The sequence below is a fragment of the Fundulus heteroclitus genome, chromosome 6 (assembly GCF_011125445.2).
Source record: "Fundulus heteroclitus isolate FHET01 chromosome 6, MU-UCD_Fhet_4.1, whole genome shotgun sequence".
NCBI lineage: Eukaryota > Metazoa > Chordata > Actinopteri > Cyprinodontiformes > Fundulidae > Fundulus > Fundulus heteroclitus.
Window position 1 is genome coordinate 4,454,741 of NC_046366.1, and position 284,763 is coordinate 4,739,503.

The 284,763-nt window shown below is 42.2% G+C and overlaps 17 protein-coding genes, 1 long non-coding RNA gene and 1 other non-coding gene across 30 annotated transcripts; 11 read left to right on the plus strand and 8 right to left on the minus strand.

The window, feature by feature from the left end:
• Nucleotides 1–5,145: 5,145 nt before the first annotated feature.
• Nucleotides 5,146–47,906, minus strand: hs2st1a (heparan sulfate 2-O-sulfotransferase 1a). The gene is made up of 7 exons (XM_012861053.3): nt 47,783–47,906; nt 15,811–16,061; nt 15,629–15,714; nt 14,060–14,198; nt 13,514–13,611; nt 8,611–8,768; nt 5,146–6,349 (listed from the first exon to the last, which is right to left on the minus strand). The coding sequence occupies exons 1-7, from the start codon at nt 47,904–47,906 to the stop codon at nt 6,126–6,128; spliced, it is 1,080 nt and encodes a 359-aa protein (XP_012716507.2). The 3' UTR covers nt 5,146–6,125.
• Nucleotides 47,907–48,602: 696 nt separating this feature from the next.
• Nucleotides 48,603–55,510, plus strand: selenof (selenoprotein F). Its single transcript, XM_012861063.3, has 5 exons — nt 48,603–48,739; nt 50,491–50,658; nt 54,241–54,304; nt 54,569–54,618; nt 54,779–55,510. Exons 1-5 carry the CDS (start codon nt 48,692–48,694, stop codon nt 54,908–54,910), a joined length of 462 nt encoding a protein of 153 aa, XP_012716517.1. The 5' UTR covers nt 48,603–48,691; the 3' UTR covers nt 54,911–55,510.
• A 7,023-nt stretch (nt 55,511–62,533) lies between these two features.
• Nucleotides 62,534–64,645, minus strand: LOC105925226 (transcription factor Sox-14). Its single transcript, XM_036137737.1, has one exon. The coding sequence runs from the start codon at nt 64,389–64,391 to the stop codon at nt 63,669–63,671; it is 723 nt and encodes a 240-aa protein (XP_035993630.1). The 5' UTR covers nt 64,392–64,645; the 3' UTR covers nt 62,534–63,668.
• Nucleotides 64,646–72,842: 8,197 nt separating this feature from the next.
• LOC118563329 lies at nt 72,843–74,092 on the minus strand. Its single transcript, XR_004931147.1, has 5 exons — nt 73,923–74,092; nt 73,658–73,723; nt 73,444–73,563; nt 73,228–73,347; nt 72,843–73,124 (listed from the first exon to the last, which is right to left on the minus strand). It is a non-coding gene; the product is annotated as an uncharacterized LOC118563329 (long non-coding RNA).
• Nucleotides 74,093–79,989: 5,897 nt separating this feature from the next.
• On the minus strand, nt 79,990–80,061 carry trnap-ugg. The gene has a single exon. It is a non-coding gene; the product is annotated as a tRNA-Pro (tRNA).
• A 661-nt stretch (nt 80,062–80,722) lies between these two features.
• sept2 (septin 2) lies at nt 80,723–91,583 on the plus strand. Of its 2 annotated transcripts, none has more exons than XM_036137898.1 (13): nt 80,723–80,933; nt 81,722–81,771; nt 83,960–84,074; nt 85,703–85,789; nt 85,903–86,026; nt 86,122–86,256; nt 86,368–86,485; nt 86,603–86,704; nt 86,811–86,956; nt 87,922–88,044; nt 88,987–89,047; nt 90,498–90,588; nt 90,672–91,583. In XM_036137898.1, the coding sequence occupies exons 2-12, from the start codon at nt 81,748–81,750 to the stop codon at nt 90,576–90,578; spliced, it is 1,116 nt and encodes a 371-aa protein (XP_035993791.1). In that variant the 5' UTR covers nt 80,723–80,933; nt 81,722–81,747; the 3' UTR covers nt 90,579–90,588; nt 90,672–91,583. The 2 variants fall into 2 exon arrangements, with proteins under 2 accessions (XP_035993791.1, XP_035993792.1); XM_036137899.1 differs by having other exon boundaries at nt 80,732–80,933; nt 87,922–88,005.
• A 2,036-nt stretch (nt 91,584–93,619) lies between these two features.
• stk25b (serine/threonine kinase 25b) lies at nt 93,620–104,375 on the minus strand. Its single transcript, XM_012860966.3, has 11 exons — nt 103,956–104,375; nt 103,161–103,391; nt 101,426–101,482; nt 101,224–101,332; nt 99,173–99,330; nt 98,114–98,299; nt 97,787–97,932; nt 97,457–97,556; nt 97,300–97,371; nt 94,025–94,161; nt 93,620–93,946 (listed from the first exon to the last, which is right to left on the minus strand). Exons 1-11 carry the CDS (start codon nt 103,983–103,985, stop codon nt 93,907–93,909), a joined length of 1,266 nt encoding a protein of 421 aa, XP_012716420.1. The 5' UTR covers nt 103,986–104,375; the 3' UTR covers nt 93,620–93,906.
• A 1,992-nt stretch (nt 104,376–106,367) lies between these two features.
• LOC105925237 (mitochondrial fission factor homolog A) lies at nt 106,368–114,891 on the plus strand. Its single transcript, XM_036137900.1, has 7 exons — nt 106,368–106,571; nt 108,086–108,311; nt 108,400–108,578; nt 110,612–110,703; nt 110,835–111,005; nt 113,371–113,446; nt 113,638–114,891. Exons 2-7 carry the CDS (start codon nt 108,098–108,100, stop codon nt 113,767–113,769), a joined length of 864 nt encoding a protein of 287 aa, XP_035993793.1. The 5' UTR covers nt 106,368–106,571; nt 108,086–108,097; the 3' UTR covers nt 113,770–114,891.
• Nucleotides 114,892–116,240: 1,349 nt separating this feature from the next.
• zgc:110269 (probable flap endonuclease 1 homolog) lies at nt 116,241–124,126 on the plus strand. The gene is made up of 11 exons (XM_012860970.3): nt 116,241–117,395; nt 118,414–118,480; nt 118,653–118,755; nt 118,977–119,031; nt 119,126–119,187; nt 119,267–119,403; nt 120,161–120,221; nt 120,354–120,485; nt 120,572–120,717; nt 122,363–122,507; nt 123,196–124,126. The coding sequence occupies exons 1-11, from the start codon at nt 117,314–117,316 to the stop codon at nt 123,250–123,252; spliced, it is 1,047 nt and encodes a 348-aa protein (XP_012716424.2). The 5' UTR covers nt 116,241–117,313; the 3' UTR covers nt 123,253–124,126.
• Nucleotides 124,127–124,924: 798 nt separating this feature from the next.
• On the plus strand, nt 124,925–138,714 carry agfg1b (ArfGAP with FG repeats 1b). Of its 4 annotated transcripts, XM_012861051.3 has the most exons (12): nt 124,926–125,281; nt 127,778–127,871; nt 128,087–128,202; nt 131,031–131,169; nt 131,274–131,430; nt 131,566–131,673; nt 131,978–132,122; nt 135,335–135,414; nt 135,507–135,599; nt 135,792–135,950; nt 136,384–136,478; nt 137,965–138,714. In XM_012861051.3, exons 1-12 carry the CDS (start codon nt 125,115–125,117, stop codon nt 138,022–138,024), a joined length of 1,413 nt encoding a protein of 470 aa, XP_012716505.2. In that variant the 5' UTR covers nt 124,926–125,114; the 3' UTR covers nt 138,025–138,714. The 4 variants fall into 4 exon arrangements, with proteins under 4 accessions (XP_021171303.2, XP_021171305.2, XP_012716505.2 ...); XM_021315628.2 differs by having other exon boundaries at nt 124,925–125,281; nt 131,274–131,673; XM_012861052.3 differs by lacking the exon at nt 131,566–131,673.
• A 1,372-nt stretch (nt 138,715–140,086) lies between these two features.
• fbxo36b (F-box protein 36b) lies at nt 140,087–145,104 on the plus strand. The gene is made up of 4 exons (XM_012861045.3): nt 140,087–140,218; nt 142,623–142,731; nt 143,387–143,559; nt 144,436–145,104. Exons 1-4 carry the CDS (start codon nt 140,102–140,104, stop codon nt 144,895–144,897), a joined length of 861 nt encoding a protein of 286 aa, XP_012716499.2. The 5' UTR covers nt 140,087–140,101; the 3' UTR covers nt 144,898–145,104.
• Nucleotides 145,105–153,146: 8,042 nt separating this feature from the next.
• grk7a (G protein-coupled receptor kinase 7a) lies at nt 153,147–159,546 on the plus strand. The gene is made up of 4 exons (XM_012861044.3): nt 153,147–153,902; nt 155,030–155,485; nt 157,277–157,557; nt 157,762–159,546. The coding sequence occupies exons 1-4, from the start codon at nt 153,306–153,308 to the stop codon at nt 158,099–158,101; spliced, it is 1,674 nt and encodes a 557-aa protein (XP_012716498.2). The 5' UTR covers nt 153,147–153,305; the 3' UTR covers nt 158,102–159,546.
• Nucleotides 159,547–165,129: 5,583 nt separating this feature from the next.
• On the minus strand, nt 165,130–173,230 carry atp1b3a (ATPase Na+/K+ transporting subunit beta 3a). Its single transcript, XM_012860976.3, has 7 exons — nt 172,853–173,230; nt 171,723–171,851; nt 171,313–171,411; nt 170,985–171,175; nt 170,041–170,091; nt 169,368–169,454; nt 165,130–166,683 (listed from the first exon to the last, which is right to left on the minus strand). The coding sequence occupies exons 1-7, from the start codon at nt 172,962–172,964 to the stop codon at nt 166,516–166,518; spliced, it is 837 nt and encodes a 278-aa protein (XP_012716430.2). The 5' UTR covers nt 172,965–173,230; the 3' UTR covers nt 165,130–166,515.
• Nucleotides 173,231–178,610: 5,380 nt separating this feature from the next.
• gk5 (glycerol kinase 5) lies at nt 178,611–200,705 on the minus strand. Of its 2 annotated transcripts, XM_012860972.3 has the most exons (17): nt 200,666–200,705; nt 200,050–200,353; nt 198,895–198,988; nt 198,450–198,525; nt 198,190–198,283; nt 196,498–196,629; nt 193,733–193,808; nt 193,377–193,438; nt 193,201–193,274; nt 189,686–189,746; nt 187,502–187,628; nt 187,315–187,419; nt 187,113–187,207; nt 185,378–185,481; nt 185,216–185,275; nt 182,759–182,892; nt 178,611–181,623 (listed from the first exon to the last, which is right to left on the minus strand). In XM_012860972.3, exons 2-17 carry the CDS (start codon nt 200,179–200,181, stop codon nt 181,454–181,456), a joined length of 1,596 nt encoding a protein of 531 aa, XP_012716426.2. In that variant the 5' UTR covers nt 200,182–200,353; nt 200,666–200,705; the 3' UTR covers nt 178,611–181,453. The 2 variants fall into 2 exon arrangements, with proteins under 2 accessions (XP_012716426.2, XP_035993794.1); XM_036137901.1 differs by lacking the exons at nt 178,611–181,623; nt 182,759–182,892; nt 185,216–185,275; nt 185,378–185,481 and adding an exon at nt 186,750–186,938.
• Nucleotides 200,689–213,288, plus strand: LOC105925239 (nucleolin). 2 transcript variants are annotated; one of them, XM_012860973.3, is made up of 13 exons: nt 200,689–200,828; nt 202,527–202,587; nt 202,672–202,734; nt 204,370–204,441; nt 204,532–204,655; nt 204,746–204,903; nt 208,239–208,365; nt 208,471–208,622; nt 208,704–208,833; nt 208,921–209,054; nt 209,162–209,288; nt 209,395–209,570; nt 213,044–213,288. In XM_012860973.3, exons 1-13 carry the CDS (start codon nt 200,814–200,816, stop codon nt 213,103–213,105), a joined length of 1,401 nt encoding a protein of 466 aa, XP_012716427.2. In that variant the 5' UTR covers nt 200,689–200,813; the 3' UTR covers nt 213,106–213,288. The 2 variants fall into 2 exon arrangements, with proteins under 2 accessions (XP_012716427.2, XP_012716429.2); XM_012860975.3 differs by having other exon boundaries at nt 200,690–200,828; nt 202,672–202,725.
• A 6,759-nt stretch (nt 213,289–220,047) lies between these two features.
• Nucleotides 220,048–249,582, plus strand: LOC105925264 (probable cation-transporting ATPase 13A3). 6 transcript variants are annotated; one of them, XM_021315622.2, is made up of 33 exons: nt 220,048–220,238; nt 221,203–221,239; nt 223,322–223,391; nt 225,731–225,904; nt 226,090–226,260; nt 226,411–226,481; nt 227,226–227,309; nt 227,419–227,488; nt 227,595–227,729; nt 227,934–228,006; nt 228,095–228,226; nt 229,140–229,307; nt 229,395–229,552; nt 232,260–232,448; nt 233,209–233,270; nt 233,428–233,578; nt 233,776–233,898; nt 234,759–234,909; nt 235,097–235,217; nt 235,638–235,762; nt 235,852–236,015; nt 237,720–237,818; nt 237,922–238,001; nt 238,084–238,126; nt 239,905–240,014; nt 240,134–240,230; nt 240,311–240,383; nt 240,480–240,657; nt 241,293–241,474; nt 241,610–241,698; nt 243,626–243,706; nt 243,959–244,054; nt 247,016–249,582. In XM_021315622.2, the coding sequence occupies exons 3-33, from the start codon at nt 223,338–223,340 to the stop codon at nt 247,196–247,198; spliced, it is 3,687 nt and encodes a 1,228-aa protein (XP_021171297.2). In that variant the 5' UTR covers nt 220,048–220,238; nt 221,203–221,239; nt 223,322–223,337; the 3' UTR covers nt 247,199–249,582. The 6 variants fall into 6 exon arrangements, 4 of the variants coding, with proteins under 4 accessions (XP_021171297.2, XP_012716467.2, XP_021171298.2 ...); XM_012861013.3 differs by lacking the exon at nt 221,203–221,239; XR_004931189.1 differs by lacking the exons at nt 221,203–221,239; nt 243,959–244,054 and having other exon boundaries at nt 241,293–241,488; nt 247,016–247,036.
• Nucleotides 249,583–260,100: 10,518 nt separating this feature from the next.
• LOC105925220 (transcription factor HES-1) lies at nt 260,101–263,002 on the plus strand. Its single transcript, XM_012860954.3, has 4 exons — nt 260,101–260,474; nt 260,571–260,666; nt 260,743–260,830; nt 262,036–263,002. Exons 1-4 carry the CDS (start codon nt 260,367–260,369, stop codon nt 262,473–262,475), a joined length of 732 nt encoding a protein of 243 aa, XP_012716408.1. The 5' UTR covers nt 260,101–260,366; the 3' UTR covers nt 262,476–263,002.
• A 12,221-nt stretch (nt 263,003–275,223) lies between these two features.
• Nucleotides 275,224–277,642, minus strand: zgc:153913 (LRR and PCC domain-containing protein). Its single transcript, XM_012861088.3, has 2 exons — nt 277,583–277,642; nt 275,224–277,428 (listed from the first exon to the last, which is right to left on the minus strand). The coding sequence occupies exon 2, from the start codon at nt 277,421–277,423 to the stop codon at nt 275,849–275,851; it is 1,575 nt and encodes a 524-aa protein (XP_012716542.2). The 5' UTR covers nt 277,424–277,428; nt 277,583–277,642; the 3' UTR covers nt 275,224–275,848.
• A 1,378-nt stretch (nt 277,643–279,020) lies between these two features.
• Nucleotides 279,021–282,907, plus strand: cldn1 (claudin 1). The gene is made up of 4 exons (XM_012860891.3): nt 279,021–279,368; nt 280,250–280,414; nt 281,930–282,014; nt 282,453–282,907. The coding sequence occupies exons 1-4, from the start codon at nt 279,146–279,148 to the stop codon at nt 282,610–282,612; spliced, it is 633 nt and encodes a 210-aa protein (XP_012716345.2). The 5' UTR covers nt 279,021–279,145; the 3' UTR covers nt 282,613–282,907.
• The last annotated feature ends 1,856 nt before the right edge of the window (nt 282,908–284,763 follow it).

Here is a 284,763-nt window from a genome sequence, read left to right on the forward strand (position 1 = left end):
TTATCCATCAATCCATATCTATACCCTCTTATCCACTTTATTGTTGGTAGTACCATCATCGATTTCATGCCGGATGATTTTAAAAGCCTCATCTAGAGGAGCCACTTTATAACTTCATACCATTGTCTAGTCCTGAATCATGTAGTAAAAATATGCCTGCAATTGAAGTTTTGTAGATGGTGGGAGGAGAAAGTGCACTGTTTTTGTTTATTTTGGTCAAAGGGTCAAAACCAGGAAGCTGTAACTAGAGAGCGATCTGAGATTATGGGGAGTCCAGTAGCTGATGATGCCTGTCCAGGGATTATCTGTGAGCAGGGACGAGCAGCTCTGACGGGCAACAGCGGCTCATGTAAACTTCTCCCGACACTGTGGCATGTCCTCTCACACAAACGTGTCAAATTTAGAGTCGGCCATGATGATCAGCTGCGTGATCTGTATGAGAGAAGATTCTGCTTGTACATTCTGGCAGACGTCGTCAGAAAATACGCGTGTTGAAGATTCAAATCCCCAAAACCTTTACAGCAGGATTCCTACAGAATTTCATCTTAAAATACTTTTCAGTCAGTTTTCTACATCAGGTTTTATAACATTGTCATTTGAGTACAAAACATTCAAACATTTGAATTCAGCTCAAACATTTGCAAGGGATAAAAAAAAAAGAAACAACACAGAATCTCTTGAATTAAAAAAAAACCCTTTTCTATATTGTTTTTTTTTTTGTCAGATCCAAATTAAAAACACATGACAGCCAGATTTTATTTTCTTCTCCCTCGTACAAAGCTGCAACGCAAGGAGAGGCGGAGAAAAGGCACACAAAACGGGATGGTCTACTACAGCAGGTCCATCGGAATGTCTTGCTCGCCTTTATAATGGCAGGTCTCCATCATATGACACAAGCAAGGTCCACATTTTATCCTCTTTGTGTGATTAGCTTATCATGAAAATCATCATTTTTATGCAACGCTAACCAGCTGAGCATGACAGTAAAATTAAAAAACCTGCTGGTAATCTAGATTAGATTGAATCGGCTAGTAAACTTGTTTGAGGATCGCAGGCAGAAGAAGACAACTTGAGTGTTACATAGCAAAGTGGGAACTTTGTTTCCAGTCCTCAGCAGAAGTTACATTTCCCTGCTGTAGTCTTGTACAAACCCTGGCAAAAAAATATAGAATATCAAATGAAATAAAACTATTTTTTGTTCTTCTTTGAAGCAAAAAAAAAACAGATGTGACACAAAGCCATTTTTTATTTAACAGCTTAACAAGGTGGCTTATAGAGATCCGAATATGCCACAAATAAATTAAAAGAAACCAATTAAATGATTGTTTTATAGTATTAATATTTAATTTAAAATTGGAATAACGTAAAAATGGTCCATTAAGTAATTACTAAATGCCTGTTTCATTTGGTTATTCTGATTAATAACAAATTTGCTGTTATTTTATTGTAGTATTTGTTTGATCTCTGTAGCACAGAAAATCCATCAGTAAATATAATGGGGGGAACCATGAAATCATACTATAATAGATAATAATAATAGATAATAGAAGTGGAGGTGCACCTTCCAGAACAGAATAGAATAATATATCCTATGTACAATGACTTAAATATGGAAATATTAAATAAGTTAGAGATATCTGAAAATGATTTCTATACATCTCTATCTTATGTATGGCATGTAGCCTATGAATAATTATTTATTGCTTGATTTTATTTGCAATATGTTGACATTTTAGGTACTCAGTACTGGCTTTTTAAAGCATACCTTAAATAAATTTAATGATGTTGTAATTACTGGCACAAAGTCCTCTTGTAGAGGAAAAAATAATTAAATCACTCTAAGGAGAGAAATTGTGGAATCAACCCTGATTTTGCATTTCTGAAACAAATAGCTGCACAAACACAATTCAGTAAATGAGTCTGCAGCTAATAGTGTCCCTGCAGACAGAGCCGGCCCAAGGCAAGTGACCTCAGCTGCTGCTTAGGACCCCCAAACCGTCAGGGTTCAAATATCAATGCCTGAATTTTAGAACAACTGGATTCTAAACTTTTCTGTGTTGTTTATTGAGAATGAGACTACCGTACTATTGAATCTGATGTGATTTTCGTTGAGAAATAAAAATATTTCAAGTTAACTTTGTAAAAATGTAAAGAACAATCTTGAATGTTTCCTAGTTGTATTATATACATGTTATACGGTATATACAATCTGATGCTACTAGTTTTATGTTTTTTTTTGTTTGTTTTTGGGCTCGGTTTGTTCGTATCTCAGCAAATAACCAATTATCCTTGATTGCTCTTAAGCTTAGTCAATTAAACCACACCTTCTCTCACAAATTCCACCAAATCTGATTCTGCTCATGTCCACATGACCTTGGGCCAGCCCTGCTTGCAGACCTTCAGGATCTGTTGCAGCTGGCTGATTGTTGGGAAACATGGCCCCCCAATAAACTCTACCGTGAAAAGGCCTATTAAACTCCTTCCAAGGATGCTAATAGTGAGCTACCCCTTAAAATGTGGTTCAGCTCAAAGCAACATGCCTTGAAAATAGAAAATGCACAACAAAAGAAATGGAAGACAAACAGGCAGAAACAGGAGTTCACACGCTCAATTGAATTGTAATGGAGCAAATATTTCCAGTGGGCTAAAGAGAAACAGCCACGGTCTGTGGCTCCAATAATTCAGTCAGTCAGAGGTTCAAAGGACGTGCAACAAAGAAGCAATTGGACTTTTTGAAATTCATGATTCATGAATAAAATAAATCAATAAATCTATATTCATTATTGATTTATATTATTAAAAACAAGCGATTCCATTGTTTTTCGCTCTACTTGATTTGAAAACAATTCCCATTAATTACAACAAGGATATTTTATATAATTTAGGAAGACTTTATAGATTTATTTTTTTTGCCGCTACAAAGAAAAACAACTGACCAAAACGTCTTAATAAGTGGTGATTCGATATTTTTATGCCAGGGGTTGTACTCACAATGGAATAAACTGTTGAAAAAGTGACATCAAGCTTTTATCAAGTTGTAGGTGAAGAAGAACAAAAAGCAAGCAGAATACCATCTTTTAGTGGTTTTACAATTCAGTTATATCACACAAACTAACGGCTCACTGAGGAGGGATGTTAGAGGAGAAATGTAAAAGTTCATGATCCAGCTACCTTGGAGATGCACACAGAAATTGGCTAGTGACCAGAATCAACCAAAATTCAGCTTGACGAGCCCAGACTGGTGACCAGCTGGACGAAGACTCAAAAATCTGATGGGCTGCACCAACAACACTCTTCAGTGTGGATGCAGAGGGAAGAAGACTCAACGTTAGCAGTTTTCAGTGTCAGTGGGTTGTTTAAAAATGGAGAACAAACAAAAGTGAGAGAGTAGCTGAATAAAAAGAAATAGTTTTCTGTGGAAGCCAGTCGGCTGGTCATTCAGGCTGCGACACCCCAGAGAGCCATATTACTCCTTCAGTAAGACAGCTTTTTTATACTCCCTGCAGCCTTTCATACACAACCTTTTCTGGACAAAAAAAAAGGTACCATCTGCTGCGGGATGTCCATTCGTACCCACCTTCAGTTTTTTTTTTTCCAAATCAGGAAAGGGCCAAAGCCAACTTTATCCAGGTAGACTGAACATGTAAAAGCTGTTTTAACCCTCTGAGCTTCCAATCTGTGACTGTTATAGAACATGTTGGATTTGCAAATATTTACAATAGGGATGGCCAATTATCATGTTTGTCAGAAAGAATGATTGACAGCAATCGTCGTTTATCACAATCATGATTGCAAACTGAAAAACCTGACAGTATGACTGGGTTTATCACTTTTTCCACTGCTGCTTCCAATAATCTATAATCTATAATCTAATCTTCCAATCATCTATAAAAATCTATATATTTGATCACATGATTGAATTCAGTTATTGTGTGCTATGGTGTAATTGCACTACATAATGTAACTGATGCATTATGAAGTTGACAATTTGCAGAGGTGGGTAGTAACTAGTTACATTTGCTCAGTTTCATGTACTTCAGTAATTACTGAACAAAATGTACTTTTAGTAGTAGTTTTACTGCACTGTACTTTTTACTTTTAATTGAGTAAAATTTCTGGCTACTCTACCTACTGCGAGTAACTTCATTAATAAAGAACAGACTTGTTTTAACCACAAATGCACCAGAGAGACAAAAACCTAGAGATTATGTTAAAGTGAGACTTCTCTTATTTGTACACAAGCTTTATTCTTTTAATGTTATTTTCTATCTGCTGAGCTCATTGAGCCATTTGGAGGTCAAATGAACATAGAGTAAACAGTAGATATAGTCATTGTAAGAACTTTGCACTGTTCTAACATACTGTATATACATTAACTGCTGTAAGTATTGCTTTCAAGTTTAATTTTGGAAAACAATTTAGAAAAGTTTTTTTTGTCTGAATTAGTTATTTTGCAATTGTGTTATTCTTTGTATTCTTTTTTTTCATTAAAATACCAGAATTTGCACATAACCTTGTCTGTCCGATTGCATAATTGCTAAATATTAATTCATCAGCTGTTATGATTAGTAACTCAGTACTTGAGTAGCCTTCTTACAGAATACTTTTTTACTCTTGAGTAATTTCTTGGCTGACTACTTTTTCCTTGTACTTGAGTACAATCTTTGGCTACTATACCCACCTCTGCCTATTTGATAAGGATTAAGTTTCATTTTAAGAGCAGTGTTTGTTTCTCTGGTAGTATAGAGGGACAACGACAGCTGGATAACCCAAAGCATTTTGAAAATATTGCCGCTTTTGGTGTTACCGTATTATACAACCACAAAATATTGCGATTAAATTATAAGTCCATATCACCCATCCCAAGTGGGCAGCTGTTTGAAAACCTAAAGATTACCACCTACAGCCTCTAGGGCCGGGGAATAAAACTCCAGTCCTCCAGGACCTAAATCCTGCTAATAAGCTATACACTTGACTCATGTTCGATGAAGCAGAGAAACATCTCAAACTCCTGGGACATCAGCCCCCGAGGACTGGTGTTTGACACCCATGTTACACACAGAGACAGCTTCTGACTCTAGGAGCTACGTGGTAAAAGCTAACAAGACACACTAAAGACAGTTCGGATTTCACCTCCTTTTGTCTTAATTGGCAAAACCCTGTTTTACAGCGACTGCTCTCTCACACACAGTGTGATGTCACCTCTGCTCTAAACATAAATAATCGATCACCTTTCCAGGCATCCTGCTATCAGCAAGCAGGGTTCAAAATAGTCTGTAAAGAAAGTCAGCCAAAATCGGTGTCAACGGGTCAAATCTTTAGAAAAATCAATGAACATAAATGGGCCACAAGCTGCTGATCGGTGCATCGCTACAAAATACATGAGCCACTGCTTGAAAAGGAAAAAAGGGGACTTAAAATGTTTAGAGAAGCAGCATCTAACCCACCAATAACATCAAGTGTAAAAGCACCCTTCATTTACAAGTCACACATCAAGTAAAATAGAAAACACACACACACACACTTTCCCCAGTAAAAAGTCTACAAGCAGATCCCCTCCCAAAAAACGGCAAATGTTTTTTTTTTTTTAGGTCCAAGCCGGTAGTCACCTTTTTACAGTTTCAGTCTCTTTATGTTAGTCGCGGAGGTGAGGCCTTTCACCGGGACAAATGTCAGTCCTCACATGTGAACAGTATTCATATTAAAGAGCTAAAATACAACCAAACACGATCAAACAGTACAGAGCCAGTGTTTTCTTTTGCTCCAGGTTAAAGAAGCAGCCAGGTTCACACCTGATCCACAGCGGGCCGGGTCGTCTGTGCACACATGCCGGCCGGGGCTCCTCGGCACAGGCGGCCTTTGTTGTGGAAGGAAAACAGAGTGGAGGATCTGCTAAGAACAACCTGCGGATGAAACACAAGCTGCCCGTCCAGCTGACTGAGCCGGTGATGGATAACAACTGTCGGCACAAGGATTACGTAGCGGCGCCGCATCGGGTCCTCCGTCACAAAACCTGCAAACCGACAGCAGCAAGTCCTCGCCTCTCACCGCCCGCCATCTTTCCACGTCTCTTCCCCAGAAAGTGTCTAATTCTGCCCCCACCTGTTCTGGTGAGAGAGCCCGTTTTAGTTTTTGGGATAGATCTTTTCATAGAAGAAGTTTTGAGCCAGCATGTAGAGTTCCCCGTCCTTTTCTCTGACAGCATGGGCCCTGACGAACTGGAACTGCTCCAGTGCGAACTCATAGAACTCGTTCTCCATCTTCCAGATGTCTGACTGCTGCAGCTTGGCCACGGATTCCTTGGTGGGTGGCTTTTTCTCACTGGTCCTCCTTAAGTGGGATTTCTTACCTTTTTAAAGAAAGAAGAAAACAAGAAGAAGCAAGATTTGAATTTTATTTTGGCCCCCATGAAATACAAAAGTATTCATCCCATTTGAATTCCTTCACAGTTTGACCTGAAGCAATCACATGCTTTATATATATTATTGGGGTTTTATCAAATTGTGTAGTGAAAGGAAACTTTTTTTTTTTAATCGAGTCATTTCAGAAATGCGTGGAGTGCATTTTTATTCAGCTAGCCTGAGTCGTACTTTCCACCTTTTGCTGCAATAGGAGCTTTGCGCCCAGAAGCTGAAAGTTTACAGAACAGCTCAAGTCCAGCTTAGCGGAAAGATCAATTTCAATAAAGCCACTGATTCTTGATTACGTATAGGTTTGGAACCTGTGTAGGCCATTTAGATTCACCAATGTGTTTTGGTCTGAAGCATCAAACTGTACAGGACTGTCTCAGAAAATTAGAATATTGTGATAAAGTTCTTTATTTTCTGTAATGCAATTAAAAAATATGAAATGTCATACATACTGGATTCATTACAAATCAACTGAAATATCGCAAGCCTTTTATTGTTTTAATATCGCTGATTATGGCGTACAGCTGAAGAAAACTCAAAAATCCTATCTAAAAATATTAGAATATTTCCCCAAACCAAGTAAAAAAAAAAATTATAACAGCAAAACAAAATCAAACATTTGAAAATGTCCATTAATGCACTCAGTACTTGGTTGGGAATCCTTTTGCACAGATTACTGCATCAATGCGGCGTGGCATGGAGGCAATCAGCCTGTGGCATTGCTGAGGTGTTATGGATGCCCAGGATGCTTCAATAGCGGCCTTTAGCTCATTTGCATTGTTGGCTCTGGTGTCTTTCAGCTTCTTCTTCACAATACCCCACAAATTCTCTATGGGGTTCAGGTCAGGGGAATTGGCAGGCCAATCAAGGACAGTAATGCCATGGTCAGTACACCAGTTACTGTGAGAATCTTATGTCGTCTCTTAACCACTACCATGCTTGTGATTTAGTTTACTGAACCAAGCTGAGTGTTTTTCAAGGCTCAGGAAACCCTGCAGTGTTTTGAGTTAATTAGACGATTCAAGGGATTAGTTGAATAGCCTACTAGTATACTTTTTCACGATATTCTAATTTTCTGAGACAGTCCTGTAGCTCTGCTGAATGTTTAAGGCCATTGTCCTGCTGGAAGGCTCACCTCCACTCTAGCAACTCTTTAGCAGCCTCTACAAGGTTTCCTTGAGAGATTGTCCCGTATTTACCTCCATCTATCCTGCCATTGACTGTGATCAGCTTCTCTGCCCCTGCTAAAGAAACGCATCGCATGGTTCACCCGAGGAATGGTGTGTCCAGATTGAGGACCAGTGTTAGTTTCAGCAGGTTCATAAGGTTTCCTTTTAGTCTGATGAGAGCTGCTTCATCCAGATGTTTGCTGTGTCCCCTTCACCAGTTGAGTCAACAGGGCATCTTGTCGCTTTCTTCAACAAAGACAAGCGTCGTGGACAACGCGACACATCCTTCCACCAGAGCTGTGGATCTCTGCAGCTCCTCCACAGTCACCACGGGCTTCTTGGCTGTTTCTCCGAGTAATGCTCAGTTTAGATGTATTGTTATGTCTTGGTAGGGTGGCAGTTGTCCCATACTTTTTCCATTTCCAGGATCAGACAGCATTATCCAACCTAGCGCTCCTTTAAACGTCTCCACAGCTTCCTCCCTGACCCGTCTGCTGGGTTCCTTGGTCTCCATGATGCTGTTTGTTCTCTAATGATCTCTTCCAAACCTCTGAGGCCTTCAAAGAACAGCTGGATTTATAACCCAGATTAAAGACTCTTTCTCTCCAGTAGTTGACTTTAGAAAGCAACTGACTGAACAGGATTTTATTGAGGGACATCAGAGTAAAGGGGGACTGAATACATCTTTTGCATTCTTAGCAAATGCTGTTTTTTGTGAGCTGGCCTCACTGGTTGAGTGCTGTTTGGCTGCACAGCTGTGGGGTAAAATATTTCAAGCTCTCATACCATAAGGCACGTAGAAATGCTCTCAGTTTCACTTTGAATCGCTGGCATGAGTGAGGAGTTTTTCCGGGTACCTTTAAAAATCTGCTTGGTGGAATTCTGGTTATTTGATTAAATATTTTAGTCTGTTTTCTTTTTTTTTTTAAGATTTTACTTAATTTCAATTTCAGAAAAGTGTTGTGATTGTTGTTTATTCCAGCAGACAATACTCAATACTGAATTTAGTGATAGAGCACAAGCGTTAGTACCTGTTTTATAGAGCTCGGTGGCTCCTCTGAAGAAACGTGGCAGCGCGGCCTCCAGCATCATCACAAAGTCCTCCAGCTCTTCCGTTACTCCCACCAGCATGTACTCGTTCACCAGGTTGTACTTGGCCTGCTCCAGAGCCCACTGGCTGCCCACGTTCCTGCACACAGATTGGGTTTTATTTGGGTTAATGGGGAGAACTTCAACTTAATGTGGTTTCTTTAATGGTTGCTGCTCAGTGCGAAGGATAGGGACAAAAGGATCTGGGAAGAAGAAGAACAGGGAGGGAATAATGTTGCTGAGGCTAGAAAAATGAACAGGAGTGAGATGGCAGCAACACAGGCATTTAGAGTGATGAAGTGAGGAGTGTGTTGAGAACCTAGAGGACAAAACAGAGACAAATAGACAACTAGTTAAATGCTAAAATGACATTATAGGCTGAGAAGTGCTGTAGATAAAACAGTTTCTGATGTTTCTTAGTTGATCTCAAAGCGGCTTTCCAGCATATTCTGTAGAGAAGGGTGTAAATAGAGAGCTGCCCTAAAAGAGTTCAGGAATACTGTACAGAGATCGGGTCAGAGCTGAAAGATCTGAAAGATCTTGGGGGGAGAGGGCAGATTACTTTAAGGACTTGATGCAATGCTAACGGACAGTGATTCAGAACTAATTATACAAATGGAGATAATAAAATAATGCAGAAACATAACAAACCTATCTTGTCCTTCAATACTTGGTAACCAAGCCTGTGGAACTAAATGCAGAGCAGAATTAACAATGGAAACGCATCTGAAATCATAAAAGGGTGGGAGATTAAGAGGCTGTCTAGTAGTAGCTGGGAAAATGCAAGATTTATAAGTTTTCATTACCTTATAATGAATTGGGCCCAATTGGAAAATAAACCCTAAACTGGAGTTTCTCCCTTTTTCTGGTAAGTTAACAGTGTTATGAGGAAAATGAGGACATCCAATGAAATATTCAGTTCTTCAATAAAATGTTCAAATATCGATGACTTTTTAATCTCTGGAAAGGAGAATGATTTAATAGCTACTTATACACATTAAACAATGATATCAACAAAAATGTGTTTTCTCAGGACACCGTAGCCGGTAAAAGCTAGCGTGGCTGAAATGACTCAGCGATAGGCTTCTTGTAGCCACCTCCGGGTTTCTGTAATCAGTCTGAGGGAAGCTCGGTCCACTCCTCACTTTCAGCTGGGAGATGTTTGAGGGGTTTCCTACACATACGGCCCGTTTAAACTCACCCATCAATGAGATCGAGATCTGGGGTCTCATTTATAAAACTTTGCGTACCTGGTACCCTCTCATGTTCTGCTCCCTACACGCCCAGATTCAACCATAAATGGTCAACGCAAAGCACCTCATGAATGGTAATGTGTGTTTATATTACTCAGCTGATCGTCTTTTCATCACGGTGACGTGGCCACCACGAAGAAAAAGCAAAGAAACTTTGGGAAAGTTTTACAGAGAGCCGTTTATTAAATTTGTAAATCAGATGTAAGAGCACGCGTGTTGCTCACATCAAAAGAAGACGTTTAAAATGAAACCTGACTGTTGTTTTAAATGTTGGAAGACAGCCGTGCTCTCTGAGGCTGTGCGTTCAGATCGGTATTCAGAGAAGGGAGTGAGACCAGGAGGAATGAGAGGTTTCCCCCACAATGATAAAGACCCCCCCCCCCCAAAAAAAAAAATAACACCCCTACACAAAAAAGCATTTTAAGAAGCTGACTGACGCTGCAGTGCATGGTGTGAGCGGGTAGCACATTGCATTCTGGGGGTTGGAGAGCAGCCCATCAGTGGCATCTTTGTCTGTCATCATCATTGGCCAGGAAATATTTGATCCCTGAAACCACGTCTCCTTCTAATTCTCCTACCTCCAAGGTCTTCCAACAGTACCAATGCATTCATTCACCACGCAGCTTTATGCACAACTGTGTTTGACCGTTTACAGCGATTAAATTAGTCGCTACACACCTTGTGGCAATAATCTGTTAATCTGTGCAACACACCACCCAGGTGATCATCGGGGAGAGGAATGTGATGGCTGAAAACCCTGATGAAATGTTCTGTGGACTTTTACTTAAGATTTAAGATGGCTTATGGGATTTTTTTTATTTTATTGAAATGTCATTTTATATAGTTATGTGTCACTTGGGCAAGCATGAATGAAACTGCGGTTTTGAATGCCTATAATGAACTCGATATATGATTAAAGTCTGATAAGGAGTGAAAATGGACATCCGACAGGAATCATGCTGCCACTTTACCATCTGCGTCGGCAATTTCCCCCGTCTCCAAAATGAGCATACGCCTGGTTCAGAGGTCACATTCTGCAATCAAGTTTTTTTTAATACATCCCAACTCTTGCATGGAAAGTGACGTACGCACGTTTCAGGCCCCATTTTGTTCTAAAGCAAGCTTTATAAATGAGACCCCTGGGCTTTGAGTTCACCGTGTGGGTAAAAGTACCAATGGACATATGGTATAAAATACTTGGGCATAGAAAAATTTAAAGAAGCGCCCGAATTCATTGGTGGGCCGCTTATGACACAGATTTTTCATCAGCAAATATGGATAAAAGATGCATACAGTGGTCACAGAAGGGTATAACAGGTTATTGGAAGATTAGACAAAAATCTATTACAACACTATCAGCAACTCCAGGAAATCTACAATTTGAAAAAGCAGGACTTTTTTTAAGATACCTCCAGTTAAGACACCATTAAGACAGAAATATAAAGACTTTAGAGGAGGAGGAAACGGGCCTAGCTAAAATTATGATTTTAGCTAGGCCATTTCCTTCATGTAAAGGAAACGCTCCAAAGAAGCTGGTATCTAGACTATATTCATGTTTTCAATAGATTATATATTAAAGTCAAGTGGGGAAAAGAAGCTAAAATAACAATAACTGATGACAATTTGGCTAATATAGGCAATGCTGTGATAAACACCTCAAGTTTGGGTCTGTAAAGAGAAGAATCTGGTCTGCTCTTTGATACCCTAATATCCAGAGTAAACAATGTAATAACCCAGAAAAGGCTGAAAAAGTCTTGGAGGAAGTGTGGGATATTTTTCACATTTTCATATTTTTCATATTTTCTGGGAATGTACTAAGATCACACCCTATCGGTCAGAGGTGAGAAAAGAAATCAACGGCATCATGGACTTAACATTGACCTGCGATTTCACTGAGTCCTAGTTATGTAATTTAGCTCAAGGACTGGAAAAATCGGGCAGATCTCTACTAATATGACTAGTGGCTGCAAAGAAAGCCATAGCTGGCATATTACTGAATGTGGACCCACCATCATTTCTGGACTGGATAGAAATAGTCAGGGATATTTTCAGAATGGAGAGATGGACTTTTTCATTAGGACTTGCTGTGAAGTATTGGAAGAATTGGAACACCTGCCTGAACCAGAGAACACTGAGTTTGGTCCAAATGTAGGTTCATTGTAGTTACCTTCTTTTATTTCAATGTCCCATGCTGGTTTATACTTCTTTTTTTCACCTTAGTGTGCCTCTGTTTGGCCTAGATGCTCTAAACCATGGGTCACCAACCTTTTTTGAAACTGAGAGCTACTTAATTGGTGTTGTGTCGTACGAAGGGCTACCAATACTGACCTTTGAACTAGAAGAGTCTGAGTTCACCTTAACTTTAGGTAAAACAAACACATTTTTCATGCTTTATATATATATATATATATATATATATATATATATATATATATATATATATATCAAAGCATGAAAAATGTGTTTATTTTACCTAAATAAACACAAGTAACATTAAGGTAGTCATTTTTTAATCTATATAAATGCAAGTGTGAATAACCAGGAAGACAAACTGAATAAAATAAAGTTTTAAATGCAGCTCACTGGTGGATTGTGTTTTTTTTTTTTTAGAATCAGCTCTTGGGCGCCACATGTGGTTCTCGGGGGCTACATGGTCTGTTGTGACCTCTGCTGTAGACATATGTTCGGAGTGGTCTGCATGTTCTATTGTATGTGTATTTCTAAAACTGCAAAAACATTCAAATAATGTGAAAAAAAAAAAAAATCTGGGCATTCACTCAGCCCAGGATTTTTTATTTCTTAAGTCTCAGTTATCTGTTTTTGAATTTACTTGTAGATTTGGGTCTTTGTGGTGATGCAGGACAAAGTTCTGACTCAGCTTTCATTTTTTTCAGATGGGCTCACGTCTTCTTCAAGCTGCCCTTGATACGCAGCAGAACTCCTGGTGGGTTCTATGATGGTGAGCTGGCCAGGTTCTGCTGCCTGAACCCAAAGTATCTCTGTACCTTCACACTTCCATCTACATATTTATAGCTGGTACAAGGTTCCTTTACTGCAAAGCCTTGCTCTGTCTTGTGTTCTGGTGATCAAGTAATCCAGTTTTAGACACCCCTGTTCAAGCATTATTTCAGAAGGCCAGGGGTCTCATTTATAAAGCTTGCGTACGCACAAAATGGGGCAGGAAACTTGTGTACATCACTTTCCACGCAAAAGTTGGGATCTATAAAAAAAATACTTTTACAGGAAAATGTGCAACTCTGACCCAGGCGTACTCTCATTTTGGAGAAAGGGGAAATACTGATGGTAAAGTGGTGTGTCGCAGCCAAACTGCATGATGATTCCTCTCAGACGCCTTAAAATACATCCACTGGTGATCGTTGCTAATCCTGACTGACCGAAGACAGGAAGGATTCAGTCTGATTTTATGTGAGATTTAATGTGAGAGAAAAAGGTTGCGTCATCTGAAGGGTTGTATGTAAATATTTAGTTTGAACTGCATGAGCCTGAGGGTGAGCTTAATTCATTTCCACTGGAGCATTAAGCACAAGGTTTGTTGTCAAAGAGGAAGAAGGACAGAAACCGGAATACTTACCAACATTCAGAATAGTGACCACAGAAAAAGGGGATCTGGAGCCAAAGTCTCTCAGGAGCGCAGTCCGATCCGCCGGCTGATACACACTCATCAAAGGTCTGAAACAAGGAGGAAACAGATCAGAGGGCCAAGCACTGCAGTTTGGGGGGGGGGGGGGGGGGGTTTATTCAGATCATCTGACACCAATAGGAGCCTTTAGTAATCAGACTAAGCAGAACTAAAAGGGGAATAGTTAGTGAAAACAGGTGTAAGAGACACACATGGTTTCAGAGAAATATCTGACATGTTTTTTTTTGTTTGAGTTCAGTAAGAGGGATTGCAATCAGGCTTAAATCGGAGGCAACCAGACTTTCTATCGGTTTTTCTGAAAACGTTTCGGCAGATGTTTTCAGGGAAACGTAAGTCCGGTTACCTCCAGTTTAAGCCTGTTTGCTGTTATGATGTCCCGGATAACTGAGGATTTGCACAGGCAGTAAGAGGGATCCTTTAACGGCCAACATGAAGGGAAGAGGGCAGCGTCAGGGGGAATGTGGGGCTTTTTTTAACCTTCTTATCTCCTTGCTTCCTGCGTCTCAGGCCTGGTCGGTAGTCGTCCCCAAAACGCAGAAAGTAATAATAAGACACCAGCCTCTCGATGGGGTCCCTGATCAGGTTTATGTAGACGGGCTTCCTCTTCACTCCAAACCTGAGGAGGATTATTTGAGTCAGAAAACTGGCCAAGGCTGGACACTAAACAGCTTTCTGGGGTAAATTATAAGACAGTTAAATATGGCAACAATTCAATCTTAACTCACTACGTTAAAACATTTCCTAACCATACCATAGCATACCATCTTTATCTATAAAGCGCTTAAAAACAACAGCTAAAAACAGCTGTAATAAAGTGCTGTACATTGCTACAAGCTAAAACACAACCATTAAAATAAGATAATGCATGAAAACGTTTAAAAGAAACAATAAAACCAATTTAAAATGAAAATTAAGTCTCGCTAGTGGTGGGTATTAAGGCGAGTTTTAAAAGTGGGAAGTGAAGGAGCCTCTCCTAGGTTATAATGCACAGGTACATGTCTGGAAGTTAGAATATCATCAAATATTTTATTCATTTTAGTGAGGTTAAGTCAACCAAGGCCATTGTGTTAAAGAAGCTGGCTGGTCATTGAGAGCTCAATCAAACCATACTCATGGAAAGTTGTGTAGAAGAAAAAAATATGTTTGGGAAAAATATGCACAAGCAATAGGGACAACCTGAGTTTCAAGACTTTTACAAAACTCATTCAAAAGTTCAGGCGAGGTTCTACTGCCGCCCCATTGCTACTGAGGCCACAGCTGAACCACAGGCAGTTAGTAGTAAAAAGGACTGGAGTGTTGCTCAGTGGTCCAAAGTCCTCTTTTCAGATATAAGTGACGTTTTAATTTCATTTGGAAATCAGTTCTTGGGGTCCAGTGAGGACTTTCCACTGTTAGTGATGATTTGGGTTGCCATCTCCTCAGCTGGAGTTGGTCCACTGGGTCCTATCAAATCCAAAGTCTGTGAATCCGTCTACCAGGACATTTTAGAGCAATTCAGGATTCTTTCTGCTAAGAAGCTTCACGGAGATCCAGAATTTAATTTTCCAGCAGCAATTGGAAAATGTCCACTTTGCCAAAAGTACCAATATGACCATGTCATAATCAGTGGGCGGAGTTGTGTGGACATAAACCCCACTGAGAACCATTAGGGCATTGACAGGCTTTGTCAAAGAAACATCTGCATGTAATGAATTTATCTAATATTATGGGATTCACCTTTTTAACTAAACTAGAGAAAATACATTTTTTGATGACATTCTAATTTAATTAGATCAACTCGCACACTTTCACACTTTAAAGTATGGAGCTTTGAATTGCCACAAGGGGGAGCTAAAGGACCAAAGGCCCAGCAGGTCGAATTTCCTGGAACATGCATTCCTGCTGCCATCATAAATAATAACAATAATCATCTTCATTGTCATTACAACATACATTCCAATGAAATTTACTCTCTGCATTTAACCCACCCCCGTGGGGAGCAGTGGGCTGCCACTGCCTGGCGCAATGCTCTAACCACTGAACATGAAGACAGAATGCTTTGTTTACTTGGTGAAATCCAGGAAGGAGACGTGGCCGTGGTAAAACGCCGGCTTCATTTCCCTCCATTCTGTCACGTTCTTTACAAACCGCACCTGAAAACCCAGAAATCCCCGATTAAAGCAGGGTCTGCCACACACAGCTCATCTCCGCAGACACACAGAGTCCAGAAGAGAGGCTGCTGTCCTGACCTGGTCCTGTATGGACATCACGGGGTTGTTTTTGGTGGTGTTGATGTGCAGCACGTGGTAGCGGTTCTTCCCACACAGGTCGTAGGCGATGTTGGTGAAGGAGGTGCTGGCGGTCTTGGGCACGCGGTTGTAGATGATCACCAGGTCGTCGTCGCTGTTGGACAGCGCGGCGGCCGGCCCGCGCTCCCTCAGGCCGTCCTGAGTGTGCCGCTGCTCGATCTCCCGCACCTCGTGTCTGGCGATGGCTCGCTCTGCGGGAACGACCAGATTAAGCTCAACTTAGATTCACATAAGATGTTTTTGAACGAAGGGAAAGTGAGTAAACATTTAGCTACTTTACAATCCTGCACACCAAGAGCTCGAACGCTCCCTATTCATACGGGAGAGGAGGAAGCAGCCGAGTCTTTTTGCTTCAGGACGACTAGCAAAGCTGATGTTCTGCCAGTTTGCGGCTTTGGAGAAATCAGGTGAGTGTTGGGCAAAGAGAAAAGCCATCTACGATCTTAGAGAAGCAACTGCTGCCCATCAATCTACACGGGATTATCAGGCAATAAGCAAAAATCTGCGACACTGATGGCCTCAGCGCCTTCATCGTTAAGGTTCATGACAATCCAATCGGACAGAAGGGACAATGCCCTTTGGATTGATGAAACCAAAGTTTGACTATAATTCCTGGAATCACGCTTATTAAAAAAACAAAACAACAAAATTCTGCATATCAGGACAAACACCTCATATCAGCTGTCAAGCCTGGGGGTGGAGGGGTGATTATGTGGACTTGTTCCGCATCGCAAAGGGCTCTAGGGTCAGACGTGAGGCCATCTAACGCTTGCGCTGAACTGGGTCACGCAGCAGAACAGCGATCCCAAACACAGCAGCAAATCTACAGCAGAGATGAAAGAAAAGAAGCAGGCCGTCACAACGCCCAGAACTTGGCCGAGCGGAACTGCTTTGCATGAGAAACGATCGCTGCCGACGGTGGTTCTGCAGGGGGAATGATTTGGCTAGGTGCTGGCACGCCGCTTTGATTCCCATTTAGCCTTAAAGTTCCCGAGGGGAACAGACTGCACTAGTTGACCAGAGCAGAGGCAAACAAGACAACACGAACAGTGATAAAAGTTACGGGACAGCAGCACACAGAATGCTTGAAACAACCCCCTCCACCCTGACCCAGGAGATATTTCTACTCCCGCTGGTGAGAGCTGTAATGACTGCAGGGATCAGGCCCTCCTGCCCCCTACAGTCCTTCACCCACGTCCTGGAAGCTGCAAGTGTTCAGTGAGTGGCTGTAACAGCCTTGTTCTCTACACCGTTGGTCACCTTTGTGAGTTTAGTCGGTTTTTAACAGAGAGCGTCTGCAACAAGCAGCTGGAACGGTGCAGCAGAGCAACATGAGCTCCTTCACGTTCACGGATGGCTGGCAGTCTTCGGTGGCTTCAGTGAAACAGAGAGTAGCAGTCTAACACGTTACCGTGTTTCTGTTCCTGTGAGTGGGAGCTGCTGACGTCAGTAGAGGAGGACTACGAGTACAAAGGGAAAGGAAGCATGGTTGTTATAATTCACTCTGGCGTCCTAATTAAAATTCAGTGCAAAAAATGATTTTGGTAGTTACATGTGTAGTTAATATACTCCCCCTGTGTCTAATTTAAGATCAATACAGTTGCTCTCTGAAGGCTTTAGAGGTTCAAATAGAGAACATCAGTGAACAACCAACATCATAAAGACCAAGGAACCCAGCAGACAGGTCAGGGAGGAGGTAGGGGAGAAGTTTAAAGCAGGGCTAGGTTCATCAGTACCCCAAGCTTTAAACGTCCAGCTTCAATCCATCATCTGAAAATGGAAAACGGTATGGTGTAACTCCAAATCTATCAGGACATGATAGCTTTGCAGCAAAGTATGAGAAGCAGTCAAGAGGCACTTGGTCACTCTGGAGGAGTAGCAGAGATCCGCAGCTCAGGTGGGAGAATCTATCGACACGTCAGCTACTAGTCATGTCTGCAGCCACGGTTGACAAAAATAAGACAAGTCCTGTTTAAAGTTTGTCACACAGCAAAGCTTAGGAAGAAGGTGCTCTGATCAGGTGAGAAAATGTACCTTTCTTAACTCAAGTACGTTTTGTGTGGCGTAAAACGGACAACGCACGTCACCCTGAACACACAGCTCAGACCTGAAAATAGCTGCCTTTTTTCAACAGGGACAGGAACGTTGGTCACAGTTCACTGGGAGATGGACGGATTTAAACGCAGAGCAGACCTGGAAGACAATCTGTTAGAAGCTGCAAAGGACTTCAGACCAGGGAGGTGGTTCACCTTCACCCTAAACACACAGCCTGCGCCACACTGGCATCAACGTTTTACATCACAGCATCATAGTGACCCAGTCCAAAGCCAAACCTAGACCGTGGCGAGACTTGACAATTTATTTTCCATTCATACTAATTGAACTTGAGCTATTTTGCAGAGAGTAGGCAAAAGATTTAGTCTGTAGATTTAGTAGAGCCATACTCTAAAAGACTGTAACTAGAGTGACAGGTGGTTCCAGCACATAATGGCTCAGGGGGACTGAATACAAACCCAAACCACACTTTTTAGATTCTTATTTGTACAATGCGCTGTCAACGACACAATGCAAAGCGCTGCGTGCTCATCCAGGAGGAGTCAATGCTGCAGGTAAGTGACTCGATGCAAACTACTGGGTTTCCCCACATAGGAAACTGAACTTGACTGCATTGTTTGGCAACTAGGATCAATTAGAACAGACGGACCTGACTAGGAATCTGTCTCTATAATGGAATTTACTTTTTTAAAAACGTGCCTTTAGACGACGTTTGCTGTGAATTAGTGCTTTATAAATAATATGAGTTGAAACTTTGTAAGTGATGTAGAGATGCAGCCATGAAGCAGACCGGTTTAAGGGCTAGAAGTTGGCTGTTAGACAAAAAGATTACAGTTCTTTGATTGCTAACTGGACGTTTGCAGGACGTCAATGCCCTTTAAATAAGGACGGAGACGTTTAGCTGGGGCAATTACTGCCTAAACACTGTGTGAGACACCAGAGGAGCCAGACTCCAGCGCCTCAGTGTGAATAGATGCAACAAAAAGAAGGCCTGGCCTTTGACGCCCTCCGGCTTCTCTTCACCAGAACTTGCCTCAGATTGACGGGTGTTGACAAAGGCCCCCGAATGCTCCACAGGAAGGATGTAGGGAGAATAGTCTGTGTGTGTGTGTGTGTGTGTGTGTGTGTGTGTGTGTGTGTGTGTGTGTGTGTGTGTGTGTGTGTGTGTGTGTGTGTGAAGAGGGGAGGGAGCAACACTGGAGCAACTAATACCCGTGGGAGCTCCAATCGGAGCGCCGTTTGAAGTTGGGCTTTGCACCAGGGACACAGTCGCAGCTTGGCCTCCTTCTTATACACAGGAGTTCGTTTGGGATTCAAACTTTTCCCAAATTCTGAGCAAGCCTCACATCACAAATGCACACCAAGCGCCTTCCTGTGCTACATGGTCCCGTGCAGGCAGCTGTTTATGAGGAGGGATCGGGTTACGGACGGCGCTGTGCCCCTTCTGCACTTGTGTCTAGCGCCGGATACAGTGGAGTGGAGACGGGCCAGCTGCTTGTGAGGGGGGGGGAGGGTCTGTCAGCATGCGCAACAACTGTAATGGAGACATGTGTTCACGTGATGACGGGAAGCTCGCCTCGGCCAACACCAGCAGCAGCAGCAACAGCTGCCCTGTGGGAACGTCGTCCCCTGAGATCAGACGACATCGCTGGAATGTGTCGATCAAGTACAGAGAAGGTACAGAGTGCATCGGTATTATCTGCCTTCAGAGCACTACAATGTGGCAGGTGCTTGAAGGAACACAGAGTCAACTTTCCACATCTACAGATCCTGTAAACACTTCCCACTGTTAGCCATGCGGAGAATTATCAACCACGGCTGGTTTATATCAAAGTGGATTATGTAAACCTGTGCAATCGGTGCAATTTACATGTCTCGAAAATGGAAATCTCGAATCTCTCCAATAAACACCAGTGCACCTGAGTGTTACAGGGTCAGATTTCAAAATATACTTCTGATCCACTTCATACTGAAACTGTAGGCGAAGACGCACCGAGAGACTGGCTGATGACGGGAATTAGCCGACTTTTAGCTCCAACGGTCCTGACCAGACACTCAGACACTGAGAAACTGGATCTTCTTCAGATCAACTAATGCTCCATATCTCCACATTCTCCACTGTGGATGTTGTTACTGAGGGAAGACGCCATGATTTTTAGTTTCAATATCACCAAAGAGTTGAGCATTGAAGCCAGAGGAAGGAGAAAGATGTGCGAAGCTTTTGGTTTTCTGTCTGGTAGTTTTCTGTCTGAACATGCCGGATCTGATCGTGTCGCCAGCTGTTTGGAAATCTCATAGTTATCCAAACAGGCATTAAATCTATTCCATAATTTCCTGATGCTCAAGCGCCTAAACATTTTGTCTTTGCTTTACTCACTGCAGGAAGGCCAGAAAAAATGTTAATGCAAAACATGATCACATGACCATACTTTAGTTTATAAAGGGAATTTGCTCAAATCAGCATCAGCATAAATTACAGTAAATAATTATAAAGAAAGTAGACAAAAACACATTGTTTATTCTATAGTCTCTATATAAACGGCTCTTTTTAAATTAAAGGCCCAAATAAAGACCCATGCTTCTATTGTATGGGCTGTGTATACATTAACAGGTAACTTATTCTATAAAAGCATGGCAAAAGTCTGATCACCTTTAGGTTTTAATGTGGATCCTGGAACAGAGAAACTGACTGGTTGAGCTGAGTTACTGGTGGAAGATAAGAAGATCAGCTAACAGTTACTTTTCTGTGGGATGTAATTGGTCTTCAGTCACTGACCGCGGCGTCATTCGACAACAATAACACAGGTAGACTCAGCCATGTAGGGGCTACCTGCGGGACTTTAAGAATGGCACTTTTGCACAATTTTAACAGTTGCTTTTACCAGTGTCCTTTCAAATGTGTGTGTGTTTTAAAGTGTGTCTTAAAGTGTTTATTGTATTTTGAGTGCAGGAATGCTGTCAAATAAAATGTTCTGTCACCATCGGAGACAGACAAAGTTTTCTACCCCATTATGTTCTAAGTTAGATGGCACCAAGGGGTTTCAAACCGCCCAATAAGTGAGTTTGATGGAGTTCCTTCCTTTTTCCCAGGAACACTTTCAGACACAGCTTATTTGCTGATCTTTTTCAGACGCTTTTTTTTTGTCCTCCATTTGCTCAGATTTCTCACATTTAGTGAAACTCTACACACTAGTTTCAAATCTGACAGCGTTAGTGGCTCTTGGGGACATTTAGTACAAATGTACCACTTTATGCCCATCAGATTGTGGTTTTTTTTTCTGTTTTTTTGTCATTTGTAAAGGCACTGAACACATTCTGGCTCTCTGCTACAGCATGTTCCAAAAACACTTTAATATCCCACCCCTTACTTTATGAAAGCGTCTGAGCCCAAACCTTCCTCTCTTCTGAAACAGTCAGCCCTATAAACTCAAACTATGTTGCCCATAAGATATATTTAAGGGTACCGTATGTTTTTTTACCCTACAAGGTTTTGTCGCCAAGGTTTTTATGGTTCATTTATTTTTTCAATTATTTTCAAAGCCAAAAAAAAAAGAACAAGCTTAAGTTATAAAACATAAAATAGTTACTGTCAGCCTTTACTACTATTATTCTAAACAGATGGGTCATTCTGACACAAAAAGGGTCTTTGTGGTCACATACCTCTAAAATGAAAAGGCATTTCCATATGTGGATGATAACATCGTGTATGTGCAGCACAAATACCCATTGTTGTGAATGGGACTAAAAAAATTTTTCTGTACAAAAAAAACAAAGACCTGTCTAGTCAGAATATGCTGTACGGATGTGTGTCTGCTCACTGGTTACCCAGAACAGGGTGGAGTGAGCCCTCTTACGTTCTCCAAAGATCCTTTTATGGAGGAAAACTGGGTAAGATGCATAAAGGTCAATAGGTAAACATGACAGATTTCCGCTTACTCTCCGTTAAAAAAACGATGTTTCCACAGGACCGTGAAGCAGGTGAAATCATCCAGGAAAGAAACAACCCAAGGCTGATGGAAACGGACATATCACAGGTAATGCCCCAACTATGATAGACAGCATCCAGACCATAGTTAATCCTTTTTTGTTCAGAACCAGCCAAATAAACAACAGAAACAGTGGCTTTAGCTGTTGTCTGGTACCTTAACATACTTTTTAACCACTTATGTCCAGCACTGCCTTGAACTGACTTTTCAGGGGTCAAATGACAAGTTGCTGTAGGAAAACCAACTACTAATGGAATGGTGTGACAGACAATGTAATCACAACAGGACATTATAGACAGCTCCTTCGCTGTAGCACAGTTAAACCCTTATGAGTCAAATATTGAGTGATTATATTTAGAGAAGGTGAGACTTGTAGCTGCTTCCATTCACTGCCACTTCCTTTAAGACAACAACAGCCTGAATTGCTGATATAAAGTATACTGGTGACACAGTTGTTGTTGAACACAGGAGTGTTGATGCTTTCGTGCAAGAAAGTAGCAATGCTAGTAAAAAAAAAAAAATGAACAGAAACTAAAAGGTCTAGATGAATTCTGTCAGAATCTCACCCCTGTGGCCAATTACAAGCAGTCCAGGCTCACTGTACTTTACTTTTTAAGTCTGTGGGTATTGTGCCGGTTTGTGAATTCTCCAAGATATAGCTCTTCAACAACATTTCTCCTGACTTCCTGCTCCATGAGCACAAATTCTTGAGTGATGTCTCAGTTTGCGCTCATGTTTTTGCATATTTCTGTGTCACACATGGATGAAGATAACTGTTCTGAGCAGCAGGCTCAACCACAACTGATCAGAAAAACAAATACTTCTGAACGGACTCGGAATGAGCAGTTCCTGGTCTTGGACTTTAACGGTTCTCTAGGTGAGTTTAATGGAACAGGCAAGAAATATCATGAAGGGACACACACTCACACACACACACACACACACACACACACACACACACACACACACACACACACACACACAGCTAAGGTCGCCAATGGTTTCTCACGGATTAAATACTGTGTTGATCTGAGTCAGCCCTCATTGAAAAACTCCAAAACATCCTGTGCTTCTCTCCCTAATCTCTGCTCATAATTAATTTTACAGCCACCACCGCCACTAGACAACAAAAGGTCAGAATATATGATTTTTGTTCTCATTAAAATCAAATATGACATTTTACATATGTAACAGCAACACTTTCCTGAGTCACTGCTACTCTACATAATACAGTCCTCAGTTTAAACAGTTTTTACTAGCCCCCCCCTCCCCTCCCAACCATGTGCATCAAACATCAAATTTTAAACAAAACCAAAATCAGCCTTCCTGAATCCTATTAGGTAACGTATTTCTGTAAGGAGAGTGAGAAAACATGAGGGGCTTCTGGGTCGCTGACTGAAGTCCACAGACCATGTGAAAGGGGCCCTGAAAACACTTGTTAAAGACACGGCATTTTTTGCCAAATTTCCAACAACCGACAGGCAAGTGAAGCAGGCACGGAGAGGTTCTTCTTTGGCTTTGTAGTGGGTGCCCCATTCATTGCCAGACTGAACACACTTGGCACAAACCCCCATATCAAAGGGCGCCACACACACACGGAGCAGAGCTTAGAGCTCCCCTCTGAGGTCATTTAATTAGGGAACAAAAGCGCGAATTACTATGGCCACACAGTAGGGCTCCTTTCATTCCCCATTTCCCTCAGCCTCCCTCCCCTCTAGCCGTCTCTGTGCATTAAAAGCTAATTATGAACCGTGCAGCCTACACGGGTCTTGAAAACTGTGACAACTACAAGCCTATTACTCCCGGTCCCCTTCCAAGTGAGAGGCGGGCGGAAGACAGGGAGGCTGATAGTTGAAACATATTTACTGAAGCAATTTCATGCGGATTAGACGCTAAAATTTCAAATCATCATTCACATTCGGAGCTAGATCTCCGAAATGGGACAGGCCGTCATGTATTATTGCTCCCACGTCAGATCTGATGGGATAATAAAAGCGAGGGGGAGAAGATGATCCTTTCTCCAAGCAGCTCATAAATCCATCATTGCTCCCATCCACCACTTCTCTTCTTCTCCCTTCTTCCCCCCTTAGAGGGTTAGCCTCATTGAACCGAGGCCTTGAGCTAGGTGGGTAATAGAGATTGGCTATCAGGAGGGGAGTGAGGTGTACGGCTTGTATGGTTCTGCCTGGATGCCACTGGATTGCAAAATCAATGGAGGATGGCAGGAAGGAGCTACAGCTTGCTCTTGTGGTAAAATAAATTAAAAAAGCTGCGTTTTAACCGTTCCTGCCAGCTTCTCCCCGCGCCCTCGGTAGCTCCTCAGATGATGCTTGCTGTTTTCGCTTTGCCAGGTTTCCACGGGGACAGTTGCGTCACCACTGCGGCGCTCACACACACTTGGATAAACTGCACGGAAACTGCAATTATCCTAATTCAGTCCTTGGATGCATTTAGCCAAGAGCAGATTAGCGGAGGAATTAAGGAAAGGTGAAGGTGAAGATCCAGGTCTGAATAAATGGAGTAGAACACGGACACATACTTGAGCGATGACAAGGAGTAGGAAACGTGTGTAAAAAGGAGTCTGTGTTTAAAACAGCGTTGGCAGCAAAATAGAGCTGAGTCCATCTGTACCAAGAAAGGTTTCATTAAAAATTCAAAGGGAGTGAGTTCCTCTTTAAACTGTTTAAGCCATATACCTATTGTATCCCCAGCGGTCGGGAGTGGCCTGGACAGGCGACTGATCGCCAGTCCATTACCGTGCAACACAAAGATGCACAGGATGCATGCACACACTCATATCTAAGGGCAATGTAGAGAGACAGTGGGAGGAAGTCGGATTACCCGGTGAGAACTCATAATTTCACGCAGAGCACATGTGAACTTTATCCAAAAATGAGCCCAGGCAATGATATGAACCCATGACATTCTTTCTGCAAGGCACCGGTCCTAACAACTGCACAACTGTACACCGTCGTTCAGTTATACCTTGCTGGCTTTGACAGACAACTGTGACATTAAATGAAATGACAGAACAATGTCATCAGCTGCTATGTTCTATGAACTATAGCTGGAGGGAACAGCTGAGGGAGAGGTCAAAGGAAAGAGAAAGAGGGAAACGAGGACTACGAGGCAAGGGGTTCAGTCCAGAACAGTGCTGAAGGTGTTCCCTTACAGGCGTTAAATGTGTGACATAGGCTTCATCACACTGCAGGTCTTGATGCTCAATTCTGATTTTTTACTGAAATCTGATTTTTTTTTTTTTATCCAAGTCTTTTTGTTGAGTATAAGTCAAAATATTACTAACAAACACCAACATAATCACAAGATGCAGTGTCCCTGCTTCCACAGACCCCGATCCCTCAAGAGAACCTGAAATAAACATATAATTGAGATCAACAAAACATTGAAATTACCACAACAAAAATCATAAAGTTACAATAAATAAATAGAACTTCTTCAAATCTATTAGATTCATATTGGATATGATGTAGGGTCAGTCACAGTGTTGTATAGTAATGAAGTAAAAATACTTCACTATTGTACTTAAGTATATTTTGGAAAACTTTATACTTTTCTTGAGTATAACATTTTTAGATAACTTTTACTTTTACTTCACTATATTTCTGAACTTAATTGCATACTTTTAATCCAGTACATTTTTAATGTTTGGTTTGGTTACTCGTTACAAAAAGAGAGAGAGAGACTCACTGATTGACATTGTGGTATAGGTAGAGCATCTAATAGCAGAGAGTCCTAATTTTCTTAACTAAATGATATCTGCAACCGCAGGTGTATCTTTTAACAGGTTTACCACTTCCTGTAGGTTAACTATCACTTTATCACTTAACCATGTTCTTAGTATACACCCCCTTTTCCTGCACTTGGTTGTGTACAATTTTAAAGTGCATAGCACTGACCTTGATTGAAGAAGGAAAACTGGAAGCTTACAAAAAGGTTGTATTTTCTGTCCAAACTTGGTCTAAATTTCTCCTGCACTTGGCTGTTTATATTATTTTAAGTGAATTTGACTTTCAAAGTTTACCAAAATCTAAAAAATGTCATTCAAACTGCATTTGCTATGTTTTACTTTTTATTTATACTTTTTATTACATTACTTGAGTTTTACAGTAATTTTCATACTTAAGTACAAGACATTTCAGATACTTTAAGACTTTTACTCAAGTAACATTTCAGTCATTGACTTGGACTTCTACCAAAGTCATATTTTGGAGAGGTAACTATACTTTTACTTGACTCCGAGATTTCAGTACTTTATACAACACTGGAGTCATCCTAGTGGGGTCAGCATTAGTTGTATCCAATTTCTCTATATGGCTCAATGAAGGTTTCCATATGGTGTAGGATTTTTGACAACCTATTGAGGAAGAACAGATCTTCTCTAGCATTGAAAGGTGAAGAAGGTCGTTGATCCACATCTTAAAGGTTGAGGGGATATTCCCTTTCCACTTGAGGAGCATTTGGCGCCTAGTGTTGCAAAGGCTATCATGTGATCTGCCTGTTGGTTTAAATAAGTGTCTTGTGGAGTTGTCCCAAATATAGAGGTAATAGCAGAAAGTTCTATAGGTATTTGTGGAAAATCTGAAAGAATTTTGAATATTAATTACCAGAAGTTGTTTCATTTTGAGCAAGAGGAAAACATGTGTAAAAGGGTGGCTGGCATTACACTGCAGCTTAAGTTGGATTTTTTTGAGGTGGCCGTTCATACTACTATTAAATGTGGCGGAGGAGACGTCACACAGCAGCACACTGTTTGCGGAAGTTATGGTGAATGCAACGGTTTCTAGAAGTGTTCAATAAAGTTTAAAAAAAAAAAGAAAAGCCGTGGGAGCCAACAATATTAAGACTACATCATAGCAAGATGAAATAAGATAATAAATAGCAGCACAGCTATTAACAACGGTCTTCTATGGAGCGCTGACTGCTAATACTGTGTGTGGATGTGAAGAGAGACTGGAGAGTGACGTGGAAGACGGATAAAATACGACATGACTGTTCAGACCGCGGACATTTAAAAGAAATACAATTTGTATCAGAAGTGGTACCACATATGGAAGTAGCACAAAACATATCTTTTGGGGGGTGAAAAGATCGTAATTGGGCCGTTCACACTGCCATGAAAAAGATCGGATTTGGGCCGCATTTCCCTGCAGTGTAGTCTTAGTACGCGTGTTTAAATCTCAAACCAGACACACTGTGCTCTCCTAAAATAGCCGTATTAATATTTCCTGGGTGAAAAGTTCTCTTTTGTACAGCGCTGTAGTGCTCAAAGACCTTTTTATTCATATCATTCAAATCTGGTTTTACAAGAAGGAGCCAAGAAGAGACTGATGGGAAAGTTGGGAATATGAATCAAAGGAGGGCATTGCTCTCATGGTCAGAAGCCTAATTTGCATCTGTAATACATCCAACATCATACTGGTGCTGCTGCCCAGGCTTTCTTTGCAAAGGATTCATCTAAATGCCACATATCATACAAAGCCTTTTCATTTTCTGCTTAATGTCCAACAAAAGTAGCACTTTGAAAACAAGAAGGTCCCTGTTGCCAGCAAATCATTCCTCTGATGTAGAGAAGACACAGAACACACCCTTGTTTGAGCTGAGAGACAACAGAACGCTGCTTTAAGTGGTTAACAGCTTTGGACTTTGGGTCTTGAGACAACAATTGCACCATTGAATGTCATTTGGGGGGTTAGCCAACGCGACCGGACACAAGACGAGGGACCGAAAAATGACCGAAACGACCTTTATTGGAGAAGATCTCGTTCAAAGTGTTGATGCACACAGAGGTTCTTTCTTGTCCTTATTGACTGATGTTCTGCTTGGTTCACATGGATGGCATGTAGCAACTTCCTAAGGCCAGAAATATGCCGAGTTCTTCCACCGTCACACAAACAGCTTCTGGACTTCCCAGTGGTCAAGTGTGGACATGGAGCCATTTCTGCTTCAGCTGGTGTACTGTAATCCACCTGGAGCTGCAGCGTTGTTACTACAGCCTAACAGGTGGTGATAATGTGCTGGTTTGTGCAACATCTAATAAAAAAGAGAACAAAAAGACCTTAGGGAGCTTTGTGATCACCTCATGATAGACCATCCAAATATAATTCATAACAAGAAATCTCCTCTCATGGTATTTGTTCAAAACAAGATAGTTGTTCTGCTGCCATTGTTGTTCTTAGTGGTTTAACTTTGACTTCTTAGGGGTCACCTTTTGAAAACGGGTGCTAATCACTAATATATGATGCTAGCTAGACACAGCTTCATTGTAACCTCTAAATCCTTTTGGTCTTTGTTTTAAATTAATTGAAACCTGTTTTAACTGTCATGGTGCGATGCGGCAGGAAGTCCTGTTTCGAAAGCTGGTAATTGTAGTTCTTTCGCTGTTCGGAGTTAGCCTAAACCAGTAGTGGCAGGTCGAAGCTAAACATGAACTGGAGATCAGCCACAAATCTCTGATCAGTGGAAATCACTGAAATTTACTTCACACGGGTTTTCTGCTTGAGCCGACTGTGAGGCACGAATCCAACCTAAACTCTGACATTAATCAAAGACCCTTCTTACTGAAAGGCACAGACCTTGTTCTGCAGCACTCCGGATTGACACGCTGTCGTCTACATCCCAGTCCAGCTGAGCTTCAGGGGGAATTTGCTGGACAAACGAGTCCAGTCCATGGAGACTTCACCTTGAAGGTGTCAAATTTCCATTGAATTCCTGGAAGCTACCCAGAACTATCCATTGGACGTCAAGCTGGGGAATGAGCAACCTATTCTAAATTGGAAACTTTCTATGGGAATGATGAAAACTGATGAGAATAAACTGGAAATGTGATGTTTCATTTAGTCCTCACAAATTCTCGTTGTTTTCCAAGGCAAGTTTCCAATATAGAAAATTCCTGGAATTTTGCAACCCTATTCGCCTACTAAAGCAGGGCGCCAGAGTCCAACTCTTAGAGGCGATCCCACTTTTATCAGCAAATGTTGACTAAAACATTATTGGACATGTGAGCTTCTGAACACACAGACAAAAATTACTGGTCCACTGAGTAAGCTCCAGCCTCATATGGCCTATTTCCACAGCTAAATGCAAGAAATGTTTATTCCAATGATTGCAGCATGGTACACATTAGATAGGAAAGATAATCATGGTTTAATCTGCCCTTTCTCTTCCAACACGTCTGCTCTCTGACTGCATGATTCTCTTTGACGGATAAGACACTAATGTCTGCTAAGGCAAAAAAAGTAGACTTGTTCAGCCCGATTGATTGGAAACAGCCGACAGACGATGAATATAGAAGAGCTGGCACGTCCGGCGCATCCCACCATTCCTCCGCTTTGGTAAGTAATGCTATGTTCTGACAAGTTGTACAGTGGATCTGCGGGAACAGCTCTGGTCTTGGCACACGTCCCCGATGACTAAGCAGTGGCTATTGGCCATGTTTGCTCTGGCAGAGAGGAAAAAGAAAATATGGGAACGACGTTTGAGGAAGAGCTGACAAATGTCTTCTGTAAAAAGAGAAGTCGTCCCAGCAGGAATGGCTGTCACTGTTAAACGCCTTTGGCAAAGCATGTGAAATACTACAGTCAGATCAACAGATGAATGAAGATGAAAGAACTTGAAACAGAAGAAGGCATACAGAGTAGGTTTGAACAGAAATAGCGCTCTCTGGTTTTCCTCCGAGGATTTATTTCCTAGTGCGACAACAAACACCAGCGGTTCGGATTGCAACCGTCCAACCGAGATCTTTATTTTTCCCCTCTTTATCCGTGTGCCCTGTAACAAATAATTAATAATGCATACACGGGAGTCCGGGGAAGCTCAACACTCTGTTAGACTGAGCAGATGACAGCTATTCATGGGTTTAATGTTGAGTGGGAGGGACAGGAGAAAATCTGCTTCACAAAGTGACAAGTGCGTTACACAGAGCAGTTCTGCAAAAAGAGCCAAACAGATTTATCATTTCATCACTGCAGCCTCATCTGAGTGGCTCTTCCATCTCATTACACCTCCAGGTGTCCACTGATGCTGTTGTACTACATATACCATCAGATCATTAACAGTCTAGAAATGTAACTTTGAACAATCTGGTTTTCTTTTATTCTCCTGTGTAGTCGTGGACAATAGTTCAATATCAATATATATTGCAATATGAATTTATTCAGTAAAAGGTGACATGACATTTCCAATATTTCAATATACATTACAGCCTATGATCGATTTGTCACTGACTGTAGTTCTGGGTTTTATGTCATTTTATGTGTTTTATATTTTAAAGCAAATATTTCTAAAATGTTATATTGGAGGAGTTTTATAAACAATTGTCATAAGGTTGTACAGGCATCTGTTCTGGGCATTCTTTGCAGTCTTTCTGAAGATTTTATTTTGTTTATATCGATATTGTAATTATATCGTATCGAGAGGAGTTAAGGAATATATCGTGATATATCGTCCAGCCCTACCACTGTGTGAAGTCAGTTGTGGATGAGAACAGAGCTCAAACTAGGAGTGGGACATTATCGTACTGTTTTATCGTTATCAAGAAATATTTCTCATCATGATTAGAATTTTAATTTACCTTGACAATACCAGTATTGTCTGGATTGTGATTTTTGCTATTACTGCCACTGTTACTTTCTTAAGAGCATCAATAAACCAATGAATACATTTAAAAATATAATTGCAGTTACTGTGTGCAATTTTGTGATAAAAACACACTTCTTTATGTAACTAGTGTCCTGATGAAACATATTTCGAATTTTGTTGCAATATATAATATGTTACATTATTAAATATGTTTTTTTAAGACAGTATTTATGTTTATTGGGCTATAACTAACATGCAGTCAAGTTACCTATCATCACTTTTATTGTTATCACAATAGTACCACAATATATTGTGATTAATATCGCACATCGACATGTGGAGGAAGTTAGGAACATTCCAGTTGCTAGATGACTCTACCCACTGAGCATCAGCCGCTCACAGAAGCTGGGTCCTAACGTGGAAACGATTAATCAGAGAAGCTGTAGAGACGGAAGACTCCTGCGACAGGGCAGTTCTGCAATCCACAAACTCTATGAAAAGAGTGTAAAAAAAGAAAGCTCTCGTTTAAAGCAAGCCTTAGGAAGTCAGAGCCTCAAACATTTAGATGAAGGTGCTCTGGTTAGATAAGACATTTCTTTATTGTCTTGTCTAGAGGCAAAACGCTGTGTGAGGTAGAAAACCAATGTTCTCTCCCCAATCTGACCGAGCTAAGAGGATTTCACTGACAAGAAGAGGCGAAAATTTCAATATCTTGGTAAAAGTTGATAAGATCCCTTCCCAAAAGATTTGCAACTGTGATTTCTGTGAGCGCCACCCACCGTGGGGTCGCTCAAGCACGTCACACTTTCCAAAGTTGCATTTGAATAAAAAAAAAAAAAAAAAAAAAAAAAAAAAAAAAAAAAAAAAAGGAAAACCATGGATAATTTTCCTTCCACTTCAGAACTACGCACTACTTTGCAGAAACGGGATTGCAAAGTGGCAAATAATAATCTAATGGGTACGAATAGTTTATCATCACTGCTATGCAAATCAAATCAGGTCCAATTTGATTGATCTTTCCAGGTGCTCAACTGCTTGATTGCCTTTTTTTCCCAGTTGCTGGCATAAAATTAACCATTTACTTTAATTTTCCAAATAAAAGTGGTCCAGAAAGAAAGTCCTGTTCAAGCAGTTTCTATTGGATTTTAGAAACCGTTTGTTCTCTTGTTTGGTAATTGTCCAGCTGCCGGTGTGTTTCAAACATTGGTCGGAGCATAAAACACTGAACCCCCTGGCTAAAAGCTGAACCAAAATAGGAAGAATCCGAATTCTGTGAGCTCTCAGTGGCTTGTGCAGATCAACATGAAAGACGCCTAATTTGTTTCACAAAGCGCAAACCAGCAGTAATGTAATCCATTGTGCAGGACCGGTGCAGAGGCTTGACTGGAAGAGTCCAGCCAAGAGTCTAAAAGGAGAACCTGATTAATCATTCTGGTGAGCAGCTTTACCAGCTGAGCAGAGGCAGAGCAAAAAGCACGGCGATGTTCAGACACAAATCCAGGGATCTGCACTCGGCGGGAGCCGGTCTCAGTGCGGGGAGCTGAATATTCACTAACCCAGATAAGTTGTTAATAAAGAGCTGCACAAAGACAAGCATGCGACGCAGCTGTTTGTCATGTTTTTATCTGTATTCTGTCTAATAAACCTGGCACTGAAAGCCAGGACGCTGTGGCCATGCTGCCCACATGATTCTGAGGAGAGGAGGAGAGATTGAGGTATGGGGAGGGAAATGAGAGGAGAAAATGAAAGGAAAAAGGAAGCTGATAAAAAAGGAAGCGGAGTCTTACAGTGCCACACAAAACGTGTTCATGCCTCTTGAGATTTTCGGCATTTCATCGCTACGCAGCCAGATCTGCATAGGCAGTCCCATTCTAGTGGTGGTGGATGAGAATGATTGATGCATTTCCTACAGAACATTGTGAAAGATGTAACATGCCACCACCATATAGTGCTTGCCAGTCTTCCATTAAGACCCAATTTGTGAAGCATATGACTCAAAGGCTACGCTCACACAGCAGGGAAGGGCAACCCAAATCTGATCTTTTTGCCCACATGCGACCTATATCTGTCTTTTTAATGCCAGTGTGAACGGCCCAGTTCCGATCTTTTCACCTCCCAAAAAAATCCAATTAGTGCCACTTCCATATGTGGTACTGATTTGGATACATGTGGGATATTTTTAAAAGTGTCCGCAGTCTGTCACGTCGCATTTCATCCCTCTATTACGTCACTCTCCAGTCTCTCACTTCACATCCACACACAGTGATAGCAGTTAGCGCTGCTTTCTTCTTACCTTAATTTGTCCTGCTATGATGTGTTCTTAATATTGTCGGCTCCCATTGCTCAACAACTTTCTAATAATAATAATAATGAGAGACGCTGGCCGGTGTTGCCCCATCATATTCTGTGACTCCAGGGGCTCTGATCGTTTATAATACAAAGTTTAATTAAAAGAAGAACATCGGTAGATGTACCTGCGGCTGCAGTTTAACTTGCTTATAATGATTAAAATGATAAAAGTAAAACTAAAGCTTATAGTTGGGCTTTCAAAACCCAGCCAACTTAGGTAAGACATGACTAATATTTAGAACCGTTCAAAGGGTTTTAAAGCGCTGTTCCAGCGTAGATTCATGTAGATTGCATATCCAGTCTGTTTATTAAAGAGGCTCTGTTTGTTCTGGTGGAGTCACATAATATGATGGGTCGCAGAAAATGGTGCAACACCTGTCCAAAAACATGACTGTTTTTGGCACCAGCAACCCCCGCGACCCCATGAGGGATTAAGCGGGTTTGAAAATGGATAGATGGACATCTAGAAACAATTACATTCACCATTGCTTCCGTAAGCAGCGTGCTGCTCTGTCACGTCTCCTGCTGTTATCTGCGCATACCTGTCACTTTGGAGTCTTGAACCGTTCAGACAGCACTATAATGGCAGTCGCATTTAATAGTATGAAATGCCACCACAAACAAAAATCCGATCTCCGCAAAAAAACCGGAATTGAGCATCAAGACCTGCAGTGTGATTGTAGCCATAGTTGTCGACAGATTCTCCCACCTGAGCTATGAATCTCTACAGCTCCTCCACAGTTACCATGTGCCTTTTGCACTGCAAAACTGATCTAAAAATAAGTAAAATGTTCTTAAAGTTAGTGTATTTATCCTTGATTTGAGCAGGTAATTAAGATTATCTGCCAATGGAATGAGTATTTTGACCCCTTAAAATAAGATACTGCACTTGAAATAAGATGGTTGAGATGAATTGTTCCTATTCTAAGTGCAAAATTCTTATTCCATTGGCAAATCATCTTATTTACCTGCTCAAATCAAGGACAAATACACAAATTTTAAGAACATTTTACTTATTTCTAGTTCCGTTTTTGCAGTGTGGCTGCAAACCTATCATGGCTTGATAGGTTTGTAGCTATGCCATACTCTTTCCATCTTCAGATGATGGACCGAACGCTGCTTTAAACCTCTCCTCAACTTCCTCCCTGAGGATGATGGACTCTGTTTACTGCTTAGGTGACTTCTGAAGACAACTTTTATAGGGGCAACAGAGTAAGTGGGGCTGAATACATGTAAACCACCTTCTGAGATAGACCTTTTAAAACATAAAAAAACCCAGACCATTGTCCTTTCATTGCACAATTATGAACCACCTTTTGTTGGTCCATCAAATGGAATCCTCATGAAAAGTACTGAAGTAACCAGACAAAATATAAAAGGGTTCGGTGTACGGATACTTGCAGGGGGCTGTATAAGGAGCCCACCCCTACAGACACTGAGTTTTGGACTGGCAGCTGGTAAACAAGGCAACGGTCCCGCAAAGCTTTTCACAGTTAATCTGGGAGGAAAGGAAGATAAGTGACATGAGGAAACCTTATTCTTCCTTGCTTATCCATTTGTGGTCTGATGCAATTGGTTGCAAAGGTCCTGCAGGATTGCTGTCCCCTTTTTCTCCCTTCTTTGCAGAACTTTATGATTTCCAGCAGCGAGGGATTTAAATATTTACATGCCCCAATCCAAATTAAATCCCCCCTTTCATTTCGGCTGCCTCCCCGTCCTTCGGCAGCCGCTTGCTTCCTCAGCAGGTAGAAAACAATGTCCCCTTAGCCCCTCGGCCGACGGGTCCGGTAAAACACAAGCGGCACGCAGGAATACGACATATGACACAGTGAAAGCGTATAAAAACGTTGTTTACAACAATTGATCGAGGAGGAGCCGACTGAGAGCGCGGTCATTATGAGTTACGGTTATGACGGAGCTTTATTGGCCACCTGATGATTGTGATGCCAGAGCAGGAGCTGTGAGGAGGGACGGGGACAAACAGCTGAAAAAGGCAAACCCCGCTCTTTCTGTAGAGAAGACGGAGTAAAGAAAAGGGTGGCTGCCATTATGTGACTTCAATCAGTGTGGCTGGTCACTTTATAAAAAAATGACAGTGGTTCCTTTTTTAAACGTATTAGTTCGGATTAGTCCCTCTTGCGGCAGAATTTCTATATAATAGTTGTCAGACTTGAAACAAGTTCTTCCTGGATGATGTGCCAAACACTCCTAAGCCTTTGCTACAAAAACAAACTAACATAATTTGGGAAAGAGAACCCATTTCTTTGGTCTTGCAGAGCAGGTAAAGGCCTTTAGAGTCCATCCGACTGGGCAAATATAGCAACGATATGCAGCAACGATATGCAGGAGGTGAGCGCATACCTCCTGCAAATTAGCATCCGACCAAATATTGAGCCCAGGCTGTCTTGGATTATAGATTAATTGCATTAAATTGTAACGTATTTGACCTCAGTTCAAATTTTATTTTCTCTTTGATTAATTTTGTTGAAAGTTAGTGCTAGATGCACAAAAACCCCTTTTTTATATTAGGAGGGGAAGATTTAGAGTAGATTTTTTTTACCAATTTTAGCAAGCCATAATTGACTGAATACTGCAAAAACTGGACAATACCAGCACCATGCTGTACGGAGGAGTTAAGGCTGTTTTACTTGGATACCTGTTTTTACCTTCTTCAGACATAACTAAGGAGTTCACTGGGTGCATGTGAGTTAGATAAATATAGAGGATGCAAACGTCTCCTACTGCAGTGTTGGAGTTGCAAAAACACTGTTGCCTATTTGAACAGAAGATGCCGTGTTGAGCTTTGTTTTCGGTGTGGAGCTCAGCGGGGAAAGCACAAAGTGTGGTAACAGAAATAAACACAACAGCAGAAATGAACGGAGAGTTTGCACCAACAGTATAGGCTGAAGTGACACCAAAATCATTTATGAATCTAACATTTACAGCTCCTGTTTACGTCATTTCCAACGATACATCAGAAAAATACTCATTTCTAGAAAACGCCATCTTGATGTTGCTTTTGTTGATTTTGCTTGTTTTCTTAGATAACAGCCATTAAAATATTTTTTCCAACAAGTAAAGGTTGAGAAATTTAAGTATTCATAATAAGAGTTTTGGCTGTACAGTTGCACAGTTAGTAGCTGCGCCATGGTAAGGTACCTTGATTTTGCAATAACATCACCTTTTAGGTTAGCTCATATCTAAAAAACAAATTACCAACTAGGGATGAAAGTTCAATGCTCTAAAAGGGGCCAAAGAAATTTAACATTTGTTGAATTAATGAGCAAGTAGGTTGAGCTGCCCTCAGTTGGAGCCACTCCATGAACTCAGCATTTTGAGGTGTATGTCTGCACTGAAACTTCATCAGCGCAGACAGAGCGTCTGCATAGCATCTCATGACATAAACTAATGTTATAATTGGGGCATTGCTAGTACACTTGAGATGGAGTTCAATACTTTGGTAGTAATAAAACATATGTATAGAATATATATGTCAGTTTTTAAATATTGACAAAGAATCACATATGATACTGTACCCAATATATTGGAAGGTGATGCAGGAGTGTCATTTACTTAAGGCAAAGTACATGTTAAGTAATTGAAATGCAAGTTGGATATGCAATAGTGGTATTATGGGTGTAAGGTCAACAGGTTCTGTTAAGATCCACCGTCAAAAAAGTCACGTTGAGAAATCTTTGCATGATTAGTCCAGATGACGCTATTTATCTAAACTACAACACATTTAGAGTGGAGCATACAAAGCACATAGAAAGGAGTATAAGGGAGGGCTTCTGTCACAACTATATTTTCCAGAGAAATTACAATGACCTTGAATCATTAACCACTGGCCAGCTGGCTGCAGCATCATTTAGTGTTCCCTTGTTAGGTATTTGCTGTCAAAGAAAAAGGCTCAAAGTTGTCCAGGTAACAGGGAGTTTGATGCTTTCTCCTTGGGTCTAGAAGTTGACACAGCCCTTACAGTTGGATTCAGACTTGTTCGGCTTTATCTCAAAGCATCATAGTTTTTTCGCCACTTTTAAAATATGGAGGGAAAAATAAGTATCTGTATGTGTGCGGAGGGGTGTCCTCTGTGATGAATGACTGGGAATTAGAGTGTGCAACGGGGGTGGAGGGTGTTACTGGAGTGCTTTGCTCGGCTGAAACAGCCTCCAATTACACCGAGGGTGTGAAACCGTCTATAGCACCCCGATTAGCCTGTCTGTCATCCTGTGACAGCGGCGAACAGCATAGCTGGCTCCGGTTTGCCGCTGTGCGTGCCACTTTGCAGGAACACATTTTCTGTCAGGCAAAGTGCACACCAGAGGCCATAAATCCACGGCCCCAATCAAAGGCTGCTTCTAACAATTCGGCAAAAGCCTCGCCTGACCATTAGCACTATGCCGTCCCACCTCCCGCAGCACATCCATCGCCGGCACCTACGCCCATCTCCTCAGTGAGCTCTCCTCCATTAGCTGCTCAAAATGGCATGTTTCATAGAGGTGCAGGCAGCCAACACCAGCAGCTGCTTGTGGTAGCAGATGCCCGTGCGCTTAGGGGGAACAAATGACTTGTGCGTCCTTTATAGCCCTCAGAAGAGCTAAAAACAGACATGAAGGGTTATAGTGAGAGTTCAAAGGGAACCTGAGCACTGTGTAAAAGAAAACAACAAGAAAGCATGAGAGAATGGGTGATAAGTGGGGTTTAGATGTATTTGAGGAACGGACTTGCTTTCTGCTTTTAGAAACGAGGGAAGGTTCAGCTAAGTACCAGAACTGCTTTTCTCTGTGCCACCTGGCACACAATCCACACATCTGCGGGCACAAGAAAAGAAAGCAATGCTGACAGTTTCATAGACATGTGCAGCTCTGTGTCTGATACGGTATCAGCAACAAGATGATGTTCGGCGGGGGGACTGAGCTGCAATCAGCGTCAGTGTTGTGTGCGCCTGAGGACCGACTGGTAATGCCTGACCAATGTCCTTTCAAGAGCAAATTCCTGACCAGATCTCCGGGTCCCTGAGCAGCAACGTGCGTGGGTGGGCTGCAAATGTCCCGCGTGACAATCAAAGTCAAATTCACGCCTGACCACAACGAAGCCGAGCCAGGAAATGAATGCTTAAAAGTCTTGCGCCGGCTCCGCAAAAAGGCCTTCGACGACGACGGCATGCAATCCCACGTTTCTTTCAGCATGCAACAGCATGTCTCCGCTCTCCCAAAGCTCATCACAGAGCCACTTGTGTTTGGAAGCAGATCCCGCCACGCAACAGATGGAAATTGAATTCCTTTAATCGGCCCGACCGACTGCCAGCGGACAGAAGCCGACGATGCTGGGAGGAAAAAAAAAAAAAAAAAAGCCTTTGAGATTCTGTCCAGCTGAGAGTAGCGCAGCCCTCACAAAGCTTGTAGGGCACACGGTTAGAGCAATCTATTTTCCCCCACTTACAGGTGCCATAAGGTGGCTGTTTTACAAGCCACATTTCTATCTACCGTGACATTCGACAACGCTGCCACCTTTGACCACATGCTTAAAGAGTTTACTGAGCTTTAAAATTAAGGACAGCACAAATGTACATGAAGAGGAGGCCTCTCCCAGAAGGAATACCCTGATAATAGAGTTCGGACTCTTTTACAGCAACTTGAAAGGACAGATTTTATACAACCCTGAGGCAGTCCGCTGGGTATTGAACTCAGTGGAGTAAAACAACATGACTGACATAACAGTGGTATCAGTTTATCAAACTATTTCAAAACTATGCCTGGGAAGTTTATTTTAGCTCTTTATGTGGCTCACTGTCCGGTTTGCACAAGAGATGCACAGAGAAAGAGGCTGGTGACTGGAATCAGACGATTCTATGCTCAAGTTGCCCTGATTCGCCCGTGAGAAACTAAAAATCCACACATTTTTCATCAAGTGATTAAAAAAAGTTATCCAAGAGCTAACAGCTTGTGCTGACACAACAGTATGCCACCACTCTTGGCGTGGATGTTGTTACTGAGTGAAGAAGTCTCAGTTAGCTGTTTTCAGTGTCCATCACTAAAATGTCTAAAACTGAAGCTAGAAGAAGAACTTTCCGCAGGCTTTGTTTTGCTATTGATGATAACACTTGTGTATTTAGTGAAGGGGATATTGGGTCAACAGAACATCCTTTTTCATTAATATATGTACTGTAAAGCATTATGGGTGATAGGCACTACTGGTTTTTCTCCAAAATCCCAAACTTACTTACATTTTCCAAAAAGGAAATTATTTTTAGGACTCTAAAGGAAGAAAAGAGATTTGAAAGTGTTATGAATATCACAATTGTTATGGGCACATTTTTCATTTAACAAATGTCGTTTCTTAAAAACTTTCCCCACTTTTCACAAGCCATTCTAACAATACTTCTTATCTCTAACTTTCATGGTCGGACAAACAACATGTGGAACTGTATCATATGATCTAAAACTTTAGATCGAATGAAAACCCATAGTCTATTATTTATTTCACTGTTTTCTTCCATTACTAATGTGTGTGTTTTTATTGCTTTTTATCCATGGATAATCTCACATCTTCACCAATTTACTTTTGTTTCCTTCACCTCTGTGTTTGGATACCGCCTGTGCTGGCATGCTATAGAATCGGGAAGTTATTTGACAGTAATACCATATTTGCAGCAAAAATTGGTAATAACAATAAAAAAAATAAGTAGCTTCATTTTAAGATGCATCTAGAAAAGGAAACTGTATTTTCTACAGCCAAAATGATCAAGTTAATCGTTATGCTAATCAGTGACATCTTGTTAAACTGCGGAGCTGTGAAACAATGACTGCTCTCTTGGAAACATGGTGTGACGCTTCCTCTGGACTTAATAGAAATACTGATCATAGCAGAAAGACTCCCCAAGGCTTTCCCACGGTTACAATAAATAGTTGAAAGGTAAGGTAAGTTTATTCATACAGCACTTTTCAGTAAGAAGACGATTCAAATTGCTGTACATGAACAGAAAAAAAACATTACAGACAGGAAAAACAAAGGAATAAGCTAAGTAAATCCTTGACTGGACTTCTTTCATCCATTAACAAACATACAGAAACACTTAGCTTATTTCTTATTGTTAATAGAAACAATTAAGTATATTCTTGGAGAATTTTGATCTAAAGTAATTTTGTCCAACCTTTCCAAAGCTACAAATAGGATAACTTTAAGATTGAACAATCTAGTGCACAATCGTAAAATAGAGCTTGTTCTCTCAAACTTTAAATTGAATATCATGTTGTATTTTGAAATGATCTAGAAAAAAACTTAATTACTTCCAGATTTGGCGGTGTGCATAGAAAACCCACCTAAACATCCCCCTCACGTTCAACAAAGTGCCTGCAACATGTTGATTTCCTGAAACACAATGACTCTTGAATGTCAGTCTTCAGATTGCAGTAATTAATTCATTCAATGAGAGCCGCCTTAGGTATGAGGAAGGTAACGGCGACCTTAGTTGGGCGAGTCGAGCCATGAAATCAAATGTGTGGCTCTGGAAAACAGAATCTTTATTTCATTCCCTTTGTCTAGCCGTCCCTCCGCAGAGAGCTCGTCTACGTTTCGACCAATCCAGTGAGCAGCCGTGGAAGAATACAGCCAGCGTATCGCATTAGGCCCACTGCAGGAGTTTGTAAGTTAGTAAGGCCAGATGCATCCCAGCTAACGTAGGGATGATGAATAGTCAGAGCGAATCAGAGTGAATCAGAGGTCGCATGCCCTGCAGCGGGGGTGTAATATGGGGAATACAACCGGTTTAGCAACATACTTTAGTTTAAGGGGCTGTTACCTTTTTACACATAGGCCCTGGTTACTTTGGATAACTGTTTACCCTTAATAAAGCAAATCAGCATTTAAAAACTGATTTTTGTATTTACTCAGCCTTTGATATTATCCGTTTTGTTTGCTGACCTTTTGAATTGTGACAAAAAAGTAAGAAAGAAGAGGGAGACGCTTCCACCGTAACCCAACGACGTGTCCTGTAGTTTCCTGCTTCATCATGCCGTGGACATGATTTGTGGCATCTTGATTTGGGTTTGGACACCACCTGTCCTTTTTAATGGCCCATGTGCTGCCTTTCAGCACCGCACAGATGGATCTCCAGCAGGCGTACCTGGTAATGGGAGCCGGCAGCGCGTCACAGCTATCTGGCCGCGCAGCAACGTCGCCGCTCCCATATACAGACGTCTGGCCGCTCCGGTCATCCATCACAGAGCTTTCTCGCCAAGTCAACAGATTCTTGTGCTGGTGGGCGGCGTGGGGAGGGCCTCTCCACTCCGTCTGCAGCAATAAGGCTGAGTGCGTGTAGCTTTTTTTACGGCAGAGGCGAAACATGTCGCGGGCCAATGGAGCTATCTTTCCACGCAGACGCTCCGATTGCTCAGACGGGAGAAAGTCAGGATGAATTGCTTGTTCAGCTGGGACAATGGCAGTTATTTACAATTTAGTTTTATAGTCAACCCAATAATAACACTGGTTTTCCCAGACCAAGGCTCAAAATGCCTCTTCCTAGCAAGGCTGGCAAGATTAAAGGTGAGATTACCTTTTCTACAAAGGGCCAGGTTGTTTTGGGCAGGCATTGCATTCCTTTAAAAAATAAAATCCTCCCAATAGATCCCTGGAGCAATTCAAAAATAATAGCCGTTTTGCTGGGAAAGAAAACAACATGTAAAGGCATCATCTAAATGTTGCCTTAGAGCTTTACCTGTATCAGAAGAACCGACTGGGAAAGACAACGGCATACAACGGCAAAAGTCTCCATCCCGCATGGACTACTCCACATTTCTCATGTCACAGCCCTAAACGGTAATGTGTTTCATTAGAATCTGATGTGACAGGCCGACAACGTTCTACATAATTGTTAAGAGCAATATACTACTTGGCTTTTAAAACATTTGAACTCATCCACCCCAGACTGCATAATTTGTAGAACCTTACTTTTCTGCCACCACAGCTGCAGCTTTGCACATATAGAACCTGACCTGAGGGGGTGAAACCGCCCATCAGACCCCGATCAGCCCGTCTGTAATCCTGCAAAGAGTGGGCATTTCTTCTTTGCTAAATACTTCAGGATCCCCACAGTATTATGCTGCCACTACCATGTTTTACTCCAGGGTGGTGTGTTTGTGCCTGACCTGCACTCTTAGTTTTTCACCACATGCAGCAATTTGCATGTAGGTAAAAAAACAAAAAACAAATGAAAACCATGATAAAGTTTTTTATCCACTTCACAAATTAAGCTTTACGTGACAAAATGTTTTTAAAAAAAAAAAAAACAACAGGTTAAAAGGATTTCAAATTCATCAGTGAGCATCAGCAACAACATTGATTGTGTGTCCTGAGCCAGCCGAGGTTCAGCGGCGCGCGTCTTTCCTTCCTCGGGCTGATCACATAGCTTTTTATATCTGTCCACACAGCGCTTGACTGACGCTCGCCTCCAGAAGCTGAGCTCAGCTGGCGTTCACATGAACTCACTCATAGACTCCCATCATATACCGTATAGCCCTGCACAGGCCCTCTGCACCCTCATTTCACTGCAAGATGGCACAAGAAAAAAACAACTTGTGTGGGTGAGCACGAAATATAAATAGACATCTCCGTTGCGCCAAAGCACGGCCCGCCGAGGGAAGCATAGGTGCTTCTGACTTCCAGAGGATTTCTCTGTGCTACAGGCGACCTTTACAGACACGACAGGCGGCGCTGACGGCTCCATCAGTCCTGTTAAGCAGCTGCTTTCAGACAGCGATCTCACAGAATCATTTATTATCCCCTCGCCGTCCAGTAGGCATCGCTTAGAAAGCAACAAAAAAGGGAACGTGTGCAGCTCGAGCAAACGTGGAAAGCATTGCCGAGTATTTCTCTTAGGAACATTTTTCTCCGTTACCTTGGCACTAGGTGCATTGGTGACTAAAGAGAGAGGACCGCTGCGGCCTGATGCAAAAGGACGGGCATGTCTCTGGCGTCTCCAGGACTTGTCGTTTGCGTCTGCATGCTCTTCCTCCAATCTGCATCGTAAATTGGGAGCAGGAATGAAGCAGACGGCGCAGGCTTAACACGATCAGCCGAGGTTGCCGTCGTCACCGTGCAAAGCTCTGCAAGCGGTTTAGAAATCGCGACAAGACGCATTTTTTAATCAAACAATTTGTGTCACATCACCAATGGGCCAGCACGGTGTTTGACTACCTTCCTCTGGATGGGAGCCGCTCCAGGATCAGAGAGCAGAAGCTCCGGCTGCAGATCAGACGCATTAAAGCCCAGTTTCATCCCATTCATCTGATCCACAAGCCCAATGAATTAATCATCACATGGAGCTCCATGCTTTGGTTTGATCACCACTTTAAGGTGAGGAAGCTTCACAGTGATGATGCAACACATCAGCACAAGCGATGCATTGCTCTAAGTGATCATTGTGTAGTGGGTGCAGTTAGAGACACTGAAATGTCCTGTTTTATGCCGGTTCTTGTTCAAAAAAAGATAACAAAACAACAACTATGAAGCATTTTAGTGAACAGCCGTTCTTTCTCGGGTCAACTGGCCATCGTTATCAGTCCATAGACTCAGGCATCGGTACATTTTCATCTATAAAGCTGTCCTTGCACTGTTCTCGCCTTATTCATCTTTATGTCACTCAGACAATCCCGGCACAGACTTCACTTTCAGGCCTTAATCTCCTTCAGCGCTGTGGTAATACGATCAGAACTCAGGAAAAAAAAGCATTTCCTTTCCCTGCCTCATCAACTTGGAACTCCCTAGAGCTGGATCTAGAGTCCTCTGGGACAATTTCAATTTATTTTAAGAAAAATTGAAAAATCTTCCCACACAACTTGCTCTTGTTTTCATATTTTATTTGCTTATTTATTTTTGGATCAAATGTGTAAATTATTTGCGTTGTCACGGCGTTTTCAACATTGCTGTTGTTGTTTTCTCTTTTGTTGGATCTTAATGAGATAACCTGTATAAGTAAAGGTTAAAAAGCATGCTGCTGCCACCCCTAAGCTTTACAGTGGGGATGGTGTGTTCACTGGGATGCAGAGCGTCACTTTTCTGCCACATGTAAAGCTATGCAAGAAGGGAAGAAGAAACTGTTGTTTGATTTACCACAAAAAAAACATTAATCAGAAATTCAGAGTATCTTCCTCCACACTTTCTTTCAGCAAAGACACAGCTGAGCCCAACGGCTTCCTGTAGCTGGGTCTGTGTTGCATTGTGGGAGGCAGTAGCGTAGACAAGCTAAGAAACGCCTGTGTCCCTGTCTTATATTATAACTTCCTATGTAACTTCCAAAACTCCTTCTCCAAATCATTCGGCATACTTATCAGATCATTTTGCGTGAAACAGTACCCACAAAACACCAAAGATAGGATGAACCTCCCAATGTTTCTGACTAGCTCGCTCTACAGCATCCGCTTCCTGTATTTACGTTCGGTACTCCCGCCCCAGACTCATCTGACCAGTAAAGAGACTGAACGTTCTCGTCTGGTTTGGTCCGTTTGGAGTTCTCTCTGTATGAAAAGAAACCGGACCGTCAGAAAAAGTTACTCTCATCAACTAAGTCGGACCAAAGTAAAGAAACTTTAGATGTGAAAACGCCCTAATGCTGTACTACCACACAACCTGACGGTACGGCTACCATACCTTGGCCTTCCTCTGCCACCTGCTGCTGGGTGGGAGACTTCTTCTCCCTCCGTGTTCGCAGAGTCAGAACGCCCCCCCCCCCCCCATCTCTCCACAGTCCTGAGTGGTGAGCTAGAGAACACTGGATCACTGGGTTGTGTGCCGAGTCCCTCACTAAATGTTCTGTACACGACTGTATCAGCAGCACCCTCCCAGAGAGCATCATTATTGTGTTTTCTGACAACACCAGTGGTGTTGTGCTGGCTAAGTAGCGTGCCGATAACAACTTGGTCCTCCGCCCCTCTAACCACAGAAGTCCACACTTATGGGGGAGTTTATAGAGAGGTTGTCCAGCTTCAGGGTCCTGGATGTGCACAGTGACGCCGCCCACCAATGGGCCTGAAACACCTCGGCGATTGTGGAGAATGCCAAACAGCATCTGCAGTTTCTGGGAACTGCTAAGAGCATTCTACCGCTGCTCCTGTAGGAGGACACTGACACGTTACGTCTCTGTGTGATTTACAGTCCAACCGCACCATAGCTTACAAAAAAAGCAACAGAAAGGGTCATCAATACATCACACCCTCCAAAAAAAAAAATCACTAGCCATCCTCTTCGCTCACTAAAGGACCACTACAGCACCCGCTATGTCAAGCGAGAATGCAGCATCATGTGAGACAGCGCACACCCAGCACAGCCAGAGGTTAACATGCTGCCCTCCGGCAGGGGATACAGGCCGCTGCGGTCTCAGACTAAGAGACTCAGAAATAGCTTTTACAATCAGGCAATGGCGCTCATTCATACCTGAGGGAGGAGCCCCAATGTCATTGCTTATTGCAACTATATAACTGTGTAATAACAATATTTTCATCTTATCCATTTTCCACTCTATTAAATGTGCAAAACTGCAAATTGAGCAAACATTGTTTAATTGCATTTGGGATTATGGAAGACAGTTCATATCCAAAGGGGTCAAGTGCTGTTGTAAATCTTAGAGTAGAGTAAGACGCTGAGGCTGCATGATAAAGGAGAAGGAATGCACCCCGGCTCTCCCTTATCACACCTGCGCTCCTCCTGCCACAACTTGTCTGAACGCTCATGACTTGGAATCCCCTCTGTGCCGGGCCTCTCTGGTCGAAGGAGGCCGGATGTGTTGTGCGTGAATCCCCCTCAGATACCCTGGCTGGCGGCTGCACCCTTCAGAATGACTGCTCAGATCCGCCGCCCCTCAAAAATCCCTTCAGTGGAGGCGCTGCAGAGATAATCCCGCAGCGTCCCAGATCTTCGCTGGGACCGAGCCCCTGTGGGAGCTGGCGGGGAGATTTTGGAGTGCAGCGCCGGCCACTTTTGTAATCAGAGGAGAATTTAGTAAAGGGGGCAGGGGAGGATTTGCAGTGTCCCCGCAAATGCAGGTGATTACTTAAATGAACGCTGAACAGCAATGGTCTCCTACAGAGGGACTCAAGAGCCAGCAACCTGAACGAGAACAGTCAAAGCAACCACAGTTAGTTTCTAAACATGTTTGTTTCGTTTCGCTCCACCATCGTCCGATAGTGCTATGAGCGTTAGTACATCATTCATAGAATATTAATGTCCACTTAATGGTGTTTTGTGTAGCTTTATATCAAGCTAATGACTGATCACTACAGCGCCCTCTAGCGTCCTGGAGAAATATTTGGATGAATAAAATCAAGGGTATTGATTTTTACTGAGAAAATCATTCTTTAAAATAATGTTTTGTTTAACTCAGGATTTGCATTGTGAATTGGCTGAAACACATACCAAATGTTCAAAACTACTTACGCTAATTTAACCTCATTCACGTACTTTAAGATGAACTTTGGTTCTTTAACTCAGATCTGCAGTGACCAAGATTCACTGAATTATTCTTGTTATGGTTTTCAACCATTTTATTTTGTCCTTTTGTTTCTTCTGTGTGCACGTAGCTCCTTAGCTTAGCTTCTTCTTATCTTAATTTTGCTTAGTAGTTTTAGTTAAGCTTCACTAGCCTAGTAGAGAGGATTTGTTGATTGAAATATATGTTTAATTCAGATAAACAGCATTTTAAAGTGATCTTCTCTTGATGATCATTTTATTTCTGTTAATAAACTCTTGACCTTGAAGAGAAGTTGTCACTCCTTTATTCCATATATATGCAGAGTTTGCTGTTAAAATAATGCCAGTGCTTGAATCATCCCTTTCAACTATGGTCCTGATATCAGCTGTTTGGGCTGATATTCACCAGACAACAGACAAAGAGTTATTTATTAACCATCAAATTACCCTAAAACATGCATAATGGCACAGCAACTGTGTTCGTTCCCCCGCAGAAGTTGAATCTCGGATCTGGGAATGCTTGATGTCACACATGCAGTAACATGTTGGTTGCAGATCGAAGAAAGAAAGAAACAGTTGGATTTGTAAATAGCTGTGCTCCCAACGACCCTCAGTGCTAAAAGCTTGATTTCATGCGCTGAAACACCGAGGGGGGAAATGTTCACAGATAGATGTTTTCCAGCACTAAGTGTGCCTCTGGTGAAGCACAGTCCATACCTGCAGCCTTAACTACATTCTACATGAGCAGCAGACATACTGGGGGCTAAACCTTGGGCTGCTCGGTAAGCTCCCACCTTCTCTGCTGACATCAATGCTCTTTCCTCATGACCTATTGGGAACTTGGAAAGTCCAGATCCTAATCCCAAACACAACTATTAATGTGATCTGCTAATCTTTTGCCTCATGTGACGTCACGGACCCCCAACAGAAAGCAAGGCAGAATTTGCTTGTTGTTTTTCCTCCTTAAAATGCTGTAACCTAATCAGTGAAAGCCTGCCGTGGAAATCCATACTTCATTACGCAGGGGTGTTTTCTACCTGCGGCGCACATGACCTTTCTTTACTGATGGTCTCTTTAAACCTTTCACGGTGATCAACAGACATCATCAGAGGACGTCAGATAGTAGTTTCCAGTACTGGTCAATCAACGATGAACCCCCCTGCGAGCTGCTGCGCCTCATGGAGCCGCTCCTCGCAGAGCAGCAGAGGCATTGCTCGGTGTGTCACCAACTCCCCACGCAAGTAAAAGCTTTTTGGTCTCAGAGTCACGCAAAGTTCAGCAGCTCCCGCATCAGTGAACAATGAAAGACTTCGTGCCATTTTCCCAGCAGCAGGATGAGGCACGCATGATGATCGAGGCGCTGCTGACCCACATGCGCAACAACGAGGACTCGCCCGCATCTCCGTCCCCTGGTCCCCTGGTCCCTGACGCCGTGCGGCGGCGGCGGCGTTCCGACAACTTACCGAGCTTTCCCCGGGACTCCTCCAGCTTCTGGATCTGGTTCTCAAGGAAGAACATGGCCACTGCGAAGGCGAGCAGCGCCAGCAGCTGCAACTTGGGCGGCATCATGACTCTGAGCAGCCCCATCAAATCATCCGGAGAGGAATTCGGTCACTCCATCCTCGGAAGAGAGAGGGACCCAAAACGAACCGCGGCTGCGGGGATTACTCAGCGGCGGAGGAGGACGGACATGGCCCTCTCTCCCTCGCCCGTCTCGGAGCGTGTGTGGATATCTCGTAACGTCCAGCTCCTCCGGTCACCTCAAATGGTAGACCCCCATTATTAATCGACTCGTCCGGATCCCGGTCACAAATGATCTGAGCAGAATGCGAACTTCTCCCGTCGGATCGGGGACCAGACTGGTACCAGCCGCAGTTAGCAGTGCCCCCTGTCCCAGTGAGTGTGGCTACCACCACGGCACCACACGGACACATTACTTCTGTTTGCCACCCAGACTATTGGACGTACCATCAGTCCACCAGCCAGTAGAGGCTTTCCATTCGTCCGCTATCACTGCCTATTCAATCCGGATTGGACGGTTTCATTTAATTTACCTCAACCAGACAGCAGGTGTCGCTCTCCTCTCACCAGTCCCGGAAATCACTGAATACAAGGGAGAGCTTTCTTAGGCGTCCTTAGTTAATGCCGAAACGCAAAAGATAAACAGACCAAAAAACAAAAACAAAAAAACTCTTATTGTGTACAAAAAATAAAATGGCCGAATCTTTGATGCTGATGTACTGACAATAAGCAGTAATATTAGAATATAAATGTATTTTTCAAGCCTGATATCGCGCAGGCCAACATAGCGCTCCCTGAGAGGAAAGATAAAGGACCCTTGTAGTAGATTCGCTAACAAAGCAGGCTGCAAAATGTCGGGAGAGGTGTACCTGCTGTGGCTGCTGTCGTTGCTGCAGACGGTGAGTTTATTAACGCCGGGAGGACCCGGCGATAGCCGCGGAGAGACGGGGAATACCCAGCGGGAGCCGCCGAGGCTTTTACAGCCCGGCCTTCAGCTCAGAAAGCCGCATCCTGTTGTTCCAGGAACCGCTCCATGACGTGGCTCTTCCCACGGACAGCGGCGAGCCAGCAGGAGATACTGGGCTTATTCATTTAACACAGAAAATCCGGATAGCGCTGTTACCAGAAACTAATAAATGAAACGTCGATTTATTGGTTTCGACGGTGAAAGGCAACGTGAAAAAATTGACTTCCGGTGTTGTAAATTCACTCACGTTGGTCCTGACTAAGCTGTGAATAAATTAGCTTTAAAGTTCTGGTTGCTGTTAAAGTTAGGGGGCAGGGGGGGGGGGGGGAGGCCTGCAGTAATGAATAGCAGGAAGGAAAGGAGGTGGTTTAGGGAGTGTTAAAGCGCTAAAGTTCACCTTTCTGAGGACTGAAACCAAGAGCGCCTCAGAAGCTGACGTGTCTGGACAAAGTCAACCAAACACGATAACACAAATCTAGAAGATGCTGTTTTCCCAAGCAGAGCTGTGCTTCTGTCTAACGAAGTCTCCTAACTCTGAATTTACGTCGTAGCTGTTTTTAATGCGATTTCCTAATTCTTCTATATGTGGGAGCTTTGAATCGGCCAAACCTCCACATAGAGATGATCTGCCTGAATGCAGGTCATTCTAATCCGTACAAAAATGTTCAAGGACACCGTGTCTTTGATTTACAATTCCATGTCATCCTAAAACTGAGTTCAGGGCATGAGATCCAGATGAAACCAGTCATTTATATCCTCTGTATAAAAGAGAGTTTCTTCCTCACTGCCTGGCATTAAATCAGGCAGAACCTGAGGAGCAGTGAGGGGGAAAAAGAGTTCTCTCTTTCAATGCGGACTTTGGAAATATCTTTCTTTACTGTATGTGCTGCAGCTCGCACTCCTGAATTAAAACAACTATGGATGTGTTATTTTTGAACATCCGTGACACGGAGGCGGGTGCATCTGTAGATTTTAAAGGCTCATTCAATAGGTACATCCTGTGCTTTGTTGCTGGAAGTTTTCATGTTTTAATCTGTGCCGTGGATAAAATACAAGCTCATTATTTAGATTTTAGGACTTTACATGTAAGAAGAGGAACTTTTTTCTTATGTAGGAAGTACTCCCGGATCAGCGCTTCTGTCGTCTCCAGTCGGTCGTGGCAGATGGGCCGTTCACACTGAGCCCAGTTCTGGTTCTGCTGGAGGTTTCTTCCTGTTAACGGGCAGTTTTCCTTCCCACTGTCGCTACATGCATGCTCTGTGTGAGGGATTGCTGCAAAGTCAGTGACAATGCAGGCGACTGTCACTGTGGCTACACGCTCATCCAGGTCAATGACTTGATGCTGCTGGGTTCCCTTAGATGGAAACCTATTGACCTGTTATATTTATTTTTGTACATTTGAGCTTAGCTTTAAATAGTTTTCAAAGCTGGGGAAGACAAAATCCTTTTTCATATCCTGGTGCTTGGAGCTCTAAACCCGAGTGGAACATCCTCCCTTGTATGTTCATTCAGACTTTGTGGGTGTCATGTATTCATGTTATTGCAGACTGCATTCTATGTATAACACATATTACAGTTGTATTACCTGCTATTATTCCAGTATTTGCTTCCTTATTTCATCTTCTCCTTTCCTGCTTCATCTAAACTGCGTCTCCCTCCTCCTCCTCTTGTGCCTCTCTGCAGCTGTCTGCGTACGGGGCCGAGCTGTCGTCCGAGGCCTGCAGGGAGCTGGGCTTCTCCAGCAACCTCCTGTGCAGCTCCTGCGACCTGCTCGGGGAGTTCAGCCTGACCAAGCTCCAGCCTGTCTGCCGGCAGTGCTGCCAGCAGGAGGCTCAGCTGGAAACGCGCAAGGTAAAGGCGGAGGGGGGGGGGTCTAAATAAAATCCTATTCTAGAGACCAGAGGGAACGCCTGTAAAAATAAATGTCGTTTACAATGTCGGAGGTGCCAACTCGGTACCGCCTTGCTATTTAAGGAATGCAGGCTTCCCAGTTTAAGGGTCCCTCTGTCAGGGTATATCATGTTTATTGACAGAGGGTCACATTCCTCAGCACCTTTCTGCGTCTAAAAGCAGGTGAGTTTGTGCCCCCTGTCAGCCTGCAGCTGTGCCCTGTGTGTTTCTGAGGCTCTACGGTGACGAAGTGGGGTGTTACTAAACGCTCCTGTGAGGGGTTCGGTTGTCTGCTTGTGCCCTGGGAACCTCTCTGTAGTGACAAGGCGCTGCTCCCCTGTGTGGTTACAGAAAAAATCAAAGCAACCCTCGCTGCGCTCTGATGGGTAAACAGAGTCGACTGACGGAGAGAAAACAGTTTTCTTTTTTTCCCTTTGATTCAAGTAAATCCCCTGGAGCGCGTGTGTAGTATCCTAGCAACAGCACCTTCTCTGAAGTGCAGTGAACACCTCATTACACCTCTTGATGATAACTCTATTCCAAAAAGGCGCTTGGAGCCAAGATTACCCCCCCCCCACACACACACACACACACACACACACACACACCCCAATCTGAGAAGAGCAATTGCCAGCCTCCTGCTGGACCCCATGGTACCTGCAGAGACGTCTGTGTCACTCGGCACATTTTCTTATCAGACAGCAACAATTATCTCCCCTAAGATTACCTTTTAGGTGTTCGATTTGAGATCAATGGCGAGTCATTAAGTCCTCAGAGAAAGTGCTTATTGCAGAGGCCTGTTGATAAGGAGTTACTGAGGATGGAGGGCTTTTCAGTTTCTTCTTTTTAAAGGGATCCAGCTCGCGTACATCTCTGCTCCTCAGTTCTTCTGAGTGTGAGCATAGCTCATCTGTCTCTCTTTCTGGCCTTTTTGAAGAGCAATACCTATATTTTAGTGCATGGAAGCCTGCTCCATGATACCTTTTTTAAGAAAACCGCAGAATGCATTTGGTTTTGTTCATATTTGCAGAACAGATCATTATTATAAATGGACATCTTGTTTTCCACCTATGGTATATTTTCTAACGATGCACCAATCGGGCTTCCTCTGGCTGGTACCAGTGACAAGTTGTCATCAGATTTATATTCTACTTAAAAGAAATGCATTGAAGTATGCTGTTTGTTCATGCATTTATAGACTGTAAACTGTCTTGGTTATGATGCGTTTAATGAACAGGGGCCTAAAATCAGATTTATCAGCTTTTAATCTGTACTGTCATCAATCAACAGGGTAATGTTGGCCTGGTAATATGGGATATTTGCCTGATTGATGCTTCTATATATTTAATGAAAATCAAAACAAGAAATGTAAAGATAAGTCGCATGTCAGTCACTGAGAGCTTTGGCCGTGGGACTAACCGGCATTAGCTGTAGAAAAGCTCCTCTAAGCAGATGTCTGGTTGCCACGGTAATCCTTTATTAAAACAACAAAACTGTTCAAGGTGTAGTTTGCTGTACATGTTTGATCGTTTCACAGAACCAGTGATTAACTTTAAGGGGAAGTTTAATTTCCATTTCCTTATTGAGTCATTGCCAGTGTGTGGTGGATTTAATTGTTTGATGTGTTTTTCTGGCTGGATTATATTTTGGTTATCATGTAGGTGTGGAACTCAGATTTATAAGGAAACATGTGAGAATCCTTTTTCATGCATTCATTGCATTTCTTTGAATCTTCACTTTACAGATGCAGCATGGATGAGATGGAGATTTGTAGACTTACACTTTAAAGACTTGAGGTCTTGGATTTGAGTGTTAGAAACCGTCTTTATTTAACGCAATCAAGGCGTAATGTCAGCCAGTAAGTGTATCTTAACTGAATAAAGGATTAATATTGTCCCTCCTGCTCCTCATGACCCTACATCTAACTTTTGACTAGCTTGAAGATAAACTGCTGGTAAAATACTGCCGTTACTTAGACTATAACTGGGACTTAAGAAGTTTAATCAGGAGCTCATTTCTGATCCTTGATACTAGTTGATGGATTCCAGAGACATATTCTTTTCCTCTAAAAGGGGAGCCATTAAATCTGTTTTTATTGTTTACTCGACCACAGCCCTCCCTTTATACTAATCCATTTTCTTTCCCTTTTCGTGTGTTTTTAAGCTGCTCGATTTGAGAGAGAAGGTTTTTAGTTTAGACTTGAACTAGTAGAGGGTGTTGGTGTGGCGGATGTCTGGAGGGAAAGGGTTCCAGCGTTTGGGAGCAGAGGGGGGAAAAGCTCTGCTCCCCATGGTGCTGAGGCGGGAAGGAGGAAGAGGAGGATCTAAGGGTGCGGGAAAGTCAGTAAAGTAAGTTTTCCGGACATGATATGAGGTCTCTGGTGAGGGAAAGGTTGTGCAGACGTATGTTGAAATGCCCCGCTAATATCACATTAGGTGAGAGAGAGGAGAGACGAGTGAGAAGCTGGTTAGTTTAAAAAGTCACTGTGTGGCTTGGGGGGCCGGCAGACTGCAGCGATAATGGTAGGTGTGAGTCGGGATAGTTTACAAGCTACACATTGGAAGGATGTGAAAGCCGGGACGGGAACAGACAACACCTTCCAGTTCTCACGGTGAATCATCACGAGACCGCCTCCACGCCGTCTCTCACGAGGCTTACAGATGTCAACACACCCCGGTGGAGTCGTTAAGTTGGGGAGAAGTCGTTGGCTTGTTGCCAAGTTAAACAGGGTAACTTAGTCGTGTGAAAAGTTACTTGACCCTTACAGATTTCTTCACTTTTTGCTTCTTTATCACACTTAAAGGGCTTCAGGGCAAAAACAGGATCCTGTTTCCAACGATGATTTAATTTCTCAAGGAAGCAAAGCCACTCAGACAAACCTGACCCTATTTCAAAAAGTAACTGCGTAAAGCTGTGCACCTTGGAGGTGGGAGAATTAGAAGGAAACGTGATTTCAGAGATCAAATATTTCCTGGTCAATAATGATGACTGGCCAAGATGCCACTTTAGACTCAGAGCGTTGCATTTTGCTGTAACCTATTGGGGAAAAATGGCTACACCTCCCTCCCAGGTGCTGAAAGGCCGCTCTCAAACCCTCAAACATGAGGCGGTACCTGGTACGCAAACGTTCAGGTACAGCTGTGATCTATAAAGGGAAATTGTGTGCTGGTGCGTACGCATGATTTTCTAAATCTTTTTTTTGGTCCTGGGGTACGTACACTTTTAGTTTGGATTCTACACAAAGTTTTATAAATGAGACTTCAGATCAGTTTGCCACCTTGAGCTTAAACACCTTTTGGTTATGCAGGAAATCTTAAGAGGACAAAGAAAATAGCATTTCCTCACACTAGACAGATTCCAAAACATTTCCAGTATGTATGTCCAGCAGAAAAAAAAAGGTTGCACACACCACTTTCCTTTAACTGGTGTTCTTACACCATGTCAGACTTGATACCGCCAGCAGAACCTGATTTCATCCTCAGTCTGTGCGCAGAAAGAAAGCCGACTCATGCATGGCTCTGTTTTCTCTCTCCTGCAATGCAGCTCTACGCTGGCGCTATCCTTGAGGTGTGTGGATGAAAACTGGGGAGGTTCCCTCAAGTCCAAGGTAAGTTCTGGATAGATGCAGTTGAAGCTTTGGTTGCACGTTAATGGCTTCCTGCTTGTAACGAGGCTGCGTTGGTGGAGATGCTGCAGCTTTCTGTAGGTAGTAAGTGCTGCTCCTCCATCTGTGCTGCATGGCTGTTGTTTCGTTGCTTCAGCTGCGCCCATTCTGGCCTTCAAAGTGTTTCCTTAGCTGTTGCCGCTGCATTCTCAGGATATCTGCCCGCCGATCCTCCTGACTCCTGTCTCTCTGCTTTCCCCCCCTCAGCTTTTGTCAGGAGCGAGAAGCCGAAGATGTTTAAAGGTCTTCAGATCAAGGTAGCCCTGAGGAATTATGTTCTGTTCTTTAGTCTGTTGGCCTTTTTCAACATAATTTCCTATTACAGTCATCAGTTACTGCTTCCAAATGTCTGCTCACATTTATAGCACTGTTTTCTATCTCTTCTCTCCCTCCTGTGCTCCCGTTTGCACGCTGCAGTACGTCAGAGGCTCTGATCCTATCCTAAAGCTCTTGGACGATAACGGGAACATCGCTGAGGAGCTCAGCATCACCAAGTGGAACACAGACAGCGTAGAAGAGTTTCTGAGTGAGAAGTTAGACCGGATATAGTCACACATGCACACATGTCCTTTTTTTAAATGCAGAACTTCAATGTTCCTTCAAATTACCGAGATACAGGGCTTTTATTTGGGCTAGTGAGCAAAAATTGAGCTTTTTGTTTCAACTGATTCGTCATTGTTTAGGCGTTTGTATACAACCTGGACTTGATAGCTGTTTGTTAAATCGTTGATCTTTATGACTGTTTTTGTATCTGAACATCATGACTTTGTCTGTGTGGATTTCACCAGATGACTTGGCTAAAACCCTAAAACCACAAATGAATCATGTTTTGCTAGCGTTTGGATAAACATCCTTGTTTTTGTCTGTCTGATATTCTTGTAAAATGATTATTTTTATGACGCTTAACATTGTGACCAGCAAGAGAGGCAGTAAGTTTGAGTGAATCCCTGTTCCTCAGCAAATGCACCCAGCTTTGCTGAAACGCACGTCAGTGAAGAGCTCACAGTAAACCAGTGTGGGATGTGAGCTCTGATGGAAGTTTGTGTGTTTCTGCCCGGCTGCTTTGAGGAGGAACTGGTTTTCTTTGCAGGGTTCGTTTATGAGCTGGTTGATGGGATAAATATGCAACAATAAACATAATATCTTCAGCTTCTTCTGGAAAGTGGTTTTTATTTTTTATTTTATTGTGATGACAACAAACACCATCCCAGATTTCTTGTTCAGGAAGCTGTCTTTCTGGTGATCTGCTGACATCTAGTGGTCCTTTTTATATTGCAGTCTTGTATCAGGTTGCGACTGCTAAATAATGCAGGCGTCCTAAACTCTTTAGATTAACATATTGCTACCCTTGCAAATTAAACATTAGAACTTTGCTGATTTTAGTAGATCTATTACTGACATATCTCTCGGTAGCTGTAAATAAAAAAAATAAAAGTCCATCTAGCCACCCACTACTAATTTTGCGTGCAAGCTGAATTCTTGCGGTGCTTCACAAACACAGGAGAATCCATATTGTACCACTCTGGCTTTAACCTTCTGTGTCCAAACGAAAAACAGTTCGGACCAATCACGTTGTAGTATTATGGTTTAAGGCGGGACGTACTGGTGTGATGAAAGCAAGCGCTGATGAGCTCACAGCCGAACCAACATAAACATGGCAGCACAGGAGGACACACATTGCTGCTGCTTTGTCAGAATCTACGATTTCATCTTTGGAAGAACAGCAAGAAGTGACTTGACTATAGCTTCTTGTGCTTTCTCAGGTCTGCTGCTCAATCAGCTCAGAGAGTTCTGCTGAATGTTCCTCCTTCCCCCAAACAGATTCAATAGAAACAGGTCCAGATTAATGATGTGCAGAACAGAGAGTGCTACACACCAATCTGCCTGGCCAGGTTGACCCACTATATCTTGAAGGTGTGACCCTTTGACGAGTTACCATGCTGAAAATAAATGACTTGTAAAAATGTAACATCTGACTGAGCAACTGTAAACACTAATAGTGGCTATAAATAGTATCTGATATCACAATACATTGAAACTGAATTGAAATGGATTTAATAAACTGAGTCATTATTTACAAGATCTATTGTGTTATTTTATCACAATAACTAATGCAAATCTGTCCGGCGTGCTGGATTCAATTCAGTTTATGTGGTGCCAATTCACAACACATCATCTCAAGGCACTTTACAAAGTACATGTTACTGAATCATACAGACAGATTGACTGAAATGTTTTCAATCCAAGGAAAGGAGCTGACCAGGCTTCTTTTTGTCCAGCTACTTTCTGAGCACTAGCCACAGTGGGGTTGAGAACTGGGGAGATTTCTGGCCACAGGTCAAAACATTTCAGTGTTATGAGCTTCACCTCTCCCTCTTTAATGAGAAGCATTGCATGAGGACGCTTTCCTGTTGACATCCAGTAGGACTTGAAACTTTTCTGGACAAATCATTTCCAAATGTCCCAAGCAATCAGGAGGATTCATCACAGAAATGAACTTTGCACCATTCTCTGGTGCCTCTTACAGAGTTTCAGTCTTTCTTTGATGTCATTTTTGGTCAGAAGCTTATTCCTTGCTTCCCTTTTTTATGACGTGTGTCAAAAGGTCTTGGAGGCACTGCCTGCTCCTAGTGCTAAGCACGTTCTGCACTGGTGGGCACACTATTCTTTACAAAATCTCTCGGGAAGAGATGGTCGTGCTGCTTGTTGGACGCTCTTGAAAGTCTTGCAGACTGTCGCACCCACTAAAACGTTCATTTTCAAGTTTTTTAGTAATCTTGAAAGGTTCTTTTTTTATGCAGCAGTTTCCTGCATGTGACACCGCACACCTTTTCCTTTGAAGTACACAAATAAAGAATGTGTTTAGAAGTTGGTTAAAAACCCTGTAAAGATGATAAAGCCCTACATTCTGCATATCTTCTGACATGTCAGGCCAGAAACTGACACACGTTTGACGGTAAGACGCATCAGAGAGAACGCTGACGTCATTGCTCTCAGCACACTGCATCACTCATTTCCTCGGGCTCACATAGCATGGAAAGCTCAGATTGAATAGAACATATTGTTAAACTACTGGTACTTTTTTTTTTTTTTTTTTTTTTTGACTGATTGTTCTCTGAAATAAATGCATTTCTTGCATGGAGACCCTAACAATACACAGAATGATTCAGGATTTCCTCTCCTTCATTAACTATTTTTATACCTTCAGCTTGAAACATCAATAATTTGACAATCCAGCAGCTTATCTCACAACGTTGTCAACCAAGATAAATGACCGCATTGTCATTTATTAATTCTTCTGTGCTTTTTATTGTTTATCCAAATTGGACTGTCCAATCACTCAGGTAAACCCAAAAGTATTCATACCCTGTTGACAGATTTAGATATAAACTAATCTTTTAACTTGAGTAACATGTGTCTTATGACTGGAAGGGATATAGGTGTTCATCAAAACGATACTACAGTGTTGAATGGGTTATTATAAATAACCCCTTTTATCCTAGAATGAAAACCACACAACACAAGTTTAGACTGTTCTATAAAAGAGGACAGAGGATAAACCCAAATGGAGAACTTTTACTCCCTGACAGTCTGGGATCATCTGCGCCGGGCCATCTCTGTCCTTTTGCCTTTATAGTCACACATCAAAAAAGGGGGTTGAAAACAAAGAAGGGAGCAAGTTTTATTGCGGATGGTGATCAGTCACCAGCTTCATGCACAGCTGGATAAGGCAAGGCATTCCTTATCTGGGAGGACCATTTGTTCTCCCTGTCTAAGGTTAAATACAACAGAACCTTCCTGAAAGCAAACTCTTAAAAGAAACCAAATGCCTGTAACTTGATAAAAATAAAATTATTACATTCACATTTTTCTAACAAATGTGCTGCAGATTTAAGCTAAAAAAGCACTCTTATGAATTCCATTTTATTCAAAAGAGTGTAAACATTATTCATCGCATTTGCAAATTGTGGGAGTGTGTGGGAAAATCCAAGGTTCCAACACCACCAGCCTGTGTTCTGGAGCAGTGGTCCTCAATTCCAGTTCTTGAAGTTCGGTGTCCTGCATCTTTACTGTTACTCTGCTTCAACACACCTGAGTCAAATAATCAGGTCATCAGCAGGACTGTGGAGAAAAGTTGACTACACACTGAGGAGGTCATTCAGCTATTTGATTCAGATGTGTTGGACCAGGGACATGTCTTAAAGCTGCAGGACACTGGCCCTTAAGGGTCAGAATTGAGGACCACTGTTTTAAAGCATCCTAATGACATGTTAATGAGGGGGCAGCTTTTCATCAGTTTAAGGTGAAAGGCAGCAGCTCTCTGCAGTTGGTGTCTGCGGTGGGAGACAAAGATCAGAGTGATGGCGAAGAGACTGTCTGACCTCTGAGACACGGAGCTCACCACAAAAGATGAAAGATGGGGACATGCAAAAAGCTGGTTTTCTGTTATGAGAGACTGCTGGAATGTTGTGACAGTGCCGACAAAGGCTTTCCATTAATTATTCAGAGGGGTTTGAATAAACCTTTATCTATAAACGTGTTTTTGGGCTTCTTCCTGTACACTTATGCTCACTTGTGTCTAGAACCGTTACCCATTATGGCCTGCGCCCTCAGGACATAATTTTGATACAGGTCCCAAAAGTCTGAACTGAAATGGGTGAAAAGGCTTTTTAATGTTCTGCCCCGCCACCTGGAATGACACACAGAAGGATTTAAAGTTATCATCTCATGTTAGTTTGGAGCAACTCAAATAATTTTTAAAGGACAGATACACCAGAACATTTGGCCCTAATGTTTAATTATGTGATGCTCTTGGTTACGTATGTGTTTTATGTATCTGAAAAGCTCAAGCCTGTAACTCGGCTTTCTTCTTGCCACCATTCTATAAGATCAGATTTGTGGAGTTCATGACTTGATACTGATATAGACCTTCACTTTCTCCCACCTGAGCTGTGGGTCTCCCTGCAGCCCCTCCAGAGTGACCATCAGCCTCTTGGCTTGCTTCTCTAATTAATACTCTCATTGACTGACTTGTCAGTTTGGTTAAAAGTGAAGCCGTTTGCAGTGGCACCCTTTAGTTTTCAGATGACAGACTGAACAGTGCTCTGTGAGCTTTTCAAGGAGCTTCATGTTTAAATTATTTCTGCAAGCTGTCAAAAGGTTTATTTATCTAACAAAATTCACCCTGGGTGCTGAAACAGTCGAGGTTTTATTTTCCCAATGAGGAGAATTTACGCAGCTGTGCCATTGAGACTGACATAACCCAGTTTAGAACATCATCTGAATTTGTATAATAATTAGGACACAATTTGCCCAAACTGATTTAGATGCAAAGACTCAGTCAGTGGATCTGCTCTGCAGAATGAGACCAGAGGGAGGCTCCTCCTGCATGAGCATCGGGATGATGTAAAATAACACAATCATTCGTTTTCCAATGGATCTTTTATAGCCATATTATATATCCAGCATGTGTCGGACATCTCACAATATCGTCTTTTTGAAAACATATTTAGAGACAGAGACGTTTCCTGTTTGGCTTAGATTGCATATTCCTACAGATATGTTCATGACACTCCAGGACCTTGTCTGCCATTTGCAATACATTTGTTCTAAGCATTTGTAACAAGGTCTGCGCACTGATCACATACTAAATGTGTTAATTGATTGTCTCCGGTTCAAAAAGCTTAATAGATATCACTTAATGCTTGGCTGCAGTTGACAATGCGTTGTAATAGAGCGTAGCAGGTGTGTGTTGTGTAATCAGAGAGGGAAAGCGTAGACAAAGCTGGATGCTAGTTAGCAGTGCAAAAGTGTAAAGTCTCACCCAGCGCCAAAAGGACGTTTTTAAAAGGAAGCGATCAAGAAAAACGAGGAACTATAACTCCAAACAGCTCTCAGTGCACCACCTGCTGTGTCAGCATTGTACTAACACTTTATAAAATGAATATTGCACAAATGCTGCACCTTTAGATCAGAGTAGATTTGAATGTGATCAAGCAAAGCAGTAATGAAATGAAATTGAGGTCAGAATGAACTACAAAGCACCCAAAGCTGTTGAGGTGGTGGTGCAGGGATTCCTGCTGAGCTGTGGGGAACATAAACCACCAGGACCAAGGGCTGAACATTTTCTTGGAGAAACTCATCTATGGAAACAACAGATCTGCCTTATTACAGATTGTTATTGCTTATAGAGATATACAGACAACGACATATCTGTCACATTCTCTGGGTGTAGTGACTACTTATCCATGAAAACCAAAAAAATCAAGACTTGAAGGTTAACAAACTAGAAATTTAACTCAAATAGTCACTTGATGAACCGTGGGTTTCTGGTTTACACAGTACAACAATTCCAAAAAACATCAAAATGCAGTTTTGTGTTGGTTTATTCTTACAGGCAAACAACATGATACAAACTTCAAATGATCCCTTGCTGCCTCTCCTGCTCTGGTTCCTGCATTGGCTTGACTGATTGCCTCACCTGCTCACTCATTGATTGACTGAACTGACTGACTTCTGGTTGCTGAAGGACTGGTAAAAAAAAAAACATATGACCACTCACGTTCATCCCGAGCTACCCAAAGTCAAATATATGTGACACATCCAAGACCCAAACAAAATCAGTTAACTAATTAAACAAATTACTAACAAATAATTGTATTAGAAACGACTAAATTTAAACATACATAAAAATAATAATACAACAAATAAGCAAATAAATAACAATTAACTAAATAATCTAAATTCTGAAACATAACAAAAATAGAGAAATAGCTCCTACACTGGGTATTTGGGTTTCCCTTGCATCTCTGCTTTCTCCATTTTCCTAATGTTTATATTCTCTAAGGTGTTGCCTTAATGATTCATTCTTTTGTGTTCAGGGACCTTTGGTTATTCTTGTGTTCGGTTCTTTGTACATTTAGATTTCTTTCTGTCAGATCTCTGTCAGATTTTCCCCCTCTGGTTTGATGCTTTTATTTGTGTCTCAGTTCAGCTCTATTCATGTTAATTAGTCTCCATCCACCAGCTTCTCTGCCGTCATTCTATCCCAGATGCTCCACATTTCCTCTGATTAGTTCTCCTGATTCTTATGCCATTTCTCAGCCCTGCCTCAGGACATAAGCTCACTGGTTCTGTTTGTTCTTTGCTGGATTCTTTAGTCACCATGCCTGTTACTGCCTGGTATTCTACCTGTTCCTGTACCCATTTCCTTTGTAGGTTTCGTTGTGTTTTCATTATTAAACCCAGTTTTTTGCCATAGTCACACTCTGCACCCAAATCTTTTTCTACACCAAACCATGACACATTTGTTGTTAAAGATGTGGAAAAAGCTTTAAACTAGATTTACTTTTTATTGCTGTTGCATAATCTTTCACAATAAACTAAACAAATGGAGGGGGAAAAAGTCCAACATTAACAATTGTTTTAAGCAAAATCCCAGGTCAAATTCCTAACAATCGATTTTAAAATACATGTATCTAAAGATTTTTTATTTATTTGTACTTTCTTAAGGGACCAAGGTTTCTATGAATTTCTATTTATTAACCCATGTCTTTCTGTTATTTTGGGGAAAAAACATGACGTGACATGGAGAACTGCCCTTCTTGTCAATGAACCCATTGTCATCTTTCTACCACACAGTAAGCAGGTTGGTAAGGAAAGTGAACTCTCTAACAACCGTTAGAAGCTAATGACATGCCAGAAAGTTCGGGAGTATTGCCTTGAATAAGCCTTTTCTGTCCTACCATCAAAAATGTACAAATCAAATCCTGTAGGAAACCTGTGGGCTGAGTGAAGAGAAGACTCCCTAGAGGACCCAGCACTCAGGAGGAGAGAGATTATGCAGCAGAAAATAGTCAAAGATCCTGTCTCTGTAGGCTATTGTAGGTCCTATTGGCAAATGGGGGTCAAAGTATTGACAGCAAGACTACCTCTAATTTTGCCACAGATGATTTTGTTCAAAACAAATAAAGTTAGAATGATATTAACTTTGTCAGAATGACATGATGCATCTACAGAAAAAGGTGGGCGTATTTTGAGGCTTTTTACTCTTTGTTAACAGGGAAACCATTGTATGTGGCCAACTCTGTAAGTGCATTATTGTAGTAGTGAGAATAAATCCCTGAGGTCCAAGTGTGAGGATTCAATGTCACGTTCCATCTGTGAAACCAACAAACCTCTTGTTTGTAACTTATTGACACTTTGTCAACAACTAAGAAGGAGTTAGGTCCCTACTTTCTTTTTTTTAACTGTTGTCAACCAATGCCCTCACCTTTATTTTTTGGTGTAGTAACAGATTTGTTTCTCTCATCTGACATCTATGAAACACTTCTGGACTGTCACTAAGTTGCAGATCTGATGTTGGTTAAAAGATTCAGATAAACGTACTCTCAGTTACAGCGGAAACAAAGCCTAAATTGTCTCATATCCCTGTGGTTATTAGCGATATTTAGTCTCTTTAAATAGCATCTGATGCAGAGACTTATAGATCCAAACAAATATCCAGTCAGGTTTATATTCCTCTTATAATAAAGCAAATGCCTGCAACAGTTGGATTTATACAGAGTATTAATTACATACAAGTGGACTCAATTTATTAATTAATTGACTAGGCCATTAGGTGAACTTTTATTCCGGGATTTCGAAATAAAGGGGGCTGTGCTCAAATGCATAACTTTCATGAGAATAAATAAATTAAAATAATGAAAATTGTGTATCATTCTCCTTCATTTTCACAGTTATGCACTACTTTGTGTCGGTCTATCACATAAAACCCCCCACAAAATACATACAGACGTTAGGTGACAAAATGTGGAAAAGTTTGAGATAAAATGAGCGCTGGTGACTGAGAGAAGACTACATTCCCTTTTATTGTTCCGCGCTCTATAATCCATAGCTTTACAGCTCCAAAGACAATGGGAACTAAATACTGAGTTTGTTTTATTTGTTCTTGAAAAAAGAAGTATACATACCTTGATACATCACAAACCACATTCAGGTTTAAGACAAGCAGAAATAGTAAAAATTTCCAAATTTACAACTAAAAAAATCATGTATTTGTTTTGAAGCAACAGATGAAAGCGATTACATTAGTTTGGTGCATTTTAAGTAATAAAAAAATATGTTGGCACTTGCAAAGTACACATCCTTATTTCCTTCCATGGATCGGTTTTTGTTCCTGCAGTTATGTGGACCTGTTACAACATTAGAGCCATAACCTTTTTTCTCGTCCATTCTCTTCTGTGCCTTGGCATAAAGTCTTGATTAATCCTTTGGCAAAAATATCGATATGTATATATTCAGTCTGTCACACGCTGGGCGAGTTTGATGGAGCGTATGAGTCTAACGCGCCCTTGCTCATCCCTCCTGGGAAGAGGATGTACGCCACCTGAGGGTGTAGAGGTGCCGCAGACCAGGCGCTGCAGCTGCAGGGGACCACGTACCCTGGGCTGGAGGGAGGCGGGTGCTGGACGGGACACGCCAGCCCCCCGAACCCTCCGCTCTGGTATCCGAAGGCGTGCGCGCCGTAGGGCAGCGCACCCGCGGCCAGAGCGTGCGGCATCTCCGCAATCCGCTGGACAGCTCCGGTGCTGAACTGCGCAACAGACTCACAGAGCGAGAAAGGAGAGGAGGATGAGGAGGAGGTAGGGGCGAGCAGAGTTCTGGCTTTGTCACCGGACACAACAAAAGAGTCGAGGGGAACCCCCTTCAAGTGCTCCGCTGCGTCCCCGAGCAAAGACGGCAGTGGGAACAGAAAACGCTCCCTCTTCAGGGGGATTCTGGGTTTGCGGCGGGGTCTGTATTTATAATCCGGATGCTCCTTCATGTGCTGAGCCCGCAGCCGCTTCGCCTCGTCGATGTACGGCCGCTTCTCAGATTCAGAGAGCATCTTCCACTCCGCGCCCAGTCTCTTACTGATTTCCGAGTTGTGCATCTTTGGGTTCTCCCGGGCCATCTTCCTCCTCTGCCCTCTGGACCAAACCATGAACGCATTCATGGGTCTCTTAATGTGATCTAAAGGTTTTTCCATGTCAGGGGCTGAACTTATAAAGTATAGGGAATTAAGTTACTGGTTCAAAAAGATCATGCTTCTCTTGTGCGTAAAAGTAAAAGCTGCTGAAAAAAACCCGTCGGGAGTGTTTTTTAGGGGAGAGGATTTGAGGAACAATAAGTCCAAACTGTCTGAAAGACTTGAACAGCGAAAGTGAAAGCCCGAATGAGGGAATAAATGGGAGCCATGCGGGACCAAGTGGAAGCTTGTAATGGTGACGCAGAGCATGTCATCCACTCATCTCCACACGCGCTGACAAGGTGGGCCAAGCCAGTGGGAATTATAAGGAACCCATAATCCGTTAAGAAAAAAACAGATGATGAAGCGTGACGACAGGGCTTGAACTTTCTCACTTCCAGTCCTTTACAGCCACAAACTTTATGGGATTTCACTGGGATTGAACGTGATTGCCAACATAAAGCAGTGCATGGTTGTGAAATCGAAGGAGCAACATACAATGTTAAACTATGTTTAAACAAATATAAACCTGAAAGGTGTGCCTTGCATTTTTGTTTAGCTCCCATAAATAACTGGGTGCTAAAATGATACCCATGAATCAAATTTAGATCAGTCTTCAGATGTACCTTAATTGGTAAATCCAGTAAATTAACCTAAGTATAAATCCATTTGCTGTGTCACCGTCTCAGAGGTTTGTTGGACAACATCAGGAAACAAACAGCATCATGAAGACAGAGGATCACAGCAGTTTTCCACTTTACAAATCTGGCCTTAATAGGAAGAGTGGATAGAAGAAAAACATAGTTAAAAGAAAGCAATTAGAAGTCTAAATGTCTGAGTACTTTATTTCGGACACATTAACAAAAAACAAAAAAAAAAACAAAAAAAGAACAGCAAGACAACAATGCAAACGCAACAAACCAAATAAGCATAGGTTGAATAAATCCTTAAGACATCCCATCTGCCCTTTATGTTTCAAGTCCTAGTCCAGAAACGAGAAGGTAGAAGTATACATTTATGAAAATCCACCACCTCTCCTTTTTCAGTTTTTGGCAGTAAGTTTCTTTTACCATATTTTTCAGATCAAGCAAAAATACAAATCAAATAAATATATACCAAAATGATAATCAATTAGTTATATTGCAAAGTAGGTAGGAACATTATAACAAAACAAATAACTAAATAACTGGGCAACAGAAAAATCCCATGTACCCTTATTAACAGCCAAACCCTGTACTCATTTTTAGATTGCTCAAAAAACATTCCTACATAGCTTATTTTAAACTGTTTTCTGCTTGCACTCTGCTTCTGCCCCACATTTAAATTATTCCACACCCGAACAGCACATATAGAAACATAAACGTTTTCTATATGTCTATATTTTTACATTTAAATTACCCCTGAAATTGTATCCTCCTTCTGCATCCCTGAACATTTTCTGTATATTGCCTGGTAATGTGTTGATCTGTTGGTTTGAATTAGGGCTGGGCGATAATCCAGTAACAATATACATCGATCGATAGATGTATGGTGGGATGGAAAGAAAATGGTGAATAAAAAGTTCAATAGAAGAACAGTTTTCTTTCCTTTAGCATTCTATCCTTTCACGTAGGTTAATACTACAGTCATTACATCCTCTCAATCAATCACAAACTCAGACCCAGGAACGCTCAGTTACAAAGTTCTGCCCCTTTAAAGAGTTCAGAGAGCACGTGTTCTTTTTTCAAAACTTGCAGTTTTGGTAAGAAGTTGGTTGAATAAAGGTTTTGTTTGATTTCAGTTTTTACATGTGTCTTATCTAAAAATAGGTCTTTAAGCCACAGCATTAAATGGCCAGTGCTGCACTTAAATTATATGTTTGTTGATAATTATCAATATTGATCAAAATGATTTATATTTTATCAATGTTGTCATAGTTTGAGTTCCTGCCTTAGTTTTAATTTCTGTTTTTAGGTTATTGTTTTCTATTTTAGCTTGTGTCCTGTTTCAGTCTTGGTTTGAGTTCCATCTTAGGTTGGGTCTTGTAATTTATTTTGTGTTTCAGATTGGTTCTTGAACTGTTTTAGTTTAACCTGTTTTCACATGGTAGTTATTCAGTCAGTTCAGTTCCACCTCCAGCCACTTCCCTATTCAGCTCCACTTAGTCTGGTAATTAGTTTGATTCCTTTCACCTGCTCACTCCCCTACTTATGCCTGCCTCTGTTCCTTGCACTCTGCCCGATCATTGTGTTTGTGTTTCCTGCCTGGGGTAAGTCTGATCCTGTTTTGCCTGTCTGCCTGTCTGCCTGTACCCAACCTGATTCTGTTAGTTTTTACCTGGATTATTTGACCTGTTCTGCTATTTTTGTTAATAGACCAGCCTGACTTCTGACCAGTTTATTTTAGGTTGTTGGCTGTGGACTGTTTAAGTTTTTGGACACTGCCTCTTTGCTTTTTGGCGTGGTGCCCTCTTTTGGTTTTTTGCTTTGTTAATAAATCACCTTTTTAATTACAACCTTTTGCTTGTCTGGCTGAATTCAGGGTCCTCTGTTTCTGATTCATGACAAATGTGCCTTTTTTTCTATATTGTCCAGCCCTAATTTGAACTGTGTGAAATTTACCAAGGTCCGAAAACTTCAGCAACCTTGACTGTAGAAAAGGTGAGTTTATGTGACACTGATATCCAACCTAATGAATAATGCCTATTGCTCACTTTTGTAGCATGATTATTGCAGCAGTGAAGTTATGTGTTGCCCCAAACCTCTACACAGTAAGTTAAGTATGATAAGATGAATGTAAAGTATGGAATATGGAGTGAGTTAGGATCCAGAACACGTTTTCCTTTATTGATGATTGAAATACTTCTTGACAGTTTGGATTGCAAATGTTTTATCTGCAGTTTCCAATTTAATTGATTGTCTATTATCAATAGATTACCAAGAAATTCAGTTTCCTTAATTATTTCAATTAGAATCCCCTCAATTTGAACCTTTACATCTAGATATCTATTATAGTTACCAAAAAGCAAGATTTTGTTTTTTACTGAAGTTTAAAGACACAACAAGTTATGTTCAGACAAACAAGACTCCAACACCACTCCCCGACACCGTAAACTCTACTCGTTTATTAAATAAACTGTAGTTTATTTAATAACTCCATGTGGACAATGGTGTCAAATGCTTTTTACAGATGGAGGAAACATAAAACAAGCATTCATATTAATAAATATCTCACTCTTATGATCAGCACAAAGCATTTATTGAAACTATTAGTGATATCCACCATATCATAACTACCAATGTCCTTATCAAGAAAGTGTTTTGAATAATATTTTAAAGAATATTATTCAAAATGCCCCATGTTCCTTTGATATTTGTATTTTATTGCCATACAGTATCTTTTTGGAATATTCCTTTCTGCTTGCTTTTAAAATATTTGTTTGTCCTGTTTATATTTATTTGGTCCGTGAGGCAGACACCCTGTCTACTTTTAAGACTAATCTTAAAACTTTCCTTTTTGACAAAGATTATAACTAGAGTGGCTCATGTTACTCTGAGCTACCTTTATAGTTTAGGCTACTGGAGGACATCAGGACCTAATTTTCTCACTCTATAGAGTTCTACTGTTCTTCAATTATGCATTATATGTTGTCATTTCTGCTTTAACTTTCTGTTCTCTCTCTTTTTCTTCATAGTAGGTACACCTGGTGTTCTGTTAACTGTGACATCATCCAGAGAAGACGGCTCACCTGCTATCACCATCTAATGTAGAACAGATTACTAGATCAATGCGTGCTTCTGTGCTTTTTGTCTCTCTTGTTGTGTCTCTGCTCTGTCTTCTCTAACCCCCAGTCGGTCGAGGCAGATGACCGTTCATACTGAGTCTGGTTCTGCTGGTGGTTTTCCTTCCTGTTAATGGGGAGTTTTTCTTCCCACTGTCGCTCCATGCTTGCTCAGTATGAGGGATTGCTGCAAAGCCATGTACAATGCAGACGACTCTCCCTGTGGCTCTACGCTTCTCCAGGAGTGAATGCTGCTTGTCGGGACTTTGATGCAATCAACTGGTTCCCTTATATAGGAAATTTTTGACCAATCTGTATAATATGATTGAACTTGACTTTGTAAAGTGCCTTGAGATGACATGTTTCATGATTTGGCGCTATATAAATAAAATTGAATTGAATTGAATTTATACTGTACCAAAAACCATGATGTCGACTTAGTAAACATGTGGAAGTAGGTGCTCTGTGGCCAAAACCGAATACTTTGGCCTACATGCGAATGTGTAACAGAAAAAAATAAGGCTGCACATCACACATTCCCATAGTGAAACATGGTTGGGGCAGTGCTGCTTTGGAGGAGGCTTTTCTTCAGCAGAGACAGAGAAGCTGGTCAGAGTTTATAGGAAGATGGAAGGAAGTGACGATGATACACTTGGCCTTGTTCTAGACGTAGCTATTGGCTGAACTTTTACTGCCACTAACTGTATGTGCTGTCTTTCATCTGACTTGAAAACTGGCTCAGAATTTATCTGCGTCGCTGTGTTTTTCTCTTAGACAACGTCGTTAAAGGTGCCAGTATCCTTTTACTTCTTTACGTATTTTCCAGAGAAAGTCCTCCTGGAGCAGTGCCCACACTGAGCCTGGTTCTGGTACTGCTGGAGGTTTCCGCCTGTTAAAGGGGAGTTTTCCTCTCCACTGTCACCACATGGATGATTGGCATGAGGGATTGCTGCAAGGTCAACGACACAATGCCAGCAACTCTCCACTGTGGCTATTTGTTCTTTCAGGAGGAGGAAAGCTGCAAGTCAGTGACTCAATGCAATCTGCTGGGTTTCCTTAGACAGAAAACTTTTAACCAATTTGAATAATAAACTGAACTCTACTGCATTGTTTGATCACTGTGATCAATTAGAATGTGTGTACTTGACTTGGAATATGTATATATCATTCGATTAAATACATTTTTTTTCTAAAGTGGCTTGCGACGCCTTGTAAATCGGCACATTAAAAATAAACTGAATTGATTTGAACTGAACCTTGAAAGAAAAGTGCAAAGTTGGATGAGACCGCCAAAACATGATTGCACACCAAACTTTTCCCAAAATGTTTTACTCATAAAAATCCAAAACCACACATACTGACTTTCTTCCACTTCACAATCATGTACGAATTTGTGTTTGAGTGTCTCACAAAGTTTCCGAGGAATTTTACTTGAAGTATGTGGTTCTAGTCTGACCAAATGGGAGAAAGATGAAGGCGTGTGAATACTTTTGTATGTGAAACAGCAGTAACAAGCACATTGCTTCAGGTGGGCATTTGTGACGGCAGCGACGTATTTTAAGAAGAATATAATTGAAAAATGTATTTAGAAAAAGGACTGTTTTTTTTTTTGAGTGAATTGAAGTGGAATCTACCAAACTGCCTCTAAAACACCTAAAACTATTATTCCCATGATGTGAGTGGGGTGTGTTTTATTATAGACAAACCTGCGGTGGTTAGCGGAGGATTAGGGGTTAGGGTTTTGTTGTTTCAGAGATATCAGCGCGCTGTTAACAAAGGGGGGTCTTTATTTCATTTACCTCCTATAATCAAAAGCAATGCTGGCCTCTTCAAGGGCAAAATAAACTGAAATAAAAGATCCAGTTGTGCACAATAGACTGGTGGTGGGGATGATAAGATTCTTTCAGAGTGCTTTTCTCCCTCAGCTGAGCGCCTGGGAGGATAAAATGATGGGCGGCGGGGCTGAGACAACAGATGTGCCTCCTTGCAGCGGTGCTGTTATCTGCTTGGCTGTAGGTTCAGGCCGGCCTCCACGCAGGAGGCTGGCACTGCCACACAGAGACAGTTATGACTTCCAGAGGCGCCGTGTTTTCAGGGAGCTTCCAGGAGAAGAAAAAGAGCTGTTTTAAGGACAGCAACGTGGGGAGAAATTATCTATTTCTTTTTACTCTCCACAAAGGCTTTAGTTGTTTTAAGTGTGAAAAAATGTCTTGTGTTATTTGTACTTTTAAGTGTTGAGAGGGACTTCTAAGAAAGGGCAGCGTTTCAATTCCAGAGAGATGAGAGGGGAAATGGATAATGGAAAAAAAAAACTGCCTGCAGCTCAAAATGGTGGTCATAATCCGGTTATCCCTTAGGCTTTAAAGATACTGGTCCGCTCCTTAAAAGACTATCTTTTCTTCTTGTGTCAAAACTGTCCTCTATGCACTCAGGTGGATTAAGGAGTCACACTGTAGAGCAAAATTGACAGGTACTGAAAGACGTCAGGCTGGAAATAGGAAATGAAGGTCCAGACAGTGAGACAGACTGGCCATGTCAGCCAGGGTGTGTCCTAGAAAAAAAGGGAATTAACAAATCAGTGTCATGTTAGGAAACGGGGACTTTTTATAATCATCACTTCACTGAGTAATAAACCACATTTTTTGCTTCATACAACCATCCCCAATCATTTCAGTTTCCAACTTTTATCCTGAAATGTTTTTAATATTCCCACCACCAGCCCTCTTTAAAATGTTTTCCTGATTCTCTATCCCAGCCTCCCACGGTCAATGCTGATCTGCATACTATTGCATTCTAGAAATACCCTCCTGATCATGTTCCTGCATAAGTGTGTGTATTTTTCTGAACATGTAAAATATGTGTTACATGAATTCTGCTCAGTGATGGGTGCAGAGGGCCTCTTCCTCGGACACACGGATCAATTCCTGTGCAACCTCTTGGACACTGAGAAGGTTGGTGGTTTTTATTCAGTGCTCTGTCTCCACTGAGTTTATCCAGCCACTAACCTCTCTCTTTCCTCCACAGTGGTTCCTGTGTGTATTCTCTCAGCAGTTACCAGACTGAGCTCACTTTGAATATTCCTAATCCTTATTATCTGCTGGTGTTGTCTGGTTGAGTTATCAGGTTCTTAGTCTGAGCATTACAGCAAACCGTTTCAGGACCTCCAGCAGCTTGGAGTCACTGAGTTGACCACTATATTACTTGTATACAAAAACTGAGACAAACTCCAAACAGAGTTAAAGCTGGGCCCAAATCGGATCAATCAAAAAGGGCGATCATCCCAACTGCATTGGTGGATCTGAAACGTACTGAGATGAGACCTTCAGACAGCAGTCTGAACGTAAATAAGATGGAACAATGTATGAAAGAAAAATGGGTCAAAATTCCTGTTGATGAAGTCAAATTTTTCACAGGCTACTTTTAAAAATTTGTCCTTTTTCTATTTTTATAGTGACAAAGTGGAATCCGTTGGGTGTTTTTTTGAACACTTGGTTGCTTTTAAATGATTTTAGAAGAATCTGGCACAGACTAGATTGTTATATATGTTAGTATTTTTTATTTGTTTTAATACTTTTAGATATTTTATGATTATAGGCAGACATATTACAGTAAAATGAGGAAAACAATTGAAAAAAAAACAACAACAAAGGTGTGGGAGGAGGAGACAAGGAACTAGCAATAGACAGATATGTGGCAAAATACTAATAGTTCTGCTCATTGGTCTCTACTAACTAACATCGGTTGGTATAACATTCAAACAGATCACCACCCAGGTTTGCTGCAGACGTTCTAAACACCGTGTGATGCCCTGACTTTCATTCATTCTCTGTGTGCATAAAGCAAATCCATTTTTTCACTTTTTATGGTAATCATACTCCTTTAACCTTGTCCATGAAGGTATCCGCTTTGATCCAAAGTAGTATTTAAAAAAAAAAAAAATTATCCAGTAAAGTGCACTGTGATAACATTTGTCAATTTCAACATTCTGATTCAAATCTGATTTGGGTTGCTTTTTAAAGTGAACCCTCCCTCAGTTTAATCTGCAGCTCTGCTAATGGGAACGGACTAAAGGATTTCTGTTAGATTTAGAAAAGTTTACATGGGCTTCCAGTCAAAATTGTGTTACTTCAGCTTCAAGTAAAAACTTTAAAGTCCAAAGACATTCCAGTTTAATACAAGTTTCTGACACTTCTGAGCAGTTCATTAGGATACATTTCAGGGTGAAAATCCCCAACATTTTCAGTGATCTGGGGAGGATTTCACTAAATCTACTCATGATACTTAGGAAAAGTAAAGCGGTTTTAATAGCTTTCCTACTGACACATTGATGGAGGAATACATTTTGGCTTTGTGTCAGATAGCTCCAATCCGAGGTTGAGGGTGGGGCTGCCGGTTGATATTAACACACTTCCTCCCAACATGTGAGGATAAACCTGGGGGCCACATTACTGCGGCGGCCCCTATAAGCCACCATGTAATGCAACCAAGTCAGCACTCAATGAGAGATGCATTTGCAAGCAGGCATTTGTCAGCAATTCAGTGCCACAGAGGCAGGAGATTTAAAACATCCTGCTGGAAATGAAGTGCTGCTTGGAAAGTGAAAGGTGCCGGCTTAGCAGGCAGCTACTTATTTTTAAAAGGACACCCTGGTTACGATGGGAGGAGGAAACAAACGTTCTTTTCAACAAAACACTGGTGGCGAGTCTCCAGAGGCGATTCTGGAGTCTGTGGGGGCCCCAAGCAAAAAATCCTAGGGGGCCCTACCGACCAGTGTTCATCACCATTATGCTAGGCTATAAATAATCTGACACCAACGAAAAATGTATTAAATAAAACCTTTTTTTTATTCCAAATGTTCTAAACATGAACAACCTTGTTACTTTGGAAAATATAAAAGAATAAAAGTAAAGAATAAATTAATAAATTAAAATGAATGTATAATAAAATAAAAAAAACAGTAATTCCTGTCCTGTTGGTGGTGGACGTTGCCAGAACTGATAACAAAAACAAAAACAGGGTATACTTTGTGATAAAGAATTTACAGGGCATGCTATATGTTATCAATTAAAGTAAAATGTATTGAATTATTAAACTCACAGTTATCAGTGTCATAACATGGAATGGGTGCTCGATATGCCTCTGGTGTCTCTTCCTGCTCATTATGACAACCAACAGGGTGAGTGGCCACTATCCCACTGTAGGTGGATGTTGCTGGAACTGATATGACAAAAAAACAACAGGGTATATTATCCTAAATAATCTTTTCAGAGCATGTCACATGTTATCGATTGAAGTAAAATATATTGAACTCACAGTCATCAGTATCATAACTTGGAATGGGTGCTTGATGTGCCTCTGGTGTCTCTTCCTGCTCTTCATGACAACCAACAGGTTGAGTGGCCACTATCCCACTGGATGTGGATGTTGCTGGAACTATAATATGACAAAGAAATTGTGCCATAAATAATCTTTACAATTAGCAATTAAACAGTTACAGTTAACAATTCAAGTGGAACACTGGACTTACGGTTTTCATCAGCATTTGGTAGGGGCACTTTATCCGTCTGTTTTGTTAGAAATTTAAGCAATGATCCTGAGGAGAGATATGAAAGATTTTGTTAAAAATTTTTAATTGTTCTCCTTGGGCATAGCTTTCGTTATTCATTGCTATCATAGCATTCACTTAACACTATAGCTGCTGTCTCCCCGTTAGAAGACAAAGTAGCATCATTTCAATGACAGCAGTCATTTACTATTAATGTTATGCTTAAATCATTATCTGCTCCACTTACCACTGTCTTTCTTTCTTTTTGCTTCTTCTTCTTTTTTCTTCTTCTTCTTCTCGCTCCCAGATGGATAGCTCCTCTTCATTTTCCTTCAGCTTAGTTACTTAATTGCTTTCAAATTTACTGGACGATAGGCCTAAAACGTCACCCGTTCGCTAGGCTACGTTCATTTTCATTAAGGGAAGTTATCCATAGACATAATATAAGAGTAGACGCGTCATTGGGCGGGTTCTGCCTATGCTGCGATGCGTCAGAGCGTCCGCCATCTTAAATGTGGCAAATCGGCAGTTACTCAGTCACTTAAACAGTATCAGAGGGACTTTAATCTCTGAATATACTTTGTATTCGTAGTATTTTTGTTTTCGTAATATTACAAGTTTATTTCCGTATCCCTTTAGCTTCATTCTCCTGAATTTATTCTCCTAAAGAATAAAAATATTTAAAATAATCTAACCTGGCCCTATTACTCCAGGAGTGAAATAATTCTGCAAACTGTGATTATTCTGGAAATGTTTCCCCTTAATTCTCATAATATGATGTTTTTATCATAACATTATCACTTTTGTGTTTGTTAGTTTATTTTTACTTTAGGACTTTTTTTCCCTCATATTATTAATTTTACCTCTTTAATACTCACCCAAAAAGTCTGTTCCTAAAGGTTCTCCTGTGACACGGGTTTATGAAATAATGAAGACCACAATGTTTAGATTTAACAAATTTATCCTTATATTCATAACACATAAACACACACACACATATATATATATATATATATATATATATATATATATATATATATATATATATATATATATATATATATACGTGTGTGTGTGTGTATTTATTGCAGCACAGGAATGAGGCATCTTCTCTGATCCACGTTCACAATAACAGAACTCGACTTTTTTCTGCCACATACAATATGGCGGTGACGTTGACGTGCGAACCTGCGCCCTATGACGCGTCTACGTATATGATGTCTATGAAGTTATCCACCTGGGCTGGGCTGGGCTGGATTTTGACTGGGCAAAGCCAATGTCAATCAACATTCCATCCAATCGGAATTTTCATATGCAGTTGTGCATCTCCTCAGTCACTATAGCGTTGCCACTTCATGCTCGCCTACCGGGTGTACAGTAGCTGGCTCTCGGGGGCCCCCCAGTGGCTCGGGGCTCCAAGCAGTTGCTTGGTTTGCCTGTTGACAAGGTGCGCCTCTGCGAGTCTCTTACAAACATGCATTGGAGTAATAATTTGTAGAGTACAAATAGAAAAGAATTCATACCTTACACACTATAGCCATACCTCACACACTATTTAACAATAGAGGTGCATTTTTTTTTGTTGCTATTCTCTTTGGTAGACCAATACAAGTATAAAATAGAAGAAAAATAACTGTAAATTGTGTTTTCTAATTGAAAACATAAAAAGCGTCCTGCACATTTGTATTCAGCTACAGAAGCCTTGCTGCAGATTCTCAGGTGCCTTCGGATCTGGACTTTTATTACACCTTTAGTTATCCATTTTATACGTGGATCTACTTTATCCAAGCCATTCCATCGTAGCTCTGGTTTTATGCCAACAAACAGCTCGGATGGATCCTATTCCATCCGAGCTGTTTTATTTTATAACTCAACCCTACTTTAAGCATCTCCAGAAGTTCCTGCCTGGCCTGTTTACTGTGTTCCATGGTCTTCATGATGCTGTTTGTTCATTAATGTTCCTTAAGAAGTCCTTGAGATGTTCACGAAGCTGGCAGCTTGCTAATTAGGTGACCTCTGAAGGACATTTTGCACTACATTTTATTTAGGATCCTCAGAGTATAAGAGGCTTTTTGTAAACATTGTTTAAAACTATGCATGTGTGTTGAAGTGTGCTGGTGTGCAAAGTGGTATTACCAGTAGTGTGTTTGTAACGTGTAACAGACCACGAGCTGGGCTGGTGGTTTATTGGTTCTCAGCAGGGGGCGATAGCCCTCACAGCTTTTTGAACAAAGCTGTTTTTGAGACCATTTATATTTGATTTCATTTTCCTGAATCGTTTACCTGATGGAAACAGTGCGTTGCCTGGGTGGGTGGGATTCGTGGAAATGCGCCTGGCCCTTTTCTGGGCTTGTGCAGCATAAACCATGCCTAGATCTTATAGACAGCGTCCCACAACCCCCTGTGCTGATTTTAGCACCCGTGCTAAGTCCTTTCTCTCCAGCAATGTTGTCTGGTTTAAAGACAGTGGCGCTGAGGAAGAGACAGAAAGCAGATCTGAGGTTCTCTTTGGGAGTGACGAGGATGATTGAAATCAGGAATGACATGACGGTAGTTGGTGTGAGAGAAGAAGATGCAGAAGAAAGGGTTGGACTGAGACCGATGACTCACTGTGGCAACCCCTGAAATGGAAGAGCTGAAAGATGAAGACAAAGAAGTTTAAAACTATGTGTCATTGTCCTTCCACGTCACAATTCTGCTTTAGTATGTTTTGGTCTGTCATGTAAAATCCCAATAAAATACATTCAAACTGATGAATTCAATGAGGGCTCGTATTAATTAAAGTTTATTCACAGGTTTTTATAATTTTTCTCAGGACATTGCCGGGGTTGTGGTATGATGCCATAACCTCCTACAATTAGCCTAGTAGATACATTAAATCACAAAATGTAGTGATAAATGACACTTGGGTTTTGGGTTAGGTGCAAGGTAAATCGCTGAAAGTCTGTCCTCCTTGACTGCCTTCTTTCTCAGGAGAATGAAATTAGAGCGGCCACGTAAAACACAGGAAATATCACCAATTTTCTCTGCTATGTAACAGGGTGGATAAAGGAAAGATAAACATATATAGAAACACACGTAACAGAATATGAGGCCACTCTACAACGGGTGAAGCGGTGCACCACTAAGAAGCTTATGGAAATAACAAAGTTTAGGTCCTGTGAAGATGATACTCTTCCACCGTAACAGAAGGAGAAAGGGAGCAGTAATTACAAAGACAATGGACTGTCCTGGACTCTTTTTCTAGCAGAGCCGTAGCTGCTCTGAGCCAGGCTGGAGGGGGGAGAGCAGAGATGCTGTCACAACAGCAAGCACAGATAAGCCCCTACAGAGTGGGGACAGAAAAGCATCAAGTGAGCTTATTTTTGAGTCGCCTGGTGCTCCTCCTGAGCAACGAGATAAACATTTTGTACAAAATAGCTCCAGGAAGGCATTTTGGGCTCATTTGACATTAACTTGAAAATCACTGAAACACTTTGCTGTTACCCAGGCGATGTGGACCCCATGAACATACTGCTACACATGCTTAGCTTTTATTTAAGTTTATCTTCTGTTCAAGTAGGCAGATTCACTAGAGCCGATTCTTTTTCTCATGGCATGACCTGTCATATGCACAGGGCTGTGTGCGGGTTGCCGTGTTTTTGGACTTGCAGCTGAGTGAGAACATTTTTTGCTCATTGTACTAGTAAAGTGAGGACTTTGATGTAAAGTGAGGACTGAAAAAAGGTCCTCAGACCTTTTTTCCTGGCTAGACGTTAGGTTTAAGACCAAGGTGTCAATTAGGGTTAGGCCATAGAAAGGCTTAAAGAGGAATGGAAGCCAAGGGTTAGGGGTGTGTGTGTGTGTGTGTGTGTGTGTGTGTGTGTGTGTGTGTGTGTGTGTGTGTGTGTGTGTGTGTGTGTGTATGTGTGTGTGTGTGAGATCTTCTTTTGATTGAAGTGTGTGACTTACAGATGTGTCCTCACAGCTGGAGCTCATCAGGCCAAATCAGAAGGAGCTTAAAGAGCAGCGGGTTCACAAAGGCAGATGCCAGATTGTTCTGCTCATCTGAGTGGAAAACAGTTTTTACAGTTTGTAATCTGTTCCTGGTTTCCGGTGCTCCATCTCCTCACTCTCAGAATTCATTGGAAAACTCACCTAAAGACCCGGTCTATGAATCTCCTGGCTGTTCCCCTGGCTGCTTCCCTAGTGGCTCATCTGGCAGCTCTCTGTCCTCTCTCCAGCGCTCCACCACATCACGCCTCTCCTGCTGGAACAAGAACTATCAACATCACCAAAAAGCAGCACCTGCTAATCCCAGCCTCTGTGGGCATGCTTACCTTTCCTCCTTGGAACACCACCATTCCTCCAAGACTACCTCTTCTTTCTTCTCCTGTGTACCGGGATAAACAATTGATTAATTTACTTACATGTATCAATGAACTGTTCTCTTTGGTGTCTGTAATTGGATCTCAAAACCAAAGCAACATGACATTACCATGGTTGCAACATCATACCCATAGCCAGGTCCCAGTGTTCTGGATGACATCCTGCACTGTTCTGGTACCAAAGAAGACTTCCTATAAGTCTACAATGAGCGCACATATATCAGGACCCCTCACAGTTTTCTCATGGCCATTGAGTTGTAGTTGACAATGCCATAACACACCTGCCTCAACAAACCCACTGTTATTACACAGCAGGCATGTTGGTGAGGATAATGTTCTTTCTCCAGCGCATTTAGCACAACTCTGCCTGATTTTTGTTGTTAAAACCTCCAGACGACACAAATGGAGGCTTCAAGGATCGCCTGGCTCAAAGACTATTTTTTTTGTTTACGTTTTTGTAAGCACAGTGTTAAAACACAAAAGATATAAAAAAAAAAGTGACAGTGCTGGAAGAAGTAAAAACCCAAATGAGCTTTTAAAGGGTATTCCACCGGTGGTGATGAACAAAAGAATACACTATTGTACGATAGAAGAAACAGAGCATACAGATCAGTAAAATTTAATTTTAAACAAATATAATAAAACTGAATTGTAGGAAGAACAGTTACATGAGGAAATAAAGAGAAACTGAGAAGTAGGTGCGTATCTTACCTGACAAACGGACCACAGTTCAGGTCAGCAGCACAGGTATTGTACCGTCACTGTTCCTTTTCACTCTGTTCACCTCAGACTTCCAGTACAACACAGAGTCCTGTCATCTATGGTCGTCAGGTGAACCAGAGATGGACAACAAGCTGAGTACCGCTTTGTGGCATGGTGGGGGAATAATATTATATTGAATGTGAACAAAACAAAGGAAATTATTTAAGATAAGCAGGAATAGGCCACACCTTATTTCCATCATGGGGGAAGAAGTGGAGGTGGTGGAGGAGTGTAAATACCAGTGTTCGCCTGATCAACACACTGAACTGGTGCAGCTCTATGCAAGAAGATACAAGATGGACGAGAAACTGCCCAGTGAATCTTTGGAACTCCTCTTCCTGTCACTGGGGATATCCAGAAGAAGCACTGTCTGCGTCGAGCTCGCAGCATACTGAAGGACTCCTCCCATCCGGCACGTCCGCCACTCCTTTTCCTCCTGTCATCAGATCATCAGACTGGGGAACAACATTTTTCCCAGAGCTGTGACCTTACTGAACTCTGCCCCCCACTCACTGACAATTAAGCATTGTCTATATTTTGCTGACTCACCTAAATGATCTCATCTATAGGCTACATTGGTTTCCATCTGTAAATACTGTCCATGTGCTGTAAAAACAACTTGCACCATACCTCTGATATACGACACTGTTTATGCTCCATTCCATTTCTGGTTAGATGCTAAACTGTATTTTGTTGCTCTGTACCTGTACATGTGTAATAACTATAAAGTTGAATCTATTCTAAGGGACAAAGCAGCCTGTACTCCTTGAGGAAGCATCTTGTGGGAAGATGCTGCAAATCTTCAATAAGTTTAATGTGGAGAGGGCCCTGTCTTCATCTGTTGGGTTAGCAGCCTCCGTGTCAATGATTTAAAAAGGTCAAAAGAACTAAATTGAATTCAATTAAAAGAAGAATTTATTTAAGAAACTATTTAATAAATGCCTCTTTACGATTTAAAAATACATTATAATTATTAATTCATCCACCGAACAGACAACAAAGTGTAGTTCTATCAGTGGCCACAAGAGGTCAGGATTACTAAATAGTACAAATCTTGCCATTTTTCATTTCACCGGGCAGATCACTGCAAATAATCGTCTTTTCAGTCCAACGACTTTCAGTTAGTGTGGTTGTCCAATGCCATACTTTGAAATTTAAGACAAATTCGGCAAAAACAAAACTTAAGGGCTCGTCCGGGATTTGAACCCGGGACCTCTCGCACCCAAAGCGAGAATCATACCCCTAGACCAACGAGCCACTTAAACAGGAAACAGGAAGTAGAGTATATATAGCAACAACTGGTCGGTGAAACGTGAAACGGTGACAGGAGCGGTCTGCATATATTTGTTTCTCCATATGCATTGAAAATAGTTTAAAATGTCAGAAAAATCTCAGTTTTAATGTCGTAAATATGTGCATTTCATTATGGAAAATCGTGGCCACATATTATATATTATTAATATATAATATACTATCATTATGTTTTGTATCTAGAATGTAAAATGGTAGGCTAATGTTTTTTAATATATGCATCAAAACCATGAAGTCCCACCAGTTTTGGTTCAGCTGCATAAATGCTGTTTCTTATCAGTTCAGCTCAACTTCAAATGTTTATCCTTTTGGACGAAAGGGGGTATACTTAAAATTGCAATCTTTTCACACAGACGTCGTTTTCTTTTTCAAAATGTTAAATGCCAAACGCAAATTCCATTCTTTTACGAGCCGTGTAGGTATCGAGTAAATAAAATAATAACAACAATAATAAAAAATGCCAGTTGTGTAGTGCCGTCTTTTGCACAATCACACGCATTTCCCTCCTGTTTAACGCAACAGCAGACATTTGTTTTTCATCATAATGTCCTTCCAGCGGATCCTTTTCCCGGCGCCGCACCGGGCGCTGAGATCCGAGCTAACGGTTCTCCGGTGGAGCTGCTGCCTCCTCTCCTCTCCTCTCCTCTCCTCCTCTCCTGGTGCATTGTGGTCTCTGCGCTAAAGGAAGCTGCTGCTGCACCGGAATCTGAAGAATTTGAGGCGTCCGCCAAGTCTGCTCTCCGTCGGCTGCTCGTCTCTTCGCTCCCTGCTTCTCCATCTAGTTGTTCAGCCCAGCCTTCCTGCCGACGCGCTGCACGGTAACGCCGCTCCGCTCTTCATCTTTTATTTACCAGCGGGCGTCCCGGGGGGCACGGCGGCGATAATCTGGGCTCGCCTGCCCGGTAAACCCACGGCGCTAGCGTTAGCTGTTCGCGTTAACATCCTGCACCAGAGAAGCTAGGCGGCTACCTAACGTCGGTCAACCGAGACGTTTAACCAAGAGCTGGTTTGGGTTGTTAGTTTGAGAAACACGGCGTGTCTGTTCTGCTCACTTTGGTGAATTTAGATAAATAGCTGGGGGCTAATCACTCGGCTAATTTCAGCGCTTCATTAGCTAGCTAGGAGTGCTCGTTCTAGACTAAATTAGCCAAACTGAAACTAGCTCAAAACCCTAAAAACACACACACACTTATGTAAAATAAATGTATTTTCCCTGTTCAGGGTAGAGGGACTGATAGCACTGATCGGATGTAAAGCATGAAACCTAATCAAGCAAATTAGAGGGATGGCTGGATTGATTTAAGAGGCAGATCTGAGTCTCAGGCTTCAAGCCGTGGTGGGGGAGCTGTGTGAAGGGAAGCAGCTTTTTGTGGTGAGATGCAGCTCTCTCTGTCTGTCTCACACACACACACACACACACACACACACACACACACACACACACACGCCATTCTGAGCGCAAAGTAGACTTCCTGTCTCTAGTCTCAACTGAATAACTAGTTGCAGGGCAGGAAATCAGACACGGGTGAAATGTGAAAGATGCATTTTAAGCACCAGCAGTGTTTCTGTCACCCTGCTCTTTTAAACGGCCTTTTGTTGTTTTCAGGTTGACCGAGGAGGAAGGAAAAAAAAATGTCTCAGGCGGACAAAATGAAGGTGAGCTGTTGAAATGTTGAAGGCATTCAGTCCCATGACCTCATAAGGTGCAGGCTTTATCAGATTCATACTTCTCTGCTTCACTGGTGGATGACCCAAGTAGAACGTGATGCAGCACTTCCTTCTGAAGGTTTTTAGATTTTCAGATCAATAAACTGTGCATCATGTCCCTTCTAATCTGAGTCCGAACTTCACGCTGGGGGGTGTAAGTCTCCTGATCTGATTTAATGTAATTTCTTAGACTGAAGGGGGGGGGGGGGGGGGGGGGGTAATGTACGGCCCTGGAGCCTCCCCAAATCTTCAGTTTAAGAATGGTAATTATTTTCCACGTTCAGTGCCTACTGATACTCTTTAAAAAGATATTCAGGGCGAGGCACACATTCTGTTCTTGTTGCTGAGAAGACTTAACAGTTTTCCAAAAAAATGGGAACCACAAATTTAGGACGTCGTAGGCCTGTCTTCTAATGAGGCACATTTGCAAGACCCTGTTGTGTTTTGAATCAAAAGGATTTCCAGATAGTGTCCTACTTTACTGATTTCATTTAAATGTCGCCTGATTAGTCTACTGTTAAGCAGGTAAAAATAACAGTTCATACTAAAGTAAGCATTTTTAAGATAGAAAGACATCCTGTTCAGACAGAATTGGACCAAAAATCAGATTGGACTTTGTTTTTTGCAGTGAAACATTCCACTTCCTGTTACTAGCCAAAGTGTCAGGCGTACAACCTGCGTAAGAAATCAGTCTACCGTCAATTTTCCTTTGTTTCTCTAGAAAGGTTATGCACTTTGATTCTGTCTCTACCTGCTGATATACAGCTTAGTGAATTCATTCATTGCTTTGTCTCTGATGTTTGAAATGGTTTTATCCTGGACTGATGGAGGTGTGGAATGTCTTAGAGCAGAGATGTTCCAGTTAGCCCTCCTCCTGTAACTATGTTGTTTATTCATGAGCAAATGTCTCCTCTCTCACAATGGATCAAACGCAAGGAATCCACGTAGAATTACAGCTGATACTGAGAAAAAATATATGTATTATTACAGGTTTATGCTTTAGATTATAGAGCTTACTGTAAAAAATAGACTTAAGAACGGCTTCTTTTCTAAAGTTTCTAAGTCAGTCATCCAGCTGTAATCAGACACTCACATCCCATATCATCGACACACACACGCACACACAAACAGACACACACACTCACCAATCTTGTGAGGGAAACAAGTGACTTGATCCATGAAAACAAGCCCTAAAGAAGCTAAACAAGTAGACCAAAACACTGTAGTACAGAGGGGGCTTCTAGCCAGCTCTCATGCACGAATTTAGCTGCTATTTATACACACCAGGGCGGCAATGCATCGCAACCGCCGAGTTACGACAACTGCAGTTGCAACTTTAGAGAAAAACGAGCCCAAAGTCGCTTATCATGGCGGACTATGCAACGCTGAAGGTTGCATAGACACATAGACACCCCTGCAGACAATGTAACAGACCACCAGCTCATTTCATAGACTGTTTCAACACAAGTGTGAGGTGAGTTTACAATCACAATGATGAAGGATGTCATGGATCGTGTGATGATGTTTTCACTCTGCTGAGAAAAAGCCAAATAAACGTAGCCTACCTGCACAGACACTGCAGTCGCTGGTATCGGGTCTGGACATTCAGTGTTGGCTCCTTACCACCCAGGAAATGTAGAGAGCAGAGCGTCTTTGATCAGCATTTCCATACTAAAGTCCTCTTGGTTACAAGCTCGTATTCAACCCGACACATCTCAGTACTCTTACAGAGTTTAGGAAAATTAATAAAATGAATAAGTCCATATGGTCACGATCATCAGATCACGAGTCGCTCTGACAAACACGCAGCAGTGTTTTGTTGTTGCCATAATGTCTGTTCAGATTCAGGACTGATCTGTTATTGACTCGTACAAGTAAACTATTCCAGGTTTGCCGCTCCATAGTGTGTCTGAAACCAACATGGCTGCAGGGCATGAGCACTGAGCTGCTCTAAATGTAGCAACCTGACATCATTTGAGAAAAGCTCTATTGGCTGTATGCTGGTGCATGAGCTACCGCAGCCTGTCCCAGGCCTGGTTACGTTCTGCTTTAGATCTAACTTCCATAACCCCAACAAGAATGTAGAAAGCCTCTAGCCTTAAATCTGTCCTGATTTCCTCCTCTCTCCCCCCCACAGCAGGGGCAGTTCACCAACCCAGAGACCCCGGGGTACGTTGGATTTGCCAACCTTCCAAACCAGGTTCATCGCAAGTCCGTCAAGAAAGGTTTTGAGTTCACTCTCATGGTTGTAGGTGAGGACATCATTGCTTCTCATGGTGTGAATCTGCTTTTAAGCTGGAGAAATGATATTGATAGTAAGTTTTGAGCTGGTTAGTGATAGCTAACTTTTTTTTAATGGACTTTATTTTGTCAGTTTTGTTCATATCTTTAAACACCATGTGTAGCTCCTGATGTGTGTGACTGTGTGAACCTCTGATGGGTGGGAGCACGGCTGTAAAATAAACCAGAGAGGAATGTAGCCTGTGTGCCTCCAGGGACTGATTCACACAGAGGACAGGCAGCCCTCCTGGTCCTTTCACTGCAACAATACTCACCCAGAGCTTATTTAGAGCAGGAATCTGGATCATGAGCTCAGCTTATTTTTCCTTCCTGAGAAACAGCAGCGACGACGATACAGTGAAAACAAAAATGACGAATCTGCCCTTGACAGACGACGTTGCATTTTTGTGTGCAGAGTTTCACTGCTGAGATGCAGTTAAGGCCGCAGCGTTCACGGCGCTTTTCCAGAGGTCTCAGACGTTTGGTTTCCATCTCTTTGTAAAGACTTTGGGAAATGTTCCATCCCAGCCTCGGTGGGAACCGCAGGCCGGGCATTTCTGCGTAAAATACACAAGCTGGGTCAGTAGCTTGACCCTTGTTTCATACTGTTTATTTAAGCCATTTGGGTCACTTTGCTTACGCCGAATATGTTCACATGAAGGTAGAAATAGGCCGTATATTAATGATGACGCCTCCAAAACTGGAAACGCAGACGTGGACACGCTGGTTAGGAGCTCTGGTAAAGAGTAAACTGAAACTGGGCCGTCAGTGTGTGACCTTTAACAGTAGAACCAAACCGTGGTCTGATCGACACAGGAGTCAGACGTTTAACGAATGTACGGTCACCAGAGCAGCCGTAGGTTCCTGCGTGTTAGGAGCAAGTCAGGTAAGTACACTGAAACGTGGTTTCACACTGCAAAAATGGAGTTAGAAATAAGCAAAACTTTCTTAAAATGAACATATTTGTCCTTGATTCGAGCTGGTAAATAAGATTATCTGCCAATGGAATAAGATTGTTGCAAATAAAATATGAACAATTAATCGCCGTCTTATTTCAAGTGCAGTACATCTAATTATCTTATTTCAGGGGTCATCATACTCATTCCATTGGCTGATTATCGTATTCACCGGTTCAAATCATTGCCAAATACACTCAATCCAAGAAAATGTCACTTGTTTTTAGTTCCCTTTTTCCAGTGCACTTCAGGGTTGTTTCTAAATGTGGAACCTTGAAGCAGTTTCAGGTTTCAACCGTTGGGTTCTGCCTTTTAAATGGCAAATAAATAAAGGTTTTGGGAAGTCCACGTTGCTTGATAAACTCCCTTTTGTGCTTCTGAACAAGACTTTTGAAATTCTTAAGAATCTTTTTTTTAAGAAGGAAAAAAAAAAGAATTTAGCAGCTGTAACATTTTTAGAAAAGATTAGCAATTAAAAAAAAAAAAACGTCCTGCCAATGGATGTTTCCATATGATAGGAGGCCTTATGCGCTGGGTTGACAGAGGATTCCTATTTATTTACAGCCTTTTAAGAATCCTGTTTTTTTTCCTGCAGATAATGTAGTGTAGCATGAATCTAAAGCATGTCATCTTTCTGTGTAAAGGTGAGTCTGGCCTTGGAAAATCCACCTTGATCAACAGCCTCTTCCTTACTGATCTTTACCCTGAGAGAGTCATCCCCGGAGCAGCAGGTAGAACACACACACACACACACACACACACACACACACACACACGTGTCATTCCTGACTAAAACCTGCAGTCAAAGCTAAGCGTTTTTGTCTCTGATGCATTTCTCTGATAGAAAAGATCGAGAGGACGGTTCAGATCGAAGCGTCAACGGTAGAAATCGAGGAGCGAGGAGTGAAGCTCCGCCTCACGGTTGTAGATACTCCAGGATACGGAGACGCCATCAATAGCCAAGACTGGTGGGGAATCATTTTAGGGTGCAGTCTATGTAGCCGTGCTGTGTTCAGACTTTCTTGGTCATGATCCTGAAGATGCTTTCTTCTTTTTGGTCTAGTTTCAGCACCATTATCGCCTACATCGATGACCAGTTTGAGCGCTACCTCCACGACGAAAGTGGCCTTAACCGGAGACACATTGTTGACAACAGGGTTCACTGCTGCTTCTACTTCATCTCCCCTCTTGGCCATGGGTGTGTGCCCCCCACAGACAAATAAAACACATGCTAACGCCGCTCACGTTAGAGGAAACTCCTCATCTTTCACCAACCTTTCCTGAATTCCCTGTTTCCTGTCCAAACCAGCCTGAAGCCTCTGGATGTGCAGTTCATGAAGGCCATCCACAACAAGGTGAACGTGGTTCCCGTCATCGCCAAGGCCGACACGCTCACCCTCAGAGAGAGGGAGAGGCTGAAGCGCAGGGTAAGCGGTGAAAAGGCTTCCCCATTGTTCCAGTTCCCGACTCGCCTTCACAGCACGTTTCTATTTAAAGTGGCTTTATAACTTGATTTTACCTTTTTCCTCTGTGTTTTTGTTTAGATTCTCGATGAGATCGATGAGCAGGGCATCAAGATTTATCACCTTCCTGATGCCGAGTCAGATGAAGATGAAGACTTCAAGGAGCAGACCAGAATCCTCAAGGTGTCCTTTGTCTAATCTCTGCAAAGACATCAGTGTCAGTTTCTTATTACCTTTCAGTTCACAAGCTGCTCCATTTGTAATACAAAGTGCTGCTTGTGTTATTCAGGCCAGCATCCCATTTGCAGTGGTGGGGTCCAACCAGCAGATTGAGGCCAAAGGGAAGAAGGTCAGGGGCCGCCTGTACCCGTGGGGCGTGGTGGAAGTGGAGAACCCAGAACACAATGACTTCCTGAAGCTGCGAACCATGCTGATGTAAGAGAACAAGGGGCTGAAGACTTAGACCGGTTAAAACAGCCTCTACAGGGACGACCATTACAGCAGATGAATTCAACAACTTTGGTGCTTCCAAAAACAAATAGATCAGGAACCTTTAACAATTAGGAGTCTTTAGGAGACTTGGTGCATTTTTACATATACTCTGGTGCAGCTTAGCATGTTTCTAGACATGTAAACCAACTATGTTTACCAACCAGCAGCTGGTGGTTTATTTGATTCTCAGCAGGGGGTGATAGCCTTCACAGCTTTGGAGGAAAAGCTGTTTTTAAGTCTTATTCGTTTTTGATTTAATGTTTCTGAATCCATATATATCAGCTTTAGTGCGTCAGCACTAAGGCTGATGTATATCGTCATTGCAGCATCAGTCTTTGCTATATTCACATAGTAAACGCTGTTGGGACGCAACAATTGCTGGCTAATATGTTCAGAGAGTTGTGAACTTGCATTTTTAATGCTGATGTAATATTTAACCACGGCAGCAGATGTTCCCACCAGATAGAAACGCCATCGCCCAAAACGCAGGAGGACACAAAGTGATGGACGCGCACATGAGAACGAGAGGAAAGAAGAAAATAGGCAGATGTGGTACCTGATATCATCGCAACCAATACCAATATTACCACCATGGCATGACTGTGTATGGTGCAGCTGTAATAGGTACCCTGTGGGGTGGTTCAGGTTGCCTTGCAGTGTCGGTAGTGTAGAGAACCTGAAAAGTGGAAAACGATGTTCCTCCTGTTGCGCATTTGACTCCGTTGAGTTAATTGCACGGCGCACCGTCTCTGGGTCAGGCTGCAAACGTCTGGCTACGGCGGTTCTAAGGGAACAAAGAGACCCAGGGCTGGAGAAGCCTCTGCCTCAGAGTGAAAAGCGTGAAGCCTGAATCTGTTTAAATATCTGTGAAACCGATGACGTTGTCACTCTTTTCACTCCCCCCACAGAACCCACATGCAAGATCTACAGGAAGTAACCCAGGACCTGCACTATGAGAACTTCCGCTCAGATCGCCTCAAACGGGGTGGCAGGTTGTCATCACACGGTTACGTTCTGCCTCTGTCTCCTGCGTACGTACCTGTCTGCTTGCTTGCTCTGTCACCACCTTCCCTCCCTGAAACAGCAGACCTCTGCGTACATGTACGGGCCTTAGAAGCCACGCGCAGGGACGGTAGATGGGTAGAAATATACCAGGCACATACACGCATAATGCACAACTGAAAAAAGAAGCCAAACAAACATTGTGAGCTGTGGTACGTCTGATACGATATTCTGCATGGTGACTCCATCCATTTCACTTTGGTAGCAGTATGTAGACCTCTGGGTTGTCGATTTCTCCACAATTAGCCCTGTTGTGGATTCCACGGCATGTGTAGTTAGTGTGGTGAGAGGTTAGAAACAGGACTAGTGTGTCATGTAACATAGTTTGGAAATATCCTGATTTAACCCCTAAAGTAGATCAAATCAGGTTGCTTAGGTCGGTGTTCTGAAGTCAGCCACAGGGAGAGGTTTTGCCGTCTTCCGACTGCGCTGCCATCTGTCCAATGATGGCCATGGCGTCTCCGTTTGTGGCCAGTAGAGGTAATGTTTTTTTACTGTTAGGGGAGGCAAGCTGTTCCCCTGACTTTTGCACTAACTCCTGCCTCTTCTGAATCTTCCTGCTTTTGACTCTTAGATATTTGTAGTACTAGAGGCTAACTTTTCCATCCAGAACCATTTCTCTGTAACCCCCCCCCCAAAAAAAAAAAACTAACCCACTAACCATTTTCCATCTTTCTCAATGTGGCTTTTGTCATGTTTCCCTAACGCTGCTTAAAACTGTGTAACATGTGTTGCCTTACAGGCAAACATAGATTTTCTGAGCTGGTATAAATAAATCATTGCACAAAGCAACCGGTACCGTATTAACCTCCCTGACCGCTTCTAGCTTATATCTGTTGGATGTTCATTGCAGGTTGGTATTGCAGAAAGCAGTAACATCAAAAATGACCAAAACTGTCTGACTCATGCAGGAAGGCGCCGGAGCCAGAGGAAATGGACAAGGACATGATCCTGCAAGAGAAGGAGGCCGAGGTCAGACTGCAGACATGATAATATATTATGGGCCTCTTGTATTTTTCATGAATCATCCACATTTTTATACTTGCCATACTTCTGGTGAATACACTGCTCGTTTCTTTCCAACATTCAAAATAACACGTGGAAATGTCACGCCTGCTGGGGATATTGGGAGCTTGTTGGGATGGGAACCGAATTCGGTTCTTCTAGAGGTACCGACTGAATCCCTTCGGTACTATCAAGTACCCATTTAGGTAAAATCAAACGGTGCCATGTTTCAGTGCCTAAAGGCATCATTAGCTATGTTTACATGCACAAAATTTCATGATCGGATTAAAATGTATTTGGATTAAATAAGCAGATTGTACCATTATATGGGCACACAGTCAATGAATCCGATCATAATGTGTTTTTATATCCACCTGTCTTTATTCAGAATATAACAGCTCTGACATGCACAGTTATTAAAGTCCCCTAACAAAACACAGAAGAAGTACTTCCGTCTTCGCTAAACTCTAAAAATAGTCAACAAAGCAGTATTATAGGATTTCATTTGTCTTCCCAGTGCCCAGGCTAGACTTGCATGTGCTAATTACGGTTGAAACGTTACTGAGTAAGCAACAATTATGAGCTCTTATTTTTTCGAACGGAAAGGTTTTATCGGGAGCTCAGACGGTTTTGCTCCCCGACGTATTACCGCCACTCACCAACGCGGAAATGCGTCACGTTTACGTCGTACCGGTAAACGTCACGCCTGCCAACATTTCCAAACCCAACACATTCCTTTCTAGACAGACATTGAAAGCTCAGAGGGATGCACTCAGCCTTCTTGTGATTGGCTTAAAGCCTCGCTCTCTTGCGACTTGAGGGAAGCACCAATTTCTTTGAACATGTGGGGTAAAACAAAGCTTCCCTTTGAGTGGTTCCTTACATCTCCGCGCTTCCTCTGATCTCATTTTTCGACAATCCACTAGTGCTGAAAATGGTTAAGTTGGTCTCACTCAGTAACATACTAACAGACAGTGCTGTCAGCACAACTTGGAAGCGCTGAGAATGACCCTTTCATTGATCACATCTGGATCTCTGTTTCTGACGGGTCATGACTTAACAAGAGGAAAATCAAACGGTTCTGGTCCCCATTCCTCTTTGCACCTCCACCAGTAGCCTGGTTTGTTCCCTGTAAACAGGTCTGGTGGAAAACGAGTATCTGTGGTACTGATGAGGGTGAAACACTGGTCGTTTTCCAGGATGAATCAACATTGATCCTTTAAGCTGGAACGCCTGTTACTCTCACGCTTTCTACCAAGTTTGCTTTTTTGTCCTAAAACTAATAGCTCATGTTTTTGCGAGACATTTTGTTGTACATTACGGAGGTGTGAGGGATCTTTGATACATTGGATATGCATGTCATCTGCTGCGCCCTGTAAGTGCACAGTCATTCATGTGGATCTTCTGTGTCGTACAGCTGAGGAGAATGCAAGAGATGATCGCCAAGATGCAGGCCCAGATGCAGAATCAAGGAGAGGGAGACGGTCAACATTTGTAAAAAACCTTTGGTAAGCATCAAAGTGGCGCTGACTTACGCAGCAGGAAGGTCCAGTTTTAACAGTGATGTGTACTTTCTCTTCTTTCCCTGCAGGTGGTTAAATGACCGACGAGCAACGGACCCCCTAATGTTTGCCACTTTTGATCTTTTAGCTCCACATAGGACTTGAAGTCATTTTTTTATACAATTAGTTGGGTATATTCAATGTTATGTTTATACATTCACATTTAAATATTCATTTTCTTCTTTTATGTATCTTTTTTTTTAATGTAGTGAAATGAAGTGAAGTCATCCATGTACCGAGATGGTGGCGCAGAAGTTACTGGGATGTTCTGTTACATTTATTTAATTTTTATTACTTCTGTTCAGAAAGCCAAAGTGTTGCTGCATCTGTTCAGTGGTTTGTGAAGAATAATTGGGAGATCCAACTAATGTGACAACTATATAAAATGGCTAAACCCCCATTAGTTTTTAACCCGTTGTTACCCAGATGTGACTGCCATTAACCGGGACCTTTCCTGCTCTCTGATGTCTCCCACTTTAAAAGCTTGCAGCCTCAGGCAGACCCTGTGCTGTTGTACCCAGTAGTGCTGTTCTCAGATCAGCGTAGCCATATAAAACTGCCTTTCACTGTGCTTAAGCTCTGAGCTGAGCTCCGACAGTCTTCCTGTGCACCCGACTACCACGCCGTGCGTTTGCTCCAAGCAGCCTCTCCGGGTTCAAGCGAAGGCCAATCAGCAGTAGCGGCGAGCGAGTTCTAGGTTTGGTTGATGCAGCGATTTTTGGGATGGTACGAGCACGTCCCGTCTGCTGAGAACTTAGCAGTACTGTGGTCACAGAGGATGACCCAATGAGATCTGTGTAGCCGACGTTCCCCAAACCAGCCAAAATGGGAGTTCCTGACATTCCTCTTTGTGCTGTTTCTACCCAACGTTTTAAGTACCAAATATTGTTCTTAATGCATATATTATATACCAAATGTTTATTAAACCTTTAACAATCTAATATGTGATTGGAATCTTTTTTTCCCACCATTTTACAATCTGTGGATTAAAGCAAACACGGGTAAAGCTACAGGGTGTGTGTCCCGTCAGGTGTGTGTAGGCTCATCTCTCCATCACGCCTTTCTTTAAGAACATGTCTGTGCTGGACAGCAGCAGGAAATATCATCTACTGCCCCCTGCAGCCAACACCATCTCCCTTCCAAAACATTCCTTTGAAAAAAGGAAATCCAAATCCTACTAAATTCCCCGTTTACATGCAGCAGAAGGCCTCAGATGCTTCTTCTAGACCAGTCATGGTCGAGCCAAGTGCCGCCACCTAAAAGGCCTTTTTAACGGGGTTCTCCTCCCACTGGACGCATCCTGATCAAATGCCCAAACCGTCTCCACCTGAATGAGAAGCTTTTCATCCCATCTCCCAGGCTGAGTTCAGTCTGTAAGATTATTGAGCTGCTTGGGTTTTGCTTCTTCAGTTAGGATCCATATCTCAGGACATAGGGTGAGGGGAGGAATGTAGATGGACCGGTTATGTTGAGAGCTTCGCTTCTATGGCTGAACTCTCCACAACAGGCCGCAGCAGCGCTGACATTACTGTAGACAAGGCCCCAGTCAGATGTCCTGCTCTGTCCTATAATCACGCTGTTTGAAGCTGGAAAAATTTAACGGGAAGGTCCCCCAATGTCAGAATTGGAAGCGAGATGGTCTGTTTCTCACCAACCACGACCCCAACATTGAGTATGGCTCCAGTAAAACACAAAAAAACATGTTTGCACTTCTTGGGTCTGGTGTCATTGGCACTTGACAGCTAAGTGGTACACAGCACAAGTCACTTCAGTTTATCCTGGGAGTCTTTAGAATCGACACAAAACTCCCAGAAATCCAGCTGCCGCCTAGGCAAAGCACAGTAGTTTCTACAGCATCAGTACATGTGACACTGATGATCTGACTGGATGAAGAAAGACGAGTTCTGACTGGGCTCAGGTGCAGAGAGCTACACTCTAAGGATGGTAGACGACAGAGACCAGCACAAAGTCACATGGAAGCCTGAATGTTACTTAGGATACATACACACACATCTGTCCAGCGCCCCTCACATCGGAACATTATATTTAGGCCTGCACCAAGAAATGGGAACAGTGCTGACAAATCAAAGGTCAAACACATTTTTTTCAGAGAATGGATGTGATACTTATGTAATTTGTTTGCTGTGTTGACACTTTTTCTACAATTCTGATCTGGGTGTCGCCCGAGCTCCATGTTGACAAGCTGCCACTGCTGGATTGTCAGCAGCATGGTTTAGGCCAGGGGTGTCCAAACGTTTCGGTCGTCAAAAGCACTCGAGGGCCTAAAAATGTATTAAAAAAATGTTTTATCTGCTCTAAAAACTATAATTTTTAAATAAATTGATTTTATGTGAGAAAGGGATGTGTATATCAATATAGATCTGAAGGGTAATTTGCCTTATTAAAGGAAGTTTTGGGCTCAATAAAAAAAAAATATATTTTTAGTCTAGCAATAAAACAAGATTTGGGCCTATTTCATTTAGAAACACTTGCTTTATTTATTCAAATATTTTAAATGAATTTCAAGCTGATTTTGGATTTAAGTAAAAATCAGCACATCCCATTTACTATACACAAGTTTCCATCACCAGCAGCCACCTGTGGTGGTGGGCCAAACCTTTTTGAAACGCTGTTGGGTTGGTGGAGGGGACCATGCCCGGTTTAGGCACTCCTCGCCCACCGGACTGATGGAGGCGGGACATAAGCCTTGCGGGAGCGTTCAAGTGGCTAGATTCTGGCTACCTTTGATAGAGCAAGAGATGATTGGGTTTAGGTGCAGATATTTCAGACTGCAGGTTAGATACTACTAAAAGACAGTCATCTGTAATTACTAATCAGTTTATTAAAGTGTAATGTAGTGCATTAAACAGTTTTCTTTTTTTAAGACTAATATGCCACGTTTCATTGGATTAATTGGTACATCTGGGTGTGGTGACTGAAGGCGGCATCATAGCGCAAATTTAACATTAAAGACAAGTGACCATTTTCAATAGACTTTATTATAGCAGATTTCTTCTCACTCCTACAGGTATACACAACACTCTAAATGGCATGGCTTTTTTTTTAGTGTTAAATACTCTCCGTTCTTAAAGGAAAACTGTAAAAATATTTAATTGTAACTAATTACAAGATCTCTTGGGTTTAGACAGGGAAGGGCGGCAGTGGTGCGACAGGTGTCTGTCTGTCTGTGGTCCTTATCAGAGCAGCTGGGTGTGGGGAGACGGACAACAATGAGGCCGGGTCACATTACATCCAGGAGGGCTTTCACCGTGAAGACGGAGTCGTGTTACCGTTCAAAGTAAACCTGAAAGAAGCACATGCGTCAGTCGGCAGGTCACAGTTAGGATTGGTCTGTGCTCTGCAGCGGCGGGCGCGGCGTCACCTGCACACTCTCTCCATCATGTGTGTGACGAGACGGTCAGAGATGCCTGGGAAGGACTCCTCTGCCAGGCTGAAGGCGTTTTCCAGTTCCTCGATGGCGCCCACTCCACCGCCACTGGCCCGTCGCTTGTCCTTTAACTGGTGGTGAAGGGCGAACAAACATCAGAACCTCTTACCTCTGACGCTCCCAACCGTATGCAGTTTAACCACAAATAAATTAACAGAACTTTACAGCCTCTTCAATGCAAAGTATGGAAGAAATGACTGGATTGATTTAGCAAATAACAGCCATCTAAAAAGTGTAAATTCTGCCAATGTTTCTTTGGACTGGATCAGTGATGAGATGAGGTTCAACTCTGAGTTTTTAGTGTCCCAAAGATCAATGTTTACCAGAGCAGGTTAAGTTTTAAAAGCAAACCATCCTGATAAATATGTTCTAGAAAATGAGCGATAAATGGTTAGATCTCACAGCGGTACTGGATTCTGACCCTTAGAACTGCATTTATTGTTCGTGCCAAAAGTCAATATGGAGTTGGAAACATTGCTCAGAGATCTTGGACGGTGCCGAAGTCAAAAAGTCAAAAAGTTGCTGCAGAGTTGTTGGCTGAACTTTCATAATATGAATTTCCTTTTCCACCACATCCCAAAGAGTCTGATGGGACTGAGATCTGGTGACTGGAGTCAGCCAGAAAGCAGCGAGCTCATCGTCATGTTCAAGAAACCAGTTGGAGATGTTCTGAGCTTTTTTTTCTAGATATGCTGGAGGGGCCGCTGAGGTACTCGGGTCGGCTGTGGAACTGGAATGATGTTCAGGTACTAAGAAGTCTGAAGTGAGGCTCGCACCATTACACCAGCAGCAGCAGTCTGACTACGGTCACAGCTGAAATTATTGAGCGGAGATTTATCAGCGCTGTTATTGTCGCTTCTTTTCTGTTCTTAGCTGACCCCCATCCCAGCCGGGGTGGTCTTCTGCTGCTGTAGCCCAGCTGGTTCACCAGTCAACGTGTGTTCAGAGATGCTATTATACGTAGCTGTTATTTAGACACTTCATCATCTCAAACCGGCCTGCCCATTCTCTTCTGACAAGACATTTCCATTGCCACCGCTGTTCCTCCCTGGACATTTCCTGTTTTATGGACCATTCTCTGCAAACTCACGGTGCTGGGTAAAAACAGCAGTTTTTATAACCCTCAGATGAGCCTGTCTGGCACCTTCCTTTCCTTTCCTGCTTTTCTGCTGTGTGATTGGTTGATCCGCTGCCTGTGTTGATAAGCAGCTGATGAGTGCATGCATCTATCAATCCATCGTGATAGTTGCTTAACTAAATCTAAACTATTTTTGTTCTTTAGCTGATTTAGGGAACTAATTCTCATGCTTCTAAAACTGACCAATTTAAAAAAATAGTTGCCTGTTCTCCTCACGCTTTAATGACTATACTTGTGAATGCGTGTCCAGTGTGAGCACTGTAAAAACACGTGGCTGATCACCACGGCTGTGAATCGACGCTGAAGAGGCCGTCTGACTCAAAGCTACACATCCAGCAGTAAATTAAGGGGCAGTTTCACCATCTTTCAGCTCTTTAGGCTGTGTCCTTTGGGAGTTTTTAGCTCCATATTTTAACATACTGTTGTACAAAAAGGCCAAATCAGATAACTGGGTGTGTGTCCTTGCAGCCAGTGCAGCGCACCGTGTCAGGGATCACCTGTACACCCAGGGGAATAAAGATCCTGTCTTCACTATTAGTTTCACACAGCCTCCGCCCCACCAGCTGAAGGAGCAACTAAAGTGACGGTGATGACAAGAACAGCCGTCAGCAGAATGTCTGAAGGATGGAGAACCAGCATAGTAGAGCAGCACAGTGCATGCTGGGTAATTCTGTTTAATCACATCCAAACTGTTACGACACTTAGACTGGATTACTATAGTAATGAAAGAGATTTGTTTTCAGGAATCTTCTTTTCTTTGTGAAAACGCATCAAAAGGACCTTTTTTTTTCTTAATTTTTCTGCATTAGAGTATTTGTAGACTGAGTAAAGCAACACACTGAGGTATTTCCTTCCTTACAGATGCCGTCTGGTTGACTTTATATTTCAGATCAAACTAATTTTAACAGACAAAGACAACCTGAGTAAATAAAACATGCAGTTTTTGAAGAATGAAAAAAAATATACAAAGCCGTCCAGACCAACCTGGTTATAGATGAAAAAATAACCTTCTCTTGTTAAATCATTAATAACCAGTGATTCACCATATTTTATGGTTCGATTTTAGTTGGAAAATCCGTGCCTGACTACTTCCTGACCTGCAGAATCAAGAAATCCCTTAAAGAGGACCACCTGACAACAGGAAGTAGGTGAAAAGACCTTAAAGAACAACTCATTTAAGGAAAATGATGAGGAAAAAGAAGTCACTGACATCCATCAGTCTGGACAGGGGTACAAAGCCCTTTTTGCAAATGCAAGAAACCACAGTGAGAACCACAATCAGCAACTGGGAAGAACATGGAAGATTTGGGAACGTTGCCAGGAGTAGCCAGCCAGCCAAAATTAACTCAAGAGCTCATTGATGAATCATCCAGGAGGTCAAAAAAAGAAACCAGAACAACATTCAAAGCTCTGCACACCTCACTAGTCTCAGTTAAGGTCATAGTTACAGATAATAAAACATTCAGAAAGAGAGACGGGCCAAGAATGGGAGCGCTCCAAGGCCAAAACCACTGCTGACAAAATAAAGAACACAAAGCACCGCCTGACCTTCACTAAAAAACATCTTTCTGGTCCAAGACTTTTGAGACTAAAGAGACAAGACGGGAACTTTTTGGAAGGTGTGTCATGTTACATCCAGGGTAAAACTACCAGCATTTGAGAGAAAGAACTTAATGCAGAGAGTCAAAGGTAGTGGGGGTGGTGTGATGGTCTGGGCTGCTTCAGGCGCCGGCAGACTCGCTGCAACTGATGGAAACATGAATTCTGCAGAAAACCCTGAAGGCAGATGACCTTAAGTTCAGGACAAGGATCCAAGCAAACCGCCAAGTCCACATCTGGATGGTAAAAAAACTAAAAGGCTTTGCTGTAGTCTAGTCAAAGCCAGGACTTAAATCTGACTGAGATGCGGTGGTGAGACCATAAACGAGCCGTTATTTAACGTGGATAATTTAAACTAATTCTGCAGTTAGGAAGCATGAGCTGCTGCTTGGGTTATTTCCCCTCATCTTTTGTCCAATACCTAAAAATCAGTCAAACTAAAACCATTAATTATTTAACGACTTTGATTTACCTCTCTGAAGATGGGCGTTACCAAAGCAGACAAGCATTGTGACTTGGGCTGGCGTTTCATCGAATCTCCGGACTGGGAAGAGGAGAAGAGGCGTGAGTAAAGAGCCGGCGGCCTGGCGGCGCTGCCATTCGCTCTGTGCTGCAGCGGCACGCCTCACCTCTGAGTCCGGCTGCGGGTAGCTCTGCTGTAGCTGGTTTATCGATTTCACTGTGGGGAAGTTCCACATGGGAGTTTGATCGACATCACCGTCGGCATCCCTGTAGGACGGAGAGGAAAAAAAAAAAAGTTTGACTAGAAGGGGGAAAGGAACGAGGGAGAAGTGTCCAAATCAACAGACTCATTTGGAAATCCTGAAGACTTTAAATTCACTCCCAATCGAAACAAAGAAGAGATTATTGTCTATTCCAAGCTGACAGGTCAGTGTGCACATATAAACCCTCCTACTTTTATAAGTGGTGGTGAACAGGTGGGTTCTGGTGAAACTAACATATCTGAGTCGTCAGAGCTGGACTCCTCGCCGTGTCCCTCAGACTTCCAGCGGCGGTAGCGGTCTATCAGCTCTGTCAGGTAGGCGGTCTTCTTGGTGTGACGGGTTATGAACTTGTGCTTCAGGAGCTCTTTAGCGGTCGGCCTCTGTGCAGAGCAGGAACACAGACGGGAGCAACATCAATTTATTTATTCTCACACGTTTGATTTGCACCTTTCTGGTCTCTAGGTTCAAAATCTCTAAGCAAACGGATTACGTTTGGATTACGTTGGAATATTAATTGTATCTTCATCGGCAGGCAGAAATGGACGCAGTCCTTGTACTCACAAAACGCGGGTCTTTATTTAGGCAGGCCTCCACGAACTCTTTAAAGGGTTTACTGTAGGGGCCTTCCAGTGTGGGGGGAGGGTTTTTGGGGATGAGAAACAGGACCCTCATAGGGTGTAGTTCAGAGTTAGGTGGCTCTCCTTTAGCCAGCTCGATGGCGGTTATTCCCAGGGACCAGATGTCGGCCTGAAAGCAAGAAACAAAACGCTTTCACGCAACATGCCGTGATTTTCTCAGACACGCTGCAACTATTAACAAGATTTAAAAGCCCACGTCTTCAATGTTTTTCCACACATCAGCAACAAAGCTTGACCTGTTTTATTGAAGTTTTATGTAATCCACACAGAGTAAAAGGAGAACGAAGCTAAGTTTTTAAATTTCCAGCATTTAGTTGGAGTTCAGAAACCTCCAACTAAGATCTGACCCACGCTTAGAAGTTAAATTCATAAATTAACACCTTGGATAAGGAGTGAATTGTACAGAGAAGTGGCCAATGGTAACTTGGGAGGAGCTGCAGAGAGGACATGTAAAGTGTAAAAATGTGTTGTCAGGACAATTATCAGTCATGCATTTCCCAAATCTGGCTTCTAGTGAAGAGTGGCAAGAAAAAAGCCCCTGTTTAAAGCAGTGGTTCCCACGCCTGCTCCTAAAGTACCCCTGTCCTGCATCTTTTACACGTGTCTCTGTTCCCTCTCACCTGATTGACTGAAAGGCCTTCAAGGCCCCTGATGGCCTGCAGAGGTCACGCAATCATTTCAGACACCTAAAACATGGAGGCCAGGGGTACTTGAGGAAGTGCTGGTTTAAAGCAAACCATGAGAGATTTCTTCTCGCCATATAAACAGCAAACGTGGGGAACCAGAAGTTCTGGTAAGATGTGACTAAGATGGTACTTCCTGGCATAAATGCAACTCGCTGTGTGGTAAAAACAAAAACCCTGCATGGCAGACCGGGGCAGAGGGGAAAGTCCTTGAACTAACAGAGTTTGATCACGATGGAGCGGTGCAGACCGAAGCATTTTCCTGTGACAATGTACTCGCTCTCTTTACACTCCCTCACCTTGAAGTCATAGGCTGACTGCTTGATGACCTCAGGCGCCATCCAGAAAGGCGTGCCAACAAATGTGTTCCTCTTGATTTGGGTGTCTGTCAGCTGTCCAGCAACTCCGAAATCTGCAAGCTTCACGTCACCCTGCTCTGACAAGAGCACATTGGCAGCTGAGAGAGAGAGAGAGAGAGAGAGAGAGAGAGAGAGAGAGAGAGAGAGAGAGAGAGAGAGAGAGAGAGAGAGAGAGAGAGAGAGAGAGAGAGAGAGAGAGAGAGAGAGAGAGAGAGAGACAGACACATGGCAGTGAGCTGGCTTTGCCTTGGCTATCTGTCACAACCGCATTAAATGTATCATCGTGTATCAAAGCGAGTCACCGTCAAGCACATGGGCTGCATTTATGAGAAGAGTCACAAAGGCTGATTAGGTTTGACAACAATTCAGCCAATTACCGTATTTTTCGGACCATAAGGCGCACCATATTATAAAGGCGCACTAAATATTCTACCCAAGTGTGTAATATGACTCCGCCCCTTCACATACACAGCTCTCTATTCATCTGTGTCGGGAGGACAGAGTAGTTGGACTACACTCCACTGTTGCCAACATAGGTCCAAAATAAACGTAACTTTTATATTGAATTAACTTACTAGGTTTATTGTTGCTAACGCGTACTCCGGGCACGGGCTGCCTAAAGGCTCCCACCGCACATCTGTCAGTGAGAACACAGAGGGACTGTGATGCCGCGCGTCTTTGCGACCGCCTGATTGGAGCAGCTCAGTGTATCAAGCTCGGTGTCACATATAAAATAGTTTGATGTAAAGAGTTCTTGCTTCCGAGAAGTTTATAGCGTGACACATACCTGCAGGCGCAGAGTCCGCCTTGAGTACAGGCAGACCCTCACGAAGTGAAATACACCAGAGTATGTGGGGGCCTTTACATTAATGCACTTCTAGTTTAGATAATACAGTCAGGCAGTCTTGTAGACAGCTCAGGGGTCCAATGAGGTAGTGACACAGTGTACTGTAATGCTCCAAATATCCATTGAGCGGACTTACCAAAGTTGTAATTACAATGGTTTCCTACACAACAGCTTTTGACGCATTATACCACATAAAATTGGTCAGTAAGCACAACTTTTATCAATTTTTTTTTAAAAATTAAAGCATTTTAAGTGCGCCTTACAGTCAAACAAATACAGTAAGAAAGTTGGATAGATTTCAGATTCAGCACTGCCTGCCCATGACAGGCTCAAAGGCTCGCCACTTTGTTTTTTTTTGGATCAGTCTTGGACAGCCCAAGGAAGAGAAATCCCACAAAAGCTAGATTTGTGCCTGTATGGCCCGAATGAAAAGGAATCAAAGTTCTGCCCTTGAGAAAGATGGTAGAAATCCTCACATCTGGTCACATTTCTCCTACTTTCAACACACCAAATTTTAAAGCAGACTTTTTAGCTCTAACTGACTAAAAGGTGCTGATGAAACAGAATAACCCAGGTCTCCCTTCAAATGTTTGCACAGGAGCACAAAGCTGTAGCACTGATCTCCAGGGGCGCAACCTGCAGAAGAGTGGAATGGAGAGGAGTCAAGTGCTCCCTAAAACCAGCTGCTAAGACACTGCTGAGAAGGGAGCCGGCACCCTCTACACCAAAAAGCGCCTCAAACACACTCTAGAGACGAGTCAGGAAATAGTCTCAACTTGTGAAAAAAAAAAAGCAGTACTGCTTTTTTTTTTCTGCAAAATATAAGAAACAGACAAAACTGTTGTAACATCTTTTCTGTTTTGCCACCGTGGGATCATTACGTCACTACAAACAGAAACATCTTCTACGAGTACGCCGCCCACACAGAAACGCTATGTTTTAAAAAACGGCTGTGCATTAAGAAATAAAACCAAATGTGGATTTATTTAGCACCTGCAGAATGCAGTGATGTCACACCTTCACACACGACGTGGGAAAAAAAAGAAGAAGCGTGCAGCCAGACAGCCTGTTTTGGTGTTAAGGCCCAGCGAGTGTCATGCTGTAGTCACACATCACCGCTTGAAGCTTCAGCGCCCACCGTTACCTTTGATGTCTCGGTGAATCTTCCTCTCCGAGTGCAGATACTCCAGCCCTTTCAGAATTTCCCGCAGGATGGTGGCGATGTAGGTTTCCTCCAGAGGTCCCGGGCGGAGCTGGGTTGGCAGAGACGGAAGGGTTTGGACTCTCAGCCATTCTGGTCGTACAGCTTTGGGCTGTGTGTAAGGTAAAAAAAAAAAAAACCTTACCAGATCCAGAGCAGAGCCGCCGCCTAAGTACTCCATGATAATCCACAGTTTGGTCCCCTGGGGATAGAAATATATTTGCTGAAATTAACGGAGGACTGTGAGCAATGCGTCACCAGGGCCTGGGATGTAGCACACGTTTTAGAGAATAAAACTTCACATATCATTAATATTTGTTCACATGCCGCCAGGCTACAACTATTGGGGTTTTAAGTGTCATTTCAGCTTTTAACTTTTTGCTCTCTCTCTTTTATCTTCATAGAAGGTACACCTGGTCTGGCGTTCTGTTAACTGTGACATCATCCAGAGAAGACAGATCACCCGCTACTACCATCTAATGTAGAACAGATTACTAGATCAATGTGTGCTTCTGTGCTTTTTTGTTTCTCTTGTTGTGTCTCTGTTCTGTCTTCTGTAACCCCAGTCGGTCGAGGCAGATGACCGTTCACACTGAGCCCGGTTCTGCCGGAGGTTTTTCTTCCCGTTAATGGGGAGTTTTTCTTCCCACTGTCGCTTCATGCTTGCTCAGTATGAGGGATTGCTGCAAAGCCATGTACAATGCAGACGACTCTCCCTGTAGCTCTACGGTTTTTCAGGAGTGAATGCTGCTTGTCGGGACTTTGAAGCAATCAACTGGTTTCCTTATATAGGACATTTTATGACCAATCTGTATAATATGATTGAACTTGATTTTGTAAAGTGCCTCGAGATGACATGTTTCATGATTTGGCGCTATATAAATAAAATTGAATTGAATTGAAGTGGCAGTCCATCACTAAATGGTGCTCAGCTGGTGAAGAAGGAGGTAAACAATCCACGCTTTAACATTTTTAACAGGTTTAAAGCTGCAAAGAGTGCCTTTGTAGAACCACCACACCGATGGGGCTAAAATAATTACCCGCTCTTAGCAAAGTTCAGACAGACGGGATGGAGCTCATCTGTGAAAATCAGTTATCGAGCAGCCACGGATTCTCCACTGGATTTAGGTCAGGCATCTGACTGAGCCATTCTCACACACCCAAACGTTTTGCTGCATGTGTGGGGTTGTTGTCCTGCGGGCGCGCCTCTGCTCCCAGTGTCAGGCCTTTTGGAGCCTCTAACAGGTTCTCCTTCCTCAAACCTGGAAAGGGGCGCTGCATGTGCGTTTTTCAAGGCCCTATGTGGTGTTAGGTCTCTGGCTTACCCTGCATTTTGCATGTACGAAAAAAAAAACAAAAAAACAAAAAAAAAACCTCGGTCAAAGCTTCTAGCACGTGTATGGTCTACTTGTGGCTTTTGTTCAAAAATAGCTTCTTTTCTTTTAAGCCCAGACTTTCCCACCTGAGCTGTGGTTCTTTGCAGCTCCTTCAGAGTTAAGGCGGGCGTGTTCATTTGTCTTTATGAAGCCGTTTGTTCTCTAATGTACTCCCACAGCCCTCTGAGATCTTCACAGAACAATTATCCTGACATGAGATAACACACAGCTGAGCTCCATCACTACCTTAGTACATTCTGAAGGCAGATGTTTGTAGCTGACTTTATTTAGGGGTATCAGAGTGAAGGGGGCATTAAACAAATGAACACCTCGCTTTATTTGTGAAAGTATTCAGAAATGGCGATTTTGTGCTACATTTTGTCGGTCTGTCACATGAAACATCAATAAATTACAGTGACCTTTACGGTCGAAAAAATGGGGAAAAAGTTCAAGAGGCAGCAATGACATTGCAAAGCCTTTTGAAGTTGATTTTATTTAGCTCACCTTCAGGTATGATCCATAATACTTGGTGACAAACGGACTGTCACACTGGCTGAGGACCGTGATCTCCTGCTGAATATCTTCTATCTCATCCTCCGCCTCCTCCAGGTCGATGATTTTAATCGCCACCACCTCCTTTGTGCGGTTGTTGATGCCCTTGTACACCTCTCCGAAAGAACCCTTCCCTATTCGCTCCTGCTTGGTGAAGTACTCCTCGGGGTCCAGCTTGGTGTTCTGGTTGAGGGACAGTCAGGTCTCAGCATCTTGCACATCACAATAGCACTGGCTTCTATTGCACTGTACATGTGTGAGTTTGTCTCTAACTGACATAAAAAAAGCACAGGAAGCAGTACTCCATCTTTAACGTGTACTCCATCTGTTAGTGCTGCACAGACAAATATAGCAGTTTGTCAACTCCCTGTCTTATCTGTGTACAGAAATACCCACCTAACAGTCATAGTTTATATAATATAATAGACTTAATCCTGCCAGCAGAGGTTGTCTCAACCCATACACACATATCGGCTGCTAATGCAAAACCATGGAGAATTTCAATTATAAAACTGATTACATTTAGATTGTCACCAACAACGCTTGTAGCTATACATATATATATATATATATATATATATATATATATATATATATACATACATATATATATATATATAGATGAATGTTGTGACGCTTGTCCCGATGGCTTGGACCCCCACCCACCTTTATTCCTGAAAAGCTGGACAGCCACACAAATCCGTTAAAAAACGACGAAGAAGAAGAAAGAAGGCAAGGGTTCTGTACCTGGTTCTGCAGGTCTCCGAGGTGTGCCATCCCTTCTGCCGGCTGGACAGAGCGACCGTCACGGCTCCGTCTTTCCAAACGTATCAGCCCTCACAGCTCGTTCCCTTCCCGTCGCTGCTCTCTAGGAAGCTAGCTGCGAGGCTAGCCGAGCAGACAGACACCCGAACTGCTGCCTTTAACGGGGCTGTCACCCCGCGGACCGTTTTCGGCCTTCCAAGTCCAACGGAGGACCGAGCGGGCCGACGAGACAGCGAGCTACTGGCCGACAGGCTCCATGGTAGGTTCTCGGTGAGGACGGGGGAGGAAAAAAAATCCCTTTCCGTGAATTAATATTTAATTCATTTCAAGGAGCGCTTAGCCTGTTGTTCATTTAACGCTTGAGGACGACAAAATAATGGCCCAGACCTACTACGCCTGCGCGTTGTGTAGGAAGCCGTTGGAATTCTGGGAGTTGTATTTCTACGCGTGTAACAGAAAATTCACCATACCTCTCGTCATATGCGAGCCCCAATGGGTTGCCTAGTGATTTTTGAGCCTGACGTGGAGCTATTAAAGGGATAGTTTGGATTTTTTTTAAGTTGTAAAGTTGTCCTTGATGGCTTAGTTTCCTGTAGTTAACAGATTTTCCATTTGCAATGAGTCTATGAAATAATAGTCATAGGGTGTAGGCTACGGAAATGCTAACTGCTGGTAGGATAGCGCCTCCCAAATATTAGTCATATTCAATAATACAGTAATGCAATATTATTGAAACGTTCATTTATTTCAGTAACTCAGTTCACCAAGGAAAACACAATATAGAGATGAACACAGACTGACTATGTTTTAAAGCCTTTGCTTCTGTTGATTATGATTTCCCCCCACATCCAGTTAATTTAAACATTGCATTTAAGATTAGAATATTTCATCAGAGAAATAAAAAAAAAAAAAATTCATGCAGAAATGGGGGCTTGATGAAAAGTATATTACATTTAATCTGACAATCAAACCTCTTAGAAATGCATATCCAAATGTATTGAATATGACTGTATATTACTCTGTAATGCTTTCTCCTTTTTTAAAATACATTTTCAGTTCTCCAGTACTTCAGATTTCAAACCTGTAAAGACTGACATGTGTTTTACTAAATACCAGTGTTTTTGAACAATCTGTTGGGGAGCTCAACAATGGCTTAATAAATGTATGATTTACAAAAGTAGACTTAAATCCAGCTCCAGGAGAAGATCAAATGTGATATACAACGTGATAAGTCAACTCGGTGCAACATAAAAGGATAGTCTGCTGGAATGATATATTTGAGTTTGGGAAGAAGGAAAATGGCCACAGATCTGGAAGAAGGGGTGACCGTGCGAGTACATACGCAAGTTAGACAGTGTACAAGAGAATTATAGCCGTTTTGCATTAACATTTAATGTGCGCAATATAATGGAGACAATCACAAATGGCAGGTTAACATTAAGTAGAAGCGAAATGATAAATATCTGGGTCGCAGAGTGATTTCAGAAAAAGAAGGAACACAATGGATCCATATTTGTGTCTAGAACAGGAAACTAGGAAAGTTCAGCTAAACAAAGAAAGTGTGGTGGCTGTATTCTTTGATGTAAAGAGGGTGTATGACGTGATGTGGAAGGAAGAACTACTGATCATACTCTCCAAGTTGGGTGTCGATGGTTAGACATAAAGGTGGCTACATTTTTTGATAGGAAAACTAATACAAATTGGAATTGAGAAAAGCTATTTGAGACAGCATGTTGTTCAAAGTGGAGCACCTTAAGGAAGCAAAATAAGCCATTTTGCTTTTCTCTATAATGACAGATTATGTGTTTAACGATGACAGTGCAGGGAAAGGGTTGGGTTGCTTCCTCTTTGTAGATCAGACAATTTGGTGAAGGAGTTGAAATATTGATTAAATTATATATATTAGGTTAAATTATATAGTCAACAACTGGAAAGAGTTAAACACTTTACAAGGATGACTAAACAGAAAATAACGGAAAGGGGGCAAAACAATGGTAGGAAGGGAGAAAAGGAAGATGGACTTATAGAGTTTAAAGGAAAGTTGGAGAAAAAGGAAACAATGATTTCTATACTAGGATTTGGACATACTGGATTAGACGATGCACTACTCAGGTTAGGAAAACATGTTTTAAGTATAGGTGTGACTACTGAGACCTGTGGCGGTGTCCCAGAAGGATGAGGAAGAACGAAGACACGTGACTGAAAAGCAAAATATTTACAGAAGAACTCCAGAAAAGACTGTCACGGTATTCATTGCGATATCTAATAACGACGGACTTAATTAGAAGAATATCGCTTGTTTAAACAAACGTGAACATAATTACTATTCTGACCCACACTCCTTACCAGATGGTGGCGGTAATGCACCAACCAGCTGTTTAATAAACCGAAGAAGAAGAAGAAGCAGCAACACCCACTAAACTCTGCGTCTGGAGCGGGGCAGTCTCTCGCTGATCGTCTCCAGTTGATGCTGCTTATTTATCAGAGCACTGATCTGACATGACATTTTAAACCCCGGACATAAACAAACAAACACCGAAACTGCAAGTAGCCACACACCCTTCACCGCTCTGCCTTTCGTCAGAAACAGACAGACAGGTAGGCGCCCGTCACAACGCGGTTTGCTAATCATGTACTCCTGCAGGTCACTGTTTACGGCTTGCTAACACCAGACAGCCGACATTGAGTAATTAGCGTGATATTAGCTTCAAAACATGGCGTCTCTCATCCTGTGACATTGACACCAGCAGTCTGCAGCAGATAGGCTCGTGTGGCTGTTATGTAATTGAACGCAGTGCTGCGAGAAAGGCCGTGTAAAGAAATGACCTGCAGCAGAGTGGCTACACACACCGCACCGCTGCCATGTCCGGACGCGTCTCTCCTGCCTGTTAGCCCTGATGATGGAAGTAGGAGGAACAGGTGGAGCATTCATACACTGGAAATCCTATTTGGAGGATCGCAGCTTGATATGAGTCGTATGATTTGACCATATTTACCATTATATTACAAATGTTATAGGTTAAATCTGGGACTGTTTTGTCTGCGAGGGTTCAAGTAAACGTCACCGAAAGAGTTAAGATTTAATAATATAATCGTTTATAGTATTTAACGCCAAGAGATGAATTGTTCAGGCCACCATGATGGATGCAAGGCATCCTGGATGTAAACAGAATCTGCCTCCTCCTGTGCTCTAGGGAGCTGGGTCCATCCAAACAGGGAATGGGGGTATCCCCAGAGATCAGAGCATGTGCAATTTAAAACCAAACCTCTTTCTCTCCTCACCCGCTCCATTATTTTGCTACCAGGAGTTATGTGGCTGTAGAGGAAAATCTTTAGGTCCTTCCTGACGTGTTTTAAATTTAGTCCAGCTACAGATCTAAGGACTATATTTGAATATTACATAAAGAGTTCTCTGTAAAGTAGTCGGATGCTTTGCCACACAGAAAAAAACCCAACAGAGATTTTAAAAAATTGAGATGCACTGAAGTCAGATTTATGGTGATTTCCATTCTCCGGTTTTTGTAAAGCTATGACCTGCCTGTACGGGTCTTGCCCAATTTTGATCTCTCATTAAGAATTGTAATAGAAGACAATATAAGAAAAGAACAGAAAATATTTTTTTTCCCAGTCATCCTATTGAAGGGGGTCATTAATTATTTATATTAGGAGCAGCAGGGATGTGTGAGAAAGCGGTCACCATGCTGCTGAGTTGCTGCAGAAAGCCTCTCTTGCAGCCTCAGGCATGCTGTAAGAAATAGTTTAGCTTCCTAATCTGAATTAATTTTAAACTCACTACTGATCCAGAAAACGGCTAACTTCTCTACCGAGTCTTCTTCACTCAGTGACAGCCTCCAAAATGAGGTGTTTTTGTCACCCCAACCTGGCTGTGCTTCAGTGTGGCGTGATCAAAAAAGATCCAAGCTTTGATTTTTCTATGGACCAGTGGACTGTCAGGCTGAAAATTATACTGTTCTGGTCACCGACCCATTTTTCAGTGCATCTTAAAGTAAAATGATCTGATAGCTACTGTTGCATCTGGAATTCTGTAAGGCAGAAGTTCAAAATGTCCAATTGGACTAAAAATAAACGTGTTACCTGTGGTTTTTCATTTGACAGCAGGTTGGATGAGTGGGCCAAGTTTTAGCCCGCCTGCAGAGGTGGCAGAGATAAACCGCATCCATTATGAGCTGGAGTACACAGAGGGCATCAGCCAGCGCATGCGAATACCGGAGACCCTCAAGGTGGCCCTGGAGAGTGGGGCGGGGTCCGTTCAGCTTCAGCCATCTCTGCCATTTCATACAACCCTGATGCAGGTTCCTGAAAGAATCGTTGTTGCAGGTGAGATGTTAGATCTGCATCATTGTTAAACATGTCAAATGAAACATAAAGCCAGAAATAGTCAAAGTAATTTCTGTTTTGCTTGCAGGTGATGACGGAGAGTCCCGATTTGTTCAACCAAGAGACTTGGATCTAATTCAGTCAGTTCCATCTGTGGACCTGCTGGGCATGAAGGCCCCCCCACGTGTCCTCACCCTTACAGAACAGCCTCTGGACTCTCTTGAAACAGAGCAAACTGCCAACTCACAGAGTAATCCCACCCAAGCTGTAAGTACAACCCTAGATTTTATTTGTGTTGTGGGTGGAATTAAACTCATAACTATGGTATTTCTATAGGTGCTCTCCTACAATACCTCTGTTATTGGAAGTTTTAGATCTTGTGTTGAATTCCCAGTAAGTTCCTCTGGAGACCAGGCCCAGTACAGCCAAATGTGTAAGCTCAATGGCAGCTGTGATCTTTAGGTTGCTGTCAGATTAGTGAATAATAAATGGAACAAAAACCTGTATGATTTTTTTTCACTGGTGGCAGGCCATTTTAAAATGACTTTTGACAGGCCTGGCACAGAAAATCTTCTGTGGCGTTTTGCCACTGAGGAGTGGTCCCCGACCCCGGATCTCAGGGCCCTTGTCCTGCATATTTTAGGTGTTTCCATTTGCTACACATCTGCAGGGAAACGTGGCCCAATTCCTATCTTTTCACCCCCCACCCCAAAAAATACTATCTGAGCCACTTCCATTTGTGGAACTGATTCAGATATGCATCAGATTTATTTTCAAAGCGTCCACTGTCGGAAAAGTCATGTCGCATTTTATCCGTCTTTCACGTCACTCTCCAGTCTCTCACTTCACATCCTCACAGTAGCAGCAGTCAGCGCTCCATAGAAGACCGTTGTTAATAGCTGTGCTGCTTTCTTTTTTTTTTTACCTTACTTCATCTTGCTATGATGTGGTCTAAATATTGTCGACTCCCATTGCTCAACAGCTTCCTAGGAGAGATGCTGGCCAGTATATACGTATTTTGTTTTGTTTTTTAACAAAACTTTATTGAACAGTGCTAGAAACCAATACATTCACCATTACTTCCCTAAACAGCGCGCTGCTGTGTGATGTCTCCTGTTATCTGCACATGCGGGTCGCTTTGATGTCTGATGGCGTCTCATTTATTAGTAGTACGAACGGGCACCTAAAAAAAAAAAAAAAAAAATCAGATTTCAACACAAAAACGGAATTGAGCACTAAGACCTGCAATGGCCTAAAATAAAGGGCTGATTAGTCTTCCGTAGCTCTTGATGGCATGCTGAGAAGATAATGCAGTCATATGAGTGAGCTGTGCTGACGCAGGGCAGTGGGCCTTGAGAAGCAGGCTTAGAGGCCACTGCTGTACAACAAAACTGGCAGAATCCAACATAAAGCTAAAAAAAAAGCATTTCAGTAGACGTAGGAAACTTGGGAGGCATTATTGTTCTTTTGAGTAAATTTAAAATATAACTTTACATATAACATTATATTTTTACTATCATAAAAGTTTTGGTTAGGGGTTTATACTGAACCTCATCATCGGCAGGAAAGTTGCAAATTTTGACCTTTTTAGTGATTTATTTTATTCTTTTTTATAGGTGGTGGTGGTGAATTCTTATAAAATGCACAGCTTCACTATTTTTAAAACCAAGAATTTGACCTTATAGACTGAATTTATTATAGATTTTCACACATGGTCAAAATTTAAGCGTGGTCAATACATTATCAGGGTTAAGGTTTAGGCTATTCCAGAAGACTATACTTGGCTCTATCAATTACAAAACTAGTTTTGATTATTGTCCGGCCGGAACACCAGGTTATGTCAGCATTGCAACCATCTGACCCCAGCGGTCACCAACAGGTTAAAGGAAATTTCACCTGAGGGTGAACATTGAAATAACGTTCAAAAACAACCCAGAAATGACCCGCTGTGTCGCGTGTGGCGTGTTGGAAGATGCCAGAAAACCATGATTTCTCTGTTTCTCAAAATCAGTAGTTAGTAGTTGGAAGGTGACTTATTTGTTAGGTGTTTCCTTGGCATATGCAGATGGTTTGTTTTCCCAGTGTGGATTCAGATAGATGGTCCTTATTTTATTCACTGGAGTAATAAACATGATTAAATTTTCTTTGTCAAACAGGATATTTTTACTCAAGTACAATCATTAAAATTGACTAGAGCGGCTAAGTTTCTGCCCCAAGTGGCAAAGTGGAGAACATTTATCCAGTAAATGTTAGCTGAAATATGATCCTGACATTGCTTAAAATCTTTCCGTCTATTACAGGCCAGTTATAACACCCGATCTCGGAGGGAACGCAGTGCAAGTGAGAACATATCTGGTCGTCACAGTAGTCACATCAGCAGGGGGGATACAAGGTAAGGACAACTATCTGAAGATGCCTAACGCTCTGCTGACCAACACTTCCTACTTTATCCATGTTTAATGAAGTGCTTTTTTCATCACCCTTTTTTAATCTGCTGTTTCTTCCTACCTCCCCCATCGGCAGTGTAATCCCCTCCCCTTCCGCCCCCCCAGTCCGCTTGTGTCCCCCCCTCTGTTCTCCAGAAGACGCAAACATCAACCTGTTTACAGCTGCGGGCTTTCTGTCTTACGTTCAGTCAACGACACGCCGCGCATACCAGCAGGTCCTCGAACTCTTGGACGACAGCCACCGGAGGCGAGTTGTTTTGTTTTTATATTTGCTCATTAATCACAGTATTCTTTATGTTTCTCCAGATAGGCATGTAGCTCTGAGTTGTTGATTGGAATAGACCAGAAATAAATCAGTTCAAGGCGTCCAGTGCCAGGCACGTTTATTGGCACCCAGGTAAAGATTTGTATAAAAGCTTAAAATAGACGTCTTTTATTACAGCAGCAAATGTAGTAAAAAAAAAATCCAACCTCCAGCTTTAGTACATTTGTTCAGTGGGAGAAAAAAAGATCATTGATTGGTTTTCACCAAATTAGTTGTTGCAAATTGTTGGTAACCCTGGTAATCCCTTCAACTAAAGCATTTTACTCTTCTGATCACGCTGTCAAACAATTACAGAGTTAAATAATCAGAAATCAATAATCATCTTTATGGTGATTGCAACATCCATTCTAATGAAGTTGGTTCTCTCCATTTAACCCGTCCCATTGGGGAGCAGTGGCCTGCCACTGTGTGGTACCCGGGGTTAAGGGTCTTGCTCAGGGACCCAGAGCGGCAGTCTGTGGGAGGTTCTAAATGAAACAATTAGAAGCTATCGTTAATGCTGTGGAAAAATATTTGCCCCCTTACACAATTCTTTAGTTCTTGCTTTTTATTTTTTATTTTTATTTTGGTCAAACATTAACGTCTGGGCCTCCCTACTGTAGCTGCTACCCCCCGCAACCCCGGATAAGCGAAAGATGATGGATGGATGGGTCAAACATTAATGTTTCAGTCCATCAAAGTTTTTATACTAGACAAAGATTACCTGATCAAATACAAAATGCGCTTTTCAAGTTAAGATTCATTTCATTGGGAAAAGGTATCAAACCATCTGTGTGGAAAAAGTAATTACAACTTAAACCCAAGTAAAACACATAGACCCCAGAACATCTTGATACCCCCCAAGAGTTATGGGGACATATATTCTGGACCAATAGCACTAAAGTGAACTACTTGGTTGTGGCCAAAGCTGCCATCAAGTGTTAGCAATAACTCAGAGCTTTTTCACATCGCTGTGGAGGCATTGGGGCCCACTCTACTTTGCCAAACTTGAACTGCCTGTTTAAGGTCAGGCCTTGGCATCTCAGACAGGCCTCTCCCTTGGATTAACACCCCCCACCAGATATAACGTTATAGAGTCCAAAAAGTTTCACTTGTCGTTAGTCCAGAATATTTGCCCAGTTTCTTTCTTATTGTTGACCGGTGACCTCTGACCTTAACTGAGCCAGGCAAGGCTTGCAGGGCTTTAGATGCTGTTCTAGGATCTTTGGTAACCTCTTAGAGGAGTCATTAATGTGCTCTTAGTCACTTTAACTGTTGTTCTTATTTTCTGCTTTTGTAGCTAGTGGTTTCACTGTGGTTTACCAGAATCCAAAAGCCTTAGAAATGACTTTATTCCCATTCCAGACTGATGGTCAGTTCCTTTGTTTCTCATCTGTTGAATTTCTTTAGACCGCAGCATGATATGTTGTATGTTTATACAAGTTTAGGTTATTTCTTAATTCTACAGTCATCAAGGGAATCAACAGCTAGTGTGGATATTAATAGTGAACTTATATTTACAAAAATTATGGTTGATCTCGGTTAATTCAGTATGACATGCAACAGAAAAGATTTAGACAAAGTTTGCATTTTAAAGTATGAATTACCATATCCAACATGACAGAAACGAGTAGACTTAATCACTTATTATTTATGTATTTACAAAATAAAGAAGAGTGCTTTGGAACTTTGGAGAAAAACTAATGAATAATATTACAGGCAACAAATACCGCAGCCCTTTTCTTTTCTACGGTTACAAACTTAAACAAACTCAAACAAATGAAGTAGCTAAACGCCATGGGGGCTTTATCTGGAACAGAGTGCTCTTGAGCACCTGATGTCCACTGTAAAATATGGTGGAGGATCTGTGATGCTGTGGGCCTGATTCTGTTCCAAAGGCCCTGGGAACCTTGTTAGGGTTAATGTTGTCATGAACTTTGGTATTACAGGAGATTTGAAATAAAAAGCTTGAGGTCTCTGCTAAGAAAATGAAACCAAGTCTTCATTGTGTGGTTCAACCAGACAATAATCCAAAATTTGTGGAAAAATCAACATAAAAATGGTTAATGAGACACAAAATGAACCTTCTTCCATGTCTAGTCAGACATAAACGTTTTAATAAACTCGTTGTTGTCTAGTGTTAATGAAAGCAGTTGGATTACTGGCCTAAAACAAGATGGCATCTGAATATTAGCTTAGTTGGAAGTTTGTTTTCACGATGGATGTGTTTCGGACGTACAGTTTTTCAATTTAGCCAAGCATGTCTGTTATGTCATTAATTTAACCAAAGATGTGTTGATTTCTACAGAACCCATTTGGACATGGCTCTGGATATAAACCCTGATGAATCTGGCTTAGTTGATGCGTCATCGTTGCGACGTCAGGTACTACGCCCTGCTCTAAAATAATGTCTTTGCTACTGTTGGTTTTCATTTGAAAGGATTAAATCTAAGACAGTGACTGGTTTTGTTAGTGTTTGATTAAAGTGGTGGGGTCACCATTACGGCCCAGCACAGGTGGTGTGTGACTTTTGAAGCTGGAAGTAAAGTTTAACGTGTGTTTTGTGGTCATGCAGATTGTGAAGCTCAACAGGCGCCTGCAGCTGCTGGAGGAAGAAAACAAAGAGCGCTCCAAACGGGAGGTCATCCTGTATTCTGCTACGGTGGCTTTCTGGCTCATTAACACATGGATCTGGTTACGTCGCTAAACTGGGATCTAGCCTGAGTCCCTAAAACACTGGAAACCAAAGTAAATCCTTGCTCAGTCTGCATGGGTCTCTTCTGACATTCCACAATAATTGAAGAAAACTTCTGAGTTGTTCTGGGATTATGGTTTTGAGTTTAACTCTGACAAGGAGCACCATGGTGTGTAGTCTACAGTGCACCCAGAAAGAGTTCACAGCACTTAACATCTGATATTACAGCCATAGAGGGAAATCATTGGGAGGGACTGGGGGGGTCAGGAAGCCCCTCCCCTCCCCAATCTATCTAGATGTGAGAGGCAGGTTGTACCCCGAACAGCCAGTTTTGAGATCATACAATTAAAAAAAACTAAGGAATCACATGTATATAAGTATTCACAGCCTTTGCTTAATACTTTGTTGACGCACCTTTGGCAGAAACTCGAGCCTCATGTCTTGAGGCTAGAGTTGAATATGATGCCACCAGCTTGGCACACTTGTCTTTGAGCCATTTCTCTTCAGCAGGAACATCAGAGCACAGCCTTTTTCAGGTCTCTCTCAAATGGTTCAGTTGGATTCATGCCAGGGCTCTGGCTGTACCATACCAATGACATTTACAGAGTTGTCCTAAAGAGTCACATCTTTTATACACAAGGACGTTCTCCCCTGATGGCTCTGTGTAGATAGCTGGCCAGCCTTTGAAGGGTCCAGGTGGTTCCAGATTATTTTTGCCTTTAAGGAGAAAGTGGTCCACTGTGCTCACTGGGACCTTCAGAGCAGCAGAAATGTTTCCCAGATTTTCCTTCCCTAGATTTGTGTCTTGAGACAATCCTGTCTCTGAGGTCTACATACATTTCCTTATGTCTTCATGATTGGTTTGTTTTCTGAAATGAGCCGTCAACTGTGGCACCTCATATAGACAAGTGTGTCTATATATATCATGTCAAATCAAACGGTTGTCAGTACATTTGATTTGTTAGCTTTTAAATTTTATAGATTTCCAACATTCTCGGGGGGGGAAAAAAAACTTTTTTCATATCATTATTATGGAGTGTTGTGTGTTGAGTTTTGAGGAAAAAAGAGAATTGAATCCATTTAGGAATAAGGCTGTAACAACAAAATTTGAAAAATAAAGTGTTGTGAATACTTTCCGGATGCACTGTACATATTCAGCGTTACTCACTTTAATGCTAGCTATTATGCACTAAATGAAGCCCAATTATACGGTGATTAGTTTTTTTTGTTGTTTTTTTTTGTCTTGGTCAAATTTAAAGTCAGTCCCTTGACAGAGTTAAAATTACTTGACAATGGTTTATTAATGAGAACAGTGACAGCTGCATCTAATACTAAACATTGAACAGCAGCAGTTTAAAACTGTTACAATATTTAACTTGTTATTTAAAAATAAGGTAAACTGTAAAACAAATAAGAATTTAGTTCAATTGACTGTAACAATCACTGCAAGCATTTATCAAACTACAAATCCCATTACAGAATGTGAAGGAACTGAACAATTTCTATATCAATGCCGTTTTTCAATAAGGCTCTGTTTTTTCTTCTTCAAAACTATGATTTATACTCTAATTAATTAGATTTTTTTGCATTTCTGAGAACAGCATATTAAACAGTAGCACTTTTGACCTTGAATAAAGTAGCCTTTTATCTATCAGAATCAGAATCAAGTTTAATCGCCATGTAGGTTTGTACTTACAAGGAATTTGACTTGGTGTTGATGGTGCAGACAAAATATAAGAATACAGTAAAATAGGAAGTAAAAGGATATATACACGGAAGCTGTATACACTCAGTAAACTGTGCCTCAATGTAACGCAGAAGCTTGTAAGTCCTGAACGGAGGAGAGAGACAGTGTCCAGTTTCACAGGCGGCTCTTGGCCTTGTTGATAAAGCCGGTAGCAGATGGGAAAAAACTGTTCTTGTGGCGTGAGGTTGTGGTCCTGATGGACCGCAGCTTTCTGCCAGTGGGAAGTGACTGAAATAGTCTGTGACTGGGGTGTGAGGGATCAGCCACAATCTTCCCTGCACGCCTCAGAGTCCTGGAGGCGTACAGGTCCTGGAGAGATGGAAGATTGCAGCCAATCACCTTCTCTGCAGACCGGATGACACGCTGCAGTCTGCTCTGGTCCTTAGCGGTGGCACCAGCGTACCAGATGGTGATGGAGGAGGTGAGGATGGACTCAATGATGGAGGAGTAGAAGAGGACCATCATTGTCCTTGGCAGGTTGAATTTATTCAGCTGCCTTCTTTAGGAAGTCCATCCTCTTCTGGGCTTTTTTGGTGAGGGAGTTGATGTTCAGCTCCCACTTTAGGTCCTGGGAGATGATAGTTCCCAGGAAGCGGAAAGACTCCACAGTGTCAATGGTGGAGTCACAGAGGGTGATGGGGGTAGATGGGGCTGAGTTCTTCCTGAAGTCCACAACCATCTCCACTGTTTTTAGAGTGTTGAGCTCCAGGTTGTTCTCCCTGCACCAGGTCACCAGATGGTCAGCCTCCCACCTGTAGGCGGACTCGTCACCATCAGAGATGAGTCCCATGAGAGTGGTGTCGTCCGCGAACTTCATGTTCATCTATGTAGGAGAATTTGAAGACTTGAAAAGAAAAAAAAAAAAGATACTAAGAAAATAAATAAATAAAACCCCAGCTGTTCCTGAAAGGCCTTTGTTAAAATGAGCATCATGTGTTTAAAAATGAAAAGACTCCAGACTAACAAGGATTTCCTTAAGGGACTAATGTTTAGGAACACTGTTTCAGGTCTGTATCTCTGACCTTAATGAAGGTCCGTTGCTTTGGGCATCAGTAACCATTCGTAAAGTGTCAAAATATGAATAATTCTAACGATGCCATAGCAATTACCCTGCATGTCACGTGTTTAAAAGATTCTCATGTTTTATATGAACTGGGTATTTCAAAGGCTATTTGTTACAATATTTCAGATACTATTCATACAGCTGTAGCTTGTTTTTTTCTTTTGTTTTTTTCCCACAGCAAAATCAGATTAGAGCTGTTTACTTCCTTGTTTTTTTTTTATTTATAAATCCTAGAGCCATTGTGTTTATGCTCAGGTGTAGTAGTCGGCAGCAGTTGAAACAAAATACTAATATTTTTTAATAGTATATATTTATCTATTGTGGATCAAGTTGCAGTGATCATTGTTCTGTGAACGTTACATAAATATTATGTATCATATGATACTTATTTAAAGCTGGGATGAATCAGGTTAATATATGTTTCTAATTTATTCATTTGTGAAATGTTTGTAAATATTGTTGCTATAATAAATGCTGGATGTCCATTTCCTCAAAGCCCTCCTGTCTGCTCAGTACTGACCCCTGCTGTCCGCTTCGGTGACGTGCCGGACCAGGAAGACGATGGCATGATTGTTGCTGAATTTAGCAAAACAGAAGGAAAAAATCGCTTTAGTTCAGCTCTGGGTTTCCAGAAAGAAAAACTAAGAGATTTACCGTAAGACATTTTGAAAACCAAAAGCTATTTATTAAATTTTCTCCTCGGTTTTAACCGGAAGTAGAAAAACAGAAGCCTGTCAGTGAGGAAGATGGGGATCACTAAACTGGCCGATCTAATTCGCTCAGATGCTCCAGATGCTGTTTCTCACAAGGATATCAGTGACTACTCAGGTAACACAGACCTGATCCCAGCCCAGCTCTATGCGGCTTATTTCTGTCTCTAACAAAGCTTGCTAGCTGCTAACGTTAGCATACATCCTACAAGGCTTCTAGGTTAAGTCATTTAAATTCACAAAGTTAACTCATCTAACTTTGATACTAAGCAGTCACCTAAGTTCAAGACCCTCTATTTGAAGAGGCTAAATATTGGTACAATCTGTCGGTTCTAATAATTAAGACCTGCTAAAACTCATGTGGTCTCTTTGGAATAGATAAAAACAGCCAGAGTTAAACAATAAGACGTGACAAAAACAAAGATCATTAAGTAATGTGCAAAAAAAATAAATAAAAAATAAATAAAAGACAAAAAAACTAGGCTCACTGACAGATCTAGAAGATTAAAGAGTGTAAATAACACTGCATGGAGAACAATCATTGCATCCTACCTGCTGAGCATGGTGGTGGAGGGCTGACACTTGGGGCATGCCTTGCAGCCATAGGGGTCATCACGACTATGCATTTCTCCATCTCATCTACCAAAGTATGTCAGAATCATCTGTGAGGCGATATGTCCAACAGCTGAAGCTTGGCTCAAGCTGGGTTTTCGGTCGGATGACTGCAAGCAGCAGGGATTCTTCAACAACGAAGAGAAATGGATGTTTCAGTCCAGACCCATACCAGATTCAGATGTCATGATGACGCGAGAGACTGAAAAGGTGGTATAGCAGATGGTTACCTGAAGTTAATATTGCTGGAAGGAGGTTCTATTATATCTGGGGTAAACTTGCACAGTTTATGCATGTTGGCTGATTTAAAATTCTTGTCAGATAAAAGCAGTTTTTATATTCAGCGATTCAACATTGGATTTTTGCTTTGAAACAGAGAGAAAAAAAACAACTTTTTGGTCTGCCTTTAAGTAAATCTGTTCAGTTTGACTGGGAAGCCATGTCAGTGACAGGAAACCCAGAAAAACTGAAGAGTGCTTGCCGTGGTGCGTGCTCATTGGGCTGCTGCTGTATTCCCCCTGCAGGGAAAGTCATTGCCTTGGATGCCCCCGTGATGCTGAACCAGTTTCTCGCAGCATCATCGTCGTTGAGGTGAGAGATGCCGATTCGGGCTGATTGTGCGAATGTGATTGTTGTTGTGTTACACTGCTGCTGTGTCAAATAGAAACACCTGCACAGGGATCAAACGTCAAATAAGTAGGCTTTAAACAAAACAGGAGCAGCCTCTCCCCCTTGTTGATGATGTGTGGTTTCTTCTCTGTAGCCCCCTGACGGGTCTCTTTTTCCGCACCCTGACCTTCCTGGAACACGACATAAAGCCAGTCTTTGTATTCGATGGGACACCTCCCGTGGAAAAGACACCTGTGGTAAGAAACATTTACAGCTTCGTGTTTTTGAGGGGCCTTTTCTTGAGTTGGACAACGTGTGGGTCAAAGAAACCAGATATTTCCTATTTTGCTCAAATCAGCAGTTCAACTGTTCTGCTCGCCTGTGACTGTAGATTTCAGCGTGAAACAGCAGAGTGATTGTTGACTGAATCCAGATTAAAAAAAATCCCTCTCTCTGATTGAGACTTGCTTTTCTGCAGCTGGAGAGGCGAGCTAAGGCAGCTGGTTATAGCCCCCCCAAAAGAACAGGAATGGGTACATATAAACAGTCTAAAAGAAGGTTTCATTGTCATTTTTTCCCAAATGATGATTTGATTGAGTTTTTTTTGTGCGTGTGCTATTTATGCAGCATCAGCCCAGACTAAGGATTCTGTAGAGCTACTGAAACACATGGGGGTGCCTGTCATCCAGGTACAACTTGCATCAGTTTCCACCCTCATACCTCCTCATCCTGTAAGTCTCACTTCTTACACAAGCTTTTACCTCTCAGGCTCCAGGGGACGCTGAGGCACTGTGTGCCCGGCTGGTCAGAGACGGGGTTGTGGATGCAGTGGCCTCCGAAGACATGGACACGCTGCCCTTTGGAGCGAATGTTCTTATTCGTCAGCTGAATGCTAAGAAGGACAGGTATGGACCGGCTAGGGGACCGGTGAGGACTTACTGTCCTCGTTTAGCTGATTAATTGCCTTGTAGAAGTGTTAAGACCCTTTGAGCTTTTTCACATTTTGTAATTTTTTTTTACAACCACCTACTTCCACAAGGTCGAAACAAAAAAGGTTTTGCAGAATATTTTACAAAAAAACAAAAGTATGGAGTGCATTTGTACTCAGAACGTTGTTTAACCTCTGCTCAGAGCAGTTACTGCTGCACGCCTTTTAGGAGTATCTCTCTACCTGTTTTGCAAGTTTAGCTCCATCAGTTTTCCCATCAACTCTTGACCATCAATGTACCAAAAATAAAGGTATGAAATATTTAACTCTGTGTAATGAAACTATAATATATATGATTTTCGCTTTTTCAACTGAGCGACCAAAAATATAGAATTTTTTTGCGAAATTCAAATTCTTTTTTAAGATGTACCAGTAGTCTAAGTCTGGATCCATCTGTACTCATAAAAGTTCATCTTGAAAATTGTCTTGAAATCATTGAAATGATCTTCACAATTCCACCACCCGGGATCGTTTTGACAAGCATCCATCAGTATCTGTAGTTTTACCACTGAAGCCTGTCATCTGCTGTGTAAATAGTGTTTTCAGTTCCAATGAAATCCTGCTAAGTGTTGATTTAACGCTTACAACAGAGCTCAGTCTCTTGCTTTATTTGAGTAATGGCTGGTAAAGATGGCAAGCCTGATCTGCTTCTGATTTTCTGCTTATGTTCTCAGTGAAGTCATCGAGTACTCATTACCCAAGCTGTTAGAGAAGCTGCAAATTAGTCATGAGGAGGTAGGTGGGAATCGTTCTTCAAACCCTCTTCAAACGAAAGGACGCGTTCTGATGTTGCATCTATTAGACTAAACTTCCTTTAAACAAAATGACCTGAGTTTTGTCCTGTCCTGTTTTGTGACTATCCTGTAGCTTGTTGACCTCTGTATTTTGCTGGGCTGTGACTACTGCGATAAGATCCCTGGTTTGGGCCCTAAGAGAGCGCTGATACTGATCCAGAAGCATCACACTATTGAGAATGTGCTTTTGAACATCAATAGGCAGGTAATACATGACACCTCTCATGTTGTGGTCGACATCTTGTTATTAAAAAATCATTTAAAAAATCAATTATATTAACTTACTTCCAGACCCATCCTGTACCACATTTCTGGAAATACAAAGAGGCAAGGAAGATTTTCTTGAACTCGACAGAAAGTACGGTTCCTGAACTAGTGTGGACCGAGCCAGACGAAGAAGCTGTGGTGGACTTCCTCTGTCACACCAAGTATTTCAGGTACATATTCTAAAATTCTTCTTAAAGCTCAAGTGTGTAAGACTAACTTCCTTTCTCGTGGTGTGCTTAATTATTTAAAAGCTACCAAAAAAGTGCCCTCCTGTGCCTCGCTGTTAAGCACATGACTACTACGGATGTCACAGAGTGTCATAAATGTGACAATGTCAACATCTTGGATGAGTTCAAGTGCGCCTCTGCCAGAAGGGCAGAGTAGTTGCTGGACCACACTGCCCTGCTTCTAACGTAACGCCACAATAAACTTCACTGTTATATTGAATTAACATACCTGTCCAGCAGAAAGCCACCAACCTCTGCATCTGATTTGAAGCCCCGCTGCCTCATGAATTGTCTCCACCTGGTAAAACATACGACGATGTAGACTCTCGTTTTCTCCCGGTTATTACTTTGTTTTAATTTTCTTTGTTACTTTCTCTTCCCTCTCGCTGGGCAAAGGGTATGGATGGTCCTCTGTTGCAACAAAAACGGCAAATAGGTCCAGGTTTAGGGTCCCTTAAAGCCATAGTTGGTAATCCTGTTCAGAAACACATTTCTTCTACTGGGTGAGATGGTCCTTCTAGTAATAAAAAATTATGTGTTCAGAAAAAGGAGGTTAAAAAATTAGATCTCTATGAAAGCTACAGGCCTGTAAAAACTCATCACTGCCATTTGCACCAAAGGGCAGGGATTGGTCAGAGTTTTGGTCCTGCTCTCACCTCTCTGTCCCTCGAGTTCTGGGGGTATCACCTCATCTCTTGGTTGTCAAACATGCCAATCATTCTGATGCGCTCACATAACACCGGTGTGTGTGCTCGTTTCATGTTAGTTTGCACTTTCTGTGTCTATGTTTCCAGTTGGCGTCGATTAGCTTCTGTGTTAGCCGTTTATTGTAGCTCCGCTGCTCTCACCGTAGACTTTGAACATGGCTGAGAGGCACAAGAAGCAAACCGCATTCATGTTTATGACAAGAAGGACTCAGTAGAAAGAAATAAGACCACAGTGGATTTGAGACATTTTTTTCACACAATCTCTCTGAGGAGCGGAAGAGCTGGTAAATTGGTCTTGTGTGTGCGCAGTTATTCAAAAAAGGACTTGGGGAAACTTCCAGAAAAATCGCAGACTCTACTTTTAAGGCCACTGGCAACACTACACTGTCGCAAAATTAAAAACAAACTCCCTCTGTGTTTCGGAATCTGAGTGCAGACCAGTTTGGACCAGCAGATTGAGAAATCATGGAGTTACTAGTAAAGACGAGGCCACATTCACCCCACTAGATTGAATCCTACATCAGAGAACCAAAAATATGTCTGATAAAGTAAGTGTCATATCTGTCTTGTTGTTACGGCAGCCTAAGCTCAGACTGCTGTGACCTAGAATAGGTCATGTGACTAGAGCGCCACTCTAGGTCACATGACCTATTCAGCGACAGCTCCGATCCTTTCAAGTTACACAGGCGAGTTTTTGAGATGTTTTTTAAATCAAATTTATTGTCATTAAACTGCACCTTCACAGTGTATATTTGAGCAAAGTTTGTTGCAAGGCTCTAAGTAAAAAAGGGAAGACATAAGATAAATATAAATATTTGTAATTTTTCAGGAATGACTTTTACCCAGACCTATTTATCTCTGTATCTATTTGTTTGTTTTAGGGAGGAGAGGATCCGTCGCCGCATGAAGACGTTTCATGAAAAGCGAGAAAACAGGCGAGAGGAGAGGAAAATGGAGAAGGCAGAGGGACATACCAGGCAGACTCGCATGGAGAACTTTTTCAGAGTTACGAGAAAGAGGGGGCAGGTGAGCAGAGCAAAGGCGGGAAACAGTGGCGGTTCTAGACCAAATTTACCAGGGGGGGGTGAGGGGGGGGCCAAGGTGGGGCCAGTGTTTTTTCATAGGGGCACATAACAAAAGAATGACACAATGAAACAAGGCAGTATTTAATCATTCAATAATATTAGGTGAGCCACTTGAGGCTCTGGAACTGCAGGTTTCATCTGACCTAGCAGATGAAAACTGTGATCACAAAAAGGGAGTCTGTGTTTATATCTTGATCCTAATTTCTGGAGTAATTTACTCCAACATGCTGGGTTTCAGGCTCTGGACCAAACCCTGACTCATGAGGACCCATTCTTGTCTCCTCAGTGCTTGGAGATGAACCGTTTTGTTTTCTGTCTCCACCTGCGTTTAAAGAACGGACCACAGGTTCTCGGTGGGGTTCAGATGTGGGCGAGTTTCTGACCACAGTTCCGAAATATTAAAATTATGATTTTTTTTTAAACTGGTAGTTATCATTGTTGCCTTGTGACACGGCGCTCCATCCTGTTGAAAGAGCAGATGATCACAACATTGCCCCTGGATTGTGTCAAAAGGTTTTGTGCCATTGCCTCAACATTTGACCATTATTGTGAATGTGTCTTTGTTATGTTTTCTCAATGATGGCCGTTTTGATTTATCTAATCACTCGTTCTCTTTTGATTCCCCACAGCCAGCGGAAGCCCTGTCCTCATTAGGCGACAACGAGAAGAAAGCAAGATCAAAATAAGTCAACCTTTATCGTTGTTTTTCTCTGGGACGGTTGGCTTTTAGATGGCAGATTCCCAAATGTGTGATTCAATCTTAAAATGGTCTGAGGTAAATGATCTGAACAAAAATCATCAGGCCACTTTTTTTTTTTAATAACGGATGTTATCTCTATTCTGCCCAATGTTTACAAAAGTGAAATTCAGGCTGCTGCTGGTTGATGATCATTGTGTAGGTTAAAAAAATGACTGCTTTGACAGAGAGCCTAATATTAATATAATTAATAGAAACCCAACTCAGAATCATGGAAATATATTGACCGTATCCCTTCATGGCTTCCGTGGAACACTATTGCCTCTGCCCGTGGAATATTGTGCCTTTTTGTATGAACTGCGGTGTTCAGAACAATCCTATTCAGTTTAATGTCTCGCTACACGAAGCGGTTTCCTGCAGAGCTAGAGAGACGAGCAGATCAGGAGGTGGACGGTCATGAAAGAGAACAGAAGGATCACTGTCATGGAGGCCAAAACTAGGGACAGGCGATGTCTCTTCTCTGGATATTCAATCAGCACCTGCTGTGCAACAGGAGCCAAGACAGACACTAAAGGCTTGAATTTTAAAACGTGCACTTTGTTGCTTTCATTTCAGAAAACCAAAATGAGATTACTAAATCCACATGGTGGAAAAGATATTTTGAAGAAAATAAAGTTTAGGTCCTGTTTTAGCTATTATCTTTTTAGTTTTTTTTTTTTTTTTTTTTTTTTTTTACATGTGGTTATTTTACTTTAAAAAAAAAATCTGTTGTATTTGGTTGTGTGATGTTTACTGTGAGTCTGTAAGAATGGACTTCTCAATTTGTCTGGATGTCTGCCAAATATAACAAACCTGACAAGAAATCTGACTAATGGTATTTCTTGGAATCATTTCCTACAGACTAGGAAACTACAGACTAGACTATCCTAAATATTTATACAAGTTTTTTATTATATACAATTTTAATAAACACTGAATAACAACATTTAAGTATATTAATGTGTCAATAATGAATCAGTTTAATACACAAATGTCAAGCTCAAACATTTATACTGTGAAATCAATTGTTACTTTTTTTTGTGTTTGTTTAATATTTTTACGTTTCCCGTATACAGGTTATCGTGGCATAATTAAAACTTATAGCCCCAAGCAGTGAGTTAAGCTGAAACATTAAATAAGTTGATTAGCTACAACAGAGGACTATGAAATAACTAACATAAATATGGACATAATTCCATATGGTTTTACAGATAGAAAGTGCAGTGACGTATTTTCAGATATTTTTAAATAAAGCCCTTTTGATGTGTGTTTGGAAACTGTTCTGTTTACATTTTCAACCATCTAGTTGTTGATTTGTGCTGAAGTTTAAAGGGTGGTTCTCCTTAATTACAAAAAAATAAAAAAAACTCATTAGGCAACAAACCAGCACGACTAGCAGCAAAACCTCCCACAGCATGACACTGACACCCTCAAGCTTACCAGTTGGTACAATGTTGTTAGGTTTAAAAGCCTAATTTATAGATATACACTCCATCTCATTTAAATGATTCCATACATTAATAAAATATTTCCGCCTTATTGGTTACATCTTCTCGCCATTGTGAAAACCCAAGGCGCCATTCCAGACCGACAGATGGCGCTGTCTCAGGGGGAGGGGGCTGGCTTTGTCGACGTTTCAGAGGCAGAAGAAGAAGTTTGTCAGTCGCCCAATCTGCCCGCCGGACCTCAGCAAGGTGTCTCCCCGTTCCTGGCCGTCAGACGCGGCGAGTCCGCCCCGAACAGACGAACCTCCGGCCGCCGGGCCATTTGGCCGAACCTCCCCTCGGTGACACCGGCCGCCGTTCCCCCGCCATGGCGACGAGCGCCAAGCGAAAGCAGGAGGAGACTCACCTAAAGATGCTCCGCGAAATGACGAGCCTGGCCGCCAATAGGAAATGCTTCGACTGCGACCAGCGCGGCCCGACCTATGTCAACATGACCGTGGGCTCCTTCGTCTGCACCACCTGCTCCGGCATCCTGTGAGTGTCCCTCTCCGCCTCCGCCGGCTGTTCGCCGTGCAGCTCCGGGGGCTGCGGCGCCGTTAGCTGCTTAGCTAGTGGGGAGGACGGGGCAGGCAACGCCGACGCTCCCTCCGGTTCGGCCGGAGGGAGGCCGCCGGGCTGGGCTCCTGGTCCGGCAGGAGGCGGGCGGGGGGGTTTGCCCTGGCGTGTGGCTGTGAGACGCGTCGCTCTGCGGTCGAGGTTAGCGCGTCAGACCGCGGCTGTAACCCCCTGGAAACGGTGAGCTGTGGGGCTGAGATTTCACAGCTGCACCGACCTCCCGGAAGAAGCATTGTGGGTGAAGGCAGAGCTCAGGTGAAGCTTAGAGAGGAGCTGACAAGGGGCGACCAGCCTTCAGAGGACAGGATGGAAGCGCCCGGTCATCAGAAAGGCGCCTCGTTCTCAACGTGAAGCCTCCCTCCGCGTACCTGTCTCTCTGTGGCTTCACTCGGGCGTTGGTTGGTGTTACAAGCCACCGTCCAGGCAGAGTTGAGACAGCCTTCCCTTCTTTACTGTGAGGCTGTAAAGTGACTGTAGCGGCACACGCAGCGTGTGGAGATGCTGCATTGGGCTAGGCTGGCCGCCTGCCGTCTACTCACTGTTCATCATGCGACTTTAGGGTTAAAATGTCTCCATCCCAGCAATGCAACCCTTTACCACTTTGATCTGTGGCCTTTCACCTGGACTCAGACCACATTAGCACACATGGACACACAGGGTGTGAGTTGTACAGTCATAATCAGAGAGTTAGAAATCCAACAGCACATATATATATATATATATATATATATATATATATATATATATATATATATATATATATATATATATATACACACACACACAGAGTCTGGGTGAAAAGGTTCTCCTGCGGTGACAGGGAGAGAGGCAGGGTACAGCCTGGGTAGCTATTGGTCCACCATAGGGCAACACGGAGACACACAGGACAAATAACCATGCGCACACACACTCAGCAGTATTTAGAGAGAGACCGGTTAATCTAACACAGTGGTCCTCAGTTCTGGCCCCCCAGGGCCGGTGCCCTGCTGCTTTTATGGTGCGTTCCTTTTGCCTCGCAGGTGGGAAGTAATGAGTCAAATTACATCATCTCGACGTTTTTTTGTTTTCCAGTTTCCCCTCTTGTTGGACGGTAGGAATAAACATGGACGCTGGTACTGTTGTTAAAACTATAATAATAACGCTGTTCTAGGCGGTATTTTGTGCAGATAAACAGCTGAAACATCCCGCCTGATGACCACTGAAAGGTAGCACCTGTACGACTGACTAGATGTTACATAAATAATAGAAAGCTGCTACAAATAGTCAAAACATGAGGTTTTACTCAACGCTGTTGCGAGTAGCAGCCATCATGAATGTTGGGTACCACCCTGCTGCACCGACTTTCCCACTCGTAAAACTGACATTAGGGGCCGATCCAGTTAAATTTCCAACTACTGAGGACAAAAGGAGCACACTGTGTTTCTCTGCACACCTGAGCCCAATATTCAGGTCATTAGCAGCACTCTGGGGAACTTGACTGCTTGCTGAAGCGATAATTCAGCCATTTGACTCTGATGTGTCGGACCAGGGACCCTCCTAAAAGCTGCGGACCTCGAGGACTGGGGTTGAGGACCCCTAGTTAGGAACTCTCTAAGCCAGGGGTCACCAAGCTTTTTGAAACTTAGAGCTACTTCAGTGGTGTTGTCATATGAAGGGCTAGCACTGACCTTTGCACTTAAAGAGTAAAGAGTTCCCCTTTATGTAAAATAAACGCATTGTTATAGATATTGTCATTTTTAAATCTATATAAATGCAAGTGTGATTAAACAAGGAGAGTGACGGACTAAAATAAAGTGTGTTGGTGGATTGTGGTTTTTTCAGAACAGCCTCGTGGCTCCACATGTGGCCGCTGAGGGCCCCACGTTGGTGACCTCTGCTCTAAAAGCCCAAAAGCCTCATCATGAGTTAGTTTTACAGTTTGTGAGGATATCAGCTGTGTGGCTCTCCTAGTTGGGAGATTTGTTGCACGTTTCCTCATCACTCATTTAGATTTATCTATTTTTATGTAATAAAGTGGGTCCATTATTTGCCATGATTAAAAATTCCAGATGAGGGTCCTGTGTTTCCAAACATACTGACGTCTGCACAACTGACAGGATTCTTGGCCTATCTGGTCTCTTCTCCGCGTGAGGACGAATAAAGGCATCGTTTGGGTTTGGGAGTAGCGCTGACCGGGATCGTTGCCGTTCAGCAGCACATTAGCTCTGGTTAATTTAGTCGCAGCGTGTCGGAGTGGTGCGTTTATTTTTAGAGCTGCCTCCACGGGGCTCCGGGCGTTGGGATTTAAACCCAACATGGCGGGTCTGGCCCTGAGAGCAGACGGGTGTGAGCCGGCGCGGGTCGTGTCGGGCTGTGTCAGCAGCCCTGAGTTGCTCCTGTTGTTCTTTAGCTAACGTAAATCTGCTCCACCCGCAGGCGAGGACTGAACCCCCCACACAGAGTCAAGTCCATCTCTATGACCACATTCACACAGCAGGAAATAGACTTCCTACAGAAACACGGCAATGAGGTACCCTACATGACTCCTGTTGTCTTCCTAGTCGTCACTGTGGCTTGTTTTAGATGTGGAAACTTATTCCTCTCTCCCTTCTTTTTTTCCCCCTCCAACTCCTTTCCTTCCCATCCCTCCCCCTCCATCCACCTTCGTCCTGCCTTCTACCCCCCACCTCCATCCCTTCCCTACCCGTCTCTCATTTCTCATTCCTGTGCCCCCACCCCCCGTAGGTCTGTAAACACATCTGGCTGGGCCTTTACGACGACAGGACATCGGTTGTTCCAGATTTCCGAGAACCACAGAAAGTAAAAGAGTTCCTGCAGGAGAAATACGAGAAGAAAAGATGGTAACTCCTCCCATTTTTGTGCCGTTCCAAACACTGCTTTCATGTATGTCACAGAGCGACGCAGAGCAGCGCGTAGTTGTGAAAATGAGAGACAACTGAACATTTTTTACAAGTTAGAATCTGAAAAGTGATGTGTGCAAAAGTATTCACCCCCCTTTGCTCTGATGCCCCCAAATACCACCTAGCCATTTACCTTTAGATGTCTCTATAACCCCATTTCCACTACCCTTGTTAAACCGATCCAGGCTGAGCTCGGACCGAGCTTGGATCAGTTAACCAAGCCGAGCTTGGTTCTGACGACTGTTTACACATCACGCTAGCACGCTTCCTTGGTTTCCTTGCCTCCTAGTGACGATCTGCGGTACTACTGCTCTCTGGGTTTGAAGGCGTAAATCAAGCAAATCAAAATGGCGGCGCCCGTAACATTCAGGAAGTTATGCTTGATTATTATTGTGATTTATCGTTGTTTGCGGAAAGTCAGGCAAAGAAGGCAACTTTTGGTGAATTTACTTAACAGAGTCGGCTTTTTGGGAAGTGGATGAGACAAACAAATGTCTAATAAGGATTTACAGACACAGGAAACAACGACAGACGTTGAGGTTCATCACACTGCTAAGCAGAATCATCACTGAAAATTGTGAGTCACGGTAGAGAAGCTAGTATTATTATGAATGTCTGAAATGTCAGCTGGCTGTAAGGAGATGACGCGGTCTGCTCATGCGCTCCTTGTTATCAGAGAACCGGGCTACTGAAAAACCGAGCCAAACCCACCTATTGAACTGGTCTAGATTTAGTGCGGTCCGGTTGTGTCTGGCTCGGTTCAGTTCAGTTTGCGTTCCATTTACACTCGATAGTTATCTCGGTTAGCGAGCTCGGACTGGTCTCGGCACGGTTAAAAAGGGTAGTGGAAACGGGGCTTAAGGTTGTAAACGGAGGCCTAGCACTGAAAACTAGCACTGCTCATCACTTCAAACACATCATTGCCACGGCAACGCACAGTGGTGGCAGCATGGTGCCGTCAGGAGGCTTTTCCTTAGCCACGGTGGGGAAACAGGTCAGAGGTGATAAAAAGATGGCTGGTGCCTAAATCCAGGACAACCCTGGCTGTAAAACACTTGAAACTGAGACAGAGGTCCACCGTCCAGCAGGACGGCAGCCCTTCGGTGGAACGCTTTACACTCAAATACATTCAAGTGTCAGTGATGGCCAAGTCAAAGTCCAGACCTGAGTTCAACGAGGAATTCGTGTGAAGCCTTTGTGGTTCAGGCGCTCTCCATCCTGTCCAGTTGGCTTGACTTCAGCTATTTAGCGAAGCAGAATGGGCAAAAACTTCATGCAAATCTGTTAGCGACGCCCTGAGAGACGTGCAGCTGTAATGGCAGTGAAGGAAGTGTTGATTCAGGGGGTTAAAATACACACCATGCTTAAAATTGTTTTAGGGGGGAAATGGTTGAATACCATGTTATTTTAATCCCACTAATCATGCTCTGGGTCATGTAGGGCTATCACATAGACACCACAGCTAAAAAGAACCTTAGAACAAAGTCAGAGGTCCCAGGATGCTTTGTTAGAGTCAGCTGGGATGTGGAGAAACTGTCGATGCCTGATTGGTACCTGCCTTTGCCAAAAGCTTTAACCATATGTTTCAGGCTGACAGCTCACCGTCTCTACATCATCCACGTGTCGGCTTTTTATTCCTGCGGCACAGTTTGTGGAATGAAAGAACACCTTTAGAATGAGAGAAGGCAGAAAAATATTCTGAAAGATAAAAAAAAGCTGAAAACCTCTCTGTAAATGCTTTTAAAGGTGCATAGCCACCTTATTTGACTTTTTAATTAATTAATGTATTTATATGTCTGTAGCTCACTCTGGTTGCATCCAAAGTTTTTATGAAAGATTATCACGTCCTGCTGCCGTATTAGTTATTTTGACGTTCTATGCTTTGTTTTTGCTCAATTTGGTAGTAAATAAAGCCCTTTGTGTTTATTTATAACAGCGGAGGTATGACAATCCACATGTGTGCAGGGGATAAACAAGAAAGTGGCTAACGGCCATTAGCACCTCCCAGTGAAACAAAGAAGAAAGGTCTAAGATCCAGTGTACAAAAAAAAAAAAATTATGATTCCAAGAGGGAAAAGAGAGGAATAGTGCTGGGAATACAGTATGAATGATGGTGTTTACTGAAGCAGAAGCTAAAGCTGCCGAGGCTCAGACTGTAGAGTTGATTGACGTGAATAACGTCCTTATTAATACTGTGATAATAGTGATAGCAATGCTCTTCAGTCTTAAGTACAAACAACATTATAAATAGATAGATTTACTGATTGGTTCTTACCTTGATGTTGTGTCCCTGTTTGCGATTATGAACGGGAAATTAATTTCCCGGTGATGTTCTGACACGAGGCTCTTAAAGTTGCTGTAGATCGGTGTATTTAATTAACAACGGTTGGTCTTGGATCACGGCGAGCTGGTGCTTTAGTGCGAGGCATTGAAGAGAGGTCAGGCGTTATTTAGTAGTGATTTATTAGTCACTGACTGGCTTTCTGATAGTTCTGTGGTAGCACCGGTACATTGTGCCACGTCTGCTTTATATCTGCTCATGATGCCCGTTGCTGGGTCCTAGTTAGGCTCAAAAAGGACTTTCTAAACACTATCAGGATGGACGCTTGGTGTATATAACCTTATTTATGTTTGGCCTTTTTCTTTTTAAGCATATAATGTGGCTATAGACATTTTTAATGGGGTAATGCAATAAAAGTAAAGGGAATAAAAACCCCTGTGAGGACTAAGAGTGTCTTCTCTGCTGCTGGTGTTCCCTGACTGCCCAGGTACGTTCCTCCAGACCAGGCCCGGGCTGTAGCAAGTGTTCAGGCCTCTGTGTCGGGCTCCTCTGCGAGCAGCACCGGCAGCACGCCAGAAGTCCAGCCTCTGAAAACCCTGCAACTCAACAAAACGCCACTGCGCCAGGTAGGGGTCCGCTCTGAGCGCCGTCTGCCTGGGAAATGTCACTTTGATCTGGGTTATCGTGGTCAGGAGACGTTTGGCATGTATCTCCGTGTCCCGTGTTTCAGTCCCCGGGGCTTAGTCGCTCCCAGGCTCACAGCGCCGCTCAGGAGAAGAAGTTCGACTTGCTCTCGGACCTGGGCGGGGATATTTTTGCCGCTCCTCCCACTCAAACCGCCCCCTCCACCAACTTTGCCAATTTTGCACATTTTCCAAGCCAGTCAGGTGAGTCTCTGTTTGGCTGCGGTCGAGTCAAACGCACGCCTTTGCTTTTTTTCCATTACCCCGTGCGACTTGCTGCCGCTGTTTTTATTTCCACATTCCTTCTCCATGTTATGGTTTCTCCCCATATGGCTGCAGCACCTCAGGGTAACTCAAACACCAACTTTGCCAACTTTGAAGCATTTGGAAACACTACAATTTCATCCCATCTGAGCACATCACCTCCCTCAAAGTCCTTTTCATCAGGTACCACCTTCCCCATCATCTTTATGCTGTCATCCTCTCCACAAACTCATTCCTCTTTAATTTATTTGCTCCAGCTTTGGTTTTAGTTTACGGTCTTCCATCTCTGCCCAGTGAAAGGTCTCCTCTGTGTCTAACAAAGCTACCACTTTAGAGCTTTAGCTGAATGCTAAGTATCAGTTTCTGGCAGTGAGGAAGGAGAACAAGCCTCAGAGCGATCTTTTTTGTGCATTTTTATAGTAACGCTTTATAAGGTATCACGCATACATTTGTGATACTTTGTGACAGTTATAATATTTGTTGAAAGGGGGGGGCGTGCCAATTCCCTCGGCGTCCAGTGCTGTCCCTGCTCAGTCCCAGACAGCAAAGTGCACCGAGGACCGCTACGCTGCCCTGGCCGAGTTAGACAACGAGCTGAGCTCCTCCGTCACCACCGGCAGCAACGTACCGGGGTGAGACGCTGGCACACACACACACACACACACACACACACACACACACAGGCCCATTCCAGCTGTTGGGTCCTACACACGGCGCCCTGCACAGACTGGAAAACGTACGACACAAACTGTACTTCAAGGCCTTTCAGAGGTCTTTACACTTCTCAAACTTCTCCACATTTTGTCACGTTACAGCCACAAACACGAATGTGTTTTGTTGGGATTTTATGTGACAGACCAATTCAGAGCAGTGTATAATTTGAGAGTTGGGAGAATTCTTGCTTACAAAAAAACTGAAAAATTGTTACATGGATTTAAATTCAGCCTCCTCAATGCTACTTTCACCCTGTAGGTCTAAAGGCTGACTTACAATAGTTTCTGAAACAATTTTTTTTTTTTTTTTTTGTTTTTGTTTTTTTCGGGGTCGTTTAGATTATTTTGAACTTGTTTGCTATATCTGATTCTAGTGAGAACTGCTTCCAGCTCCAAACGGACCTGCCTGCACAAAAGAGCAATAACAATGACGTCAAGCCCAGCATACTTTGTTCCAGGAAACATAGAAGAAATAGGAGTTATGGTTTTGAGCAGAAGTTGATAATCCAGGTTCAAAAAGTAAAAAGCCTGTACAGAGATTAGTTCCAACCATTTCCAGCTCCACAGCACGGACGGGGACTAATGTTTAAACCAGCGGTCTGAAGGTCCAGTCCTCCAGGGCCGGTGTCCTGCAGCATTTAGATGTTTCTGCTTCAACACCCCTGACTCCAGTATGATCTCTGCAAAGCTAGACTGCATGTGAGCGAGTTCAGGCATTTCATAGGGCAAGGGACACGTCTAAAAGCTGGAGAACATCGGCCCTGGGGGATTTAAGCTTGAGACCACTGGTTAACTTCACCTTAAGTGAACAGGAGGAAGGAAAACTAGTCGGGGTTTTTACTTTCTGAAGCCGGATTTACCCACCTCTGGTTTTAAGCATCTGACGGATGCCATTTATTGTTTAAGCGGGTGCTGAGAGGAAAACGTGGGGGAAAAAAAGAGTAGCACTCTGTATTCTGCCACTTTATGGACCTTTGGCTGCCAGTTTAGGACTGAGGTCAGGAATGGAGGGGTATGGATGTCAATAACCTCACAGAGACTGGTTGAATTCACAACTTTAGGAAGTTGAGGGCAACTTTTAATCATATGTGTCAGCGCCTTTACTCACGACTCGCATTGCAGCACGGGTAGGTTACCACCTGCTGGGTAACCTCTTTGGCATTGCAAAGTCCTCTGTGTGCAGGATTGTGCACGGATTTTGCACGGCGGGGCGCTACGTCCCCCATTCCAAACGGTTCCTATATGAGCCGTCCAGTTTGGCTTCAATAGAGCTTTTGTTCTGTGAATTAATGAGGTCTTACATCCCACTGTCTCTCCACTGAGCAGGGGCTGTTGCAGCTTCCTGTTGCTAATGCTAGCTGCTTGCACTTCCCTCTGGCGCATAGTTGTGACAAATGTCAATGGAAAGTGACATCAAATCTGCCTTGGTCGCTCCCACTGGAGTCACATTCCTAAAGATCAGATAAGAGTCGGATTCAGGACCACATGTGGCTCAAATCCGACTTAAAAAAACTCCAACACGGGCCAGATCTGAGCATTCCCACTGGTTCTAAAAGTTCTGACCTGGTCACTAGACAGTACAGCAATCAAACCTTTCTTATACATTTTTGTATGTTTTAACTTTGATTTTTGACAATTTATTACTGAAGAGCTCCAAGTCTTTGAGGTTGGGAAGACTACTTACCATCACCCTCATCTTTTGCTCACTTCACAGGTTTTCTATCAGATTCAAGCTGGGACTCTGGCTGGGACTTTCCATAATGATAATTTTACTTCATGTGTGCTGATAGATGTTGATTAAATTAAAAGTAAATGTGCCAGGGTTCTGAATCATCTAGGGTTTAGATGTACATTTGGGGTTGAAAGGCAGGACAACCTGTGCACAGAGGATAGAATGGGAGTAATATGCTCTTTCCTCTGTGTTCCAGTTAGCTGTGCTGCATTGTTTTGCACCAACTGAAGGCACCATCAGGATGACTTGCTGACGCTAAAATGCATAACAATTACAGTAATCCAGCCGAGCCGTAACAAAGGCATGGATTATTGTTTTAAATACATCTTTTGACAAGCTATGCTTTATATCTTAGCCAGTTGCCTCAGGTGAAAAATGCTGCGTTTCACTACTACACTGGTCTGCCCATCCAGTGTAAAACCAGGGTTGTGACCACAGGCTCTCTGTAATCTGCCAGACAACCCACGTGTCATCTGCAAAACAATAAAAAGCAATCTTATACTTTGTGAAAATGGAGCCAAGGGGCAAGAGACGCAGGGAAAATGGCAGCGGTCCAAGAATGGAACCCTGCGGGATCCCACACCTCGCCAGAACAGAGGATATCCAATCATTTAGTCAGACACAAAAAGTTCTCTCTGCCAGGTACGATCTGAACCACTCAGGATATCAGAATGTTATGGTCCACTGTGTCCAAGGCCTGAGAGATCTAAGAGAATCAGGATTTCATGGTTTCCTGAATCTGTCACCAGGAAGGCGGCATTAAAAACCCTCAACAATGCAGATTGTGTGCTTTGTATTTAAAGCCAGACTGAAAAACTTCAAGCAGCTCATATTTCTCCTGAAAGGCTTTAAACTAGTTGTAGATGGTTTCCCTCAGAACCTTAGAGAGGAAGGGGACGTTTTGAAATGGGCCTAATGTTTAATGGCAAAGTGGGATCACAGCTACAATGTTTGATCAGTGGTTGCACTGATTAAACATTTTAGGAACCAGACCTGAGGCCAGGCTGCTGTTAATAACATCCAGAACAGATGGGCCAAGAACATGACCTCTATAAACAGTCGAGGAGAAACGGCATCAGCAGGGGGACCTGTGGGCTTCAGATGATCAACAACCCCGTGTAGAAAAGACCAGGTCGCTGGCTTTTGGCTGCCCTTTCCCACAAGGCCAGATTTGTTAAGTGCACTACTAAAGGTTGTCCTGTTAAAAGATGTTTCCACCTGAGCTGTAGATCTCTGCAGCTCCTCTAGAGATTCTAAGGGCTTCTTGGACACTTCTCTGATTAATGCTTACGGTCCAGTGCTTTAACTCCTGTTCTGACAGCTCATTATTACTCATCATTGACTGCAGTTGTTAAACAGACATGCACAAGCTTTATAGTGTCTCTTTTTTGTCCCACAGGGCCATATTTGGACCCGTGCTTGGTTCTTCACCAGCTCAGAACCAGCCTGTGATGGCCAGTATGCCGCCTGGCTTTGGAGGTAACCCATCAATGTTTCACTGTTGATTACAGAGTTGAAGTAAATGTATATTTGCCCTCCCAGACTGATCTTTCTGACTGTTTTTGTTTTAGCGGTGCCATCGACAAATCCTTTTGTAGCTGCTGCAATAGCCACCGACATGGCCTCCAACCCCTTCCAGACCAACGGCCGAGGTCCAGCTGCAGGTGAGAACATTTCCTATGTAAAGGCCTTTATTATTCCATGTTTCTGATTAGATGCTAGTGTAATTCTGATGTAACTATGTTACATTGACAAGTAGATTAGTGATATGCTACGTATCTAAAGTATTTGTCTCTGTGTGTGCTGTGGGTATGTGTGTTCTGTTGCTGTGCACACATGATGTATGTGTTTCGTAGCCTCATTCGGTACTGGCTCTATGAGCATGCCCGCCGGCTTTGGGAATGCGTCTTCCTACTGCCTTCCGACCAGTTTCAGCGGAAACTTCCAGCAGCAATTCCCCGGCCAGGCTCCCATTCCTTACTCTCAGCCTGGGGCCTATCACCCTCAGTCTAATGGTTAGTGCCCCGTCCCCTCTGTCCTCTTACATTCTTGTACCTGTGCAGTACCTGCCTTCAGTTTGGACCTGGCAATACTTTTTTTGCTGCCATTGTATCTGTCTATTTAATCTGTGCATTTAAAATTTGGCTCGACTGACGATGGGTTTTCCTGGCAGCTGCTGCACAGTTATTAAAGGTTGCATTTGGGTGCAAAGCTTTAGGGTTATTGTTCTTGTCCAGAAAACACAATCACAAAAACTGACACTGTGAACAAGGCTCTGTTTACACCTAAATGCAATGTAATATGCTGGGGATTTACTCCTATTTATTTCTCCTCTCTCCATCCCTATTCTTTCAGAGTTTTGAGAAGTTAACCATCATCATTAAAATGTTGTAAAATTCATGTTTTCTGTGAAGTGAAGCCAAATTCCTTCCCCTCTATCCCCCTTAGGGCCTGCCTTCCCAGTCTACGGTCAGAACAAGCCCTCGATTACGCCCTTTGGGCAGCCCATGGCTGTTCCTGGCATGTCCAATAACCCATTTATGGTGAGCATGCACTGTTTTATGTTTTCCCTATATTTCTAACAGTTTTAACGGGGACATATGCTAAATCCACATTTTCAGCCCTTAAGTACATTTGGTTGTGTACTTCATCAGGATCAGTCTTTATGTTCTTTTGAATACTTTTTGGATCATATTTTTCAAGCTGTTCACTTTTCTCTGTTCTTTATTACGTCTTTTGAACAAGTACAGCACAGTATTTGCTGTAGAGCTGCTAAACAAGTTCACAGACTTCTGTCTTATCAATACCACAAATCTGTCATTTTATTTCTTGGAGGAATGCAGAAGCTACAAATGGATAAGTAAACAAATGTTTGTTCATTACACTGTTCCCCAGCATACTCTCAAAGTGGTCGAATGCTATGCGTAAGCTCCTAGCTTGGCCAGCCAAACTGACTTACGCTGTATAAACTCCTGTGAACAATTTGTTTTTGCCGCTTTTGTCTAAATAAAAACATAGAGGATACATGGTGTGCTCACATGTACTTTCCTAATCCTCAGAGGCACCAAGCAACAAAAATCTCTGTATGTATCTTGACTGTTATGGTAGCAGAAAAGAGCTACTGCGTTATGGGTAATTCTGCTGCTGAGAGTGACTCATGGTAAAGTCCCGCCTCCCGCGCTGCGATTGGTCCGGTCTGTTTTTTTGTACTTCAGCCTGGCTGACTAGTTCCAGGGTACGTATTCACAAAGATTCTCAGAGCTCTTATCTTAGCCTAAAAATTGCTACCCAAGAATCTTATCTTAAGTGATTCAGCTAGCTGCTGAGAGGGACTCTGAGTAAGGAAATTATAGAATGTTTTATGTCAGTGAGGTGTGGTTGAACCCGAGCTAGTTGTGATGCTGTCTTTCAAGAGCTGTGATTGGTTCATAGTACAGGAAGAGGAAAAATTGCACTCCTAGTGATCAAAGGAGAGAAACTAACTAAACTTAAACTGGATTAAGAAATGTGTCATGATTATGAAATTTAGCTGTGCCGTGTCGCACCAACGCACACGGCCAAAGGATTTGGCCTGGATCACTGTTTCTTGAACCGACTAATCCAGCCTATAGAGGTAACTGCGGCAAATACAGGAAAACTCATTTTAGACATGGTGAAATTGTATGGGCATGTATGGTAAAGAAAATTAATAATATTTAACTTAGAAACGTGCACTATACACTTCTAAAGAGACCACACCAAAACGAGTTGCTGTCAGATGCACCTCAGAACAAGGGTATAAAGGCGGAACGTGGGGGTAAATTAACGAGGAATTCAGACCACACCGTAGCAGGTCCACTTCATATAGACCACAACTGAATAATTTCAGTGTGAAAAGGAAGAACTGAAAATCTTGATATGTGCCCTTTAAGACTTCAGTTAGCCTATCTTTTCATATCAGCCCAGGTATCCCAGGGACATTTCTCCTGCTGTAGAGCTTTTCTTCCTCTTGGTGTGTGGATTCTAATCTTGGACATTTCTTTATTTCAGGCAGGAGCACCAGCTGGGCCATTCCCCTCTGGAGGTTCATCCACCAATCCTTTCCTGTAGCACAGCTCCTGGTCTTGGCCACCAGAGGGCAGCATGCAGCACATACTCAAGCGCACCTGTTCCACGTGATTAGTGGCAGTACATTTCTTCAAAAAAAAGGCTTATGATATATTCTCCATGAAAGAAGTTTACAAAACTATGAAGGAGTTCAAAGGAATCCATATTGAGGACTAAGGGACTGTTACGGGGGAAATGTACTGTCTGGACTATATTCCAATATTGTATGCTTTTTATTTTATTTTTTGTTAAAACTGTAAGCTTTGTGCATATCACTATTTGTAATCACAAACTACATGAAATGTATAATAAGTACTGAACTAACAAGGATGCGTATCCACAAACCTTGTGTTATAAAAAAAAAAAAATCACTTCAGACTAATAGATAGGTAAAAGTTTACATTTTAACAGGGTCCCATCCAAATCTACAATTAGTAGATTAATGTGCTGATGATGATGATATATACATATATATTTTTTTCAATTTAAAAAAGGGATCTTTTTCTTTTTTTATTATTTAAGAACTCTATTGGCACTAAGTTTTCTACATTACATCACTTTTCCGTTACTGCGATTCCTGAAATCTAAAATTAGGCTTAAGTTTAAAACCTCAGACATAAAAAACGAAAGAAATGTGACATGCAGAGCAGGTTGATGTAACTTTGTATTGCTCTGGGACTAAAGGCCAACATTAAAAAAAAAAAATGTCGATTAGGCATGGGCTGGTGTGAGCTTCACGGTTCGACCTTTGGCAAAAACACCATGGTTTTGTCTGTATTCACACAAAAACCTACATGATCTGATTTCTTTCATTTTTAGACTAAAACTTAAGTCACACTGCTGCTACACATTAGTGATTAGAGAAATAAGAAGGGTATTGATAATATTTACTATCCTACAAAGACTAAAGCAAAAATATATAGTAAATACCCATTAAATGTGGTTAAGTGCTTATTGTGATAAAAGATGATGTGCTAAGGTTGTGCCTGCAGTAGGCTTCTTAACAGAGATGAGGCTCTTAGTTTGCCAACTGTAGGTTTAAACCAGCGGTACACTATGGAGAGTGATGGGTGGTGCTTCTTTAAGTTGCCACGCAAATATTTCCAAACAGCCGCGTTAGTCTTCCTGAGCAGCAACCAGTGGGGGAGGGGCAGTGCATGTTATAGGCTCTATGCAGCAGGAGAAAAGTCTAACCATTCCTTCCCTGGCTTCTCATTAAAAGGTCTTGAAACTAGGAACAGGCCCATGCCAGCTGGCGATGCACAAACAACTGGCTTTCATTCTAAGTGCATTCTAAGTTAGATTTTGAGGCAAGCAGTAGTGTTTCACCCACAGGGTAAAGAAACAGGCATGTCTCATAGAGCACAAATGGAGGAGAACCAAGTACAGGTTAGGTGTTAGGAGGGTTTCTTTGTTTTATGTTACCTAAACCGACGAGTCCTTGTTAAAGTTGGTGAGTATACTCTTGTAACTTTGTGCTGATTGTCAGGGGAGCATAATTCAGTTATTCACTATATTCTATGAATAAAAACAACAGAAAGAGACTGTTAAGCCTTAGGCTTGTGATCCAGCGTGGGCTACCTCGAAACACATGAAGTCAATATCCCACAGTTTTTTGGGGGTGGTATTATCCTTTAAAGGCGGCACATCTTCACCATTTGAACACTAAACACCTATGAGAGACCCGCGTTGAGTTCATGATGATATCTCTGAATCTTTTGAGTCTTTGCCTTGTTTTTAAAGCATCAGATCAGACGAGCAAAATGTGGGAAGAAGACTTGTTTTAAAATTAGACAAAGGTAAAGAGCAAGTCTTCAGGGACTTACATCACTGGATCAGCCCCTGACTATGGACAAATAGGGTTTCAGTTATGTTAAAAATGTTTCTTGTTTTTACAAGAGTAGGTAGTCAATGTGTGTGTATATATATAAATATATGTATAAATAAATTAAAAGATTTTTTTAACTACACTGTTTAGTTTGGAAGTCTTCTTTAAACTAGTAGTTTTATCCATAGACTCTTATATTATGTCTATGGTTTTGTCAGTTACGTTCTCTGAGCCAGCTCAGGAAGCGTTGTCATGGCAGCAGTAAACACCAACATGGCGTCGCTTCTGAAGGATCCGTTGTTTGAGATTTCTGGTCGGGGTCCTGCGCCAAATAAAGACTTTTACTACTTTGCTGTCACCAAGTCACAAGTAAGTACCTACAGCGCTCTGAGCGGAGGAACTAAACGAGCGATATTTGCTGGTTTCTGCTTTCAAATTCCGACGGTTTAATGGCTAGCTCAAACTAAGCGTTAGCTTAACGAACTTTTACCAGGTAACGTTAGTTTTTAATCAGAAACAACAAAGCGCAAGGTGCGTTTTAATGCAATGGAAGTCATTTACAAGTACATTTCTTATAGTATTTTGACTGGGGGAAAATGCAAATCCTATTAAAGTTGAATACAGGGTGAAACAGGTTCAACAAGTTCTGTTAATGATGAATAACAGCTAAATGAAAGCAAGTACATGTCAGTTTGTCAGAAAATCTCAATGATTACATCAGACCATTTAAAGGGATTTTACACACAGAAGCGTGAACATATACTGAAAGGTATGCAGCCCATGGACTGTACATGTTGGACTTGGTCTGGCCTCCTGCAGGAATTACTGCATCAGTGCGGAGTGGCATGGATCAGCCTGTGGTTCTGAGGTGCTCATGAAGCCCAGGTTGCTTTGATAGCTCCTTTTAGGTTAACCCCATTGGCTCTAACGTTTCTCATCTTCTAGACAATATGGTATAGTTTCTCTGGGGCTAGGGTCCGATCCAGTTTGCTGTAAAGCTCAGACTTTGGGTATGATTAGCATCAGAATCAGCTTTATTTGCCGGGGATGTGTACACATACAAGGAATTTGACTCTGGCTTGTAAAATGCCCACTATGTGCTTACTTATAAAATAGCACAATAATGCAGTAATACAAATCAGTCTGCAGTATAGAAAACACAAATAAAGTCTGCAAATTGAGACAATAGTTCAATGAGCAGAGTGAGAAAGATACAGGACTAAATATTTATTATGTACGTGTTAGGTGGAAGTCACGGTCAGGTTCACATACACATACAAACATGGACATGTCTATGTGATGAGTGCGGAGAATGCTGGCATAGATAAGTATTATATGGGGTGTTATGTACGTGAGGTAGGTGGATTTGGTATACAGTACATCAAATACGACAATGTGAACAGCAGTGAACTAGAGAATAATGAATAAATAACTGATAAGTGGTAGCCAGTAAACCGTTGGCTGAACAGAGGCAGAGTCACTGGGTTACTGCACAGGAGTTTTTCCTGACACTGAGTCAGCTGTTCACTAGAGTGATGGATTGTGGGAAGAAACTGTTCCTGAATCTGCTGGTTTTGGCGTACAGTGCTCTGTAGCCTCTACCAGAGGGGAGAAGTTGGAACATGCTGGAACCAAGGTGAGTTGGAGCTGCAGTGATGTTTGTTGCCTGTTTCCTGATTTAGGGAACGCACGGGTCCTGAATGCATGGCGGGTTGGCGCCTATGATCTTATCTGCAGTCCTGGCTGTCCGTTGCAGCCTGGCTGTGTCCGTTTTGGTGGCAGATCCAAACCAGACAGTGATGGATGATTAAGCAGAGTGGCTCTTCAAATCATTATTGGCTGGAAATTTCAAACTGGACCTCAAGCAACTTTGATTCTGTTCCTCTCCACCTTTTCATTAGATACTGGGAACTTGAACCAAATTAAATGCAAAATGTACCCTTATTCTAAGAAGCGGGCCTTGGCCCACAGAGAAACTGTCCAGTCATTTTTCTCCTTACGCAGCTAAAACACATTTGACTTTAAAATAGCCATTATTTTAAAATAGCCATTAAAATAATAATGTGATTGCCTCACGTCTTGACTGCAGCTCCAAAACCCCAAAGTTCTGATCTTTGATCCTCTGTATGACTTTTGCATTGGGACACGGCGTTCCCTTCTGCTGGAAAATGCACAGGTCATCAGCAAACAGTTCTTGTATTATTAGAAGTTGTTGGTCTCTGAGAGTGATTTTAATCCCGCTTTTTCCTCCTGACCATCTCTTTGAAAGAATCCTCGGACCGCTCTGTGAACATATTAACAGATGCCTGTCTGCTGCCAATGTTAAGCAAGCTCTGGTCCGGTGGCAGCATGATTCTAGAGCAGGGGTCACCAAACATTTTCAAACTAAGAGTAACTTCATTGGTGCTGTGTCATACGAAGGGCTACCAGCGCTAACCTTTGAAGTAGAAGCGTCAGAGTTCAACTTAACTTTATGTAAAACAAATATTTTTCATGATTTGTTATAGATGTCATTTTTAAATCTATATAAATGCAAGTATGATTAAACAAGAAGAGTTAATTTAAAATGGGACATTTGCTAAGGACATTTATGCCAGTTCATCACCTTTTGACCAAGACTGTAACCAAACAGTTGGGCTTTTTTATTTCTATATTTTATTCCTAGGTGATGAGTGTTGTGTAGATGATGAAAAAGCATTTTACTCGTATCTAATCAAAAGAAGTATCCTGTTCCCCCCCCTCATATGAACTCTTTTACACTGGTTACTTCCAGGTGATATGGAGATGGTGGAAGATCTCGGCCAGAACTGTGGACCGATACACCAAGCCTGGGGAGGAGAAGGAGTCTCACAGTGTCTTCTTGGATGACTTTGAGCTTCAGAGTAAGACTACGGTTACAGGGAGAGGGGAGAGGAGGACTCACCTGGTCAGGTGGTGGAGGATTTTATTATGGCGGGAAAATGCTGATAGGGTTAACAAGGAATCACAGGAAGGAGCGTGTTTCCTCCGCAAAATAAATCAATGTGGAGACTTCAAAAGCTGATGACCCTTTACTACCATTGTGATCAGAACTGTTATTACATTTGCTCTTATTTGGCATGGCAACCTTTTATTAACAGACAAAAACAGGATTGAGCAAATAATAAAAGTAGCCGGCAAAACGACCGGTACCAGATTAGCTGCCATAAGACAAACTTATCTGAAGGCTAAAGACGCTCTCCTCTCCGCTCATCACCCATCGCACGGCCAATTGGAGCTCCTACCATCTGGTAAGAGACGCAGAGCCAAAAGCCAGGGCCGACAGATGGAAACCCGCCTTTTTTACTCCGGCCTTTATTCAGCTAAATCCAAAATGTGATTAGTAATAACTGCTGAGTTTTATTTTCTGTCAGGCTTGCCGTCGTAGAAAGAGCGTGTCCGGGTTCGTCTTCTCTGCTATCGCCTGGCTACAAGGCACATATCCCCACAGGGACAATAGTAAACTTATACTGATAAAAACTTCATCTGATTGATAACAGCACGGCCTCCTTTTTTCAGGGGAAGTCGGGATGGTTTTTGGAGCAAAGATCTTGCAGTTCACCAAGGCTTTGTGCCAAGGACAGTACAATTATCTTGAGCGCCTACCCGACTCCATCCTGCTGCAGATAATAAACTGTCTGGAGCTCGAGGACGTGGGCCAGCTTGGACGAACCTCGCGCAGGTTTAGGCAGGTGAGTTGGAGAGACACAAGCAATTTGCATAGAGTGGGAAAAAAATAGTTTTGTCAGTTTAGCCAATGCACATTTTGGATTTTAATATATATCATTAAAAATGACGCATTTCTTGTAGATTGCTTTCATGAAATTCAGACTGAACCTTTGAGGTTAATACGTACAGTGCTGTAAAGAATGCTTCCTTGCTCTAGACTTCTTCAGTTTTTGCTTTTATCAAACTTAAACATTTAAGACAATCAAACACTTTTTAATATCAAAGATAACCCGAGTAGATAGAAAAAAGCTATCCTTACCAGCCTGACCCTGTGAGAAAACACAAGGCTGTTCGCTGCTTCTTGATCTTAAGTTGACGGAACCATAATTTCTCCGGCAGTCCTGAAGGAGAGTGTCCAATTCAATAAAAATGGATGATGTTGCAGGATAATGAGCCAAAGCACTGCAGCAAGTCCAATCTGAAGGCTTTGGAGTGGCCTAGTCAAAGTCTGGACATAAATTTGATTGAGATGCTGTGGCACAACCTTAAACTTCTATGCTCCACAACCCTCCATCATAACTAGAAGAGAACAATTCTGCAAGAAATGTCTCCACAAGGACATAAAAGACTAATTTCCAGTTATCTCAACCACTTGGTGCTAGTTGCTGCCGCCGAGGGTGACTGAAACAGTTTTTAGCTTTACGGACCAATTCCTTTCAACGTTGGGCCCAATTGGTTTCAATACGTTTTCCCTTGTGATTTATTTCTATTTTTATTTAACCTTTAATTATACAAGCCAGGCTATCTTCGCCTGACATTAATATTTTATGTGATGATCTGAAACGTTTAAGTGTGACCAAAAATATATATTTTACCTCATGGGTGTTTTTTCTCTTCAGTTGTGTGGGTCACAGGAGTTCTGGGAGCAGGCCACGCGCCAGCGTTGCTGCACCATCTCCGCTGAAGTGGCGTCTCTGGCGCTCGAAGTGGGCTGGCGCAGGATTTTCTTCACCAACAAGCTGCAGCTGCAGAAGCTGCTCGGCCGCAGGAGACCGAAGGCCGAGCAGGGAGGCCGGCCCGACTGTGACGAAGACGCCAAGGCAGAGGGATCTGCCAGTGAAGGCTCGGGCTCTGAGGAGGAAATCCCCGCTGGTACCGTTTGCCTTCAAGGTGCTGGAGCTGATCCAGACTTCAACGCCAACCCTTGCCGTGATGTTGGCCCTGATCCAGAGGCTGATTATGATCCCTTCAAGCTCATTGCTGACCGCCTCAGAGAGGACATTCGGTTCTCTGAGGTGGAGACGTTGGCTCAAAACAGGAAGCTGGGCAGGGGGGTAGGAGACAGCACAGAGCCAATCTAATTGATTTAAGCCTAGCTTAAAAAATGCCAAAAGGTTCAGTTTAAGACTTATAGTTGTATTGTTAACATTTATGCTCAAATATTTGGTGAGTTGCTTATTCTAAACGTGTTTTTATTGACTTGTCTACATTTGATAGTACTTTAGATGCACAGTATTGTCCCATAAGAGACAGTTTTCTTATTGTACATTATAATTCACAAATGATAACAGAGCGTTGGTCGTTGTTTGTGCCGCTATGATAACAGTGAACGCGGATCCACGTGCTCCACGGTACCAGGTTCACAAATGACGGTGATGGAAATACGAGTTTAATACTGCAAAAAGGGAACCAAAATAAGTAAACCTTTCTTGAAATGAGTGCAGTTGTCCTTGATATGAGCAGGTAAATAAGATTATCTGCCAATGGTGTATTTATACCCTTAAAATAAGATAATTAGATAAACTGCACTTCAAATAAGATGACAGAGATGAGTTCTTATTTTAAATGCAAAAATCATATTCCATTGGCAGATCGTCTTTACCTGCTCAAATCAAGGGCAAATACACTCATTTCAAGAAATGAGTGTATTTGCAGTGAAAACAAATCATTACAGTGCTCCTCACTGATGCTTCCAGTTCAGTGTACTAGTGGCCAAATGAATTAGACACAAAAGATGATTAGTGCAAATGAAAAACACATGAATTTTATACTTATTTTCCAAAGTTAAGGGACGTTCTTTTAAGATCAGATCCAAACCTGATGGGAACTGAAGGACATGATCGTGAAACCATCATTGGCCATCCCCGACATCCTGAACTATCTTCTGAAACCATCTCTATGTTCTGCAGCACTTTACACGCACCTCATGTTCGACGGGTTCTCTGCTCTACGCTTTTTTAACAGGAAATGATCATCGCAGCGTTCAGTAAAGGTGTCAACGTTTTTAGCCTTGTCTGTACTCAATAATAGCACAAGCTCCATCCTGATGGGAACGTGAGACGGACGCTGTAGGAGTGTTTATAGGATTAATAGTGTAGTGGACTCAAAAAGAGTCCCCTAGGGGGCACGAGCAGCCACAGCTAATGGGCTGCTCTATTCTTAGCATCCCTCTGCTGGCCTGCCTGCGAGGATAGCTTTATTTGGAAGAAATACAAAGTGTGTGTAAACATGTAGGGGAGAGTATTTATGTTCTTAATGAGATCTCAGTTTTCTTCTACACTGAAAAGGTCACTTTCACTATACTGACAGAAAAGCAGTGAACTACCAAGACACAATAGGGAAATCTTGACATCTGCTCCTTTACTGCTTAATTAGAATATGTACTTCCTGCAGATTATCAGTCCGCCCTGGGTGTTTTCTTGGACAGGAGAGGCTTGTTTGCTCCCCTTCTTGTCATTAGGCTGTTGTCCAAAAGTCTGCAAGCACTTTGTGTGCAGTAACACTTGCGACCACCTGCTGCCAGTATCGTGCAAGCTCTGCAACTGGCAACATGATTCTGCAGCAGACTGCTTAGTAGCAGGTTTTCCTGGCGCTTAATGGACACTCGTGAAATTCCTAACGCCTTTTTTATACTGTGACTAAACATCTCAGCTCATAGTTGTTGGGGATCCAGGTGGAATGCTCTGAAAATCACTTTCCTCTCTTCTGAGGCCATTTTCATGCAAACCAATAAACAAAAATAGAGTGAAAAGGAGTTTTGAGTCATATAAAAAAACAACTGCTAAGCAAAGAAAACCTCTCTGAAATGAGTCTCTTATCACTCCACATGTTAATTGGAAATTGGTTTGACTTGTCAACAGAAAACCCGAAGCAGTAAAGCCACATTTGTGTCAGTGCCAGGTATGTTTTTAGTTGTGACTTTGACTGAGAAACTGAATCAGAATGGTGGGTGAATGGTGAGTGAAAGTGAACCAGGGTTGGTTTGTGGCAGGACACAATGAGCTTTGAAATCAGCTGCAGCCAGCGTTGCTGCTGATCTGCTCTGTGTCTCGTGAAAGGGAAATTCTCCCTCTTATTTAGAATGTCTCTGCTTTCCTTTTATTCTACACCTTATCATTATTTGGAGAAGAGAAATGCCAAGTTGCTCCTGTTAAATGCAGAGTTACAGAGGCTAATCCTGCATCTTTCAAAAATCTGCAATGAAATTGCCTTCTAAACTATTCGTAGCCGTTTTCACTGTTTTTTTTTTATATTACATTCACACACTTTAATGTATTTACCTGATATTTTGATTAGAAGCTGACATAAAGTAGTCCAGAATTGTGATGTAGAGGACAATTAAATATAGTTAAAACCTTTCTACAAATAAAATATGAAACCTGTGGCTGAGCGTTGACTGTTCTGGGGACTGCCCCAGAGCCTCCAAGAGATGATTCTATGAAGATATAGATTTCATAAAATGGGGGAAATAATGGACAACTCTGAGCATCTTCTTCACAAGACTAACACAAAAGCAGAGTGCTTTCATTCTGCTGATCTGCTGTAACCCAGGCCGCTTGCAGAAGACTATTCCTGCCTAGATCCATCACTTATGTGCCATATTTTACTCAATAAAAAATGTTTTAAGAAACTTAGAGTTGCAGTTTTCAATTTACCTTTGGAACTAATAAGGTGTTTTGTTTGCGTGTGTTGCACTGTCATGTTTCAGTTGCCCAGTTATTTATGCCCAATTTATTTGACCACATGGAAAAACAATGTGGGAGGTGGAGCTCCACCAATAACCTCCCATAGAATAGAAACTATTTTTATTCAGTAATTCAGGTGTACCAGCAGCAAATGTAAGAATGCAAAAAAAGTAAGAAAAAGAGACTGTACAGTCAGGGCAAACTTGACGCTAGAAAAACAATCTGTTAATTTAATAGAAATTGCATGATCAGATTCAAAGAAGTATGTAACTGAGTTAGACCGTTTGAAAATGTACAATATGTGCATGTATGTTGTGCATCAAAACAACAGACTACAGACAAGAAATGCAACAACTGCAAATAACAGTAGGGATGTAAACACTTCTTGAGTTTGTTGGGAGCAGCGATAGTTATCTAGTCAGCCAGCTGCCTGGGAGGAAGGATCTGTGATGCCTCTTTGTGCACCTTGGATGTAACATTCTGTGACTGAAGGAGCTCTCCAGCTATGCAACACCGTAAGAGGCACCAAGTCATCCACCTTGTTGGAGGTCCCCGCATTTCTTCCTTCTCAGCTCCCGGGGAACATCTACAGTTGTTAGGCTAGCTGTTAGCTACTGAGCGCTAACAGCCGATCCCTGGCATTAAAAATTAAAGTGTGGCTGGCCTCTCATGTGAAAACTATGGAAGCCCATTTCCGCCACTCTGATGAAAAAAAAAAGTTGTATCATAATTATGCGATAGCTGAGCCATAATTATGAGATATTATCTCATAAGCTACAGTCAACGTGCAAAATGTTTTTTGGTGACCTGCAGACTCAGAGATCATCTGATGAAGAGAGAGGGAGACAAAACGAACAAACTAGCCGTCTCTGCCAGGACAGAGTAGTTGCTGGACCATACTGCCCTGTTTCTAACATAACAGCAAAATAAACTTCACTGTTATATTGAATTAACGTACCTGGCCAGCTGAAATCCTGCAACCTCCACATCCGTTTTAAAGCACCACCCTTTCATGAATTGTCTCCGCCTGGTAAAAGCTACTCCCATGTAGACTCTCGTTTTTCTCCCAGTTATTATTTCTTTTTATTTTCTTTGTTGCTTTCTCTTCCCTCTCGCTGGGAAAAGTGTATTTGCTGTTTTCAACAGAAAACAGCAAATGGAATGATCTACAGTCGTCTTTGCTTGTTTTATACTCCTCCAACACCGACAGCACATCTTCATATACAGTTAAAACACATGAGGCCAACAAGTTTGTCCCCTTTTGGCGACTGTAATCAAAAATGCTGATGCAATATGATGTCTTCCATCGGCTATATCGCCACCTATAAACTACTCATTCTGAACTATTAGAACGCTTTCATTTTTGATGTTTTTGTTATTAGACTTTGGCAGAGTATGCATTTAGAAAGCAACATTTGACTTTTGCTAATAAAAAGCCAAATTAGTTATACACTGTCCCTTTAAGATGGTAGGAGTCTGTCTTGGTCTTATTGGTCCTGGCCTCTGTTAGCTTTCAGCCTATTTCATACTCCGTGATGTAAATGCTGTCATCTGTCTCTGTTCACGAGGGCCAACTCGGTCTCAATGAAGCAATGAAGTATGATATTGGCTGCTTATAATCTTTCAACAGAATCTAACTTTGAAAAAAATCCTAAACTGTCTCTTTAAGGCTTCTCCTCGCGCCACCGGGGATGTGAGCTGCCTCCCTGTGTAGGTCTGCCTGCTGGGGCTTAAGAGGATTGAGCGAAACAGTGTGAAGACTACATAACGGACCTTGTGTGGCACTAGCTGAGAATGGTTCCCTTATTTTAATCTTTGCTACCCCACACCCTCACCCCACCCCCCCTCCACTACCAAGCCAGGCTAATTATGCCAAGGTTACAGAGCAGGCTGCTCAGATCAAACCAGCAAACCAGAAGGGTTTAAGCAAAACCAAGAAGACTTGAGGAAAGCAATCTTAACCATCAGAACCTATCTGCTACACTTCTTCGTTTTCAACAGTGCTTCTATGCTCATTTTCACCTTTGTGTCACTTTGTCCCACATTTCCTTTTAGACGTAGCGTGTAGCGGCATAAATACGTTTTGACCCAGTGCACTGAAAAGATGGACACAGAGGAGCAGAAGTCCTCCGAGAGGTAAAAGTGAAACTTATAGAGGGATCCGAGAGCTTTCAGCTTATCTCTCCCTTCCCTCTCTGACCTGGAAACAGATGAAACTCATGGCCTCTTTTCATCCACTCAGGAGGCTTAAGGGCTTCACTGACACTATGATCCACTTACAAGTCCACACTGCCATGGCTGACTCAGTGACTTCAGCACGCTTAACTGTTGGCCTTCTTAGACTGAAATATGTTTTAATTTTTTTTTAACCACTGAGAAATTACACAGAAACAAATAGGAAAATGGTTATGTTTTTTTTTTTATTATTATTTTATTGTGTCCAATAACGTTGTTACCTGTCTATCCTAAGGGTAACAGATCGCTCCGACTGCTTTCAGAAACTGACTGCTCTGTGAGGAGTCTTCCTGGGCCATTTGGGGTGGGAGGGTGGGAGGGGGTCAAAAGTTCTGAGATTGGAGGTTGTGGACAGCAAGCAAAGCCTTTGATCTTCTGCAGGCCACTGAGACAGCTTGAGACTCTTTGAGAAAGGATTAGCTAATATTATCCCGGGTTTATCAAGCTGAATTGGCCCACACATCATTATAGATGTAGTGTGAGAGTTGCCTGCAGGAGGACTAAAAAAGAAAACATACCCTGATCATCCGAGGTTTGCAAATAAAAAGGAAGAGTTCAGAAATGTTGAAGTGAGGGTATATCAAAATGTCATAAGCAGTCAGTATGTTTTAAATTTATTCTCAAAATCATCAGAACAATTTATGCTAACGGTATATACTGTGACATTTTGTTCATGTGACCCATATTTGCCCAAGCTTTAACTTTGTGCCTGATGTCTTGACATATCTTGGCCATATTGTTACATTATGTTATTTCCTCTTGACACCATCTATTTTGTAAAATTAAATTATATTAAATTGTTGAATTCAATTAATTAAATTAGACCAGAGGACATATCAGGAAATTAAGGCATCTTTCCCTGAGTGTATTTAAAACTATAATCTGGCAGTTGTTTTGTATAGCTTCTGGCATAATGGCATCTTCCTTGCTGAGTGGCTTTTCTGTCCATGTGGGCACAGGTATTTTTATTTCTCTAGCTTCATCTAAGACCTCACAAGATGTGCTACTTTTGTTCTGGGGTTGTTTCACACTAAAACACGATTCTCTCTGGGACGCTGATTCCTGAAGAGTAAGATGGCTGAACATTGCCACAAACTTTATATTTGCACATAACTGTTAAAACAGAAGAATGTGGCACCTTCACGAATCTGTAAATTATACCGAAGGATGTCCAAGACTTGTTGGGTTCCACATTTCTCTTCCTGCCATCTTAGATTATTTCTTTTAATTTTCTTGCATGGTGTCAGTAAGCGTTAGTATTGTTTTGAGTTGTTGCTCTTATTAAATATATCCACAGTTGGCCCACAGTTTACCTAAAAGTTAAACTTATAAAGCCATGGCATCACCATCTGGGATTTAGTATTTAGGGATATCGTAATTACAACAGGAATGGTTTAGTTAGAAATAATGTCAGACAGGGAGAAAGAAATAATTGTGTCTTAATATATGATGTCTTTCGGGGGTCAGCAGCCATTTTGCCTCACTTCTAGTGAATACATTTATCTACAGCAGGGGTCTTCAACTCCAGTCCTCCAGTAGTCCTGCAACTTTTATTTGTCAGTCTGCTCCTACACACCAGAGTTAAATATTCAGGTCATTAGCAGCACTCTGGAGAACTTGACTGCTTACAGAGGAGGTAATGCAGCCATTTGCTTCAGGTGTGTTGGACCAGGGACACATCTAAACGTTGCAGGAAACCAAACCCCGAGAACTGGAGTTAAAGACCCCTGATCTAGAGCCTTAAAACTATGTGTAAAATTGGGCGTGCATGTGGTGCAGCGGGTAGCGTGACCCATATACAGCGGCCTTGGTCCTCGACGCAGTCGACCCGGGTTCAAATCCGACCTGTGGTCCTTTGCCGAATGTCTCTCCCCCTCTTCTACCCCCCCTTCCTGTCAGCCTACTTTCGAAAAAAGTGAGCCACTAGAGCCGGAAAAAAAATAATAAAATAAATAAAAAATATTTGTAAAATTAACAGGCTTAATATATGAATATCAAATAAAATATTTGTGTTTTGCTGTTATATTAAGGGACCAGAGTTAGATTTCTATTTTCTGGGTTAAAAACAACTGAAATTCAACTTTTACTATAAATAGATCCAACAGACATCTACAAAGCTCCTGCCTCAAGCTGTTAAAAGGCTAAACTGCAGTTGAGACATTGCTTCTACAAATAAAACATATTTTATTTATCTATTTTGTGCTTATGTTCACTTAACAATTGGACTGAAACAAATGTGTGTGTGTTTTTTTTTTTTTTTTGAATAACCTCAAAATCGTAATCAATTAATCTGATAAAAACAATAAAAAGAATTTTCTCTTGGAGTAACTGCTTCTTCCTTGCTGAGTGGTCTTCATTTTATTGAAGGGTAAATTCCATGTTTGGTGCAAATTTGAAGAAAAGCATGTAGTTTGCAGCCTAAGGAAAAACGATTAAACAAAAAAAGTATTTCTTTTTCCATTTCTCGTATTCTGTTGCAGAGTTTCTATGCAGATATTGAACCAAACTACAGAAAAAAAATGCAAAAGTCTTCTTTTATTAAAATTCACATATAAAAGTCTCAGTTCTACATAATCTTTGTCCAAAAGGATTAAGAGCTAATTTTAAGGGCTCAAAAGCCACTTGCTGCTCTGGAGCCACAGGTTGCAGACTCCTGGTTTAGTTAAACACTCGATTTCAACTGCTTTCAGTCACATCTCTTATCATCTGTTTGTTTCCTAACCAAAATGTTCATGCTGACTTTTATCTGAACTCGGTATTCATTGTGACAATAAAGATGCAGTAGTATTAGAAATATTCTGCTGATATTTTTTCATGTTCCAAACAGGTTGGTGACCAGGGGCTGGCCATTGATGAATAACAATATATATTGCCAAATGAGAGGGTGAGGGGAGATAAAGAAGCAGACAGATTAGGAATAAGCTCACCGAGGTGCCTGCTCTGCTGAGACAGGGAGGAGGAGAAAATGAAAATACCTGAGATCCTTTCCCATTCCATGTGTGCACAACAAAATGGTAGCCTGTGATAACCTGAGGAGCAAATGCTCACTTTAATATTCTATTTCGCTGTTCTAATGTTTCAAGTAAACACACAGGCAATTGTTGCTGGTTTACTAAAATTTATCCTAACACATTTTTAAAAATGTTTCTGGCTGTTTCTTTCTTTTGACTTCTGATCTTGCTCTGTACGTCACTATTAAATGCATCGTCAACAGAACCCAACGGACCACTGTTAGACGTAGAGAAATTAGGGACAAATATAGAGGTTTTCAAAGCCTCTTACGACAGAGCCCGCTTACGATTCCCTTTCCGTGCACAGGCTCCTTGAATAGACCACACAAAGATCCTTAAGCCAAAATCCCTCCTTGGTATTTAATTCTAAATGAGTAATTACTGGGTGTGTCAGTGTGTCTTAGGTTTGCAGGTGTGCTGGGTGCAGGAGCTCATTTGCACGCTGGCTTGGGAGGGAACTACACTCTCACATATACGCACAAACTCCAAGTGGGCATCCTTGGGAAGCCACTGAGGAACCCAGTCACGTAGGGGGACAGAACACACACAACCGGCAAGATGTGTGACATGGGGGGTTTGGATAACCTGGTGGCCAACACGGCCTACCTGAAAGCCCAAGGAGGGGATGACAAGGAGATGAAAAAGCGTCGCCGCAGCTTGTCCCTGCCCAAGCCGGAGCAGTGTACTGCCCTCAGAGAGGCCATCGAGAAGGACTTTACATCTCTGTGTGAAAGGCAGCCTATAGGGAAAAGACTTTTCCGTGACTTTCTGTCTAGTACCCCCGAGTTCCAGCTTGCTGCAGAGTTTCTGGATGAGTTGTATGACTGGGACCTTGCTGAAGGTGCAACGAAAGAGAAGTCTCGCCAACAAATTATGACTAAGTACTGCAAGCCTGACTCCAAATCCTTCCTGGCCTTTCTTACCGGGGAACCTCTGGAAAAATGCAAGTCTGTTACAGATGCCAACTTTGAAGAGGTGATGAAAACCAAGGTCCAGGATGGCGTAAGAGAATTTCTAAAAGGCAAGCCTTTTACAGATTACCAGACCAGCCCATTCTTTGACAAATTCCTTCAATGGAAGGAATATGAAAAGCAGCCCATCAGTGAAAAATACTTCTATGAATTCAGGACTCTGGGAAAAGGGGGCTTTGGAGAGGTAAGCATGAAAGCTTGGTGTGTTGTTATCTTTTAATCCCTGGTCATTTTATGTGGTCTCCTCACACATGCATTGAGTTATATAATCCTGCTGGCATTATTGCATTTCTTAGTTTTAAGTAAGAGATGTAACTGCAGTCAATAGGAACTAGTTGTTGAGAGCTAAGTATGTGCCACAAAGGCACACTTCATAGTGTTAGTGCAAGATGACTAGACAGAATAAAGAAATTTAAACAAAAAAACAGCAATTCCCAAAAACAAATGTTTCAGACATATTGGTTTGAAAGGACAAACATTCATGCAAGTATCTGAAAAGGAATAGATATGACAAACAAAAGCTTTGCCATCATTGATAAGAGGTGGACAAGGTCATCAAATGAACACTACTATCATTTAATGGCTTAGCATTACATGCACATTCAGTGGTCCTAGAGCTGAGCCTTGAGGAACTCCTTTGAAGTTAAGGATTAGCGTGACTGAACTTTATAGCTGCTGTCTCGAATAGCCTATATAAGTATGTAGTCCTTTGTTTCAACAAAACAACACTTGAGGATGTCGCTAGGATTTAGTCTACACATGTTGACTAAATGTTTATGATGATGTTTCTGACGTCAGCAGAAACTAGGGTTGATTTGACTTTTTAATCCAAAAGACATATGAGAACCAAGTCTCTGGTGTGATACTAAGTAATGCTATAGAGCGACTAGTAAGAGCCAAGTTGGGTTGACTGTTAGATCTAGTATTTTACTTGATTTCTAGCCAAGCAAATAGACAATATGGCATTATATAAATATATCATATACATGGGGATACTAATACCAGGATTTAATATTCAAAATCAGCGTTATTGGTTAGGTTTTTGAGCACAAATAGTGTACTGAACATTGGTTTCACATCCTCACAGCATACGGACATTAAGTGTAAATATATAAAGTCCTCTATAATAAATGTTACAGTCTTCATTAGTATTAAACAGTAGTAAACAGTTTAAATCTCACTGAGGAAGAAATAGATTTTAAGTCATTTGATCAGCATAGCTCAAAGGAACTTTAGCTAAGTCTGTTAGCTTCATGCTAGAAGATGATATTCTTTAGCCCTCACCTTTTAAAAAACTTTTTTTTCCTGTAGGTATGTGCTGTTCAGGTCAAAAACACTGGCCAGATGTACGCCTGCAAGAAGTTGTGTAAAAAGCGTCTGAAAAAGAAGGGTGGTGAAAAAATGGCCCTACTGGAGAAGCAGATCTTGGAGAAGGTCAACAGCCTGTTTCTGGTTAACTTGGCCTATGCATATGACTCCAAGACTCACCTTTGCCTTGTCATGACCCTGATGAATGGAGGAGACCTCAAGTACCACATTTACAACATAGGCTATGACGGCAAGGGTGTGGACAAGGGCATAGAGATGAAGCGCATCGTTCACTACACCGCGCAGATCACCACCGGCATCCTGCACCTCCACGCCATGGATATTATATACCGTGACATGAAGCCTGAAAATGTTCTGCTGGATAGTCAAGGCCAGTGTCGACTTTCAGATTTGGGTCTGGCTATAGAGATCACTCCGGGAAAAACTGTCACACAGATGGTGAGTAGATGGACATTGATTTTGGGTGACTCCAAGGACTGAAAACGCATCTGAAATACTGTACAACAAAGAAATTGTGCAAATTATGTCTTGTTTCTGTTCAGTGTTTGTCTTAGTTTATTGACCAAAGAAAGAAAAATACGTTCAAATTACCCAGGATCAGTGGTTTAGCTCATTTCAGGATCTAGACATACTGTCACCCTTTGGTAAAGTTTTAGTGTAAATCCGGACGAGGATTACTGGTTTGTTTAAAGATCTTTGCAATTACAGCCATTGAATCCATTATATAACTCATTTGATCCTTTAGCAGTCAGGATGTAGCTTGGTTGTAAGCGCTAGCTATGTTAGCACCCTGCTAGCGCTTCCTTGAGCCCTTTGATGGCAGCGAGTTCATTAGTTCTGTCAGTCTGAGAGAATCTATTCAGCTTTGTTGAAGCTGCCCAAATGAACATCCACCTGACAAACGTAGAAAATAAAGAACCAGACCACACCTTTTAAGATTAAGATGACACCAACATTTGACCTTTTTTTGTATTTTCACTAAAAATGCATTTCACTGTTAAACCTTTGAATACTCTAATAGTGTAGTGGTGAGCAGCATATTTCACCTCATCTGTCAGGGAAAAAAGCCGACCAATATTGCCATTTCTCCAGGACTTACTTGCAGGAGCAAAGAGTAAGCTCTCGGCTCTATGAAAGTCCAATAAGCTCATTATCCAGAACTGCGATGCTCCTCAGTCAGCCAAAGTGACTGGGCTCACCTCCTACAGGCAAGCCTGACTTTGGTCCCATAATCCTCTTACTGGGCATTACACAAGTCTGTCCCTGATTAGATCGAGAGACCGAGGGAAAACTTGCATTGCATATGTCCAGCCGTGATAGTTTGCAAACAGTTTCATCTTGGTTGAAAAAATGTCCAGAAATCGCTTCTGTTTTTCTCATTTTTTAAATGTGTGGACCAGGTGATCATGTGTGACAAGGGGCTGGTACAAAACGACACTGTGTGCAAGTCACAGATGTGCATCTGTGGCAACTCGGGCTTAGTATAGGACATACCTAGAGGTGCAACTGGTGTCCAGTAAACCCAACCATCAAGTCAAAAGACTTGAATAGCAGAAACTTTAACGTCCCCTATCAATATATATGTTTACATATGACCCAAGAGGCAGGGTGCGTTCTCTCCACAGGAGGGATACTGCCAATGATTACGGGACAGTTGCCTAACTGCAACTTTACGCTGAGGGTGGAGCAAAGAATAGAAAGGAACTATTTGAGCTCGTACTAATAGTCTTTAAGGTGTTAGGATATGTAAGTGCCTTGACTGACTTGTGGTGGCAAACAGAAATAGCTCAACGCAAGGTCGCCTCACATGTTCTTTAGCTGGTAAAACAGGCTCTGGGTTATGATGTCTGAAAGTATTTCTGCTTGGGGGCTAAAACATCCAGAAATGGCCAGGCCTTATATAAGAGACAGGGCAACTCAGTGTGCAGACACACACAACTCTTGACAGCTAGTAGGCTTAGCATTAGGATTAGGCTCCTGGTTTTAAGGCTGCCAGCAGGGTCACACAAGGAAAAGGAAAGAAAAAGAAGGGGAAGCGGTGGAGAAGGAGATTGAGATATAGTATTTCATTGGAGGACTACAGGTTTACAGTTAAATATGTAATTTTGGAAAGGGACAATAAACAAATTGATTGTAAAATCTAACAACATTCCCCCAATGTATAAAATACATCATACTTTAATTTACATGAACATTCTTAATTTAATGCCATTCATGTCTGCTGTCCAGGCTGGTACAGGAGCCTACATGGCCCCTGAGATCCTGAGCAAAACACCGTATCGGACATCGGTGGACTGGTGGGCCCTGGGCTGCAGTATCTATGAGATGGTGGCGGGCTACACGCCTTTTAAAGGCCCCGAGAGCAAAAAGGAGAAGGTGGAGAAGGAGGAGGTGCAACGGCGCATTCTCAACGAGGAGCCAAAGTGGGAGCACAAGTGCTTCGATGCTCCCACCAAGGACATCATCCAGCAGTTCCTCAAAAAGAAAATAGACGAGCGTCTGGGCATGAGGTAAGAGCAGATCTGGTTTACGCGGCTGTAAAATCTTATTTCAAACTGAGAACTTAGTTATCAGCGATGGAAAGCAAGTACCTCTGCTACCCTAACAATAACCTCTTTGAACAAGCCTTGTACAGAGTGTTAGGGATCAGTGATTGGTCTTTTTGCAATTCTAGATCAATTTGAATTCAGCCATATATTCTCCCCCTTTAACAGGAACAACATGGAGGATCCGAGGAAGCACGAGTGGTTTAAGTCGATCAACTTTCCGCGCCTGGAGGCAGGCCTCGTGGACCCTCCCTGGGTCCCCAAACCCAACGTGGTCTACGCCAAAGACACTGGTGACATCGCAGAGTTCTCTGAGATCAAGGGCATTGAGTTTGACGCCAAGGATGATAAATTCTTCAAAGAGTTCAGCACGGGTGCAGTGCCCATTCCCTGGCAGCAGGAGATGATTGACACTGGACTGTACGACGAGCTCAGTGATCCCAACCGGAAAGAGGGCGGAGGAGGTTTTGACGACGACAAGAAGTCCGGCACGTGTGCGCTCCTCTGAGCAGGCCCATGTTAGGGTGCTAACACCTATTAATGCTCAACAATTTGCTTTCTCGAGCACAATAGGATCGGTTTAAACAGTGGACCGTGAGAGGTGAGGACAGGCATGTTTGCTTTGAAAGAGGTACCATCTCTCATGGTTTAGAGGTGGGTTGCTCCAGAGGCAGAGTGCAGTAAAGCATGGACAATGATGTGATGATTTATTTTACGCATCGCCTCCTGTCCACAGCTTCTTTTAAAGACAATCATATTTAACTGTGTAGGCTTGCAACCACATTGATCAAGAATGACTGCTAGATGTAAGTTTTTTTTTGAAATCCACAAAAGTGTTGGAGGATCGCACTGTGTGCCGGAATCACTGTACATCTTTGAAATAATAGCAGGAAAATTGAAATGGTGTTTGCAAGGCGTGGCAAGTGTTATTACATGTACAACTGTTGATAAACAGTAGGAATAGGATTTAAAAATACAGTCCTGCTGGATTGTGGAATATCGAATCACTTCCGTGGTGTTTTTTTTTATTACATTATAAGGCCGGGCTGTTTCTACAATGCGTTCTTTTCACCGCGTTCTATAGAGAAATTTGTGGCATTTCTTCTGCTGTTACAATCTTAGACCATGTAGTCACAGCAAATCACAGCATTTACATCTGCCTGGCATCCTAGTTTTATATAAACTATAAAACTCAATTGTATGTGTTGTACATAAATATTTACGTAAGTATCTATGCACTAAAAAAGAAACGTTTGTAAATCAAGTTTAGAATGATTTTAGTAAATAGTACCAATGCCCTCCCCACCACCACCCCCTGAGCCCCCCCCTGTTTTTTTTTTTTCATTCCTAGCCTTCATTGTCATTGTACAAGAGCACAATGAAAATCAATGCACTCCCTGTAGCTCATGAAACACACAATCTTTTTTATTCATTGATTTTGGTGCTGAGAGGTCCGACCTAGAGGCGAGTGGAGAATTATGCCCTGGGATGCTGGGGGAGAGAAGAGTGCACAAATAGCAGCTCTTTGCTGCGTATGATGGAGGATAATTTAGAGGAGTTGGGCAATAAATTCCTGTACCAGGAATTCCCTGTCCATGGCTCTGAAGCTCTGTGATCATTCGGGCCTATTTTGTTGGTCTATTGAGTGTAAAAAAAAACAAAAAACATCAAACTAGCCACATACTGGTAAAGATTGTGCATTGTATGTTGAGCTGAGTCTAGAGACTTGGATTAGTTCAGTTCTTGTTTGTGGTCTCAGGGTCTTTATTTGTTGTAAGTGAGCAGATCTTGGGCAGAGTTGAGTTTTTACCAATGATGTGAGTATAATACAATTGTGTAATCACGTTCCTGTAAATATGAGTGAAAGAAACGGTAGAAATGCCCAGTGTAAATCTGAAAAATCCTTTGCTCTTGAATGAATTTGAGGAAATTAAATATGTCTTTTGAAATCTGTGTTTTTGGTTTTCATGTGTGTTTGTCGCTTGTTGCCAGTATCACAGAACACTCCAGATTGGGGCAACGCACGTCCTTGTCACTGTATTTACCACCGAGGCGGTGCTGATGAGGACTCAGGAGTAAATCCTAAAAATATCCATCGCATTAATCCCCCTAAAGATGCTGACTACTGCCAGGTCTCGATTTCCACAAATTGGCAGTATAACTTTTAGCTGATTAGGTGAGAGACCTTTTGCCATCTTAGTTTAAATCAGTTTCAATTTAGCTCAAGGTTCTGAGCAACTAAATGCTGCTGATATGGGCAGAGTGAACATACACAAACAGCAAGGATACATTTTTTAAGGGATGGTATGGTTTTACAACAAGCAATATCAAGGATTGCTAAAAACAAAGATTTGCTGTGCACAGTTTAAATTTACTGTGGATTGATTGTTATTTTATGTGATGGATGGACAAAATTGGACAAAATTGTCTAAAAGTTGATTAGGTGAATTAATAAAAATATATATATATTAAAAAAAATGATAAACTAAAAATTGGCATGTGCACATGCATCCACCCCTTTACTTTGAAGCCTCTTAAAAGTTCTGGTGCAACCAATTACCTTCAAAACTTCCAGAGGCTGCAGCAACACCAATCAAAAGGCATCACACCATGAAGATCAAGGAGCTCTCCAAACAAGTCAGGGACAAAGTTGTTGAGAAGTACAAGTCAGGGTGGGGTGAGAAAAATATCCAAATCTCTGATGTTCCATCTTTTATTGCAAGGCAGTGTACATTTTTAAGTTTATACACATGTCACAAGTATTTGGTTAAATCTTACTTAGCAAACTGCATCTGGTTTTTGTGATCTTCAACTCGATCCTGGCATAATCCATCATGGATTTTTCAGCATATGGGCCAGGTTCCTAGCACAGACCCGACTTTTACCCCAGACTACATAGTTTCAATTAGGTTGATGTTGGCAGTATTTCACAAGCTGAAGAAGTGACTTGATGTGTTTGGGATCACTGTCCTGTTAGAACGTTCAAATTTCAACCATCTAGCTGCTGATTTGAAGTCAAAGAACTTAGAAGTAGTCGTCCTTCTTCATTATTTGATGCAGCTTGTGTTACCCGCAGCAGTGAAACAGATTACTCACCATGGTGTTGGCAGATAGTACAGAGCTCCTAAACCTGGAAGCCTCACATTGACTCATCCAAAAAGTCTTGTCATTGCAGTCAACTACCTAAGCCTCTGTCTCCTCTGACCATAACACATTTCTCAAGAAGGCATCTGGTTTGTCCATGTGGACACAGCAGAATTTAAGCAAGCTTGAAAGTATTTGGGAAAAGACAGTTGATGCTCAGTTTGCACCTTCTCAGTTCATGATGATGTGGAAACTCAGCGGACAGTGACACTGGTGCTCCAGCATCTACGGGTTTAGGATAGGCTAGAACCTTTCTGGTTCCTGAGGTCTTGCTAGAACGCAGCTGGGTGCTCCATCCTGACACCGGGTAACACCAGGTAAAGCCCAGGACATGTTGAAAGAATAAATGGTTCATAACCCCAAAGAAATATAAGTTATCCTTTAAAGATGAAAACGAACACAGAACATAGCATTTCTGAGCAAAACGTTTCCGGAACGTTGATCTATTTTAATTGCCTGACTTGAATCTTGAAATGCCAGGTACATCTTTGGTCCCCAACTTTAGCTGTTTACCGCCGTCAGACTGAAGGACAGTATGGGCTTAAGAGACATTAAGGTGGATTCTTGCTCCAGATAAAGCCCAGGAGATTATCTCACATTTAACAGGAGCTGCTGCTGCTGCTGCTGAGAGTGAAGGACAGAACTGCTGCCACCTGACGGCTCCAGAGGAACGGGGCAGACGGAGGTGCTGGGAAATTAGAGCAGACAGGTGGGACCAGACTTCTGTTACATCTGACCCTGATGTGTTCTGGTCTCAACACCAATTTCAGTTCCTGGTGGGGTTCAAATAAAGGCCCAACATCATCACTCTGACAGACAGAGTCACTTTTAGTTAAACTGGAAGCTCTAACAAGCAGGTGGTTACTTCAAAGTGTTGGTACATTGTCGCCCATGTGCTATTTTGGAGTTGTAGAAGTTTATTGAGTGAAAAGCATTCATTATGTGCATGCATATCATCAAAATAAATAAATAAATAAAGTTCCAGTTCCATTAATTTCAAATGAATTTTTTTTAATTTCTATATGAACTGCAATATTTGTATTAAAACCATCTTAGTGCTGACCTCTTAGGGTTGAAAGGTTGCTACTGCAGTTGAATTTTCCCATTTTTTCAAACAGTAAAAGCTTTTATCACCATAGCCCTGCGTTTGGGGGTGAAAAATCCTCCACCTTAAAAGGCAGCTCTGTGGCAAAACCACCAGATGTCGCCCTGGTCTCTCCAGGTCACTTTTCTCGTCTCGACCGCTGCAGCACCAAACACTGCTTAAAGTGTATCTCACCCCCATCCCCAGACAAATTCCCAGCCCCTGGAGGGCTGTGATAAACAGGAAAAAGGGGAGGGGTATGGGGCTTGTGCTCAGGATGGGGGGAAAGCAGCAACAGCTTGATTTGCCATATTGAATCATGGAGAGTGAGCAGAGTGACGCTGGTAGTTACACCACGGTTCTGTCTTTTCAGATCGAGGCTTTTTCACCCCCCTCGTCACCAGAGGTTGAGGACCTCTGTATGGAGTCCAGCTGGCCAGAGTCTTATCAGTCTGAACCCCTGGCTTGAGGCGCTGACTCAGCAATGCCTGAAGCTATGTTGCCATGGCAGTGGAGGACTGGATGGGACCACTTCTATATTATCATATTTATTTCCCGCTTTGTAATCCAGGGCGGGATCACCGACGTATGAACGCAGTGTGGTTGATCTGCGGCGAAATTACTCGGCCACTCCGGTTCACATTACACATAATGAAGGCAAAAATGGACAAACACACGGCACCTCCTTTTTTTTTTTTTTGCGTTCAGGAGGGTCAAAGATAATGAGGTAGTAAGGTGCTTATTGTACAATGATGATTTGAGGCTTCATTTACAGCAATGTGCATTGAGATATTCAGAGATGATAGTGTGCAGTAGGCAGTAACATTTAGGTGATTGTAACGTATGGCGGGCTGGTAACAGTGGGGTTATTTTGAAGAGTTGGACTGCAGTCTCCCATCAGGGGGCGATTGCCCTCACAGCTCTGGGAAAGAAGCCTCAAAGCCAAAACGAATAAACTTAGAAACAGCTTTTTCACAGCGGCATCGCTGCTGCCTCGAGACAGTAACTGCAGAACAATTGGTGCTTTCACAAAAATTCACCAAAAACACAAAAAAGTGGTTTGATTTCTTGCTAGTTGCTTTTTTGAAGCAACATAAAGTTACTAGAGGGTTTGAGAAGTGCAACAGCACTCGCTGCGGAGGCACAAGACCCAGCTGTATTTTGTTTTTGTTTTTTTAAGACGGAGATGCTTTTATGCCCCATAGCAGCAGAGCTGCTCATGTCACTTTCTCCAAATCACGTCACAAAATCCTTTAAACCAATTGCAATACAGATTCGAAATTCAATGCAAGACCACCGTCTAACCCCAGGAGGACGCCACACTGACGATTAAAAAAGCAGGATTTCAGCAAATATGCATTCATTTGTCAAAATAATGACCAGAGTACGTAAAAGCACTATCAGACAACCATGCAGTTCTTTGGCAAAAAAGATTTTTTTGACCTTTCTGACCCTTTCTGACCCATTGATTTTGGGGTGAGTTATCCTATAAGCCTGGAAATGTTCTTTGGGTGATAGAAGGCAGACTTTGTAATTGTCTTTAGGTGTCTTTGAATGTTTAGCTCTGAGTTCATCCCTACACCCAGAAGGGAAATAAAAAAAAATAAAAAAACAGGAAATAAAGCATGTTATGGGCTGCAATAGATGTAAGACTGAGGTGGTGGTTTATCGTCTAGTGGGACAACAATGCTATACATCCAATCAACACTACAATGTAATGACTTAGACTGAAGTATATCTGTATGTCGGAATGAATCTGAACATTGGACAGATGTTTCTGTCTTGAAATGCGCAAACCTGGTAGGAACCGACCAAAAAGGGCCGGTGCTGTAAGTGCTGCAAGGGATGGTTCTACAAAGTTTTCACTTAATGGGGCTGAATCCAGATGCAGTACACACTTTTCAGTTTTCTATTTATAAAACACATTCCACACAACCATGTGTCATTTTCTTTCTGCTATACATAACATACATTCAAGCTTGTGCTTGTATCACATGAAAACAACTTTTGTATGTCATGTTCAGGGTTGTATCTTATGAGACGCTGTAGTTCATCTCCAACATTGATATAATTATGACTGCAGGTGTGGAGCTGCAAATTCTGCAGTATGGTACTTTCTGGAAAGGGCCTGATTAGCTACTTTGCCAGCATGCTAACGATACTAAATCCACCATTTACCAACAACATTTATAGAAATAGCTTGATAAATCAGCCTCTCCAGGAAGTAAACTTCTAATTATTAAAGCAGGAATGGATTTTTGTACCATTTTTTTAAATTATAATTTTGGTTCTTATTGAAAATAAGGAAATGTAAGGGGTGGTAATATAAGGACAACGTGCATTCTTTGAAGCCCCTTCAGTTTCTTCTCTCACTGCTCGGTCTCTCTGGCTGTTCCAGAGTTCTGCTTCTGGCGCCCCCATGTGGCTGCAAAAATGTACTGCAGTGAAGATGAGAGCTTGCTCGAGTTGCTGCAGGGGCAGATCCATCGGCTTAGAGGGCAGCAGACATTGAAAAAGAAATCAACTTTTAATTTTTTTTCCAAATTAAAAACACTCATGGGAGCGAAAAATTGAAGAATAAAATTGAAACAAGGATAACGTTAGTTTTCTCATCCCTTTATGCCATGTTGTTTAAGGTGGACGCTGTTGTGAAGTATGTTATGGGTCAGGTCACAGCAACACAGTACATCTCCAAAGGAAACTCCGTCGAAACAGGCTTGGTTTAACATATGAGGACTTTATTTCAGTCAGGCCCATACCGAAATCACAGATCCACATGTCGATCTGGGAAAAAGTCTTGCTCAATATAGAATTCTCAAGAACCTTAGTCACTATTTATAGATAAATACAACACACACGCACTGGAATAAGGCTTTCTAGTACGCCTCTTCACTGTTTTTTTCCTTTTTTTCCCAGAAGAGAACTCTGACTTGTGAAGTTCGTACCCAACCTCTTTCCCAGGATTACTTCAAAGAAGACGGAACGAGATATCTCTCCCAGCGCCTCCGGTTGGTTTTTGCACAAACACCATCTGTCTCTTAACTGTCCTGAACTTAGAATCAACTGTTAAATACACAAAACATTGTGTATGTAAACTTTAGACATCATAATAATTTCTTCATAAGACAATTATCCTTAATCAATTCCAAAATATCCCTTCAAGACACAACATTTTGGGGTATTAGTGGGTGCAGTGACATAAAAGTTACAACAAAACGTCTGCCTGAAAACGGTGTAGACTTTTGAAAGCAAAAAAAGTATTTTCATCAAGCTGAATCAATAGACAGAAAACCACAGGAAACTATGACTTTTTTCTTCAAAATCACTTTTATTCCACAATTTATTTCATCAGGTCTTAAGGCACCCTGAAGAGATGTTACAGGTTGTTCCTTTAAATACGGGTTCCTTTTAAGACTGTGTAAACATAGCTTTGAATAAGATAATCTTCTGTAAATCTTTGCTTAAATTATATTTCTTTACAGTGCACAGACATTATGTTTTGTGACCAAAATACAGTGTGAATTAGGTAAATATGGTAAATATTGTTTGTGTGTGTGTGTATATATATTTATATATATGTACATTAAAGAGTAATAGATCAGCAGACAATCAGATAAACAGGCTGAAGAAGAGAGTAAACTAACAAACAATCTTTGAGACCCAGATAGATATACAGATCACGTAAAGATATACAGTACATAGTTGCAGTTATTTTTCGTTATGCTTCTCTCCGCCTAAAACAGCACACCCTCAATGGACCTTCTCAGCCACCATCCATACGCCACTGCCGCCCCGAGCAGGGCAGCTCGTCCAGTCCTGGAGGAACTCGCCCACTTATCGGCTGCGGCAGTGGAGACGTGGACAAACAGGTAGACAGGCAGTCAGACAGATGGACAAACACACATGCAGACGGACAAACAGCCAGACAGACACACGGCACAAGACTGGAATGCGGCTCTGCACGCCGCAATACAAAGATCTATCTATAGTTCCCTAAATATGCTTAAGATCACTATGTATTTCTAGTTAAAAGGGAGTTTGGAACTGGCATTTCATATACAAGGATACATTAGCTATACTTGATTATCAAGGAATGTCTTGATGAAGTCTTTGAGATGACGGGTACGTTGGAAGTGTTCTACTTTTTCAGCTCTACTATACAGCAAGATCCAAATCCTCGCAACACAAGCAAGTGGCAGGGTTCCTATTACAGATTCAGAGGTGGAAACCACACACTCATCCTGACAGGAGGAAGGTTACAAAGGAAAGGTAGTCTTTTAAAAAAGAAACCAAAACGTATCAGCAATAACACAACAGCTCCAAACAGCTTGGTTCCCATGGCTATAGGTTATTAAATCACATCAGCACTAAAAAAAAAAAAAAGGGTCTAAACTAAGTAAAGGATGAATGGTGCAACAGGGGCTGGTCCAGAAATTCTTGTTCTGGGGATCTTTGAAGAGATCAGCGAGAAATCCCGACGGAAAGAAGGGTCAGAAAGGTCATCAAAGCACCTCTGTTGGAACCCAAACTTTTATCTGCCTCAGACATAGATACCACATCCAGAAAAAAAAAAGATCTTTGTGACATCTTTGACACCTCCTTCCTTTTTTTTTTTCTTTTTTTTTTCAAAAACACAAATCCGTCTGCAAATTGGGGCCGCCCTCATGTGCTTTCCCGAGCCGCCTTTGCCTTTTTTACTCCACGACCTTGATCCGGAAGGTGACGCGGCCCAGGAACTTGTCCCTTTCGTCGTTGTTGCGAAGGTTGGAGCCCTCCACCTTGCACTCCACAGCCAGCTCCTTGTTATAGTCCTCCTTGGTGAGCAGCAGCTTCACAGCCACCAGGGGCTGCACATAATTCTCCTGCATGGAGCATGAGACATTTTCTCATCAGCACAGCTGGATGTTTTACCTCCATGACACTAGTGCGTGTCTGCCGTGCGTTGCAGTGGTGTGAGGAGGTAGGCTGCCTCATGTAAATAACACTCAAGCATCATCTTCTCACACAGCAGATACCGTGTCGCAAACAATTTGATCTCTGAGCCAGGCTGCCGCATATGGGCGACCAATAGACACGTCTGACCATACAGTTGAAACCAGATATTTACATCCTTTATAATCAGAAACAACCTCTTTTCTTCACTACCTGGACAAAATAATTCCTTATTTAGGTCAGTTAGGATTACCAAGATTCTTTTTAATTTCCTGAATGACTGAACAATGAGATAGAAGATCTTTTTTTTTATTATTATTTATTAAAAGTCAGATGTTTACATACACTAAGATTACTATGTCTGTCAACAATGTATGACAGTCTTGATGATGATGTCTTGGCTTTATAAACCTCTGGTTATTTCACAACATCTGGGTGAAACAGAGGGGAAACGGGTGGACGCAGTTGAACAACTCGAGCATGCTGCTTCCTTGTGTGACATCATGGAAAAATCTAGAGAAATCATCCAAGATGTCAGCCTTTAAAGCTATAGTTGGTAATCCTGTTCAGAAACACTTCAGAAACTACTGGGTGAAATGGTCCTTCAATCCTGAAAGTAGTCAATCCATTATGAAAAAGGAGGTTAAAAAATTAGACCTCTATGAAAGCTGCAGGCCTGTAAGAACTCTAACCAATCACTCCCACTCTCACCGTACAGCAGGGATTTGTTCCTGCCCTCACCCCCCTCTGTTCTTCATGTTCCGGGGTTATCACCTTATCTATTGGTTGTCCCGCATGCTGCACACTTCTAGTGTTTATGTACCCAGTTAGCTTAGCGGTTAGCTTCGGTGTTAGCCATTCATTGTAGCCCCGCTGCTCTCACTGTAGACTTTGAACATGGCTGAGAGTCGCAAGAAGCAAACCGCATTCACGTTTATGACAAGAAGAGAAAGGGCTCAGTAGAAAGAAATAAGACCAGAGTGGATTTGGGAGGCCCTGCGACAGACTGGAGACCTGTCCAGGGTGTACCCTGCCTCTCGCCCATTGACAGCTGGAGATAGGCACCAGTACCCCTCGCGACCCCAACAGGGATAAGAGTGATGGAAAATGGATGGATGGATTTGGGAGATTTTTTCACGCGATTCCCCTGAGAGGAAGAGCAGGTAAGACGGTCTTGCGCAGTTATTAAAAAAGGGACTTGGGGAAACTTCCTGAATAATCGCAGAGCCTAGCTTCAAGTTGTGAACTCCCACAGGTCTGGTTCATCCTTGGGTGTCTGAAGAGGCCACGCTCATCTGATCAAACAATGATACGCACCGTTATAAACACCTTTGGCAATGTCCAGCCTTCAAAACATTGAGGAAGGAGATGGTTTCTGTGTCCCAGAGATGAACATGTTTCAGTGAGAGACGTGAGTATCCCCACAGCAGAACCAAACGCTTGTTAGGAAGCCATTCATAACAGCTGAAAGGCTACTTAGTGAGGAAGAGGCAAATTCACTCATGAATAAACATATACATTTCTAAAGACATGTCCAGTAGTCTGATAAAACTAAAACTCAAGCGCTTGGTCATAATGACCATCTTTACTTTCGTAGCAAAAAATGGGGAAGCTTGCAAGCCTGAGAACACTATCTATGAAGTACGTATCCTGTTGTGTAAGTGCTTTGCTGAAGGAGGGACTGGTGTACTTCACAATTATCCTAAACAATATCTCCTAATTATGTGGAAACATGGAAGCAACATCTCAAGACATCATCCAGGAAGTTAAAGCGTAGCCACAAATGAGTCCTTCAAACAGATAATGACCCTAATCACAAGGCCAAACCTGCTGCAAAAGAGACAACATAGTGTTTGGAGCGGCCTACAGACATGTCTCAGTTTTACCAGTTCTGTAGCAGGAACGGGCCAAAATTCTAACAAACAACTGTGAGAAGCTTGTGGATGGATATCTGAAACACTAGAACCAAATCATACAGCTTCAAAGAAACAGCTTCCAAATGCTAATTAAATGTATGTAAACGTCTGAATTTGGAGCAAGCTTTTAATGTCAAAAGTGTTTTTCTCCCAATTATTGCGGTAAATGCCACAATAATGGGAAAGACAACTTCTGGAATCAGAAGTTGAAATAATTTTGGTAATCCAGAAGAAAGAAAAGTTTTGTCAGATGTTGAGGAGTAAAATGTAAACTTCTGGTTTCAAATCTTAAGTGCCACTGCTATGGCACTTAAGAAAACGTTGCACTTAAAACGTCCCTTAACCTCAGGTAAGGCTAGGCTAACGCTTTGTCTGCACTGATGAAGATTTACTCGCCTCAGCGTTTAGACACTGGAAGTGGCTCCAACTGATTTCAGCTCAACCTACTTTTTTTATTCATTCAGCTGATAAATAACCATCCACTAATATGCTGGGTAAAGAATCTATAGGTGGTTTCATCGGGTGATCGTCAACCACTGGAAACGTAAGAATAAAACGAGACAGTAACGTACCTCATTCTGATGGCATTTTAAATCCTCCCTCCTAATACATACACTCACTAGAAAAATCTGAGACAAGATTGATGCTTCCTATAAAACACATTTCATTTTTTTCACCTGACACATACTGATACTTACATGGGCTTTCTTGCCATAATAGGGGAAATACATCTTGTCAAAGCGTCCCTCTTTGGGGAAATAGTGCATCTGGACCGGGTTGTCTTTCTATAAGGCAAAATACATGTATGCATAAATTTCACATTGAATGACGGCAGTCTATTTTTAAATTAAAAGCAAATGGGGAAATGTTTTTAAGACAACATGACACGGGACATGAGAAAGCAGAAGCAATGTCCCTCTGAGGTTGGCAAAGAGATTTAAATGAACAAGCTAATCGGATGTGCTGTGCTGAAACTGAAAAAGTGACATTTTAGGGGTAAAAAATAAAAATGGCACTGATTGGGCTAAAAATAAACTCTAAAATGTCACTAAGATGGGTTTTAGAGGCGCCCACATAATGACCTGTTACATAACAGAAATGCGTTCTTACTCCTACTGGCCTCATCCTGATAATTCACATATTCGTCTTACCCTAAAGACGTCGGTGACGGCATGCAAAAAAAGACATGAGACACAAAAACGAAAAAGAACACAAACAAAAAAAGAGGATAAATATGAAAGTAAGATCAACAAAGGACATGTTAAATCCACAGTGGTTATAATTTTTTTTTTCTTAATGGAGGAACTAAGGAGACACAAATACACATAGAAGACAGTAGCACAAATGTGATGATGGGTATTTTCGTTTTACTTTGACGGTGCAGTTAACGTAGGGATCCCCGTGTGGCATCAGGCCAATGATCTGTGAAGGGAGAGAAACAGGCGGAGGGTCACTGTCAGGATGCTGTGCGGATCCTTTGGGAGCCGCATGAAGGTGTTCAGTGGCTCACAGAAGTATTCATACCCGTCATAACCTTAAACACATTAGTCATGCTACGGGAACAAACTGCAATGTCTTTTATTGGAATTAAATGTGATAGACCAGTAAAAGTAGCAGATAATTATAAAGTGAAAAGTGAAAAAAAAAATACTTTGTAAAATGGCCTTTCCCTTCGATTTTAGCTGCAAAGTCTTTTGGGATATGCTGAAACCACCTTTGCAACTCTGGAAACTGACTTTTCTTTTCTTTTTTTTGTCAGATAGCCCAAGCTCAATCAGATTGGATGGAGAGCATCTGTGACAAGCGTTTTAGGATCATCTCACAGATTCTCAGTTAGATTTAGATCTGGACTTTGACTGGGCCATTGTCTGACATCAGCATGCCTTGATCTAAGCCTCATGGCTCTGGCTGCCAGTTCATGGCTGATGCCCTGCTGGAAGATGAACCTCCGCTCCGGGTCTCTGGCAGCCTCTAACAGGTTTCCTATGAGCACAGGTCTGTATTTAGCTCTATTCGTCTTACCTTCAATTCGGACCAGCTTCTCTGTCCCTGTTAGAGAAAAGTAGTCCCACAGCATGATGCTGCCACCACCATACTTCATGATGGCAGCTTATGTTCAGCATGATGTGTTTTTCATCACACACAGCAGTTTACATTTACAAAATGTTATTTTTTGATGTGCAGATGGTCCATCACAGAAACGTCCAAAGACATTGCAATCTAAAATTGTAAAACATTTTAAAGGCTATGGATACTTTTGCAAGGAACCGTAAAATATTTTTAGGCAGATTTTTGCCAGGAAAGGCATTCGTTACCCTGTTCATTTTGAGCAGCACACACGGTTTTCCTTCATGATACCCGAAGTTGGTGTCAGAAATGCCGGAGCAGAAACTCAGGAGCGACCTCCTGAAGGGGCACGCTTTCTTCAACATTCCCTCTGCGTCGTCCTGCACGGTGTAGTCTCCTGGGACGCACTTGTGGTTTACCTGCTGCGTCTCATTATATTCTGACAGAGACATAATGTGGACAGAGGTCTGCTCAGATTTCTGGCAGAAGTCCATAAAAAAAAAAAAAAAAGAAACGGGAGAGGCAGACTTGTTTAACTACACATCCGTTTGATTCCTTGACTTGGAGGGCACTCACTTTGAAGGAAGGTTTCCAAGTTTTTGACATAATCCGCATACTTCAGTGGATCGGATTTGTTAAATGAGATGTCCAAAGAGTTTGGGCGGATGACCAGTCCTGCGACAAAGATATCAAGCGAAATAAACATGAGGTGAGTGAAAAGAACCCGATACCAGACACCCAAACACAGCTATTAGAGCTCGCCTCAGAAAGAAAGCATCCACCGAGCAATCCCTACTGTAGGCATCTCTCAGGAAGAGACCAAACAGATCAATACAAAAAGCAGCTGTAATGTAGCGCATTATTGTGACAGCTCCTAAGCTGGAGCAATATGAATAATAAATGCCTGAAAGAGAACCACGGTGATAGTAGATGATCCATGCCCTTTCTTTGGTTAGGGTGGTGTTGCGCCGCAGAAGGACACTGACCTGGATTGGGAATGCGGTCCCTGTACCTCGGCACGTAGTCGTCTAGAGTGAGCAGCATCACCCACATGGTCAGGGCGAACATGCCGGCCAGGAAACAGTAGAAGACCAGGTAGAAGAGCAGGATGAGGGCTGCAGCGGGGTTACGGGGACAGGCGGAGCGGGGAGAACAGAGGTGTTAGAACAGAAGGAGGTAGAGCATGATCTGGGGGCTGTGCCAAGGCTTACTGCAGTTTAACTGAGAGACCATTTTGATTCCAGGAGGCAGGGCTACCCACTGCTAACCAACTCAGGTGGGTTTGCCTCAACAGGACCCCCTCATCCTCACAACTTCTCAGTCAGGATTCAGCGTTTCTTGCTGCTGTAAACGTGTCGGAGCGTCAGCTGAAGGGAGGAAACGTCAGACTGAAAATGGTTCACCAGCATCCAGTCTGCTACTCAGAGATGCCCTCTAAGCAGACCAAGAATAAGGAGGGGGGGGTGAACTCCCCCCTCATCTTTTGCCTCATTCCTCTTCAGCAGTATCCCACAATGCACCTGTCCAGTGCAAGAAAGACAGAGACAGGGAATCCCATTTGACCTTGACAGGCATGCTAATGTGGGCGGCCATGCAACTGCAATGGAGCATCCCACCGCATAGCAGCACGGGGGCCCAGTGAGCCTGACAAGCCCCGCTCCAGCCTATAGGAGCTGGCTGTGGCGAGGAGGGGTGGGAGGGTGGCGTGTTACCACCTCAGCCTGGGGAGAAGCATTACATAAAAATCTATGTCCTGATCAGCTGTGGATGGAGCTGAGGAATACAGCAGCACCCTGATCACTTAGGGGCAGCACAGGCAGTTTGGTGGAAGGGGGGGGGGGGGGGGGGGGGTGCTCTGCAGATACACATAATTTTATAAATATTAAACTCAGCTGATCTTACAGCAAGAGGAGAATGGGGCACACCTTTTGGTGGCGACACTAATCCTCATTCACACCTTCATGTAGGCCCTGGATGGCTCCCCGGCTAATTCAGTCTCAACCATCCATGCAAAGAAATGCAAAGCAGGCTTCATAGAATCTGGGAGGAGGAGGACACCAGGCGGCGGTGCGATGGTAAACCCGCTGATGAAGTGCTGTGTGGTGGGCATCCTTACCCCAGCTGCTGGCCGTGCGACCCAGCAGCTCCCCGGTCCTCGGGTTGTAGATGGAGTCCTTCCAGCTGGACGCCTTCTCCTTGCTGGCCTCTTTATCCTCGGTACTCGCCATGGTTATGAAGAGGGAGCTGCGGAGGGAGGTGGGGGAAGTTTATTTGGTCCCGAAAATGTGCTGGTTCTCCTCCCTTTAAAAAAGAAAAAGAAAAAAAGAAAGGAAAAAAAAAAAAAGAAAAATGCAGAAAAGCGCAGCGGGGCAATGCGATGAGGCGGCGGTGCGTGGAGCGGCCGGGATCAATGGCTGGGAAGAAGTGGGCGGCGGAGAGGGAGAGCAGAGGGAGAGAGATGCTCCGGTGGAAGTAGGGGGAGGAAAAAGGGGAAGGTGAGGAGAGAGAGAGAGAGAGAGAGAGAGAGAGAGGGAGAGAGAGAGAGAGAGAGAGAGAGAGAGAGAGAGAGAGAGCTGTGACGTCCGCACTGAGCCCTGTGGCGGCAGCTGATGCAGTGCGACCAGAGAGGTGCGCATTGGTTAATCAGAGGGAGACGCGCCGCTACGCGCACTGATTCTAAGTAGAGCGCTCAGCTTCATTATTAACGCCAATTATACTTCACTGCCGCCTTCAGCAGATCATCTGCATTCATCGAGTCATATTCCGCCAATGTCATTTCAGAGCATAGTGGCTTCTTTTTTCTTTTTTTTTTTAAGTTGTAGCCTGGATGAATCTATCCTGCATCCAAGTCGGAAGTGGTGAGTCACTTAAACCAGGCTACACCCTAAGAAATCAGGACACAGAACCGAGACCAGAAAAAAAGGTTCTCTGAAATCACCTGTATCGCAGAGGACTGATGAAGTGGAGACATTACCCGCGCTGTAATGAGTGCGTCTTGGTGATGAATCTCATGCTGATATAAGTTAAGGGAGGATTTAAGCTCTCCTTGTTAGGAAAATACATTTTAGGATCAAGCAGGGGTTCTGGAGCTTGGGTTGCGCCCAGGGGGTAAGGGTGGATGATGGGTGGATGATGGGTGGGGGGGCCCTGGCTGTTTTTAGGGGTGCCCCGCCCAACCTTTTAGGGAAATGAGTTACTACAAATGTTGCTGCGTGCTACCATGAATGTGCAGTTTTAAGCAAGACGATAACATGGGAGTAGGCCTGTTTATTCCCTGAAGCCTATTGGTGGGCTGTTTTATTTTTATTTTTTTGCAGCTTAAGTTGGGAAATATTAGACTAAATACAGGAAAATGCAACACCTCCTAAAAAGAAGGACCATATATTCATCTGAGGCTTAGCAACTAATCCAAATTAATCCGAGGCTTTTATTGAATACTTACATATTTTGCAGAGCTTCCATATTTATTTTAAATAGATTTTAAAGTAGATTTTAGTTCAAAGAGCCGTGGATCTCTGCGGCTTCTACTCCTTGAAGTATAATCCTATTTAGAATTTATGCTTGGTAAAAAATTGTTTGGTGGATCACATATTTGAATTCTGTTTGGGATGTCCGCTGTTGACAACAATAAAGAAATCGTAAACTTAAAATGTATAGTTGGAATAGTTTAGAGATGCACCGATCAGGCTTTCTAGCGGTTGATACCGATTTCTTCTTTCTCTGACTGGCAGACTTCATTTCTGTGCTTACACTGCTCAAAAAAATAGGGAACACTAAAATAACCCATAGATCTGAATGAATGAAATATTCTTAATAAACACTTGATGTGCACCTCCATGATCTGGACACTGACAGACAGCAAACCTTCTTGCCACAGCTCTCATTGATGTGCCATCCTGGATGAGCTGCACTACCTGAGCCACTTGTGTGGGTTGGAGACTCCGTCTCATGCTACCACTAGAGTGAAAGCACCGCCAGCATTCAGTAGGAACCAAAACACCATCCAGAAAGCAGAGGAATTGAGAAGTGGTCTGTGGTCTCCACCTGCAGAACCTCTCCTTTATTGGGGGGTCTTGCTAACTGCCTCTAGTTTCCATCTGCACTACAGCAGGTGAAACTGATGGTCAGTCAGTTTTGCTTCTTAAGTGGACAGTTTGATTTCACACAAGTGGGACTGACTTAGTTACGTTGTGTTAAGTGTTCCCTATATTGTTTGAGTAGTGAATATCTATCTATCTATCTATCTATATATATATATATATATATATATATATATATATATATATATATATATATATATATATATATATATATATATATATATATATGTATTGTATAAACAAGTAATCATAGTTGTTTTATTTTGGCTTCCAGTTCCAGCATCAGGAATTCTGTTTAATTGGGCCATGTCCTTTAAGACATGTTTACAGGATGGACTTTTTTATTTGTTGTCAGATGCAAAGCTTGGACTCATTCTGTCGCAGACTGAAGCAGAAAAAACTCATCCGTGCTTTTGCTACTTTTGGCTGGATTGGTGCAATTGGGGATCTCCCAGTAATTGTGTAAATAACCTTTAGCTGATCCGAATGAACCAAATTGCAGTAGACCTTCAAAATAAGAGATCAGATGTTATAATCTCTTTCTTTTTTATTGTTCAGTGCTGAACTAAGGATAGAATTTCAAATTGGGTTTCTCAGGTATAAAGCTATTAATGACCAATCACTGTGTTTTTTCTTAAACAGACTGATGTATCCCGTTTCCAACAGCACTCTTCACTGTCCAAGTGGAGGTTTCTTTGTTGTTCCTATACTTTCTGAAAGTAGAAAGGGAGGCAGAACTCTTAGTCGCCAGAAGATTCCTGAGTGGAACCAGCTCCCAGAGGAACACACACTGTCCACTTTTAACAGTGTGATGCCTTTCCTGAACATCTTTTCCACACATTTCCCATTTAGAGTTAATGTTTGCCGGCACCTTGCTCTCTGTTGCCTCAGTCTCTGATGAAAACTGGATTTAGGGGGTTTACTGTACTTTAAGTTGGAGGCTATGCTGAATGTTTAAGTGATGAACAGAGATGACTAATTCCCTTCATCTGTCTGAGCTGAACTTTAAACCAGCTTCTGACATTTGAATATGCCCCCCTCAGTAGTGGACATAGTTTAAAAAAATTATGTGCCAGTAGTTGAGTAATTTATGTTTAAAATTACATAAAGCTTTATGTTTTTACCCAACGTTTAAAATCAGTCTTAAGCTGGCCTCAAACTTCCTACTAATTTCCTAATGTGCAGGCATTTTGAAAAAAGTGTCTGAGCGTGTGGTAAGAAAGGCCATTCCTTTGAAACATTGAACCCCGTCACTTCTTTGAAGTGTGTCACTTTTGGTATGCTTCTGTCCTGAATAGTGCATTTGTACTGGGATCATGGGTGTGAAACTCTTTGTTTCAGTGTACAGAGTATGCCTGAACAGGAAAGGAAAGGTCCCAATCTCACAGCAGCAAACTCTGCTCCTGTAGCAGCACACAGATGTTCTAAGAGCAACAGTCGTGCTAATCAGCATATTTGCAGCCCTGGAGGATTTTATTTTTGGCAAAGATCATAGACATTGGGGTGCTTGCTATTTGTCGTCGCTGTTGCAAGTCGGTACGGGAGAAAGTATGTGAGCGCATTCAGAGAGCGTGATTGTAAACAGATGTGTCAGAGTTAATAGAGAGTACACTTAGGAGCAGGGCAAACACATTCCATCTCGTGCTCATAAACTGGCTTTTTCTTTGCCAGAGATGAGTGAACACAGGCCCCCCCCAGCCCCCCCACACAAACCATTGAAAAATCCCAGTGTGTAAGAGAGAGCCGGAGAAAAAGAACGCAGTAGAGACAGTTATATAATAACGAGGGTCCCGCTTGCACGGGGGAGGGGGCCTGGAGTAGCGGTCACACTGCACTCACTTCCTGCTGTCAGTCTGAATTTGTTGCAAGGCGAGGTCCAACGGAACCCATGCAATGTAGCACCGACACACACATCACACGTAAGAGTGAGCACAGCCTGCTCCGACTCGTGGACCACTCCTTTCTGGATCACACACACACACACACACACACACACACACACACACACACACACACACACACGCTCTCCAGCCCATTTTCTCCCAACAAAGACGTCCCACTGCTGACGGAAAGCAGAACTGCTAATGTCTGAAGAGTGGACAGAGAGTACCAGCAGAGGAAGAGTTCTGCCCGGTGACGGGTTGTGCAGAAGAACCAGAATGGATGGAGCTATGTGATGCAGACAACACTCAACTATGCCCTCCTACTGACTGAACAAACCCACAATCCTCCCATTGTTAGAGCACCCCTCTTCCCCCCCCTATTTGTGCACTCAATTAGCAGCCCCCCCTCCACCATACCAGCAGGAACACACACCCCGCTTGTTCTCAGTCACTCCATCCTCAAGCTGCCATAGCAACAGCCGTGGCGAGGTTGGTCACGTCAGAGGGACTCCAGACACATCTGACAGTCCGTGTTTCTGACGATCCCCCGGAGGGCGACGCCGTGCGCAGCATCTGCTCCCTCGTGTTGTCAGTGACACCTGTGCAGCTGGAGGCAGGAGACACATCACCACAGCCGATGGTTGAGAGTCCAGGATTTATTATTAGTCCTTTCATGACATACAAAGTCCTGTTTGGAAAAATTACAGGAGAAAAAAAATGTCTGTGTTACTCCCACACCTGTGGGACAACGTGTGCCTTTCAAAAACCTGAACGAGGTTAGAATTTCTGACACGTGTGTCATGTTTTATTTTTGTGACAGTAGTTGCCTTCATATGACAGGAAATGGGGTAGGAACCCGGGACGGCCATGTCAAGGACTGAGACCTCTGAACCCCCGCACCGCCACCGGGCCCCATCTGTTTGTAATCTGAGCATAAATGCAGCTGAGGTGTGTTAGAGGACATTAGAGAAGAACCAGCTTCAGGAAGAACAAGGAACGCAGCAGATGGCTGATAATAAAGCTGAGTTTCAATTAGGATCAGAGCTGATTTCAGTCTATTACCTCCACATGAAAAGCCAGCGGCACCGCTGCAGACCTACCGAGACATGGCTGCCCGACTAAAGTGACAGGCCAGGAAAGGAGGGCGTTATTCAGGGAAGTGGAAAAGAGGCCCGTGGTAACTCTGGAGGAGCTGCAGAGTTCCTGCAGCTGCAGAGTTGTACTGCAAAAGTACAACCGTAGCAGTGCTCTCCAAAAATCTGGAAGACGGTAGCCTGGACCAACAATTTTTGACCTCGATGCAAAATTATGTGTGGAACTTAATATTACACATCGCCCTGGACATATCCTCTTCATCTCGGAGCTGCAGGGAAGACAAAGCAACTTAAAAAATGCAGGCAGAGCTACAGTGCGAATGCTTAGCTTAAACGATATTCAGGAGTCAGACTGAATCAGAGGCCAGACGCAAATCAAAATTAGAATCTGTTGCATAACTCAGAGAGAATAGTCAGTCGCCAGATGCTGAGATACAAATGCACACCACACTTTTCAGATTTTGCTTGTAAAAGGTCTTGAAAACAGTGCATATTTCCTTCCACTGGTTTGTGTTAGGCTATTACATAAAATGCTAGTAAAATTCATTGGAATCTGAGGTCGTACCGTAAAAAATGTCCAAGCGGTGTGAACACTTTTTGCAAGGCGTTGAAGTTTATCCTTATGTCGGATGTTTTACAACGACTCACTTTAAGTGCAACTCCCCCCCCCACCCCCCCCCCAGCAGGTAACAGGTGAAGAAAGAGGTTCACAGTTGTCAGTTCTGTGCTTAATACATGAAAACTGTCATCAGAGATTACACACATCATATGACATCAACATGACAATTACTCATAGAAATATTGGAATGTTTCTCTCTTGTCCAGTTTATATCCTGATCCCCTCATTTCATAATACAATTACAAAACATCATTAAAATTCAACATGTGCATTTCAGTGAGGTTCCTGTAACAATGCAATCAGCCATTACAAATGCATTTAAATACTGATTACAGTAGTGCTTACATGTTCTGAGGAACAGTCACTTTGACACAATTATTTCATTCTTATCAACAAACATAGAAGGGATTTAAAATGAAGTTGCTTCAAATTTCCCAAATTAATTAAGTATTTTTTTTCCCCAGGTCCACGTCTTCTTGGAATGACTATTTAAAGACTATTTCTTTGTATCCAAACTTAACTCAAATGAAGATTACGCTCGAATCTAAATGGATTTTGGCTTGGAGCCTAAGATTAACATTTGGCATTCAGTAGTTGCTATGGAGCGCTCATGAATTAAAAGCTGATAAGTCAGTCATTAGCACCATAGCATGTTTAATATTTCATAAATGAGACAAAGAGACATCAAATTAGAACGAATGAGGTTCACTTCTAAGTAAACGGCACTGATGTGAGGCAGAAAGTCTTCATGTCGATGGTCCTTTATGGCTGTGGACACTTTAGGCCCAGTTCAGACTTGGCATTAACATGCGCCTGGCCTCTGCAGATACATGTGGAGAGCTCTAAGCATGGTTGATCCCACCCAAACCCGCCTTAAAATGATCAGATCTCAGTTAGCTGCTTTCTATCAAATTAAAGATGAAATTACAGTTGAATCACTATTTAACCCTTTACAGATTTCTTCTGTTTGTTTTTTGGTCCCACTTCAGGCTTTCAGACCAAATCATTATTAATTTCAGACAAAGATAACCCGAGAAAATACAAAAGCCAACTTTCCATGAATTCTGCTCTCCACCAGAAAATCCCTAAGAAAGACCGAATGCACAGCTGTCAGTCTGTGACCTCAAGCTCAAGCACACTTGGTTATGATGGTCCACATTTGATGCACTAGCTGTTACACACCAGCAAATCCATCCCTGGATCGAAAAAAGTCAAGGAGCGGCCTCGTCAAAGACTGCATTATATTCTGTTAGGATGCTGCGATGCCACGTGAAAGACTCACGGACAAAGGCTTGATGAAATACATGTTGACGTGCAATTTCTGTTTCAGATAGGCTCAGCTTAGCCTGGATCGCTTTGATTCTCATTACACTACTACTACGCTGTAGTGCAAAAATAAAAAATGTATAAAATAAAACAGAGCAGCAGCAGGTCGGTAAATGTTTCTATGAAATCACTAATAAATGCACCTGAACTATAACCTGATCATGAACACATTTGTCCAAGTCACATTTGAATGGACCTTTTAAGTTTAAAAAGCATTTACATGATCTCATTTACATGCATGTCACCAAAACAACAATACACACACGTGTGTGTGTTTGTGTGTGTTGATAACTTAATAATCATTCAAGTTTGCCCAAAATGATTCTCCTGTGTTTACCTGTGTCTAAGGCTATTTTTCCACATCATCCCCCCATTTTATACCCAAGTAATTAAATGATTGCGTGCCACATTGTTTTTTCTCAGAATGTTTACAATGCTATAAATAATAGAAATGATGAGAAAAATGTTAAATCTCAGATATGAGGCATAGCTGATCAATTTAAGTCTCTGCTTAAAACATATTTCTTTTTAACTGGATTTAAGTCTAGCTAAGAAGGACCTCTGAGTGTTGGTTATGCTACTATTTTTGATTATTTTGCTGATTTTAGCTGCACATCTTTTACTATGTAAAGGACTTTGGTCAACTGATGTTGGTTTTTAAATGGGCTAAATAAACAGATTTGACATTAAATAGATAAACTTACTTGTGTATTATGTGTATTTTGAAGACTTAGTCCAGCCTATTTCCATGCATTTTGGTTCTTGTGTGTTTGGGCCTGTTGGCTATTACTACTTATGACAGATTATAATCGTTGATGAACCAAAATAGCTCTGAGTGACCTGCAGCTGGTAGTTTGTATTTATTCAAGCCATATAATCACATTTCCTTGCATTAGACTTCTGAGTAGATTATAGAAAGTGACTTTAAATCTGCAAGGCAGACAACATTTCAGTCTGAAAAAAGATGCCAAGAGACAAAAAGACCAGCCCCTGTGTGCTCCCACTCACATTTAAAGCTTTTAAAGCTAACCAAGCTAACTGCTAATATTAGATGCTAAAGATTATTTAACATTTTAGCTTTAAATCATTTTGTCTTTGTTTCAAATAACTAAATCCCTATTTAACAGGATCTCTCAAAGAGTGTGGCGTCATCTCTGCTAATAATGCACAATATTTGACTGCTAATGATGAAAAGATAAGTGCTATTCTTGTATCCTCTTTCATTTTAGTTCTCAAGGAGAAATTGGAACTTGATAAGGTTGCTTTTGGCAATTTAAAGCTCAAGACAAAAAAATTGGGGGTCAGTAGCTAGCCATAAATCTCTGATCGGTGCGTCTCTGCAGAGTCCCTTATCCGCTCTGTTGGTGCAGTCATGCCTGAACTCGGCTCTGTCCAAGCATGAGCTGATCTCCCAGGGCGGCTGTTGCTGCTCGGTCTGAACAGGGCCTCAGATCAGTCCTGACTTAGCTGTAAAGCTCAAACCATTGCTGTCATGTTCAAGTAACAATTGGTCCATTTTACACTGCCCACCGAGTCTGCATCACCAGATGCTTTAAGTAATGCTTCTTTAAATACGGACCACGACTCATCTGAAGGCACAGCTGATGGTTAATTCTGTGTTTCGCACGCACTCAGCAGCTCAGTTGTCGCTTCTGTTCGCTCTGGCCCAGAACCTTGCTGCGCGTGCGTCCGCTGTCAGGGCTTGTACCAGTTCATGGAGCGCCTCAGGGCTCTCTCCCAGCTCTGGAGGACGGGGATGTATTCCTGACTTGGACTGGCAGAACCCCCCCTGGCAACATCTTTAGGGAGGAACACCTTATCAGCGCTCTGCAGCTTTTTCAGCTCTTCACGGGTCGACCAGAAGCCTACGGGGACAGCAAAGCTCAGTCAGCAGCAGATCTTAAAATTAGGCGTCGACTAATCTGTTATAATCTCATTGCATAATGTCGTAAATAAGATGCAAGAAACAGCTTTTTATGACAAAACAAAAACACAGCAGCACGCATTTCTGCTTTTTTGGCCCTAGTCAGCATAATAAAAATAGGACTTTTGATCAAAGGCTTTCAAATGAAACGTGTCACGAGTTGCAATATATTTAGAGCAGGAATGGAGCGGAAGAAAAGAGTGTTGTTAAAGCGTCTGAGCGTGGCTGAAAGAAAAAGCTGCTTTTTATGTCCTGCTGAAATTATTTTATTGATCTAGAAGAGTTTTTCTAATACACATTCCCCAGCCTGTGTGTTTAATGCAGTAAGATAAAAAAAAAACCATACCTGCCATTTTACAGCCAGCGGATACAGTAATATGTAACAGCTTAGCACAGGTATGATATGCATTTGTTTTCCATACCTTTTGCACTGAAACTCCTAAATAATATTCAATTAATCGTTTAACCCTAAAATGTGACCACCTCTGTGTTTAACTGGATCTCAGTATAAATCCAGCTGATCTGTTTTCGACCTCAGAGGTCTGTTAGAGAACCTTAGAGAAAATACAGCATCATCAAGACCAGGAAACTCAGGAGACAGGCCAGGGAGGAAGTTGTGAGGAAGCTTAAAGCCGGGTGGGTTAGGTTCTAAAACCAATTCCCAAACACCAAACGTCTCACAGAGCTCTCCTCAACCGGCGTATGGCCTACCGCCTAAACTGACATGCCAGACCAGGAGAGCATTAATCAGAGAAGCAGCCAAGAATCTCTGAAAACAACTCTAAGTGGATGCATGGTAGAAGAGGCATGATGCTGCGGGGATGCTTATCTTCAGCAGGGAAAGGGAAGCTGTTCAGAGTTGATGGGAAGAGTGATGGAGCTAAACACAGCCCAGTCCAGGAAGGTAACCTCTCAGTAAGTGTTGAGACTAAGGTGGAGCATCACCGCCCTAAACATAAAGACTAGGCTGCTGTGGAACCGTAACAAAACTAATGGCTGTAACCTCAGAAAAGCTAAAGTGCTATGAATACTTTTTCAAGGCGCTGTATGTTCTACACCAGCGTGTGTCTGCGTACCCACTCCAAGTCCGGCTACAAAAGCGGCCCCCAGAGAGGACATCTCCCGGTGTTGGGGTCTGACTACCTTTCTGCCGAACAGGTCTGCGGTCAGCTGCAGGACGAAGTCGTTGGAGGAAACGCCGCCATCCACCCTGTGATGGAGAGGGGCAGAGTGCTCAGTTATTACTCAGATCCTTTTACTGTAACTGTATCAGAGGAGCATCCGTCCACGTAATGTATTCTCCATACTCCTATCTGAACTGCATTAGTTGAAGCAGGTTTCAGTGAAGTCCCGGCTCTTACACCCAGTTTGCTGGCTACCATCCAGGTTCACCATGTCAGACTGCATGAGCAGCCCTCACCCAGTCACGTGGGGATGGCTTCATGACTGGTGAGGCACTCTGGAGTCAGAGGTTCAGAAATATGAACCCAAGACGCCAACATTTTTTTACCTTAATTTAAACATTTAGTTGTTTTAAACACTTTTAATTCTCATTTAATCAAGCATTATTTGGCCGAATCAACCCCACTTTTTCAGCCAAATTGGTTCGGCTGAAAAAGTGGGGTTGATCATTGGAACATTTGCACTGTATGGATTAGATGCATTAGAGCTAATCCAGATCTAATAGTAATACATATGACGTCTGCGTGGCACACATTCTCCATGCAGATGTCAAGGTGAGGAGGCTGCTCCCGTCTTTGGGATTGTGCCTAAATGTTAGGGGGCCGTCTACCAGAGGAGGAGGAGGAGGAGGAGGTGGAGGAGGAAGAGGAGGAGGAGGAGGGACAAGAGGAGAGAACTACTGGTGACTCCCCATGTTTTGCTGCTGGAGTTTGTGGAGTGATCAGCAAGGAGCTCAGCGCTGAAACCTGTAATCGTTTCAGTTGTCATATTTACAATAACATGGTTAAACTAAACTGTGAAGTTGTGTCTTCCTTAGAGGGTGTTTTATGGTGGCAACCTGCTTGGAGGAGTTAAACGAACTAGTTAGAGAGCGACCACATTCGAGTGCAATAGGGCATTCCTCACATGACGTCAAATTACTAAATTCAGACGCATGCGTCGTGGCCATATAAGCAGATAGGTAACGCTTAAACAGTTTACTTGTTTGAGTCAAATAGTGAACAGATCGGTCCTGAATATCACCTCAACAGACATATTATGGCAACCGCCAAACATGGCTGCTGTGTTGGTATCTGCAGGAGTGACTCGCGATATGGTGATTATAATCATATGAAGGGAGTTTTTTCCCCCCCACAGATTTTCCAAAACCCCAGAGGATTGCAGATAAATCTCAGTGTTTTATATGAGCTTGTAACCAGGAGGACATTACTGTAGGATTCTGGACATCTAAATGTGGTTTCTACATTTCCTCGGTCTCAAGGAGCCAACACTTGAACGTTCAGACCTGAAACCAGCGACTGCAGCATCTGGGCACGTAGACTACGTTTATTTGGCTTTTTCTTAGTGGCTTTAAAACTTCATACAATCCATGAGGGGAGTTTATGTGAGCTTCAGTGTTGCATTTAGTCCGCTTCTTAGCAGCAACTTTGGCCTTGTTTTTCTCTATAGTCACTTGTAACGTTTGTGAATTGGTGGTTGAGGTTTCTTGTTTTTTTTTTTCTCCTGAACGTGAGGTCAGCTTTTTTTGGACTTTGTTTTTTTTCAGACAAAACGCCCTTTTCTGCTTATCGCACCGTGCAGCAAGAGGGCTCAAGCCCCCTTCCCCCGCGACAACTGTTTTATAAGCAGTAAAAGTCCCGGTGTGTAGAAATACCAGCTAAATACCACTCCTGTTGAACAGCGGGGTACGTTTCTCCCACGTGTTTGAACCAGACTTTTTCAAACACGCAGGGGGTTTGGTCGGGGTGTGCGCGTACATATTTCAGCCGGGTTATGCTGTCAGTAGCAGCAGCGCGAGTGGGTCTCTTTATAACTGCTTATAGTCACTTATTTAATAGCCCAAATAAGCGACTTCACATTCAAAAACAAGCCCATAGAACCACAACCTGCTACTCATAAAATTTACACGCGACTTTAGAAAAAAACAGCCAAAAGTTGCTTATAATACGCAGACTTGGCAACACTGGCAACTGTTCCTATGGCGCTCAACACCGCCCCCTATTAGTGCGGCACGGTACTTTTTTTGCCTCACGCAAGGAATTTTAATTGCATATTTCTGATTGACTACAGAGACCAAATATATCACACACATTTATTATACATTCTACACAGACTGGAATGTCAGTAGTACATGTGTAAGCTAACATGTATATTGTAGATATATAGAGAGGCACCATCAGAGCGGAGGCACAGCTCCTCACCTTGCCTTTCTCCCATGTATTTGAACATAAGTTACTGAAAATAAATCTATAAAGCGGGCAAACTGATTTTCTCTCATCAGTGCTAGTATTTTACTTGTCATGATGATGGGTGAGGCACTGCCTCCCCTGACCGCACGTCGCTGCCCTCACCTGATCTTTGTGATGGGGATGTGGGTCTCTCTAAGCATCGTCTCATACAGCTGCTTGTTTCTGGAGAGATCGTTAAAAAGAGAGGCAAGCAATACCAGTAAGCATCAACGAGCCGGAGACAAGCATCCGGGAAATGGAAACGCTGCGTTTAAAATGAATCACCTGAAGGCGACAGACTCCAGGATGGCTCGGACCAGATGGCTTTTGGTCGTAGAAGGCTTGAGGCCCATGAGGGAAGCACACGCTCTGGGGTCATTCAGGGGAGCCTTTAATAAGGAACACACAAACACGGGTCAACCCTCTTACTGTTTTAAACAGTCGTTTTGGTTTACACATTTTCCAGGAAATGAATTGTATTATTGGGAAGGGGTGACTTATTGTATCTTGAAGCTTCTGCCCACTCCTTTTCAGTCTATGGAAATTGTATACTAGTAAATATTGCTGTTATGTTCAAAAAAATAAAAAAAGTCGATCCTCCAATAAAACTCAGCTGTCTGCATGAATCGGCACAGTTCCGATTAATTGTGTATATCTTTCTGCAGGGTGAAGCAAAAGTACAACACACAACTTCAATGTTTTAAAACATAAAACTGGAAGCACAGGTGTAAATCTACTATGTTTTTTTTTAATACAGCGTAAGCAACGTTGCATACAGTGACATCCATCCATGAATTCAACCTAATCTTAATAAATGTTTGTGAAGGATGTGGGACAGGGCCAAGGCCTTTTAACTTCTCATCAGTGATTGACTGCTGCTGGCAGCTTCGCTTTGGTCCGTTACCAAAAGGATTTGCTTGACAGCACTCCCTGCCACAAATACTCAGAACAATGGGGAAGTCTAAGGAGGGAAATCTTTGATTTAATTTGGGGAAGCTGTGCCTTAACAACTTCACATTCCAACAAAATCGCTTCAAACAACTAGATGCAAGTACAGGTTAGTAATCTGCATCACCAATGGTTGGAAGAAGAAGCAAGCCGTCAACCTGAGATGAAAGCAAATTAGTTGGGATGCTCAGGAACAACCCAGGAGCCACCGAGTACCAAGGGAACCTGCCGTTAACCGGAAAGAGCTGCAACACAAGGGTCATCCTCAGGTTCTGGGAAAGCGTCGACCAGAAAAGAAGACCCTGCTCCAGAACTGACACCTTGAAGCACTACAGAGACTCTCCGCTGCCTGCATGTACAAACCATATGTCCTCTGCAGAAAAGGATTAACAGTCACCCTTAGGAGGCTACAGTGACAAAAATAAATCTGGTTTGAGAAATCCACCACCACCACCACACCAGGTCAAGCATGGTGGTGGCAGCATTATGCTGTGGGCTGTATCCCTGCCAGCGGTACATACACCTAAATCGTTCAAGGTGGATGCAATAATGAAGGCAAACCGTCACCATATAACTTTATTTCAAATCAACAGGCGGGTCGCTCAAACCTAGACACGATTGGCTCTTCCAACAGAAAACGATCCCAACACACATCCAAAGTGGTTTTTGGAAAAGATAATAGCAAACGTCTGGAAAGGCACAGAGTTCTTTTTTTTTATAACAACTGAAGTTAACGGCTGTATCTTCATGCCACCCTGCAAACCCGATAAGAGCAAATGTCTTTCCAGTAAAACACAGACAGGACACCCTTTAACTTGGTACATTTGTCTGGACAACTAGAGAGGAGGGAACACATTTCATGATTTTGAACTAAAATATCAACATCCAACAGAAAACACTTACAACTGCCGGTTCCCCACGGAGGGCAGAGGGGAAAAAAAAGGGAAAAGCATTGTTACAGAGAGGTAAAGTGAATTTAAATGAGAACCACTGTCATAGAGATGGAGGTAGGTGTGTGCACAAAAAGCAAAAACCTGTTATCTGTTAGCCGCAAATAAACAAATGCATTTACCTGCAGGCCACTGAAGGAAGGGACGAAGCACACGCCATCCGAGTCGCTGACGCTGTAAGCCATGTCGCTGGTCTCTCCCACGTCGGAGAAAAGCTCTGCAACGGCATCATTTTAGATGTGAAGAGAAGTAGTAGCTGTATTTTTGAAAACGTTTTGCAATAAGCGACTCAGTCCCGTCCTCCGCAGACACCTCGTCCCTCACCGAGCTCTTGGGCCCATTTGATGGCGGTGCCTGTGTCTGCTGCATTGCCCTCCGCCAGGTACACCACGTCAGAGCCGATCTTCCATCCCACCAGCGGATACAGACCTGCAGCCAGGGGACCAGGGGGTTGGGATAATCCTGCCAGGTTCAAATGTGGATAACAACAACCAATAGTTTGCTCCTCTACCTGCTACAGATGTGTGTGGTTTGCTCCCAGTGTTGATGTCCATGAAGGTGCCTGTTCCCATTGTGATTTTCACATCGCCCACATCAAAGCAGCACTCTCCAAACATGGCTGCCTGCTGGTCCGCCATCTACCGCAGAAGGACAGAGCAAGCCTGTAGTGTGTTCATGGCAGCACGACAGATGAAGCAGCATGCCGGGTGTGTAAATGTTTTCATGTGGCAGGAAGTCATTCAGGTTTGTATTTACCTTAAAATTAGCAGCTCATTAAATAATTAAAGCGTCTATTTTTGTACACGATATACATCTTTCCGTTTCTCTTTGACATCTGGTCTGCATCACAGCACTCAAGGTGCATAAATATGTTCTTAATTTGAAAGTGAATCAACCAAATCCCTACTTTGCAGGAGTTTACGAAAACATTCGACCCGTTGACCTTCATGTGTTTTACACCACAAACACCAACGTGTTTTAGTGGTAGTTGTTGTGATGGACCAACACCAAGTAGCATGTAGTGAAGTGGAAGGAGGTCTTTGGGTGAATGTCTCTACCAGCCTTGCACATTTAGAGACTTTGGCTCATCCTACTTTACAAAAGGTCAGATTGGATACATGACAATCATGAACATTCATTTTACACTCATGGCTAATTTGATTTAGGTGTTTAGCTTGACTAGCAGGTGAATATGCTATAATCTATCTAACCCATTCCACGGCAGCTCTGGATGTATGTTTCCTGCTGGAGGGTGATCCTCCACCACAACTTCAAGTGTTTTGCAGACTTTTAACAGATCTTCTTCCAGGGTTTCCCCATTTAGCTCCATCCATCCATCTTCCCATCAACCCTGACCAGCTTCCTATCGTGTCCCATCTTTAAACCTCTCCATAACCTTATCCCTGACATGTCTACCATGGTCTTTATGATGCTCTTTGTTCCCTCTGAGAACCGCTGCATTCGTACTGAGAATAAATTACACACAGGTTGACTAATCTGGAGTATCCTGAGAGCGATTGGCTACACTAGGTTTTATTTAGGGGTATCTGAGGCCTAACACACTTTACAGATTTTTTTTTCTGGAAAAATGTTAGAAAACCAAGTTTAATTTTCTGTCAATTTGACAAAACCTGAAAAACATCAATTTTTTTGCAGGGCGCTGTAGCCACATACCAGCTTTCCTCCTCACTATGATGGTTCGCCTGCTTTTCTCTGTTCTTGTGAGGTCGTTCAGTGAAAAGCAACCTGGGACTCAGTGTCTTTTACCTGCCGTACAGAACCTGTGTTAAACTGGGACTTTGACTCTGAGGTACCATGACTGAATACTGTGGCACCCTTATCAAGCCCACTATAATAAAAATGTATGAGGAGCCTATGTAGAATCATTACCAAATGCTTAAGCAACGTCAGTCTGCAGTTTAAAATGTTGTGTGGAAAACATCAGCTACACTGAAGCTCTTATCTGAAGAATCCCTTCTGAGGAAAAAGCTTCACCAGTAATCTACCTCTACCGACAGAGGCGCAGGAGTTCATCCTGCAATTGGCGGGTCCCCCGCTCTGACTGTCTCAGTCTTTGTGTCTTTGGGCAAGACACTTCACCCAAATTGCCTGCTGGCGGTGGTCAGAGGGCCCCGTGACACCGATGTATGGCAGCCTAGCCTCTGTCAGTCTGCCCCAGGGCAGCTGTGGCTACTAACATAGCTCACCACCGTCAGGGTGTGAATGTGTGAATCTCTGACTGTAGTGGGAAGCGCTTTGGGGTCATTGGACTAGTTAAAGCGCTGTACAAGTACGAACCTTTTACCTAAACAAACTAGTCATGTTTCAAATTCAGCAAACCATTGTTATCTATGTTACAAAAGCTCTTGATAAAAAACAGTACTGATTTCTAGGCAAAAAGTGTTGGCATGTGCTCAATGAGTAAGTTCAAATAGAATAAACAAAAATTAATTGCTCAGTAATTTCAGTGGAGCCAAGGTTTTTGGGCTTTTTACACAACAGACATCTGAAAACAGAAATGACGGTACCCTAAGAGGGTCTAATCCCCTTCTGCCTGAGATAAGTGAAAATTTGCGAACTTTGCACATGTTTACATCATAATAACTGATGTGGTGGCACAACTAAGACAGGTTCACTGAGGATGTTTATCGCATTCACGCTGATGCTGGATTGTGATGCCAGGACGTGCACTCACCACTGACATAATGGGAATGGACACTCCGAGGATGGACGGATCTGTGGAGCCAAAGTTATGGCTGATGGATCATGAAAGACAAAAGCAGAGACAATGCATTATATCCCCTCTCCATCAGTACTCTGTTCTAATGGCAAACTGCAGGAGCAGGACCGGGTACAATGCAGAGGGTTCCGGCTGTGCTGTACGGTTCGCAAAGAAATGTGTTGAAATATTTCTAGTCCATTGTGATACTGTGAGTTTAATCCAAATACACAGAGAGCTGAGTAAAAAGGTGGCCCCCACAGGCCACAGCCTGTCCAAATGATTCTGTCCACATCAACGAGCTGCTAGTTTCCACTTCACTGGTGTATGAGCATGAAGGGAAATAGAGATCACGTCATCCATTTACACATATTAGCAAGTCTGTCTTTAAAAGGACCAAAGTCTAAATCAAATCTATCCACAAACTGAAAAGAGTACATTTATTGAAACTGTTTCTGTCTAGTTAAGTCTAAATATATTCGTACTTCTAGCAGTTTTAGCCTAGTAAACAAAGACGACCAAAACGTTTGGTGTGTGCGTTTCAGTCAGTGCAGCATCGGTGGCGTCCTGCAGGTCGGCTAAATCAGTTCCACAGAGTAACTCAACTTTAACAAAACAGACCCCCGAAACATCAATATCTGCCAAAATGCATTTAAATAAAAAGATCAAAACTTGTGGAGGATAATCTAAACATGCTGTTCCACATCATTTAAAACTGTACAGCTCAAAAACATTAAAGGAGCTAATCAGAGTATAATACCAAGTCAGGATCTGGTCAGCTCAGTAGAAGTAATGAAACTAACAACAGAGGCATCAAAGGAGCAGCAAGGAGACGAGCCCAGAAACAGCAATGGTTCTGCAGGTGGAGGCCACAGACATTTTCACCTTCTCAGTTTTTGGATTGCTTTTCAGTATTCAGCATTTGACCAGGGTCAGTGTCCCTAATGGTACCATGAGGCAAAACCTGGACCCTACAGATGTTGCACAGGCAGTCCAACTCCACCAGAATGCTACATCAATCTGGGCCATTGGCAACAGATGTTGCCTTCCAGCACATAGAGGAGATTCCAGGAGGCAGCCATTGACTCTAGGAAAGCTAAACATGGCTGTCAGGGGTCCTTCACCTATCAGCAAGACCGCTATCGATGGCACCCTGACTACAATCAGGTATCAGGAGCAAATCCTTAGACCAGGGATCACCAACCTTTTTGAAACGGAGAGCTACTTCATTGGTGTTGCTCTCTGATGGACTGTGCTTTTTTTTTTTTTTTTTTTTTTTTTTTTAGAATAGGCTCGTGGGGACCACATGTGGTCCTCAGGGGCTACTTGGTGCCTACTGGCACCATGTTGGTGACCCCTGCCTTAGACCCATTGTTCGACAGTGCAGTGGGTACTGGGTTCCTTCTGGTGCATGATAATGCCCAGCATCATCGGGCAAGAGTATGTAGGTGGTTCATGGGGGATGAAGGAATTTATACCAATGACTGGCCTCCATGCTGCTCCCCTGACCTAAATCCAATAGAACGTCTATGGCACATCATGTTTAGGTCCATCCGACACCAGCAGGTTGCACCTCAGACTGTCCAGCAGCTCCATGATGTCCTGGTCAGGATCTGGCAGGAGATTCCTCAGAACATCCTCTGTCATCGCATAAAGAGCCCCAATGTTGTCAGGCATGTATACAGGCAGGTAGGTGCCGTACAAACTACAGAGGACTATTCTGAGTTGCTGCAATGACATTTCAGCAGACTGGACCATCAGTTTTCACTTTCTCTGTGCCTCTGGATTCAGCCCTCTGTGGGTTAATAGGTTTCAGATTCATTAAACGATGGAATCTTTTCGTTCCTAACACATTATCCATTCCATAACAGGATGGATATCCAGCAGGATTTTCCCCCAACTGAGATCTGATGTGTTTTTAAAGTGTTACTTTAAAATTTTTGAGCAGTGAAATATGTTCCAGCAACCCTTCCATCTATTAACTATCTGGCTTCCAGTACATGGATAGAGTCAGAATGGGAATGAGGAAGCACAAACAATGTTGCTGCAATGTGCAAAGTAGTGTTTTCTTCTTTGTTGTGTCGCACTGAATTTTAACACAACTGAGCTGTGCTAACATGACTAGTGAAACTTCCATGGGGCCCTCAGGCTGCCACAAATGGAGGACTGCGTCTCCACGCTTGGTGAGATTTGGGCACAAAGACACCAGCTGGTCACTGGAAACCACCGATTTTCTGCTCAACCTGTTTGGTGAGTGGCTAATCTGATCTTATTCCCAGTGAGTGTGCCAAATCTAACCGCTACCAGATCAATCTGACAGCGCCACCTTCTGGTGAGGAGGGCTTTACAAAGACTAGAAATCGTCCACATAACAGGACAGTCCTCAAATGACGTCAAATGGCTAAATTTAGACGCATGCATCACAGCTGTCTTGTGGTCGTACAAACAGAGCGGTAACGCTTTAATAGTTTACTTGTATGAGTCAAATAGTGACCAGATCTGTCCTGAATATCACCTCAGCAGAAATATTATGGCAACAACAAAATACAGCTGCTGCGTATGATGATGGTGACCATATGGAGTGTTTTTTCACTGATTTACCAAAACCCTGAAGGATTGCAGAGAAATGTCAGTGTTGGATAGGAGCTTGTAACAAAGAGGACTTTACTGAGGAATCTGACCAAAGGCACCTATATGTGCTCTCTACATTTCCTGGGTGGTCAGGAGCCAACACTGAATGTCCAGACTTAACCAGTGACTGCAGTGTCTGTGCAGGTAGGCTACGTTTATTTGGCTTTTCTCAGTAGAATGAAAACATCGTCATACGATCCATGAGGGCTGTTCATGTCAGCTTCAGTGTTGCATAGTCCGCTTATTATAAGTCACTTTGGGCTGATTTTGCTCTAAACTCACTTACAACTTTCGTGAGTTGGCAGTTGAGGTTTCTTGAAGTTGATTTTGAACACGAAGTCGCTTTTTTGGGCTTCGCCTTTTTTCGACAGAATGCCTTTTCCTGGTTATCGCGCTGGGCAACAAGAGCTATTAGCGGGGCTCAAACCCCCCGTCCCCCAATCAGCGGGGGTTTAGAGAGTTTCTTCCTCACATTGGATCCGTTATGAGAGAGGACAGCCTCTCCTACCTTTCTACTAATACTGCTTTCTTTCTGCTCATTCTGAGGCCTCTACATTTCTATCAACGTTTCAACTGTCCTACGCTGGGTTTCTTGACTAAAGCAGGTTGAAGTGAAGCTCCTGGGACGTCATCATCTTCCAAAATGATTATTATTGAGGCTATTGCCATTCTAGTTTGCATTCTTCTTGTTCGACCATCTGGGAAACCCGGGCAGTCTATGGGCAAATGTGACATGATTTGAGATCCCATTCAGATCAGTGTATACCTTGTCTTTGATGTCTCCCTGTCTTTTTAGTGATTAAACGCCGTCCCTGACAAGAAGCTGAAAGATCTTAACTTATGGTGAAGGATAAACTTACCCTGTATTTTCTACGTGGGGGAAAATTGAGAGGGGCAGAGAGACAAGAGAACAGAGAAACCCACTCCAACACATCTGTGAAACAACACATGACATGCTGTAAAAAACAATAACACACACACACAGAAACTTAAGAGACACAGAACAGAGAGCGATCAACAATGTGAAGCACCAGACCTGATAGGAGTCAAAAATCCCTGTTGAACTGGCATTAGAGTAGTCTGTGGCATGAACACGTCCTGAAACACATTAGCAAACATTTGAGGGTACTTTCTGAAAAGGTAAAGCAACAAGGTCCTGGTGGTTTGTTTTTCACGTCCCCTCCTGCAGAGGGCCCAAGCATTCCTTACAAATTACAGGCAATCAGTGATGCAAGAGAAATTGCAAGACAAAGAGCTCCCTGTCTGGACCTTTAATATCCTGTTAGCAAGTCCATGGCAGGAGACTCGCAGGTCGGATCACACATTACTGAGCCATTTCCAAAATGCTGTGTTCAGAGGTGAGATGGCTGAGCAGCAATCGTTGCCACCGACCTTTTGTGAGCTTGAACAGAAGCCAGGTGTCTATTGTCCCAAAGCAGCAGTTGCCTTCTTCGATCGCCTGACGAACCTGGAAAAAGAAAGAAATGTGATGAGGGAGAAGAAGGGGATGGAGGTGGAGTACAGCCTGTTCCTGCTGGGACTTATTCACCCTGAGAGTGTTTGTGTGTCAGGAGGCTTGTTGTAAACGTGAGCCACGTTACGTAAAAATGCACACTGGCATCTTTATGGTGCTCTCATAAGGAATACTGTGGCGTAAAAAAGGATCTTCCCCCTTGCAGACTTCTTGGGTTTTTGCTTTTTCATGAATGAGTCAGATCACCAAACAAACCCTAATAGTAGACAGATAAAATAAAAACTGTTTTCAATTGATGATTTTGTTTATTAAAAGTAAAATCCAAAACCTCTGCACTATTTGAAAATGTATTTACCCCCTTGACCTAATAACAGGCAATCAGTCTTTTAACATGAGCGTGGTGGATTTTTGGTCCACTCCTCTTTGCAGAATTGTTTAAATTCAGCCCCTTTGGGAAGTTTGAGCATGAACAGATGCACCACTCTAAGACCTGCATTTATTTATTTATTTTTTTTTTAAGTTTTCTAGTTGGACTTACTGGTGTGCTTTGGATGATTGCACTGAGCTTAAGTTCTCCAAGGTTTGAGAGCAGAATTTATACGTGCAATGATTATGTCTAGTAGATCCCAAAGCTGCCGAACCAGCCCCCGACAATCCCGCTACCACCATCTTGTTGAAATACCATTAAAATATAATTTTTTATGTTGTGTTAGTTTTAAACCAGATGTAACATGACACACAGCTCCTACAACGTTTTACTTTGGTCTCTTTGTCCACAGGACATTTTCCCCACAGTTTTGTTGATCGTCAAGATGTTTTTTGAGAAATGTGCATCAAACATTAGTGTTGTTGATGAGCAGCGGCCATTTTGTCTACTCTCTGTGGCGTTGAATCATGAACGCTGACCATAACTGAGACAACTAAGCCCTCGGTGCTTCAGATTTTGCTCCGGGTTTCTTTGTGACTTCCCGGATAAGTCGATGATTAACCTGCGGGAGTGATTTTGGCCGCCCAGCCCATCCTGGGAAGGTTCTCCATGGTTCCATATAGGCGTATAGCACCTTTCGCAGACATTAAAACCACAAAGTGCTTCACAATAATAACAACATAAAACACAAGCACACTACAATTCCATGTACATCCGAGTTAAAAGCATTTTTATATAAAATATCTTAAATTCTTTCTTAAAAGACTCAATAGAGTTTATGCAGCGCAGGGGCTGCAGGAGCGAGTTCCAGAGCCTTGGGGCCACGAGGGCCGATCTCCTCGTGTTCTAAAATGAGTCCGTGGTACAACCAGCAACCTCTGATCAGCTGATCTTACAGTCTGAGGGGGGCAATATGGCGTCAATAAGCCATTTATGTATTGCGGAGACTGGCCATGTAATGCCCTGAACGTTACGATCAGAATCTTTAAATTCATCCTATATGGAAAAGGGGGCCAGAAAAAGGGTAATGTGCTCTATTCTGTTTGTCCTTGTTAAGATTCTTGCTGCTGCATTCTGGACTGTTTGAAGCCGATTTAAAGCTGATCTACTGAGACAAGTAAAAAGACTAACAGCAGTCCAAACGACACGAAACAAAAGCATGAACAGCCATCTCCAATGCTCCTGTTTTGACACCCATGATCTCAACAAATGTTTCTCAGATGATAAAAACTGTGTCGGCCCAATTTTCTGGAATGGTGCTCAGAGGATAAGGAGCTATTAGAGATGACAACCAAGTTTCTTATTGTAGTTTGGAAAGAAAGTCCCAAAAAAGGAAGATACTTCCTGATCACAGGAGTTTTATTTTCAGGTGCAATAATTAGAGTCTACGTTTTGTTAGCATTTAGGTGCAAGTAGTTGTACTCAAGCCATTGTTTGATATCTGGCAAACTGGGGCTTTGTTACATATTGTGGGTGTTACCTTGGTTAGCTTAAAGAGGACATATCGTGCTTTTTAGTTCTCCCTTTTAACACTGAAATCATTCAGTCCTAGTCTACATAAAGCGGAACTGCAATGCTTGGTCTGAATTCCTCCTCTGGTGTGAGGTGTGTCTCTGAGCGACTCGTTTTGGTGCCGTCTCTTTAAATCTAAAGGCGGTACTTCACACCCTGCCCCCATCAGGGTCGCAGAGCGTTCCAATCCACCCTGTTCGGCCATCTTTGTAGTACGCTGGGAACGGACTAATGAATTGTGTGGGTTAATACACCCAACAACCAAACATTTATACTTATCTACTTGTAACGTTTGCCATTGTTCAACTTGGACTCCAAAATCGGTCCAAGAAATAAAAGTGGGAGATTTTGAAATTGGTAAGCTCCGAGTCCATGACCACAGCATTTGTTGAGGAGCAAATACTGTGATGTGATCGTGCAAAAAACAGAGAATACTGAACAGCTTGAAGAATATGACCCAAACAGAACATAAAGATATTTACGCAGCTCCTGGTCAGACTACATTCACATATTCTGCACTCCTAGAGACTGCAAGTACACAAGAAAATGTATTTAAGGGCTATAACGTGGATTTTGCATGATAAGTCTCCTTTAAATTTTATTTTCTTTTTCATCTTTTACAAAACCAGAAAACTGCAACATGTCAGTCTGTCTTCCCGGCTCCATTTAAACTGTAGCTCAAACCAACAAACACTTCCTATTTCATGTTCAGTGCCCCCCCCATCAGCCGGACCATCCACGCACCTGCTTGCAGTGTGCCAACACCCACACGAGGCGAAAGGTGACGTGCTGAGTGGAAAAGACAATGAGGCTTGCTGCTAGGGACCGTTTGTGCCGCGTCAGGAAATAGGCCACCTTCATCACGCCGTGGATTATCTGAGATAGTTGACAAGAAAGAAAAAAAACATACAAGGTGGTGTAAGAAGGGACTTTATGTTCTGTTCCAGGTCAAACATGTCTGTCTAAAGGTTGAGTCAAAGTGATGGTAGGCTGCTACTGGCCAATCACAGCCATAGTGGGTATCTGGTTGTTTTTATTTCATAATGTATCCATTGTACTGATAATCAGGTTTGTTTGGGGCCAACTTATCCTAAGGCTATGGAAGCAAGATCCAATGTATTAATGTGACCATCAGCAGAACTAAAGATTGCATGCATCCCAACATTGGGTTAGGCTACCAGCAGAGCTACTTTTACCCTGCTTTAGTGCTATGAACCAGCAGCCGCTCACATGACAGGTTCACTGCATTTCACAGGTTCTGTGAAATGCAGCTTGCACTGATCACTGTAACTTTTACATTACATACTTACATTAAAAAGCCTTTTTAATGTTTGCTCATGAGAAAGAGACAAAGCGGCTCACATTTTTAAACAATGTCACCTTACCGCATCCTCCGCTGGATGAACGCATAACGTTTTTGATGCATCAAGAGTTCAAACTTTAGTAAACGTAAGCGTTAGTAGGATATTTAAGCAGTTAAATGGAGTCTTACTACAGTAGATGCTGACACCCAGTGCCAAAGGTACCAGAGAGCGCTAAGCGGTGTCATAGATGCATCCCTAACCAGAAGTTCTGAAATGCTCCTCAGGTCATTGCTCCAAAACACACATGCAAACATGGACCTTCAGTCCATGAATCCCTCACCAGTGTATCACATTAGGTGCACATGAAGAGCACATCACTACTCAGCAAACTTCAGGCATATTGTCTGGTGCTCCGGTCTGTTGAGGTGAGCGTGGTCACCGTGGATTTTACTGTCTGAAGGGTCCTAGAAGATAAACCATTTGTTAAACTGGGAAATGGCTCTAAGAAGCTGCTCCTGGAAGCTATTTTAGGGAGATTTCTAACACTTTTTCCAGAGTTAGAGAACGCGTTTCTGTTCATATCTTTAGTCTAATGAGTCAAACTAGGTTTTTTTGTTGTAAATACGTGTAATTAAATTGGTTTTTAATAGAGATAGAGATTAAATTTTTTCTTTTTTTACTGTCTGAGCCGTTTGGGCAAGACATTTCATCTGCCTTGCCTGCTGGTGGGGGTGAGAGGGGCGATTGTATGGAAGCCTCATATCTAGCCCAGGGCAGCTGTGGCCATAATGTAGCTTATCACCATCAGAGTATGAAAATGTGCCAGATAGGGTGAATGACTAAATGTACCGTAAAGCGCTTTGGGGTCCTCAGGACTTGAGAAAGTGCTGTATAAGTATCGGCCATTGACCATTTATCCAAAAATGTAGCATTTATCTGTGCTTCATTAAATATTCCAAGACTGAAAGCACTCAGAACAATCAAACTTAAAACAATGAATTTGAAACATACAAATCCCTGTTTGGTTATCGAAAGCACAACCTCCATAAAAATATTTTTTTCTTGATGTGTTTTTGTTTTGAAACATATTTATTAAAGCTATACAAGAGGTGAAGACGTCTCGGGGACCCACCTTCATGGTGCAGGATCTGTTCCAAGACTTCACCAGGTCTGCAGCTCTTTGATCCTGCCAGCTGATGAAGTTGTGAAAAGGAACACCAGTTTTCCTGTCAAAGGTCAAGCCCAATGAGCCAAAGTCGAGATGGAAAGAGAAGAGGAGTCATAGAGACGTCAAACTAGAAGTCCTCATGAAGCTCCCTTCAGATTCGTCAGTGAATCAAAGGGCATTTTTGAGCAAACAGGAAATTCGCCATGCTATTTCATTTCCTTTACCTGTCCCAGGTCGTAAAGGTTGCTCTCTGGGTGGAGATGCCAAGGGCCTCCATTTGGCACATTTGAACTCCTGCATCTGTAACACAAGCACAGCAACACATACACACAAACAGGGGGAAGAGAAAAGCAGAATCAGGCTGTTTCCATCAGTGTGCAGGAAATATTAGCAGAACCTGAACTGTATCAGAGAAGGAGAGAATGGCTCTTTACATTTATGTGCATTAACCTAAAGTAAGTGCACTTAATCCTTCATCTGTCACTCATCTGTAAATAAAGCTACAGTGGAGACATTAATATGAGTCACATGTCAACAGCACAATACATCCTGTATGCTTGTCAAGGTAGTAGTTGAAGTCGCTTATGGAAAAGGATTCCCACCGGTGCTGCTGCCCTGTCACAGCTGCAGATGGATGCGATAACAGGATGTGTTAGTGCTCAGCTGTACCTTGCACTGCTCCTTTGACCACGGTGATAAAGCCTCTCCACAATGCATCTGGGTCCATCTCCACATGCCCCACCGCAGGATACAACGGGACAACCTGGAACAAAGACGCGATTCCAGAGAATCATCATCAGGCTTTGAATATTACAGAGAAACAGGTTCATGTGGAGGTCTGCAAAACAATTCACACCCATTCCACAATTCAACGCGTCACTGTACTTCATTAGTATGTTAAGAGATGGACCGACCCAAAGCAGTGCACACTGATATTCAGATTAGCAAATGTTTTAGGGATAAACTGAATAGTGTGGCATGCTTTTGTACTCAGCCGTTTTGCTCGTATGGATCAGAGATCAAGGTGAGAAGAAATTCCAACGCATATCTCACAGAACACTGTTCGATCTACCCATTGAAAATGGAAAGAGTGTGGTACAACTACAAGACGGACACATGGAGACGTGGCCGTTCACTTAAACTGACAGACAGGGAATGGAAAGCAATTAGCAGCCAAGAGGCCTGTGGTAACTCTGGAGGAGCTGTAGAGGTTGACAAGACAACTAATAGTCATGCACTCCACAATTCTGGTCTTTCTTTAGAGAGTGGCACAGAGAAAACCATCACAGAAAGAAAGCCATTAATGGTTCAGTTAAAAACAGCAAACCTGTGCAAGAAGGTGTGTTGAAGTTTTGGGTCAATATTCAGAACGATGACAGTAGGTAAACAAACACTGCTCCTTCCTGTGGGACAACAACCCTACACACACAGCCAGAGCTGCAGTAAAATGGCTGAGATCAAAATATCATTCATGTGTCAATTTGGCCCAGTCAAAGTCTAGACTGACAGATGCTCTCCATTTAATGTGACCGAACTTGAGCTATTTTGCAAAGAAGAATAGGTAAACATTTCAGTCTCGTGCAAAACTAGGAGAGACACACCCAGAACATGGTTCTACAAAGTAATGACACACTGACACTTCTGATAGGCAATCCTTCCACGTCATAAATGGTGTCTACTACCATCTGTGACTGCTTCACATAAAATCCCAATTAGCTATTTTACAGTTTGTGGCTGTAACATAACAGCATGTAAAGAAGTAAGGTAATGTTTTTGGCAGGACAACCTGTGGTGTAGAAAGGCCAGAGAAGGGATGCGGAGTACCTTGCTGGTGCATGATCCTCTTACTCTCGCCTCCTTATCGTACACGTGACATCTGATTGACGTTGTCCCGACGTCCACTGACAGGATAAAGCTTTCCTTATTCAATCCGTTTCTGCCCATCGTTGTAAACATCCGGGGAGATCAGAGCCCCCTTGGGTGTCCCAGTATCTCTCAGAGGAATGCCCTGTCCTCCATGGCCAGCTCCCACGGGCTCTGCTTTAAACCTGGGTGGATGATGGGACTCGATCAGACCGTAACTCGAACCCTGGACTTTGGTTTCTGGGACGTGAAGTTCCAGTTTAACCTGTTCAAGCAAACAAACACAGTGCAGCAGATCAGAAATCCCCCAGACGAGTCTGTAAACAGCAGGAACAACATAACGACACACTGTCAAATCTGTGAGGGAAACTAAAAGTATCCGGAGAGACCGGGTGACTAAAGCTAAGGCTACATGGCTAACTGTTAGAGTTAGATATCTGAAGGATTGTAGTTAAAAACGGGCTGTCATAAACCACTCTGTGCTACAGATATTCACCGATTAAGTATTCATAGCGTCAACGTTTGTAATTAAAGGAGAAATTCACAAACTATACAGCCGTAGTCTTCGCGTACGTACCCGAACAGCGCGCTCTCCCTGCGGGCATCCGTAGAGTAGTGATGCGCACGCGCTTTGCGAGGCGTGGGTAGCATGTGGCTAATAAGCAGCTGACTGCACATGTTTCTTCATCCGTACACATGACAGTGACGTTCTGTTGAAATATAACATGGCAAAGACACAAGTAAGGATGGTTTCATTACTCTCATATTAACTACAGCCTGAGGTGTTTTAAGCAGATAGTGTGAGCTAACCATTTGTGTTGTTTATTTTAGCTGCTAACTAACAAGCTAACGTTAGCTTGTTAGTTAGCAGCTTAGCTATACAGCATGGAATTCCAATGTGAAATCAATTCATTTACTGGGAATAACATTATTGTGACAACTCTATTTTCAGTTTAAGAATTACACGTTGATTAGTGACTTTTTGAGATACACCACCTTAGTAAAAACACCTACAGAATATGCTTTGTGTTATTAAACATGTTTGCAAAGTGTTCAGAATCTCGGAGCAAATGGCAATGCCTTCCAGATTTGAATAAATGGTCGTGAATGATTGATCAGTTTACACTACAGAGCTGTTAGTGGTCCTGACCTGCCATTTTAGCTTGGACAGAGGAAGCTAGGCAGAAATTTGTTCTAATAGTCTCAGACTCGAGCAGTGAATTAGCACAGGTATCCTTCATATGCACCCAGAATCAAGGCAAGATAGCCTCAGGGCCTAGCAAACACATGGGTACCTGTACGTTTTTCACTTTTTTACATCACACCAACCAAATTCAATGTGTTTTACATCAGGAGTATATGTGACAGACCAGCAAAAAGCAGTGCATAATGGTCCATGCTTTTCAAAATTGTTGTAGTAATGAAAACCTAAAGAATAAGGGTTGCTTTTGCATTTAGCCTGATATCAGGAAAATACTTAATGGTGATATGATTGCTGAAACTTGGAGCTACATGTAGAATTTTGCAGGCTGGATCCCAACTGATCAGAGTTTCTCTTCCTCATATTTGATATGTCCCCCTGCAAACTGCTAACAAGACTTTTTATATAATTCTCTCTAATTCTTCTTTGTGTGAATGATGATTTTCTTGTCACTCTAACCAAAAGGCCAGATTTGTGCAGATCAAATAATTGCCCTGTGAACAGATTCTCCCACCTGAGCTGTGGATCTCTGAAGCTCCTCCAGAGTAACCATGGGCCACTTGGCTGTTTCTCTGATTAGTACTCTTCTTGTTTTTGCTGTCAGTTTATGTGGATGGTCTGGCTTTTTGTAGGTTTACAGTTGTACCCTATATTTATCAGAAGTAGTTAATGAAAAATGTAGTAGTAGTAGTGTCCAGGCCTGTCAGGATACCACAGTTTACTGGATGATACATTTTTCTAAAAATTATTGCGATAAGCTGTGATTTGTCATTTGGAGACCTTTTTCAACTAATATGATAACGGAATAATAATGCAAGTATATTCTCTTACATCCCGGCTCAGTGGCTGCTGTCATTTGACTCAAAACAAAAAAAACTCGCACTTTCTAGAAGTCATGCTCGGCTTTCACACCAATTCCATCTTCTTTTCAAAGTGTTTCTCTGGCGCTCCCTCACGAGGCTCTCATGCAAAACTTTGAGTTTATTGTGCGATTAATTGAGTTATTGCTTATCGTGACATCGTTATAGTATTCAGATGCAGCGGTCAGGTTGGGTTATGCATTATGGTTACATTGAATATATTGAATTTCAACATTAAGGGATTTATTTATTTATTTACTTTCGGTGAGCAAATTTACCACTTTTATCTGTTAGACATCAACTTGAACTTTTACAAAAACCTGTTTTGACTCACAGGCAGCTTTGTGGACCCATACTTTTTCTTCTTTTTTTTTAAGAATACAAGACACATTAAAAGCCAGCACAGCAACACAAAAGAAGATGACACGTCTAGTAAAAGTAAGTTATTTTATTGTAAGGATTTCACATAAAGTATACACGTGTCTTTTCAGCTGAATAACAATGAAAATGTCCTTGTATCAGATGGGCGGCCAGAAGAGAACACAGAAGTGGAGACGGGACACAAGGAGAGAGGAGGTGAGCGAGATACTGTGATTCACAACATTGGTAGAGAACTGGAGAACCGTGTTACTCATCCAGCTTGCAAATGATGCTCAAATGTCAAACTTCATACAAAACCAAGAAAAATATTTTTAATAAAAGAGAGAAACATGGCATAGGATTCTTTTTTAAAGGTGACCCATAATAGAAAATTTACGTTAGCCTCAGTTCCACCGACTCGGGAGAGGTTTTGAGTGAACTCTGATTTTCAGTGATTGGCTGTGGGGCGAGGAGAAATGAGAAGGTTTTTCTCTGAGGAATTCCAGCAAACCTGAAGAGCGACACATTAAACCGAAATATGATTTTACTATTTAGAAACCATGAACCACACTGCAAGGAAAAAAAAAGAAAAAGGACACACCAGCTTTCTATAGGCAGACGAGCTATAGATTTATCAAGGCTTTCTCTCATTTTACACTAAAAGCTGTTAAGTTTTGTCTCTGAAGTTTCCATCCATCCACCTCATGTGGTACAAGGCAGCAGCTGCCTAACAGGCTCAGAGTATCACTCAGAGACTCACTTTTTTCTGGGCTAGGTGCTAAGGTGTCAGGGTCAGACCCCAGAAAGGGCTGAAAGTAAAAGGAAGTCAAGCATGGTCCTCAGTAAGTATTTTAAACAAGGATGTGTGTGTGGTCACTGTTCGTAACCACACCCACTGATCTCACAGGTTTTATTTGTTTTTAGATCTGGATAATTATGTTTCTCTGAGTTAGAAGCAAATGTAATGCAGTTTCAGAGGTTAACCACAATGAAATAGTTGTAAATGATTCCTTGAGAAGGGTTGAAATCCTGATCGGAGCTCTCCATTCTTTTCCTCTCTCCTCAGTCAGGAGCTGCTGCGGTTCATTAAATATTCTTTAGACGTTTCCACATCGTGGAATGGCAGTATGTGGCTTTCAAGCCGCAACCACTACGAAACAATCTGCGAATGATGCTATTTTGGTCTGGTTTCAGTGTTTTTAATGGCATTCTGGACTCTGCTGTTGCAGTGAGGGGGGGATCTATGTTCCTCCAATCACAGAAGGAAGAGTTGCTCAGTGGTCAGGGGGTGTTATTTATGTAAACAGAACCGTTTCATCGTTAAAGTGGAAATGCACTCAAGAACCAGCCTAGGTAAGGGATCAGAAACCTTTAGACTCCTAAGAGCTATAGTTCCTTCAATTATGCAGGACCAATCCTGCCATGATTAAGATTAAATTCAGAGATGTATAAATGGCTTAATTATTTACCCAAATAATTGTTCAACAAATACCTTAATGTACCAGTAATTGCAACAAAATAAAATATTTATTCAATAACCAATCAAAATATCAAACATAAATGCCATTATTAACTAAAATAGCTAACCTTCAATAGGTAGCCTAAAATAGCAGAGTCTACACCGAAGAGTGTTGCTGTCAGCAGAACGTAGTGTAGACGGTGGATTCAGTGATTAACTTGAGACCGATTCCTGTGGCGCATGGTTTGTGTTCTTCCCAGATACATTTTATTCATTAGGCTGACAACTGTGCTGTTTTTGTATCAACAGCGGTGTCATTTGAGAAAACAAGTCTGCTTTAAAGGTGTTGGTTACTGGCTGGGACCATGTCTGAAAAAGCTAACCGCCTTTCTGTCTTGCAGTAAACAGGAAACGAAAAGCAGACCCTGCCTCTGATCCTTCCCTATCCAAGAAAACCAAACCCAGCAATGATGGTATGAACTCAGTCTATGGCAGACAACCTAAATGGTGCTCCTTTTGGGAAACAATGCTTCACACAGTTTTCTCTACATGTTCCACTGCAGGGTTTTGCCTTTTTGTTGGAAACCTGAACGTCACCAAAACATCTGAGGAAATCAAACATTCCCTGATGAAGTATTTCACGATGCAAAATCTGCTGTTTCAGGACATCCGATTGGTAAAGTCCAGGTGGGTGTGTTTACATGTTGTGTTTCTGTGGTTGTTTTTACACTGCTGAGACATGAAATGATTAAAAAAAACAACTTTTTATTCTTGTAGGAAACATGCGTTTGTAGATATGGCCTCAGACATGGACCTGACCAAAGCTCTGGGATTGAATGGGGAGGAAATCCTTAATAAGCCGATAAAGGTTGCTAAAGCAAAAGTTAAAAGCAACAACGAAGGGAAAGTGAAAGCTTCACCTTTGGACAAGAAAGGTAAAATTGTATTCAATGACTCACAGTAGTGCATGATATTAGACAAATATGGCATCTATCCAGATCTCAGCGGTGTGATGGTCCTGCTAGATGTGTCTTGGTCCAGGGAAGCCCATAGTCTGAAAGTACGGTAATACCAGTCCTCCTCCGTATAGCTTCATGGGCAGAGACCCCTGGCTGCAGCCAGTAGGAATGTTTGCTCTACGTCCGCTGAGTTTCCTAGTTATTGGTTAGCTCCGTCCTTGCTACAGTGTCAAAGCAAACATGATGAATAAAGGAGGGTTTGGACGCTATGTAACAATAGGGTGTTTTCACTGACGTCACTGGCCAACTTCCGGTCCGCCATATTGGGTGGCACACTTCCTTATCTCTAGTTGTCTTACACGTATTATCGTATCGCGAATGGATAAGTACGCCAGCACGCTAGAGCGACCAGATAAGGACGTATATCTGAGGAAATGTTCCGTGATCGACCATATGGACCCCTATGCCCTCCACGGTGCCTTGTTTAGCCGTAATCCAGATGATTGGCCAAATGTAGAGCACGGCGACATAGTGCATTACCTGGTGTTCAGTGAAAACCCTCTGCACACTCTTGAGGAAAGGAGAGCTTACAAGGATCTAGAGGCTCACAACCAGTTCACATCTGGTTATGTACATCAAGGAAATCGCCATCATACGTGGACGGGTGAGTTTTAATAAGATGGTAAAAATGTAAACAATCCGACGCAAATGTGTTGCACCGCCCGCCTGCGGCGGGCGGTGCGCTAAGGCGCTTGGCTGCAAGGCCGATCGACGCCGCTCGCGGCTTTAATTATTTAAGCAGAACAATGACCAGTGCAAAATTAAGTTGTATTTACCGTATTGGCGCCGGTAGGAGCTGCAGATCATAAAGCCAGCAAACAGTGGGAACACAGCAACTCCTTCAAAGGTAAGCTGCGTTCAGACGGGCTCTGGCCCATGCTAGTTTAGTAGCTGCTAACCGTCAGCGCTAACAACCACTCGCGCATGTAATGTACTTTTAACTTGCTGCTATGTGTTTCAAACGTTTAGAACACACTCTCATTGACATCGGGATACTGTGGAAAGTTATGTTCGGTCTTACAGCCGCGATCCAAGCGAGCCGACGATCTCTTTATCTCTGTAACTCGTTCAAAGGTAAGCTGCGCTCAGACGGGCTCTGGCTCATGCTAACCGTTAGTGCTAACAACCACTCGCGCATGTAATGTACTTTTAACTTGCTGCTATGTGTTTCAAACGTTTAGAACACACTCTCATTGACATCGGGATACTGTGGAAAGTTATGTTCGGTCGACTTACAGCCGCGATCCAAGTGAGCCGACGATCTCTTTGTTATCTCTGTAACTCGTTCAAAGGTAAGCTGTGCTCAGACGGGCTCTGGCTCATGCTAACCGTTAGCGCTAACAACCACTCGCGCATGTAATGTACTTTTAACTTGCTGCTATTTGTTTCAAACGTTTAGAACACACTCTCATTGACATCGGGATACTGTGGAAAGTTATGTTCGGTCGACTTACAACCGCGATCCAAGCAGCCGACTCTTTGTTATCGCTAACAGTTGTTCTCCGTGGTTGCGCCTCCAGGCAGGAAAGCGGTGGAAAATTAATCTGTTTCTATGTTTTTCCCATGGCGATCATGTGTTGCGCTGTTACAGCCCACAATACAGCAACGGTTTACCATGGTTGAAATCAAGTTAAGGTGAAATTAATCAAATTAAAACACGGCTGAGAGAGGGAGTACAGTATGCGGTAGTAATAGGCAGTAGAGGCGGCGGAGGCAGTCAACACGACAGCCGCGGAAAGTAATAAGTCATAACGCCCAAGCCCTATTATTAATATATTCTTCTTATATGTTTTAAATACTTAACAGTTAATTACCTGTGACAAAGTGAGCACCGCAGACTCTGGCGTATTCCAGCTTAACACCGTCCAAATCGGACCTGGATATCCGTGTCAGCCATAGGTGACGGCGTTGTTCAGACAGCTGTTTTTTTTTTTCACACTGATTCACTATTACGGCTGGTAGGCGATAGAAAGCGTTGATCTCCACCTCCACGGGCCGTGCAACCAACCATTAAACACGTTTTCCCCATTGTTCACTTCCAATACTGCCTAAGGCGTCATACAATGCAGGTCAACGGTGCGAAACGACTGCCACCCAATATGGCGGACGCGCTGAGTAGTCACGTGAGCGTGACGTCAGCTGAAAACCCCCTATTTCTTGTGGACCAAAGCAACACAGGCACCATGTATGATGAGCAGCTGTAGAGATGAAACCCACAGGCTGCTGCTGATCGGACTGTAAAGTCCCCATGAGATCTTTAAAGCTGCTAAATCCACTCTGAAGTTAGACATGTCAGCTACCCGCTGTGTTTTCTCTGAATATGTTTCTAAATCAGATGTTTAAGTTATTAGCGCTGCTCCTGCATGTGTTATTGTGCAGATTTTTTTCAGCTGGCCCAATCAATTTTGCTTCATCCAATCTATTTATTTGTGTAGATAATGTTATATCTGAATTGATGAAATTTAAACTAGAAAAATTCACAAATCACTCAAACATAAATATTTTGCATGTTGAATGGAAATGTTACAGTCTCTGTTATTACATTTTAAATAAGGGGGGAGAAACACTTTGTTGTTACTGTCAGTCAGAACAGAGACTTTTTTTTTTTTTTTTTTTTTTTTTTACAGTTTAGTTAATACAATAATATTATTCTAAAAATACATTTAATCATTAAAGATATAGTGAATGATTTTTCTGCAAACGTAGCTAAGAAACGCCCAAGTCCCTTTTTGGGCTCCTCAGGGAGCCGCTCCCTGAGGAGCGGCTCCTCCGCTCCTCAGGGGGATCATGTGAAAGAATCTCCAAAATCCTCTCTGGTCTTATTTCTGCCTTCTGAGGCCTTCCTCTTCTACTCATAAACTTGACAGTTTGCTTCTTGTGACTCTCAGCCATGTTCAAAGTATACGGTGAGAGCAGCGGAGCTACAATGAACGGCTAACACCGAAGCTAACCGCTAAGTTAACCGGATACATAAATACTAGAAGTGCGCAGCCAGCAAGAGGAAACTAGGAAGGAACGAGCACGTAGGTGATACTGTGAAGCCTGATAAGAAATAAAATGAAAGCCAGATTTATTCACAGACTTTGACTTTTTAACTTTAATAGTCTGAAACATTGATTTATAGCCACTCTTATTTGTTCTGTCTCCTACTCCTGTTTCTTGTTTTTGCACTTTGAAGCTCTTCCCTGGTTTCAAGATTATCAGGTGTGTTCATGTGAAAGATCGGCCATTTAATGTTCTGTCTTCCCCAGTGAAAGACGGCAGATGTTTGTTTCTGAAGAACGTCCCGTACAACGCAACGGAAGAAGACATCCGAAAAGTTTTCCGCAGAGCCATCTCAGTTCGCTTTCCTGGTGGAGCTAAAAGTCCAACCCAAGGGTGAGCGTTTGGACTACAAAACGTTTTTATTGTCTCTGCTATATATTGGATGAGAAAAGCATTTTTCGCAGATTTTATCCATTAAAATGTTTTATTATTTAACAGCATTGCCTTTGTAGAGTTTAAAAATAAAGCCGTCGCCAAGGAAATGCTTAAGAAAAAACAAAAAGCTCAGATTAAAGGCCGGGATTTGATTGTGGATTGTGTACGACAAAGAGATGTTGCCAAAGCCACAGGGGAGAGTAAAAACACCAGGGGTAAGTCCACGGCAGTACTGCCATTTTGTCATTTACCTGAACTTTTACTCATGATTAAAGTGACTTTCTTTATTCCAACAGCTGCAGCTCCTTTAACTAACATCTTATTTGTAAATCATCTGCCTGAAAACGTGAAAGAGAAACATCTGAAGAATGTCTTCAGAAAAGCTGTTCATATCAGAATACCACCAATGAAGGAGAAACCGAATCGGTGAGTACATTCACTCGTTTCTTTTCTGACTCGCTCTAGAAAAAAAAAAACAGGAGCTTTTATTAAACAATTGTGGATTCTCTGCAGATTTGCATTTGTTGAGTTTGCAACAGTGGCTGATGCTAAAAAAGCACTGCAGTCGTCCAAGACCATAAAGATTTGCAACAAAGCAGCCAAAGTCGAAATGTGTCGCAACACTTTGCAGCAGGAGGACACTGAAGGTATTTTGGGATTTATTCTTTGCATTCAGATGAATGTGTTTCGGGACTGGATCTCATGAAACATGTTCTGTAGAACCACGTAAGTAAAAGCCTGCTTTCTGGTCTAGGCCAGCTGAAAACCCTGTTTGTGGTGGGCCTTGCTGAGAAGACGACTGCAGAAACCCTTCAGAGTGCTTTTGGCGGGGCCATAAGTGCAAGGGTTGCAGTGCATAAGAACACAGGAGCGTCAAAAAGGTTGGTTTCTCGTGGTTTTATCAGTGGATTGTGCTAACTCCCTATGAACATTCATGTTTTTTTCCTCATCATGCTGTTTTTCACTATTATATTATTTTTCCTTCAGGTTTGGTTTTGTGGAATTTGACAGCGAGGAAAAGTGCAAAGCTGCCAAAGACGACATGGAGTACTGTGAGATAGATGGCAGCAAAGTTACTGTAACCTATGCAGTATCCAAGGTTGAAGGTTCAGCTGGACCTCCCAGTGGGCCGCCATCGGGCCAACAAAGTGGGAAAAACAAAGGTATATGGGACTTTACTACTGAAAACCCAACAAAAACTAATTTCCAGTAGATGAAGTTCTGCTTGACCATGAAACGCTTCATTATTTTTGATAGTCCATTATCAGGATTCCCTGTTGCTCTCAGGCCACTCAGAGTGTAACCACAGTGTGAGGTACAGATGATGGCATACCCTACATGAGCACATGCCACGGTCAATGAAAGCCCTGCTACAGAGATACACTAATTAGGCTAAATATTACGACCAGTAACAGGTGGAATAAATCTTGAAAAAAAGAATGACGAGAAGTTTGGGAATACCATCATTTATTCCTGATTCCTTTATCACAACCAATAAATATCAGAATTTCTGAAAACTAGTATAGTTTATTTAATCTGTGATGGTGTGATATGAATTTTCTTTTGTATTGAAGATTTCAGATCCCCATTTGGTCAGATGCCAATTAAAAAATAACAGTGTTTCCCCTGCCGTCTACTGGCCGCAAAGGCGCCAGTGGAGTCTGCTCTGATTGGGGAACATGGGGCGTGCATTAAAGCCATAAACGCTTAAATGACCAAGAGTTATCCCCGACTATATCTGTATCGCATGTGTTGGGAGTGCCGGATCCACTGGGATGAATGCGTGCTTTTCTGCTTTAACACAACAGAAAAAAACTTTGTTTATTTCACATGATACCTCCTGTTATTTCAATATACTGACAATGTTTGCCTAATACAAATATGAAAATGATTGCGTCTGTTTAAACTCGATTATTACAAACATTAAAGCCTAGTCCACAGGTTGCAGGGTTTAAAAAAAAAAAACTTCCCTACACCGTTAAAAAAAAAAACATGCACAGGGGAGCTTTTTTAGAAAAGTTTTTGTCCATACCAACATGCAGAAATAATATGTCACTGAGCATTTTATAAATAAGCCATACGCATTGGGGGAAGTGTACCGCAAAACTAAAACGTATGTCAGCCAATCAGAATCCTTCAAAACAACCACCACTTCCTGTTAGGAATTAATCATGGCACCCGGAGGTTCGATCTTGTAAAAGAATGTATACAAAAAGTGTCTGAAGCAATGGAAAAATCAGCACCTCTCTGATGAAATTTTTTAACTCCATCGTATGGCCAGGCGTATAAACAACGGTCGCACATGTGATGCAGCAATATTCCTCGCAGACCGTGAGGACATTAATATCCGTCTTTTCATGTACACACGCAGGCTCAAAACCGGAGCGTTTATAAATCCGGAGTATTTAGGATAACTCGTTTTAAGGGGTGTATACCACCGTTTGTGTGGCTAAAAGGCATAAGCGCATAAAAATGTCGTTTTTCTTAGATATCCCGCTACGTGTGGACTAGGCCGAAAGCTCAATGCAGGACTTTGTCAACAACTAAACGGCTCTATGATCATTTTCAGATGTCCTACAAAAATACAGTTTGCTTTGAATGTCGCTAATCACCAAAAGTCTGTCTGCTGCAAAAAAAATCCACCTTCCCGAGTCCATCTATGAAAACAGGTGACTGCTTTATTATTACATTAATGGAAAGCTAAGTGGAAGGAAACTCTTTGCAATCGCCCAAAAAAGCAGTACTATGTTAATGTCCCCCTGCAACGGAAACCACTTTTGACAATAATGAGTCTTAAGCTCACCTCTGTTGTTTCATGATGTGTGAAGGCAAAGCACGTTTATTTATATAGACGATTCAAAGTCCTGTGAGGAAGAAACTAAGATAAAACTGAGCTAGTACAATAGAATAAAATGGTGAGGTAAAAATTAAGATAAAAACACAGAATGGTGCAAAGACACTTCAAAAACATTTTGATTATTAACAGTGTATATAGTAGTACTACAGTATTTAATGATATAATCATATTAATACTACTGCATACTGTTAATATGATTATACTAATGCAGAATAACAACCATGGAGTGTGATGAGATGGATCACCGGCTTCCAGAGGAGAGGTGGGGGTGCAGCTGACGGGAATGAATGACATGCCAACGGGTTGCAGTTGAACTTATTGAACAACATGTTCAACCTGTTGGCATGTCATTCATTCCTGTCAGCTGCACCCCCACCTCTCCTCTGGAAGCTGGTGACACTCCATACGTCTATGGTGTTGTTATTCTCCAGTCTGCTCCAGTTTTCTCCTGTAGTTGTCCTTGGTCTCCCTGATGCTGCACTTAAACTCCCTTTGCACCTGTTTGAGTCCTCTGATCTAAAGGTGCTCTTTTTCTCGTTGAGAAGGGCCTTCAGGTCACTGGTTACCCATGGTTTGACGTTTGGGTAGCTGCGGACGTTTTTAGTGGGAATGATGTTGTCAACGCAGAACCCAGTGTACTCGGAGCCAATCAGGCGATGGCCCATACAGAGCATCCCAATCTGTAGCTCATTTGACAAACTGGCTGAAAGTGTAGATGAGACACAAATACGGTCGAAGTCACCTATGATGATGATGATGATGATGGCCCAGGGTGTTTAGTTAGTAATCCTGCAGTCACTCTATGAATGATGTCACACGCTGCCTCTGCGTTCCCAGACGGAGGGAAAATGACAATAATCGCTATTAAAAACACCAAAAACAACAGGCTCCCACTTGGACAGCGCCATTTTGAGTTTGAGAATCTCTCTAAACATCTACAATACTCAAGGTGTTTTAGCGGTATGCTCTGGTCAGTATCTATTTAAAGTGGTCCAATGAAAGAAACAGTTGTGAACTGGTGACAGGATCATAGAAGACTCCATTCATGCACCGCCTACTGGTCATAGTGATTGGTCTGTAGCAATATAAAGATAGGTTCATTTTGTCATGTTCCTCATTACAGCTAACAGTAAAGCCCCATGTTACATGCATGCTCAGTATGAGGGATTGCTGCAAAGGCATCGACAATGCAGACGGATGTCCCTGTGGCTCTACGCTCTGTCAGGAGGAGTGAATGCTGCTTGTTAAGACTTGATTCAATCTGCTGGGTTAGATAGGAAACATTTTGACCAATCTGTCTGGATGATGTGACTGAATTCAACTTTGTGAAGTACCTTTAGATTATGTGCTGTGAATTAGTGCTATATAAATAAAACTGAATTGAATTACAGGTAACAGCAGCATTTTGCTTACTAAAAATAAACATCACAACTAAGAACAGATAGTTTACAGGAGATCGCTACATGTTTGGATTTTATGAGAGAAAAGCAATGTTCAGAAGAGGAGTGGCAAAATGCAGCAGTATAACCGATCATTAGAGATGCTCCAGTATGAAAGTATGGGACAATATTAATATTGGTATTTGCCGATGATAATAAATTAATTGAACCTATTAGTTTCGGTCAAATACGTAAAACTGAGCCGATATTAATAACTGATTATTTCTGTTTTGTTCTTATCAGTGCATTCCTAGTTCTTAAAGTAGCTATTTCCAGTGTCATCAAGAGAAATGCAAAGTGCATAAAATGTAATTTTGTGTCTTTTTTTTTTTTTTTTTAGGTAAAAAACGTGGAACTGGTACATCCCAGCCTGTGTCTGAAATAGTTCAAGTCAAAGATTAACTTCTGCTGGAAGGTTTTTCTCTTGATGTTCCCTTATTAGTTTGAGATCTTCTCCCTGTTGCTTTTTGTAGAACTGTAACATATTTCTGAACAGATCTTTTAATGTAAAATGGTGTTCTGGATTGTAAAGTGTTCACTGTCCAAATATGAAAGATTGCCAATAAAAACATATTCAAATGAGAACTTTTCTGCTATTAATAAAGATGTATTTAATACAAACCAGCTTCTTTTGTTGTTTTTGTAAAACCTTAATAAAGTCGATATGGTTATAAATGTGAATGTCCCTCTGAAGACAAGTGTTTCATGGTGACGGACTAACATGTAGCTGAAACCTAAAGAAGGCCTCACATCTTTTTGACATTGAAGTAAATTAATAAATCATTTTCTAATACTTATCATAACCTCCAGAATATTCAATAACACCGGCATTAGAAAATGACCAGGATTCCTCTCTAGCTTTTGTACATGTGACATTAACAGGACTCTCCTAACCTGAGATATTCCAACTAACAAACCTCACATTAGTGGTAGAATGTTCTAAAGGGATTTAATACACATGTTAAATCCAAGAAGATTGAGATATTGTTTATAAGCTCCATGTACCCAGTGAAGAACAAGTGGATGCCTGTGTGTGATAAGAACCAACGTAGAATACAAACGTGTCACAACAAGTGGAGCTGAACTAAAAATCAGCGTGAATGTTGCTTTTCCCAGTAAATAACTCAGCCTGACTTAGCTTTCTGTTCTATTAGCTGTTCCCAACCTACGTCTCACTGAAGAAATGTATGTTTAGATTAAACAGGTTGGTTGGAGGAATGAAGACAGAACGGCTAATGTTATGAAGGCTAATTATTTTAAGTTAAAATATGAACTCTGAGCATGTATGTACAGTTAAAATCAGATGCATACATACAGTGCTGTGAAAAAGTAGTTGCCCTACAGATTTCTGCAGTTTTTGCTTTTATTTTTTGATTATATTTTTGGTCACAATTAAAGGTTTAAGATCATGAAATGTTTATATCAGATAAAGAGAGCCTATATGAATACAAAATCGTTCCTGCACAGGTGACTGAAAACTCTTCTGCAGGACTCTGGTGGAGAGCAAAATCCATGATGCCATCAATTATTGTAAGTCATCCAGGTCTTGAGGAAGCGAAGCAGCCCCCCCCCCCCCCCAACCCTCACACTACCACCAGTATGTTTGACCATCAGTGTGATGATCTGTTTCTGAATGCTGTGTTCGATTTAGATCCAAAAGTCTTGGATCATCATGATGTCTTTTAGGTAAATGTCAGACAGAACTGTATAATATGTCGTTTTTGGTCAGCAGTGGTTTTGGCTTTGGGGCTCTCCCATAGATGTAATTTTTACCCTGTCTGACTAGTTATTGAATGATTAACTGACCTTAACTGAGGCAAGTGAGGCCTGCAGAGTTTTGCACGTTGTCCTGGATTGCTTTTTCACCTCCTTGTTGAGTCTTCAACGTTCTAGGAGTAATTTCTGGTCCATCACTGCTGCATGTTTCCAGTTGTCTCTCGCCGTGGTGTACTGGCGTCCAAAAGTTTTGTAACCTTTCCAGACAGAAAGGTGTCAAATACTTTTCTTTTTCATTGGTTTTTATTTTATTTAGACGAGGTGTTGCTCTATAATAACTTTCAGCCATCAGAGAGGTTCCATTTATATTATTTAGTATATCTGCAGATTAGGTAATAATCAGGCGTGAGATTAGCTTCTGAAATTAAGATAAACTTTCTAACTATTTAGATTAATCACAAATAATTTATGATCCAGAAAGGAAGCAATTTATTTCTCACAAAAGGCCAGATTGGTTTTGGATAACAAATGATCTTGAATATCAATTATCTTTATACAATGTTACAATGTGTTTGATGATCTGAAACATTTAAGTGAGACAGAAAAGCAAAATAGATTAGATCTGTAAGAGGGCAAAAACTATTTTACAGTACTGTGCTTTGTGAAAGAGAGCATAACTTGTTTTTCTCCATCCATCCATCCATGGAAGGTGACTTTGGTTGGTTGTAAAATTAAAGTCAATGTCCCGATCCCTAGGTTTTTGCAGGCATATAGTCCAGTTGAGTTCTGATTTCTAACCTTGCATTTTTTGGGATCAAAAGCAATGAATTACATTTGTTTCTGAATTAAGAATGAGGATATTCTAACACATAAACTCATGGATAATTCAGATACATCGACTTAGTGACTGTAGTGGACAAACCTTGACAAAAATATGAAGTTTTATGTCAACGGCAGACAAGATATTGTGTCTATAAGATCAAGGAGGATCATATAGATTAAGAATAACAGTGGCCCGAGAATGGCGCCTTGAGGAACCCCATATCTGATTTTTGCTCAGTTTTATTATTACTTAATGACAAAGTGGTTCCTATCTGCTAAACAAACTGGAAAAGTCAAGATGACAATTTCAGCTTTTTACTAAATTGGTTCACAACATATAAGTTAAGTGGAGGCAGATGTGAATGTGTTTTAAGGCGATACCTCAAATATGCTGCTTTCTTGTGTGAGATCATGAACAAATCAGAAAGTCAACCTTCACAAGTTTGTTTCATCCTTGGATACAATTCCCAGGTGGCTGAAGGTACCATATTCATTAAACAGAACTCGGTTACACCAGTTCTATCAGGAGGAATGGGCAAAAATGACAGAAAACCCTTGTGAGAAGGATTCCTAAAAATATTTCACTCGAGTCACATGATTTAAAATCAAATATTAGAGAAATCTATGTAAACTCTTACATTTAAGAAAGTAAAAGTGAAAATGGTATTTTAAAAATTATCTAATTGTTCTGGTATTTGGCAATTCAAAATAATATTGGTAATCCTAACTGGTCTAAAACAGGAAAAATCTAATCTTATTTCATGTCAGACAATAACAAAGATTGTCTTTGTATATGCAAATATCTGGTTTCCATTATATGTATAAATGACTTTCAGACTATCAGACAGGAAACTGTACTGTGCTTTTGAGCTAACATTAACTACATAATACAGAAATCAACATATTAATCTTCAAGATCAGCCATTGAAGGAAGTTTGATCTCTTTCCTTAACTCTGTAGATTTTGACCCACATGTGTTACGTACTGCATTCCATTTCCTTTTCACTACCTGATAATTGGTCAAATGAATGACCATAAGTTTTCCCAGACTAGTGCCAATAGGCATCCTGTTTCCCTTCTGCAACCTCTGAGGATTCTGGGAAGGCAGTAGAAACGGGCGGGAAATGAACCATTGATGCTCATATCAAGTATCTTCACTTCAAATGGCTTAAGTCTAGGTGAAGTCATAAGATACTGATGTTAAAGTACAAGTCAATTTCTGAGTCCTTTGTAGTTTCATCCAATCTAAAATAAAATATTTGAATTGAGTCTGACTCAAGCCTCCTGAGTTGAGTCCACACTTCTGTTTAATAGCCACACTGTTAAACACTAACTACATGTACACAGCCGCCAGAAGTACCGCCTCTTTTTAGGGGTCACTATGGTTTCCATGAGGCTGAATGGCCGTGTTGGGCAACTGTCTGACGTGTGAGGTGTAGTGAGTGGCTTAGTGTTGAACTCAATGTGGTGTCAACAATGCACCTGCAGATGTGTCATGCTGCTTTCTCTCTAGCCTCTCCTGAAAAATGTCAATACTCTTTTATCTTAATTACCTGCTACCTCTCCTCCTCAGTGCTGTTCTGGAACCCGCTCCCAAACCTGGAAGAAACCCGCCGCTTTTCTTTGCGTCAACAAACCGTTTAAATTGTAGTTGTTTCCTGCACAAGCGTCTCACTTACAACTGGCACGACAAATACCAAATAATGTCGTCGCTCCACTCCTAAAACCTCTATGTGTGCCTTCTGTTACCGTTCTGTATAAACTAACTCCTTACAAGTCAAATAATTGCAATATATTGTTATCTGGATACGTTCAAATCTGATCATTCTAACATTTTTGCCTATATTGGTACGTGACAGGTTTTCCAAGTGCATGTATAAAAATAGTGTTCGGAATCTGTCCGCCGGAAAATAGAAATGAAAACAGGCAACCCAGCCAGATGAAACACATAGGTAGCTTAGATGTACGTGTTTGAATCAGAAAGCAGTTCTGAAGAAGAGGAATCAGCTTAACTTTGCCTTAATGACCTCCCATATTCCTTTTTGGTAGTTAGCGGCTACTGGCCTGCCAGCTTGGCAGACACAGCATTTTGTAAAGCGACAGAAAGAGATTTGTTTCATCTGTTGCAGCAGATGCAGTTGCCAGGGCCTTTTAGGAGATCCCTGCGAACTTCCCCATACAGCGTGTGCCAACTTCACCTCTAAGCTTGCACAAGAGCCCAAGGTTCATGTGAGGATGTGTAAAAACCTTTGCTCACTGAAATCTTCTTTCATTCGTTGTTGTTTTTGTTTTGTTGCAACTCACATGAAGCGCCGAATCAAGGCCAACAGGAAACGCTGCTCTCATGACATTCTTGTACGTTTTTTTAAAAAATGTTCTACTTTACTGGATTCTTTCGGCATGAGGCAAAGCTTCACCAACCGAGCGGCTTTCAGAAAACTCCAAGTATGTGTTGATGCAGATCAGAAGAGCTTGACTCTGTCACCTCTCTGGGACACCCTGACCTGTTCTAGAGTGGGAGGGCCCGGGCTACTTTCCGCTCTACTTTGAATGACAGGTTTTTCATGCAGAGACCTGTTCTATGCATTGTAAAAAAAAAAAACAAGAATCGGTCTTGGACTGATGGATTATGTCAGATAACAACTTTGAAGAGCTGGTGAGGATTAGTGAAGATCAAGAGGTGTTTGACAGCTGGTAAATTCTGCAAACATCATGGTATATTACAGCCCCCAGAGTGGGCCTCTCAGCCAATGAGAGCTTAGAGATGGATGGGCAGAGGGATGAATGGATGAATGGGTTATCATGTAATTCTGCAGTGTCAGTACCTGCCTTCAGGGACCCAAATGATAAATCCCAACTTTAATAGCAAGTCTGTGACATTATTGGCTATACAAACAGTTTTTTGCAGAAAAGGCGATGGATGGTGGTTTGTCCTGCTTGTTAAGACCAATCACAGATAAAGTACCTTTTCATGGGGGCATGACCATAAAGATTTTCTCCTGTGCTATGAATTGCAGCCGCTACCTGCTCTCATCAACCACTTTCCTTTAAATAAGATGGATACTTTTGTTGTGTGGTAATTGAGACCATCTTGGTGTTCTTCCATAGCTCTAATAAACTGTCTCACCCTGTACCGCTCTGAAGGCACGCTGAGCTTTATCTTTCATCAGCTGCCACATCTAATACTGAGCTACCCTCCTCAAATGTCTTCTTCTGCTTTTATATCTCTGGATTACCTGGGTAGTTTCCCCTACATGCCCACCCTTATTCACAGCCTAAAGAGACAACCCTGAGTTGATCTTCACCAGACATTACATTTTCATAAATATATTGTAGACACCATTTTAAAAGCCTTTTCTTCAGTCTTATTTGGTTGGCTACTTAATATGTTACTTAATACGTGAGTTTTGTTAAAATCTATATTAACTATCCATGCAATTGGGATAAACCAGTTGTTCTCCAATGTTTTCTCTTGCCCCCCCCCCCCCCCCCCTTTGAGGAAGGAAACATTTTCAGCTCCATCCCCATCCCAACCAAATAGGTAAAAAATGTAAGTTCATCCTTTTCTGTTTAATGCACTAAACATGTTGCTCTGAAGATTACCCAGAATCCCTTTTAAAATGTATAACATGAATATGGGTTAATTTATAACATATAACAATGGTTTCTAACAACTAGAATGTTTGAACACTGCCATACTTTTTAACCACATAATATTAAGAACAGTCTAAATGGCTTTTAGCCCGACTTGTACATACAGTCAAAACAAAGGATGAAACAAAAATGTTCACCGCCTACGGACACAGCACGTTCTCTCTCTGGAAAGATGGCACGTTACTTTTAAATAGCTATGAACCTCATGTGGCAAAATTAATATTGAACTATTACTGTTAAAGACAAACTTCAGTTACAATAAGTTTTGTACTTTTTAAGGAGTTTAAAAATAGATTTTGTTTCTTTTTCCCCCCTACAATTCAACCTCTGCACAACACACTTTAACTTACTGGGGAGAAATAAAAATAAAATCTAGCACCAGTTGCAGCATGATTCTGTGAGTCCTCGTTCCAATGCTTGGCCAAATCCTACAATCCACTTGTCCAAATATGTTAGAAGAACATGCAGGGTATCATAGCTGTACTACATTTTTCACACGGGTTAATGGTCTGTGCCCTGGTAAAGTTTCTCAAACCATTTTAAGAAATGCACGAGAATCCGCACTGACCACATGTCGATAAGCTGTTTTGATGCTGATACTCAGGTCTTCTGGGTCAAGTCTACGCTGCATAACCAGAACCAAACATGAATTATGTTTGGTTATGGTATGTTTGATTATGGGGTCAAACATGGCGGAGGCGGTGTGGTGGTCTGGGACCTTTTTCCTGCTTCAGTGCCTGGATGACTTGCTGTAATTAATGGAATCGTGAATTCAGCTCTCTATAAGAATGTCCCGTTTTCTGTGTTTAGGAAATATTAAACACAAAACAAGAGGAAAATAGACGAGTAAGTGTCTTTGAAACATATGTGAAGGGAATTGATACACTTTTCAAAAGTAAATGTTCAACTCCTGTACCACATAGCAGCTTTAAATTTAGCAACGTCTCTGCTCGCAAGAGCAACATTTGCACTGGGGTAAAAAACTGTTACAGGATTGAGTTGAGGCCTCTCGGCTTGCCATAGTTTCCCTGAGCTGTGAATGTGTCCACTGAAAAGCTGCTACATGCCGCTGCCGTGCAACGGTTTGTTTAAACTTACAGAAACTCAGCCCTGAAAAAAAAAAAAAAAAAAAAACACGGCGTGACTTCACATCCTGTTTTCCCCTCTTCCTACTGAAAGATCGGCGTGGACTGGGACGGTCCTGTCTCCACGCTCCGCGCGCCGTGACCGCACGCTGTCAGGTCCGCGGGGACTGTGGGAGCGCAGAGTTCTTCCCCAGCAGCGAGCGCAGCGCTCCAACCATGCAGCGCTCGCTTTGTTGACGCAGAAGAAAGGAGGCGTCGGTAAGTCGCCGCTGGTCTGTAGTTTCTGGGCTATACGCTGTTTTAACGCAGGGAAAAAGCACATCCTCACTTTGGCTGCAACTTGAAGCTTCGGTGGTTTTTCAGTCATCCTGGTACAAAGTCTGCGCAAATGTTCCTGTTTTTGTTTTTTTTTTTGGATTGTGCAAGAGCGTTTCTTAAGAGAGCGACAAACCTGACTGGAAATAAAAAGATGTAGCAATGACTAACTTTTTGTTTCTGTTTTGACCGCATTCTGCGCTGGACTCTACGTTTGTCCTCCTTTTGCCTGATTTATGAGCTCAAAACTAATAATATTTGCAGTAATCTTCTAATCTAAGCACGCAGAGGAGGGAGCCCTTTTAGCACAGCTGAACTCTGGTCTGCGTGAATGGGTTTATGTCAGCTCAGCATTCTTGCATTATTTTCTGTTTAGTTTCTGACAGACATGCTGTAGCCTCATTTTGTCAACAGAGGTCTCCCCCAGGGCCGGGTGCAGTGCACCATCCCCTCAGCGAGTGCAAGCCCTGGTGTTGAGGCTTTTCAGTTACTAACAGTTTATTATGACTCTTGGGAAATAGCCTAAAGGGTTTACTGGGACTTTAATCTTCCACCTTATCTGCAGAGACATGCTACAGAAATGTTGGGAAGAGAAATAGCTCACGGCCACACACACACTTTGTGTCATTTCTGTCAGTCTTCTGCGTATTTAATTGGAATTTTCTGTGGCAGACTAACCCGCAAAATAGGTCTATAACCGTAAGATGGATACACAGTTTTCAAAATTTGCAAGAAATAAAAATATGAAAACTGACTAGACTGACTGGCAGAACAGACCTCCTATATCGCTCAGCATGTTACAATCAACCTGCTGCTAATTTTCCTTCTGGATTTCCAACTTTCAGATGACGTTTCTTGTCAGTAATATTGTGCTTTTTAAGGAATTCATCTCTCTTCTTCCTGTTAGTAGTGATTCCGGTTCCCCAACGCGACACAGCAAATAGGTGAGAAAGTTGCCACAAGAGCTTGAGAAAAGTTCTGCAACATCTCCTTAAGGATGCTAAGGTACCAGAGCCTCCTCAGGAAGCAGTTTTATTGTATTCAAGACTAGTCTCATTCTCAAGTGCACATTTTCAAAGTCTTAGGCCACGTTCACACTGCAGGGCAATGCGACCCAAATCTGATGTTTTTGCCCATATGTGACCAGTATCTTTCATGGCAGTATGAATGGTCCAATTCCGATCTTTTCACCCCCACTGCCACTTCCATATGTGTTACTAATGCGGATATATATGGACATCACTGTCTGAACGTCTGAACATGTCACATTTTATGTCTTTCACGTCACTCTCCAGGCTCTCACTACACATCCACACACAGTAGCAGCAGTCAGCGCTCCATAATAGACCGTTGTTAATAGCTGTGCTGCTTTTTATTACCTTACTTCCTCTTGCTCTGATGTGGTCTAAATATTGTCGGCTCCTATTGCTCAACAGCTTTTCTAATAATTAACAAGGAGAGATGCCAGCTGGTACCCATTTTTTTCCCAAGTTTTTTAAAAAAAACAAAACTTTATTGAGAACTTCTAGAAACAATTACACTCATCAGTTCTTACGTAAACGATGCTCTGTTGTGTGACGTCTCCTTCTGTTATATGCTCGTGCGGGTCGCTTTGCGGTCTTGATTCATTCAGAGATATGATGGCGTTTTTTTTTTTCAGCAAAAAAGTTTTTTGCTGAAAATTGATTTCAGCAACAAATTGTAATTGAGCATCAAGACCTGCAGTGTGAACGTAGCCTTAGCCTTGTCTCTGTCATGGACGTGTTGGACTTAGGATATTTTTTTTCTCTGGACCAGAGGAGTAACCTGACCAGCCAGATTGATAATGTGTCAGGCAAGGCAAGATTTATAAAGCACTTTTCAGCAACAGGTGATTCAAAGGGCTGAACCTCTCTCCGTTCTGCACATTATTCATTTGGACCTTCCTCTAATCCGTTTGGGAAAGGAGGGACATTCAGCAGAACTCTCTGAGGTGATTGGATGAAGTGACACACAGTGCTCGCCTACCAAAGGTTGGTTTAGCCAATCGCAGTGTCAAATGAAAATGTAAGCAGCAGGTGCTATGAGAAACTACAAGTTACACTGGTCAAGGCACTTCCTCCCATTTCTCGCTCAAAGGTGAAATGGTGGATTCTGACAAATCAGCAAGCAGCAGCTACGCGTGTGTCCTCCTCTCCTGTTTTATTTTGTTCAGCTGTGGGGAAGGCAACTCTTTCTTTCGTCATGGCTGTATGTCCCGCTTTGAGCCGCTTTAAAGTTGTTAATGGACAGCAAGCAATGATGCACTGGTAATTTATGTCATTCACTTGTATTTTCTAAATAGATATCATTAAGGGTTTCCTTCTGGTAACTTAGTATACATCTACATTCTTAGAATGAAGTTGGATTTTAAAGTAAAACTAAAGCGAGTTACATTATTCTGTGTCTTTTAAAAAGATATGTCCAGCATAGTTGCCATGTCTGAGAGACCCTTTCTTTCATGCACCTGTTATCTGTGGCTCATAATGATTTTTCTGCTTCCCTCCCCTCATCTCTGTTGCTTATGTTGCTTGAGTCCATAAATGTAATCAGAAGGTTTCTTCCTGTTAAAGGGGAGTTTTCCTCTCCATTGTCGCTAAATGCATGACTGGTATGAGGGATTGCTGTAAAGTCATTGACATAATGCCAGCGACTGTCCACTGTGGCTACACGCTCAACCAGGAGTGAATGCTGCCTGTCAACGACTTGATGCAGTCTGCTGGGTTTCCTTAGACATTTTTTGACCAATTTAAGTCACATTCACATAATTTTTATAAAAAGGATACATTTGGAATGTACTTGATTTGGAATCTGTATGATTTGAGTGAAATGGCTATTTATATAGAGGTGGCATGTGCTGTGGATTGGCACATTACAAATAAACTGAAGGGGATTTATTTAAATGTAATCATTTTATGCTCTTGATAAAGGATTGTTTTTACAATCACCAGGGAGAGTTGAAGTTTATCATGATGATGAAACCTAACTCAATAATCTTATATTTTCAGTTGTCAGACTGAGAAAATGAAGACAAGAGAAGATGTAAAAATAATCAACCAGGGCCTGGAGGATGAGATGGTGAATATAACTTGCTGTTTTGTATCTTTACTTGTGGTTGAGATAATGTTTCAATGTTATTTTAAAGTAATAAATTATGACCATGTATTCTCAAAATCTTGCAAATGCCAGTAGAAGTGAAACAGTACAAGTTAAGGCTCTCACATACTAGGAAGCAGGGTCCGAAATTAACACTGGCCAGTCGCCAGTCCCGTTTGGCGAGGGAATTTCAGAGGGCTAGCTGCCACATGGCGTGTAATTGTTTGTACCAAATAAAATAAAAATAACATAAAAATAACAAAACCCATCTGGTCTGCGGATGATCCGTTCACAGCTCTGTCCACCCAGAGCCCAGTCTAGCCTTCTACGGAGCTGGTTCAGCTTCTTTCACATATTCAGAACCAGTCATGCCCGCTGGATCAGAAAACAGTTCTGCTAACCAGAGACAGTCTAAAACACCAATTAGTCTGTTTAGAAGTTTTATTCTTATTCATTCTGCATTTTTTTTAATTACGTGCGCTGTGTTTCTGTGCTTCACTGCTTCACTGCTCTTATTGCTGCCCCCCCCCCCACCGGCCCGCTCGGAGCCAGGTGCTTTTATCAGCGGCCAGCCTTCATAACGTGAATTACTACATTTAAGGTCTTTCCACTCGTACCAAAATGTCCCAATTAAAATCAATAGGAGAGTCGGTAGCTGTGTTTCATGCTCTTTGGTTTTTAACGACACAGAACCAGTGGTGCCTCGGTGGGCGTGGTTCCTTGTGCTTGAATTCAGGTGCGCAAAATTACGTTACATGTAATTTAGGTGCGCACTTTTAAGGGTCATTTTAAGGAACTAGTAACATCAGGGGCTTTAGCTCAGACCCATTTTTCCTTCTCTCCCCTCTAAAGGAGCCCTTTACAGTCTTTATTTATGCATTTTCCCCACTGTTTATCCAGCAGCTGGATCAGCGTAGAGACGCAGCGTGAACCCCTGCGTGCTTTAAGTGTTGCAGCTGAGGGGAAAATGTTGGACCCTACAGGCTTGATGAAACTCTGCCTCATTCACAAATGAGACCAACATGGATAGAATAATGATAACCTGTAGTGCTTTTTATTGCCTGGACGTGAATCTGATAGTTCATATTGTGTCTTTTATAATCAACTACAATATTTTCTAATCCAAGTCAGGAAACAAAGATTTCTCTTCCAGGGTCCAGTCAGTCAAGCCCCCAACCACGCCCCCGAAAATTAACATAATCTCACTCTTAATTTTTATAAAAATTGAGGTCTGGTCAGGATTAATATTTTGGCCGGTAAAAAATGTGCCTGGCCGGTTGATTTTTACATCTACTGGCTCATGGCTTTCAATAATCTGGTACAGTTGATTATTTCTACCAAAGCTTTTTAGAATGTCTTCATCATGACTTTAGATCCAGTCAAATTAATATCTTATCCGGCTGGCAATGTCCCAAATCCTTAAGGACATGAGACTGTGTGTATACACACACACACACACATATATATATATATATATATATCAGCATGACTTTTCCAGTCATGCTGACCACCCAAAGCGCTGTACACTATAGCCACATTCACCCAGTCGCTCTCACTAACGTGCACACATTTATACACCAAGACGCAGCTTGGTAGGCAACTTGGGGTTAAGTGCCTTGCCCAAGGGCACATCGACATGTGGCAAGGGGAAGCTGGAATCAAACCCACAACCTTCTGGTTGCCAGACAACTACTCAACCCATCAAACCACAGTGTAGAGAAGGATGGAGTGAGAAATTGTATCACAGGCCACACGCAGGTCCAGCAGAATGAAGAGGCTAGCTAACAGTACCTTGGCTTTTATAGGATATAAATGAAGCTGCAGCTAACTTAAACGGAAAATTCAGTATTTCTAACTAAATGGTAACCATTAATAATAACCTATTGGGTCTTTTGACTGAGCAAAGAATAATTACCTCTGTTTAAGAAGTAGAGGCTCAGTTATATTGAAGTTGCTTCGTAGGTCAACTTCAAACTTCCTGTCCGCCACGTTGGAGGACACCCAAAGGGCTGATAACTATACTAGAAAGTTTGATTTTTTTTTTTTTTTTTACCTATTTGCACTTATTGCTGTAGATTTGTTAAATAAAAATAATCCCATTTCTTGTTCTGGCAGTAAAAACTTCCAGGCTTAATATTTGATCGGTGATCCATGTCCAACAGGATGTAATCTGGGTTGTCTATTGCAAGACTTACCTGCAATTGCACTATCAACTTGTATATAAATATATCACCACAATTTTTCCCATTATTGATTGTTCATACAAAAACACAGCTGTGTTGGTCCGTTAGGTATGCTAACAGAAACATGTGGCTGTGCAGGAGGTCAGGGGTTTCCGGCCCTGTCTGTGGAAGATGATCCTGGTTGGTGTTGGTGCTGTTTGCTCCGGGGGTCTCCTCCTGCTGCTGCTCTACTGGCTTCCGCAGTGGAGCGTCAAGGGGACATGTACAAACACGTCCCTGAAGGATGCACACACCCTGCTGCTCAGGACTAAGGTAGAAATGGAATGACATTTCATAGTTTACTCACAACAATCTCTTGTATGTTTGTTTTAAAACTGGCAAAATAGGCAGAGTTGTCCACACCTGATTTGTGTTTATGCTGAACCTTCTAGACTTCCTTGATTTTATGCAGAAAATAACAGAAATGTAGAAATGTCTTTTTTTGGTCAACATCCAAGGATGAGTTCAGGCAGTGGTTTCGAGTCCGAGTCCACAGAATGTCGGCTCCAGGGAGGACCCCCTTTGATGATTTGGAGGTAAAACCCAAAACTCAGCTCCCAAACGGAGACTTTGATCATCAGGTCGGCTCTGTTCACGATGAACAGCTTCTCCACGCACAGCAGGTTCAGGTATGTTACATTGTAGGGTTTTTATTGAGATGAACTTTATTATCATGGATTATCATGTTTCAGGGACGTGGTTATCTTTAAGGTTTAACTTTGTTTTTAAATGTAAGGCTTTCAGCCTCTGATTAGATCAGTCTCTTTTCCTCCTCCTAGATCCAATACTTCACGCACCACAGCTTTAGATACTACTGGAATGATGCCATCCAGAACTTTGAATTATATCAGTAAGTGGTCCTCACTGCCATTTGTTTACCATTTTTGCTTTATATTTAGATATTAAATAACTAAAATAAACAAAATATCTACACATACACTGATAGCACATCTTGCCTCATACTTTTGCATACAGTTGAGCCCAAAATTAATCCTACTGCTTCCAGACTTGTTTCCTATTAGACGTTTGTTTGAGAAACAAAGCAGTTAGCACATTTGAAGTATTTCCATGTCTTTGAGAAAATGTAAAGGATACAAATTCCTTAATTTGCCTTGCAGGGATAGTGTGTAACTAATTTGGCCTTTAATTAGCAAAGATCACATATTGCTTATATAAATACGTGTTTTGGCGAAGTCTAATAACATCCCATCAAAAATGAAAGCGTTCTCATAACTTAGAATTAGTAGTTTATAAAGACATAAGGCCAGTGCGCCCACTGGGAGACGCCATGTTGCCTCACTATTTTTTATTTCAGTAGCAGAGAAGGGACAAATCTGTCAGCCTTACGCGCTTTCCCTATCTGTCTTCTATATGAAGACAGATAGGGAAAGCTGGACCACAGTTTGGTTCCGACTAGCATTTATGTTGAAAATAACCCCCTAGCAGTTTTTAGCATATAGCTGATTTGTGTGGAAGATCTTTAACCTTTTTAAAATATGGTAAAAAGAGATCTAAATGGGTAAGACAAATTTTGGGCTAAACTGGGCACTGTTTTGCGTAACACAATAGAATATCAAACTCTCTGCTCCTCTAGAGGCCTGGAGGATGTGAAGGTGAGCTGTGCCCACATCCACTCCGAACACAGCCGTGGGATTAGCAAATCACTGCAGGACTACAGGTGCATCTTGGGTTTTTGACATGTACTTCATTTTTCTAATGAAGTACATGTCAGTTCATGCAAATCTCCTGGTGACAAAGGAAAGAAAAACTGTTGAACATTCTTTCAGGAGGTTGTTTTTTGGGGAGAACGAGATCGCTGTGAGAGTCCCCTCCCTGTTCAAGCTTCTCATAAAGGAGGTGAGTGCTAAATCAGACCCGACAGCTCCTCTTTTTACCACACTAACATTCATTAACACTGCTTCACCCAACTTGTGACGGTTTTCTCTCTTTCATTTCCCATCAGGTTCTGAATCCCTTTTACATCTTCCAGCTCTTCAGTGTGGTTTTGTGGAGTGCTGAGGACTACTACTATTACGCTACAGCCATTGTTTTCATGTCGGTCATATCAATAGCTACCTCCTTGTATACCATTAGAAAGGTGAGTCATATGTGAGCTTTGGAAAATGACCTGAGGAGGCTGTGTTCAAATTCTGTATGGTACTGAAGAACTTTTACACTCCTAGATTTCCACTCTAAAAGAACATGAGGAACTAATCCTGTTGGGTGTTTTACACGTCTTTAGAATTTTGACAGTGCTGCGACATTTTTTCATTTCTGAATAAATGTCTAATTTCCTTTTCAGCAATATGTGATGCTCCATGACATGGTGGCCTCTCACAGTGTGGTCCGTGTGTCCGTGTGCAGAGGAAACAAAGGCATGTTTTAAACTCTCTCGCACATCCCTGCAGATTACCTTGCAGCTGAGTTCTCCACGCCCTTCATTTACTGTTGTGTTAATCTCAGATATTGAACAGGCCATGTCGACTGAGCTTGTGCCCGGTGATGTCATCTCCATCCCAGCCAATGGGATGATAATGCCCTGCGACGCCGTACTTTTCCAAGGAACCTGCGTCGTAAATGAGAGCATGCTGACGGGTGAGATTGTTTGCTCTGCTGAGATCCTTTTATACTTTTAGGAACATTTTGCTGGAGCCAGTTTTACAGCGCTGTTCTTCTGTCTCCCCTTCAAGAACCAGGGCCCAATCAGCTTATTGATTATTATTCCCCTGAACAGATTTAGGAGGAAGGAAGTGGAGGAAGTGAGCTCCAGTTTTTAGAAAAAAATTGTCTCAGTGATGATTCAAATGTGATTAAATCGAACCGGAAGTTTATCAGCCCCTATCAAGCCTAACCAAGCTATGTAAAGTGCTGCAGACAGTTTTTGACATCTTGGTTTGTTCCCGGCCTGTGGGAACATTCTGGGAATGTTTCACTAGCCATGGCGTCCTGAATGCTACAGTGGTAGATGAATCCGAAAACTGTTAAGAAACAAAACAACTGGACTTTAGTTCTTATAGTTGAAAACGTTTTGTAATTGATAGGACCTTCTCAAGTGTAAGCTGGTGAGGCTAACAACGGTACAAACGACGGCATATTGTTAGGGGGCCCGAAAATGCATGTGAATTTAGACATGCATTACTTGCAAGTTTTAAACTGATGCTAATGACTATTTGTACCCCTTAATCAACTCTGGAAGTTGTGTTTGTGTTATCAAAAAGAAAATAGAGAAAACATTACGTCTTGTGTCTGCTTGTCATGTTTAATCTATATGCATTCTGAGCCGGTGTCTCACCAAAATCTCATGGTAACCCATAATGACAATAAGATTCTTGATTCTAGTTGATGTCCAGTTGTTTATTTAACCTTTTGTGCATTTGTCATGTCCTGGATGACTAAGAATTATCCCCAGCATACAGTGTTAATAAAAAAAAAAAAACATTTCTCCCTATAGAGTCGATTCCAAATTGGGGTTTCACTGGAAATCTCTCCATATGAACTCTGTCCGTAGGTGAAAGCGTTCCAGTGACCAAAACCAGTCTGCCCTGTTCTGGTGACGAGGCAGCTGGGAGATACAACATGGAGGAACACAAGAGACATACGCTTTTCTGTGGTACCCATGTTATCCAGACCCGCTTCTACAGCGGTGAGCTGGTGAAGGCAGTCGTGATCCGGACAGGTGAGGCACAGAGCCGCACATCTGGACACGTCCAGCCTCTAAGCATGAACACAAGCACATCTGACTGGGCACATGATGTTCCCCAAGGCTTTAGCACAGAGAAAGGCCAGCTCGTACGCTCCATCCTCTACCCTAAACCCACAGACTTTAAGCTGTACCGTGATGCGTACCTGTTCCTGCTGTGTCTGGTTGCTGTGGCGGGGATCGGCTTCATCTACACCATTGTCCTCAGCATCATGAACAAGGTTTCCCTGCTCCTTTTCTACAGACTTGTACAGTTTCCGTCACTTTTTTTCAGGACCCCTGGTAAAGATGTGAAAAAGCCTTAGAAATAAAACATAATTTTATTGATGCCACATTACCTGAAACAAAAAGCTTAAAAATCTACGTTTAATTTTGTTACATTTATTCAGTGGGAACAACAAAATTTCCATGTTGGGAAATAATTGTTATCCATCAAAAACACCAGTGTCACAAATATTATTAACCCAGGCTGTAACTATGATGATCCGATTAGCTGTGTTGTTGTAAAATGTTGAAATGATTACACAGCTTCCTGTTAGCTTTAAGAGAGTCTTCTCCATTCTTTTTCATCGAGACTCATCTTATCTGAAGGAACATCAAACCTGTGAAAACCAGGGCTGCATGATGGTGGATAACAGGAGACATGAGATTACAGAAGACAGGAGATAACAGGAGACATGCGAGGAAGTTGGTGTAGAAATTGTTTGTGGACTGGTTAGTGTCCATTTTATTGGGTTTCAATGACAATAATGTTTATAACAAGATGTTCATCCACCATTTACGTTACTGTCCTGGCTCTCAGTACACATCCACACAGACTACTCTAAGCAGGAGCAGTCATAGCTCCACAAAAACCCCCCCCCAAAAAAAACATTGTTAATAGCTGTGCTGTTTACTTCTTACATTTCTTCTTCTTGTTAAAATGCGGATGGCTCCCGTTGTCGGCTCCTATTGCTGTATCTGCGTTTTAATTTTTCTGTAAACAGTGTGCCGCTGTGTGATCCTAATCCCATAAATTGATCCCTTTATGAGCTTTCTGGGTTTGTCACTGGCGCCGTATGAGGTGGAAGGAGACTGGACTCAGAGCTGGCCTTTTGGGTCGCTGCATAGCACAGCTGGACCTTTTGTTTTTTCCAACGCTTCCGTACAAAACACCGGGCGGCTTACTGCCTGCCTACCCTATGGCAATCCTCCAGGGACATTTAACCATCTATATAAAATAGGAAAAACATTCTACACAGCAACGATGAAACCGATTTGTATTCATGCTTTTCAATTCAAATATAGTGCACATGAAATATACATTATTGTTATTACAACAATGTCACCCAAAAAGTCATGAATTATTGCACGTTTGTTAAAAAGTAATGACAGAGGTGAAAAAGGGACCTCCAGAAACGCTCAGCACTGTGTTCCAGGCTTCCAGCAGTGTTGGCAGGTCCACGTATTATCAGCAACTTTGGGCTTGTTCACCTATACTGTTTTACAAGCTAGAGGTTATAGAGCTGGTTGCTTGCTTCTCTCGCAGTAACTGGCAACAATGAAGTGGCTTCCCGACTCACACCGTTTTTTCTGAATGCAGCGGACCTGGACACAGAGGAATACAATATTCTTCTGAAATGGTTCGCCTGCCGTATAAAAGTTAAAGTTTAAACGTCATTTATCCTGAACTAAAACAGTTATCTGTTTTCGTTTTTTGATAAACAAACAAAATCCAAAATAACAGCCATCCACTCTAACTTAGGCTCTATCCTGAATACCCTTAGTAATAGTTTCTAGCTCCTGGTCCTTGAGCTTTCATTGGGTCACCAGTAAGAACTCTATTGTAGGAAGGAAAGGAAATACGGACAGCCTATAATGGCGAGGTCATTACGTGACGGAAACGCACATGGATGATCCGAGTCAAATCCGGACCTACAGTCTTCCAAAAATGAACTACAGAGTGCACACTCTCTTCTCTCTGGATATTTTCATTGATTTCTGTGAGGGGACTGTCCTGATATGTCATGTCACGAAAAGAATTGTGGGATACCTTAAGGGTTGTTAGCGCCGGTAAGGGAGGTCACAGGGTTCCCAGCCAAAACTAGCCGCGGGACGGAGCATACAGGGTCCTTTTCCCACCTCCTTCCTTACTAGCTGTGCTATACGAACAGCACTTATCATGGCGACTGCTGACGGACTTCCACTTTAGCTAAAGAGTCCTTGCTCTATAAGGGTATTCAGATTGAGCCTTAGTTCTTATGGCTTTTGGAAGAGAAACAAGCCCCCAGCATCACAGATCCTTCACCATACTAAGCAGACTGGATGAAGCGCTTTTCAACATTTTCACCCTTTATTTCACTAGCTGGAGTAATTGGTACTGAAGGGCGCAATCTTGGTTTCATCCAACAAAGGCACACAATGATAGTAAAAAGTCCCGGTAAAGTTTAGTGCATGTTTATCTTTGTGCTAGTAGGACAGGACAGGCTTTTTTCTCCCATCACCAGTAAACAGTACCACCCCTGTCTGCAGTTCTCTGAACAGTGAGCTTTGGACATTGTTTTACTTACCTTCCATCCTGCTCCCTGTACGTGATGGCAACATATCAGTCTTCATTTCCCTGGGAAAAATGAGGCCATGGATTATGTATCAAAAGATCCTATAAACTGATCAACTTAAAAAAGATGAAAAAGAAACAAATAATGCTTTAGTTACACCAAGGGTTGTGTGTATCCCTGTCTCTGGTGTTTTTTGTGGAAACAATCATTTCTCTAAATAGATGTTTCCTCCACTAAATACCTTTACTCAAACAGAAGTTGTACGTTATTAAGTTTCAGTGTGAGATTATGAGGCTGCATTATTCCATTTTGAGGCGTCTTCCAGGTCTTAACCAGGGTTTAGTGGTGTTCAGTTCTCCATTTTCAATGATAGTTTCTTGAACATGCGCAGGTTCCAGCTAAAACCATCATCATTGAGTCTCTGGACATCATCACCATCACCGTTCCGCCGGCCTTACCCGCAGCCATGACAGCTGGCATCGTGTACGCCCAGCGGCGTCTGAAGCGCGTCGGCATCTTTTGCATCAGTCCGCAGAGGATCAACATGTGTGGCCAGCTTAACCTGGTCTGCTTTGACAAGGTAATCCACACTAACTGTGCAGGTTTACATTTCACTGCTGAGTTCTAGCCACTTGTAAGGGTGCTGCTTTTAAAGATCCTTAAAATTTGGATCTACAAAATCGAAACCCGCTTACGACTCAAATAAATGTATGTTTTTCTAAAGTAAGTAGCTACATACATACTCTGACGACCAGAATATTCAAAGAGTCTTAATGTGTCGTGCAGCCCTGTGGTTATGGTAATAAAACCATTCACCAGCAGTATCAAGCTTTATGGTCGCAAGGCCGAATGTTTCATGTCTGTTTACTGTAGGCGGTAACAAGGGAAAGTTAGCTACAGGTGATTTCAAAGCATTTGCTGACAGTTATCATATTTTTAACTTTATAAGGGGTTGGAAAAGTATTCACTCCCCTGGACTGTTTCACATTTCACTTTGAAAAATCATATTTGCAGAGGTCTCCATCCAGTCTAGATAAGTTTGTGCTAACTTGCAAAGAAGAATGGGCTAAAATTTTAGTTTCCAGCTGTGCAAACGTGTTGGAGTCATACCCTAAAAGATTTGCAGTTGTAACAGCAGTGAGAGAGGCTTCTGCAGAGTATTGACTCAGGGCTAGCAATGGAGTATGCTGTGCCGCCTCAATGCTTTCCCCCATTGTCATGGTAAGCTTTATAAAGCAGTTCAAGAGTCTAGCAAATGTTGTGATTTAGTCCTGACTTTCTAAGCTGACATGGTTTGTGTTTTTGGCTGCATGCACTAGAGGTTTGTTTTCCTCCTCCAGACTGGTACTCTCACTGAGGATGGCCTGGACCTGTGGGGCATTCAGAGAGCAGATAATGGCAGGTAGGGGAACACCCTCTGTTCTCTCTTAGTCACATGTGTTCCCTGGAAATAAACGCAGAACATTGTCAATAAAGCTGCAATGGAAGCTGATTTTAAGAGCAACACTTTGCTCTTAAGAAGTCAGAGCTCACTGATCCCGTGTCCGTCTCCACTGCAGCTTTATCGCACCAGAGCTGGAGGCAGCTGAGGAGCCTCTGATGAACACCACATTTGTGGCCTGCATGGCAACGTGTCACTCACTGACCAAAATAGATGGAGAGCTCTCCGGAGACCCTTTAGATCTCAAGATGTTTGCTGCAACAGGCTGGGTAAGCAGCATGTTTGGTCCGCAGTAAGCCAGGTTGTCCTGAATTGGATGCCATCAAACCGTTGGCTGAAGTCTGCTGCTATGGATGCTTCAGAGAAAAATTGGTTATATGGGTTTGATATTTGTCACTGCAGGCTTACTCTGAAGTCTTCAAGATGTTTCCAAAATGATATATGAGCAGTTTTGGTTTTTGTTTAGATCTTAGAAGAGCCTACAGAAGAAGAAACAGCACTCCACAATCCATTGATGCCCACAGTTGTTCGACCCCCAAAGCAAACGGTCCCTGAAGACAGTCAGAACCACCCACAAGTCCAGAACACGGTACAGTTGCCATGCATGCATGCACAGAAAGCATAACTAGTCTATGTGAGTTTAAGACAGTATGTTCCATTCATATTCCAGCATACAGTACCTCGCCAAGTACCTTGTGTGCATTTATATTCAACCCTTATTTACGAGGGTACCCCTGAATAACATCCATTGCAACCAAATTCTTTCAGAAGTTTCCTAATCAATAAATAAACATGTTACCCAAACTCACACATCTCACAGCAAACAACATTATGAATGCCAAGGAACACAGCAGACAAGTCAGGTGAGACAATCTGGTGGCAGCCATTAGTTGTACTCTCCACAAATTTTCCCTTTTTATAGAGGAGAGATAGAAGAAAGAAAGAGTGATAGACAGAAGAAGTGCTGCTTGGATGTTGAGGCAAGCCATGCATTTTTCTGGATATACATAAAGAACTCTATTTGTCAGTCAAAAGAACTAGCGGTGCTCATCACCCTTACAGATAGGCACGGTGGTGGCAGCGTCATGCTGTAGGATTCATTTTGTTCAGCAGCAACAGTGAAGCTGGTCTGAGGTGGTGGGAAGATGGATGGAACTAAATACAGGACAATCCTGGAAGAAAACCTCTTGGGGTTTCCAGTTTTGATTTCTGAAAATTGGTCAAAGCTATGTGTAATTCGCTTTAACCTGACAATCATGCACTGTGTGTTACTCCGTCAGTTTGTGTGAGATGAAATGTGAAAAGCTGTGAGTGGTAGCAATACTTTTGTAAGTTGTTTTAAGGTGGTGTTCCCTGTGCATAGCACATTTTGATAACCAAGGAGCAGTTAAATAAAAAAACAACAATAATATTCTTGAAATGTTCTAACACTGAGCTTTGGCTCCCCAGTCCTGTGAGATCGGTATAGTGCGGCAGTTCCCCTTCTCCTCGGCGCTGCAGAGGATGAGCGTGGCGGTCAGGAGGCTGGGAGAAAAACACATGGAAGCCTTCCTGAAGGGGGCGCCAGAGGTCGTGGCCAGCCTTTGCAATCCACACTCAGGTCAGGCCTTCTTCTTTTGTATGTCAAAGGTTTGGGTTCGAGACGGGCTTTCTTTTTTGTCTTCTCCATAAGGATAGCAAGAAACTGGGGTCTGAGAGCAGTTCTGCGTCCTCTGGTACCTCGTCTATTCTGCATGATCTTGTTTTATGAAAAGGCCAGTCTGATGCGGCCCTGTCCTTCTCTTCAGTCCCACAGAGTTTCACAGAGACCCTGGAGGGCTACACTAGGCAGGGCTTCAGAGTGATTGCACTGGCACATCGACACCTAGAGTCCAAACTCTCCTGGCACAAAGTCCAGACCCTCAGCAGGTACGTCACCAGTCACAGATAAGAGCGTTTACAGTTCAGGTGGCTGCTCCCACCTTCATTCTGGATCTCCTGGGTCTAATGCCGCCTGCATTTCCTCTGTTAATGTTTAACTTTAACCCCTAATCGTCTCTGTGTTTCTCCTACAAGCAAAGACCATCATGCTGCTTTTGTCTTGTCACAACCACAAACCTCAATGAGTTCATTGAGATTTTATTCTATTTAGCAAAACCTTCAGTCCCTAGATGTACAAACTGCTAGAGACAGATGTACCCCACAAGACGTGAATCAGTAATTACAGAGCAGTGTGGTGCAGCCAGCTAGTGGAGGAACTACGTCTTTGGGTCCCTTTGTTCCTTCTCTTAACATCGCAGTCAAACAGGGGTTCTGCCACAATGTGGTTGCATGCTTTGTGTGTTTTAGGGACCTGATAGAGAGCAACATGGAGTTCCTTGGTCTGATCATCATGCAGAACAAAATCAAGCAGGAGACCGCCGGTGTTTTGACTGAGCTACAGACGGCTAACATCCGCACTCTGATGGTCACAGGTAGCCCTGCTCTGTGAAAGCCTCGTTGCATGGCCTCAATGTGCAGCCGTGTCCGCCGACGCCCCCTCTCTGTCTGCTTCCTCTATCAGGTGACAACATGCTGACGGCCATATCTGTGGCTCGGGACTGCGGGATGGTCCATCCGCACGAGAACGTCATTGTCGCTGATGCTGTGCCTCCAAAAGACTCCCACCCAGCCTGCATCACGTGGCGTTACGCAGACAACCCTGCTGACACTGCCAGGGACGATCAGGTGAGCAGGAAGGTTTTATGAGGGATGCTTGATTCAGGTTGTCAACAGCAGAAATCTTAGACTTTGGCTCTTGTTCCCTGGATGCTGCCTGGTAGGGGGGGATGTGAGGCATGGTTGTTCTACGGGCTGGAGGCTGCGGTAGCGGCTCCAATGGAGGTACCTGCTCTGCTGGACAGGAGGGTGCAGTGAGTGAGTGCACCTGGTTGACTATTAGGCCTGGGGCTTGGTGCCCTCTGGCCTGCTCCTGATGCTCCTGTCTGAGGAGGGGTTGGGGGCTCGCCCCGTCGTTTTATTGGCGGCGCCAGAATTTTTTCGTTGCTATAGCTTAGCAGTTGCTATATGACAGACAGGAGTTGCTGGCCGAATGAGGAACTTCTCCATTTTCAAACTCATTTATCCTCCAAGTTTACCACTTTATTGATTTACATTAACCTCCCCCACATGATATCGCGAGATTTGTCTAAGGTAAAAAAAATATAAGCAATATAATTAATCACTGTGTTGTGCAATCATTATATTTGAAATAAAAAATAACCCATTACTAAATTACTCTGGTGTATTTCCGGTTTCCATAACAAAATTCTTAGAGGTGCTTAGCAGTTGCTAGGCCAACTCTTGGTGTTGCTATAGCAACTCCAAGCTACCCCACGGTGCCACCCATACACCCTTGCCTCTCCTCGGTGCTGTGAATGAGCACCTGGCCTAACAAGTTTAGTTAAATTTAAGCAATAGGATTTTTTTTTTCATATTAATTTTAAAAGTTGAGGAAAATAAACAGAGGAAAGTGGAAGTCAGAAACACATCTGCTTCTTGTCTAATAACCGATCAGAGCTCATAAATACTGTTTTCAAACATTTCATAAAAGGTTTCCAGGAAATGATTGAAAGTCTCTCACTGGCTGATACATGTGTAAGTACTCCTTATTTTCCACGAGTCAAAATAATTCAGCATTTAAAATAATAAAGCATTTATTTAATTTTGAAGACATCAAGGAACGTCCTAGTATGGGGCTCTCAGATTTCTACACCATAGCCTGTTCTCAGAACTCTGCTGGACTATCGTCTCTTCACTTTTATTTGTGCAGGTGTCTCCCCACAGCAAACACCCCCCCCCCCCAACTCTACACCCCCTCCACCCACTGAGCAGTCAGCCTTGACTTCTGATACAGTCAGATCAAGGTTTTTAATTGTCCTCTCTGCTTTTCTAGTTTACCACAGCATTCTACTACTGTAGGTATTATCCCGTTACAGTGAAGGCTACATATTGCTTCTGTTTTTCTCCTTCTATGTTTTAGATTGTCAACAAATGTTTGTCAAAAATAGACATAGACAACCTGAGTATGTAGAATAAACGGTTTTCGATTGATGATTTGATTTTTTTAAATTAAAATATTCCCTCAGCAGCAACAAGAGCCATGAAAAACTTCTGGAAACTGACAATAAGCCTTTTATATCACTGTGGAGGAATTATGGCCATATTGGAAGTCTAGCAAACATTAATTCTCTAACATTAATGTTTATTATGGTTCTCAAATATCTGGCATTTTACCTGTTTCAGCTGTCCTACAATAATATGCTTAACACTGGTTGTAGTTAGTTAAGATGGAATCAGGTGAAAACCAGGTAAACTGTCATTGTTTGTCCACACCATAGAGTGGACTCTTTCAGCTCTGTTTCTAACACCATGTCTTCCTCTCTCCCTCAGACTGCACAGATAAGCGTAGAGGAGGCGACGTATCACTTCGCTGTGAATGGTAGAGCCTTTGCTGTTATCACAGAACACTTTCCTCAGCTAATACAGAAGGTACTTTCTCATGTTTGCACATTGAAGTGTCTACACATTTACACAAGATGATTTATTCACTTGTGTTGTAATTACATTGTCCCCCCACATGGTGGTGCTGCAGCTCGCGCTGAGAGCCACCGTGTTTGCTCGCATGGCTCCGGACCAGAAGACCCAGCTGGTGGAAATCCTGCAGGGCATTGAGTGAGCCTCTGAGCTGCTGTACTTTCACCCCTTTCCATCTGGTTTCCCTGCTTCACCGTAGTTCACTTTGTCTGCTTTCCAGCTACATTGTTGGAATGTGTGGCGACGGTGCCAATGACTGTGGGGTAAGGATGGCTTTTGAGTTATCTTTTTTTTCTAAACTGATGGTGCACTTGCAAGTCAGTTCACATCAGTTTTCCGTGTGAAAAATGATGGGATGTTCTGCTCTTCTTGCTCTGCCAGCAGGACATCAGAAATCGCTGGCTGATAGGCTGGAGATGGTTATAAGTAAAATTTAAAAATGTTTAAAAAACAACTACACATTATAAAAAATAATAATCTAGTTTAAGAATATACTCAGTATTTTGGTGAAGGACTATAGTTTTTACAGTTCCTTGCAAAAGTATTTATACCCATGCAACTTCTTACCATTTCCCCCCGTTACCGCCACAGACCTCTGTCTATTTTATAAGGATTTTATGTCATAGACCTACACAAAATGATGCATAAAGTGCTGGAAAAATAGAACATGATTTTCTAAAACTGCCTAAACTACCACAGCAAATGTGGTATGCACAAAAAGTTACATTTTTAATCTCAAAACCTTTTTCAACACTTCATCCTTCAACTAAATTGGAAACAAGACTTCCTATGGGTTTGTTTTATTTATTTAATCAGAACAGTGTACATTAATGAACAATCCAGTTTCTACACTGGCTTGCTTCTTCACACTCTTACATAAAGCCCACTTTTTAGGGGTGCCCACCAGTAGTTGTCCCATCAACAGATTCATCCAAGTGAGCTCTGGATCTCTGCAGATCCTCCAGAGTTACTGCAGGCCTCTTAGCTGGTTCTCTGATTCATTTTCTCCCTGTCTGTTAGTTTGGACGGTCATACCTTGGTATGTTTGCAGTTTTGTCAGACTTTTTCCATTCTCACATGATGGATTGAACAGAGTTCTGTGAGATCTTCAAAGCTTGGGATTTAGTTTTAGAACGTAACCCTGCTTTAAACTCCTCCACATCTTTCTCCCTGACCTGTCTGCTGGGTTCCTTGGTCTTCGTGATGCTGGTTGTTCACTGATGTTCTCTAAGGAACCTCTGAGGCCAAAGCAGAACATCTGGATAATACTGAGGTTAAATTACCCACAGAAGAACTCTATTTACTAATTAAGTGACTTCTGAAGGCAACTGATTGGGCTGGACTTGATTTATGAATATGTGAGTAATTGGCCTCAATCCATATGAACTATTGAGGTTTTTATTTGTAGAATAGTTTCAAAATCATCTGTAATTGTTCTTTACTTCACAATCATGCGCTGCTTCGCATATGTCTGTCCCACACAATTCCAATACTTTTGCGAGGATCTGTTGTTAAAAACATTCTCAGAGTGGTGACTGTAGCTTCCTGTTATATGCATGTTTTATCAAGTAAGAAGAAACAGGATTTAAAACATAGAAACTCCAGCTGTGAATGGTTTAAATAAAAGAATTGAGGGAAGGCTTTAGAGTGGCCTGGTTGATGTCCGGACTTAAATCAGATTGTGAGGCGGTCCGGTTTGCAGAGCCATGTGCCAGCACTGTAAAGATGGAAAGAGGACAACCTGTGTTGCATAAAATATGCTGATTAAAAATACTGTTTGAGTGTTGATACCTGCCCAAGGAGGAGAAAAGAGACAGTCCCTCAGGTTTTTATTGAGCCTTTCCTGCTTCTCTGGAGAAAATGATCTTTGTTGAAGCTGTGGAGGAATCTGTCACCGCTCATTTACTGTGTTTACATATATGTGTTACTACCACTAAGATGCTCATAGTAACACAGCTACACAGGTGCCTAATCCACTTTTAAGAATAGCTTCACACACTTTGCTTTGGCATATCTAAGACTGATGGAGGTTCCCTCTCAGGCCCTGAAGAGAGCTCACAGTGGGATTTCTCTGTCTGAGCTGGAGGCGTCGGTCGCTTCACCTTTCACTTCCTCCACCTCCAACATTTCCTGCGTCCCCAACCTCATCAGGTACAGTGAGGATTCGGTTCAAACGTGTCTCACTCTTCCTGTGATTAAAGTTACCCAATTTCCCACCAGCAGGGGTTTCAGCGGCTCAGTTAATAATGTGCAAATGTCATTTTCCAAAGGGAGGGACGAGCTGCCCTCATCACATCGTTCTGCGTCTTTAAATTCATGGCTCTCTACAGCATCATCCAATACATCAGTGTCATCCTGCTTTACTGGGTAAATACTGCGCTGATGGCATTTTCTTTCCCATGTCGTTTTCTTTGATTTGTGCAGTTTAACCCTTTCTGTTAATCCAGATCCTCAGCAACTTGGGCGACTTCCAGTTTCTCTTCATTGACCTCGTCATCATCCTCATCATTGCCTTCACAAGTGAGCAGCATGGGGACAACGGCTCAGAGGCTTTTCAGTTGGCGGAGGTGATTTGGGGGTCCAGTGGCTGAAGGCTTTTCTTTTGTCTGTCTACAGTGAGTCTCAACCCAGCGTGGAGGGAGCTGGTGAGCCAACGTCCTCCGTCCAGTCTGATCTCAGGACCGCTGCTCTGCTCAGTTCTGACCCAGATCCTCACCTGCCTGGCCTTCCAGGTCTTGGCTTTTTACTTGGTACAGCAGCAGAGCTGGTATGAGACATGGACGCCCCAGTCAGAGTGAGTCACATTTACTATGTGGCTATCGTAACCTTGTAAAATTCAGAACTGTTCTTATGTGTTTTCTGTCAAATTTACATGATGAGAAGGATAGGATATGCCGTATTTAGTATCTGTGTCATTTAAAAAACGGATCTGGATCTATCAGATTGACTAGTTGGAAGGAGTGTTGTCACATTATCACATTACATTGTTACATTTTGCAATGTAACAATGTAATGTAATGCACCTTTGCGAAGTGCACTACTTTGTGTTGATACATGGGTTTTATTTTTTTTACAAAGAAAAATGTGATAAGTTTGTTATTGATTAGTATTCACCACCTTGTCTCCCTAAACTCAAAGCTCCTGCCAGCTTTGCACATGGTGAGACTGATCATTTCCCCCATTCTTCTTTGCATAATACAAGTTCCAGTTCAGTCAGCTCAGATGGGAACCACGTTGCAAGTCTTGCCACAGATTCTTAACTAGATTTGGGTCTGTACTTGGACTAGGCCTTTCTAACGCATACATCCGTTTGAAATATGTATGCGTTAGACAGAAACTATAACCATAGGTTGATCATTTGGATTTAAACATGTTATTCTATTTATGTAACAGTTTTTTTTTTTTTTTTGCATTCCCTCTCTCCGGCAGTGCCTGTAACATCTCCCGATCCAGCTTCTCCATGAGCCCAAATGGGACAACCTCTCACAACCACAAAAACATCAGGAACTATGAGAACACCTCCCTCTTCTATGTGTCGTCCTTCCAGTATTTAGCTGTAGCCATTGTTTTCTCCAAGGGAAAGCCCTTTAGGCAGCCGAGTTACAAGAACTGTAAGACATTTACAGTGAGATACCACTCTTAATTTGTTTCCTTTGCAATATGTGAAGTGTAAATAACCCACAGGTAAATCTGTGGTTCTAAACACAAAAATATTTAATCTAAATTTCTGTTTTATCTTTCATTAGGGCCGTTTATGCTGTCCTGCTTTGGTCTATATTCTTTTCTCCTGTTCATCATGCTGTACCCCGTCTCTGCTATAGATAACTTCCTAGAGGTAATCCTTTTCAATACTTTTTGTTATGTCTGGGTGTAAAATATAGGACATTATTGTGATGCTTAGTTTTTACTTGTACCAATAGGTGCAAATGCTCAGAAAACGGCTGAATGTGCCACAAATGGCCAAACGGGCTGCATACAGATCAATGATCCAAACTCCAAAACAGAAACACAAAAAACAAATGCAACAGAAAAATGCTGCAAAAGAAAAGTGCTGTAATCCCAGACAATAGACCGAAGCAAAATGGAAAATGCTGTCAGTACGAAAAACAACAGCGAGTTTAAAAAAAAAAAGCTATAAACTTGCTCTGAAAAACAGAAGTGCTCCAGACCTCTAGGGGATTTCTCTCAGTAAAGACATTAAAGCTGCAGTGGGGAGTTCTGAGAAAACTGTGCACTTTGCCTGAAAATATGAACAAGCACACCTTCCAGGTACCTCCCCCCTGCTCTAAGCTGCTCCACAGCCCCCCTCCACAGCGCAGCCGGCCTGCTGCTCTGATGGTCACTCTTGTTTTATTACAGGCTCGGCCTGCTTCTTTCTTTTCAGCTTGCTTTTTGTCATCGGTCTTCTTCTGTTTACTCGATGTTGTTTTCTGAGCAGATGACATTGAAGAAAGTAGGGGTGTGACCAGCCATGAGCGTGATTGACACTGCTAAAGGCTGGTTTATGCTTGACGCGTTCATGAGGTCTGCATGGCCAAATTCCACAGTTTCAGCCACCGCACCCCTTTGCGCGGCATCCACACTCATAATGCCGAATCTCCACCAGTAGAAGCGTTTCCTCTCCCGGCATGTTTTTCAGCATGGGACTGTCGGCGTAGTTAGAAAATGTCCTAGGTGCACAGTATGCCAAAGTTGGACAGTGTGGATGCTGCACGGACGCGTCAAACATAAACCAGCCTTAACTATGCGGACAGCCCTGTGCAGAAAAACATGGCGAACAAGCAAAGCTTCTACTGGTGAATATTAAGCATTATGATTTAGCCAGACATCACTACCATCAACAGATTGTGATTCTTGGAATGTACACATGTCAAGCATAACCCAAGCTTAAGTTATTCCCCCTGGCTCTGATTGGTTGTTCCTGACTGGGAGCGATGCACATCTGCAAATGGCAATAGGACCACTGGGAAGATTCAGAGGAGCTCGATTTTTCACAAATGATCAGTTTTCTATTTTACTGTAAGGACAGTAGCATATCAGTTTTTCACAGATATGTGAAAAATATTGCATGACAACCTAGCATCTGTCAGTCTGCCCCAGGGCAGCTGTAGCTACTAACATAGCTCACCACCGTCAGGGTGTGAATGTGTGTGTGAATATGTGAATGACTAAACTGTAGTGTGAAGCGCTTTGGAGGTCGTCAGACTAGTTAAAGCACTATACAAGTACAAGTCATTTACCATTTACCATATAACTTGATGGTCGACTCCCCCTATTGGTGTGGCACACTTCTATTTTTTTAGAGCGAGTTTACAGCTTTTATAACTTGGTACTTGCAGCATTTTTCATATTGCTTCGATCTATTTTCTGGGATTGCAGCATTTTTCTTTTGCAGTGTTTTCCTTTTGCGTTTTTTTGTGTGTGTTTGGAGTTTGCATCATTCTTTTTTCTGTTATTTTAGGGTTTTTTCTGTTGCAGCGTTGTTCTGTTGCACTTGGTTTTTGTGTCCATATGTGTGTTTGGAGTTTGCATCATTAATGTGTCCGCACGGCATTTGACCATTTGTGGTGTGTTGTGTGTGAGTCATTTGCTGCAAGTGTGCACCTATCGACCACCGTAATGGATATAAAATAATGTAATCAGTGCAACATTCATTTGGGAACACAAGTGAGCTTGTGTGTGTGAGAGAATCTGCAAAAGAAATAGCCTTTTGTGTGTGATGCTGTCAGCATTGCTCATCATGGCGTCCTGCCCCCCCTCAGATCGTGTGTGTTCCACATGACTGGCGTGTTACTCTGGTCATCATTATTGCAGCGCATGCGGTTGTGTCTTTCACACTGGAGGTACGTCTCCAAACGTCACACGCAGCATCCTGTCTCTGATTGATCCTCCTGAATGTAATGCAAAAGTTGGGTTGGCATGCATTTAGTTATTTTCTTTACCAAATTCCTGCTTAACTTCACAATTGCTTCCTAATGAGTGAAATCAGTACCATGGTTTTAAATTCTTTAATTTGTGATACCGTTTTTCTGGTGCTATAACTCAATCTTGATGATCAGCCAACTCTTGAAGTTCCCCCCTGAAATCTCCCGTAGATTTTGATCGTTGACATCATCTTGTGGAGGCTTGTTTTCAGAGGAAGTCAAGGGGCAAATGGCCCTAGAGAGTCCTCCTCTGGCGACACACCACAGGTTGGGAAGCTTTTTCTTCTTTCACTGAAATCAACTTTATTTAGTCTCACTGTTTAGATACTACCTTGTACTGAAATCTTATTCTCCTATACTTCTAAAGCTGCTTCTTATCTTGACAAGAACATTGGTACAGTATATCACAAAATTTCTCTTTTATAGTATAGATGAGGAGAATTTAAAGGTACATAGCCATGTTATATGCTTAAAAAAAGACCAAAACCTATTTGATCATGATAAAATAAGGTTATATACACCAAGCGTCTATCCTGTTAGTACTTTGATAGTCCTTTTTAAGCCTAATATAACCCAGCAAAAAGACGTGGCACAATCTACCGGCAGTACCGCAGAACTATCAGAAAGCATAATCCATCCATTCATTTTCTAACACGTCTATCCCTTTTAAAATTAATAAGTCACTATTAATAATAATACCGAACCGAGCCTGACCTCTCTTCAATGCCTCGTGGTAAAGCGGCAACTCAGCATGATCGAAAACCGACTGTTATTAATTTAATACAACGATCTACAGCAACTCTAAGAACCTCATGTCAGAACATTAAGGAGAAAGAAAATTCTCATTTATAAATGGAAACAGGGACACAACATCAAGCATCAACCAATCAGTCAATCAATCTATTTGTAATGTTATAATGTTATTTAAAATGTTATTACTGTTATAATGTACTTAAGACTGTAGAGGCTAAGAAGAGCATTGCTATCACTATTATCACAGTATTAATAAGGACGTTACTCGCGTCAATCAACTCTACAGTCTGAGCCTCGGCAGCTTTAGCTTCTGCTTCAGTGAACACCATTATTCATACTGTATTCACAGCACTATTCCTCTCTTTTCCCTCTTGGAATCATATATTTTTTTGTACACTGGATCTTGGACCTTTCTTCTTTGTTTCCATTGTTTCGCTGGGAGACGCTAATGGCCGTTAGCCGCTTCCCTGTTTATCCCCTGCACACATGCGCAGTGTCGTACCTCTGCTGTTATAAATAAACACAAAGGGCTTTATTTACTACCAAATTAAGCAAAAACAAAGCGTAGAACGTCAAAATAACAACTAATACGCTAGCAGGACGTGATAATCTTTCATAAAAACTTTGTATGCAACCAGAGTGAGCTTCTGATGTATAAATTAAAATAATAATGTGGCTATGTACCTTTAAGCACATTTGATGAAACATAAAGCTCTGTCTCTTGTATGAAGTTTAGATCTTGCTCATGATTCCTCCTTGTTTGGTGTAGTGCATGTATATTGGGATGAAGTGTCAAATTTACAGTGTGCCACTTTGTCTTGAGTTTTTCCCTGTGAAGTCTTGTTCCTTTCTTTTTCCCTACTCATTGATTGCCTGCCCTCTGGGACTGAAAGATCAATGTTTGTTATACAGTCTATTTCTGCCCCCGAGTGGTCAAATGATGATGAGCTAAATCAATCAGAAAAATTGTCAGACTTCTCACAGCTTGTGTATAAGCTTTTTGTAGATGAGCAAGTCCTCATCAGTGCAGAAAAAGCAACCAGATGTTTACAGACACTGTATAGTTTTTTTTTAAAGAAGAGAATTTTCTTTAGGAGAATAAAAAAACTTTCTTCAAATTCATAAGTTCACACATGGTGTGGTGGTAGCGCAGGGCAAAGAGCATACGACCCATGTCCGGAGGCCTCGGTCTCCGATGAGGCCATCCCAGGTCTGAGTCCCGCCTTGTGGACCTTTGTTTGCCGCATGTCTTCCCCCTTTCTCTTAACCCCAATTCCAGTCAGCATACTGTCATGTAAAGGCCACTAGTGCAAAAGAAATCCTAAGTTTACATATAGAATTTGGTAAAATATCCTTTGTATCCAGGATATCTGAGCCAAGATGTTCTGGATATTTTCCAACAAGCTCCTCACCATAGTTTGCTGGAGTTTTGGCCAGCCTGTCAGCGGGTCTCTGCTGCTCCTGACGACTCTGAAAACAGATTCAAAATTGGCTCATCACCTTTATGAACTGACTGCACAGGAGAAGTTTGGAATATTCTTGCCTAAAAACGTCGTAAAACTACTTTTAGTAATAAATTAAGGGTGTAAAATGGGTAGATTTGTTAACTCATTTCCCGACTCCTCCAAGCGGGGGACTGTTTTGAACAAAGCCCTAGGCTTGTTGAAAAGTCCTACCATCAGACCAGGACCTTTTTCCTGTGAAACTAAAAGTCCTGGGAATCTGAAATTTCCTGTATAAATTTGTATCCAAACAACTCTGGCCTTTTGAAAGCCCCAGACTTTTGAAAAGCCTGGGGCTTTTCACATGCAATGGAAAATGGCCTAATTTATTCAGATCACAGAACATGCAGGATCTTTAGTCAGAACTTTCCATTGTTTACATCTCAGGCATTGCCTTAACATACATTGTCAGGATTTACCTATCAAAAGGTTTTAAAGCCATCACATTATCACATGGGTTGACCCAACTTGTGTAAATCCACAATAATCTTTGTGAATGTAAACTTCTTGATTCGGTATACTCTGGTGTAATGCCAGACAGTGGCAAAAAAGTATTACCTTTCATACAGTGTGTGTAAACATGATATGTCACACCTGGATGCTGCAGCAGTATTGCCTTAAAGCGGGTGTTTTATTATGCAATGGATACATAAAGCATATACACAACAGTGTGAGAGGAGTTTAAGGGTTTGGCATTGTGCATGTCATTATGCATGATTTTTGCAACTTTCATGATGTTTCTTTTTCCATCAACATATTGTCACTGTTGTAAAAAATGTACTAGAATGTTATCAAATGTAAGCTTTGAAACAGCCATGTTAGGGTTATGGTTGTCACCGAACAATCGATGGCACTCTGTTTCTGCTGGTTTTAGTATCCACGTCCTTAGTCATTCACCAAAGTCAATATAGAGTGGTGATATAGTCACCCACTACTTTGATTTCTAGATTTTTTCACATTACTGTGTTCACAGGTTGCCAATGACAGCTGGGGCGCGTTGTTCCTGTCTCGGTTGTTCTGTCGGAGGAACAAGCCCCCAAAGGTGCTGTACAAGCACCTGGCTCTGGAGCTGCAGGAGGATGCCAACTGGCCCCCCAAACCCTCTACTGTCACGTACGCCGGTGATCCACAGTCCCACATATCTGCAGCTCTTTGATCCCCGCAGGAGACGTGAAATGACAACCTGAAGAGACGGACCCGGACATGTCCTACTGATCAGCTGGCTTCTGTTCCAGCAAATAGACTAACCCGTATAAGGTCTCCTACTGGACTTGATTGTCTCTGTGAACGGGTCATACTTGATGTCTGCCTTCATTTTCATCCACCCTATCAGAGTGGACCAAACTCTGGATCCTGGGTTGTTTCAGTGCATTGGTCATTAGGAGCATTGATGTTAAGAATCAACCATCATGAATAATACTTGATCATTCCAATCATCCTAGAAATTACGAGCATAATCTAACACAATTAGAAAGTATTTGCCCCCAAACAGATTTCTTCTCTTTTTTGTTGTCAGGATCACCAAGTCAAAGCTAATCTGTTTGTGTCACAGCATTTGAGATAGCTGCCCACGAGTCTGTCACATCGCTATGGTGGAGTTCTGGCTCAATCTTCTTTGGAGAATTGTTCAATTAAGTGAGACAGGAGAGAGTTTGAGCGTGAACGGCCTGTTTAAGGTCATACCTCAGAATCTTAATTGGATTCAGCCATGCACTTTCTATTGAACCAGGAACCTTAACAGGCAACTGCATTTGTGGACAGTGGTTTATCATTGTGATTTGCTGCCGTCCCAAAGCCTTAAAACTGGCTTTTTAAGTTTTTCCAGACTGGTAGATGCCAGGAGCTTTGTTTCTCATCTGCTACGGGATTTAAAAAAAAAATCGGGACATGATGTGTTGCATCAGTGTTGCAAGTAAAACTGAAAAAAGAAGACGTAAGTAAGGGTGCAGATACTTTTTACAGCACTGTAATATAATTCATATCATCTGGAATAGTGGAACAGAATAACATTGCACAGGTTGAACACTGAAATATTAGCTGCAGGTAAAAATGTGGTTTATGAATTCATCCTACTATACTAACAGTGATGAGACAAAGTACTCCAGAAGACTGTGAATTTAGTTTAGTGTCATCCAGCTGTTCTTATCCTGAAATGTCAGTTGCAATCACATTAGCATGAAAGTTACTGACATCAATAGATATGTGTTTAAGGATAAAAGGAGGATTTACAGTCAGCAGGATTAGGTCTAAGTAGCTGTTTTCAGTTCACTTTGTCACTCTATTGTGGAGGAATCTTTTGCTCGCTCACCTTTCCAACATCGTTTCAGGCTTCCTGCCTTCAGGCTGTCAGACATTACCTTCTGCACAGCTCTTTTTAAGTCCCACCACAGCATTCCAGTGACATTTGACAGTTGCAGCCCCTCAATTCCTTCGTTTTTCTGCCGTTCTTTTAAAAGGCTCTTGCAGAGTCAACGATCATAAACCTGTTTTGTCACCCAGGTTGAGCCAAACTAGCTGTCAGACAGATGGCCCCTGAATACATTGGTATAGACATGTTCTATATCTATACTGTAATATTCAATATATTGAATATTATTGAAAAGTTAATTTCAGTAACTTAATTCACTAAGTTAAAAACATTATATAGATTAGTTAAACAGGTACTGATGTTTGTCATTATTTCGGTTAATTGTGATGATTTTCTGCTTACGGCTAATGAAAACAAGCCATTTCATATTAGAATATTACATCAGACCAATGAAAAATGCTTTTTATACAGAAATGTGGACGTAATGAAAAGTATGTTTAATACCTGCTTCAATGTTGTTATTTACAAAGGTACTTTTATCTGGCAACGGGCCAAATCGGGATACATTTTCTATTTTATTAAATATGTCCGTACACATGCGCTGTAGTCTATGACTGCAGGAGGCCTCGGTGTTCTGCTCGCTAAATAAGCCCAAATGTTTTAAAGGTGCTGGTGCTCATACACTGTATTTTGTTCTCTCTAAACATGGTGTGGTGTATTATGGGAAAGCATGTCTGCATTGGCTTCACCCCCCCCCCTCCCCAAACAAAAATTACATTGATCTGAAAAACTTGGGTTTTGTTCAAATGCAACTTCAGATGTAAGTTGTGCTATTTTATTCTTTTTAGAGAGAAAGCTCTTTTTCCTGGCAACTCTTTCAAACAGAGCATGTTTATTGAGCCTTTTTCTAATCCTCCTTTCATGAACCTTATCATTTAACTTGCTAGCTGGAGCATCTAGAGTCTGAGATGTGAATCTTTGTGTTTGTCTGGACTTTCTAAATCCTTCAGAAGCAACACACACAGCTTTTCCATTTTGGCTTTCTTTGTTTATTAAATGATGATAGAATTGGATTTATTTCTGTAAACTTCAAGTTCTATTTAATGAGCTTAGAACCGGGTAAAGACCAGATAATTTTGTCAGAGATCCTGATGAATAAACCATATAAAGAGGGAGTAATTTTAATGTGATTGTATGCCGAGTTTATTAACATAACTGGTACTGTCGTGTTTCTAAGAAAGAAAGCATTAAATTCTTTTTTTTTTTTTTTGGAGTTAAAATTCTTCCTGTGGAAGAGAAACAACAGAAACGACTGCCCATCTTCCTGTAGATGCCTTTTACCTCTGTTTCTGATAGATGCGACTGTTGTTTTATAATCATACAACATTCCACATTAATATTTGCATAGTGAATATCACACAGGTACATGGAGCTGAAAACTTGATTTTATTATCAGATTTTTTTTTTACTTACTATAATCTAGTAAAGCCCTACTAAATAACATCTGTAAAAATGTGAGAATGTTTTATTTCAATGAAACTGTAATACCTTGTTTGTACTTTTTGGTGCCAGTGTTTGCTCTGCAGAAATTCCATGAAATTCCTCCAATAAATCCGTATTTTAAGCCAGTGTTGCAGACTTCGTGGGGGGCTGACCTTGGTCACACTTTTTCAACCAAGACTCACTGATCAATTATGGGCTTTCCCAGCCTCCTCGCTGCCTGGCATATGGGCCCTTAAGGGCGCAGGAGTGGAGGAGAAAGAGTGGTATCATTTCATGTGGAGATCAGGGCCTACGGGCAGTGAATGGACGGATTTGGGTGGGAGGCGGAGGGGGTTGCTGCGAAAAAGGGAAGGGGGTCCTCGCTTGTAGCCGAAAGAAAGGAGTCTCCCACAGATCAGGGAAGAGCCTTCTTTTTGGGGAATATTCATGATGAGGATGAGGACGCATCATGAATTCATGTGTGTCTCTGTGACTTGTGGGATCATCTCTTCGGTAAACACCGGTGTGTGGAGAGTGGGGACGTCTTGTCTTCGACGGGTGTTTGCCATGTAGTTCTGCAGATAGTGTTGCCTCTCCACAGAGCAACATGGCTTCTTGTGTACTCTCTGCTGTATTGCTTTTGTCTCCCTAGACGAACAGATGGAGAGTGGTGGGGACAAATAAAGACGCTAAAACAAACAGCCTTTCTTCCTCGCAGCTAGCAGCTCGCCCCAAAAGATTTTCTCAAGCTTGTGCTCAGACGTGTGCTATTTCAGACATTGTAAACTTTTTCTTTAATCTGTCTTTCAAGCAACACTTTTTTTGTCTGGACCGGCCACTTTCAGGAGTTTCTACCCTCTCTGTCTACAGTGGGTCCTAAATTCAGCGTTCAATAGATAGTTCAGGTTTCTTGATGTAAGAATCAGTTGTTACCTTACCTGTAGTAGATGACTCTCCTGGTATCGTCCTTTTAGTATAATTCAACATTAGTTGATCCCGGAAGCTGAAGCTGTCGACTAGCCCGAGAAGAACTAAGCAGATGTCTGCTTTCTTAAAACAGCTCCAATCTCAAAAGCATTACAGCACTATTTTGTGAACCTTGCAGCTGTTGAGTAGCTGTTTATAGGGTGTTGATTATTACTTACCTTGAAAATGGCAAAGGGAAGCTGAGCGCCATCAGTGATATTTCTGTGTTAAACACATACAGAGAACTAAAAAAAAAGTGTTTCTGGTCAGAGCATGTACCTGACTAATAAGACCATGCAAACATCAATACAGTAGCAGTCACATAGGCCCATGCTTCACTACCCTATTTTTCTTATTTTTAGAATAATGTGTTCTCACTATGCCACACTGAGAGGAGGCTATAACGTTGACAGAAACATTCAAAAGAACGACATTTAGAACATGGCTAAAGTATTGCAAGTATAAAGTTTTATTGTTTTATTGACACAGTTTGCTCTTTCATTGGCTTTGTGAAACTTCTGCTCCCAGCTGAAATTGGACTGAAAGCGGGTAAGGACAAAGTGAAACAGATGTGGGGGGAAAAAGAAGCAAAGTTGGCCCTTACTGTTGGGGTTTCTTGCAAAGAAAGGGCTAGTTTCCCTCTGCTTCACTGTTTTGAATAATCTGTGAACATCCCTTAGACATCATAAACTGGCTTTAAAAATCTGACATTTGGAGCCATAGCTCTGTAATATTTGTGCTTTCTGCAAAATCTTTCTGTTTTGCTGACTGGAAATGTTTCAAACAAAAAGGTCAGTAGTGGAGCACTGCTTCCTCTGTCCATTGCCTGTGGTAATAACCATGCAATGACAAGTTGAAGGTTTATAAAGTAGAATATAAAATGAATAGAAACACTTAAGTACTGGAATTTTATGCTTTGTTGTGTATGTAGAGTGAAACTAAAGAAGTCTAGTCAAGGATTTACTTAGTTTAATCCTTTCATAATGTCCTTTGTAATATTTCCCTCTGTAATGTTTTTCTGTTCATGTACAGCACTTTGAATGGTGTTGTTACTGAAAAGTGCTGTATAAATAAATTTGCCTTGCCTATTTTATAGCGCTCACATACTCTGCTCTGATGTTTTCACATCAGAGTTGTTTTAAAACATAGAAGTCCTCTTTGGTCTTTTACTAATCTGGATTTATACGATATGAAGATGGTAAGAAAGTAATCTACTGCTGGTAAGATAACCTTTTAACAGAAGCAACCTGAACTATCCCTTGAAGCTGTTTCTGACTATTTTCACCAACTATTGCACATGTTTTTTTTTTATATTCCTAATTTACAAAAGTCCAGTTTGCATGCCATTTCTGCTAAAGTTCTTGGATTCAAATGAGGCCCCTTCCTGATTAATAGACAGGACATAAGGCCAACCTGATGTTCACATACCATTGGCCTCAATTTCCAGACGATACAAAGGCATCCACGTCTGGTAAAAGGTCTGCGACCCACTAGCTGGTCACAAAGCCCCTCTCCTCCCTAATGTCCCCCTGAGCATCGGCTCCTTACCCGGGCCCTCATGGCATCGCTGTCGCCCTTCATTTATCAGTCCTTCCTGGCCTGAATGGGCTCTGTGGTTGGTCAATAAATTCAGTGATTCAGGGGGTGGACAGTTGCAGCCGTGTTAACGTTTGTTCACAGGCTTGTCGAAGGGTTGGGTCCCGCCCAGCCGCTCTTTGTCTCCCATGGTCCCTCATCAGGTTAGAAGTCAATGGAGGGCCTTGTGCGGCGGTAGCTGGGGCATGGATGGAGCCGCCTCTCACACGGCTTTCACACAGGGGGAGGACTGGTTCGGATCACTGTGACACTTGTTAGTATGGGGCCACACAACATTACCTGGTTCCTCTCCCGCGAGGGCCTGCGCCATCTTCAGAGCCTAAAACAAACTAATGGCTTTGGCTGCAGACTTGTAGCGGGGGGTAAGATGATCTGCACTCACAGGCCTTGCAGTTACCACGCTGAAAAGGAGCGCACAAGACTATCTTGCGATCTCGCCTTGCAGATGAGGCTCACAATAAAACGAGGTCAGGTCTTCCCTTTGCGGTGATGGTAAATCCACTCGTTAAAACTTGGCACAGAGTAGCACTTATACACTTTTGTGTCTCCTAAAGATGCCACATTGTTGCAAAGTTTTGGCCCCTTTCTAGGGATCAGCTGAGCCCATGCATGGGAGCAACCGAAGCCAAATAAAAGGGACAGAAAGCCATAGATAAGGCGACGCACAAACAGCGCAGGGCTTTGGGAGATGGAAAACAGAGGGCAGAAAAAGACGCTCTGTGACTGAAGAGGGACTTAGAGACATGACTGAAGCCTGACTGTCATGAGAAGATGAGTTTCCATGGCCACCCAGTAGCCACCCAGGAAGCATTTAAGCAGGGGAGGCTCGGGGGTCCTGAGTTCTGGGCCCAAGCTGGTGAATCGCACGCATCAACCAGGGATTATGTGCATAAGTGATGAGCGCTAAGCTGGCAGGTGAAGAAGGGAGGCCCTGGGACAAGGATTGTGGCATCCCTCAGAACAGCACTGTCTGCAAGAAGCAGAGATCCCCCCCCCCCCACCACCACCACCACAGAGTGAGGATGATCTACCATGTGAAGGGGACTCAGCCAGAGGTCCTCAAGAGCTGAAAGGGCATCCCACAGGCGGCTTTCACTCCATAAGTGGCCATAACGCTGGTCTTGTGAGTCATCTTGACTGGCGAGAATGGGGCACCTCCGCATTGGTGAACGCCGTCACAAACACACTCACGGATATGGACTGAGCTCGCACGAGGGTGAGCCCCACACGGCGGTGCATCAGCGACGCTCTCGCCGAGCGGAGCTTTTTGGCCTGCAGCGCATAGAAAAGAACAGAGGTTACTTTGGCGTTCGTCTCGAGACAAGGAGCTCTTGTCTCTGGCCGGGATCAACAGATTTGCAGGTTGTTCTGATGCAGGGAATCAACCCCGATAATAACCGTGGCCTTACAGGAATGCGTTTGAACTTTGGCGTCACAAAGAAATCACATTCCCGCGGTGGCACGGAGAGAAAATGCACAGTTCACCAACTTACCCCCAATACCTTTTCAAGACGATGGTATCCCTGAACAGATTAACATGTAAATACACTTAGATGCTTTGACAATGCAGTGAAATGCATATAATCTACATGCTAACTAGCGCTTTAAAGACTCTGGCTGAATGTGGTTTGAGCAACACTTTCATGTCTGGGTTTTAAAAATTAAACACGAGGCCTCTCTTGGAAACTCCAAAAGGCTTTTTTTTTTAATTTGTTGAGGGATAAGGCGATGGCTGGGTTTTCCTTTCAAAGGGAGTTTAATAGGGCTTCAGTCTCATTGCCTTTGCCTCCAAGCTGAACATATAAATGCCCTTTCTCCCCCCCCCCTCCCTCTTATTCTGCCATGTTAGATGGCAGATGGAAGCTTGTGATGGTGAAATGCCAGTTACCAGGGTGCCAGTTTTCCTCAGCGGCGTCCCCTGGCACACCGGAGCATCCCTCAGCCCGACTAGTGACTCGGAATAAGCTGACTTGAATCTTCTCAGGTTGTTGTTGACAAACATGAGCCTGGATGAGTCTCCTAATCTCCCCGCTCCTTTATGCACTCTTTATTGCCGTATAAACTGGGCTGAATGGATTCAAAAACTAAACCTCTGTTTTCAGCCTTCTCTTATCTCACCCAGGGTCTAATCTAATGGCCTCCACCCTTTATGCGTCTCAGCCTGAGCTAAACTCGACCATATTTTGGATTCAGCACATCGCCATGGAGACCAGTTATTTCCCATCCTCGAGCTCCCACCCTCAGCTCCATTGACAGGGCTACCTCCTCCCTGTCCCTGCGATTTTTTTTTTTTTTTTTTTTTTGTCCAAATAAAACAAAGCAGAGATTGAATGTGCTCTGAGGTAGGTAAATGTATTCAGTGACATCAGCCAGGACGAGTCTATTCTGCTGGATTCCTGTTCCACTTGTTTCCAGCCTTGTCTGGGGGCTGGACACTCTGTTGGGCCCATTGTCCCACGTGTATTCCACACAGGCCTGCAATTAATAGAGGCCTTGTCTAAGGCTCTTGGAGCAGAAACTGCTATTGGGGAGGGGGGACAAAAGGCAGGCGGAGACGGGGGCTGGGAGTTGCTAAGGGAGCAACCCCTCCCTCCTCTCTTTCTGGAGGAATTAAAAGGGAGAAGGAGGGATGAAGCCAGAGCGCAGCGCTGGATTGAGATCTTTAAGTGATCCCCTCTGTCTGTGCCCTCCCCTCCTGGCCTGAGATGTTTTCATACCAGCCTCTGAAAGGGAGTCCTCGCTGTATTTGATGAAGAGGATGATCATTTCACTGCCGGCGCAGCGGGCTGCTCGCTGACTGGGTGGGAGGAAGAGCAAGTAGGGGCTGACAAACCAGGTGATGAGAGAAGCGACGCTGGCGGCACACGCAGCTGGGTGTGAAGAGCCGTCGATCACATTTCATGCATTCTGATTTGACCTTTGGTCTCCTTGGTCACTAAACCTTATACAGGAGTCCATGGTTTACTAGATAACTGCAAAGTGCCCAGGTCCTATAGCTGTGAAACAAGCTCAAATGATCCCCCTTCCACTGTCGTGCTTCACAGTTGGCATGAGATCTCTAACATAGAGCTACATGCATGTTGGCAAAACATCTGCACTCATCCGTCCAATGGGCCTTGCTCCAGATGTTCTGTGGTCCACTTTGCCCTCTTCTTTTGATAGAGAAGCAGCTCCCAACATACTAGTTCACACATTTCTAACATCCCTGACATGAACTCTAACATTTACTGAGTAAATGTTAGAGTTCATGACCAAAAAATCTGCATCGTCTCTACAGACCTAAATTGGCAGAGTAACTCTGCCAATTTAGGTCTGTAGAGACGATGCAGATTTTTTGGTTATAGCATCATTTGACCTTGGAGTTAATTTGCTGAGATGCCCAACAGGAAAACTGGTGTCAGTCTGTACTTGTGATTCAGTTGTTTTCTCTGCAGAATGAGGGGCTTCAAATGGGCTGAAAACCAAATGATAACCTTTACCATATTGTTGGGAAGCAAGAGTTGCTTAACTGAGGTAATTCCTATAATGTTCTTTTATGTGTTTTGTGTTTACCTGCACTTAAAGTTAAATTGAAATATTTTTAAGAGCCAGTGAAGACCAAATCCATTGATTATTCCTGACATGTAAAACCTTAAAATTTTAAGTGTGTCAGTACATTCTTATTCTCGTTGTTTGTTGTAACAGTAAAGCCCCGATTCAGTCGATGTTTCTACTTAAAAGGGCACTGATAAAGACGCTGGCAGTCCATGAACATCTTTTTAAAGCTGACCAGCCTTAGTATTCAAATCTGACTTTTTTAGATCATAAGTCCCATCCAAGTTGAGCCTAAACATAGACATGGAAAGTCAGGCTTGGTAAACCAACGTGATCGACCCCAACCACCCTTCAACCACGTTGACGTCTTTATGTGGCCATCTTTTCACTTTTCACTTTTAAAGCCCAATTTCACACTTTAGTTAGTAAGGTCTTTCTGTCTTATTTCTGTGTTTTCAGTCAAAATATGCTTGATTCCTTTCCTACATTCTTCAGTCGGTGGGATGAGGTTGGGGATATTGCCAGAAGGTGATAAATAAACAAAGAAAAAAATAAAATAAATAATAATAATTATATATATATATATATATATATATATATATATATATATATATATATATATATATATATATATATATATATATAAAATAACACATGCTCATATACAAATGTATGCAGGTGGCTGATAATGCAAAAGTTTGTATTTCAGTCACAGCTTATGATTTAGCAGGAAGTTAAGGGACTCTTCCTGGGTTTTCGACTCCATTTGATTATCTCTGGTTTAAAATCTAAAACTGTTACTCTGGTCAGACCTCAAGTGAAAGTTTTTATACTGAACAGAGGTTCTTTACAACAGAATTCAAGAATGTTTTTACCTTTATTCTAGTTGTGACAACAAAAAGAGAGAGGTTAATTTGAAAAAAGAGTGAAAAGCACAATATATAGAATGGTCACACCTGGACTGAATCATTACAGTTAGAAGAGAAGCTTTAAAACACTGTAGTTGGTGAAATTCTCAAACTATATATGACCAACGGGAATCCTCAAGGTTTTCTCACAGTTTTTATTGCAATATATGTTAATCTGATCTATGTTTCCTTAAATCTGTGTTCCATCCATCCATCCATCCATCCATCATCTTTCCCTATGAGTCAGATAGCAAACAAAATCTAGGTTTTCAAGTTAGACAACTTGAAATTCAGAATGTTGTGGTAGGTATGTTTTCTTCTTCTTTATTTATTTATTTACATTTTTTAATGTTTTCGCAGCAAGCCCAAATAAAAGTCAGGAATAATTTATGTCCCATCTTGGATGGACTCTGACGGTTCCCTACAGCCTTTTCATGCTGCATGGTGCATCCCAGGTCTGAGTTCCCACACTGATACAGATCAGGATTGTACGGCAAACCCCATGTCTTCATCATTGTCTGCACAATAACGGGCTGTTTGAGGCAGGGCAGCCAGCCTACAGAAAATGATAGGGATATATCATTTATATTGTTTAGAATTTTAGGATTATTTAAACATTCTCTTTGAATTAGCCTGAAGGATCCAGTCCAAAATTGGACTGCATCCTGAATGTTATCCTGTATGAATGGTCGATTGCCAGTGCAATTAGACAAATTGAAGACATAAATTATTTGGCTGGTTTTCTATTTTGTTCAATTGAAAAACATTAATGATAATTATATATATATATATATATATATATATATATATATAGATAGATAGATAGATAGATAGATAGATAGATAGATAGATAGATAGATAGATAGATAGATAGATATATAGAACGCTGGAGATAGGCACCAGCAACCCCCGTGACCCCATGAGGGATTATCCGGGTCAGAAAATGGATCGATGGATATAAGTATATATATATATATAATATATATATATATATAATATATCTATATCTATATCTATATCTATATATATATATATATATATATATATATATATATATATATATATATATATATATATACTTTTTTTTTTTTTCCTGATTGGATTCATAACTGACCAGTCCAGAATTTCCTTCACCTAAAATGTAAATAAAGGTTAAATTAGTTTTATACCATGTATGTTTTAGGAGAAGGGTTGAAGTCTGTCTTGTTCAGACAAGGTGGAAGCTGTGGCTGTAAACTGTGACCTGCCTCTTTGGCCCTTTCATCGCTGAAGGTTCAGTAGCTTCAGGAAGAAGGCTTGATCTCCATCACGGTTGACAGGGGAGTGAAATGATCAGCCTGGGCCTGAAAGATGTTTCTGAAGGTACAAATAACCTGTGCACTGGTAGAGCAGTTTGAATTGTTTAGATTTTAGGAGAAAGTTACAAGACCGACAAATGCTGAAAACAGTTATACTAGTTTTACTGAAATACAACTCAGAGAAAAACTCTGACTCACAGTAATAAACTACATCAGAATCCATATTAATATTAAAAACATGCTTTGAACATTACAGAGACAATGTGGTTTCAGGTCACATTTTTAAGATGGTTAGGAATAAATTCAAGGATAATGTCAACAAAGGAGGTATTTTCTGGATCCTTATAAAATATAATAAAATATAACACCCCTCCCCCCATTCATGTTTCTGAATATTTAGGAAACTTGAAGATAAAATGGGGAAAAACTATTTTTTGATATGTGCGATGCATTCTAATACTGGAGAGCATTTGCCTTAAGTCTCATTTCTATGTTACATGAGGCCTGCTGTGGGTAGCCGTTTTCCATCCAGGCCTGCATCACCCTGTGGCACACGAAGAAGTGCAAATGTCACCTATAGGCTTTAATATAAAAGCAAATATATATTTTAAATATACAAGTAGCTTGATTTGCTGTGGATTTTTTTCAGATACAGAATAACATGTTTCAATGCCCGGAATTTTAAAATCTGCTAAAAAAATTATTTTCTTTAATCTATCTCAGTTAGTTGTAGCTTTTGTCTGAAATTGTATGTATTGGAAAGTTATCTGGGAAAACTTTTTAATTGTCACAGATATTTTACTGATATTTTATTTTTAGGAAATTCCTAAACCAAAGGATAAAATCTTAAAGTCTTTCATAATCATGAAAACAATAAGCACAGCCAATTTTCATTTGACTGCCTTACTGTATCATTCGTTGATCAGAAGCTGCAGGTAAAACTGTTTAGCACAACATACAGTACTTAGTAAAAGTATTCATACCCTTGAACTTTTTCCTATCACATTGTCAAAACCAAAAACTTTAGTGGACTTTATTTGGATTTTATCTGAAAGATCAAGACGATGCCCCTAAATAAAATCCACCTGGATGCAATTCAATTCCAGTATAAATGCAGCTGTTCTGTTTCTGGCCTCAGAGGTTTGTTAGAGAACTTTATAGAACCAACAGCATCATGGAGAGCAGGGAACCCAGGTCAGGGAGAAAGATATGCAGATGTTTGAAGCAGAGTTAATCAACATCCCCACAGCCGAACATGATGGTGGCAGCATTAGTGTGTGGGGATGCTTTTCAACAGCAGGGGCCTGTAATTTTGGTCATTTCAGTTTACACCAATTTGAGAAGGATTTAAGTCTCATCATTGCATGGTCTGTTCATTGTTGCATTGCATCCTGCTACCACATACACTTGCACTGCTCATATACAAACTTTTCTGTATATACAGGGCAATAGTGGAAGAAAACCTGTTGGGGGCTGCAGAAGATTTGAAAATGGAGTAGAGGCTCATCTTCAAAGCTGTCACAGACCTACCCCAAAAGACTACAAACAGTCGTACCGCAGCAAAAGGGGTGCTGTTACAAATTAGTCAAATTATATATATATATATATATATAAAATAAAAGACCCGTATTGTCCCTCATGTGGTATAAGTCGCATTGCGAAAAGACGCCGCATGTAATACAGGCCTTACACGATAGCAGCTATCGTTTCAGATTACTTTCTCTCTGTTTAAAACCTTGAAATGAGGAACATTTGTGGGGAAACTGTCTTATTTATCCACCCATCACTCTACCTGCTCGTATAATCGATTTTTGTTCGTCTTTAGCGTTTCATGAGGCTGATTTGCAGCCGGGTTTTATTTTCAAACACTTCAACGCTGATTTAACAGGCCCCCGTAAATCTGTCAGCGACCGGACAGGGAGCCAATGGGAGCGTCGTGCCGCACGAGCCTGCGCCCCCCAGGCACGGGATCCCGCGCGCTTATTGGACAGGCCGAGGGAACCCCGAGATGTCACACACGAGCCGCTCGCGTGCAGGCTGTGATACTATAAAGGCGAGCCCCAGGCGCTGGCATGAGGAGCGCTGCGGTCTGGTTCGGAGACGGTGCGTGCTGCCATCATTTGTTAGAGTAAGCTAGCTTCCCCCAGGGTTGCCAGGAGACGGCGGGACTCTCGGCCGTTTGCGTGTGGGTTGTTTTCCGCTGTCCTGCCGTCATTAGCCGCTGACCTGAGGATGCCAGCCGGTACCTTTGGAAGAGCATCCCCCTCTGCCGTGGCTGCCATCGCGGCCAGAGGCGACTCTGCGCCGGGGAAACCCCGCACGCTGTCAGACAGCAGAAAGGTAGGCTTTCTGCGCGCTTAGTGTAATAACAGGTGTGCTAACGTCACACTGACCCCCGTTAACGACGCTAACCGCATTTTTACTCTCTTATGCAAGTCCTCCAAACCAATCATGGAGAAGCGGCGACGCGCGCGCATCAACGAGAGCCTGGGTCAGCTGAAGACCCTCATCCTGGACGCGCTGAAGAAAGATGTAAGAGTCTGAGCGAATCACGCTGTGTCCAAACGTAACCTAGCGAGCCACTCTGAACCGCTGTTTTTGTCTGAAGAGCTCCAGGCACTCCAAGCTGGAGAAGGCGGACATCCTGGAGATGACCGTGAAGCACCTGAGGAACCTGCAGCGGCTCCAGATGACAGGTTGGTCTCATTCATAACTCACCATCGGTACATTGGGTTTGGATTAATAGGATTATTTTACTTGAATTGCTTTGATTGCTCCACTAAATAAGGGGGTGACTATTTTGTTTTAGAAAAACCTAAATTTTAGATATGACAGGAAATATTTGTGTTTCATGAATCCAATGGAAGTTCAAAATATCTAAATAAACAACAGGATAATAGCACATATTTCAACTTTCTGTATCCGCAATCATCTTCCTTAAGATAAATTTAAACTTTTATACTCCAAAAGATCAATCCCCACGACTCTTGACTATTAAAGTTAGAGTTTTCCTGCTGCAATCATTTGCGTCCAGCATTTTTTATAGGTCTGCTCTATGACAGCGGACACCCCTGCTGGGTCGTCTTTTGCAGCAGAATCATGACAACAGACTAACAACTGTTGCTTAAATGAAAAAAACATTGGTTTGACAAAAAAAAAAAAAAAGTTTTATATAAATACCAACAGCTGATATGTTACTGTGATATCCAATGCCAAAGTATAGATTTTTGTTGTTGTTTCAGGTACCAGTCAATTGTGTGTACATTTTTGATTTATTATTTTTCTGCAGGGGTTGGGGAAAAAATTGAAGCAGGATAATAAAAGAAAAAGGGCAAAAATGGTTTCTTATTAAGGTTTAAAGTGTTACTGAAATAGTAAATATATTCAAGCATGTTGGGATGTAAAACTTTTCCATGACGACTGCCTCAGGGTTATAATGCATGTTTTGTCTTCGTCATTATTAAAGCTGCCCTTAACTTAGCTATAGCCAGACACAAGCTTAAACTCTGCTCCAACGGAGAAACTTTCTCGACTACAAGTCTCTTGACTCTTTTAAACGTTTACAAAGTTGTTATATTCCTTCATAATATCTGCCTTAATGTTGGAGCCCGCACACGGTGAATGAGAACAGTGGTTGAGCGCACCAACACCTTCAGTTAAACACTTTTTTAAACTTTGTGATTAAAACAAAACTAAATTAATAGGTGATTTTTAATACCTTCTAAAATAACTTGCTGCATTGCACTCGTTTAATTATTGCCACCATGAATGTACCAGATGAAAACCAGGGAAACAGAACTTTACGTGTTAATCTTTTCTCTCCAGTTTAGGGTTGAAATCTGTTCGGTCGTGTGTCCGCCTCTCCAGCTCTCAATTTTCTAACAGTTTTCTTCTTCTCCAGCTGCTTTACACACAGACCCGTCCATCCTGGGGAAATACAGAGCTGGATTCAGCGAGTGCGTGGGAGAGGTTACCCGTTTCCTCTCCACGTGTGAAGGGGTCACCACAGAGGTGAGAACCCGCCTCCTGGGCCACCTCGCAGCCTGTGTGACCCAGATCAATTCTGCCAACCCGCACGGCTCTCACCTCGGCGACCTGGGACAGACCAGCCGTACGCTGACTGCGGCGCCTCCGGGCCCGCGGGTGCCCCTCAAAGGCGGCTCCGTTTCCCCTGAAGCAGTCAAGCTGTATGGGGGCTTCCAGGTTGTGGCGTCACCAGACGGACAGTTTGCTTTTCTTATTCCCAGCGCATCGCTCACACCTCTGAGCGTACAAAACAGCCATTATGTGTCACCTGTCGCACCTGTCGCCACCCCAGACTCCGTGTGGAGACCATGGTAGAAGCCATGAAGGGAAAAAAAGGACAATGAGACGACAAATCATATTTTTTGTACATTTTGTAAATATTTTAAGTAAAATTTTGTTTAGAACAGATTGTTTTAACATTTGCGTTTGTATACATGCTTGGGAATAAATGTTTTTCGTTGCCTCTTTGCCTTAGTGGGCACATTAAATTCTGGTCAAGTTCTGGAAAAGCACTGCATATTCATAAATAAATAAAATGTGATCTATAATTGTGTAAAATGCATTATTTAATACTGTGGGACTTCTGAAACTGAGCACCAGATTGACTTTATTTCAGACGTGAGGAACAAAGCCATCTGACCACATCACCCTCATGGGTTCTTTCCCTACACTTGATTGTCTAGTTTACAGATTTCCGGCTGCATTGAACGTGTATTTAAAGAGCCAAAGGTCCTAAAACACTGCAAGCACATCGAGGTGAGTGAGAATGGGTCTATGAATGTGTGAAGGCCGCTCTGTGCTCCTGCCGGATGTGAAATCCTGTTAAAATAGATAAAATAAAGTGGTTCTTGTTTCAGTCCTGAAAGACTGGGGACCTGCTGAGGGGGTCACTGCCTAAAGGATTCACCAAACCTACTAAAACCAACTGAGCACATCAAAATCACAAAAGGGACAGTTTAAAGCAGGGACGTCCACAGTGACACTCCGGTTTATTTTGTGTGGCCCCAGATTGGCCAGTCAAGAGCGGTGCATATCACAGCCAGGCCAAACACGTACGATAAATTAGAGCAAATGTTTTACCTGCAAATGTAAAAGGATTTACGTTAGGCTGAACACAGAGCAATCGTCTTCTAAACGTCATGGTTTATGCTTTCTTTTAAAATCCATAGTAAACAGGGCCACAACCGTCAACTTTCACTCAAACTCAGAAGCAGAGGTACTAAAGGCTGCAGTTTATTATTTAAGTATAGCAGACGTTTCCAAAGAAAGAGGGAGCCAAACCATGCTCCTGTTGCTTGCAATACATAAGAAAAGAATCAAAATTGTTATAGAGAAAATTTCTTTTAGTGGCCTGCAATCACTTTTGACAAGACGATTTTGGATGATGTGGTAAATAGTTTGGACATCACTAGTTTGAAAGGTAAGTATATGAGTAACATACCAGTAGGTGGGGGTCATATCGGATATTCTCAGAATTCGGACGAGTTACGTTTGTTTTTAGCTTCACCCTAAAATGAAAAAGATGCAGGACTTTCAGTGTTGGCTTTATATTAAGGATGTTAAATATTTTTGTCTTAGCAGACAGCAATATGATGCTTGTGCTCTGTTACTTAAAATATCTGAATTAGAGATAATAACTTCATTTTTACTGGGAGATATGTTATTCAGAAATGTCAATTCCTGCGCCCCAACGAAACCACTTTATTTTAAAATGTACTTGTTAATTTGTGAACATTTTTACCTTCATGTATAAAATGTGAAATGTTAGATTTAAAAAAAAAAAAAAAAACCTTGATTGTTTTATTCAGTCTTAACTAGCTGAGTGTCCCTTGTTTCCTTTTTTCTTGCTTGTGTATTATTGCTGTGATTGAACGAGCTAGGTGATAATCTGTGTTATGCCCATGGTTGTTTCGCATTTAGGTTTTTGATCTTGTATATTAAAAAAATAAAGTTTTTAAGAAAAAAAGAAACCCCTTATAGCTGATCTTGTGTCCCATCTTAAATTTTTACATTGGCTGTCGGCAACGTGATTTTGAGTTTAGTTGGCGCGACCAGACTGCATGCAGATTCGACTCAAAGCCCATGTTTGTTTGAAGGTATCTGAGATTGGCTTCATTTCCCTCAAACAATCACGGACTCCAGTCTTTGTCTCCTATCACTTTAGCATTTTTGTGTCAACTCACCCCTCTCACAACAACACACGATCCCTCCGCTCAACAAACCCAAACCGCCTCCTACTCCCCTCAAACTAAGCTGAGCACCATGGGTAATCGTGCCTTCTGCTCGGCCTCTCCTCTGACTTGGAATACCTTCCCTCAAAAAGGGCTAAAAAAATTTTTTTAGCAGGACTAATAACTTTTAACCTTGCACAATAATGTCACTGCACTAAATTTATCACACTGTTTTATCTTGCTTTGATGATGCCTTTGTGGTTTGTCCTGAATATAAAGTGCATTAGAAATAACATTTATTACTATTATTATTATTATCATTATTATTATTGTACTTTCCTGCATATCGGAACAAAGAGAAAATAAAAAAAATCACAAGCATCAAAACATTGCTTAAAAGAAACAGATGTTTCCGACAGTTTATTAACCAGATTCTGTGATCAAAAGCTGCTGTAAGCAAAACATTTTCAATCCTGGTTTAAACGATTCAACAGTTTCTGCACATCTCAGGTTTTCAGAGTGTTTGTTCCAGAGCTGAGGAGCATAGAAGCTAAATGCTGCCTAACCTCGTTCAGTTCTGGTCCTGGGAACACAGAGTAAGCAGGTCTTTGATCATCTGGGGGGGTACATGGTTCACGCTTGAGAAGCAACTTGTTGTTCAGGACTCTGGCAGAGTCAAAACATTCATATATTTAGAGGTTTTTATTTTTGCTTCTAAGAAGTGACAATGTAGTTGTAATATTCAGCATGGGTACTGGTTATATGTCCAGCTTTGCTGTTTCATACCTCTGTAGTTTTGCCTGTTTCATATGTAATGTTTTTGGAAATGGAGGAGTCTGTCACGGGTACGTTCCCTAGCAACTATTAATCGATTAATCGCCAAGGAGATGTGTCATGCCGGCCACTCATTGTGGTACCTGCCCCAGGACGTTCCCTGGGCAACATATGTGAAATTCAACATAAATGAAAAGGAATACATGACATTGGATCAGATCATTCCTGCACCGAAGTTGTTCCATACTGACCAAGCATCAGTTTTTGTCCCCCAAGAGGATGTTTCATCTCAATCATGCATTGATTTGTAACCTGCCAAAGAGATGTTTGGTCCTGCTCATACCTCTATTAGTACCTACCCTACCCATCTAATTCTGACCCTGCATGAATTCACAACTGCCACAGCAATCTTTTGTCCCTGCTTTGATGACTGTTGCCTATCCAACGTCTGGGAAATGTGGTTTTATGAACCAAATATCTGCTAGCAAGAGGTTGGTCGACGGGTTATTGTGGTTTGATCAGGGTCACGTTTCATTGGTCAGCTGGCTCGCTCAGGATGACAGCCAAAAACCATGGCAACAAAGTGTTTTCAGAAAATAATACACAAATAAATTAATTGTGATATTTCAACATTTTTTATTATAATGTATAATTAATGAAAAATAACTACAAAGGAAAATAAGCTGTATGTAAATGCAATGTACATGGGAAGGAAATGGGAGAATGAAGGAATAAGATAGTCATGGGTTGGGAAGTGAAACTCAACTCAAAACCAGTGTTTACATGTTGGGTTAGTTAAGCTGAGAGATGCCTGACAGTAAAGAGAACTCAAAGACTAAATGAGAGCACCCCCCCCTTACCAGCGCATCCTTTGGGAAGACCCCCGAAACACAAAAACAAAGAAGGGTCTCCTCAGTGTCCCTGTGACTCCTTTCATCGTGACCCTCTCCATCTTCATAAAGGGCCTTCCACTTCTTTATCCAGGAAAAGGTTTAATGGCAGGAAGGGGGGGAGGACCATGCTGTCACTTTCACCGCGCTAAAGAAGTCTTATTGTTGCTTGCTCCCTGACGTCTTGGTCTTAAAGGCTTCCTTGAGAACTAACCAGACCATGCTGGGCTCTTCAAATAAGTAGCCCCGTTGAAACTGCTGACGGGTTACTTAACCATGTCACAGAGAAGTTAAGCAGCTTTGGAAGAAGCATATTCAACAAAGGACGAACATTTTTGACGATGTGCCCAAAGTTAGTTTGTGTCAGATCCCTCGTTCCATGTTTTCCTGACTGCCTTTTAGTTGTCTCACCATCCCTTCCTAAATGAACCCTTTTGGGTTGCAGTATTTTCCCGGTTGTGAGGAACAGCATGGTCAACATGAAGCTGGGAAGGGTCTGCTCCTTCCCTCTGCTCTGTGACTGATGGTCTCCTCTTACAACCCCAGAGTCAACAGTGACAGTGTCGCTCTGACACACACCAGTAAACCACAGGGTCCACCACAGCTGGGCCACCATCCGGCCTACAGGGTGTTAGAGGACCATCAATAGGGTGACGAGAAGGGCAACATTTTTTTTGCAAACAATGAAAATGCAGAAATATAGATCTTCCAGTTACACCATAAATGTTTTATTGATTTATTGACCCAATGTGAACAAAAAAAACCCAACAACAAACAAATAAAAAAATTATTAGCTTTTTCCCGCTATGCTGCAATTTCATTGGATTTGGCAGTGGCACTGTTGCGACACATTTTGTTTTGTGTTTCATACATAAAGAACTTTATTATTATTTACTAAGACCTTCGGTGTAGACTATTAATAATGTCCCCAGTTCCCTCTGATGGGTTATACCAAGGACTGGACCATGTCCTTATGGCTTATGATCCATTCTTGGCCTTTTGGTGTTGATCACACTCTGTTTGCATCCGCTTCTTCTGCTGCTTTCAAGAACTGACAATGACATCTCAGTTGAGTGAAGATCTTGGAGAGTTTCCCGAGCACAGGTGCAAAATTTCAGTTTTCAGATCTATCAACCATGTTGAAACTTTCTTCCTCGTGATGTGCTGCTGCATCATGCTGGAAGATAAACAGATGTGGAAGAAGGTACTTTTGGACAGAATGAAGGTTTTGTTCTAGAGGACAATAAACGAGAGATTCTGCCGGAGAGAGCTTGTGAGATCAACCAGGGAAACACAGAGAAACTTATTAAAGCTCAGGTCAGCGATTATTCTGGAAGTTTCTCCAAGTCCCTTTTTGAATAACTGCGCCTGCGCAAGACCGGCTTACCTTGCTCTTCTGCCTCCTCAGGGGGTTTGGGTGAAAAAAATCTCTGAAATCCACTCTGGTCTAATTACTTTCTACTGAGCCTTCCTCTTCTTCTATTAAACTTGTAAGGTTGGTTGCTTCTTGGGACTCTCAGCCATGTTCAGAGTATACGGTGAGAGCAGTGGAGCTACAATGAACGGCTAACCGCTAAGCTAGCCGCTAAGCTAGCCGGACACATAAACACTACAAGTGCGCAGCCAGTCCTTTCCCCCCTTTTTCTGAATACGTAATATATTGACCACTTTCAGGATGGAAGGACCATTTTACCTAATATAACAAAAAGTGTTTCTAACCAGGGTTACCAACTATAGCTTTAAGGCACAGAGAATAACACATAGCACAAGGATGTTCTCCGCAGACAAGAGGTCACCACATTGGCTCTCACACACAGTCGGAGAACTCCTCTTATGTTCCAGCTGTTGAGGATTGTTGAACTGCTGGTATGCAGAAACATCATACTCTGCCTCGCTTTCCTGGAGGAAAAGCTGCAGCTCAGAGCAAAAACTCAAAACCCTGACAACCAAGGCTTTTAACATTTTTACTGGTAATTTGTTTATGGATCATACAAAATCCAAAATAAAAAGTTATAAAAGAAAACGACGGATCATTATTTTCCTTCCACTTCACAGTTGTGTACTACTTTTTGTTTGTCTAAAAGCTTAATAAAATACAATGTTGTTCTACAGTAACATCACCAACTTATGGAAAGAACTCAAGTGGTATAAATGCTTTTGCAAAGTACTTAAAATGAAGATATAAAACCACTATGCTGGAAAATTTTTATCAGGCTTTTAGATTTCTGGTACTTATGTGAGGCCTTTTTTCATGGCTTTCCACTGTGTAACAATGGCCTCTTCAGAAAGTACTTATGCAGTTGAACATTGAAGTGTGGGAGGCATTTCAGATGTTTTGGTGGCAAATAAACTGCTGAGTGTTGCACTTGCTCTTCCCTAGAACAACTACATATAGACAATGCAGCCTGCATGCATGCATAATGAAAGCTCTCCATCTGGGAGGCTCAAAACAAAACGGGGCTTGCTTTTGGAGTCTGCTCCAGAAGGCCATAGTTCTTGATTCTGAAGGCTATAGTTCCTCAATAATTGTAATGTGATGATAAGGAGCTTATAGCCTCTTGTTGGGTTCCAATAGGCATGGACAAGACAAAGACCAGTGAAGCAGTATGCCAAAAGATTACCATTATGGTGACATCTCCACGGCCACTTAACACCCCCATCAGGTCAGCTGTTCTTAATGTGGTCACCAAACCCAGTTTAGCCCAGATCCAGAGGTCTGGGTGAACTGAGCGGTAAATCGTGACCCCTGTTTGTTAGCAAGGTTCACAGTCTGAGCAGGGCAAAATGGCCTATTTGTGTTCTTGAGATGTTTGGGTCATCGTATCATGGGGGAATGTGTGTTGTTCTCTTCTAGAGTAAGAGACTGGAGCTAATAGACACCTACCTACCTAACAGCAACTGGCCTCTGCAATTATTTTACATCTGAATTAATTTATTTCAGTGAGGCTGAGTGTGCAAATCCGAAGTGAATCATATATATATTTTTTCAGATTTCTGTAAAGTACAGTGGAATACAGTGAAGGTACTGACAGCCACTCCATTTTTACAGCTGTGTGATAATGTAACAGTAAAAAAATGAAGAAAATCCCAACCTTTAGCGAGCAATTTCTTTTATATGGCAAAAAAATCCTAGATGTGAAAAAATATATTTTTTTAGTTGATCATAATTTATAGGAACGTCTTTTTTTGCAATCCAAGACTTTCTGTTTTTCTCCAGTAGAAATATTCAACATTCACTTGAAAAAAATTAGGAGGACTTTGTTGCTGTTTTCCACCCATTTAAAGGAAATGATAAGAAAAAAATTAATTGATGCAAAAAAGTGGAAACGTTTATAGACTACGAAGTTGAAATGGTCCCATTGCAATAACCTGTGAGAGCCATACTTTGTTTAAAGAAGGTTGAAGCTTTTATTTAGATAGGACTTAATAACAAATAAAGTGTTTCTCTCTTTCAAATAGGGACAACACACAGGGTATGTCACACACAGCAGTTTATTCAATATATTATGAAGGCTTTAATCTCAGTTTGTGAACTTTATTTTCTAAACATCTCTCCTTTATTCTTGAAATCTAAATTCAACTTTATTCTCAATTTTTAAACTTTATTCTGCAATATATATAGAAAAAAAGAACCCCCCACTCCCAAATGATCCATATTACATAGAAATATGATGCGACACAGAGGTCCATCACTTTTAGGTATCTTGCTGCCATGCACAGGGAGGAGAAAAGATCTCTGAAGGTCACTGTTAGAGAATTGCAGCGAGATACCTAGAGTCACCAAGTTCCCCAATATAACAGTTGGACTCTATGCAAATGGATTGTTTGGGAATGATGCCAGAGAAAAGCCGATGAGCCAGGTCTTCAAAGATGGGCAGAAAAAATCAGTAGGAACAATAAGAGGGTGTGTTGCGGCTGAACATTGGGTCTGCAGTGAGTACGATGTGCAAAACGGGTTTGGTCCGACCCATTCAGATGAGTAAATTGCATGTAATACTGGCAGTTTTGAAGCTGCTGTCAAAAAAAGAGGAAATCAATGAATCACACCTCCCCAGCCACCCAGGATGCACAACACCATTTTTAATGAATGGAAAACTTCTGCTATTAAACTTTTGCTTAGAGACAATATTAATTATTATTAAAAATGAAAAAAAAAACATTGTTTTCTCAGCAGACGTTCTGCTAAATAGAAGAAAAACCTTTTATCTTATATCTGAGTTTAATAAGAAAATATTACAGCTGACAAATCAGATATATCCCTGTTTATCATTATTCTACTGGTTAGTGTATCAAATGCAAACTGAGCAGATCCTCTCCAGGCCCGACTGACTGAAACCACCCTCCAGTCGAAAGAGGTAATAATGACAATAACTATTGAAAAACATAATAATAAACAGTTCTGTCCAAGGTGAACCGCGCCTCTCGCCCCCTGATCGCTGGAGATGGGAAACCAGATCCCCCCTCAGTGGGAGGCCCAGGCCTTGTTGATGAGGCTGGCTGCAGATGGGAAGAAGCTGTTTTGTGGCGAGAACCTTTGGTCCCGATGGACGGCAGCCTCCTGCCAGAGGGGGGAGTCTGAAACAGTTTGTGTCCAGGGTGGGAGGGGTCAGCTGCAGTCTTTCCTGTTCACCTCAGAGTCCTAGAAGTGTACAGATTTACAGGTATAAAGCAAACAGGTTTGGCATAACTACGGCAGCCAGAGCGCAGTTCTCATGGTGCCATGAAGCAAAAAAGAAAAGAGAAAGAAAATCTCTGCTAAATATGGTGGAGGATCTGTCATGCTGTGGGCCTGTTTCTCTTCTGGGTTTTTCTCAATTTCTGAGCTCTGGCAACCCTTGTTAGAGTTCATGAATTTACAAACTGTTTTAAATGTTAGCATATTTCAAAAATAAAATCTGGTGGACTTTTCCAGTACACCTAAAATAAACTTTTACTGGTTAGTTCAGTAGTTTAATAGTCCTAAGCATGAGGTAAAAATCAACACAGAAATGGTTCAGCAGACCATCTCAGTCATTTGGAATTATGTTTCTGTAACAAATTGTGAATATATTTTATATCACTTTTTTCTTCAAATGTTTTATATCAGTGGTACCAAATAGGAGGTTCTAAGACTGTTTCTATTGCATTTTGAAACGATGTGCGACACATTGGTGTTATAGCTGCTATCTAAGGTTGTTTCAGATCTTCTGATCACAGCTCTTACCCCCGGGCTCTGAGCCTTAGCTGACCTTTACTCTTTGTCCGGAGGAGCCTGCCCTGCCCTCTCCACCCTTATGTTCGCTGGTCAGTCTGAACACTGTGGGAACCCCCACCCTGGTGCTTTGTGTTGTTCTGGACATTGTTTGTCTCACCACACAAAGTCTCCTCCCCTCTGTTTCTCCCCTTTTCAGTCTGAGCCCCCTGTGTTTAGAGGGCGGTGTCCTGTGCTAAAAACATCCCGGTGCGTGGGATAAAGAGATGAGACGTCACCAACAGAGTTCACAGCAGATTGTCACCCTCCCTCACAGTGAGGCGCCCATGCATGGCCTCTGTATGTTCACTGTGCGCTGAGAGACACTGCTCAGTTCTGACAGGTGATTGGGGATTAAGGATGACTCCATTAGTCTCTCAAATTCTGCTGTTGTTGCCAGTTATTCCACTGTGCCTTGCAAAAGCATCCCCCCCCTCTTGAAATAATTAATATTTGCCACCTTACACCCACTAATGACCATGCGTTTAATCGGGATTGCTTGGGATTTCTTTGGAACAGGTGAGAATAAATCACAGCATATTTAAACTGAGGAAGGAAAATAATTCAAGGTTTTAAAGATTAAATCTGAACGGTAAATCTCAGCGCTAATGTCAAGTCTTTTGCAGCCTGTAGCGTGGTTCTTTTTCAGTATTTAGCTGCAATCACCATCCCTTTAACTCTGACTAATATTCATTTAACTGCTGAAGAAACGCTGATCCTGCATTTTATAGTTCAGCTTTGGTCTTACCTGACTGGAGCTATTTCTGTTTTCTATGTCTATGAAAGCTAAAAAAAAAATGTGTTGCAGCATTCTTTCTAAAACGAGTCTCTCTCATCAGTTTTCCATAAAGACTAGATCTATGGAGAGCCCAACTAATATTTGCTGTCAGATTCTCCCACCTGAGTTGTGGATCAGTGCAGCTCCTCCAGATTGACCACGGATGTCTTCAATTGAAACTCTGAAGGCCTTTTTTTAAATAGTTTACTTTGGTTTCTAAGCAAAAAACAAAGCAAAACAAAAACTAAACAAACTGAAAGTAAACATGAAAGTAAAATGTTATCTTCCATTGCAGCAATACGATCAAGAAGGTGACATCTGTTTTGTTTCAGAACTACTGGAGATTTGCACCTGCCTTCAGGTGACCCTGCAACATGGACTAGTTAAAGTCCCCATAGGCAAACACTGTTTAGTTTCTGTTTAATTCTCACTTATTAGTTTCAGTTCAGGCCATCCAATGGGAGTATTGGGAATCTGACCGCCACTTCTTTTTGTCCAGTTAAATGTGATGCCATTCACATCAAAATGAAGAGCCAATTGACCCCCTGGCATTTGACCCTTGTTAACCACCAGTAAGTGCTGTATTCAAGGCGTAGCCATCTGTGAGCCTTGCTGTGCAAAGGGGAACCTCCTCCCGCACTCTTTGTCATCCTCCAGTCTTCAGGACCAGTGGGGTGACCAAAGGAAGACCGGTCAGTCTCTAACATGTTCTGGGACTCTGCAGTGGTTGGATGGATTGCTGTTGATGGCATGTATGAATCAAAAGCATCCATCCATTATCTATAGCCTCTTATCTGTGCAGGGTGTGAGAGTGCCGGTGCCTATCTCCAGTGGTTATTGGGAAAAACTCCAGGTACACACGGGGCAAAGTGCCAGTCCACCACAGGGCAACACAGAGACACATAGGACAAACAACCATGCACACAAACCTAAGGGTGGTTTAAAAAAGACCAATTAACCAACTAGAGTACCTAGAGAGAACTCATTCTTGCACAGAGAGAGAACACGCAAACTCCATGCAGAAAAGACCACAGGACAGGATTTGAGCCAAGGACGTTCTTGCAACAAGGCCTCAGCCCCCAAACTAAGTGGTTAATAGCTTCCCCCATTTATTTTTCCTAGAGGATAACATTGTGATCTTTATGGAAGTTACTGTTTCTGGGGCAGTTTTTTCTAAAATATTCATCTAACCAAATTGTGAACATTTAAAGGGGGGTAAGTTAATCTCAAATGACAGATTCTAAAGCACAATCACTTGCTTGAGGCCACCTGGAGACCCTAATTAATTAAATGGTCATGTTGTATGACTGGGGGAGGGAACCAGAGTGCTTATAAGAGAAGATCCAAGGATGTGCAGGCAGAACAAGACATATCTGCACAGAAAGATCCCAGATAAGACTTAAAGTGTTGACCTTCCACCTTGGAGGCAACAGTCTTGATGAAGAGCATCGCTGGGTCTAAATAAAACCCCATTTACCTTTTAAGGGACAATGACAGTAATCCTATAGCTTGCACTTCCTGGCAAAAAAGCATTCACACCCCTTGAACTTGTTCACAGGTCATCACATCACCACCACAAACGCCAGCGAAATGTCATGTGACAAATCCACACAATGTAGCAAGCAGGTGTCAAGTTGTGGGGAAAGGATAAAAATGTTTTTATGGTGTGAAATGCATTAAAGGAGTCAATACTTCCCAGCAACTAGTCTCAAGTTAGCTGCTGTATCCATCAGGTTTCCTACCAGGATTTCCCTTAGTTGCATTTAGCTCCAGCCATCTCCCCAATAAATCTGCCTCCCCACAGCATGATGGGGCATGAGGCTACCACCACCATGCCCCACCATGGTGGTGGTTGAGAGGGATGCACAGTGTTCCATTTCCTCCACACAAAACTGTTTTCATGCATGCAAACATAAATGTAGTTTTTGTCTTCTCTGATCTGATCACCTTCTTCCACATGGTTGCTGCATCCTTTACCTGTGTGAGGTGAGGGAGATAATTATGCTCCTGGTTTATTTGAATCACCATCCATGTTTGTTTATCAGCCAATCACCATTACCAACAAACGACAATAAGTAGTCAATAACTGCCAGCGGTGTTACAAAGCTGAGCTCTCCACTGACGCAGAGTGCACACCGCCCTAACCTCATCCTGCAGGTGTGAGCAGCACTCACTGCTGACTCAGCAGCTCTGTTCTTAGCATTTACTTAAAACGCTTATACTTTTAGGTCTTTCTGTTGTGGGTATCCTCCTGCTTGTCCATCAGGATTGGAACACGTATGTGATTTTACTACTTGTGTTTTCTCTTCCCTCCACAATATTAAGTTGGTGTTTTGCTACAGGGAAACACAGACGTTCACAGATCGGTACGTAGAGTCTCCTACATCCCACCACCACCACTCTATCCTTTTTTCTTTTCTCATTTGAGTTTGTGTTTTTTTCCCCTCACTGTGTGGATGCTGGTGTGCTAAACGGGTTACCTGGTGACGCCTGGGATCTCAGCTCCTTTTTAGTTTGCCCCCCCCCCCCCTCAGCTAAATTTAATTTGAAGATCAAACTTTTTGAATTTGTTTTATCACCCATTATGAATAAACTTTTGTGGGGATGGAACTACGACTCGCCTTCTTGAGTGACACAAACGGCAAATTCCATGGGTGAAATTCCCAATGTGGCGTTGTTGGTCTTGAAGTCAAAGTGTCTAAAACACAAGCTCCCACTTTGCTGCCTTACATGCCTTGTTTTAACTGTCAAAGGGGGCTAGCTATGGCTTTCATTGAACAACGGTTGTCTTCTTGCCACCCTTACTCAAAGGCCAATGTTGACAGCTCCAGTGATAGTTTTCCAGTCAAAGATCCTCCCTCCTTAGCTGTGGATCTATACAGCTCCTCCACAGTTCCCATGAGCCTCTTGGCTGCTCTTCTTACCTTAGCCGTCAGTTCAGGGAGATGTTAATATCTTAGTCGGTTAACAGTCCCACTATACTCTTTTCATTTTTGACCAAGGTTTAAAGAATGAGATGTTGCAAACCCAGTATATTGTTTTGGAACCTCTCTGTTTTTTTTTATTTTCTCCACAACTTCCTTACTGACCTGCCTGCTGGGTTGCTGTTTGTTCTCTAACAAACCTCTGAGGCCAGAAAGAACTGCTGCATTGATACTGAGATTAAATTACACACACATGAAATCTGTTTGCTAGTTAGTTGACTTCTAAAGGCAGCTGGTTGCAGTTTCCGGCTTTTATTTCTGAAAATTTAAGTAACCACATATAATTTTTCTTGAACCTCACACAAAATCACTCTAAAATACATTGATTGCGTGATTACTTTTGCAGTGCACTGCATCATTAGATAATGTTTTGCAGAACATTACCTGTAATTTAGTCTTTACAGTTTACTGTTGAATCTTCTACTTGATATTCTGATGAAAACATTTTAAAAGCAGGATTTTACTCTCTTAGTCTCTTTTATTACATAGTACAAACTCCAATCGCAGGAACCAGCTGTCAAGCTTATGAACGATGTTTTTGGCAACACTGCTGGCAAAAAGATGGGATTTGTCTGTGATGTTTGATCTATTTGCATTCAAAGGACAACCTGTTCTGGTCATTAAAACACGTTTTAATGTTGCTCGTTCACCATTACAGGATCTTAAATAAAAAAAAAAGGCTGAACTTTGCACATTAAAAAGACACGCTTCACCCACCCCTTCGTCATCCAGCAGCATTTCTGCTCACTGGTTATCAGCTGGTGAGTAAGAGATTTGTTTACAGTGCCGACTGACAGTCAGGAAACATCATTGACCCCTGGTGTGAAGACAGAATTTGCACACTGAACAAAGTCTTTTACACTAATCGATGGTGCCCTCTTTCAGTGAATCCTTGCTGCATTGAGAATTTGTAGACGCATTTCTCAAAATGTGCTCCCTGACTCCACCATTTTCCTCTTGAACCAGCACTTTAACCGTCGCCGGGGAGCATTTTTCCACTTTGCACCTGATGATCATGGTGTTGTTAACTATTTGCAGGCTGCAGGAGTTCAGATCAGGCGTCTGGTCCTCAGCCAGGAGACAGACCAGCTGATCCCTGGGGATGGAAACCACAGTTCGTTTTCTCAAAAAGTACGGGCTCTCACAGGCCATCATGTCCAACATCTCCACGTTCTGACCGTTGTCCAGCAGCCAGTCGTGAAGGTACCACAGCTGGCAGTCGCATCTCCATGGGTTTCCATGAAGCCTCACAATGTGCTGCGTGATAAAATGGTCCAAGAGACCCAGTGGGAGTGTCTCCAGTTTGTTGTCAGACAGATAGAGCCGCTCAACAAAAATCTGGTCCTCAAAGAGTTTGGCGTCCACCTCGGTCAGGTTGTTATTGTGGAGGTTGATCACCTTGATGCTCAACAGATTTTTAAAGATCCCTTCAGGCAGAGAGGTGAGCTGATTGTCAGACAGGTCCAGGTTCTCTAGGGCGGTTAATCTTCTGAAAAGGTTGTCCGTGATGCTGGAAAGCTGGTTACCTGACAACATGAGGTCTGTCAGTGAGCTCAGATTTCTCAGGAAGGACAGCTCAGTCAGTCGGTTGCCTTTCAGATTCAGCACCCTCAGATTCGTTGGCTCTGATCCCATCGCTTTATCGCTGAAGGATGTCAGGAGGTTCCCCTGGAGGTTCAGCACGCTCAGATTAGTCAACGTAGAGAAGATGCCGTCATCAAGATGTGCTATCCTGTTCCACTCTAAGTGGAGCTCGGTGAGGTGTGAAAGGTTGTGGAACGTGTCACATGTAAGGTTGCTGAGGAGGTTGTTGCTCAACTTGAGAATCTCCAAACTAGCCAGACCAGAAAAGGTCTCTCCTGTGACATTTTGAAGTTTGTTTTGAGAGAGATCCAGGATGCGCAGTGAGCTGAGGTTCTGGAAAAGAAACGGAGGTAGATCTGACAAGATGTTGCTCTTCATCTGCAGAACTTCTAGCTGTTTCAGAGAATCAAACATCCCCGGACGTACTGTCTTAAAGCTATTATAGTTGAGTAGCAGCTTAGTTAATTTCTCCTGCTTTGAGAAGGTCCCCGGTAAGAGATGATCCAGCGGGGGATTCCCGCTGAGTTCCAGCTCCTGCAGCTCGGTCAGAAGCTCGAACGCGTTCAAGTGGATGCTTCTCAGAGCGTTGTTTAAGAAAATGAGCCTTGTGAGCTGTGGGCTCTCCATCAGTGAGTGGGAGAAAAGGTACGACACAGAGGATGTCATTATAATAACCTCTCTGACCTGTCTGGAAATGTTCCTAGGGAAAGAGGACATCCTCTCTTCAGCACACAGCACTTGAAGAGGAGTGAAGCAATGGCATTTGTACGGACAAACGTTCTGCCAGTCGCTGGTGCCTATCTGGCAGAGAAGCAGCACCAGAAGGAGAGTCTGACCCAACTGTTTGTCCATATTTACTGCAAAACATGCGAAGGAAGAGTGTAAAATAACAGTTATAATGACATCTGATAAAGGTGGAGAGATTAAACTCCCGTGAATTCTCTTTCTCAGCAATTCGATCACAACGAGAACATGACGTTTCCAATAGAACAAGAGAGAGCTCCGACATACCTGTGTGTTACAGCGATCCCATTGCACTGAGATAAGGTGCGGGTGGCTCTGGAAAGCAAAGCAGCTGACACAGACTGCAAACAACAGGCCTGACTTTGGAAAGATAAAAACCTTTGGACTGCAGCCAGATGCTGCCATTTCATCACTAAAAGTTCCCGCTGAGATAAGTGGACTGTTGGTTTCAGCAGTGAGTGAGCAGGGATTGACTGGAACAAAGCAAAGAGATCCAGGGGAAACGGGCCCTCTCACAATGTCAACTTATGGTTTCAGGTACATTGTAGTAGATCAAGAAATTGATTTATATCAATGATTTAGTTAAAAAAGCGAAACTCATAATAGCGCCATTATGAGTAATATAAGTTATTTCTGTTCAGTTTGATAATTATGATTTGAAAACCAAAATTCAGTTCATCAGAAAAATGTTATATTACACATGACCAATTTAAAAAATGATTTTATCAGAGTAATGTGGACACACAAAGAATGTACTGTATAATATCATGCGCTAGTACCGGGTCAGTGCTCTTTGAATCGCTGCATCAGTTCAATGTGGTTTAGAGATTATCCTGTGGTTCTGCTGAGGGGTTCAGCAGACCCACAAACATAGCCTTAAACTAATCTGCATTATTGGTCTTTGAGTCCCATGCCTTTCTCTTGCCAAAAGTTTCACTATAATGTTTAAGTGGGGCCAGTTTGGTAGCTAACCTAGCACAGTGATTAGATTTCTTTGCCACATTTTCCTTGCCACATTTTCCTTGCAGTTAAATAATTTGGTTGTGAAAGGTATAACTTAAAGCTTCACACATGAAGTATTACCTGGTAGCTGAAGGAGGGAATCGTAGACTTTACACTGAATCTGCCCAGTGCTCTGTGATGCACAGGTTTTCCAAAGACCCTCATACATCGCTTGAGCTGTGATGATGTTGTCCCCCGCATACGACGAAGCTTTCCACTCCACCCTAATCGTGGATGCTATTGCTCCAATGAAGCCAAGAAGCTGGACTCCGCCATGTGCCATTGTTTTACCTTTAAAGCAGGTATTGGTACTTTTTGCTGAGTGGGCATGTGCCAAGGCTGGAGAATGAGAGTCACGTCTTCATGAAGCTTGACAGCAGAGGATAAAACACAGAGGACCAACAGTAGAAAGGAGCCTTGAGGGACCCCATGTGTGACCTTCGTTTGCTCAGATTGATAATAATTTCATGATGTTCTAATATATTGACACGTATCTGTACTTCACACAATCTTTGTTGATACCCAAACCTCAGTTATGCTGGAGCAACATTTTCTTATCTTTTTCAGCAATTCAAATGTTTCAGGCAATTCCCTTTCTTGTAGTAGACGCTCTGGTCCACATAGTGTCACTCTTTTTCTTCTTCACTAAATGACAAGCAGGGAGATCCCTAGATCCTCCCTTTTCCTCCAGGTTCTTCCCAAGGGATGCACAGCAACACCTTTTTTTGTTAAGGAGAGGACCCACAAGAGGAGGAACGCCAAGACAAGGTTTTCGATCTGTAAAAGTAAACCTCATAGCATTTGTTTTGTCTTTCTAAACCTAAAACAATGGCAAATAGTGGAGTCCAGCTTCTTGGCTTCACACTGGCCTTCCTCGGCTTCATTGGAGCAATAGCATCCACGATTATGGTGGAGTGGAAAGCTTCGTCGTATGCGGGGGACAACATCATCACAGCTCAAGCGATGTATGAGGGTCTTTGGAAAACCTGTGCATCGCAGAGCACCGGGCAGATTCAGTGTAAAGTCTATGATTCCCTCCTTCAGCTACCAGGTAATGCTTCACGTGTGAAGCTTTAAGTTATACCTTTCACAACCAAATTATTTAACCGCAAGGAAAATGTGATCATAAAAGCTAAGGCAAAGAAAGCTAATTATTTAAACTGGACAACATGTTTTTTTTTCTGTAGGAGGAAGAATAAATGAAAATAACTGGTCTTACAGTGAATTTATGCCTTTATTTTGGAATTTAGACTTGGAATGATGACATTTTCATGATGAAAATGATGAAGAAGAAGATACTGGCATCATGAAAAAAGTCCCACTGAACTTGAGGGCCACTCAGGCGTTCCAAGATACCTTTGCATTCATGCTGGGACATGTCTGTCAGCTACCAGCAGCCGCTCTCTGATCAGAGAAACATGCAATGAAATGGGACAGGAATTTTGCCAGTTTCAACATGTTTCCTAAAGTAACTTTAGAATGCTGTAAATATAACAATTATTTATCAGTTCTGACTGGGTTTCAACTTTCTTTAGATAATGGTTAGTGCCATCCCAACAATATTTGAAGAATAGCAATGAGTTTGTGTCTGCTGGGTGTGACTCATGCTACATGCACTCCTTTCAAAGGAAAATGGGTAGTTTTTTCTGATTCAAAGTAACTCGAGACAGTCTGGTGAAGAAATGGACTATTACAGACTTCTTCTGTCACCACTCAGGTTGTCATGTGGGAAGCAGTTTTTTAAATGATTGTTCTATTTATTAAGGGAAAAATGTCTCCAATTCAACCCGGCCCTATAAAAAAAATTTTAAAAGTCTGTATGGAAGGAAATACTTAATCCTACGCTGTGTATTTCTACCAAATCTGTCTCAGTGTAATTGTGAATAAAGCATGTCCTAATCACAGGCGTCTGTCCCATATGTGTTCCTCCAGGGATTGTCCAGGGAACTCGGGGACTCATGTTGTCCTCCGTCATGCTCTCTTTCATTGCCATAATGGTGACGACGGTGGGAATGAAGTGCACCACCTGTATGGCAGAACAACCCGAGCAGAAGGACAAGGTGGCTCTGGCTGGAGGGGTTATTTTCATTATAGCTGGTGAGACCTGATGCTCCTCGGTCTTTTTAATGATCATTTCATTGAAATGTGGAGGGACAGGTCAACTGATAATCCTGAAATAACAGTATAAACGTTAAACAGTAATTAGGCAAGGCAAGGCAAATTTATTTATATAGCACAATTCAGTACTAGACAATACAAAGTGCTTTACATGATTAAGATATAGCAAAATAATAAAATGTAGATAGAAAATAGAATAAAAGCAAGTAGGGATAGAATGTAGTAACAAAAAAGAACATTAAAAACAGTAAAACTGTTTAACTAGAACAGTCAAAGGCAATTTTAAACAAATGTGTTTTTAATCTTGATTTAAAAGAACTCAGGCTTTGAGCACTTTTACAGTTTTCTGGAAGTTTGTTCCAGATAAGTGGAGCATAGGAACTAAATGCTGCTTCTCCTTGTTTAGTTCTGGTTCTAGGTATGTGGAGAAGGCTGGAGCCAGAAGACCTTAGTGGTCTGGAGGGTTGATTACAATTACAATTAGCATGTAATTGATTAAAAAAACTGTGTGATCCACTACTGTGCTGCCAGAATTCTTGCTGAGATCTATCAGTTAATCAATGCCAGATAAGTCACATATAAAACACGTTTATCTACAAAAAGGGTTTCTCTATTTCAACCTTTCCAACACTATGGATAAGACCAAGGAGCTGCCCAGTTTCTGCTGATTATTTGAAAATGCAGGAACTCTATAACAGCCATCAGTGTTCCTCAGTCTGGAGTTCAATGCGCCATTTTGCTTCATGAGGTGAGGGTGATGATGAGAAAGGTGAAAAGTTCTCCCACAACCACACAGAAGGAGTATGTAGATCATCTGGAACCTTAATCAAGAACACCATTGGTATCAAACTCTAGGGCTGATATTTTGTTTTACATATAAGATGAAAAACACAAACCCCACGGGGACAGAAACATTATGCTTAGGGACAGTTTTTCTGAAAAAAGAACCAAACTATTTCACCTCATGGGAAGGCCATTGGACAGGCTTATATACTGCAAAACTTTGGACAAGAACCAACAGCTATTATGCCTATAAGATCACTGAGAATGGATTTTCCAGAATGACCATTACCCAGAACACACCACCAAGCACATCTTTGGAGGAAGCTGAAGCTTGGAGTTACTAATCAACAGCCAATAGACCAGAAGGATTTGGGAGACTCCCATCAGAGGACAGGGCCAAAAACCCCCCTCAGCTGTTTTCAAACTTTTACAACCCTCATGACCAACTATGGAAAAACGTGTCATTGCCACGGTTGCCAGTTTCATTGACCTGCTCTCTTTCTCTTCACTCAAATTAAACCAAGAGAAAAACATGAATTTGTTTCAAGTGAACAAACCTACAGATTCAATAGGGAATAGAATGCTTTTTATCCCGCATTCTGATTTGGAGAAATGTTTTTATTCTTTTATTTGCAGTGACAATTTGCAAGTTTAGCCCACGTTATACAAGAATAAGTTGATATAAGGCTTTCCTTGCTCATGGCTTTCCAGGTCTGATCGCTCTGGCTGGAACATCCTGGTATGGTCACAGAATAGCCCAGGACTTCTACGATCCATTCACCCCCACTAATTCCAGGTAAGGAGGTCCTCCAACTCTCACAGATCCAAAGCATTACTAAAGGGTCCCAAAGCAAGGAGGCACTCAACGGATGATAAACTATAACCATGGTATTTAGCTGCCATTTCATCTTTTAATAAATAACTTACCATTACCTTCTTTGTTATTTGTGCCTTCACAAACATAAAAGAATCTATCTTGTCCCGCTCCCGCATCAACCATTTGGGACCAAACCAAAAATGGTTTGGGCCAATCACGTTGCAGATTGATAACGTACAGAACTTTGAGCGCTACACATTATCAATCTGGCTAGTCAGGTTAAAATAAAACGCAGCATTAGTACATCAGTGTCCAATCCTTGACATGAATTGTTCAAACTGGAGGAGTGTTTATTAGCTGTTTTGTTCTGTAAGCAGACTTTCTTTGAGACATCATAGCTATCTGTGTCACGCACAGGTATGAATTCGGGGCGGCCTTGTATGTCGGATGGGCAGCAGCCAGTCTGTCCCTTATAGGTGGGGGCTTCCTTTGCTGCCACTGTCCAGGGAACAGCAGCTCCGCGAAAGCCCCCCACTACCCACCATCCAACTCTGGACGAGGCAGGGACTACGTGTAGGACGACAGGCTCCATGCAGCTTCTACTCAGAGCTGAACATACAAGCAGGAACCCACAGGAGTATAAAGTTCTATGTTAATCATCGCCTGCATGGCTTCTTTTTCTTTTCTTTTTGTGTTTAAAGATGATCACAATCCAAAACTATTGCTTCAATTTTGACTTTGCACCTACTCCCTTACTGTAATCTGTTTATAACTGATGCAAATGTAAACAACGTCAACGGGGAAATGTATTTCTTTAACCTGAATTGTTTGACTTTTTTATGAAATATGAAATAAAATCTGAATAAATTTTCTATGTATATGTGGTTTCCTTTTTTAATTGAGCATAAAAAGAGCATCAGCTGTTTTGAAAAAGTGAACAAACAAAAACTCTACAAACCACCCAAACATTTGAATATGTACACCACATTTATTGGTACTCCTGGTGTGGACGTAAAAAAACGTATCCTTTATTGGACCAGCATGAAACTGAGATTAATAATCATCTAATCTCGTTTGTGTTGAGAGAAAAAAATTGCACGTTAATATTTGGGGTTTTTAACAAGATCACTTCTGACAAAATTGTTAGTACACTGAAAAATAAAAGGTGCTGAACCTTTTTAAATTATTTTTGCAAAGAGGCCTATTTCTTTTAGCCATTGGTCAATAGACCATTAAGTAAAAACAGCAATTTATCTTGTCACTGGAAGCAGGAAGACAGGGAAAATAAATATATCTCTAAAACTCACTGTTCAAGAACTTGGGATAAGATAGATATCTTGGGCTCAACAAGTTTTCATAACAGCAGCTTCTAGACCCTATCTGCCTAGAAGGCCCTCTGAACTGGTGGTAGAAGAAAAGTCTTTCTGTCCTACCATCACAAACGTAAACATGTACATTCTACTGGGAACGGACTAAGATTGAGTGAAGCCAAACCCGCTTGGAGAAACAAAAGATGAATAAGCAACAAAACAAAACAAAAAACACGGTGTGACGACTGTTAAGTACAGTGGAGGATCTGTGGTGCTGTGGGCCTCTTCCTCAGAGGCAAGGCAAGTTCATGCCTGTGAAAATACCATTGAGGTAATCAATTGGACTAAAGATAAACACATGGATTAATTACTCAAGATCCTGCAGTCCTTTAACCCTGGAAATGTTCTTCAGGTGATAGAAGGACAACTTTTAATTTATCTTTAGATGCCTTTGAAGGTTCAGGTCTGAGTCCATCACTACACCCAGATTTCAGGCCTGATCAGTGGTTACTTTCTGAATCAGCTAGTAACCACTAACCACTGTGCGCTATCTCTTGATCACTTCCATTGGTCCAAATATTATTGCTTCAGTTTTGTTTTTATTCAGCTGTAGAAAATTTTGGCACTGCAACAATGATCCATCACAGACTAATGACAAAAAGCAGTCTTAGTTACCATTATTTACTCACAGGAAAGTTTAACAAATTCCGTCATTACACTATTTATAGACACCAGGCAAACAACCAACTACATGACAAACAAGTGACGACAATCAACGAAAACCAATCAGCTGGAGTGAAACTAAGCAAAGGAACTGAGGAAGCTGCAAAAACGCAGAATATAACGCTACACAAATGAGAACAGAAGACAAATAACCGTGGATCATGACAACTGTGTTACCATGGAGTCAGACTTTCTTGCAATGGTTTGAAGTCATCATTCATTCTCTGCCTTCCCATATTCCCTGAATATTTGTGTAAGTTTTCCTTTTTCAACCCTTGCATGTAACCTAGTTTTTCACTCTTTGTTTTCCGGTTTTCTGAACTGCATCTGACCCTGACCATATAGTCAGACTGTTGGGCCTATAAAACTGTCCTCAGCAGGTTGCCATGTCAGTTTAGCTGCTGAATTCCATGTTTACAGCTGAAAGCTCTTTGGGAATCACCTGTTTTTGCTGAGATGTTGTTTTCCCTGTCGGGAAAACTGTGTTTCTGGAAATGAAGTGAAAGAAATGGGAACAAACTTGTCAATGATGACACAACTTGTTCAGTCATACATACATTTTTGCAAAGAGCACTGCAAAACACCACAAAACACCCCTTTTCTTTTGTATTTTTGAGGGTTTTCTGAAGTTATGCTCTTGTTTTCCAAACCATGGCATCACGGTGTGTCGTGGTCAAAAAGAAAATATCACATTG

Bases quoted from the DNA above. Each gene is read 5' to 3' on its own strand.
- fbxo36b (XM_012861045.3), top strand. From the start codon at position 140,102: ATGGCAGCAGTAAACACCAACATGGCGTCGCTTCTGAAGGATCCGTTG. The intron at 140,219-142,622 runs GTAAGTACCTAC...GGTTACTTCCAG, and splicing joins TTGCTGTCACCAAGTCACAA to GTGATATGGAGATGGTGGAA. The intron at 143,560-144,435 runs GTGAGTTGGAGA...TTTTCTCTTCAG, and splicing joins CCTCGCGCAGGTTTAGGCAG to TTGTGTGGGTCACAGGAGTT.
- zgc:153913 (XM_012861088.3), bottom strand. From the start codon at position 277,423: ATGGACAAACAGTTGGGTCAGACTCTCCTTCTGGTGCTGCTTCTCTGC.
- LOC105925226 (XM_036137737.1), bottom strand. From the start codon at position 64,391: ATGGAAAAACCTTTAGATCACATTAAGAGACCCATGAATGCGTTCATG.
- stk25b (XM_012860966.3), bottom strand. From the start codon at position 103,985: ATGGCACACCTCGGAGACCTGCAGAACCAG. The intron at 103,392-103,955 runs GTACAGAACCCT...TCCCTCAACCAG, and splicing joins TCGGAGACCTGCAGAACCAG to AACACCAAGCTGGACCCCGA. The intron at 93,947-94,024 runs GTGACGCCGCGC...TGCTTCTTTCAG, and splicing joins ATGATGGAGAGAGTGTGCAG to GTTTACTTTGAACGGTAACA.
- sept2 (XM_036137898.1), top strand. From the start codon at position 81,748: ATGTCTCAGGCGGACAAAATGAAG. The intron at 86,027-86,121 runs GTGGGGAATCAT...TTTTTGGTCTAG, and splicing joins GCCATCAATAGCCAAGACTG to TTTCAGCACCATTATCGCCT. The intron at 86,705-86,810 runs GTGTCCTTTGTC...TGTGTTATTCAG, and splicing joins AGCAGACCAGAATCCTCAAG to GCCAGCATCCCATTTGCAGT.
- LOC105925237 (XM_036137900.1), top strand. From the start codon at position 108,098: ATGAGTGGGCCAAGTTTTAGCCCGCCTGCAGAGGTGGCAGAGATAAAC. The intron at 108,579-110,611 runs GTAAGTACAACC...CGTCTATTACAG, and splicing joins AGAGTAATCCCACCCAAGCT to GCCAGTTATAACACCCGATC. The intron at 113,447-113,637 runs GTACTACGCCCT...GTGGTCATGCAG, and splicing joins CGTCATCGTTGCGACGTCAG to ATTGTGAAGCTCAACAGGCG.
- hs2st1a (XM_012861053.3), bottom strand. From the start codon at position 47,906: ATGGGGCTGCTCAGAGTCATGATGCCGCCCAAGTTGCAGCTGCTGGCG. The intron at 15,715-15,810 runs GTCAGGACAGCA...CTGGGTTTTCAG, and splicing joins TGATGTCCATACAGGACCAG to GTGCGGTTTGTAAAGAACGT. The intron at 14,199-15,628 runs GTAAACAAAGCA...AATCCTCCTCAG, and splicing joins TCCTTCCTGGATTTCACCAA to GTTTGGAGTGAAGAGGAAGC.
- agfg1b (XM_021315628.2), top strand. From the start codon at position 125,115: ATGGCGACGAGCGCCAAGCGAAAGCAGGAGGAGACTCACCTAAAGATG. The intron at 132,123-135,334 runs GTGAGACGCTGG...TTTGTCCCACAG, and splicing joins ACCGGCAGCAACGTACCGGG to GGCCATATTTGGACCCGTGC. The intron at 135,415-135,506 runs GTAACCCATCAA...TTTTTGTTTTAG, and splicing joins TATGCCGCCTGGCTTTGGAG to CGGTGCCATCGACAAATCCT.
- LOC105925264 (XM_021315622.2), top strand. From the start codon at position 223,338: ATGAAGACAAGAGAAGATGTAAAAATAATCAACCAGGGCCTGGAGGAT. The intron at 238,002-238,083 runs GTGAGCCTCTGA...TCTGCTTTCCAG, and splicing joins GAAATCCTGCAGGGCATTGA to CTACATTGTTGGAATGTGTG. The intron at 240,658-241,292 runs GTGAGTCACATT...TCTCTCCGGCAG, and splicing joins ACATGGACGCCCCAGTCAGA to TGCCTGTAACATCTCCCGAT.
- grk7a (XM_012861044.3), top strand. From the start codon at position 153,306: ATGTGTGACATGGGGGGTTTGGATAACCTGGTGGCCAACACGGCCTAC. The intron at 155,486-157,276 runs GTGAGTAGATGG...TCTGCTGTCCAG, and splicing joins GAAAAACTGTCACACAGATG to GCTGGTACAGGAGCCTACAT. The intron at 157,558-157,761 runs GTAAGAGCAGAT...CCCCTTTAACAG, and splicing joins GACGAGCGTCTGGGCATGAG to GAACAACATGGAGGATCCGA.
- gk5 (XM_012860972.3), bottom strand. From the start codon at position 200,181: ATGTTTACAACGATGGGCAGAAACGGATTGAATAAGGAAAGCTTTATC. The intron at 193,809-196,497 runs GTGCGTGGATGG...TTCTTTTTCCAG, and splicing joins TGTTGGCACACTGCAAGCAG to GTTCGTCAGGCGATCGAAGA. The intron at 187,420-187,501 runs GTAGAGGAGCAA...CCCTGGCTGCAG, and splicing joins ACCACACACATCTGTAGCAG to GTCTGTATCCGCTGGTGGGA.
- atp1b3a (XM_012860976.3), bottom strand. From the start codon at position 172,964: ATGGCGAGTACCGAGGATAAAGAGGCCAGCAAGGAGAAGGCGTCCAGC. The intron at 171,412-171,722 runs GTCAGTGTCCTT...TCTTTGTCGCAG, and splicing joins GGACCGCATTCCCAATCCAG to GACTGGTCATCCGCCCAAAC. The intron at 169,455-170,040 runs GTAAAACGAAAA...TTTGCCTTATAG, and splicing joins ACGTTAACTGCACCGTCAAA to AAAGACAACCCGGTCCAGAT.
- LOC105925220 (XM_012860954.3), top strand. From the start codon at position 260,367: ATGCCAGCCGGTACCTTTGGAAGAGCATCCCCCTCTGCCGTGGCTGCC. The intron at 260,475-260,570 runs GTAGGCTTTCTG...CTCTTATGCAAG, and splicing joins CGCTGTCAGACAGCAGAAAG to TCCTCCAAACCAATCATGGA. The intron at 260,831-262,035 runs GTTGGTCTCATT...CTTCTTCTCCAG, and splicing joins GCAGCGGCTCCAGATGACAG to CTGCTTTACACACAGACCCG.
- cldn1 (XM_012860891.3), top strand. From the start codon at position 279,146: ATGGCAAATAGTGGAGTCCAGCTTCTTGGCTTCACACTGGCCTTCCTC. The intron at 279,369-280,249 runs GTAATGCTTCAC...GTGTTCCTCCAG, and splicing joins TTCCCTCCTTCAGCTACCAG to GGATTGTCCAGGGAACTCGG. The intron at 280,415-281,929 runs GTGAGACCTGAT...ATGGCTTTCCAG, and splicing joins GGTTATTTTCATTATAGCTG to GTCTGATCGCTCTGGCTGGA.
- zgc:110269 (XM_012860970.3), top strand. From the start codon at position 117,314: ATGGGGATCACTAAACTGGCCGATCTAATTCGCTCAGATGCTCCAGAT. The intron at 118,756-118,976 runs GTAAGAAACATT...GCTTTTCTGCAG, and splicing joins CCGTGGAAAAGACACCTGTG to CTGGAGAGGCGAGCTAAGGC. The intron at 120,486-120,571 runs GTAATACATGAC...ACTTACTTCCAG, and splicing joins TTTTGAACATCAATAGGCAG to ACCCATCCTGTACCACATTT.
- LOC105925239 (XM_012860973.3), top strand. The intron at 208,834-208,920 runs GTGAGTACATTC...GATTCTCTGCAG, and splicing joins ATGAAGGAGAAACCGAATCG to ATTTGCATTTGTTGAGTTTG. The intron at 209,571-213,043 runs GTATATGGGACT...TTTTTTTTTTAG, and splicing joins ACAAAGTGGGAAAAACAAAG to GTAAAAAACGTGGAACTGGT.